The sequence below is a fragment of the Patiria miniata genome, unplaced genomic scaffold (assembly GCF_015706575.1).
Source record: "Patiria miniata isolate m_02_andy unplaced genomic scaffold, ASM1570657v1 HiC_scaffold_7, whole genome shotgun sequence".
Lineage (NCBI taxonomy): Eukaryota > Metazoa > Echinodermata > Asteroidea > Valvatida > Asterinidae > Patiria > Patiria miniata.
In genome coordinates this window covers 18,889,404-19,150,125 of record NW_024037074.1, presented here as the reverse complement: position 1 = coordinate 19,150,125, position 260,722 = coordinate 18,889,404, and the positions used below count along the sequence as shown (strand labels likewise).

General features: G+C 40.5%; 12 protein-coding genes, 2 non-coding genes and 1 pseudogene across 18 annotated transcripts; 8 read left to right on the top strand and 7 right to left on the bottom strand.

The window, feature by feature from the left end:
- Positions 1-20,061: 20,061 nt before the first annotated feature.
- On the bottom strand, positions 20,062-27,692 carry LOC119746083 (ER membrane protein complex subunit 6-like). 2 transcript variants are annotated; one of them, XM_038222870.1, is made up of 6 exons: positions 27,589-27,692; positions 26,575-26,632; positions 25,528-25,630; positions 23,228-23,320; positions 21,474-21,493; positions 20,062-20,256 (listed from the first exon to the last, which is right to left on the bottom strand). In XM_038222870.1, the coding sequence occupies exons 1-6, from the start codon at positions 27,638-27,640 to the stop codon at positions 20,226-20,228; spliced, it is 357 nt and encodes a 118-aa protein (XP_038078798.1). In that variant the 5' UTR covers positions 27,641-27,692; the 3' UTR covers positions 20,062-20,225. The 2 variants fall into 2 exon arrangements, with proteins under 2 accessions (XP_038078798.1, XP_038078799.1); XM_038222871.1 differs by lacking the exon at positions 21,474-21,493.
- Positions 27,693-29,522: 1,830 nt separating this feature from the next.
- On the top strand, positions 29,523-40,885 carry LOC119718921 (annotated as a pseudogene).
- A 3,369-nt stretch (positions 40,886-44,254) lies between these two features.
- LOC119745024 lies at positions 44,255-48,774 on the bottom strand. Its single transcript, XM_038221247.1, has 5 exons — positions 48,423-48,774; positions 47,011-47,398; positions 45,920-46,071; positions 45,144-45,258; positions 44,255-44,291 (listed from the first exon to the last, which is right to left on the bottom strand). Exons 2-5 carry the CDS (start codon positions 47,379-47,381, stop codon positions 44,255-44,257), a joined length of 675 nt encoding a protein of 224 aa, XP_038077175.1. The 5' UTR covers positions 47,382-47,398; positions 48,423-48,774.
- A 5,015-nt stretch (positions 48,775-53,789) lies between these two features.
- Positions 53,790-57,114, bottom strand: LOC119744312. Its single transcript, XM_038220182.1, has 4 exons — positions 56,812-57,114; positions 55,797-55,994; positions 55,192-55,343; positions 53,790-54,564 (listed from the first exon to the last, which is right to left on the bottom strand). Exons 2-4 carry the CDS (start codon positions 55,970-55,972, stop codon positions 54,503-54,505), a joined length of 390 nt encoding a protein of 129 aa, XP_038076110.1. The 5' UTR covers positions 55,973-55,994; positions 56,812-57,114; the 3' UTR covers positions 53,790-54,502.
- Positions 57,115-58,945: 1,831 nt separating this feature from the next.
- Positions 58,946-62,430, bottom strand: LOC119718825. The gene is made up of 4 exons (XM_038188244.1): positions 62,328-62,430; positions 61,646-61,929; positions 60,389-60,540; positions 58,946-59,702 (listed from the first exon to the last, which is right to left on the bottom strand). Exons 1-4 carry the CDS (start codon positions 62,409-62,411, stop codon positions 59,641-59,643), a joined length of 582 nt encoding a protein of 193 aa, XP_038044172.1. The 5' UTR covers positions 62,412-62,430; the 3' UTR covers positions 58,946-59,640.
- A 2,349-nt stretch (positions 62,431-64,779) lies between these two features.
- Positions 64,780-72,869, top strand: LOC119745800 (ribulose-phosphate 3-epimerase-like). Of its 2 annotated transcripts, none has more exons than XM_038222408.1 (8): positions 64,780-64,832; positions 65,713-65,871; positions 67,207-67,283; positions 68,249-68,280; positions 69,184-69,291; positions 70,226-70,360; positions 71,579-71,665; positions 72,576-72,869. In XM_038222408.1, the coding sequence occupies exons 2-8, from the start codon at positions 65,744-65,746 to the stop codon at positions 72,696-72,698; spliced, it is 690 nt and encodes a 229-aa protein (XP_038078336.1). In that variant the 5' UTR covers positions 64,780-64,832; positions 65,713-65,743; the 3' UTR covers positions 72,699-72,869. The 2 variants fall into 2 exon arrangements, with proteins under 2 accessions (XP_038078336.1, XP_038078335.1); XM_038222407.1 differs by lacking the exon at positions 64,780-64,832 and adding an exon at positions 64,863-65,032 and having other exon boundaries at positions 72,576-72,868.
- Positions 72,870-74,263: 1,394 nt separating this feature from the next.
- Positions 74,264-78,223, bottom strand: LOC119745799 (F-box/LRR-repeat protein 2-like). Its single transcript, XM_038222406.1, has 4 exons — positions 77,900-78,223; positions 77,211-77,388; positions 76,066-76,305; positions 74,264-75,683 (listed from the first exon to the last, which is right to left on the bottom strand). Exons 1-4 carry the CDS (start codon positions 78,193-78,195, stop codon positions 75,621-75,623), a joined length of 777 nt encoding a protein of 258 aa, XP_038078334.1. The 5' UTR covers positions 78,196-78,223; the 3' UTR covers positions 74,264-75,620.
- A 3,265-nt stretch (positions 78,224-81,488) lies between these two features.
- Positions 81,489-96,328, top strand: LOC119746147 (heat shock cognate 71 kDa protein-like). The gene is made up of 10 exons (XM_038222953.1): positions 81,489-81,642; positions 84,866-85,075; positions 86,124-86,329; positions 87,226-87,378; positions 89,332-89,609; positions 90,119-90,396; positions 91,100-91,338; positions 92,153-92,315; positions 92,555-92,787; positions 94,087-96,328. Exons 2-10 carry the CDS (start codon positions 84,874-84,876, stop codon positions 94,291-94,293), a joined length of 1,959 nt encoding a protein of 652 aa, XP_038078881.1. The 5' UTR covers positions 81,489-81,642; positions 84,866-84,873; the 3' UTR covers positions 94,294-96,328.
- Positions 96,329-96,832: 504 nt separating this feature from the next.
- LOC119746144 (coiled-coil domain-containing protein 13-like) lies at positions 96,833-167,446 on the top strand. Of its 3 annotated transcripts, none has more exons than XM_038222951.1 (16): positions 96,833-97,029; positions 98,537-98,760; positions 99,802-99,873; positions 100,487-100,592; positions 130,119-130,258; positions 131,994-132,089; positions 133,444-133,566; positions 134,177-134,281; positions 134,768-134,989; positions 136,083-136,259; positions 137,005-137,211; positions 137,821-137,981; positions 139,060-139,164; positions 140,187-140,318; positions 141,869-142,120; positions 166,949-167,446. In XM_038222951.1, exons 1-16 carry the CDS (start codon positions 96,912-96,914, stop codon positions 166,950-166,952), a joined length of 2,244 nt encoding a protein of 747 aa, XP_038078879.1. In that variant the 5' UTR covers positions 96,833-96,911; the 3' UTR covers positions 166,953-167,446. The 3 variants fall into 3 exon arrangements, with proteins under 3 accessions (XP_038078879.1, XP_038078878.1, XP_038078877.1); XM_038222950.1 differs by lacking the exon at positions 166,949-167,446 and adding an exon at positions 145,724-147,486 and having other exon boundaries at positions 137,830-137,981; XM_038222949.1 differs by lacking the exon at positions 166,949-167,446 and adding an exon at positions 145,724-146,347 and having other exon boundaries at positions 96,834-97,029.
- Positions 111,198-111,270, top strand: Trnas-aga. The gene has a single exon. It is a non-coding gene; the product is annotated as a tRNA-Ser (tRNA).
- Trnas-aga lies at positions 124,169-124,239 on the top strand. Its single transcript has one exon. It is a non-coding gene; the product is annotated as a tRNA-Ser (tRNA).
- On the bottom strand, positions 158,065-187,881 carry LOC119746145 (zinc transporter ZIP10-like). The gene is made up of 8 exons (XM_038222952.1): positions 186,462-187,881; positions 168,963-169,224; positions 166,968-167,143; positions 166,593-166,787; positions 166,034-166,250; positions 165,017-165,349; positions 163,359-163,546; positions 158,065-158,238 (listed from the first exon to the last, which is right to left on the bottom strand). The coding sequence occupies exons 1-8, from the start codon at positions 187,062-187,064 to the stop codon at positions 158,089-158,091; spliced, it is 2,124 nt and encodes a 707-aa protein (XP_038078880.1). The 5' UTR covers positions 187,065-187,881; the 3' UTR covers positions 158,065-158,088.
- A 232-nt stretch (positions 187,882-188,113) lies between these two features.
- LOC119746148 (zinc transporter 2-like) lies at positions 188,114-206,396 on the top strand. The gene is made up of 7 exons (XM_038222954.1): positions 188,114-188,879; positions 193,162-193,308; positions 194,394-194,547; positions 198,880-199,270; positions 201,874-201,979; positions 204,096-204,230; positions 205,859-206,396. The coding sequence occupies exons 1-7, from the start codon at positions 188,273-188,275 to the stop codon at positions 206,005-206,007; spliced, it is 1,689 nt and encodes a 562-aa protein (XP_038078882.1). The 5' UTR covers positions 188,114-188,272; the 3' UTR covers positions 206,008-206,396.
- A 6,229-nt stretch (positions 206,397-212,625) lies between these two features.
- LOC119746197 (organic cation transporter protein-like) lies at positions 212,626-233,620 on the top strand. Its single transcript, XM_038223006.1, has 10 exons — positions 212,626-213,367; positions 225,717-225,820; positions 227,040-227,194; positions 227,961-228,129; positions 229,016-229,151; positions 229,944-230,023; positions 230,726-230,934; positions 232,063-232,171; positions 232,317-232,525; positions 233,310-233,620. Exons 1-10 carry the CDS (start codon positions 212,927-212,929, stop codon positions 233,492-233,494), a joined length of 1,797 nt encoding a protein of 598 aa, XP_038078934.1. The 5' UTR covers positions 212,626-212,926; the 3' UTR covers positions 233,495-233,620.
- A 7,608-nt stretch (positions 233,621-241,228) lies between these two features.
- LOC119745836 (AP-4 complex subunit epsilon-1-like) lies at positions 241,229-258,621 on the bottom strand. The gene is made up of 23 exons (XM_038222469.1): positions 258,421-258,621; positions 257,682-257,862; positions 256,581-256,652; positions 256,196-256,319; positions 255,419-255,614; positions 254,629-254,788; positions 253,573-253,739; positions 252,536-252,612; positions 252,239-252,361; positions 251,560-251,669; positions 250,734-250,873; positions 249,836-249,948; positions 248,602-248,705; positions 247,931-248,146; positions 247,107-247,193; positions 246,781-246,895; positions 246,402-246,588; positions 246,058-246,232; positions 245,748-245,891; positions 244,093-245,244; positions 243,555-243,754; positions 242,557-242,711; positions 241,229-241,966 (listed from the first exon to the last, which is right to left on the bottom strand). The coding sequence occupies exons 2-23, from the start codon at positions 257,814-257,816 to the stop codon at positions 241,800-241,802; spliced, it is 4,119 nt and encodes a 1,372-aa protein (XP_038078397.1). The 5' UTR covers positions 257,817-257,862; positions 258,421-258,621; the 3' UTR covers positions 241,229-241,799.
- Positions 258,622-260,722: the final 2,101 nt, after the last annotated feature.

Below are 260,722 nucleotides of genomic sequence, written 5' to 3'. Positions count from 1 at the left end.
TTGAGGTTTTGGGTTCAAAAATGCTATAAAACTAACACAAACAATCATTTTCCTGTAGTCCGGTTCCCTGACTCCATATAAGAAGAAACAGAGCAGTTTACATACATGCACATTGGGGAATTGTAAGGTCAGGGAACCAGTCTAGCTGGCTTGTACCCGTTCATAGGTGTGTAATCGATTGCAAACAAGTGCGATGGTCAATTGGGGCCAGTCTTTGAAAAAAAGCCAGTTTTTTTTCCAATGCTGGTCGGCCGACCAGCGTTGGAAATTGATACAAAAATACCACTTTTCTTGAAAATGACAGTATACCAGGTGCCATGATTTTACAGGATGCTTTACACTGTCATTCACTAACAGTCCAGCAAGGTATTTCAAAATGATTTGGTAGTTTTATTTTTTGATGTTTGCAAATGTTGTATTTTTCCTTTAAGTTGAGGAATGAAAAAATTCAGTAAGTTGAATATACATGTAGGGTTCTTTGTTAAAGGGCCTGTGCAACGTAATTTTTTTAAATGCAATCCTTGAAAATGCACATTTGTGTCCCGGTTAAAGGGAATATACATCATTTGCATTTGCTGTAATTTTCAGAAATGGATGGAATTGGGGGGTTGGAAATATATAGCAAATATAGTTACACTGACTTTTTTGAGGTTTTGGGTTCAAAAATGCTATAAAACTAACACAAACAATCATTTTCCTGTAGTCCGGTTCCCTGACTCCATATAAGAAGAAACAGAGCAGTTTACATACATGCACATTGGGGAATTGTAAGGTCAGGGAACCAGTCTAGCTGGCTTGTACCCGTTCATAGGTGTGTAATCGATTGCAAACAAGTGCGATGGTCAATTGGGGCCAGTCTTTGAAAAAAAGCCGTTTTTTTTTCCAACGCTGGTCGGCCGACCAGCGTTGGAAATTGATACAAAAATACCACTTTTCTTGAAAATGACAGTATACCAGGTGCCATGATTTTACAGGATGCTTTACACTGTCATTCACTAACAGTCCAGCAAGGTATTTCAAAATGATTTGGTAGTTTTATTTTTTGATGTTTGCAAATGTTGTATTTTCCCTTTAACCTTATTTTCAATTTTCGTTTTGCCAGTTTCAAGGGTATTTTGTGCCTTATTGGCTTTTATGCTAATACAAATTTCCATATTCATGATGAAAATGTGATGTCATTTCAGGCAGAAACTTCACTGTTTACAGCTAGTTAAGCACCCAAAAGTTGCCAGAATTTTGGATATTTTGCTGTTGTAAATTTTCTTTTCTCTGGTGATTTGTTGTTGTTTCAGTAATAATGACAGTCAGCCAATGAGCAGACTTTTCTCATAAATGTTTTCAATGAGCAAATCTTTGGGTTCACAATTTGAACAGAAAACCCCTCCACTGAACAGTGTCCTCCTGAAATGACATCACAGCAACAGCGCCCTAGTTGTCCAAAAAAGCATGGACCAGGTTAAATGTTTAAAGAAGTGCTTTTTTCAATAAAATGAACCAAAATAGTTCTCATACATTTAAGAAGAGTAGAAACTTGCAAAAATATGTGTTCCTCAAAAAAAATTCATTTCATGGAACATTTTAGAAATGTATTTTGTAATTTTACACCAGTTTCTAACTGGCTGTCATGTTGATGTCTAAAACTCAGTAAAAAAAGAAATATAATTAATGATATATAAAAAGATTGTAAGTAATCGGTATCAGAAACAAAACATCCCGTCACCATGATGGAACCTGGATGATCTTCAAAGAATAGAAGTACATTCCAGAAATATTACTCTTAAAATTACCGTATTATAGTCCATCATTTGCAGCCATCCGAAAAGTAACTGGCGTAATTATTGTTGAAAAAGATACTTGGTTGAAAGATAGTAAGGGGACTAAACTCCCTGTGAAATTTTTCTTTCTGGCAAGCTGTCATTTTGAAGAAATCAACGAAAGAAGGCCTTTCCAACGGTGCGTCTTAAGACGCACCGTAGGAAAATTTAAATTAGTAGTTCGTTTTGTTATTCCGCAAAGCACGCACAAGCATTGGCACGATGCACGCGCGCGAGCGGTTGCTATAATTTGTCGGATTAGTGCGCGACATCGCGTATAGCTGCAAACAGCTCAGTGAGAACGTGTCTCGGACGTTGAATTCAGGCCCAATTCAAAACATGATTCAGCGACTTTTGATTTGAAATTGAGATCCTAGAATGCTGTTTTTCTCGGAATATACAGCTGAAGCTGAGCTGAAACTTCATCAGGTCAGTTGTTCAGTATCCTTCATTAGATTTTGAACACTTTTGTTGCTTCAAACGAACAAAATGCACAAATTACAAATGATGGACTATATCTTTAACTAGGAGCACCCAGAGTCTTCCAAGCTAGTTACAAGCACTTCCTTGCTAGTGCTACATGTATTCCCTTATCAAAAATAATTCTTTGATGAATCACACTACATGCACCGTATTGCTCCAAGATAATATTTCTCCATCCCAAGGAAAGAATGTTGGCAGTGTTCCCAGGGGAAGAATAAGGGCCAAGCCCACTTGAAACCACAGCCCATTAGTCCAAGGCCGGCCCTCCAAGCATCCCAACTGATAACCTCTTCCTCTAGCTCTCTACCATCTCTGAACTTCCGGCTCATATTTTTTCCCACCAATAAAAAAAAATGTTTATTGCACCTGCAGGGCTTTTGATCCTCCCTGCCTGGTTTTTCTTCTTCCCACTCCATGTTTTGTTTTTGTTGTCTTTCTTTTTTGAGTATTAACATGGCTCTGGGTGTTAATTTGTTAGCACATTCTGAAGGATGCTTAGCGCCACAAGATTAGAGTTAATTGGGTGTGAATTCGCGGGAAGTAGTAGGCATTTGTTGTTGCTGCTAAGCTTAATCCATTTTCCTGTCAAACAAAGCGTCACTGGAAGCTGGAAGTGAGTTCTTGCATGTCTCATGTATATTCATAAACAACACCAAAGTACAGGATGCTTTTCTTGACAACTTCAAAGGGGTATCTGTGAACATGATAATGTTGTATGTACTTGTGTATATCATGAAAAGCAGTTTTCTCACAAAACTTTATGGGAGTCAGGCTCCTTCTACCGTACTATTAAGACAAAGGCACTGAATATTGTGCATCATAGACTCTTTACATTAGCCCCATAAATGTGGCCAATTTACTGGACTACCTCCGTAAATAAAGGCCACACTTCCACCATGTACAAAAACATGTAGAACTTTGATTTTCACATTTAGGCTTAGTTTGTACATGTAGTTTATTTTTGCTTTAGAAGCATACTCGCCCTCATTATAGGCTAATCAGAAAGTGCTGCCTTTTTCAGATGTCTAATTCTCGTGAAATTTCATGTTGAAATTTTGATACGCAAACATGTGCAAACGAATCTGGAAATTTCACGAAAAATAGACATCTGAAAAAGGCAGCACTTTCTGATCAGCCTATAAAGAGGGTGAGTATGCTTTTAACGCAAAAATAAACTACAAACTAAGCCTAAATGTGAAAATCAAAATTTGACAAAGTTCGACATGTTTTTGTACATGGTGGAAGTGTGGCCTTTATTTACGGAGGTACCGGTAGTCCAGTAAATTGGCCACATTTATGGGGCTACCGGTGCCTTTACATGTACACGTGTATGTAGATCAGAAGAAGGCAGTGAAGCCTTTTCAAAAGCTGTGTAGGTTATAATGTTATGTACAAGTATGCTGCATTGCATCCTGGAATAGTTCGTAGTACAGATGGGGATTTTGCTTGGCGAATATTGTTTATAATGCAGTGCAATATGTACTTTCACTGCACATTTCCAGTTTGGTGCCTTGGTGTCTCTCTGTTTAATGCATCTTTCATCTTATGTTGGGTAACTGGTTCTATCCACCCACACCTGCCCGTATGCCCCGCCTATGGTGTCACTATCAACATGGGGCTGTAAACCAACTTGCACTGTAAAGTCTTGTAATATGTTTTTTCTACAATTTTGTGGTGGAACTGGAAAAGAGCACCAAGAGCACCTCTTTATTACAGGAAGACTATATCCAATTATTAGCCTGATCGATGGCCCAACAACATCACAGCATTGTACCCACATTCAATTTGGGCACACTTGTTGCTGCCACTCATAATCAGACATGTAATGATATCCGACATTCCGACACTGGAGGGGGTCCAAATTTACAACCAGCAGGCCATGGCAAATACACCACAAATTGCATTTACAGGCCTGCACACCCCCACTGGAATATTAAGGGGGCTGTGACACATCAACTGGTGAACATTTCCGTCCACTTTTGGGAGTTCAACCCTAACCTCTGTGATTGTGAATCCATTGTGAATTCAATAAGATCCAACAGCGAAAACTTTCTGTTGGAACTGTAGACAATTGCAAATACAGCGTGTGTCAATCAAAACGTAGCAGTCAATCCATGACTATTAAAAATGCTAGCACTCTCGTTTTGCAAAACTTATCTATTGAGTCTTAAGGTTAAATACTCTACATAAATGGTCTTTATCTCATCTCATTTGGACACCCCAGTCCAGAGATACAGCTAATTAAATGAAAGGACTTGAATTCCAAGTTGGGCCGCTTGTCAGATTATCTGGTATCTAATGAAAGGCGTTCACATACCAAGAAGGTGTGTGGATGCCTTTCGTTAAATACTAGATAATCTGAAAAGTGGCCCTAACAGATTTTGACTGTCTACACAACAAGCTTTTCCAAAACTTTTAAACAAAAATTCCAAATCACACAGAACAAAAATCGTGTCAAGGGTAAAGAAACACTCTATCATCTCATGGTAATTTTTCACCAAAAACAAAACAATTTAGTTTCCTCAGAAAACAATGTTGTTTGACTGCTACATTTGTTTTGAGACACGCTGTATGAACAACAGATCCTTTCTCTTGTTTACCTGTTTGGGTCCTGTTACGTTGTAGATTCAGCAGGTTTCATTCATCAAAAGCTGTTGAAAATAAGAAGAAAAGGCTAAGAATTAACTTAAAATGTACCGGTATTCTTCTTTTAACCTTTTTGCGCCGTGATTATTTCAATTTTCACAAAAGGCAAAATTTCCAGCCAACTTCTATACATGAACGCCACAAATACTGATTCGCAAGAGTAACTTCAAAAGTATTTGTACGAGAATTCTTGCCGAAACCTCATATGTTTCAATACTCTGGGGTGTGCACTGGAGCGTAACAGGCCATGCACAACGGCCAATTCAAGATCAACACACGGTCCGCCTCCACAGACTTCACCGACTTTGTGTGTGTGTGCCCAAATGGCACGAGGGATTAGCGTGTTTAGACGTCACCCGGAGGCGAGTCGAGGCAATCTTGACGTCTTAACCCGTCAGCCGTGCCCGTGTATAAAAACACCCAGTGCATGTTATCAAGTCCTCCGACGCAAACTGGTTAAAAAACTTTTGTTGTTTAAATTTTCTCAAAGATAATCTACATGTGTAATTGAATTCAAGTTAAGACAAAATATTCAAGTGACATTTATCCACAGAGATTCCACCAGCAGTAGCTGAAAATCTATGAATCGGAAAGGTCATCATACATTGTAAACAGCAGAAACTGTGTTCACATTTGGGTAATAAATTAAACCAATAATGCTTAATACTAGACATTCAGGGTGGGGGAAGTTCAAAGGGTGGCTTTAGACAAAGTTAAGGTCGGGGAAAACTTTTCTGAAAGATTGGGCAAGTTAAAATGATTAATGTATTACGAGCAATTTTAATTTCAGTTTTCTGGGGTTGTTGCGCCGCTTTAGTGCAGCATGAGGAGAATTCTACATTTTTGAACTCAGTATCATCATTTTTTTTTTTACTCCACGATTACACTGCTTGCAGTCTCCTTCCAAACAAGTATGCCCCTTTAAAATCCCCCTGCGCTCCAGTAACGAGATCCTTAAGCCCATTACACGGGAACCCTAACCCAGCACAACAGGTAATGGTGTACTGGCCCCAGTGGTGACCAACAGCCCCCCTAGCAGAACCTATCCCACCAGAGGAAAATCTAATAAACAGTCTGCTCTGCATGAGTAACCCACAAGAAAGAAATATCGCTTCACAGGCCGGCCCTTTGTTTCCAAGCCGCGCTGCCTCTCCGTGCTTTGATCTAAGGAGGAAGAATGTTTTCAAGTCTCTGTGGTTTTTTTGACTCTCTGAGAAAAACAAGAAAACTACATGCAATGCTTGTACAATACCGTCAACATTTGTTTCCAGCTAAATTAAGTTAACTAGAAACGAATTATTTGGATGCTCTTGCAAATTGTGGTTGTTTTCCCCCAAAATGTAACTTTTATTGGGCAAAAGTTTGACAATTGACAGACTCAGACTATGTGTACATTGTATTACGTCCTGCCAACACTAGTTTCTCATTATTTTTAAATTCAGTAATGTATGACATGAAGAGGAAGCCTGTTGTGTTTACTACAATGGGCACAAAACCGGCCACTTGGACCAACTTTTGATAACTGGGATTTTGGGCTCCTTGGAAAGCTTTCCACTTACGTATATAGGGAATTGGCTAGAATCTGACAGAACTTTTACATTGTAGGTATTTTCGGTCCCCAATTTTCATTAATTTTCCACATGTCTAAAACCATGTTTAGACCATGTTTAGACCAACAGAATGAATGGTACTGCCCCCTGCAACCTCCACGGTAAATATCCAGACTGCTGATGTGAGTGGGGGACTTCTAATAAGCTTACCAAGAAAAGAAGGGCAGAAAAAAAACCTGATGATGGACCAAAACAATACCGCAATGCTCTGGGGAGGAGTGCCAGGAGCCTGATACAAAAAACCTGGCCCGCTGGGCAATTTGGGGATCTTGGAAGAAGGCGCGCGCACTTGGCAGAATAGATGAGATTTCCAAGGTACATGTAAACATGTACACACATAACAATAGGGACTATTAGAAATGGTACACGTGTATGGGAAACGTATATGGCTGGGAAAAAGTTGCTTGTTAAATCACCATTTTGAGTAGTTATTTCCCCAAACCCACATCTTAATATTTTGATGTGAAATGCACATTGCCCATAGTGTGCCAGATGAAATAACCATGCATTCCAAATGGTGATCTAACATTAACAAGCAACTTTTCCAAGCCGATTAGTATCCCCCTTACAGGGTTACCATTTCTAATGGTCCTTATAAACAAGATGATGGTGATGACAGAAAAGAGATGATTGTACATACAGTATGTACATCATTCTCCTAATTTTTTTCATTTCTTAAATGTACAAGCATGTGCTCCCAAATTACTTTGTGCATGAAGCAAATGGGCCTTTATGCACACACAAAAATGAGACAATTTAAATGTCTACTCTACAGAACTTCAGAAGGAAGAAACCTTATAATTCCACCATAACTCTAGTGTGTTCTTCCAGTTTGGGTCTAATACCTTCTAAAGATCCAATTTAGCAAGGGTCTAAAGAAAGACAACCAATTCAGGGCTCCCTACTTCATGTAATCAAGAGGAACTTCCCAACTGCTAACAGTTACTTGAGCAAACAAGGCATGGGCACTTGCTGTGGTAAACTCCATTGAGACCGGATTACAGGTTGGAGAGGGGATTTGCATATTACAGGATCCTTAATCTGGATCAGCAGATAGCCCATCCACAAGCTTAGGAAGGTGTAAAGGGATTTAAGCTACCAGTTATCATCTATGATTCTATGGCTGAAGTACTGTACTGGTACATGGCCATACATTTTGGTACCGGTACTTTGTACACAGTTACTATAGCGAATTGTCACAATGGTACCACTTCTTACTCTTACCGGTAGGAAGCAGGAAAAGTAAGTTTGAAGTGAATTCCTTTACCTGTTTGGTATCCCTGAGGAATTCCTTTAGAAATTTATGTGAAGTGAATGTGTACAGAATGCACTTGTATGTATCACTGGATGGATGTAACATGTAACTAACAAAGTTCAATGGTTAACTGTGGCCGAAGGTACATGTGAATACGTGCACATTGTATATGTCACACCCCAATGAAGTGACTGGAAAGTTTAGCTATTATTTGGGAAAGATTATAGGCATCTTTCTTTTGATTTAATACACAAACGGTCACCACAATAGACTTTTTTCACGAGTCGGCCAGATTCAATTGAAAGCAAGGTAAACTCTTCATTTTTGGAACTTGCGGGTACACTGAAACTGCAATGACTATTTCACTACAAATTCGTACTCAGTCTGCTCCGAATTAAAAATGTGTGATTAAAGTTACCCTAATGTTTTAAGCCACATTTAAAAAATAAATTGAAAGCGGGGCTTGGAACGCACTCCAATCATAAACTAGTCTGGCGCCATCCCATTCAACACTTTTCAATTTACACAATGCATTCAGGGAACACAATCTAAAATGGCTACCTTGTGAACAAGGTCTACAGACAACATTGACATGAACCTAGAGAAAATGTGTATGGCCCCTTTCACACTAGAGCCTCTCAACCCGGGTTGAACTCAACCCTGGGCGAACCCAGTGTCGCCCCGGGTTGAGTTTTTGATTTTTCAACCCCGCGTTCAACCCCGCATCGTTTCACACTTGTTTCATGCAAATCAAGCTTATCATGCTCAGTTACTACTGTTTTGAACCCTGGCGAGAATTTCAACCCGGGTTGAAAATCTCAACCCTGGTCTGGAGCAGGGTTGAGATTTTCAACCCTGGGTGAAATCAATCTTTGGGTTGACGCAGGGTTGAAATTCTTCAAGTGTGAAACGATGCATGTTTTCAACCCTGCGTCAACCCCAAGATTTGTCTAGTGTGAAAAGGGCTTATGCAGAGCAAGCGCAAGCTGCAAGGTTCATCATCACTCAGTCACAGATTAAAGTTGGTTACTGCCCTGTGAGTAGTGAGTAACATGCCCAACCCAATGGGATTGTTATTTATCCACCCAGGCGTCCCCTGCCTCCTATTCAGCCAAGAGAATACCCGCGGTGTGCTGCCCGGGTGTCTTCCAGTCCTTTCCCTGCTCCCATGCTGGTTTCTAGATGGCCCCGTTCCATCAATGACTCGTTTCTTACTCATTTGTGTCATTCAAACTGCAGATCACCAACCTCTCAGCATAAAAACCAGCCCCTAAAAATCCCCTTCACGATTCACCTGATAAAAACCACAATCTTGAAGTTCACTTGTAAGGATCTGTTTTTTTACCAACAGGGTCTGAGCTAGCTGCCGCAGGTTTTCCCAGCTGAAATTGTTATAACCAGTTTTCATAACTTAAAGGGAAAATACAACATTTGCAAACATCAAAAAATAAAACTACCAAATCATTTTGAAATACCTTGCTGGACTGTTAGTGAATGACAGTGTAAAGCATCCTGTAAAATCATGGCACCTGGTATACTGTCATTTCAAAAAAAGTGGTATTTTTGTATCAATTTCCAACGCTGATCGGCCGATCAGCGTTGGAAATAACTGGCTTTTTTCCAAATACTGGCCCCAGTTGACCATCACACTTGTTTGCAATTGATTACACACCTATGAACGGGTACAAGCCAGCTAGACTGGTTCCCTGACCTTACAACTCCCCAATGTATGTAAACTGCTCTGTTTCTTCTTAAATGGAGTCAAGGAACCAGACTACAGGAAAATGATTGTTTTTCTTGGTTTTTATAGCATTTTCGAACCCAAAACCTCAAAAAAGTCAGTGTAACTATATTTGCTATATATTTCCAACCCCCCAATTCCATCCATTTCTGAAAATTACAGCAAAAGCAAATGATGTATATTCCCTTTAAAGTGTAGGCATGTCTGAATCTAACTTTGACGTATTCATTTCAAACAATGAGTTGTATATAAATGAGCTGTATAAATTTGCTCAACAACAATTACCAACAAAATTCTCTGCTAATTTTTTACTTTTCAAATAAATTATCTCAGCATTATTTTCTCTAATTCGGCAACTGTACAACATTTGATTGAAGCAGAGCTTTTATGCCCAGAGGGGGAATCATCAAGGTCAAAGTTCAAAAGTCAAAGTTCAAAAGTTATCCAATCCTCCAGACTCCTTGGTCCAACATATGGAAGTCCCTAGTACTGGTACCTGTATCGGCATTGGGTCACAATGTCAAACAAATACAAGCCTGACAATTAACCTGATTCATTCCATACCACACAAATCAATCATAACTGTGCTGTAATGATATACTTCTTGTAGCCAAGGACAGTTGATATTATTATTAAGTAAAGGGTTGGGCCACAGCACAGGCTAATAATGGTGACACGCCATGACAGAATTAAAATGGACTAAAAGCCTGAAGTACATGAATATTATGGTTACAGTGTCACATGAAAATCGGACTCGTATGAAAATCGGACTCTTTTTCCCTTTTATTGGTTAAACCCTCTCACGTGACCGGTCCCTCTCCTAATTATTTATGCATGAGCATGCGCAATACCACCAAAGAGTCCGTATTTCATAAAACCTAAATTCATGCTACACCAGCTTCGTCACCATTGAGCACAAATGGCAAAAACAAAGGTAGTCCAAGACATAAACTAACAAATTACACTGCCTGAGTTTCCCCGAAGTTACTCTTGAAAACTCACTTACACTCAACTCAGGCTTCATGAAAGTGAATGAGTAATGAGTAAGACTCGGTCATATATTAGTTGGTTCAATGTCTCAATTGAATCAAACCAACGTATTATGTCGTCGGACGTCCACATTTTTTGAGCATATCCATGAGCTCATCTTGGGAGACTGGAAAGTGGAATCAAATCAGGAAACTCTTAATTTATCGTACGCTCTCCAATACATTCTTTCTTTAAACAAAAATGTGAAATTGCAATCCAACCTAAAATGTATACAGCATTTCTGCTCATACATGTATGTATCCATGTTCAAGATCCAGTGCACTATTCAATTCAAATATTGTTCACACTTTTCTAACCAAACCATACGGTAGTTGCTATCGAAAGTAGTGAATTGTGAAGTTGTGCAAACTATGTATCCATGTTCAAGATCCAGTGCACTATTCAATTCAAATATTGTTCACACTTTTCTAACCAAACCATACGGTAGTTGCTATCGAAAGTAGTGAATTGTGAAGTTGTGCAAACTAAAAAAAAAAAAAAAAAAAATGGAAAATTCACTTACCTTCAACAATTAGGTTTTATGACAGGACAATTTCAATGAAACAGCATGGCCAACTGTTCATGAATCGACTAGGAGTGCTAAAATGTGTTTTTTCTCCAAAGCCTGAAATGGTTAATTTTTTTGTGGCCGACTCAAATCACATTGTATGGAAATCTTCAAACAGTCCTGTTTACAGCACTGGACAACACCTATTTACTACAAGGTATTCCTTCCGCAGACAACACTTTCTCAGTTACATGTAAAGGGTACATCAAAAACCCACAAAGAATAAGAAAAGAAGATGAGTTCCAAAAAGGGACCGTAGAATACGGTGGGGAGATAAGGTGAACCAAAAGGGGGGCTTAATTCGACTACAATGGTACCAAAAGCTGGCCACAATTCAAAGCTCTGGAGGGATTTGCATCTTGTTTGTGTCGACGCCTCCGTGAAAAGGGGTAAGCAGGGGGAGGAATGAATAGAAAGAGGAGCACAACAGAGCCAGGGTGAGATTTGGCAAATGGGGGACTATTTGCTCGCTGATGCATGACAGCCCAAGGGGGTGAAAGAGTAACTGTGAAAAAGAGATAATGAGGTGGTCCGTGCTCCAACCAAGGAAAGGGGAAAAAACGGCCGACCAACGGAATTCAACTCATGCCTAATATGCCCCCAAGCTCCTCGATAGATCTCAGTACCAGTCTGAATGGTAGAGGCATGCATTTTTTCGCTCCTAGTCACTCAACAAGACAGCGACGTTGTGTTTGCTCACCAGAGCGCTTTCAGTACGGTGGCGGTATTCTCTAATGGGACTGCTAGGGGTAGGCATCGTGGAATGCCGAAATGTGGCCAATATGATGGGAATAAAAACAAACAGGAGTGGGGTAAAACAGGAAACATTGCCGGTTCAATATTTGCGTGTGTGTGTGTGTGTTGATGTGCAGAAGTGTCTCATAAATTACCACCGCTTCAAGATATCGACTCAATGAAAATTATTCTGTCATGAGCAATGAATCTATTTAAATTAAATTTAGTAGTGATACTAAACTGATACTAGTCTCATTTGATAAACTAAGTTCTGTAAAGTAATAAAATAATTATAAGTTTTATCAATGTTTTGAAAAGAACAAAATAGCCAGGGTGCTGTGTTCATTTATCACAAAGTAGTTGCACAAATCTCATTCCAATCGCAGTTATCTTATAAGAGCTTTAAAGGGAAAATACAACATTTGCAAACATCGAAAAATAAAACTACCAAGTTGTTACGAAATACATGTACCTTACTAGGATGTTGGTAAATGACATGCTTAAGCATCCTGTAAAATTATGGCACCTGGTGTGATTCTGTGAAGCCATTTTCAAGAAAATGGTACATTTGTCTACATTTCCAACGCTGGTCGGCTGACCACCGTTGGAAAAACTTAATAATTTTTCAATTACTGCACCTAATTTACCATTTTTTTTAAGTCTAAATTTTGTATTGCTAGCTATTGGTTCCATGCTCATGAACGGGTGCAGGCCAGCTAGACTGAATCCCTTACCTTACAATGTTCTGGTACCCGGTATGTTTGATCCATTTCATCTTTAGTGGAGTCAGGGAACCAGACTACTTGAACATTTTGGTTTTTCTCGGTTTTTCAGCATTTCCGAACACAAAACTTCAGACATGTCCATGCAACAATAATTTGATCTATTATACTAACCCCTCAAATAGTTCATTTCTGAAAATTAAAGCAAAAGCCAATGATGTACATTCCCTTTAAGAGCTTTAACAAGATGTTAAACCCTGGATGTGATCTGCAAATACTTTTTTCATAAAGATGATAATTTACAATTGTACCAGTCAACATTTATAAGCTCCTTGCATAGTTGGATATCCACCAAGGCTGCCCTCTGCTTCCCAGAGAAAGAAATCTGACCTTGTTTTTACGATGTTTTAACGATGTTATCATGATCACCATGATGCCTTTCACCTGCTTGTATTTAACAAGGCAAGAGACATATAATAACTGTTACAACCAAACCCCTCCCCCCCAAAAAAAATAAATAAATAAATAAAAAATAAACACAGTCCAAAAGTTTACTTATAGAAAAGACTGTGGTCATTGACATCTTTTTGGTTGCAGAATTCCTGAAAAATCCCATTCTTTCCAACACCAGCAGGCCAGAGAAAATTACAATGTACAACGGTGCATGTTGCATTTGATGCAAACTAAAGTCTTTTGTTGCAAGTTTACCCAGATTTATCATTTACTTTAAAATTCAATAAGCTCCTTTTTTTTAAAATTGCAAAATGCTCAAATTGACCAACAGTTAGTTTGTTTATCAATTTTAATACAAACAATCAATGTTGTGACTTTTCGTTCATGGTTGTCTTTTTTATAGTATACAAAAATGTACTATGACAGGCACAACTCTCACAACACCAATAACTGCAAACTATGCAGTCAAACCGCAGAGTATGCAGTAAATGAATTGATACTGATATAAAAAGTTCACAATCTAATCGTGTAGGAAGATATAAATATAACAAAAGTTTGTCATGTGACCTTTGACTTGATACAAAAAGTAGGTTGCACCACAAGAGGCATATATTCTTTTCTTCACCTGAAAATGACAGATAGGCCTATAAAAGAAAGCACTTTTTTTCTGTGTTTTTCTTGATTAAATTCTTTTGGGTTTTTTTCTCTTTCTCTACAGGATGACATTGAACCACAAGAATTCCATGATTTCTAAACTGAAGAAATAACAGTGGAATCAGATCGTCAAATGGCATTCTTGAACTTGGAACATTGCCACTGAATCAAAATGTGCCTGCCCAGACTCTAGGGCCCCAGTGAATATTTTTACAGCCCTAAAAATAATCCGGGAGAGGCAAAATGGAGCCAAAAATACAAGGCCCAGGAGACCCTCATCCAACCCCACATTTCCCCCCAGCAAAAGTCAGGGGAAAATCTGCCGGCCTTGATCCTAGCACCCCAGGCAGATAGGCTCCATCTGTAATGTCTCATTATGGCATGGCTTTTAAAGGGCCAATGTCTGGCACCCAAGTACTGGTGCCAAACATTGAAGACCTTTTGGTACCTGAATGTTTTCTCATAGAGCTACAAACCGTTGCTCTATGGTTTCTGAAGCAAGAAATTTAACAAATTGGACACCATGTTATATTAAGTAACATTTCACGCTCAACAGCTTGAATCAAGTCCTAGATTTTTTATACCAATACCATCTTAACATGTATTAGCACCCATAGACTGTACCACATTGTGAAACATTGTGCTCAAAAGTCAAAACTAAAAAAAGGCTCGACTAGATCTGTATTCTGAAAAGTTGAATGGTAGAACTGAGCAAGCTTGAATGCAAGGTGAAAAATTTGTTTTGTTAATGCAAAGAATTTCCAAGTTCTCAATATGTTAAGCATTTGGCATTTTGGCTGCCAAAAAAACCCAATGATTTAAGAAAAAAACGATGCTGATGGCAGATATTTCCAGAAGACAGAATACAACATGGCACTGTCTAGCTGAATGCAATGGCAGCTTCAGACTGGCAATGACCTTTTCAAAAAGTGACATCATCATGACATCATCCGTTAACAGCTGCACCACTGCGCAATAAGCTTCATCATTCACAACACCAACAAGGCAATACAATATTCACTGACTAAAAACAAAAGCCTTTAAAGTCTTGGCAGACTTACGTACATTGTAAAGCAAAGAAAAATAGTCATCACATGGTCGGGTCAAATTTTTTCCCTGCAGAGCAGGCCAGGCCCGGGGCTCATGAGTGGATTATATATCTGCTGGTCTGTAGTAAACATGAAAGCAGGCCAAAGGGGAATTATATACCCAGAAGTCCTGGCTACAAACCTGAGACAGTGTAAGCTCAGTGAAAGTGTCAACAGAAATGGGCCATTCACCTGCTGTATAAATATTTTGGTTACTTTACAGAGCGGCGTGTTTGTAGCTTCCCTGTCTGGGTTTATTTAAAACAAGCAAGACAAAAGCTGAAGTACCCAACTTCCTTTTTATAAAATGCCACCCTCCCCTCCCCCCCAAAAAATAACACATTTCAAATTTCCAATTTACTTGTAAAGGCATGTGTTAAATCATTATTGTGATTCTAAATAATTCTACTATGTAAGTGGGTGGTTCAATAAACTATTTCAGTTGTTATAATCTGTATTTTGTGAACCATGCCAAGCAGCTCAAGGTCATTGCCAAACATTCTGATCTTATCACACTGAAGGCATGACCAAAGTGCATGTGTTGGAGAGCTATTTTCTGGATTGAAAATTTGAAAGAAAAATTTAACTTGTGTCAATGATGCATTTCTGAGGGAAAGATATTCCATTTGATAACTTTCTTGGAGAGGACTTCTTGTTTTATCAGAAATCTTGGCCTCCTTTTTATCTCCCTAGCAGAGACTTTAGCAGGATTTTCTACCAAGTAGTACCAAGTACATTTACCAATCAGTTGTAATGTCCCACTCAATTCATAACCAACACCTGTAAAATAACATGGCATGCTCTCTCTGGTGACCCCATGCTAAGAGAAAGCTGAAAATACCAGTCCATGCTAATTTCTGCAAAGCCCCACTGATGGAGCAGGAGGATTTATTCCCTACTCAGCGCCAGGCCCATTGTGGGTAGGCCTTGGGGTCAAACCCCTACAGGATGACCTTGCGCATGGGGTCGGCCCACAACACCACTCTGCAGTCTGCACAAGTGTAGTTTACACATTTTGGGGGAAATTGGGATTTTATGCATTGCAGTCGACACCTAGCTAGAACAAAGTGTGAGTGGACAGTGGTGTTGGGAACAGTTTGTTTTCTTCTGCCCAAAGGTGTCCCAATGAGCATGTAATTGAAGCGCCTCCTGTCATGCCTGTTGTGATACCTTTGAGACAGTGTCAGGGCGGAAAATTGTTGTCAACTAAAAACTCACCATACAATTTACAAATACAGAGAAAAACCGTGCGTGTTTATAATTATATACAAAAAAAAATTAATGCAAAATCGAACTGACAGGCAGTTACTTTTACCTACATTATTGAAACTAGTTATAAAGCAAGGTTTCCAGTTATAAATTCACTGAGTTCCAGATAACTGAAATTTTGGGGTTCGTTTAAATCCCACTTTCCATGCTTTCTGGGCATGCCGTTTGCATATAGCCATTACGAATTGTTATTCCATTTCTTGACAACCATAAGTACACAGAAAACAACGCTCATTCCACCACCAATAGAAATAAACAACAATTTTCGGTATGTTGCAGCTGTGGTTGCCGGCGGTGTTTAATACCAAACATGCCAAAGGTGACTTTGTTACATGTTTGTTTGCAATCATTGGACAAATCGACAAAAAAATAACCCAACATTCAACAAAGTGTGCTCCACGTTCATGACATTCTTTCTATTACGTACATCATTTATCTCGTGTATTTGTTCTAGAAGTACTATTTCTTACACTACGAAGAAACATGAGGGTTTTTTTTGCATGTCGTGTTCCCATAAAACTCCACATGTACACGCCGCCTGTGAGTTGAGCGCGCAAAGGAGCAAACTTCACGGAGACCACGCTTCAGATAACGGCGTGGTAAATCCCCCTCGACGTAACAAACCCGGGAAGGTCTTCTTAAGTTTTCCTTCTCCGTGTACGTCATGTCTACCAGCTAAACTGAGAAAATGCACCTCAAGAAAACAAAAACGCTTACCATCTATTCAGTACTGCATTGTTAGAACAGTTGATGGACGGTAAAGTGTAAAATTCGGATGTTATTTCAGCAACTTAGTTCTCCCATTCCACCGTCTTACTCCATGTATATATGCCTACACAAATTACATGCATAGCGCACTGACATTCTATGGCACGCAGGTCGTACGCATCGTGCACACACTACTTGCACACCACATTCCTGTACTCTAGTTTATCTCTCTACCGGTATCAAATGTCGCGCTGCTGAAACCCCACGATTGAGATATCGACTCGTCTAAAGAAACTTTTATAAACCCATGTTTTTCAGACAGCAGCATTTTCCTACCTTCTTGTATATTATAACAATGCAAGGGAACATATTTTGCGTCAATTTTGGCGACAATGTCAAAATTAGAGAAGGGTTGTGCTAAAATCGGAAGATACCATTATTAATTTTAGGGGGTTTTGGTAGTACCATTGCCGCCGGCAGGCTTAATGAAGTCCGCCTGGCCCTCGTCGAGTGAGACGGGTCTAAATTTGACCTCGGTGTAATGACAGATTGGAAAGACAAAAGACTTGCAGTTCTTGCGAACCCAAGCGATAAATCCAAAAATCTCGCCACGCCATTATCTCAGCTTTCGGTTTTGACATTGTTTGGTCGTAGTGGAATTTTTCCAAATAATAATTTCGAAACTCTTCTGAAACTAGGCCCCTTTGCTACTTCTCCAAAGGGGCGTTAAAAAAATTATGCCCAGCACGTGGCCCAATTTATTAACGTCAGACAAAAAACAATTCACTTTAAATTTAACTTCAGTCCTTCAAAAGTGCTTGTTACTCTTGGACTACTCAAACAATTGAAACATTTGGTACCTATCATTTTTGTACCTATTTTGCTTGATAATAGTTTTTCATCTTCCTTTTTCCCTCGAAATTCACAGAAGTAAAACAATAATCTCCATCTCATGTTCACAAGTACTTGTTACTTCTTCCTTACATTTCATTTCCTTGCTGAACTTATCTAATCAATATTTTAAGAATTTGAAGCATCAAGAATTTTTATTTCTAGTATTTTAAATGTAGAGTATATCATTTGTCATTTTGGAAATGCCCTTTCATTGTTTTCTTCAAAATGACAGCATGCCAGTAAGAATAATTTCACAGGGAGTTTACTGCCATTACTATCTCAAAACCACTTATGCTTTTCAACAATAATTGTATCAGTTACTTTTTGGATAGCTGCAAATGATATACTCTTCTTTTAAGAACAAACACAAACATACCACACAAATAACACAAGTAATCATTTTGGAAATTGCACTTTCCTTTTTTTTTTAATATTGTCAATAATAACATACAAATTACATGGTGAGTTGGACAAAAAAACAGTACTTTCTAGACTTTTTCCACTGGTTGCAAATCGAAACCAAAATTCTGTCTCAATTTCCCCCACTTTGCTGCTTAGGCAAAAAAAAAGTCTCCGGTTTCTGGTACGCGCGCGCGTCGCCGTAGCCATGCGCGTCGGCAAAATGAAAAAGGTTTTTTTTCAATGAAAGATGATGTCTCAAAACCTCCAAACTCACTGGTTTGACTGGAATCCTGCTGCTGCACAATTTTAACGTGTTTTTAGATTGGGTTATGGTCGAGAATAAGCTTTATGTGGCCTCTCTGGACTCCCATATATTTGCACTACGTTTAGTCGGGCACCATTTGCAGTCATCAGCCGACATTTGAAGCCAAAAAATCAGATAAAAAAAAAAAAGCCACGTCGCCGCACCACTTTTTGGGTAAGCTCCATACCAGAAACCGGAGACTTTTTGGGAGGGGGGGCCTTATTTCTAGTTAAAGCCACTTGAAATCATAAGAAAAGCACACTAAAACAACCTCATGCTAAAATTTACCTTTATAAAATGAAAATTGAACATATATTGTGCTTAATAATACCATGAAGGGAAAGAGTGGTGCAATCTGATGCCACTTTTTTTTCATCATATACACGTCTCAATAAAATCAGTCATCACAAAAAAATTGGAAACGACATGAATCTGGGACTGAGAAACATTTCCAATTTTGTTAGAAAATACCTCCAAAATGCATGCAACTCTCCATAGACTTTGTACACAACCAATGAGAGGGGCGTCTGGATACTACATTCTTTCCCCATAAAGAATAGATTTCAGCAAAAATTTAAGCTTCTAATTTCTGAAATAAAAACAAGCCATCCATGTGTTTCCCACCTTATTCAGAGTGATGTCAAGAAAATATTTCCTTAGCACACGTGACAAATACTCGTCTGAATTGTCACTGAAGTGATATACAGTATACCACATGTTTCTTTCTAAATTGGCTAGGACAGGGCAATAGAGCCTTGCTTTAATTCAACAGGCAGAAGTTTACTTTGAATTTGATTTCATCTGAAAACATTGGTTTTGGGCAAGTATTAGGGCTATTAAGGCCCAAGGCCTCCCCAAACCTCTGCAAGCGTCCTGCTTTGTCGACACCTGCATTTTCCTAGCCAATTACTTGTTCTCCGTGCATGATCAAAATATGAGACTGGATCACACTGGATTAGTTTTCAGAAACGTCTGTTTTTTAATCATTGACTCGTTTTGAATTATACATTCTCAGCTCTTCAATTTTTGATATATCTCAATTCAACATGCTAATAAATACAGGAATTACAACAGAATAAATGTGTGCTTGGCCGATTTTAAACAATTTGTTTAAAACCGGTTTTAAACATACATGTACTTGTTTAATACTGGCCAAGCACACATTTATTCCCATTCATAAATACCTTATGGTCAAAAACTCAAAACAAGTCACAAATTATAAATTTCCAGCAATTTTGTTTTACATTTTTACAAATTTGAAACACACCTCTAGCTATGTTTATGGTATGTGCCTCGCGAAAGTAACAAACATTTCCTTATATGGAGATTGGTGCGCGCTGTGGATGTGTGGATTTAGAACAATGTGTAGTGTAGTGTGGATTTAGAACAATGGAATATTGACTCATTGGTAGTATTGCGCATGCCTAAGTGAAGATTGTGAACGCTCAACCAATAAAAGGGCAAAAGGGATCAGATTTTATAGAAGTCCAAAATTTCACGTGACACCAGGAAAGTGTTTAAGTGTTTTATCAACCGTTTAAAACCACCCACGTGACGGGCTCTTGACCAATAGGAATGGGTGAACTGTCTCAGATATTTATGAATATTGGTTAAAATGTTGCCAGTTCCTGGTGTAACTTTCATTGTGCACGATTTGCTACAAGAACCAGCAACTCGAACACCTCCGATGAATTCAGAGTCAGACTCAGTTGGTTGGGACGAGTCACAAAGTATATTCTTGCACAGGAATACAACCACTGAATAATCTCTCTGAATGCAGGAACGCATCGGACATTTTGCGCTGTGATTTTCAGTGAAGTATGCTTTCAAATTGTCTCATCTTGCCATCATCAGTAAACATGCACCATCCCGTACAGAAATCTGCAAAGAAACTACCAGTTATGGAAATAACGATCATAAAATGAAACTTGATGTAAAAACACCTGAAAAGAGGGGTAAGGGTAGTTGTATAAAAAAAAATCATGCTTTTACTAAAAAAAACACCCAGAACTAGTCAAGCCTGGTTAAGTTGGTTCCACAAGTGCACACATTTCTGTTCAATTGATTCAGAAGGTCTAAATAGTTGGTAGCATAGACCTTTATCATGCTGCCACCATTTCAGTCATGTTCCCTGTATCCAACAACAGTACTGAATGATAATGGTTTTTGTGCAAAAAGGAACCAGACTATTTTTCCTTCCAGGATCGCTTTGGTTATGTTGATTTGAATGGGGAAAAAAATCAAGACGGCCGCAACATGATAATGGTCTATTTTACAAACTATTTAGCCCTTCTGAACCCTTCTGAGGTGGTGATGTGATGGAACTGAAAAATTCACTTTCGCCATTCGGACGGAGACCTGACTTATTGCATGCATCATGAAAGTACATGAGGCAATTGGCACCAGACTAACGCATGTGTTGTGTAGCTACTACATGTACATCACATACATGAATAGGCAAGCCTCGTAAAACTGGTACCAGACCAGTGCAATTTTACTTGTCACCAGCAACAGTCAGTCAGTGACAGACTTAAGCAAGTCTAATAGAAATAATACACAAGTGACTGTCAATGCGCGATTCAGGTACAAAAAGGACTAAAGACGGGCCCCTCTCGGAGTCAGGTTGGCGTGGCGGTTCTTTCCTCGCCTCCGCCACTGTGGCCCGGGTTCGATTCCTGCCCTGGCCACATAGGATTGGGTTTTCAGTCCCTACCCGATTCCGTGGGATCTCTCCAGAATATTCTTCTGGGGTTTTCCTCCCACCTCTAAAACTGTAATTTCTTCTCATTGTCTTCTCTCTACAGGTTTCTTCAGGTTTGCGAGCAACAGTGCCTAGGACGCTTTTGAGGAATCCTTGGTTTCATTACCAGAAATAATGAATATTAATAAATAAAAACCAAATCTAAGTTTTCATCATTGGATCCAAAAAAAAAAAAAATGATGAGAACCACTCACATTACTCACCGACAGAGATTTGCCAAATATATTTCGTTCCAAACGTTTTTGATTAAAAACCATGAGATTATTTTTTTCTAACTTGTTCAATCCAGTATCTCTTGCTTTCTCCAACAGTTGGGGGAAAAATATCAAAAGGATACGTCCAAAATAGCACATATGTCTGAAAAGGAAAAGTTAAGGAAAGTAAGAAGTTCACACCTTATACAACCGTAAACTCACAGACCTTTTTGCTAGAACCCATCCTCAATCCTCCAAAATCCTTCACTTATGTTCAACTGAAGGATACCCACTGCCTCAATCCTTCAAAACCCTCCAACAGCCCTGCCGCTCAAAATGCATTCAGCCTCAATCCTCCAAAATCCCCCTCTTCTTCAAACACCATTCAGCCTCAATCCTCCAAAATCAACCCATACGGAATGTCCATGTGCCCTCAATCCTCCACAATCTTCCAAAATTGTATGCTGCATTCAGCCTCAATCATTCAAAATCCTCCAAAATCGCCCGGAGGACTTTGGAGGATTGAGGAAGGTTAGTATTAACAAACTACAAAGTTGACATATTACACAAAAGGACAGGGGATACATGCCCGTACCTCTCCCCCCAAAACTCAAACAAATTTACAAGGGCGTCGTCTGTAATGTTTGCAAGTCATGTTTCCAGGATGAAAAGCCGCGTCTATGGGATCACGATACTCTTGCCTATTCCAAACTAAACTGCTTTGAAATAAAAGGCATAAATGGGATCATTTGCATTTATTCCAACAGTAACCTACCAAATTATTATCAAAAAGCTTGCTTTGATTAAAGAACGTACTGGTACTAAACACCCCGTGAAATTATTCTGTCTGCCTTGCAATAATTTAGAAAAAAAAACAAGGAATGCTGGTGATTTCCGATTATCAGTCAAAACGGGCTGATCGTTGGAAATAAAAAGTTCCATGCTCGAAACTGTGTTTCTTGATCAGAAAGGTTCGGGCAAAATTTTTCACCGTTTTCTCAGCGAGTGTAATATCCACTGAACTGAAACGTGAACAGGTTAGATTTTGAACACTCCTTTGGAAATTTGAGTGATGTTATTATTGGAGACAGACACAACGCATGAAAAGCAAACGATCCTATATGCCTATAAACTATTCAAAAAGTGGGCTTGCTCTTTCACGATCCACATGATTATCTAAATTGAATGCATATTAGGAAGATAACTTCACTGAATGAATAAATGAATGCCCTACCAGAAACAAAAACCCTTAAATTATAAATATTAATACAATTGTGCTGCTTGATTAAAGATATAGTCCATCATTTGTAATTTGTGCATTTTGTTCGTTTGGAGCAACAAAAGTGTTCAAAATCTAATGAAGGATACTGAACAACTAACCTGATGAAGTTTCAGCTCAGCTTCAGCTGTATATTCCGAGAAAAACAGCATTCTAGGATCTCAATTTGAAATCAAAAGTTGCTGAATCATATTTTGAATTGTTTTGAATTGCAGCTATACGCAATGTCGCGCACTGATCCGACGCATTATAGCAACCGCGCGCGCCTGTGCGTCGTGCCAATGCTTGCGCGCGCTGCGCTGAATAACAAAATGAACTACTAATTTAAATTTTCCTACGGTGTGTCTTAAACCGTTGGAAAGGCCTTCTTTCGTTGATTACTTCAAAATGATAGCTTGCCAGAAAGAATAATTTCACAGGGAGTTTAGTCCACTTACTATCTTTCAACCAAGTATGTTTTTCAACAATAATACGCCAGTTACTTTTTTCGGATGGCTGCAAATGATGGACTGTAGCTTTAAGTTTTACAGGTTGGTGTCTAGAGCTGACAGGAAGCATCAGTCACATTATAGTTGTAATGAATAATGTTGGACTATTGCATATTATTAAGAAGGATACAAATAGTCCACCGAACAGCCCACTGGTGACTAGGGGTTGTCTGTGCCTGAAGAATTCTTGCCAGTTACGTCCTGCCTTCACGCAAAGCATCAACTAAAGAACAAGAGGACACCGTTAAATGAACAAAAGTAAGTACACAGCATCTAAGCACCGTCGACATCAGAATTTTCATTCATAAATACCTAATACAGTTTACCCATTCCTATTGGTCGAGAGCCTGTCACGTGGCCTGTCTTAAAGAGGTTGTGGAATGCTCGAAGACATTTCCGTCATTTTTTGGGTATATGTAGCCTAAGGTGTGATGAAATAAAAACGACTATTGTTTCTGTCATGAAATGAGTACAAAGGTTACTTTTGAGAGCTATTTTTCAGGTCCTGTTTCGACCCGAACGTGCAATTTGTGTAAACGTCGTCGTTGCGAAACACAGTAAATCGTGACGTAATAAACAGGACTCGTTTATGCTACTCTGCATCAGGAGTCCTGTTTATCGTGACGTAATAAACAGGACTCGTTTATGCTACTCTGCATCAGGAGTCCTGTTTATTACGTCACGATTTACTGTGTTTTGTTTGCTGCCCGCAACGACGACTTTTACACAAATTGCACGTTCGGGTCGAAACAGGCATGACAGGATTTGAAAAACAGCTCTCAAAAGTACCTTTTGTACTCATTTTATGACAGAAACAATAGTCGTTTTTATTTCATCACATCTTAGGCTACATATACCCGAAAAATGACGAAAATGTCTTCGAGCATTCCACAACCTCTTTAAACGGATGATAAAGACATGGCTGGCTGGTCTTAAACACTTTTCCAGTGTCACAAGAAATTTGGACTCCCATGAAATCCTGTGCCTTTTAACGTTTCATTGGTTGAACGTTCACATTCCTCACGTAGGCATGCGCAATACTACCAGTGAATCAGGTTTTCATAGTCCGAGATTCAGACTACACCAGCCCAGCTGCGTTTCGCACAACATCGTGCAGTACGCGCAAGCCAATCTCCTTGTAAGATACGGAGGTGTATAGGGACATTCCATATTATAGTCAAAGGGATGTGTCATAAAACATGAAGTAAAAAATGTTGAACAAAAATGGTTGGCAACGTCTAGTTTTTGACTTGTTTTTAGTTTTGGACCAAAAAGATTTATTTTTGTTGATCGAAAAGGTATTTATGAATGGGAATAAATATGTGCTTGGTCAGTATTAAACACTCTGCTTAACCCATAAAAATGACACTTTGATTTAAAAAAAAAAATAATTAAAAAAAAAAGTAATCAGAAGCCCCAATTGTCATGGCTTTCCATGGCTTTCTTTCCAAGCGACGCCGCTTGGCATTTCGTGACGACTATTTACTGTACGCTGACTAAATACATAAAACAGTCACCGAGTTGTGCTATAAATACACCTACGACGTGTCGCACTTACGACGTGTTTTGTGAAATGGATCACAGGACGCGTCGCAGCTGCGACGCGTTGTAGGGATACGATGCGTCGCAGCGCTGCGATGCATCGTAAGTTACGATGAGTTTCGTGAAATCGGGTGCTGGTCACCTAAGGAAGCAATTATTATGGAATCATGGTGTGTTGATGAAAAGTCAGCTTACGAACAACAAAAACCATCAAATAAGTAGTGCTGTGCAATTTTTTCCCCCAAATTTAGTAATTGATTATTCTAACTCAGTAAAGCAAAAAAGTAAAGTCTGTCATGAGCCAATGTGGCCCATCAGGCAGGTGTTTATCTCCGGCTTCAGTAGCATGAAAGGACTGAAACGACTAGTGGGAATAATTAGAACGAGAATGGGCCTGTACAGAGAAGCTGCAAAGGCACTGCCACATTACATTAGCCCTAACCGCCCTGAATCCTTCAAAATCCTCTTTGCCAAAGTGGAGGAATTTGGAGGATTGAGGTTACATGGCAAAAGTGCGTTACTGATTTTGTAGGATGCACTTTGTCAAGGTCTTGGGCCGGACCTAGTGTTGTTTTTGCTCAGCCATTCATAAATATAGGCCTGGATTATGCTTGAAATCCTCCGTAGTACTCCAGGATGTCACTGGCCAAGCCAAAACATATTGACAGTCACTGCCGCAGGATTTTGCAGGATTCAGGCAGTGGTCAACCCTTAATGGAGGAATTTGCAGGAATGAAGCTATATGCTATTTTCCAGGAGGCCAATTGGAGGATTTTGCAGGATTGAGGCTACATCCTAGCAAAAAAGGCCTAGGGAGTTAGGGTTAAAATGGCAAACTATCTGTGCCATTCAGAGAAAATACTTTGTGTTCAGCGCTCCACAACTTACAGAGAAGACAAACGAGACAATGAAGTAGAAGATGAAACCCTCCAAGCCTGTCAATCCCAGAATCCCTGCCGATGAGCCCGAGATGGCCGATACAAAGGTCCGACTGCAAACCCCCAAAAAGAGGGAAAATATAGAAGGAAGACTTTAGAGGCAATGACACAACAAAAGCATTACAATCAAGAGCAAATTATATAATTTGTTACCCTACAGCACAAGGCCAGTCGGCAGTCACATGATTGTATGTTGAGACACATCCTATAAGGCCAAAAAAAATAATAGTTCTGCTTCCGTTTACATGGCATTCTAAAATAGGGTAGGCACTAGGTAGGTAGGGAATTTTTTTTGGGGGGGGGGGCCAATTTTTTTTGTGTACAATTATATGGAGGCGTCTGCGTGTAGTCAAGGGTAAAACTTAGAAATTGATGGTTCTGGGTGTTGTTTTTCTCATTTTGCATATTAAAAAAATAGGGTAGGGGCTGTCATAATAGGGTAGGTAGGGAAACCGGAAGCAGAACTATTATTTTTGGGGGCCTAATGCACTGTCAGCAGAGTAGCCTGCGCTTTCCCTGTTGGCACAGAATCCTTAGTTGCCGGATGTACGCATACACAAATAAAAACAAAAATTAAACTGAATAATGACATGAGAAGTAGAGCATTTTTCCCCAAATTCCAATTTGGTGAATCACATCAAATATTGTGCTTATCGAGGACATGTGTCATTCGTGTATAAACAATACGTTCTAATATTTTAGAGAATGTTGGCCTGTAATTTTTAACAAGTAGTGAATCACCATTGTTATAAATAGGAATGACCCTGGCAATTTCAATGGTGTTTACTACAGATCCAGTAGAGATTGAGAGGTTCATAATAAAAGTTAGAGGTTTGGAAATCGCCAAGGTCAATTCTTTAATAATATTGCTACCAATTAATATGATCGTGACCAGCACTTTTCTTATTAGGAAAGTTAATAACTTTATTTTGAATTTCATGTTCATTTTGAATTTCATGTTCGGAAACCGGATCAAAATAGCTAGTGTTACACTTACCAGTAGGACAAAATGGACATGTTGGTGCGAATTGCAAGTTCATTGTAGACGATGGGCTCTGTAAGAAACATGGAAAGCAATATTAAATACTTCAACCCTGACGTACCTGAATCCATCAAAATCCACACCCCTGTTTTGGAGGATTTCGGCAGATTCAGGATACCTCCATCTTGAAAACGTTGGGGGATTTTCATGGATTCAGGACAGAAAGCCTAGCGGTACTGCAAGATTTTCATGGATTCAGGATACCTCCATATTTAGCAGTTGGGGGACTTTGATGGATTTAGGATCTCAACAGATTAAATCCTTGGCTATATATGTTTGGTGTGTACGAGGTATATACGTACTACACTGGTGGATTCTGATGGACTCATTGGTGGATTCTGATGGACTCAGGACACCAACATTTTTTGTATGACAAAATTGGTGGATTTTGGCGGATTTGGGCGGATTCAGGATACTGTTTTATAAAAGTGCTCAAGGGGATGGGTTAATGATGATGAGTCCACACTTTTTTTCCCCAAGACTTCAACCCCACATCTTTTCTGCGTGTGTGTTTGTTTGTGTGATTCAAGTGGATATTTTTACAGAAGCTATAATGTGTTTTTCAATGGCTTCAGTTACAGAATTTCAACGTAACATTGCGAATCTATATAAAAAAAACTGAGGTTTTAAATTCCTTCCGAGGTTGAAACGCCTCAGTAGGAATGCACAAACATTGGTGGTAATTTAATACGTTTAACAATGTATGCCTACTCATTATACGCTACAAAGAGGGCGCTGTACAATCTAGCTGGTTAAACATCGTTTACTAAACTTTAGTGAAAGAAAGCCGGCCAAATCTAGCCGGCAAAATAGACCCGGCTTTCATATTTTATTTATTTTCAGACTGCATAAATCTTTCATCATAGAAACATTACACGTTGGGCCAATACTAGTCTTCATCTAACTAATCCAATAAATATTCTCAAATTTAGTGTTGGGCCTGAACATGAGCGCAATATTTCACTTTACCGTTCGGAACTTGCAAATCCGTCCGTGCGTGTAGTCCTCTGCTCGTCGCCATTTTGATCTCAATTGCAATACCTGTATAGAGGGCGCCAGCACTCAAGCGCGATGGTTCCACCCATAGGCCATTCACACCAAGTGCTCATAGGGAAACAATGCAATATCGTAAGCCTTGTGTGACGCTCAGGAGCAAGGTGGCATTATGGTTTTTTTTCTCCCTGGAAATTAGAGATTGCGATCCCTTGAATATGTTTCTTTTCAATTTTAATAGTGGTAACTGGGTCATTTTTTTTTTATATCCCCCTCCCCCAAAACCACCCCTAAAACGATTGTTAATCCCTGGGCCCAAGTCTATAAATGTAAGCCCCCGCCTCTATGCGAAATAGACCCACAAGTCCGTCTTTTTTCGAATAAAATCGCCCAAATTTGAATACTTGATTGACATAAATATGTCTACAATCCATCCCAGTTATAGGCCACAAGGACCTCTTATTCAAAATTAGCTGTGGGGTCACAAAATATTAATCAGTGAGCTCCCGCGCACTAATTTGGTGGCGTGCACCCGGGCCCGATGCATTTTTGTTGTTTCCTTTTCTATCTATTTTGGTTCACGGTATGGTCTACCGACTGACGGTCGGTTGGTTGGTCGGACGGTCCTCATTCGGTGGTCCGACAAAATGGCTACCCGCATCAACTTAATTTTAAGATTGCTAACTGAGCATCCCCACTCCCTCCATTGATTCGTGAAGCATTTATTAAAGCCCGAGTCCATCATTTACAGCTATCCAAAAAAGTAACTGGCGTAATTATTGTTGAAAAACATACTGGTTGAAAGATAGTAAGGGGACTAAACTCCCTGTGAAATTATCCTTTCTGGCAAGCTCTCATTCTGAAGAAGTCAACGAAAGAAGGCATTTCCAACTGTGCTTCTTAAGAAGCACCGTAGGAAAATTTAAATTAGTAGTTCGTTTTGTTATTCGGGGCAGCGCGCACAAGTTGGAACGACGCACAGGCGCGCGCGGTTGCTATCATTTGTCGGATCATATCAGTGCGCAACATCGCGTAAAGCTGTAAATTCAAAACAATTCGAAATCATGATGTAGCAACTTTTGATTTGAAATTGAGATCCTAGAATGCTGTTTTTCTCGGAATATAAAGCTGAAGCTGAGTTAAAACTTTATCAAGTAAGTTGTTCTGTATCCTTCATTAGATTGTGAACACTTTTGTTGCTTCAAATGAACAAAATGCACTAATTACAAATGACTATACATTCTGTTTTGTTACTGTTTAAAATGAGCGGAAGATAACACGCCGAACTGTGCACTGAACACAATGAACATTCAAGAATCATTTCCCAAGAGACCTCCAGATGTTTCGCACGTATCATCCTAAACAGTTTGAAACAACTAATTGAAAATAAATTGATAACTTTTACTCATACAAATTTGTTGGTATCAGTCAGTTGAACTGAAGAGAAAGATTATCCCTTCATCAATACATGACGCAACTGCATTCAACAAAGTCATGGGTGTTGGGGGAAACGAAAAGAAAGAAACAAACATCAACTGCTCACAATCATGAAAGGCTAACTGAATAGGCAGAACGTATCACAAGCATAAGCGATGAAAAACTACCAGATAACATAGAAGCCAGTTCTGCTTCCTTCATACCTTTGGAGAAAAAAAATCCTTTACTGCCTCACCTTTGCAAGTGTATTTGTCACTAAAGATCACCGGCAGAATATCCTTTCAAATAGTAGGGAAGAAGGGAACAAAACAATTCTGAGATAATCGAATCTGAATGTGCAGACGGAAGCTGAAGCAAATCTGCCACTGATGAAAAGAGCAACGCCAGATGTTGCGCATCCTTTATCTTACGGATGATTTTGCTATCAAACACTGACTTTGTATGAATTTTTGTTTTTGGTCGTCAGCCGACAAAAGGCCAACCTTTCACGTTTGGGAGCTAAAGGGACAGGAATCCAATATAAGGCGGTGGAGTTTCCTCGATAGAGTCGCAGACGGACCTGTAGGCCTCACAGAAGCACGCAGTTCTCAAGCCCTGTTTCACTGGTGACAATTTCTTCAAGCATGATCATGGCGCGTCTTTCTCTACTGACTGTTTTACTGCTCGCGGTGTACCGTTGCACGGCTAGTGAGTATTTTATTATACGATATGAAGTATTTCGCAATATCCCACTTTGTATACCCCTCCCCCCAACAAAACCCACTGAATACGATAATTTTATATCCTTCCTTTATTATAAAGTCGACTCTCATTACTACGAGCTTGGCTAGGACGAGATACCGGTTAAAACGATCATTTCTCGCCAGTCCCGACCTATTATGTGCACCGTTCCTATGAGGAAAAATGCTTTATACGAGCTTTGATAAAATGAGAATTCGGTTAAGACGAACAGTTTTTTTTAGCATTTTGAGAAACAACTTGTCAATCAGTGGCCCCATTCGATTTGTTTACCGTATCTTTTTAAGGGTCGCTACATACCTGTTATGTCCTGCAGACGTTTCTTGCTTGATTAATTTTTTTTTTTACAAGAATCCGCATAAATAGGGAATGCATGCTGACTTAAAATGTATTTTAAAATACACCCATCACCAAAGTCTTTTCTTCGCAGCCTTTATTTTGTGTTGATCGATACAAGTATCTTAGAGATCCAATGTTTCTGTTCTTTGTGGAAAGGCTTATTGTAACACAACACTGATGTATAATTTGTTCACGGGGTACCACACCAAAAACTCACGGGTTATTACAAAGTTGTAAAGATATTGATTTCAATAAGTTGCCCAAATGTGTCACTCCTGAAGCAAACGATAAAGCAGTACACTCATTTATCCACTCTAAAAGAGTTTTATTTAGAACAAAATCTTACACGGTTTTGTTTTTTAGGTTGCGACAGTGGATGGGTGACGTCCGGCGACTACTGCTACAAGCACTTCACATCCCGTAAGACGTGGGATGCCGCCCAAGCATCGTGCGAGACCAACGGGGGATCTGTGGTCAGCATTGCCAGCAAGGAAGAACAACTGTTCCTGACACGTTCGTATAATTTACTATAGGTTTTTCGGGCTATTTTAAAGCATTTTTCCTTCGAATTCACAGATTCTTATATTCAAATTCGTCCAGCAACATCGATCACTTCCAATGTTTAATTTCGTCTTTTGTCAGACAATTTCAAATTCAGTCCAAACAAATCCAAACAATGAGCACGCGTTTTCGACCCGGAGTATTCGATTTCGTCTCGCCTACACCGAATTGTGTTATTCAGAAATCAAATTCGTCTAATGTAACACAATTTCAATATAAGTTTGTTCAATATCGTCATGAGTTTATAGCGATATATTCAAAGGCATATAGGCCTCTAATAAGAATAAGTCTTAGCATTTTTGCTGTCCTTATTTTTTCATAAATGTGTCATTGATTCTATTTTCTTAAAATAATTATGTTGGACTCAATATTTTTAGGCATACTACACGGGTTTTATGGGTATCGATTCGTGGCTTTTGACATTTCCTTGTTTTCATTGTAAGGCCTTTTCTTTTCTTTCGTTTATTTTAAATAAAGTTGAATTGTTGATCTGAGTAAACTTTACTCTTCTGGTTACTCTTCTTTGAGTTCAGTAATCTGCTTTTGTCCGAAAAAAATCATGCGAACAAAATGCTAAATTGTACTTGGGGACATAAGGAAAATGCTTTAGACTAATTTACTTTATACAAGTTTTAAATTAATTGATAAAAGACGAATTTGATCTCTGAACGCTGCCATTCCGCAACATCTTTGGACGAATTTGATCTGTAATGACTAATATTTCGACCCGGTGACTAAAGAGGGTGACCAAACTTTGAAATTGAATGGTAAATGACCAAATTGGTTTTGATAAAAGCGTGTGAATTTTTCTCCCACGAAATTGAATGTTAGAGATGGTGAGTCTACAATATTACGAGAAAACGAAGACTGAATGCTCCGCCTCTATCATGGATAGAGTCCAGCCCAACACAAATCCTCTAGTCCCTTGCAATTCATCTCACAATTAGTTTCTTAAATGAGTTTCAATTGACAAAGGCATTCCTTTGTTATTCTTCATCAACTGTTACTTGTGACTGGACTTGTGATGGACTGGACTACATCCAATGTAGAAGGACAAAAACTCCACAAGGTTGTATTTTCTGCAACTTTAATTTGAACTCACGACGAGATTCGTTAACTATTTCGATCCTTTGGTATTTTGGCAGAGAACTTCGGCAATCGGAAATTCTGGATCGGGTACGTTCTGGATCCGTTCCAGGGCCATTTCAGGTGGAGCGATTTCTCCGAAGTAAGTAGATACGTGTTGTTTTTTATTTGTGGAATCTTGGCTTTCGATTTTATGTAACTGGTTTATTATTATTTTTTTTATTTATATGAATTCATGTTGTGTAGTAAAGCACGCGAAGAAATTTTGATTGAAATTTTATTGAACACGATCGTTTCTTGTTGGTCACTTTTATGATCGGTAGAGAAGCTTCGAGAGTTGGCATTCGGGTGAACCCAACAATTTGGATGACGAGACATGCGCAGTCACTGGTGGGAACAAGTACAAAGAAACCTGGAACAACGTGGAATGCGACGAGGATTTCTACTACGTTTGTAAAAAACCGGCTCTTGAAGGTATGTTTTGGGGTGATGTGTAGTCTTGGGTCCAGACGTTGTTGTATATTGGATACGCGATCATCCATCGATAGAGAGAGGGAGGGGGTGTTAAAACGAATCGCTATCACAACACGTCTTGGGAATCTTGTAGCGGTAGTTTCATGCGCGCGCACCCATATTTTGCCTAATGTTGCAGCGCGCATTCATTCTCCCCCAACCAAACTGCGAAATATCAACCAGTAAATGCTACCAGACTTTTGTGCAACTTCGCAGCAGCTTTTTGCCCAAGTAGTACGCGTTCGACCGAAAATTGGACCGTAGGCTATTCACCCGGAGTAGCGTAGCGCATGCGCACTATATAGTTTTCCCCATTTTCAGGGTGAGTTTCAGTTTACCTGTGATGTGATGAGTTGATGTGCAGTGTCTTTTCGTATGTGATAGCGGTACGGTTCGTTTTGATAACGCCACTCGGCGTTTACCCAAGACTGTGCCTAAGTAGTGGATAATGCAAAGAAAAGGCATGGAGCTCGGTGCACAACCACCCTTGAGAGTAGTATGATATCGAGCTTCAGTGTTGATGAAGCTCTTGAAAGATTGTGGGTTGTAGGACTCAATTCAATTCTCACTTCAAGTAGACATTTATTTCCATACTTTCAAATCGTGATAATGACAAACGTATTAATATGGTGGGAAGCACGGATGATGGATGATGAGTGGGCAACAGTGGACACCTTTTTTAAAACCTAGTTTCACAAAACGGATACCTTCCAGACTCTTGGTGGCAGCAAACATGCCCCTGCACCATCACCACGCGTCCTTGACGTAATTTAACCTACGCGCGCAAGGTTAGATTTCCCGAACTGCACCAGCGGATTAATATGGTCGCAACTCTCAAAGAGAAGTTTCGCACTAGACTGAACATTTCAATCAACATTTTGAGGGCCTTTCTCCCCATGGTCATAATTGTCACCGTCAAGCCAATCACATAGTGTTGTCAGCCAGTAATAATGTCATTAATTTTGTACTATCTCTGCAGCAACCGACTATCCGGAGTTCTGGAGGAAACAGGCTTACGAAACCCTGCACAAGGCTTTGGACGACGCCAAACTGAACGAGAACATCGCCGACAATGTGATCATGTTTTTGGGCGATGGCATGAGCATTCCCACCGTGGTCGCTACGCGCATCATGAAGGGACAGAACGCAGGCAATCTAGGCGAGGAGACGGTGCTGACGTATGAGGCCTTCCCGCACATTGGACTTTCCAAGGTTGGTCTCTTTTTTTTTGGTATGAGAAACAAGTAGCCTTAGACAAGTGGCGATTGTCATAATGGGGCGGGAGGGGGGGGACCAAGAAAGTCCAAAAAGCGGACGAGTTTTACGCTCATCCTATATCCAAGTTTTGAATTTATGTAAAATGAGTCTTGCAAGAACAATATCTTAACATTGTGAAGATTTAAGTAACTTTGCACCCCCCCCCAAAAAAAATCTAGATGCACTTGAAAAAAATTAAGTCCAGTCTCAAGTCTTTTGAAACGCAAGGACAATGCTGAGACTAAGACAAGTTCTCTAACTTAAAGCAGGACTGTTCTTATCAGAACTAAAACTACTTAGCGAAAGTTGATAATAAGCAGGACACACCAAGCTTTCGTCGTTCCCGAAGTAATTCAGTTTTAGAGGCATGGGATGAAGAAATTCCGACCCCATTTGGTTAGACATAGAAATGTCATATTTTTTCCTCCACGGCAGACTTACAACACCGACTTCCAAGTGCCAGACTCTGCCGGTACCGCCACGGCGTACCTGACGGGCGTCAAGACCAAGAAGGGGTGATAGGACTGGACGCACGGGCTTTGCCTAAAGACTGTGACAGCGCCCAGGGAAGAGAGGTGTCCTCCATCCTCAAAGTCGCAAAAGAAGCGGGTAAATGATTTTCGAAGTATTTTTTTTTGTTCTCTCGAAAGTTTGATATATATTGTACCACCTACTGAAAGTACGGACCAGAAGATTTATCGTTAAAAAAGTCGTGTTGCGTTGAAAAAGTTCGAAAAGACATTATTCTTGATTGGTTGGATTGATTGACTACATTTCTTTACCCAGGCTTTGCCCAAAACAGTTTAAATCTGGTTTTCATTGGGGCCCTGTATACATTACAAATTTACAAATACATCACATTACATAACAAATACAACACAGTGTAATAAAATAAAAGCATATGGGATTGCTGCATGACTGTAAAGCATTTTGTACAACTGCATTAATTTTGTATTACAAAGAAACATATACATTTCTCGAGCAAGTTTCGTTTTAAGAAATAGTTAAATTTTTACTCTTTTGGAATCTCAATGCAACTCCACAGAGGGGTCACCATTACTGTTCGAGAGTGAGATTATGTATTTCTTGTCCACACCAAATTCTTATCTATACACTGTTCACACAAACTAATACCACCAATACCAATGCACGTCGCTGCTACCGCTATTGGCTTGTATAATAAAAGACTGGCGAAGTTTGATTTGGACAGAATTTAACGGGCGTATCTCCTTCGCGCAGGCATGGCGGTTGGTTTTGTGACGACTACCCGTATAACTCACGCTTCGCCATCGGGCCTGTACGCTCACGTGCCCTACCGTCATTGGGAACACGAAACAGACGGGACTCAGTGCGACGACATCGCCAAACAATTCGTTCGAAGTGAGGTGGACATCGATGTAAGTCAAGCATTCAGTACCCCTTGTAACACGAAGACTTTAACTTACATTTCATCCTCCGGAAACTATCCCAGCCAAAGACTTACTGCATTTTAATAGACGGCTTTAGTATTTTGTGGTTTTAATTAGGAACGATGTATTCGTACAAAACTGAATTGGGAAGAGATTGAAAGACTGTGACATTTGCAATATAGTCTGGTTGACACTGACAGTCTGGTCACGGTCTTACTCTCAGCCGTGGTCCAACGGCTGCAGTGTCCGATGCAGGTGTGATTCTACTTGGGTCAGAGCACCGGGGAATACGGTGTTTGTGGTCTTGGGCAAGACACTTTACTGTAGTCGCCTCCTAGGAGTATAATAGGTATCGTTGGGGGTCGAGACTAGATTTCGCTGATATCGAGCACTGAAAAAGGGTCTCATTGCCTGATGAACAGGGGTCAGTGAAGCGATTTGAGACTTTGTAATAAAGAACCAAGTCAACTTTGTAAACCCCAAGGTGGTGTTTGGAGGTGGTTGGCAAGAGTTCCGTCCCACGTCTTACAGTGATGGCAGCAACGCTGGTGCACGTGAGGATTCGCTGGATTTGATCAAAGAGTGGCAGGAGAGATACAACACCAAAGGCGCCGCTAAGTACATCACCAAACTGGATGAACTCAACAACCTTGACGTGGCCGGAACGGACTACGTTCTTGGTAACTATAGCTTGGATGAAATTTAGGGAGGGCACCAAATGGTTTGCATAAATTTGGCTATTAAAATACAAGGAAAAGTTTACCTCAACCAAATAGCGCCCCCTGTTGTGTCCATCCAATATATAATGTCCAATGGGAAGTTGGGAACTTAACAATTAACTCATTGTATTCTGGCTATATAACATTTGTATAGGGGTTTCCCGCTATGATTGATGTACTATTACAGTACTATGTAGCTAATTTTACTAGGAATGAGTCCTCAGGCCAGCGTTTATTCAGCTATCTGTTAAGCAATGATCACGTTTGCCTAGCAAATATACTAAAAGCCACAATTTGTTGAGAGAGAGTCTCAGTTTTAAGTTTTATAATTCACGATGCACGTGTCACTGAGCAAGATACTTTACCTTAACTACTTTTGCTCCACTCCATTACGGTTGATTACTGATCAGAATATGTGCGATCTACAACATGCTCTACGAGAAGAGGCTTTGGTCCGCAGTAATATCGATCACGTTTGTAAACAAATATATGACAAGTTTTGTTTTCATTAATTTCAGGATTGTTTAACCCGGACCACATCGATTACGAAGCGGAGAGCGTGGCCGGCCAGCCAACCCTTTCAGAGATGACAGAGATGGCCATTCGCATGCTGTCCAAGAACGGCAGGAGGTATTTCCTCTTTGTCGAAGGTATGTCCGTCTGTACCGCCCTCTTGTGACGAGACCACTCTGCTTAAAATTGCTCGGGTCCCCAAGGCCCAGTATTTCCTTGTGGAAATTGTAGATCGTTTTGTACTTTACAAGTCATCGTCCTGAGTAGCACTGTAGGATGGGGACTAAGCAAAAACACAATTCCCACAATGGCAATTCCATTCTCAAAGCAGGCCCCAATGGTTAACCATTAATCTCATCGGATTTACTTAACTTAGGGAAAATGAAAGAACATCGGCTGTTTTCAACCAGTCTCTACAGTACACACGCGACCAACAGGAGTTTCAAAGTTTGGATGCCAATTTCTTATGGAGGAGTGTAGTGTACGCATAGGCCTCCGTAAAGCTTTGAATCCGTGCCCAGTGTACATAGAGCAGTTGCACAGAACGCCCTCACAGGGGACAATGCAAGAACACGGAAGTGTGTTTTTCTTGGGTGTGTATCACCTGCCCTCAGCGACGGCGCTATATGCAAAAGGTCTGTTGTGCATTGCTATGATATACGTATACAATTTACATTGTTTTTTTTCTTCTGACGGTAGGGGGTAGAATCGACCACGCCCACCACATCAACATCGCCAACCTTGCCTTGACCGAATCCCTGGCCTTGGAGAGGGCAGTGGAGATGTCCATGCAACAGACTAAAGGCACCAATACTCTGACCATCGTCACGTCTGACCACAGCCACACCATGACCATCGCAGGTTACCCGGTCAGAGGCCACCCGATCCTAGGTATGAGATCCACTGATCTCCATGTAAAAAAAAATAAATAAATGGATAGCCTGCTGGCCATTCTGAGCTGTACAAACAAATGAAGCTACGCACTGGTTCTCGATCCCTCCATTCGAATACGAGGAGGGAACCAGTCTCAATCACTCCTATTGTTCAAGATAATTCAAATGGAGTCGTCATAAGATATAAGAAGTTTTTTTTTTACAAACAGAAATGTTCACATTAAATATAGTTTGTTTCGATTTTAATATTTATGAAAACAAAAAGTAACAATTTCCTGAGTAACAAGTGTACATGTCAATTAAACAAGTTTTTTTTTTTTTTACAAATCTTTTGTTTTTGGAGTGTTACGTGGCGACTTCACCTTTAACAACAAATTATATCCAGACTTTTTAGTCGAGATCAGTGGTATGACATCGATATTCTAAACTACGCCCTCAGCGGCAAAAGCAAACACCTTCTACTGGTGCAGGATACTCGTACTCAGGCGCGTGTTCATCACGAGAACTCGGCGCAATATGAAATAGTGCGCGTCATCGCGCATGTACGAAAGCCCATTAGCGCCACTGCAAGTATATATGTTACAGATTGTGTAATTCGTTATTACGGATTATTAATTCGTTATTACGGATTACTAATTCGTAATAACGGATTATTTAATTCGTTATTACGGATTATTAATTCGTTATTACGGATTATTAATTCGTTATTACGGATTATTAATTCGTTATAACGGATTATTAATTCGTTATTACGGATTATTTAATTCGTTATTACGGATTACTAATTCGTTATAACGGATTATTTAATTCGTTATTACGGATTATTAATTCGTTATTACGGATTATTAATTCGTTATTACGGATTATTAATTCGTTATTACGGATTATTAATTCGTTATTACGGATTATTAATTCGTTATTACGGATTATTTAATTCGTTATTACGGATTATTTAATTCGTTATTACGGATTATTAATTCGTTATTACGAATTAGGTCTGATGTTCTCACACGTGGAGAGCACGTGACCAGGGGCCTGTGTATATAGGGCCGCTAGGCGGCGCTATCTTTGCATACAACGTTTGCACTCCTGTGCCATACTTGCCGAGTATGACTCAGAAAGTATGAGTAATTCGTAATAACGAATTAATAATCCGTAATAACGAATTAAATAATCCGTAATAACGAATTAGTAATCCGTTATACCGAATTAGTAATCCGTAATAACGAATTAAATAATCCGTAATAACGAATTAGTAATCCGTAATAACGAATTAATAATCCGTAATAACGAATTAGTAATCCGTAATAACGAATTAATAATCCGTAATAACGAATTAAATAATCCGTTATAACGAATTAGTAATCCGTAATAACGAATTAATAATCCGTAATAACGAATTAAATAATCCGTTATAACGAATTAGTAATCCGTCATAACGAATTAAATAATCCGTAATAACGAATTAATAATCCGTAATAACGAATTAATAATCCGTAATAACGAATTAAATAATCCGCAACATATATACTTGCAGTGGCGCTAATGGGCTTTCGTACGCATGCAATATGCCATAACGATAATTAAAGTGATTGGGTTATTTTTTATTTACTGTCAGAGGTATTCCTTCTTTTTCAAATTAGGCCGTTGAAAAAAGGAAGCCAAACTTAAAAAAAAAAAAGTGAAAGAAATGGAGTTTGTTGGGCCCCGAAATTATCTTGACAGATTGGCAGTTATCAATTTTGAACATCAATTTTTACCACCAATATTCTTATTGACATTGACACGGTGAAGAGCGAATCAGTTCGTATAAAGTTGTCGTGACCACTATACTTTGTGTGACCAGGTCTATTACATTTTATTTTCAGGTGTCAACAATCACCTGCCCGGTCTGATCTTCGATGATGGCGTGCCGTTCACCACCCTCAACTATGCCGTTGGACCAGGGGCTTTCGCTTTTCAGAAATCGTTGGCAGACAACAAGGCACGTAGCGATCCGAGCAAGGAAGATACAAGTAAGTTGCCATGTCAAGTGGGACTGAAAACAGTGATGTGGGAGGGGGAGGGGCCACGCCAAAACTGCCTGTAACCCATGTCCCTCCCCCTAATTCCAGCCCAACCAATTTAGAATTTGGAGAGAAGATGAAACGCACCTACTGAGCCCCCCCCCCCCCGCAGAAAAGGAGACACGTTGACCCTTAGTTAGGCCTACTGCAAACTATCCGTTTATAACTTAGAATGGATGTAGATTTGACCTATAAAAGGGCAACAGCCTTGCTGAGTCTCAGATTTCACTTGTTGTGGAACTTCTTGGAAATACTAAACAAGGAAACAATTTATGCTTAGCACAATTAATTACTTGATAAAAAAAATAGCTTACTTCTTACGCTTAACATTTTTTTTTGGCTTAGAGAGAGAGAAAAGGTTACTAGTTAAAATGTCGTGCATGCCCGGTATTGCATGTGGTTAGTTCTCAGCGCTTAAATGTGTACGAGGCCCTAAGTTCTGCCTGGCCCAGCAGCCTCAATGAATTGGACCCCGACATATCCGCATTTAGAGCTTGCCGAATCAGAAGACTCAATTTTCTCTGGTGATATATGTTTGTTTCCCCTCCATTTCAGAGGCTACCAAGTACATGCAGAACGCTCTGATAGCGGCTGTTCCTGCCGCCCACGCCGGGGACGATGTGGCCATCTTTGCCCACGGGCCGATGTCCCATCTCTTCCACTCCGTCCACGAGCAGAACTACATCATGCACGTCATGCAGTACGCCGCCTGCATCGGAGACTTCGCGCCCAAATGCCACTGAGATGCCGGGATCCCTGCCGTCCTGCAACAACCCTCTCTTGAGCCCTAAACGATTAATCGATCCAATTTACGATAATTATTTTACACAAAATACGGTCAGTACATTGCATAATGTCACTTTAATCTGCGTGCAGAAACAGAAGTTCTCCATTTGACAAAAATTAAACTTTGGACAACCAAGTCTACTATAGTAAGGTGGTTGAACTTGTTGTTGTGGAAACTCGACTCTTCCATTTTGAAGTCATTTTCTTCCGTCGAGACACAGACGCATTCATCTAGCAATACACGAGGAGAATGGCCGATTCCTCGGTGGCAGTTCACGCAAAAATAGTCCTCCAAGAATACTGCCGAAATTGGTCAGTAGGTGTGAATTTTTTTTTTTTTTTTTTACATATTCAGTCATTCACCGTCAGCGTTCGAGCTATTGAAGAATGACCTCCCTTTAGAAATTGGTATTACGAACTTTCTATTTCGATTCTCATTTCTGACATTGTTTACGCGAAAGAGAAGGGTTGATGCAACGGAGAGCTTGATTGGCTGCTCATTGCTCATGCGCACTTGCGCAATATTCCGTAGATCTAGCCAATAACAAAAGAGCAATCGTTTATTAATCTGAATTGGTGATTTATTTTGATGAAATTTAATACGCATGTAATTTTGATAATGATTATTAAGAAAATCGTTTATTTTTACGTGCAATACAATGTCTTGACTCAACATGCTTTCTCAAAATCGGTACAAGTTTTCTTGACGATTTTTTTCTTGCTTTCAGCAAAACAAATAAAAAACATCCACCTTACCCGAAAGATAATGGTTCTATAACTATGATCATGACATGTTATATCGACTGCATGTTACAGTTTGGTGTGTGGGTAGTAATGCATGAAAATCATGGAATATCCGAAGGCTCTTTGTGTCAATATATATATCTGTGGAAAATCAGAAGAAAGTAAAGGAGATGAACGAAAAATAAAGAAAGTATTTTATGAAAACCGCAACCGATTATTGTTTCACCCACTGGTGTTTATTTAAAATGGCCCTGTCGTCTTTGTCACGAAAAGAGAGAAACCACGAGGTGTGACTTCAGAACAGCATGTGTGCTTGTTGTTCAGCAGCATTTCATTAGTAAGTTTTTGGGAGTGTTTGTTTGTTGGGTTGTTTTGGTTTGTTATTTGGGGGGTTTGTTGGGGTGTTGGGGTGTTTGTTTGTTTGTTTGTTTTTCTGGTTTTTTTTTAATTTGTTTTCTTTGTTTATTTTCTCTTCATTTATATATTTTTATTTGCATTGTATTCTATTTATTTTCTGTGTAGACATTTCGAGCATGGGTAGGCAGGCCTTAGGGTTACAGTGTTTAAGTACACTTTTGTTTACCCTGGCCGGTTTGAAATGTTATATTGTTCTTGTTTTCCGTCCCTCTATCTCCTCTCCCCTGTCAAACTGTCCACCCTCCCTTCCCTCCCTCCCCCTCCAACCCATTCCTACTTGCATCAGTCTTTAGTCTCGTCTGGTCTTACTTTTCAATTTCTATTTTTTGTTTACTTTCTGATTTATATTTGCTTTGTCATTGTACTTGTGTTCATTTGTTGGCCGAATAAATAATAATAATAATAATAATTCACGATACAACAAGGACAGACTGGAGTCAAGACTAAATTGGGCATGTTAATCCAACCCGGATGCAGCTTTTTTTTTTCCCTGCCGGATATCCATGAGGGGTTTTCCCTAAAAAGTATGACGACCCTGACCTCCAGGTGCGTAGGGAAAGTGGGTCACAAACCACGTGACATCCCTGAACTTTTCAAGAGCGTTGGACTATGCGAATCATTAGGGCCCATGCAATGTACTTTTCAAATGCAATCCTTGAAAATGCACTTTAGTTTGTGCCCAACTTTACCTTATCTTCAAGGGTATTTTGATACCCTTTTTCAATTTTTAGCTAATGCAATTTTCCACACCCGTAAGCAAAAATGTGATGCCCTTTAAGACACAAACCTCAAGCACCATATCTTCGTAAACTTTCTTTGGTGATTTTGTGTTGTGTCACTACATACATGGCATTAATAACCCAACGAGCAAACGTTTCTCACTAATGTTATTATTTTTTTTTCAATGAGAAAATGTTGGGATCACGATTTGAACAGAAAACACGTTAAATTGAACACTGTCTTCCTGAAATGACATCATAGCAACAGCGCTCTCGGTTGCCCGAAAAAGCATGGAACATTCTGAACCTTTAAAAGAAGTGCACTTTTTAATAAAATGAACCAAAACGGAATGTCAAATATATGTTAAAAGGAGTAGAAAGTTGCACAAAATGTGTTCCTCAGAAATGTCATCTCCTGAACCCTTTTTGGCTGCCTCGGTGAATTTCTTGGCTGTTGTCGTCCGGAACACAATTAATGCGCCAATGTTTAAAGGGAATATACATCATTTGCTTTTGCTGTAATTTTCAGAAATAGGTGGAATTGGGGGGTTGGAAATATATAGCAAATATAGTTACACTTACTTTTTTGAGGTTTTGGGTTCGAAAATGCTATAAAAACCAAGAAAAACAATCATTTTCCTGTAGTCTGGTTCCCTGACTCCATATAAGAAGAAACAAAGCAGTTTACATACATTGGGGAATTATAAGGTCAGGGAACCAGTCTAGCTGGCTTGTACCCGCTCATAGGTGTGTAATCGATTGCAAACAAGTGCGATGGTCAATTGGGGCCAGTATTTGAAAAAAAGCCAGTTTTTCCAACGCTGATCGGCCGACCAGCGTTGGAAATTGATACAAAAATACTACTTTTCTTGAAAATGGCAGTATACCAGGTGCCATGATTTTACAGGATGCTTTACACTGTCATTCACTAACAGTCCGGCAAGGTATTTCAAAATGATTTGGTAGTTTTATTTTTTTATGTTTGCAAATGTTGTATTTTCCCTTTAACCCTAAAAGGGCCGGGGCGGAATCCGCCCCCCCCCCATCAACTTTTTCCGCGATAGCCTTAAAAAAAAACCCGAGCTGTTATGACTTTTTAGCCTCGAGCCTTGCGCATCTTTTGATACCAAAAACATAAAAATCGGACCACGGGTTGCCGCGTAGCAAAAAAATTTCCGGCGCTAGCTGAATTTTTCCATATACGTCGTGTACACAGAGCAGAATTACCATTCGTACATACGAATAATTAACTAGCCATAATTCCAAAACCCTTTGACCTATAGTCATGAAATTTCTTGGGTATGTTTATGATGAGTCGTTCTATGCATGTACCGAGTTTCAAATTTTTTCGTCACTCGATGGCCGAGATCTTAGGGGGGGGGGCGGAATCCGAGAGATGGTCAAAATAGCCCGGCCTGATAATAGGGTTAAGCGGTTGAAGTCGCTAGCCATAGACTGCCGGCCATAACAAATCACTTCGCAAACGACATCGCTCAAAATTACTTGCGCAAGAGTCCTCTTAACCTAGGAGGGCGCTATTAATGGGCCGTATGCACGAGTTGACCATTTTTGTCAAGTTCCCTGAATATATTTCATAAATTGTTAACTGTTGAATGGGATGGCGCCAGACTATTTATGCAGCCTTATTTTATTGTCATTTTTTTTATAATCTGGCTTGAAACATTAGGGAATGTGTAATTACAAAGTTTTAATTATTCATTGAAGCAGACTTGATTTAATTAGTAATTTACTTGCTTTCCTTTCTCTTCGCAAGTTCCCAAAATCAAGATTTTACCTTACTTTCAATTCAATATGGCCGACTCGTGCAATAAGGCCCACTGGTTTAAAATACTAAACTTCCACGTTATAGCAAGCAAACGAAACAGTTCACACACCAGAACCAGGCCTATAATGTAAATTTTCCTGCCACCTTGAAATCATGTTTGTGCGCTCAAGAGAACTTGAGAGTAACGCGCTCAGCACAACCGTATACCAACTTTAGTACACACAAACATAACGAACAAGCTGGACCCCATTTGTCTCTCTCATTCTCTGAAAAAGTTATGTTATACAAAAAGCCATGACCCACGTGACCCGGCCTCTTGATCTTCCGGCCAAGCCAGAGCGTGTCTGTTGTTTCATTGATCGGCGTTGTTCGTGTCTGTCTGTGTCGCTTGTGTGTCATCATCAGCCAAATATATTTCCAGTCCCCCAACCCTAACAAATATGTGAATAATGTCGGCTTTAAGTTATTGCAAAAATGTTAAAAGCATTCAAATGCAGTCAATGGACTAAAGAACCCCTCCATAAACCCAATAGAGATCAGTGCATAAACCAATATGAACCAACCAGCAAACGAAACAGTCAACTTTTACCAACAAACAAACGAAGCAAACAAACCAAATGACACAACCAGAACACAGCTTTATGGGATTTTAGCAAACTTTATTGAGCTTTAACTTGAAATGCGTACTTAAACTGCCTAAAGGATCCAATGACATTCAAAATACACAAGATTTAATACCGCACTGGCTTATGTTTTTTTTTGCCACAGTGTACGTCCCATTAAAGACGCAAGGAAAGCCTGGACCTTATTTCATCGACTTCTAAACTTGCACACATAATTATTAATCGCCTGTAAAACAAAACAAGTAGCGTGGCGGAGAAATTTTGCTTACGGTAAAGCCTCCATGCAGCTACCATTAGTAGGGCCCAGGGGAATCAGCATTTATGGGAGGGGCTCAAGAGCGCACCTAGACCAAATTCTAGGGGAGGGGGCTGGCCAGCTGGCCGCTGCAAATTCGACCAGTCGGGGGGGGGGGAGGCTGGTTGGACCTTAGTTTACGCTAGGGGTGTTCTCCTTTTTGGTATCTCTTTTTAATCACATTTCACAAAATGAATGAGTAGCATTGATGTAAGACTAGTCGTCTAAAGTCCTCTTCTTCGGGGGGGGGGGGAACTGGGTGCCCCCGACTAAGCCCTTTGTTATTAATTTATGTGTCAAACCTGCTTAATGCATCAAATATTAAAATGATTGAAACATTTTCACAGCTATTCCTGCAATAAAAAATTGACCTAATTTAAAACAGGTTCAAGCCTTTTTTCCCTTCCAAAAACACACCAAAAAAACCCAGAGAGGAGCTTTTCTTCAGGCAGAAAATAGAAAAATAAAAGGAGATATGATTATTGTCGTAGTGCTCAAGATAAATTCTGTGTACCCCCGGGGGGGGGGGGGCTGGAACATTTCATGGGGGGGGGGGGCGTCATGTAGATCAATGATAATTTTTTTAGAAACTCAAAATCTCAGTGGGGGGGGGGGGGGCGACTGGGTGGCGACAAGGTTTCATGGGGGGGCTGTCGTCCCCTCATGCCCCCCGTGGCTACGTCACTGTTTCTGGTGTAAACGCGGTTGACTGTCTGAAACTCAGCCCAAGAAACCTCTTCGTTCTCTGAACAAATTAAAAGGGACAAAAATGCGAAAGAAAAATCAAACATAATAGCCTAATTAATCTGCCTTTATATGAAGAAGACCCATACGACATTACTTTGAAAATAAAAATAGTTGAACCCCTCCAGACGTATACTTTTGATGTCACGTGACGGGATACTAGATACGAAAGGAGTGATTTGATTGGCTCCTGAATGTTGTGCGGCATGCATAATGCATGACCGATGCGATAACCATGAATGTACGGTGTATATACCCTCATTTCGGCAGTGCAATGCAGGAAAGTAATTTGCATAAAGTTCAATACATCAACAAGTTCCTCATCAGAGGCGGGTCTATTTTCAGAACCCCCCCCCCCAAAAAAATAAAGATTATGTAAATATTTTGCAGCCTGATTTTTCATGTTTACTTCTGGAAAGAGATTTATAAAGTTTATTCCATAAAAACGCAAAGACGTTAAAACCTATTTTGAATCGAGCCCAGTGGAATTTATAATTTTGAAATTTAAGCTGGTTTCCAGACTGTCAAATTGTATAGCAAGCAACTTTGCGAAACATTATAGGTGCAGATTACCAGGCAATCGTCTTAAAAGACTGGGACTTTAAGATGCATACATATTGTTTACTGGTTTTCCCAACGAAAATCATTAACAAAAATCTTACCATCAGTATCCACGCTCTCCAAGAACGAAGCGAAGTTGACCACGCCCCCCTTGTGGGCGTGCCACTCCTCGACAGACAGGGAGCCGTTACCATCGATATCCAGCAGGGAGAAAGCGCCCGCTTTCGTCGGCTGACTCACAGACCTCTTGAATATTGGTATCAGAAAAAATAACAACGGAGTTTATTAATTTAGTAGGCCCCTGAAGTTTACTTTTCGTTTTATAATGCAGAGGACAAAGATGGTTTGTTTACTTGTTGTTTAATATACCTAGATTTTTTTCTGTTGACAAGAAAAAACCTGGTTAAATTTATTTTTGTTTACCAAGTGAACTCTTGTTCAATCCTGCTATTAAAAATAAACATTTTTTTCAGAAGAAATATAGGCGAAATCTTCAAGGAAACTAGATACTTTGAAGCCAGTGTAAACCATGTGTGACAGTTTGATCACAAAACACGACTTCGTCTTATTCTTAAGATGAATTAGCGTTGGGGTAAAGTAAATCAATATTAGGTTTTGCCCTTCACCGACGTTAACCCAATATTGATTTGCATCATCCCGACGCAAAATTCAAATTGAATAGTTTAATTGCGGTACCCGCTGGTACATGTACATCCGATTCGAACCAGCCAACCGATCTCGCAAGCTCGGTGGTCGAGTGGTAAGATGTCTGCACTAAAAAGCAGGAGGTTGGGGGTTCGAGTCCCACCCGAGTGATTTTGTTTCAAACTTTCACTCTGGACGGGTAACACACTGAGTATACGGTGTTTATACGTCGGTGAAGAGCAAAGCCTATGATATAAACGATTTCGTCTTCACAGATTCTTGATTGCTTCTAAAATGACAGCAAACCGCTCGGAATATAGTCATGGGGTATTTATATATACGATGCAAATTAAGCTATGTCCCTTGACCCTTGCAGAAACTTGAGAATGTTCCTGTTCCTGAAGGCACTCAATCTTTCTCTCCATAGGAAAATGAGAATGAAGAAACATTTGAGTAATAATTTAGGGAGCTATTTTCTTGACAATCAGCGTGAACAACTAAAACATAACAAACAAATGAAGCATTTGTTTTAAAAGTTGGTTCTTACTCGAATCTGACCGCCACGCCAACCTCCTTCTTGCCGAAGTTAAATTTCGGCTGGACGTAAACGCCGGGAGCAACCTGGGCGCCATCTTTGAATACGCCTACTACAGGGATGTCACCAATAAACTCCTCTATTGGGTTTGGTCGTGGTTGTGGTACTTGTATTTGTGGTAGTTGTGGTCGTTTTGGTAGTAGTGGTTGCTGCCAGTTTTGCTGCCAATTTGTTTGTGGTTGCTGCCAGTTGAAACCTAGTTGTGGTGGTGGTTGCTGCCAGTTGAAACCTAGTTGTGGTGGTTGTGGCTGCCAGTTGAAGCCTCCTTGTCCCAAGGTGCTTCCCACGCCAACAATCAGAAGAAACAAGGCGAATCTTGCCATTGTGCTTTAATATTAATCTAGAAAAGATACAAGACTGGTTAAAAAAACCCTGAAGTTCAATAATTATTCATAAACATTCTCCCGTTTCATAATGCATAGCTCAAGTAGGATTTACTCCAACAAAATATTTCATAGAGCATTCAACAGAAAACAATTAGGGATCCGAGACAGAAATGCCTGATGAGCAGTTTGCTCATTCGGAAAAATAGAGATTTATATTTTTATATGCTCATGCATAGATAATTAGGAGAGGTACCGGTCACGTGAGAGGGTTTAACCAATAAAAGGGGAAAAAGAGTCCGATTTTCATATGACACCGGCCGTGATCTTTGCCTAGCTAGGATCGGGCCAGAAGAATACAAAACACGTGATTCCAAACATGCATTTACATGGCTACGTCACTATAGATGTGGATATAGCATTTCGCTCAAAACTTTCTGAACTGGAGCGCACCATTTAAAACCACTTTTTAAAACTATATATAAAGGCCTGCAAATGCAAACAAGCAAATTTATTTGTTACAGGATATTCGATTCCTTTAAAATTCGTTCGGAAGAGAAATTTTAAATTTTTGAAAAAGCACGTATAGACCAGCTTTAAGTATTGCGACAATATACTAGTGGTCCCATGTCACATCATGCATGGAGCAATAGCTTATGATGGTCACGTGACTGAGAGTCACTCCCGAGTGCAGATGTACGCCACTGCGTATAAGAGCGAAAACAAAAACCCACATCTCTGCGTTCTAAAACAATGTATATTACCCACTGAGATGAACCCTACTTAAGATTTCGATCCATTTTGTTGCTTTAAACGAAAAATAGAATCGCTGAGGATGATTCGTCAGGTCAAGTTGTTTAGCATTCGCCTAGAAGTGGCCGAAATATTCCCGTAGAAAGTGGGTTTATAATTTGTTGTGGATGGCCATAGAAATGAAAGATAACTCGCTTAACAATCTAACTGGCACATGAGTAAGGACCAATGATGCACCCGGCTCAAGTTAATTTCTATAGGCGAAGATCAAAAAGAGACAATACTCACTGATTTCTTCAAACTGTCCGCTCAAGATGGCTGTGATGATGATCGGTGAGAACTGATGCAAACTAAGGCGAATCAAGATGACCGAAATTGTCAAAACCCAAGACGACCGTGATTTGCAAGACGCACATCCCGATATTTATAGGAAAATAAAGCGGATGCTTCTTTGGAGCGATTTCAAGAAGGTTGGCCGAATGCCACCTGAAATAACAAAGACATCCTCCTCACCTAATGTTCTTCTTAAGTAAATTCATATCCCAAGTTTTTGGCAGAGTTAAATGGCGCGAAAGGGACATCCCCTGGTGAACACTTTCTTGGGCCGAATGACAAAGGGGACTTTTTGAGTTTCTTACCGACCAGTCTTTTGTAGATGCCCGTTCGAGTCGTTCTTCATCCCTCTGAAACTTTTCTCTAAAAGAACATGCTCAATGAGTTTGGAGTTCAGAACATGACCAATGTTCCACCAAGGAGAGACTTGAACGGAGACTAAATTCGTTCATGTTGATCCAACCCGGATGCGATTTATTGTTGATCGGATATCCATGCGGGGTTGCCCAAAAAAAATCCCACGGCGAACACAGTTCCCCCAAAATGTCCCCTGCTCCCATGTATGCAAATAGCAGAAACAGGTCACGTGATCATCGTACACTGTACACGAGGCATCATTCAATGGAGAAACCATTGTGCACGTTATTAATGATTCTTTTCCTAGCAACATATTTTGTGCAACTATGTAATAATATATACTCCTCTTAAGTGTATGAAAACTATTTGACATCCCTTTTTTGGCTCATTTTATTGAAAAGTTTACTTCTTTAAATATTTGAAAGTTCCCAGGCTTTTCCGGACAACTGAGGGCGCTAATGCTGTGATGTCATTTAAGGAAGACAGTATTCAATTTAACGTGTTTCTGTTCAAATCGTGAACCCAACATTTTCTCTTTGAAAAAAATAACATTTGTGAGAAACTTTTGCTCATTGGCTTAATGCCATGTACTGACACAGCACAAAATCACCAAAGAAAAGAAACTTTACGATATGTTGGTGCTGAAAATGCTGTAACATTGAGGTTTGTGTCTGAAAGGAACACATTTTGTGCAATTTTCTTCTCCTTTTAACATGTATTTCACATCCCTTTTTGACTCATTCTATTGAAAAGTGCACTTCCTTAAATATTTGAAATTGTCCAGGCTTTTCCGGACAACTGAGGGCGCTGTTGCTGTGATGTCATTTCAGGAAGACACTGGTCAGTTTACATAGTTTAGGGATTTTCTGTTCAAATTGTGAACCCACAATTTTGCTCATTTGAAAACATTCGTGAGAAAACTTTGCACATTGGCTTTACTGCCATGTACTGACACAACAAATCACCAAAGTAAAGGGAATTCACGACGGCGAAATATCCAACATTTTCTGGCAACTTTTATTACTGAAAAAGTTGCATGCACATTGCAATGAGGTTTCTGCTCATGAATGTTTCAGAGTGCATTGGCCTAAAAACTAAAAAGGCACCAAAATACCTTTGAAAATGCCAAAACGGAATTTGAAAACAAGGTTAGGTGGAACACAAATGAGCATTTTCAAGTACTGCATTAAAAAAAAACCAATACATTGCAATTGCACAGTGACGGATTAAGATGTATCTGAAAAGTAGCTGACACAATGCTTTCGCCATTGAAGGGGGCCATCGTGATAAAATTGATTGCGTGCCCGTATTGGTCGAAGGGGAACAGGGGCGGACCTAGCTTTCAGGAAAGTTTTGTTTTATTATTATTTGAGTGAAGCTAGCCGAAAGCATGCCCTGCTAGGGGCAGTGGCGTAGCCAGGATTTTTTCAGTGGGGGGGGGGGGGGGGGGGGGCGCTGGGGTGCTGGAACATTTCATGGGGGGGGCGTCAATTGCTTCTCAAAATTGGGGGGGGGACATACCTTGATCAGAACTGATGCGAGCGCGAAGCGCGAAGCCCTTACAGCGTGGGGTTCGGGGCCCGCATAAGGGCCTCGAAAAAAAATTGGATTCTAGATGTTCTGTGGTGTGATCTGAAGCAATTTCTTACCACTTTAACCAATAATTATCTTAGCACAAAAGATAATAATTTAAACATAATTTTCGAGGTTTTCTCAGCTAAAGGCATAAGAAATTTTTTTGAACATTGTTTTCGAGGTTGGAGTCATTGAATCAGCTACCAGAATTCTGAGCTATAGGCGTGGGGTTCGGGGCCCCAAAAAGGGCCCCGAAAAATGTTGGATTCTAAATGCTCTAAATTCCTCCATGCTTTAACTAATATTTTCTTAGCAAAAGATAATTATTTGAACATCGTTTTCGAGGTTGGAGTCATTGCATCAGCTATCGGTATTCTGAGCTATAGGCGTGGGGTTCGGGGCCCGCTTAAGGGCCCCGAAAAAAATTGGATTCTCGATGCTCTGTGGTGTGATCTGAGGCAATTTCTTACCACTTTAACCAATAATTATCTTAGCACAAAAGATAATAATTTAAACATAATTTTCGAGGTTTTCTCAGCTAAAGGCATAAGAAATTTTTTGAACATTGTTTTCGAGGTTGGAGTCATTGAATCAGCTACCAGAATTCTGAGCTATAGGCGTGGGGTTCGGGGCCCCAAAAAGGGCCCCGAAAAATGTTGGATTCTAAATGCTCTGTGGTGCTATCTGAGGCAATTTCTGACCACTTTAACCAATATTTTCTAAGCAAAAGATACATTGTAGTACATAATAGGGCCCTGTAAATGAGACACGAGTTCAAAAATCTGGGGGGGGGGGGACCATTTGATATTGTGTCCCCCACCCTTCAAAAAGTGGGGGGGACCAGTCCCCCTGTCCCCCCAGGATTGACGCCCATGGCGTCATGTAGATCAATGATAATTTTTTTAGAAACTCAAAATCTCAGTGGGGGGGGGGGGGGGGGGGGGGGGGGGGGCGACTGGGGGCGACAAGGTTTCATGGGGGGGGGCTGTCGCCCCCACGCCCCCCCGTGGCTACGCCACTGATTTCAAGGAATTTTAATTGGTCTATTATTATTATTTAGCTTATATGAATGTAGGAAAAAGTTTGTGTGTGCGTGGCCGATTCGCGTGATATCGCTGACTGAAACTGTGTGACCCACGGACCACCTGTCTATAATACGTGTTCCGTGGTGTGAGCGAGCAGTGCAGTGGGTGTTAATACGCATTTTAGATTATCATTATGCGCTATGTCACGCCGGTTGTCAGCTTACTGGTCCGCGGTCGCCGGTCGAAGGGTCGTTTCTCAGTGGTCATCATGTGGATCATTCGCGACTATTTAGATTTAGATCAATGATAATTTTGTTAGAAACTCAAAATCTCAGGGGGGGGGGGACTGGGGGGAGCGACAAGGTTTCATGGGGGGAGGTCCCCCCACGCCCCTCCCCCCCCCCCCGGTGGCTACGCCACTGGCTAGGGGGTCCGGTTGCATATCCCTTCCCCCGAAATTTCGAAATCTACGATGCTGTTCTCCTGCATTCTAAGGCAATTTGAGAGTACATTTAAGAACTTTGAGTCAAAGTTTTTCAACCTATAATTTTAATTCAAACATGCCATGTACTCTACACTCTGGCATGGATCTGTCAGCGAGCCTGCTGTCGAGGTTTAGCATTCCATCTAGTATTTTTGACCCAATTTTGCTAGTATCATAACATTAGTCAGCGACTTAACGGGGGGGGGGGGGGGGTGCAACCCCCAACCCCCCTCTGTAATTCGCCACTGAAAAAAAAGGATCGGGGTCACATGAGTAGCGGAAAATTAGGCCAGACGCGAGTCCGAAACGGTTGTTTAGAGCCACGGCTACGTCTAGAGCTGTTGGCGTATGACAAAATTTTTTTTTCTCCGGAGACTTGGCATCGGTAAAATCAAAACTGGGGGTGGGGTGGGGTGGGGGGGGGGGGGGGGGGGGGGGGCTGGTACCAAATTTCAATAGGGGGCGCTGTTCAAATTCGACTATTATTAACACTAGATTACAGAATGGTGTACCGTATTTTGAACAGGCGGACATTATACCAGTATTTTTTTTGGGGGGGGGTGTCACGGGGGGGGGGGAGGGTTCGACTCCTTTTTTAGGAATTTGTATGATTTTTTTTTTTTTTTTTTTACAGAGCTTTTTTTTTTTTTACCCCCCCCCCTCTGGATCCGCGCGTGACAATGCAGAAAGACAATAGAAAATGGGGGGTGCAGCCTCTCCGTCCATTCATATTGTTTGCCCTCACGTTAATCTATTTTTTTTTTAATCTGACGTCACCCCTCCCCTTCACACATGAAATAAGTCCATATTTGGAGCATTTTCTTTCATCAAGTGACTTGGCTGTAATGCATTACTTTCACAACTTACTCTTTTAAAAAGATGACAAGAATCGCCCACCACACATTTCACGAAAATTACATCAGGGGTTAGGCGTTTATATTGCTTTCCCGTGCTCGTTAACTAACTCGAATGTTTTTCTCTTAATGTGCATTGATATTGTTAATTGTATGTTTTATTTATACGCGAACTAAGTTTGACCTATATGTCTTCCAAATTGAGAGCGGAGCGGGGGGGGGGGGGATTGGGGGATGGGGGTGGTGACAACTTTGCCGACAGGCGTCCACCCCGCGCATGAAGGTATACCTAGAATGTTATACTGGCCGCCGCAAAATGGAAGGGGGAGGGGGGGGGGCCGAACACCATTTGACTTATGGGGGCGCTGTTCAAAGCGGACACTCTATAATTTATTTTTGTTCATGAAATTGGTCAAAAGTGGAGAGGGTAGCACATGACTGTGTTATAAGCGTGAGGTGCTCATATTTGTAAACCCCCCCCCCCCCGGCTGGATAAGCCACTGATGTTAGGGAGCAACATCTTATAGCTGTGAAGAGTTTTTTTGAGGGGGGGGGGGGGCTTGTCCCCCGTTCCCCGGGAACACCGCCCATGTATGCAAGTCTTTCAGAGATCGCCCTTACATGGCTAGAGGGTCGGGGGGGGGTCATTTAACCTCAATCGGCATCATAAATAAGGACAATTAGAACCTCAAATATAAAGCGTATATGGTCCCTTTTCTACATAGTTGTTAGAAATGCTACAATCATGGCCTTTTGTTTTACCTATTTCCGTTGTTTGAATGATTGTGTCAGTCAGAATAAAACTAGAAAATGTATTGCTTGTTGGATTTAAGTATTACATGGGCACATGGTTGAATGTCGGCAAGGGGCTCGGATACTCCCCCCCCCCCCCCCCCCCCACACACACACACACTCCTCCACCCAAAAAATCAGGAACACGTAACAACCAACCAACCAACCAATTAACAACAAACAAAAACACAATTAAGCAAACAAAAAAATAACCAGAAAGCAATTTTCTATGTACTTTTGTTACTTTCACTTTTAATTAAGCTTCATCTGGGAAAGCTAATATACTTCAGTTAATGTGTAAAAGTTCAAGAAATTCAAAATAAACACGAAAAACCAATAGCTTATTGCCATTAATTTTTACATTAGATCGACTGATACAAGCACAGATTTGCTTCGAATGGAAAGTTTTGAGCAGGAAAGGTCCGCTTTGGAAATAAAAACTCTTATAAGCGTCATAAATGTAGGCTCAGGACTCCGAAAAGATTTTGAAGTATGGTACTTGGCCTTTAATCATCCAACATTATTCAAAGGTAGCATTTGCATCTGTCGTAATTTTACGAAATCGGCCGATTCACGGGGCACAGGGACCTGTTGTTTAATGTGCTCTGTCCATTAGTGCTAGCAAGACACAAATGTGTTTGTTTTTAGCCGTCAAAGAGCAACTCGCTGAATCTGTCGTGCATAGTACCCGTGCGGGTGCCGGTCGTAGTGTGTAATTTATACATCTTTGCAATACATGCTTTTCTTGAGAATGACAGCATATCCGTTTTCACAGGATGCTTCGCATTGTAACTTGCTCACAGCCAAGTAAACTATTTCATTGTAATTTGACAATTTTTTTTTGAGTTCTGCAAATGTGACCTATGCCTACTACCTTAGTTTAAACTGCATGGACCTATGTTACTAAGACTTAAAGCCATGTCGCCAGCATGATGTTCAAGCTTGATACTAGTTCTTGATGTAGACGCGTTGTACCGTCTGAAATTCAGCCCACGATATCTCCTCGTTTCCTGAAAAGTAACAAAATGAGAAAAACAAAAATAGAAAATTCAAACAAGACCAAAATTGATTTTGAGAAAACCCGTATGTCATTTGCCGTTGGCCGTTGCCATACGGAACAGGAAGCAGTTTACCAGGTACATGTCAAGGCAAAAATAATATAACTTCCTGAAATCCCCAAATTGTATGTTTTGTATTGTTTAATTATCCCATTTCAAAGGTCTGGTTGAAAGGAAACTAGCCTAATGTCCGATTTTACCGCTCCTGAGAACAGTCGCAAAAAAACTGATGTTTTACATCGGAAACTGCGGACATTTTGTGGTATAGGCATGCGTATTTCCAGCCGTGTCCATTCAATGTACGGTACACGTTGTGTGTGTGTGTCACACATATTACACGAAGCCACAATGCACACATTTTGTTCATCGCACGTCCACAAAATAAGCTTCCCAACCACACGGCTAAATAACAACTAAAGTACTCAACAGCTTGGGTTTTTTTAAGAGTCAAAATTTGACCCATGATCGTGTGGACGTTGATATCCTACTTTTAAATGTTCTTAGCATTTCGTTTAAAACGCGTTTGGTAGCCCCATTGGACGTATAATGTCTCTTTAGTTGCCTGACGAGAAAACATACCGTCCGTATCCACGCTGCTCAGGAACGCACTGAAGTTGACCACGCCCCCTTTGTGGGCGTGCCACTCCTCGATAGACAGGGAGCCGTCACCATCAATATCCAACCGGGAGAAAACGCCCTCTTTTGTCGGCTGACTCACAGACCTCTTGAATCTTAGTATTGGAAATAATAAGGAATCTTCAAGGAAACTATGTACTTTTGCTTTCTTGACTCAATAGCTAGATAAGCAATCGAGGAAGGGAACATTTCTCTCCAAACAAGGAAAATGCAGTTTAAAAATGGAGAAAACGTAACAGCCAATATTTTTGAGTAGGCCAATGAGGATGACGTCACTTTGGAGTAGGCTACAAAGAGTCGCAAACCCCAGCTTATTTGCCTACGTTGACACATCGCTACAATGAATTCAAGAATTAAATGTGTGCAATCCTAAATTCTATAGTAAAGAAAGTAAAGTTGTCAAATTGTTATTGTTTGAACCCCCTCCCATGCATGGTCTCGTAACATCGCCCTCTTTTTTAGCCTATTGTTCACAAAACAACGGTGATAACCAGTTGATAAAAAATATACAGCAAAAAGAAGAAAAGAATGAAAAAGTTTGTTCTTACTCGATTCTGACCTCGACGCCAACCGATATAGGGTCGAAATCAAAGGTCGGCCGGATTGAAACGCCGGGGGCAATCTGCCAGCCCGTGGTGATTCCGTCGATTATGTCTTGTAATAATTGACCGTTTGTCGAAGCCACCAAGCCAACAACTAAAAGGAACAAGGCGAATCTTGCCATAGTGCTGTCGAGTTCTTGAGACCTGTAAGCCAATGTTGATATAGAAACATGGAAAAGATACAGCACTATTTGAAAAAAATAGTTGAGGATGCGTTCCTCGCGCTTTTTTCGAGTTTCACCTCCAACGTTGATATTTTTTCCCATTGCTATTTTCATAGCAATATAACAGTTAAACACTTTTGAATTAGAAATCAAACGTAAAAAAAAAAAAATACAGGACGTTTAGTTGATGAATTGTTTTATTTCACAAAATTCAACTTATTGCTGCTAGACAATAATTCGGCTCTCGCAGAGCGGCTTCACTTGTTTGCAAATAAAAGTCCTTTTCAGAGGGTTGTTGATGCCCCCAAATCGGAATAAAGTAGTTTTTTCTATATAACAAAAGATACAAATTCAAAATACGTTTTTTAAGACCACAGAAATGCATCTTTAAGTTCATATTAGTATTCGCTGGGTGCAGAGCTCGCGTTGGGGTTTCTTAAACAAATATCTGTTCATTTGATCACTTTATTTTAACACAGAAACAAAAGAAATCCGCTTGAAGGGCCTTGGTGCTTGTCCACGTGATTTAAAATTGAAAAATAAAAAGAGGACTGCAGTTTTTTGTTATTTTTCAATTTTTTTTTTTAAAGTCTCGTTACCATGTTATCAAAAGTCAGATATGACTACAGCATGTTTCTTTTGACGAAATTAAAAGAGAGCCGCTCACTACTAACTCATGCTATTTGTGTTTCCGTTTCAATCAAATATGGACAGAACAACAAAATACATGTATTAGGGGCTACTGTTGTACTAGGCTGGAGGCTAATTAAGGCATCGATAAGTAAAGACAGACTCACCAATGTCTTGAAAACTGTTGACTGCTCTGGATAACTGTGATGCTGATCAGTCAGATGTAGACTCGGACGAATCAAGATGATTGTGATTCGAACGGAGGCACAAATGGGAATATTTATAGACAAAGTGAGGCGGATGCTTCTTTGGAGTGATTTCAAGATGGTCGACCGATTGCGACCTGAAAAACAGAAACACCAATAAAGGCATCTCCTTAATAGGTCCTGTCTGTTAAGTTAACTCTAGAGACAACTTGGCAGATACATTTGGCAGAGTTTGGGACAGAGTGAAAGGGACATCCCCTGCACAGCACCTATACTCTTTTGTGCCAAATTACAACAGGGGAGTTTTTAGGGTTTTTTACCGACCCGTTTTTGTGTAGATGCTTATTCGAGTCGTTCTCCATGCCTCTGAAACTTCTCACGAAAAAGATTCCCTTAAAACCAGGAGTTTGGACTTACGAACAGCATCCACGATCCACCAAGGAGAGACTGGAAGCGAGACTATATTCGGGCATGTTAATCCAACTCGGATGCAACTCCCCCCCCCCCCCCCCGGATATCCATGAGGGGTTGTCCCTTGAAAAGTACGACGATTCCCCTTCTCTGGCTGCCAGGTGCGTAGGGAAAGTGGATCACATGTCACGTGATATAACTGAACCCCGCTGCTACATGTGTTAAAGGCTCCGTTTGCATATCGTGCCAATCTATAGTTGTATCTATACACTAAAAAACAATTCTTTCGATCTACTCAATAAAATGATGGCAACTCTTTTGCCTCAGTTCGGTTACATCATTTCAAATTGTTCTGATTTCGAGTTTTTGCCACTGTTGCTAAGTATGTTCTAATTAAATCCAATCATTTAGAATCTACTTTATAAATTTGAGGCATGCCACTTGCCTTAATTTTGTAAAGTTATTTCAACTTGTGGTAATTTTAAGTTGGCTTAAATCAGAAATAAGAAGTAATAACAAAAATCTAGAATATGCATGTAATGTGAAACTTGAAATAAGTATCATCTGGCAAGCACTCATTGCATTTTGTCCTGTTTGCAGGGCGGAGGGTACGACGAGCGAATCATTGCGTGCGAAAAGGTTTCTGACTGTGTCAATAAGGGCGCTGTTTTTTATGTTTTTTTTCTCATGCGGAATTTTCGGAGTTTTTACCCCAGATGTTCTCATTCCCAAACAAACTGTGAATCGGGGAACAAAGTTTTTTAGATATGGTGCATAATAATCTACATGTCTGGGAAGTTTTATAAAATTCGGCGGACCAGATCGCCTATCTCGAAAACTAAAGCGTTTTCGGCCTCTCGTACCACGGCCATATTTCTCTCGTCTCTTTGAAGCATGGGCGTAGCGAGGGGGGAGGGGGACACTGGCAAAAACAAAACAAACAAACAAAAAAGGAGAAAAAAAGAAGACGAGGGGCGAATCATGGACGATTTTAACAAAGCGTCGAGTGATGTCTAGCACCCCCTCTCAATTTTCCACTGCTAGCGATATCTCCCTTTGCTGCTGGTGAGCACTTTGCTCCCCCCCCCCCCAAGAAAAAAAACCTTGCGATACCCATGCTCTGAAGTAATCATTAAAAAAAAAAGGCATGACCCACATGATCGCCCGACCCCGGGAGATCATGTGCCTCTCAGTGCATGTGTTTGGTTCATCGCTCGGCGTTGTTCGTGTTTGTGTCGCTTTTGAATGTCTGTAAAGTCAGCCAAGAACTTTTACCCTGTCTCCCCCCCCCCCAAATAATAACTGTTTGTTTTTGCTTGTTGGCTTTAATAATATTACAGAAAGTTAAAAGCATCCAAATGCATGCAGTCAAGGGACGAAAGACACCCCCCCCCAAAAAAAACACCCCAAGCAACCAGTCAACCAACCAACAAACGAATCAAACAAACCAAATGACACGACCAGAACTCAGCTTAATGTACTTGTAGCAAACTTTATTGAGCTTTGACTTGGAATGCGTACTTAACTGCGTAAAGGTTCCATTGAAATTCAAAAAACACAAGATTTAATACCGCACATTGCTTATTTTGCCACAGTGGACGTTCCATTAAAGACCCACAAAAAGCCTGGGCCTTATTTTCAGATCATCAACTTGCACACAGGAAAGTTATGCTTATAGAGACGCTTGAGTGTGGCAAACCCACCGGTTCTATTCAATTGTTTACGTCATGTGGAAGCTAATGTGCGCATGTTCAAAATGATGCAAACAATATTATTGGCAGCGAGAGTCTCCTAAATCTCCCATTAGTGGTGCCCCGGTGGCATCAGCATTTATGGGAGGGGCCCAAGGGCGGATCGAGAGAGAAAGTAGGGGGGGGGGCTGGACCTTATTTGACGCTAGAGGCGTTCTTTTCCCTTGTCGTACGTCTTTAAATCACATTTCACATCCACATAGGGAAATGGAATGACTATATCATTGATATAAAACTATAGTCGTCTAAACTCCTCTTCTTGGGGGAGAGGGTGGTATAGGGGAAGAGGGGGGGGGGGGGGACACAGGGTCCCGGCTATCCCTGTGGCTACGAAGTCCCGTGTAAAGCCTGCTTAACACACCATAAATGCTTGAAACACTTTTCCAGCTATCCTGCTGTAATAATTGGACCTAGGTCAAGGAACAGGTTCTTAATAAAGCCTTTTTTCAACCCAAAACAGAGGAACTTTACTTCAAGCGGAAAGAGAAAAATATAAAGAGATACGATTATTGTCGTAGTTTTCAATATAAATTGTCTAATTCTGTGTACAGAGTTAAGTTCGAGCTGTAATTATGTAAGTTAAAGCCATATCGTCGTCACAAGACTTCAACTTGGGTGCTTGGGTACATTAGTTCTTGGTGTAGACGCGGTTAACTGTCTGAAACTCGGCCCAAGAAATCTCCTCATTTCCTGAAAAAAAGCAACAAAGTGTGAAAAACAAAAACACAAAATGTCAAAGAAGGACCGTAATTGACCTTAAGATAACCCGTATTTCATTGGCCGTTACCATATTAATCTAATCGCTTTTGGGAAGTAGGCATTATCCTTACAAATAACGACAAAACATTTTAAGTGTCGATAAGACACCATTTAAAACAGAAATCAAGTTCTGTTGCATACACCGAAGACGCTAGTTTGACGTTTTTGTCTATCTCTGGCCAGACAGCGATCGTGATTGGCTGCTGATCACCTTGCGGCATGCATAATTCATGACTTTGCCGATAGGAGGTTCTTCCCCATCAGTCTATATACGTTCCAGACGTGCCCCCCCCCCCCCGGAAGAAAAGAGCAATAATTTGAAAACAGTACAGCGCTTCAAAGCATCTGATCTGAAACAGGCGAATTTTTGCTGCCACCCATTTAGGAACAATTTACAGGTTATTTTCTTCGCAAAGTGTGAAGATAACAAAGCCCGTTTTCACATAAGCTTAGTGGGTTTACGTGCAATGCAACACTAGTTCATGACGAGCAAACTTATATGGAACGGGAAGGCAGTTATCAGGTAGGTTTACATTCAAGGCAAAAAATAATCAGCTTCAACATGAAAAGGGTGCTAGCTTAATGGCCTATTGACGAGAATCACATTTTGATCTCACCGTCCGTATCCACGCTCTTCAGAAATGCAGTGAAGTTGACCACGCCCCCTTCGTGGGCGTGCCACTCCTCGACAGACAGGGCGCCGTTACCATCGATATCGAGCAGGGAGAAAGCGCCCTCTTTTGTCGGCTGACTCACAGACCTCTTGAATCTTGGTATTGAAAATAAAGACAACAGAGTTAATTACGTAGGCCAATGAAGCACACGTATCAAGGATAAAGATGGTTTGTTTGTTTGTTTGTTCGTTGGGAATGTTTTATCTACCTTTTTTATTCACTATAATGACCTGCTAAGCTTATACAAGTGTGTGTTTTTTTCAGCCTCACCCGCTAGTCAATATTTTTAGTAAATCTTGAAGAACTTAGACACTTTTGCTTCCTTAACTGAAAACCTGGATAAACAACTAAGGAATCTATAACCTTTCTCTCCCAACCAGGAAAATACAGTTTTAAAAGGAGGACATGTAACAGGCCTGACATCTTCTCCTTTTTAAACTGTTTTTGTTTTACTGATTGAGGACGACTTAGAGCGGGTCCGGTAGACTACAAAACGTCACAATTCCAAGCTTATTGGCGTACGTTTCACATCGCTACAGAATTTTAGATTGAAGACAAAAGTTGATGAATTCTTTTAATTGATAAAAGTGATTATTTTGTTTTACTGTTTGTACCCCTAAGCTCGTCCCCAGGGAACGTTATATTCAACCTCGTTTCCAATAACAACCCCAGGGTGGGAATTTGTCTTCCTGAATTCTGATTTGATACAGCAATAACAAGTACATAATGGATTTATGTCGTGCACTTGGTGTATGTATTTCCAACGGGTATTACGTATTTCACATTTCCTCCCTTTTCCATGTTGCTAATATTTATCTGTAATGTGATACTCCATATTGGCTGATTAAGATTGTAACATTTTAACATTGAAAAAATATATAGGGTGTTCGCAACTAACGCCGCGACGAATTGATTCTGTTTTTACTCCAGACACCGCATACAAAAACAAGCACTGATTTTAGAGCACAATTTTAAGCACCAGACTATTTCTTAATTTGCATACACATATCATTGCAAGATTTTTGAACATGCACATGATCCAATACCAGGGTGAGAAGGCAGGTAGTGGCGGGAGCGTACTGCTCGACACCATGGGAACGAGGTTGTTTGCACCTCTAAATGGTAACATAATCATGACCTCATGCGCACAAAAGCTGGCCTTTGGTTACGACAAAAGAAGATTAAACAGTTCGCTCTTACTCGATTCTGACCTCGATGCCAACCGATACAGAGCCGGGGTCAAAGGTCGGCCGGACTGTAACGCCGGGGGAAATCTCCCAGCCCCTGTTAACTGTGTCGATTACGTCTTGGATGGGATTGGCTTGTTGGGTGCCGCCCCCTTGTTGGTCTTGTTGGGTGCCTCCCCCTTGTTGGTCTTGTTGGGTGCCGCCCCATTGACCGTCTGCCGAAGCTACCAGTCCAGCAATCAGAAGGGACAGGACGAATCTTGCCATGGTGCTGTCGAGGTATTGCGACCTGTAAGCCTAAAAAATGTTGATTTGGAAAAGATTACAGTATTATTTGTATAAAAAAAAAGTTCATAAAGTATTCCCTGAGTTCTCTGTTCATTTTATCACTTTACGTTAATACAAAAACAAGAAAAAAACAGCAGAAAGCGCCAATTAAAAATTAAAAAGAAATATTTTCTTTTTGCTGTTTCATTTTTTAAAAATTATCTCGTTTAAATTTTATCAAAAGTCAGATTCAAATACAGCATGGTGTTTTCTTCTTTTCAAATTTGTCGAAATAAAAAGAGAAGTCTCTCACATTATGCTCTGCTGTTTGTGTTTCCGTTTCAACGTTAATACGGAGAAAAGATGGTGCTACTATTGTACCAAGCTGGAGACAGAATTAAGGCATCGATAAATAAAGACAGACTCACCAATGTCTTGAAATTTACTGTCTGCTCTAGATGATTGCGATGATGGTCAGTCGAATCAAGATGACCGTGATTTGCTTGACGCATTTATATGAAACTAAGGCGGATGTTTGGGTTTTTTGTGTGATTTAATGAAGGTCGACAGATTGCGACCTAAAAATAACGAATACATCCTTCCTATCTTTAGTTCTGTCTTTAAAGTTTCACCAGGAAGGGAATCTTGGGACAATACCGTTTCGGATGCCTGGCAGATCGAGATAGAGCAAAAGGGACATTGCACAATTATACATCGAGTTTTTTTTCTTCATTTTTTCACCTGCCAGGTTTTTGTGGATGTTTATTCGAGTCGTTCTCCACATATCCCTCTGAAACTTTTGACGACGAGTTTGTGAACTTTGGAGCAGTATCAACGATCCACCAAGGAGAGACTGGAACAAGGGCGGATCCAGAACACAATTTGAGGGGGGGGGGGGCTAAAAAACGTAAGTCCCCTCAAGAGTGGGTCCAAAATATAACGGCGTGCGCTTGGGGTTTCGGGGCCCGCTCAAGGGCCCCGATTTTTTTGGGGGGGAGGGGATTCTAGATGCTAGTCAGTTGTGCGATCTGAGGCAATTTCTGACCGTAACTACCATTTTTTTGGAGAAAAAGATGGCCGTGTGCGCAGTCCCTGCTTTTATTGGGACGTCACTTAAAAAAAACCCCAAAACATTGGGTTCGGGGGGGGGGGGCGTTGGCCTCCCCCTTGATCCGCCCTTGGGGGTGCGCTGAACTTATTCAAGCGAGAATTTCTACGCCAGCTGATTAGCATAAAAAGTGCCCCCACAATTTCTTTTAAAAACGGAGACCGTTTGGCTTTAAAAACGGTGGAATTGTTTAAATATACCCAAGGATCAACTCCCTGGTTTTGGGGCTTCCATCTGAGGGCAGGCTTGATAAAATCACGGATGAAAAATGGGTCCTATTTGCCTGTGAAAGCGGAAGGATGCCACTTGTAAAATGGATACATGCAGGCTCGGGAACTATCACTTTTCGGGAGGTGATTTTATTTGGGTGTGAATATTTAAAAATGTAATTGGCTAATTTACCTAAAATTGAAAAGAAATGAAAAGATGAAAGACAAGACAATAATTTAATTTTTGTTTCAGAAACCCCAGTGATGTTGGCTTGCATGTTACTTGGCCCTGAACTTTGTTGATTTTACACTGTTTTCAATGGGGCTTGAATTAGTACAGTGGACCCTTGGACTCGAATTGAGACTGTATTCAGTCTTGTGTAATGCAACCCGGATATCCAGTAGGGGCTGCCCCTGGAAAACCCGTACGATAAACATGGTTCCTGTTGATGACCTTCCAAGGTCCCAGGTACGCAGTGAAAGTGGATCACAGGTCACGTGATGTGACTACCCAGCAGGTGCGTCTCAACTTATGTGTGTGGGTTTCACAGATGTACGTTGCAAACAAAACTGGATATCTCATATTAGCCATGCGAGCGCGAAGCGCGAACGCGGCCCATACGGCGTGGGCATGGGTGTCACCGGGATTGTTTTCCAGCCTGAGGGAGCACACCCCCCCCCCCCCAACAATCCTTGTACTTTCGCGAGTATATTCTCAATTTATCATTTTTTTTCGAGGGTGGGCTTGGGATATTTCCCCCCCCACCCCCATTGATACCCCTGCAGATGCCCATTTTGTTAAATGTGTATTAAACTAATAGCAGATATGACTTCACTTCGGTTCCCCCCCCCCCTCGCGACGCCCATTATGAGCGTGTGGTTTGAGTTCGGGGACCCCGCTTAAGAGCCCCGAAAATTATTTGATTCTAGATGCTCTGTGGTGCGATCTGAGGCAATTTCTGACCACTTTAACCAAATTTTGTTTTTGAGCAAAAGATCATATAGGCTTACATCATTTTCAAGTTTGGAGTAATTAAATCAGCTATTCTGAGCTGTAGAATCAAATGTAGCTGTAGGCTACAATTTTTATTGGGGGCGAAAAAAAAGGCGCGGGGGGGGGGGGGGAGAACAAACGATATGATAAAAAGTCAGGTGGACATGTCCCCCCCCACCGGCCCCTGGCAGTTCCCCAAGGGCGGATCCAGGGGGGGGGGGAGGGCCAAAGGGGGCCATGCCCCCCCCCAAAAAAAAAAAAAAAAACGAGACCAATTTTTTAAATTTTTTATGTGACATCGCAATAAAGGCAGGCAATGAGTACACCACCATCTTTTTCTCAAAAAAACATTGGTTAAAGTGGTCAGAAATTGCCTCAGATCGTACCACAGAGCATCTAGAATCCTAACATTTTCGGGGCCCTTAAGCGGGCCCCGAACCACACGCCGTAATTTTTTTGACCCCCTTTTTTTAGGGGTCCAAATTTTTTTTTTTGGCCCCCCAGTTCCCCATCGATTGACGCCCAAGCCAGTGGTATATTATTGGCCGCGCGCGCTTCGCGGGTACGCCTTTACTAACATCAATCTATTGTTACCAACAGAGGGCGCCCTATTTACTTCCTGGTATGATTTTTTGCAGACTATTTTGACTAATTTGAGACAAAAGAGGAATGAAACTTGAAACTGACAGTGTGAAACTGTCATTTAATCGTGCTATAAATAAAGAAAAATATAGACCTCACACTTTCATGACTTTGTACTTAAAATTCCGAGGTCCTCTTCTTCTTGATGTGAAAACTTTTTGCGAAGAATTTGTCTTGATCGTGAGTAATGCTAGCTATGTTAACTCAAGCTTGAGAAAGTAACTTGGACCTAGTCCGAGTAACTTGGACCCAACTTATCGCCTTTTTTAACATTTGGACATGGTCTGGCGATAGTAGTAGGGTCCAGGCTAATCCATATAGGCCTATGTCGAGCAACACAATTTTATCCTTGACCCAAAACCCAACATTGCCCAACAAAAACATCAGATTTCACCCTCAAATTGGCCTACAAATTACTAGATGCGCCACGTTATGGCATTGTGTTGAGCATGAAGAACCTTCAAAGTTATGGGTATCGACCTAACTTGACATTAAAGTTTTTTTTTTTCAGACAGATTTAAAATAGTAAAAATTTTGTGCATGACCAAAATGCCCACTTGAACCGAGCAAATGTATGGAAAAATAGGAGTGCAGGTCTGCTGTACTCAATTTAAGACCCATACTCGACGTATTATTTACCCTAGCCCGACTGCGTCTGGCCGTACAGTACTATCGCAAGCTCTGCGTACTACAGAGCTTGCAATAGTACTGTACGGCCAGACGCAGTCGGGCTAAATTTAACCCAACCAAAGGTACAGTTTGCTTTCTTTTTGTTTTAAATATAATCTTATACTTTATTGTGGAAGGTTTCATCTTTTTTTATTCAAATGTCGGCCTAATTTGTTTCTTCTCATTGACAGAATTGAAAACAAAGTTGGACAAGCAGACAAGATGCCCGTTCATTACGAGTGCAAGATTGGCCCCTCCATCTTGAACTCTGACCTAGCCTCGTTGGCTGACGAGTGTCAACGTGTGCTGGACAGTGGGGCAGATTACTTACACTTAGATGTCATGGATGGGTGAGTGGTATTTGGACAGGGTAGCCAGTCTAGCTTAAATGGATTCTGTGCAGGATCCATAGAGGGCGCTTGGTGGCGTACTCTTAGTCTGGTTCCCTGTCCCCATTGTCAATTGGACTTCAAATATGGGGACAGGTAGCTAGTAGTGAACCTGACTACCTCAGGAGGCATTCTTCCTGATGTATGCAAATTATATGCATGACGTGTATATAGGTCTGAATCCCGCCTCGTGAATTCAAAATCACAACGGTAATGGTTGCGCGCAACCAGCCTATGGCAATGGGCTGCGCCACAAATGCGCGAGGTGATGAGCTTCGATTTTTGCTGAATTCAAAAGTGTCTGTGGCAAATATCAATAAAGAGAGGGAAATTACTGTTCAGCATTTAAAACCTAGATGCAGTTGAAATACTTGAAAGTTGCCTTCATGGAGACAGTGATGATTTTGCGTATTTTATGTGATAAGACAAGAGTGAGTTTTTGTATAATCGTGTGTTCAATAACCGTCCATGCACAAAGCTATTAAGCAGTGATTCAATAAATAAACAATTATAATGCGCCTGCGTAGAGGTGATCCAATCAATGGCTCTAAATGAGAGCTAGCTACCAGTCCCCGTATTGTTTTTTTTTTTGGGGGGGGGGGCGGAAAACAGTCTTTGCTCGAATCCACAAAGGAAAGTTTAATTTGAGAGATTGTGTCGGCCTTAAACCGAGGGTTATGTACACATTGTGAATACAGATCATTCTTAAATATATTTCAACCGATTCTCGAATCTGGCTTGATGTCATTTTGACTTTGTGTGTGCATGCATATTGAAGTTCTTCTGGTTGTTACGGCGTGCCGTTGTTTTTCACTCAACAAAACTATTGTATTTGTCACATCTTGATACTCTGCAGAAATTGCAGTTTTATTGTGATATTTGTCATTTTTCTTCTAAATTTGCTTCGTATGGAAAGTCACGTGACACGTGAAGTATGAACCAACTTTTACGGAGCCTCTATTTCCCTTCATTGTTTGCATCATGTGAACATTTGACATCAATAAAAGAAAAAAAATGAAGAGTAAACTTGTCCACAGAATTTAGATAATCACATAGAAAACCATCACGAGCTGAGAGTATTTTTAAAATTGGATCACTTTGAAAAAATGATATCATTTCTAAAGTTTCCATGTAACAGTAGCAAATCACTTAGACAGAAAGTTTACTCGGACAGAAAAGTTATTTAATTTTTAGGGTTTGCACTTCACTAAGTTCCACACTTCTAGATCCACACCACACCTGACAATAAAAAATAGGCAGTCACCATTTTCAATTTTCCAATTCTTTTTTTGACAGGAATTTTGTGCCTAATATCACATTTGGTCACCCCATGGTGCAGTGTCTCAGACAGAAAGTCAAGACAGCTTTCTTTGGTAGGTTGGCTTGGAAACAAGAAAAGTCATGCCTTAAAAAATCAACTTTTGAAAGTTTCAAACTCGTATAAGATGTTTTCAAAGATACAATGGGATGTATTTACACATTTCATATGGATTTTGTATCTATTGTTGATGTCTCCTAACATGGCGCGGTCCCTAATGTGACACACTTTATAATTTTTTGCTTCTAGTGCTTTGCTGCATCAAAACTTTCCCTGAAATTTCACTGGTAAATTTCACCAAGCTCTAAACATTCCTGTTTATAAATCTTGAGTTTAGGCCTACCCATTACACAATTTATTTTGCCGTGATTTTCCAATTTTATTTCGAACTACACAGTGAACCCTTTAAAAATGCATCCAAAAAATATCTTAACAATCACTTCCTCACAAACTTCTAGTTGGGTATGTGAGTAGAAATAATAATTGTTTATCAGAATTTTTAAACTCTAAGGAAATTCTCAAATCTTAGCTTGGGATTTTCCAAGATTTGTTCATGTGCACCATGTTACGGAACACTTGGCTCATTTTGTTCCAAATGCCACCGGTTTTGAATTTCGGACTAAATTTTATGACACTGAAATTGATCACAAAGTTTCAACAGCAAGCATTATTATTGTATTTAAGTATTTAACGGAATGAATTTAAAGTTTGTCAACAAATAAGTTTGGCAACACTGCGTGAGGAAAGTCCAGGGAAACATTGAAGTGCACCATGATCGGGGAATACCACTATAATATATTAGTGTTTTGAATAAGACATAACACAAAAAGGGTAACAATCTCTGATCCGAGTAAAAAAAGCATTCAGTATGCTTTGCGATAAAAAAATGAACTTAACCGAACCAAATATGTTTCCCATTGTTGCTAATTTTTTTTTTAATCAAAACTGATGTGCCGTTAATTTACAATTGGTCTTAAAATATTAAGTCAAAAATTGTCACATGATTTATTTACTTTACAGACATGCACATGATGGTTGCAGGTCCAGAAAAGGTAATGATGGCAGAAAGTATGAGCAACTTCTTTTTCTAATTTTTTTTTTCTAATTAAAAGAAATCATTTAAAAAGAACATTTAAAAAGAGACATTTAAAAGAAATCATTTTGTCATTTTATTGCTATACAAAAGTTCAGGTTAAAATCTGTAAATTATACGGTATACTCTGGAGTAACATTTGTTGGGTTTATTTTTGGAAAATGAGTAATGAAGCATGCTCCTTTAGAAGTCCGAGTCAGTCGATGTTAAAGATGCATTCCCCTTGCTATTTTTGAGTTTTATCCCGAAAAAAGAATTCCTTTTCTAAGTTGCTATTATTCTAACAGTACAAAAGTTATTCACTTTTGAATGAGACATTGACCAAAAAAGCCGGCCCATGTTAAGTTATTGAACTATTACTAAACAATTTCAAATTATTAGCTGCCAGACATGAACCCTAACTCCCTAGCATAATTTACTAGAAACCATACCCATCCAGGCAAATTCCAACACCGACATGGGAAATCGTTCACTGTTGGACTTAGTTTCTGGAGGTATGCCAAGCCCAGTGTAAAAGACCATCAGTTTAGGGGTACTGTACCCATTCTAACAGATTTCAACAACACCTGCTGTTGGACTTTGATGGGTTGAATTCGGTTAGGGTTAATGCTGTTCTTGCGGGATTGGCTGGTTCCCGCCCCACAACCAATATTGATAATGTACATATATGGACCAGGAGCCAGTCTGCTTGCAAAGTGGATCTGTTTGTGCCCAAAACAACAACAAAAAATTCAAAGGGTTGCAGAAGTCAAAAAAAGAAAGAGTTTGTTTTGGTTGGAATAAAATATACAAGTTAGATATTTATGAATAGAAACGCAACTCTACCAGTTAATTCCCAAGATGCCTCGTTTATTCTTACCAGTGGATTCAACCAATGGCAGACGCCGGAGCCAACCAATACACATTCCACATCGAGGCAACGGATCGACCCAAAGACATCATAAGACTCATCAAGGAAGCCGGAATGAAGGTCTGTTCTGAGGCCCTCCCCCCCCCCCCCCCCCCCCGTTTTCCGCCTTTCTAGTCTCCTCCCCCTCCTCCTGTAGGCTATCCATTTGCAGTGCATTGCTTGATTCCCTACACTGCTAAACATGATTTTCTTGCATTTCTTAATATGCGAAAATATTTCTTGTTTCAAGAAATATTTTCAACAAGAAAATGTTTCTTGATATTAGATTTTTTTCTAGTTTTAAGAATACCATTTTTAGCAGTATACATAAAGTAACAAATAGAAAATCACGAGGAACATGAGCCTTAGAGTGAAAAAAGAAAGTTGACTTGTTGGGACTTGAACCCACAACCTCTGTACTATTGTTCAGATGCTTGACCAACTGAGCTACAAACGTATCTAGCCCCTAGGTTAGGATAGTCGGCCCTATGTGCACGCCCATCATTTTTTTTCTGATTTGTTAAGTATACAGGATTATAAATTTACATTTATAGTTTCTGTTACATTATAGCCCAACTCCTCTCGTTAAGGCCAAAAAAAACAACAAGTCGGTCTCTGGTCAGCGCGCGCATTGATTTTAATCATGCGCATCAATCTTTTTTTTTCAAAAATGTTCCGCGGTAGCTCCAACAGCGCCCTCTATTGCCGCACCTCCTCAAATTTTTTTTAACCAAAGAGCACCAAGGAATGGGAAATTGCACCAAGGCAAATGATCGAGAGCACCAAGGCAAATTATGGAGGACACCAATGTACATGAGGACACCAAAAAAGCAAAATAGTACCACACCTTGTCTGTACAATCCAAGCTTGAAGAAGGAAAAAAAAAAAAAACGCATCCCCGCGTCAATTCCGGAACTTTGGTCTGACCAGAGACCGTATATTTTTTTTTTTTTGGCCTAAAAAAAAGATTTTGGGACTTTTTTTCAAGTCTTACCATTTTTTCTCTTTGCATCAGGCGGGGATAGGCATCAAGCCAGGTACTCCAGTTGATGTTGTTTTCCCGTACGTGGAGGATGCCGACATGATTCTGGTCATGACAGTCGAGCCGGGATTCGGGGGACAAAAATTCATGGAAGACATGATGGCCAAGGTAAGAGAAAATTCCAAAGGGCATTCCAAAGGTATAGGGAGTTTCTAGTGATGTACTATACATGTTTCCTTGTAATAGTTGTACAATATTTATAATCGTTGCTTTACAATCATGCAGTAATGCCATATGCTTTTATTTTATTTCATTGTGCTGTATTGTATTTGTAATGTATTGTATGTGTACATATGTGTAGTCATTTGTAGTGTATGTAGGGCCCCCAATGGAAACCAGTTTTAAACTGTTTGGGCATACCCTGGGTAAAGAAATGTAATAAATAAATGTGCACGAGAGATGTTTCATTCCATGAACACATCAAGCCGTAGACTTCCCAGAGAGCCGAGATAGTCTTCAGAATGACCACTATCACCAACACCCCACTATTTTGTGGACGTGTACTCTATGAGCTGTGTGCGCCATCAAGAGGGGGCGCTTTTTGACCAGCACCTGTGGTGGGGACACACCGGCTGCGCATACTTGTGCGTGTTCTACATAACCCCCAAGGACCGACACACCAAGGAAGAACAACAGATCCTTTCAGTCCTCGGGCGTTGTGTCTTTTGTTGGAAACAGTCCTCTGTAGTAGGCTTTGTGTACTTAGTCTACGGGAGAGTGTTATATTACAGGGACAAAGGGAAACACAAAGCATTGTCCTCTGGAGTATAGTAAAACAAGAGTGTATTTTCGCGAGAGTATAGGGCGAAGTACGCAAGACTTATTTTATTCTGAATGTACACAAAGCCATAGAGTATTCGCGTGAGTGTCGGGTGTCGTCGGCAATATGTTTGAATGCAGCCTCGACTCCATGGGCTGCGTGCGCGTTCCTTCACTAACCCCTTGCCGTGAGGACTACGGAAACGACGCTGACCGGCTATTCAGAGTGTAACACGCGTGTATTTGGAAGAATGCATGCCCTGTATGGGCTCACGCGTTATCTCTGTTGCGTCACGTCACTGTACAATTGTTTTTTTTCCCCCAAAAAACATGTGTGTTGTGTTGTACAGGGATAACAGATGTAACAGATGTAAGATAGCGCTAGGCATGATGGGAAAAAAATGGCGCAGTAAGATAGTATCCATGGAAACGAGGCTGGTTTGAATGTCACTCCAGCCAGTCTCCCCCAACTCTCCCTTCCATGCAGTTGAGGGGGTACTTGCCCACGAGAGCGGTTACATGTAAATCCGTATAATTTTGAATAAATATTATCCATTTTTATTTTAGGTGGAGCAGCTAAGAGCAAAGTACCAGTCACTGGACATAGAGGTGGATGGTGGGGTGGGACCGGCCAATATTGACATGGTTGCTAAGGTCAGTCAACTGAATCCATCTTGAAACGAGTCAAATCTGAGCTGAAATGTATATTTTATAAAATTGTGCATATGACACTGCTATTTGGATCAACAGTCTGCCGAATGCGTATATGCGTATTATCATTTTAGGAAGACTCCTATATGTTTCGTACACAACCCAATCCACTGTTCAGGAAACAAATAGTGTATTAGTTGAAGCAGTCAAGCCGACGAAGCAACAAGATCCATCAAATCCAGTCTTAAAAAATTGAGTCCGTATTTCACAGAGTCTTAAAGATATGGTCCATCATTTGTAATTTGTGCATTTTGTTCATTTGAAGCAACAAAAGTTCCCAAAATCTAAAGAAGGGTACTGGACAACTAACCTGATGAAGTTTCAGCTCAGCTTCAGCTGTATATTCTGAGAAAAACAGCATTCTAGGATCTCAATTTCAAATCAAAACTTGCTGAATCATGTTTTGAATTGGGCCTGAATTCAGCGTCCGAGATGCGTTCTCACTGAGCCGGTTGCAGCTATGCGATGTCGCGCACCGATCCGACGAATTATAGCAACTGCGCGTGCGTCGTGCCAATGCTTGTGCGTGCTTTGCCGAATAACAAAACGAACTACTAATTTACATTTCCTACGGTGCGTCTTAAGAAGCACCGTTGGAAAGGCCTTCTTTCGTTGATTACTTCAAAATGACAGCTTGCCAGAAAGAATAATTTCACAGGGAGTTTAGTCCCCTTTCTATCTTTCGACCAAGTATGTTTTTCAACAATAATTACGCCAGTTACTTTTTAGATAGCTGCAAATGATGGACTATAGCTTTAGATTTTACACCGCACTGGCTACATTATTAGGGGAACTAACTCCAGTTGGACCAAGACCTAATTATGCAGGGAATTGGTCTGATTTTTCCCAACAGGCTGGGGCCAACATGATCGTATCGGGTAGCGCCATCATGAAGAGTGACAACCAACGGCAGGTCATTAACACCCTACGCGGCTCTGTCAACGATTATATCCAGACAGCTAATCTCAATAGATAGTGCTTTGTTGCGTGTCCTTTTTGTACTACTCCCTAACTCACTAAATGACTCACTGCCGCTCGTGAGCCAGGCAGCGCTTATCATGTTTAGACCAACCAGGGCATGTTATCAATATGGGCTATTCTCAGTTCAGTGCTGTGGTCCAGTGTTTACTGTTTTTGACTCATGTGCCGTGGTATATGGGTTCAAATCCCAATGGGGAACATGGTGCTTGTGCTCTTCAGCAAGGCACTTTACCATTATTGCTTCGTCCTTTAGATGGGACATAAAGCTGTAGGTCCCGTGTGTAACAGTTATCGCTAAAGAAAAGGGGTTTGCCCCGGTGTTTCAAGTTGTCTACTGACATTCGTTCAAATCACGGCAAGTCGGCCATGTTTATGTCGACCGTAAGATTTAGAAATGGACTCTCCGTGGCAAACTCTTGGTGGTGCACTGTATTGGGAATTGCCTGTATTCTATCACAAAGGTCCCCCTTCAATGGCGAAAGCATTGTGCTAGCTATTGATCAGATAGTCCATCACGGGGCAGTTGGTTTGTACAATAGCGTGCATGCTGTGGTCGTTACCTGAAGCCATTGCCTGAAGCGTATCATACGCAATGCAAGCCAATTGTGCATAGTAGGATTTATACATTTATGAAGGGCTTAGAATCGACACTATATAATTGTTTGATATTGAGATCAAATAAAAGATGGACGAATACCTTTCGACTCTTTTGTTGCTTTATTTAGTAATTTGGTTTATTGAAAAATACAATCAGTATATACACAACATAAAAAACATTATGGGTTAGGCGTGTAATGCCTAAGTACCTAAAGAGTTCCTGCACCTTTTAGGACAATAAAATTGCATGATTTTTCCACAACCAAATAATGAAAAACCATGACCTAGTTCATCAAAATGCATCTGTGAAACAAACAAAAACAACACAACAAAGCAAGATTGTCTTTCGAATTCAAAATGCTTGTACCCGCGAAATTGTGTCTGTTATAAAAATCAGATTTTCGATAAAATTATGCAAACATACAAACTTTAAAATTTTAAAGAAATTTTGTCCGCGAAAAAATTCCATAAAAAACTTTAGTGGCACAGGCAACAACTCGACTCGCATATGACCGGAGCCAGGAATCGAACCCGGGCCACAGTGGCGAGAGGCGAGTGCTTTACGCACTGCGTTCCTCGGATGGTGAGGGAGGAGATCGTAGCATGTTGGAAATACTGACACTTTGAAATTTTGGTACGGTGGGTCCCTCGGTCCCATTTTGTTGGAGATCTCGGGGAGGTGACACACCCTTTATGGTCATGTTCGGCGCCTCCAAGCTCCTGCCCCTGCTCGTCTTGCCCTTGATGCTGCTGTCCAGTCCCACCTTGTCCAGTCCATCACAGGGCAGTTGGTCTGTAGAATAGCATGCATGCTGCGGTTGTTACCTGAAGCCGTTGCCTGAAGCGTATCATACGCAATGCAAGCCAATTGTGCATAGTAGGATTTGTACATTTATTACTGGTTTAGAATCGTCTCTATATAATTGTTTGATATTGAGATCAAATAAAAGATGGACGAATACCTTTCGACTCTTTTGTTGCTTTATTTAGTAATTTGGTTTATTGAAAAATACAATCAGTATATACACAACATAAAAAACATTATGGGTTAGGCGTGTAATGCCTAAGTACCTAAAGAGTTCCTGCACCTTTTAGGACAATAAAATTGCATGATTTTTCCACAACCAATAATGAAAATCCATGACCTAGTTTATCAAAATGCAGATCAAAACTGTAAACAAAGCAAGATTGTCTTTCGAAATCAAAATGCTTGTACCCACGAAATTGTGTCCATTATAAAAATGAGATTTTCGATAAAAATTATGCAAACATACAAACTTTAAAATTTTAAAGAAATTTTGTCCTTGAAAATTTCCATAAAAAACTTTCGTGGCACAGGGAACAACTCAACTCACATATGACCCGAGCCGGGAATCGAACCCGGGCCACAGTGGTGAGAGGTGAGAGCTTTACGCACTGCGCCACCCATGCCACCCTGCTAGTGCTGCATTCCTTGGATGGTGAGGGAGGAGATCGTAGGATGTTGGAAATAATGACACTTTAAAGTTTTGGTACGGTGGGTCCCTCGGTCCCATTTTGTTGGAGATCTCAGGGAGTTGACACCCTTTTTGGTCATGTTCGGCGCCTCCAAGCTCCTGCCCCTGCTCGTCCTGCCCTTGATGCTGCCGTCCAGTTCCACCTTGGGCAACGTCCTGCCACCTGGACGAGGCCTCGTGGTCGTCCCGGCTTACCTGGCTTAAGCAGGTTGCGGATGCTGTGCAGCTGTCACCAACCGAGTGTTGGTCTCTTGCCCTTAACCGAGGAGGTTGGAGGTCACTACGACCTGATGATGGTCAAGTGCAGCAGCAGTAGTAGTTGTAGGGAGCGCTTGCAGCTGAAACCAACCGCAGTGCAGCAGAAGCGGGCCATGCGGAAGGCTAGAGCGTCAGCCCCAACCAACACACCACCAGCCCACACGTGTCCCACGTGTGGGAGGACTTTCCGGGCCCGGATTGGCCTCGTTAGCCACCTCCGAACCCACCGTTTTCTTCCCTAGACCACGAAGCCATGGTCATCTACGAATACGTAGGACGAACAGCACCCTTGCACTAGAGCTCCAGTTAGTGGTGTTGCAGCGCATTTACTGTTCATCACAGAGGACGGCATACATCAATGCTCACAATTGCAGGTAGACACTCAACTTCCACCCAGTTAGTCACGTGCGGAAACTGTTCCCACTAAACTTTGGCAGAGAGTGGCAGAGCAGTCCAGCATACTCCAGAGATGTTCGAGCTTGGTATCCATCCTGCTAGCCGGGCTACATTGGTACCACAGCAAGCTCTGCTAAATCTGAGATCACAAGGGACAGTTCTTGTGATGATCAGAACATGTTGTTGACAGCTACTCCGGCCTGCATGAGCTTAAATATAGTGGGCTGCGTGACCTTTGGATGGAAAAAAAAGAACGAAAAAAAAGTGCATCAGACTAAAGAACGCTTCGTGCAGAATCTACAGAGGGTGCTTATGGGACCCACGTAAAGACACGGCACTATAACTTTACTTTGACAATGTAAATGTGAATTGGGCAACCAAACTTTAAAACCTATATTCATCAAAACCTAAGACAGTCGAGAGCCTGTCACGTGGCAGGTTTTAAACGGTTGATAAAGACATGGCTGGCTGGTCTTAAAACACTTTTCCAGTGTCACATGAAATTTGGACTCCTATGAAATCCGGTGCCTGACTGACAAGGTAGAAACCAAATCTTCAACTTTTCTATTAGCAGAAAAAAAACACACATTTGTCTATATTTCACTGATCTCTAACCTTGTAACAGTTTTTGACTCGCAGTTCAGTCAAAGCGAGTTTTCCTTGCTTATCCAAAAAGGCCTGTAGCCCCAAGTTGCTGACCACGTAGCAGTAACTGACATCAAGATTCTGTAGAAGGTGGCACTTGAAGGCTAGCTGGCTGACACCAAAGTCTGTCACGCCGTAGACGCTACTGACATGTAGCTCCTTGAGGTTCTTGGCATGGTCTGCCAGGCCGCAAAGAGCTTCATCTGTTATCTGAGACGAGGACAATTAGAAGTAAGATAAAAAAACACTCAATCCATGATATCTGAGCTGAATACTTTTCAAGAATGTGCAATTTTAAGATGACTTCAACTTTAATACTTGACCTGAGTGACTCGGGGACTTGACCCGAGTTAATTGAGACTTGACCAGAGTGTCTTGAGACTTGGCCAGAGTGACTTGAGACTTGACCAGAGCAACTTGAGACTTGACCCGAGCGACTTGAGACTTGACCAGCGCTACTGGAGACTTGACCAGAGCGACTTGAGGCTTGACCAGAATTATCGAGACTTGACCAGAGTGACTTGAGACTTGTCGAGAGTGTCTTAAGGCTTGACCAGAGTATCTTGAAAGTTGACCAGAGTGACTTGAGACTTGACCAGATTGCCTTAAAATTTGACGGTGACTTGAGACTTGACCAGAGTGACTTAAGCTTGACCAGAGTGTCTTGAGACTTGACCACAGTATCTTGAGACTTGACCAGAGTATCTTGAAAGTTGACCAGACTGACTCGAGACTGGACCAGATTGCCTTCAAATTTGACGGTGACTTGAGACTTGACCAGAGTGACTTGAGATTTGACCAGAGTGTCTTAAAAGTTGACCAGAATGACTTGAGACTTGACCAGAGTGACTTGAGACTTGACCAGAGTGACATGAGACTTGACCAGAGTGACATGAGACTTGACCAGAGTGACTTGAGACTTGACCAGAGTGATTTTGAGACTTGACCAGAGTGACTTGAGACTTGACCAGAGTGACATGAGACTTGACCAGAGTGACTTGAGACTTGACCAGAGTGTCGTGAGACTTGACCAGAGTGTCTTGAGACTCGACTTTAATGATTCGAGAATTCTGTGAGACTCGAGTACAATTGAGAAAAAAATCACACAAACTAACCCCGTAGCAGCTACTAAGATCCAACTCCTCCAGCTCAGGACATTTCTCTGCCAGTGATATGACGCCAGCATCTGTAAGGTTTCCGCATTTGCAGGCGGCAAAGACCCTCAGCTTGTGACAGACACTGGCAACGGTAAGAACTGCTGCATCACGCACTGCTCTCCAACAGCCATCTAACCTACAAATATATATACATTTTTTTTGAATTCAGCTCTTATGATGGACAAAGACAAGTAGTGCTCCTTAGGTAGTCCTCAAACCTTCTCAAATCCTATAGGGACTCCAAGTATAAATACCTCCCTCTTTAACGGTGAGCTGAAAAACCCTGTTTACTTATAAATGAAATCGGCCACTGGCCTTTCATGACTGCATCTTGTCACTCTCCTTGCATGCTTAACTTGCCCGCAATCATGTTCTTTCGCATATGTGTTCACAATAATAATAAATATAAAGAAATAATAAAGAAAATTTAAACCGCTGATATGAAATGGCCAAGATGTTAGTGCGAGTAGGTGCGCTGGTCTAATTATTGTGCCGTTAGAGGGCACACCATGCACGATCCACTATCTATCACTAGCATCTTGGGCCAAGATTAGAGCAACTACTGCAAAGTGCCTTGCTCAAGAACACAAAGCCACCATGATGTCCAGCCAGATAACACCCAATCACCTCGCTATACTTGTAATCACCTCAGTTCCCTGACATTGGCCGCGTGTTTGACGATGCCTAACAGAAGGTCCTCGGTCACCATGCAATCCCAGGGGGTCAGGTCGATGACCTTTAACCTCTTGATGTAGGTCGTCACCAGGTGGCGCCATGTCTTGCAGACCAGCTTGCAAGAGTTCACCTCCCGGATGGACAGCAGTGGCAGAACATGGTACAAGAAGATCTCATCCGGAAGTTGCGCAGAGTTCATGCGGTTTTCAGTTGCCATGGTTACTGTGCTTGACGCAGGAAGTTCTTGTTGCAACTGTTCGGACTGCATCACATGGAACGGAATGCATGCGCGACAATGCATGTGCGACGGGGCACTGTCTGGAGTGGCGCAGGCGCGGAGTCTGGGAGTCGCAGAGTCTAGTCGCGTAGACGCGGGGCTTTGGATACCCTTTGGAGTGGCGGAGGCGCGGAGTCGTGGAGTCGCAGAGTCGCGGAGACGCGGGGCACTGGAGTGGCGGAGGCGCGGAGTCGCAGAGACGCGCACCGATAGAGGGCGCAATTGCGCACCGATAGAGGGCGCAATTCTCGGAGATATCGACTGAGCTGCGGCTCCACGACTCCACGATCGATTTTCGGAGGTAGGTCGACTGCGGCTCCACGCCTCCACGCAGCCGTACGGAGGCGTGGATGTAGAGTAAAGTGGCCCTGCATTCTATAGTTGTACCGAATTGAGATACGCAAACGTGTGCAAACGAACCTGGAAATTACACAAAATATAGAAGTCTGAAAAAGGAACAATATCGCGGAAGTGGCGTTAGGTATTGTTACAATGTTAGGTTGCAACATTTTTTTCCGTCCAGTAAGTTGGCCACATTATGATTTATCATGTTTAAACAGTTTATGGGGCTACTGCAGATGGTGAGGTGCAACAGTTTACCTCTTTCGCCATATTTTCCTCTGAGACGGGTGATGAGATGAACCAAGATCAACACTGTAGAAATAATCCTACAAACCAGCGACACTGAGATGGAGAGATGTAAAGTGTACCCTCATGGGGTGGGCTGTTGCTACCGAGCGGTCCTACTAAAGCGCGTCAACAAGCGTCAACAAGCGTCAACAAGTTTTAGTAGTCGTTAAGTGCGCGTCAACAAATTTTGTATAGGCTTTTGAACAATAAAAACAGCTTTATATGGTAGAAAAAGCAATAATGAATATCTTCTGCATATCAATTAAAGTTAAAATTATTTTAAAACTTGGTTTTTTGAACGCGAAATGTACGACGAATTTGTCGATAAAAGTAGGCCGCCATCTTGTTTATGTGTAGCTAGCCGTACTACGCATGCGTGAAGTGTAAAGAGCCATACTACGCATGCGCGAAGTCTACAGCGCCATCCAAACAAGATGGCGGCCTACTTTTATCGACAAATTCGTCATACATTTCGCGTTCAAAAAACCAAGTTTTAAAATAATTTTAACTTTAATTGATATGCAGAAGATGTTCATTATTGCTTTTCTACCATATAAAGCTGTTTTTATTGTTCAAAAGCCTATAAAAAATTTGTTGACGCGCACTTAAAGACTACTAAAACTTGTTGACGCTTGTTGACGCTTGTTGACGCGCTTTAGTAGGACCCCTACCGAGAGATGTACAATAGTGTGGTTCACATGTGACTCGTCGTGTTTACGTTTTCTATACATACCGCCCTCTAGTTTATAGGCAAAATGAAAACATGTTCATTCTCCACGCAAGAGGGCCTGCGTTTAAAACTAGATGGGGGCCTGTCTGGGGGAGGGGCATGGTTGTTGGGTGGGCCAACAAATTGCCATTTATCACATCCCCACCCCTCCATCACCCATATTCCCGAAAAAATCATAAGTTTGTGAACAACCGTACTACAGAACTTGTGTCCGAAACCCTATTCATATCTACAAAAATCCCAACACATTTGTTTGGAAAATCTACTAATTCACCATTGCTAATATTCACGAACATTCTAACGCAAAAACGTGACGTGAACAAAAACCGGCACCGGCGTAAGTCATTGCAAATTTTTATTTTTGGTACTCGAGTCTTATTACATAGCCTTCCTCGAGTCGAGTCGAGTCACCAAAATTGTGACTCCAGTCGGACTCGAGTCGAGTCATCGACTCGAGTCATAACTCTGCCGAAATGTTTCTGAAGTGACTTTTCACGACTGCGTGTATAATACACACGAAGTCATGCAAAGTCTCTCAAGTTCAGAAACATTTCTGTCGGACTACACACATGGACTCGGGTTGAGCTTTATTTTGGATAGGCCTACACAGCTGAAAGTAGATTTTAGCTACACAAACCGTTATCTTTGTCTTTTTCCCAGAGGCGTAAATCCTGGGGAATGGGGGAATAGTCGTGTTCCCTAACGTGGCGCACTTCGACGCTTACCCGACTTTCCTCGTGTAGTGTTGCCAAACCTCTTTGTTGACAAACCTCAAATTCATGCAATGAAATACTAGTACTTTTACCTTATCAATGCTTGCTATTTTACCTCTGTGAACAATTTCAGTTTCATAAAATTTAATCCGAAATTTAAAAACGGTGGTGTCCGGAAATTGGGCACAAATTGGCGGAGTGTTCCCTAACGTGGCGCACTTGGATAAATCTTGGAAAATTCCAAATTAACACTTACGAATTCCTGTAAACTTGATAAATTCTGATAAATAATTAATATCTTAACTTACATACCCAGCCAAATGTTTGTCAGAAAATTATTTTCTTATTTTTCAGGGCATTTTCAAAGGGTTCACTTTGCACTTGAAAATATAATCGGAAAATCACGCCAAAATAGCTTTTCCTTCTAACTTTGTTACGGGTAAATAAACTCGCGATTTATGAACAGGACCGTTTAGAACTTGATGAAATTTCACTTTCTGTGAAATTTCAGTTTAAAATTTTGCTCTAGGTAGGCGCTACCGGCGAAAAATCCAAGTGCGCCACGTTAGGGGCCGCGCCACGTTAGGGTACATCAACAAATATCCCCACCCTTTTCGACCGGGGGTAGGGGCTATGGATAATTTGTTCGTGGTGAGAAAAAAAACCCGGAGTCTATATAGTAAAGGGAAAAAAACTATAAAAGCTTTAAAAGCGCCGTTTTTTATGCAAGGTTAAGGGGCGTAATTGAACATAAGATGTACATGTACATCTGTATCATGAATAGCACCCCGTATGTGGTGTCCAGCAAGGCACTCCCCCCCCCCCCCCCCAGCTTTTCGCATTTCCACGGCTGGGCAATTTTTGGATTCTAGTCTATCCCTCCAGTCCCCGGCAAAGCTTTACGCCACTGCTTTTTAAGTCTGCTTTTTTCCTCTACATTTTCTGCTTTTTCTTAGCAGTGACTCTATATAGTTGGCGACGAGTTTCCTTTTTTTCTTAGTAAACTTTTTTTCTCCAGGCAGGCCGGACGTGCTACGTGAGCAATATATGCCGCGCTTTTCAAACTTTTCACGTTTGCACACAACCATTGGATAAAACTTATCATGTGACGAGTGCTTCTAGAAAATTCGTACAGTCGCGACCTCAGGGAAGCTATATTCATTACGTGTGGTTTGACATCGACTGTTGTGATTTTAAGGGCTCGAGGTTGAAGTATGTCGTAATGTAGTAGGGTTTTCCTCGAGTGAGAAATCTCGATCTCACGTGCTCAGCGCATGACGTGAAAAACGTGCGACCGGTCAGACATCACTTCGAATTTCGATCCTTCCACAGTGTCATTTTCTCTTTAAAAGGTTCTATTGAAAGGTATGTTTTAAAAATCCAATTTGAAAGAGAAGCTTATGTTGTTACTTAAATCTTAGTTTCGTACTATTGCCGTAATAAAACGTGAAATTGAGTGGAAACATTAATAATGACATTGTCATTGAGTCTTGTGCAACCCGGCTGTCCGGAAAATGGGGCCAGAAAATGGGCTTTCAAAATTCATGGCTTTGTAAATTCGCAGTGGCTATTGTTACGGCAGCTTTAACGCATTTCCCATTTTCTATCGTTATGGTAGACTGCAACTTTCATAAAAACATGGGAAACATGAGAAGAAGATATAGAATTAGAAGGAAAAAAGTGAATTTGAACGTTATGAAATTCGGACTGTATTTCCCTTTTAATTAAAAAAATCCTCCAAAGCCTCAGGTTAAAAAAGGAAAAAAATTCGAGTGCAAAACTGAGATGCGAACCCGCAACATCGCGGTGTAAAATCCTACCCTCTAATCGACTGAGCTGTCAGTGTCACACTCATGGGCGTCGCGAGGGGGGGGGGGGGGGGGGGGCAAGGGGGGGCACTTGCCCCCCCCTGGAAAAGCAAAAAAAAAAGGCAGTGTATATTTTGCCGGAGACGGCAAACCTTTAGTAAATGTTAGTTTGCCGGATATGCCCTGAACATGCGCAGTTACTGTTTTTTTGTACTTAAACATTTTCCGGTGACAAGTTTTAGTCTGGCTCCATTCCAAAATTATCGTTGTTACTTCGTATTCACAAGATGGGATTCAGACCATTTTATAATTTCGGACTTTATTTCCCTTTTAAAAAAAATCCTCCAGAGCCACAAATCTGAAAAAGAAAATGTAATGCTCTGCAAAAAATGTTTGAGACATGTTAAAATAATAAAAGAAGAATATTCTTATTTATTTGGGGATGAAAAAAAAAAAATTAAAAATGTGGTGCGGTCGGAATCGAACGCGAGTCATCCCGCTTACCAGAGCCTTTGCTTAACCACTACACCAAACATGCTACACAACTTTTGGTGGGAATTTAATACATCTTATAATTCAGCCCTATTTTAAAGAGTACAGCGCCCTCTGTTGATATGGATTGCCGCCGGCAAACCTTTAGTAATCGTTAGTTTGCCGTCATTACCTCCGGCAAAATATCCACAATCAAAAAAAAAAAAAAGAAGAAGAAAAAATAGAAAAAAAGAAAAGAAAAGAAAAAGAGGCGCGAAGACAAAGTGGTGTAGATTTAATGAGTGGGGGGGGGGGCAAAATGTCCCTGCCCCCCCCCCTCTAAAACTGATAAATCGAGAATGTGTTGAGAAATACAAGCATTTTTTGGCAAAAAAAATTTTTGCCCCCCTCTAGAAAAAATCCTGGCGACGCCCATGGTCACACTGCTCGCTAAAAGTGGGGAAACAAATAATTATATACCTGCGTGCGTATCAAAAAGGATCGTAGAGGGCGCTTAACAACGGCTGCTGTAACGATAGCCACTTCGTTGTAAATTGTAACTTTATTTCGCTTGGTTGAAAAAGTCTTTTTTTTCAGTTTTTTTTTTCAGTTCAGTTCATTTATAATTATATGCACTAAAATTAATTTTTGTAGGCCTAGGCTAGGGCTAGGTATGCCAAACACAATTTTAATATTGAAGTGAACTAGTAAACCTAAATACCATTCAGCTTCCGAAGGATTGCCCAAAAGAAACGTTGTTTCTGTCTAGGGGTTCTCCAAACTGAATGGCATACGTGAAAACAACAAGCAATAAATATAAAAAGAAGTTTTAACTATACAAAATAAAAAGTTAAATAAAGTAAGTCAAGAACAAAGTTGGTAAATTATATAATTATTAGACAAACAAATCAAAAGCAAAAAAAAAAAAAAAAAAAAAAAAAATCAATTACATTTGTACTAGGTAAATTAAATGAATAAACAAATTAATATATACATTGTACTTCAACTACTACCACTACTACATGTACTACTACTACTACTTCTATTAATAGATAAATAAATAATTAGACAAGTTGGTAAGTTAGCCTAATTAATTAATAAATTAAATAAATGAGTAAATATTGCATTTTTAATTCTTTAAATAAATAGTTACTAATAAATAAACAAAAATTACAGTTTTACAATAAAAAAAAAAAAGATTCATAAAAAAAAATTTTTTTTTAATTATATGAAGGGGTTGAAGAAGGTTAGATAAATAAGTTCAATAAAGTGTACAGTGTAAAGCAAAGCTTGTGATTACTAATTGTATTAATGAAATTTGAATACTGTAACAAAATCGCTGAAATCAAATCAATATACATCACCAAGCTTTAAAGGGAGAGATAAAAAAAAAAAACATCGAACAACCCATCAATAAATATGTACATAAATAAATAAATACATTAAAAAAAAAAATAAAAAAAAAAATGAGTGCATATTTATTATTCTTTTGTTATCGACAGAAAAAAGATTATTTTAATTATTTATTTGACGGATGTTGATCGATGTTTGACCGATTATTTGTACACAGTAACAATAGGAAGCCAAGATGGCGGCACCCATTTGACATCGCTAGGCTAGGGCCTACTCAGTTTATTGAAAATATGTCACAAGTGAAGTGTAGGCCTAGCACTGTTTTGGTTTGTCTTCTTTAATCTGTCATATACCTTGGGAAGATGATCAAGTTTTTGTTGATTATAACTTTGTCAAATTTCCCAACGTCTTAAATTTTATAGTTTTTAATTGGTTTATTTTTTATGTACAGACGTTTTTTAAAACGATCAACCAAGCATTTGCATATCCTGTGTACATATCCTGGTGTGAGTGTTGGATTAAAAAATTATGTCATCATTAGAATTAATATTCATGTTAATACTCTGACCGTATGCGCTATGGGTGCGTTTACTGCAGTGATCGGCGAAACCCAGACTTGGGCAAGTCTATGTGGGTGCGGCGATCTAGCTCACTGAAGCTGAGGGCCACCGAATTTATAAATACGGTAACAGAACTTAAAATTGGACGATTGAGGGCGTTATTATATAGTTCTGGCAGATTCCTAATTTCGTTGCAACATACAAACCCTATGAGACTGGTCTGAAAATTTCTAAGTGTTTTCTCAGTAAATACTTCCATATTTTGCCTGCTAAATTGACTTTTTAGGACATCACTTTCTGATGGCTGATAGGTCACTGAAGGGAAAAATTAGTGATGGCCAGATCTGGGAATCTTTCCGAATTAGGTCTATCATTTGCATTTTTTTTTTCTTTCAGAAATCATCATGTCTGCTCCAGCCGTTGGTATTGATCTCGGCACCACCTACTCCTGTGTGGGCGTTTTCCAGCATGGCAAAGTGGAGATCATCGCCAACGATCAAGGCAACCGAACCACGCCCAGCTATGTAGCCTTCACCGACACTGAACGCCTCATCGGAGATGCCGCCAAAAACCAGGTGGCCATGAACCCCAGCAACACAGTCTTTGGTAAGGGCTACACAACCCTTAAAAGGAAAACAAAAGAACAGTGAGTTTGAAAAGCACAGTCGTACAAAGAGGGAATACAGATGATATACCATAGGGTCATTCCGATTTCGAAGCAAAATTTGAATATGATTGGCCTATATTAGAAACACCCAGAACTGAAAATTGTGTAGTTTGGCCTGGTTAATTTTTGAGATACGGGTCATCGGGGGATATGGACATCCGCTGAGGGACACGTATGTACAGGTCGAGGTGCACTTGCTGTACATGTACAAGAACGTGTGTAAATATATGCAAATTTTTATTTTTTTTCCTGGACATGCTATCTTTAAAGAATCATAACTTGAAAACTTTAAGAGTGCCCATCACAAATATTTTAAGATTGTTGCTAACTTCATAAACGAACATCTGAAAAAAAATTACGAAATTTGAAGCATATTTATTTTTGTAATTCAAGGTCAAAGGTCTTTTTTTTTTTTTTTTTATAAAGTAGAGGTCATTCAAAGAGCTTTAATATGATGTACAACTTGGCTTTGTGCAATGGTTTTGGAGACCTATACAAGTATTTAAAATTCGGAGGTCATGCTAATTAGTCAAAAGTTCGTTAACCTGTGTCTCAAAACTAATGAGCCAAACTACAAACAATTTCAGTTCTGGGGGTTTCTCATATAGGCCAATCATCGCACCAAATATCGTTTTAATCTGTGAGGGTTGGGTCCAAAATCGTGTTGAATTGACACGGAATGACCCCATATAGCCTGTTTCTCAAGCCCTTAAATCATCTGCAAATACATGAATTTCTTACGTCCGCAAAAAAAGGGATAGAATCAACTGAGTGTATCTTTAAAATATGGGTGCAGCTTGAGTAGAAAAGCATTTAGCAAAGGAAGCATTCAGCATAAGATTCCGACAAAAATCTGTTAACACATACCCTTTTGAATTGCAAGACCATTTTCCTCCATTCTTTGAGGAAAATGGATTACGTGTGACAGTCTTGCCTCCTAGAACTGCTCCTTGAGCCTCCTTTTTTCCCTCTCTCTCTCTCTGACAGATGCCAAACGTCTGATCGGTCGCAAGTTTAATGAACCATCGGTGCAGGCGGACATGAACCACTGGTCCTTTACTGTCATCAACGACGGTAGCAAACCCAAGATTCAGGTGGAGTTCAAGGGGGAGACCAAGAACTTTTACGCTGAGGAGATCAGCTCCATGGTGTTGATCAAGATGAAGCAGACTGCAGAGGCTTTTCTGGGAAAGGTCAGTGCATTTGTTTTCTCTTTCGTGGACCGGAAAGGCCTGCCTATGGTCGTTGAAGCGACTGAGCCACCGACTGACTGACTGGTTGAGATAAAGAATATCTTAAATTGAGGTTCAGCTTGAAGTACTAGAAATAAACCAAGCCCTGCCGGATGTAATTCTTTAGTGTTTAAAGGGAATATACATCATTTGCTTTTGCTGTAATTTTCAGAAATGGATGGAATTGGGGGGGGGGGGGGTGGAAATATATAGCAAATATAGTTACACTGACTGTTTTGAGGTTTTGGGTTCGAAAATGCTATAAAAAACCAAGAAAAACAATCATTTTCCTGTAGTCTGGTTCCCTGACTCCATATAAGAAGAAACAGCAGTTTACATACATTGGGGAATTGTAAGGTCAGGGAACCAGTCTAGCTGGCTTGTACCCGTTCATAGGTGTGTAATCGATTGCAAACAAGTGCGATGGTCAATTGGGGCCAGTGTTTGAAAAAAAAGCCAGTTTTTTTCAACGCTGGTCGGCCGACCAGCGTTGGAAATTGATACAAAAATACCACTTTTCTTGAAAATGACAGTATACCAGGTGCCATGATTTTACAGGATGCTTTACACTGTCATTCACTAACAGTCCAGCAAGGTATTTCAAAATGATTTGGTAGTTTTATTTTTTGATGTTTGCAAATGTTGTATTTTCCCTTTAAGGTTGGAAAAAGGATAGTTAAATGTTTGAGGAGTTTAGAGGCTTGAGGATGGTTCCTAACAAAAAAGGGCCTGGGACTTAGGGTTAATTATGAGGATTCTTTATGTGAACAATTGTTTTGAAGATCAAGTCCTTAGATAACGGCGATAAACTGCATAACATACTTGTGGATTTTTCATCTTTTTGTTGTACCTGACAGACTGTCACGAACGCCGTAATCACTGTACCAGCCTACTTCAATGACTCCCAGCGCCAAGCCACCAAAGACGCTGGCGCCATCTCGGGACTCAACGTCCTGCGTATCATCAACGAGCCCACGGCAGCTGCCATTGCTTACGGTCTGGATAAGAAGGTGAGGGCTCTGACACCGTGTGCACGCACACTCTTGTTTTACTTTACTCCCGAGGACAATGCTTTGTGTTTCCCTTTGTCCCTGTAATATAGCACTCTCCCGTAGACTAAGCTCACAAATTTACTACAGAGGACTGTTTCCAACAAAAGACACACTCTTGTTTTACTTTACTCTCGAGGACAATGCTTTGTGTTTCCCTTTGTCCCTGCAATATAACACTCTCCCGTAGACTAAGCACACAAACTTACTACAGAGGACTGTTTCCAACAAAAGACCCAACGCCCGAGGACTGAAAGGATCTGTTCTCCCTTTGTGTGTTGGTCCTCGGGGGGTCATGTGGAACACGTACATACTGGTTCGCGCCAATATCGCACAAAGTACGCGTGACTAATTTTTATTTTGAATGTGCACAAAGCCCAGCATCTTCGCGTGAGCGTCAGGCGGCGTCAGCAACGCGTTCGAATGCCTCTCCTAGTGGTCTACTCCAACTCTCCCTTTCTTACCGTTGAGTGGGTACCCAAAGCATTTAATAGCTTTTAATGCAATGGTTGAATCAAGGTTGGAATGAGGAATCTTTTCCCTCTGGAGTCTGTGCAGGGACAGTATATGTGATGCGATCAAGCTATATGAGTTGTTTGTCGACCTTGGTCAAAAATTTTTTTATGACAGATTTGAAAAGAGCACAATCTCAGCATTACTGATGTGAAAACCGCATGCTGATACCATCTTTAGTTAAAATATTATGGAAGTCGGAACACTAAGAGATGTGATGAAGTGATGTGATGAAGTGGCCCTATTTTGGCCTGTATCTCCAAATAAAAATTCCCGACAAACGACTCATTTAGCTTGATCGCATCACATGTGGTGCTTTATAACAAGAGTCCAGAGATTCTTAGGGGGAGACACGTGTGCATGCACTAGTTTGCCTGCGCATGGCTGGGGCAAAGTACTTAACGATAATTCATGGCACATGCTGAAAATTGGCCAAGAATGTCAGTAGAGTCGTCTTGGTCAAAATCAATGTGCCAACATCAACGGAATAGCCTTAGTGTCTTCCATTCCAAACCGCCATTGGATGACTGGTCTGGTTCAGGCAAGGGCGAATATTTTGTGGAGAGTAAACTGATGTGACGTGGTATGTCAAAACCAGGCACACTTTGGCAGAACTACGAATGGAGAAACAGCTGTCAAATGATATGGGGGTGACCTTCAGCAATTTTGAGGTTGTTCTTTTGCAAACCAATAATAGGCCAGTTTCTTTGCTTCTGTATGCCTGTACTTACCAGAGCTACTTGTGGGGTACTCATAAAAAGGGACATTTAGGGAACAATGCTACCCCACTACTCACCCTTAGTAAAACGGTACCCCAGAAGTGAAATTCTAAAGAAAAGGGATAAAAGGACAACAATGCAAAAGTACCCTAGAACTCCCATCTGCTGGGATGACCGTTACTAAGGTAATACTGTTTTATAATGACACCTTTTCTGAATAACTTATTTTCACCAAACTCGAAATTTAGGCCTTGTTCTCATTTTGGACATTTCAGACAGTCTGATTTCAAAATTTAATAACTTCGCTTTGGAATTTCCAATTTCAAAACACAAAGCAGCGTTTGAAAGATCAAGGTCTATATGTTACTAGTATTGCAATAACTCCAAATTGACTTCCTGCCCAAATGTGCCTGGTGTTGACATTCCACGTCACACTGGTTACACCTCTATGTTCCGACACCCCTATGTTCCGACTGCACATATTCCTATTCCTAACCCTAACCCTAACCCTAACCCTAACCGGGAGTAACACAATCTAGGTTGTCGGAACATAGGGGTGTCGGAACATAGAGCAGTCACCGTCACACTTGTCGACTGGTCTTGTGACGGACACAGCTGCAACATTTCTGTACACTCCACGATGTGTGTGTCACTCAGCCAAAGTTTTTTTTTGGATGGATAGGTCGGCAAAGAGCGGACTGTCCTGATCTTCGATCTGGGCGGCGGCACCTTCGACGTGTCTGTCCTGGTCATCGAGGACGGCATCTTTGAGGTCAAGTCAACCAACGGAGACACCCACTTGGGCGGGGAGGACTTTGACAACAATCTGGTCAGCCACTTTGTGGAGGAGTTCAAGCGTAAGCACAAGAAGAACCTGACCAGCAGCAAACGGGCCCTGAGGCGACTGCGGACAGCCTGCGAACGGGCCAAGAGAACCCTGTCATCCAGCACACAGGCCAAGTAATGCATAAAACAGTCACATTTCTATTCAAAACAAAAACAAGAGAAATCAAATGAACCGAAAAGAGATTACAATGCAGTCCTTCTGATTTGAGGCGTGCGATCACACCCCCACACCTTCGCACACCTAAAAGCTTCCCGAGAAGTGTGAATAATTGCACGCCTGAATTTCCCTGGACCACAGATCACACACCTAGAAAACCACACACCTAGAAAAAACACACACCTAGAAAAATCCAGGTGTGCCTTTTTCCACACGCCTGTGATTTTCAAAACAGAAGGACTGCAATGATTTTTCAAATATTATGGCATGTTTGAAGAAGATAAAGATGAAGAAGATAAAGATGAAGAAGATAAAGATGAAGAAGATAACGATGAAGAAGATAAAGAGCACAAAAGCTTCCTAAAGGCAGAAGATCCCTGCTTGAGGAGTTGCAGCCACCACCTTATTTGTCCATGGCAAAGAATAACCTTACCATCCTTCCCCGCCCCTCCCTCTCTCTCCAAAGTGTTGAGATTGACTCGCTCTTCGAGGGCGTCGACTTCTACACCTCCATCAGCCGGGCCCGCTTTGACGAGCTGAACGGCCACCTGTTCCGAGGAACCCTGGGCCCCGTCTCCAAGGCCCTCGCCGATGCCTCCAAGGAGAAGAAAGACATTGACGAGGTGGTGCTGGTCGGCGGCTCCACCCGTATTCCCAAGATCCAGAAGCTGTTGCAGGATTACTTTGACGGCAAGGAGCTGAACAAGAGCATCAACCCTGACGAGGCCGTAGCATACGGAGCAGGTGAGATTGAAGTTTGAGGATACGGTGAATTTGTTTGATGGTATATTTTAACAGGGAATGTTTGCTGAATTACTTTTGGACACCATCAGGTGTAACGCATTTCTACAATGCACGCATTGCATTGATCGTATGAGTTTGCCTCCACAGTACCTTATAGGACACTGCAGGAACCATCAAAATAGTTTTCAATTGCAGACACATTCCACATTCACAACCTAACCCTCCGAGACCCTTCAACATTCACTAGAAACTTTTGCAGGATTTCGCAGGGTTGAGGCAGGAGAGCTTGGTTATTGTACTATACATGGCTTTGAACATGCCATTGATTTTTAGCACAGTGGATGGTTTGGAGGTTCGAGAAGGGTTCCTAACGAGAATGTGTAGGGAGTGTAGGTTATTGAAGCAACCTTTTCCATTGGTTACGTGTCCGACTCGTGTGCAATCAACATGGTTCTTGTGTTCTTGGGCAAGACACTATACTACAATTGCTTCTCTCTACCCAGGAGTATAATTGGGTTCCTGTGAGGGTAGAGACCAGATTGCGCTGATCTCGAGCTGCTGCAGAAAACTGGTCTTATCATGGCCTAATTTACAGGGATAAAGCGGTTTTGAGACACTGAAATGTTCTGGGGCATGTGGGAGAGTATTTTTTTGTACTTTTTAACAGCTGAGGGGTAATCGTACCAATCGGTTTCCTTCGCAGCTGTGCAGGCTGCCATCTTGTCCGGCGACAAATCCGAGGAGGTGCAGGACCTGCTTCTGCTGGACGTGGCTCCACTCTCCCTGGGTATCGAGACAGCCGGCGGGGTCATGACAGCCCTGATCAAGAGGAACACCACCATCCCGACAAAGAATGAAGAGACCTTCACAACGTACGCCGACAACCAGCCAGGCGTGCTCATCCAGGTGTTCGAAGGTGAACGTGCCATGACCGGTTCAAATGTAAGTAACTTTTTTCTAAGATTGTACATTTGGCCAGATTTGCGTCTTCTTTCAGTTTGGTTAAATACCCCAGGTTTTCTCACCGCCAACCCTCCTATTTTTGATCATTCACACACAGCCAAAAAATTTCTCCCACTACCCTTGCCGTGCATTTGTATACAGACTAGTCAAACAAAAACAGTCAGATCACAAACATGTAAAAACTGTGACTAGTCAAATTCCATCAACAGACAAAAAAGGTAAATGGTAGGTATAGCTGGCATGACAATCACCTCAAAAGCATGACTATATCAAATTAACAAAAATTACTAACTGTTGGAAACAGTCACCTGATTGATTTTGACTGCTGTGATGGCGTGGCTGAATTTCTCAGTCAGAGAGGGAGGGAAACGGATTACAGAAGCTATGTTCTCCCTCCACGGCCAGCGAGTTGTGTAAATTGCAACAATGAGGGGAAAAAAGTATGGACATTGCAATGACATTTCCCTTTTTAATTTGAACAAACATAAAAATGTGCTAACCAGTGACTTTAACTAGCTAGTGCACCAAAAGGAGTACATTGTCACAAACACTTGTCAGCTTTGTTGGATATTAAGCAACTGTCTAAGAAACAAACATCTGCACGCTGTAAAATTTAAGTTGTATGGTTTGAAGAAGTATTTTGCCGGGATGTTTTGAGTGGATAATTGGTGTTGGAGCCATTGCTCATTTCGTTATGGAAGTTTTCTTGAAACCAGAAGCATTCCGGGCTATTCCATAATGTTTCTCCCATTTTGATTGTGTTGCTCTCCGTTCCAATCTCTTCCTTGTGCAGAATCTTCTCGGCAAGTTTGAGCTGTCTGGCATCCCACCTGCCCCCCGAGGTGTCCCGCAAATTAACGTGACCTTTGACATTGACGCCAACGGCATCTTGAATGTGTCCGCCGTCGACAAAAGCACGGGGAAGTCCAACAAAATCACCATCACAAATGATAAAGGTAAGGTACCCTAATCCGTATAACTTCATCGCGATTTTTCAAGTTAGCCGAGAAAACTCTGCATTGAGTGCATTGGAAGATGTATACCCAATCGGCCAAAACTCTCAACTTGGTAACATCATACACGGAGGGTGCTCATTTACTTATTTCTCAAAGCATGTGGCTACGATAAAGTCCACGCAGTAAACGGTAGAGATCGAAAGCATCATTAGAAGAACATTCTTCCCATTGCAACTCAGGTCGGTTGTCCAAGGAAGAGATCGAGAGAATGGTGGCCGAGGCCGAGAGGTACAAGGCCGAAGACGACGCCCAACGCGACCGCATCACCGCCAAGAACGGCCTGGAAGGCTACGCCTACAACATGAAGTCCACCGTGGAAGACGAGAAGTTAAAGGACAAGATTAGCCCCGAAGACAAACAGACCATCCTGGATAAGTGCAAGGAGGTTCTGGACTGGCTGGACAGCAACCAGGTAGGCTGGGGTGATTCTGGAGAAAAAAAACCCACAAAAAAAACAAAAAACAAACAAGGCAAATGTAGTGAAGCTGTTAAACCCAGAATGGCTTTTCACTGGAAATCTTGTCATGAGTGCGGTCTACGTTATAGCTTGGATTTAGCCCATTCAGTGTCATTACCGGGGAATCCTTTATGATAGTATACAAATATTGAGTGGCTCGGAGTGAAATTGGAAGGAATATTATCGTTTGGTGTCATTTGATATATTTGAACTTTTATTTCACTACAAAATGGATGCGAAATGTATTTCTCTCTTCTGAACCACCCCTTCGCGAAAATGTTTGAACCGAACTCTGTAGCGCTGGCTCTTTGGAACAATACGCGCTACGCACAACGCTGAACCAGCATGCATTTGCGCACAAATACCGCGTCATGGAACAAGCATCGATCCTAACTGTTCCTTAGTATTACCTATTCCACATGGGCGAGTGGGACTTTTTGAGCCCCGGCGTGAATGGGAGTAATAACGAATGTCACGTGATGTGAGTTCCACCAATCAAATTACAAGGATCTGTATGTCTGTTTTATAGCACCGCCTGGCTCAATTCACCCCTCCACAACAAGTCAGTCAGTCGATCAGTTAGCGAATCAGTCAGGCAGTGAGATAGTACAAATAGGCCTCTGGAATCAGCAGAAAGGTCTTAATTAAAAGGATCTTGATGAGCAAGCAATTATTAGTCAGTTATTTGATTACCCGATAGTTGTGTTTCGTTGTTCGGTAATAATTTTTTCACTTCACTTTTATCGAAAAACTGAATTTTCCCATATTTGTCGTGTACATAGAGCAGAAATACCATACGTACATATGAATACTTCATTAGCCATAATTCCAAAATCGTTTGACCTATAGTCATGAAATTTCTTGGGTATGTTCATGATGAGTTGCTCTATGCATGTACCGAGTTTCAAAATTTTTCGTCGCTCGATGGCGGAGATCTGGGGGGGGGGGCAAATCCCCCCCCCCCCCCCCCCAGGCTAAGAGATGGTAAAAATAACCCGGCCCTTTTAGGGTTAAACCAAACCAAAAGGCCGGAAAAAAAACCCCCACAAAAAGTCATGTGTGAAACGTACACCTGCCCAAGGAATTTGGATGAACCAAAAGATCGATAAAGAAAATGCTTAATTGATTGAGAAAAGTAATATAAACATATGGGCCTTGATTGTCGTGAGAGGATCTGTTATGATGTCAGCAGATTGCTTCCACAAGATGAACGATACTTGGTCAAATCCGTTTTCTGTACATTTTTGTTAACAGACGGCAGAGAAGGACGAATTTGAGGATCGTCAGAAGGAACTGGAGGGAGTCTGCAACCCCATCGTCACCAAGCTGTACCAAGCTGCAGGGGGTGCCCCAGGGGGTATGCCCGGGGGTATGCCAGGGGGTATGCCGGGGGGTATGCCTGGGGGTGGATCCGATGGTGGTGCCAGCAGCGGTGGACCGACCATCGAAGAGGTGGACTAAAATTTTACCTAAAAGTTTACGTGGCATCCCAAAAATCAACCATTGGAGACTCAACTCAACAAGTGCATTTTGAGAAATAAAAAGTGTGACGAAAATAGTTTCACCGATTTAGAATCTGACGTGATAGGTCGCCTGAATGAAACCTTTAGTATTGTCTTGCCCTCTGCATAAATATATTACAGAGATTTCTTCTTTAGTTTAGGCTTATCCTTTCTTTGTGACTGAATACTGCCGAGGTGCTAAGAAGAAAACACGAAGAAAAAAAATGAAATTGCCAAAATCCATTATATTAAAGCCTCATAAGGGTTTGGATTATATGCAAAATGTGTTATTTTACATGAATTAGGCGATCTTTTGCGGCTTATTTTCTTTGCCTTGGGTTATTGAAAGGACCATCCAGTCTTAAACGGATAAGATGTCACAACCAGCATATTATTTAGAAAGAGTTTGGTTGTTTTGAAGTCTGCTTATAGAATGTTCGAACGTATATATCGCAAACTATCTGAATGTTACCAAAAGACTATAATAAATATGATTTCATAGTGATGAACGATGGGGTTTAACCCTTTAGTCAGTGTAGTGCCCGAAACCGCCCTGCCTGTTACTCACTGTACCGCCCAAAACCGTCGGAGGACTCTAATGATCTTATCGATTCTTCAGTGAGTAAACGCAGTGCAGGACATGTACTAATGGTTAATTGAGCTATCTAGTAGCCAGTGTTTTGGCATTTACAGATTGGAGAACATTTAAATTTTGTGAAAATTCTGATGGATTAGGCTGATCTCAAACCCCCAAAACAACTCTTAACTGTATGGCGGGTCTAATAACTTGCTTCAGCCGAGAAAACGGATACAAATTCAGCTATTTTTTTAACCTTGTACTTCAAGAAGATGTGTATAAATTACCTGTAATTGTTTTTTCTTGCTTTATTATTTGAGTCAGTTCAGAATGACTAAAACTCACTGAAATTTGTTTACATACAATTACAGTCGAGTCTCGTTAATACAAACTCGTTCGGACCTAGCCAAATTGTTTGTTATATCAGAATTTTGTATTAAGAGGAACATCAGTCCCATGCATTGTGCACATAAATGCACAGTCGGGACCAAGGGTTTATGTTTGTTATAACCAGAATTTGTATTAACAGAGTTTGTACTAACGAGAGTCGGCTGTACATGTATAATTATAAATAATACATATTAAATTTATATGATTCATTAGCCCCACATAGTATGGAGTGATAGATTTAATTGTTATCACTAAAACAATTATAACAAAGTGTTCACATGGAGCTAAAAATCAGTTTTGATGTTTTTGGATGGGTACAATATTAAAAAAAAACCCACAATTGTGCACACTGTTCTGTTTCTTATCGAGGGTAAATGATTTCATTTGATATTGCGTGTGTAAAAAACTAAACTTTGAAATGATTTTGCTGAGAAAATTATTTGCCGAGATTTCTCCGCCTTCAGTTGAGCAGGACAACTTGCTTTTCTCTGCTATTTTGTCCTGTTCATGTAAGCAAGAGAGATGTTTACATGCATGAAACACAAGATTGTGATTGGAAGTTTGGGGGTTTTTTTTAAACCTTTTTCCAAGCAAATGTATAACATTGGATGTAGATCTTATTGTTGACTTTAATGCAAGTAATTTGCTGCTGTTAATTATTTTGGTTATACATGTACTTGTAGTACTTAGCGATATTTGCTTGTAAGCCTATGTTTACCAGTGATTCCGAAGCTTACATAATTGAGACATTTTAACAACTGAGATGGAATCCATGTAATTGACATTTTAGGGGGAAGCTGATTTGTCAAGAGTGCAATTTTGAGACTTTTACTACATTATCCATGACAAAATTTCGAAACTAAAACAAGAAAATTGTGAAGTGTTTTTGTTTTTGAATTAATCTGATTGAGTTGCACATGCGATTGAGTTGTACATTTGAAGGATTAAAGCTTTATTTCAGGAAGCAGAATTCTGATATTTCCTTTGAGATCTAATAAATTGATTGAAATTATTGTTACTTTTCTAATTCTGTGGCAATTCCCCCGTTCTCCACTTTATTGTTAATTTTTTTTGCTAAATTAGACCATAGAGCAAGGAACTGATTATATGATTAGACCATAGAGCTACATGTATGTAATTTAATATAGCTCTATGGATTAGACAGACAATAGTACTTTTGCTTCTGTCATTGGTGTGAAATAAATAAAGTTACAGAAATACTTTTACAAAAACGGTTTTTGAGTGTCAAAACTTCAAACACAGAAAGGGACAAAAATGTAATTGAGTGAGGAAAATAATGTCTCTCTAGTCGATCGAGCTGCCACAGTAGCCTACCACTAATAGATCGTGGTATGAACTAGGGACCGCAAGGTCTCTGGTTCAAAATTCGCCTGTGCCCAGTTTTTAACGACTATTTTTATTCTCCAAGTTTGTTGTTGGGATAATTTTTACTTGACGGAAAACAAAACTCCGAGAACTTAAATGTCTTCCACATTTCATGTCAATACTGTAGTATGCGTCATGTATGCGTCATGTATGCGAAGTTATTTTATGTGTGCTGCAGAAGAAAAACTTGAGGTTCGAAGTTGCTGCGGCGCCCTCTATAGTTCATGATAGGTAATATAATTAGTCGGGTTACCCAGCTGCAATATATATCATGGTTAATCGGGTATGTTTCGTCTGGGTACACGCACCATAACGGAATCGGTCAGTTTTCCCGTTGCGAAGGTAATTACCGTGTCAACGACTGTCTAAATCATAAATGTTTTAGGTAATATTTATAATTCGGCGACTTTGCGGTATTTCTTGTAGCGTAGGCTACGGTTTTGATGGAAATTCGCTATTCTGATACTGATAGTAATTCTCCAAATAAAAGGGAAAAGAATGCATTGTATTCGTAACGTCGTTACTCGAACTCGTTAGTAAATCCAGCACGCACGGCAGCAGTTGATCGCAACTTCAGTTGAATTTCCCTTCAGTTCAGCGGTTGTGTGTCGGTAAGCTGTGTGTCATACTCATACTCATAGCATTAGCAAGCATGGAGAGTTCTTGGTTCTTGGTTGGTTCTTCTCCTAAATACTCCACGTGGGAGTTTATACAGGAGACCAGAAACACCGGGGCAAACCCATTCTCTTAGCGATAAGTGTTTACTGGGTTCTTTTACGTGCATTTTGTGGTAATTCTAGAATAATCATGATAATAGAAGGCAGAAGGCTGCTCGTCATACGCGTCAGCCTTAACTAAGTTCTATTTTGTTATAGGCCTAGGCCTACATGTATGTAGCAATACTCAATAGAATCAGCATGATGATTTTTCGGGGGTCAGTTCGCAATGGCTTTTGGAAATGCACTTTGATAGACGAAATTCCTTTGTCTGTAATTCCAATTTCTGAACACAAATCCATCCAAAAGTTGCTATGATTGATCCATAACTCTGAAATATTTCAGAGCGATTGACATTTGGATCATGGGACAATTTTTTTGGTGGAAAATCGGAGTAATTGCAGAATACCCCGCCACTCGGAAATACACCCCTAAAATCTCTGGCTAGCGGTTGGAATCACTGGAAAAGAAACAACTCAAGTCCATTGCCAGCTACGGGGATACTGAGTGGGGGTCCCCTTGAGAATGAAGCAACACAAAAGAAATTGGGGTTGCTGAAAATATTCTAAGTCCAAATTCTAAGGTAGTACTGACAAGGTTTGCTGAGGGCAATCAACTGTGACTCCGTAGCCGGCTACGAGGTGCAGATAGATCGAGTGGCGGGGTATTCTGCAATTGTGCCGGAAAATCTGAGTTTTTACTCACCAGCCTCGCGTTGTCGATCTGACGAATACAGCGGTCATGTTCATGTGTGTTTACGATCTTTGCGTGACCTCAGCAGGTCAACTCTACATTCGGCTTGACCATTTTGGATGGAGGGGGGATTGCATGCTTGGCATCGCGCAACACTACATGTACGTCATTTCGGCGCCCTGAATACGCTGTGCTGTATCGTTACAAGTTGTCGATTTTGGTGGAGCGTTTTAAAATTTGACAAAAAAGGGATGACAAGATCTGTCAGTAAACAGTCCACCAAGACTGACAACATGTAAAGTTTCCACCTCAGTTGGATTAAGGTTCTTGTAATGATGATCGTTGCTATTCCAATATCTGTTCTGAGAAATTGTCTGGATCTATGGCGAGTCGAGTGCATTTTCAAAGCGTTTTCTAACAAAATCGGAAATGTTTCTCAGTTCCAGATTCCAGGATGGAGACTGCGGATGAAACGTTGCGGCAGCAGTTCCAGGCGCTGCAGGAGCAACAGCAGCGGAAACTGACGAGACGGAAACAGAAACAGGAGGAGAAGAACAAGAAGGAAGCGGCCACCAAGGAGCAAGAGGGGAAGGGCGGGGCCAAGAAGAAGAAAGAGGGGGAGGAGTTGGGCGGCCTTGGGTTGAACGATGACCTAGATCTGAAGGTCAGTGAATTATCTACTTTCTTACAGTGCTGGTCCGATCATGAGTATTTTAGAACCTCGGGTAATTTCTGACCATGTTATTGTGCTAGATTTCTATTTTGGACAGGCGCTTCTTTGGAGGATGGTCATAGACATTTGAACGATCACATTTTTGCTTGAAGAAGGAATCCCGCATGTGTTTTTATTAACCCCTTGGCTTTTAAACTAGAAAGGGGATATTGCGACAGCGTATTCCTTCTGTGCGTGTATACATGGCTTTACGATAGAGGACAGACACACAAAGGGAGAACAAAAGAGCAATTTAGTCCTCGAGTGTTGGGTCCTGTTTTGAAAATGGTCCTCAGTCATACAGTTATGTGCTTAGTCTATGGGAGAGTGACAAAGGGAAACACAAAGCATTGTCCTCGGGCGTATAGAAATTCACAACTGTGTGTATGTGTGTTCCATTTTGGTTAGGTTAACTGTTTTAGTGCTGTCACATGAAAAGTCAGACTTCAATCTCGACCAAACTTGGTGACAATTATCTTTGGGTAGGGGACCCCAGACGACCTGTGACATGTCAGGTCAAAGGCCATCTAGGGGTCAAATGAGGTCATTGTCGATTCCGGATAGGTAAACAATGAAGTGCTGTCACATGAGAAATGAGACTTCAGTATCAACCAAGCTTGGTGACAATCATCTACGGGTAGGGGGACCCCAGATGACCTGTGACATGTCAGGTCAAAGGTCATCTAGGGGTCCAATTAGCCATGCCAGGGGGATAAGCAAGTTTTAGTTGCTGTATTTTTATATATTTTAAAAACACTCTCAATAAACGGTTTGATAAATCACTTTAGAATAGAGCTTACAATGATGACAAATTGAAATTGGAGCAAAAGCTACACTTTATCTTACAGAGCCTATTTTAAAAGCTGTGGCTGAGGCACTTGTTGCTCATTGTTGTACAAATACAAAATTGTATTTCAGGCAGGTGGTTTTTTTATCACAAAAATAATTATGTTTATTCACCGTTCGTTGATGGACGCATTTTGTTTATTCCAGTTGAGTGAACCGGTCTCCAATGATACAGCGTACAATGAGGAGTTGAACCAACGTCTCAATGAACAAATCAGGGTAAGAATAATTGGATTTTTTTTAAAATCTGTATCAATACCGCACAAAACATGGTAAAGGTTGCCAGATGTGGGACACTGCATTCCAAAACTTGATTTACAAGCACAGAATGCAATAGCTTGAGCGAATCCACAAATAAGATTTGTTGTTTCTTATAAGTTTAATTCCTGTTTTCCATCAAAAATGAACTCAGAAAATTTTTTGGGTCAGTTTTCAATGAAATTGGAAATTTGTTTTTATAACTAGCCAACAAAACACTCTGATATCTTTATTAACAACCCTGGTTTATATAGGCAAACAATGCGATTTAAAATCCACTTGTTTTTTTTTAAAAGGGCCTTGAAAAGGACTTTGTTGAATATTTTTAACTGAGGTTTTATCGCTGGTGATGTTTGAACACAACTGTGAAAACGTTTTGGAAAATGGGTCAGGCTGCCATTTTGGAAAAAAAACATGGGCCTCCTTCTTTTTTTGGCAAAAAGGCAGGATGCTAAACATTGGCCTGAATCAAATAATTGAATAATTGTTGCTGGCCTCGGAGGGAGGGAGGTGCTATCAATAATATCTGGTGGTTAAGAAAACCAAGTTTTCACCTCTTTACTGTTCCATTCAGGAGCTGAAGGATGAGACGGGGAGGTTGTACAAACTGCTGAGTGAGAGAGACTACGAGATACGCAAACTCAAGAAGCAACGAGAGGAAGATCGGCTTGCACTGGGTGGTAAGTACGCTACACAAACAAAAACTGGGGACTTTGCTTCCAGAATTTTACTTTAAAAATCCCTAACCATGGATTGTGCTTCATTTGTAACAATAAATCAAGCCATTCGCTCTGAAATACTGCGTTGAAGTAGAGGGGCTTGTATATATAGAGTTCCGATTGTGTGACGAAAAATTTACCATGTGACCATTCGGTATCCCCGTATCCCCAAAGGAAAAAATAGTCTGGTCCCTTTTTGTACAAAAAACCCCCAAACGTTTTCATTCAGTACTGTTATTGGATACAAGGAACGTGACTGAAATGGTGGCAGCATCATGATAAAGGTCTATTGTCTAGTTAAAGTTGAACTGAGCAATTGACCGGGTTTGAACCTGCAACTTCCAGATTGCCGTTTCGGTGCTCAACCAACCGAGCTTTTCAGCTCTGTGTTGGCGGTTCCCCATTTAGCCAGTGTCTTTGTTCAAGGGATGCTTGTATTAATTGCGGTTCAACAAAGGTATTGTGTTTCGCTTGTGACTGTAAACATACTAATGAAATGCATTCTAGTCTCTACGTGTTATCAAATTAAAAAATAATGACAACAAAAATTGGCAAAGAAAACCGCCAGCGGGTGGCTGCTGTCTTGCTAGTGCGTCAACCTGTTGCCATGCCAACATCCCAGCTTTGTTATTATTTCTATGATGAATTGAATTGGGACTGTGGGACTGTGGAAAGAGGAAATTTTTTTTTTTTAATTTTTTTTTGTTGGTCTGAACTGTTTCTGAGATGTAGACACACAAGCCAGTTTTACTGCAAATTGACCTGAAACCTCGCGTCAATTAAGAATATCAAACTCGGTAAAAATTTCCAAGGTGTTTTAATTTATACCAGACTGCTAATAATACACATCTACGAATTCAGTATGATGCATGCGTTTGAGCACTTATCAAGGCAAGGAGTATGACAAGCACTGGATTAGAAGTGCTTTGGAGTATATATATGACATTTAAAAAAAAGAAATTTGTCCCCTCTATGCTGCAAATAGCAACTTACAAAGAAACACTTACATAGTGTATATCATTTACTCTATAATATAATTAGGAACAGAACGTGTACAGAATACGTATGCTGCTCGGAAAGAGTCCCCTATTCAATCACCATTTTACGTGATAATTTTACCAGACAGGTCTACATTGATACATTTCAATACTTTGATGTGAGTTGTGTACACTGCTGATGGTGTTAATACTCGGTTAATACTCAGCGCTAACATGAAAGCGAATTTGTCATGTCAGGGCAGGTTTTCACGCTGCAAATTCACAGCAGTTGTATATTTTCAAAGTGTGACAAATTTCGCAGCGAATGCTTTGTGACTTCAAATGTGCACTGCTTTTGTGTGAAGTATGAACCGGCCTTGAAACTACCATGATTCAGTGTGTGTTTTTTAGTCACATGTGTGAAGTTGATGTCAGACACATAACGCCTGCAAAGTTATGGAACGTCTGTTACAACAAAAACACGATGTTTCCATAACATCAAAGTAGATTTTTTTTTAGATATCATCGGTGTTTTTAAAGATACAAGCTCTATCTACCACAATGTAGTTACTACATGAAATTCTTGCAAGACACTTCACAGACCTGTTCGTACTGCAAGTACATGTATAAACGTGTCAGAATGCTTACCATCCGTAAAAGTCGTTTACAGTGCTAACACTGTATTTTAATTTGTTGTTTCAAATCTTGTCCGTACACTGCTCAGAACATTTTTCTTGCTTATAAGAAAATAAAGCTCTCAAAGTAATGTCTGTTGCAATAGAATTACATACAGAGTACTGTTACCCTACTTCATCACAATACTTTTATACAGTACAAAAACCTGGCAATCTGGCCTTTACCTACATGTACATGCACTTGGCTACCAAAATTCATGATTCTTACTACCGGTACTTTTTTTATGCTTCATACATGAAAAAAAAAAAATTCTTTTAAAACTGTCTATTAATAATAGTACAGAAGTAAAAAAACCGATGAGATTTAGATTTAATTTTTTTTATTTTCACACCAATCGTGGCCCTGAGGCCAAATAGAAAGTGTGGTACATGCAATAAAAGAATAAACAATTAACATTGTAGTAAATAATAATAGGAATATATGAAATAAAACAGTGGATACTAAAAAAATTAAGACAAAAACGATAAGAAGTATAAACGCCTCCCTATATTCACAAACACTGAAGAAGAAGAAATAGTTATGGATTGTGAATTATTTAAAGTGTCTATAAAAAAAGGGGACTTGGCTTTCTTATCATCTCATCAATTGATGTTTCTGCACTGATTTGCTGGTGGGTTTCTCTCTTTCTCTCTAAATCTGAACATTTTTGTGAAATGCCCATTTTGTTTTTGCAGTGTTTTGCAAAGCAACATTTCATATTTTCTTTGTTGATGGCTTTCAAAAACCAGTTTCACCGTCTGCCTTTCCAACAAACCAGAGAGTAGTCTTTTCATGAGTTTTTAAAGAAGTTGTTCCTTGTTTGTTCTGTGTACATTTGAGCATCACTGTCTGCCTTTGCGACAAATGAGCTTTTTGGCAACCTCTCTGAAAGTTTTGTTTCGCCAGCAATAGATGACTGTGTTGAGCCAGGAATTGCAGTTGCTAACACTTTCAACGAAAATGAAAATATACGGATTTGCGTTTGCCAATAGTGCTAAGTTGGCTAACCACGTAATACAGACAGTGCTTGTGATAATCAGAAATGTTTTGAGAGACTTGACATTTGAGCGATGCAGCTGAACCTGTGCATCTTCAGCATTGATCTCAGCTGCTGCTATACGCCGTGCCTGATGCCTGGCAATCAAAACCAATTTTCCATAAAGGAAAAAAACTAGCAAAATAAGTGAAATTACCACAAAACAAAAGATGGTTTTAAACATTGAGTTTAAAACATTCAGCAGTTCCACATCCTTCACTAAAGTTATGCAAAGAAATGGAACAAAACAAAGTACAGTTGCACATGTCAAGACAATATAAGCTCGTCTTTTGGTGACTAGAGTTTGCAGTTTGAAAGGTTGTGATACTGCTATGTAGCGGACCATGGTAATCATTGTTAAAATGCACAACCCCAGCAGCTGACAAAATCCAGCTAAGTGAAAAAATTCCTCTGTACAAATTTGCAGTATGATCAGACCTAGCGAATTGAGTATGCCAAAGAAGCCCACTCCAACGTCGGTGATCGTTAGGGCTACCACCAGCAGCTTAGTGACGTCATGCATGTCATGAATGCGATGTAACACCAACAGAGAAAACAAGTTGCAGATTAAGGAAAATACACTGATTACACAAAGAATAGAGGCGTATATTAAAGAACTCCTGGAGTCCAACTGTACATTCAGCAAGTGGAAACAATTGTCTTCATCCACATCGCTTGTGTGTGTAGAATTTCCATACAGTTCTGACACGTTTGCCATTTCAACAGTCCGTGATATTCTGTGTAGAGGTAGAATTGAGCTTGCCGGGCACTTGACCAATCTTTTTAGAGACAGACAGTTGTTGGTTCCAGCATAGAGCTCTATGGTTCCAGATACCGGTAAATGTTGAAAAAAATAAAGAAGATTTTGCTCCTCGGAAAGGTAGTGTAAATAAATAGTTATTTTCTTTTGTAAATATCAAAATCTGTTTCTGAAGATTTCCTTTTTTTTTTATCAGGGACGTGTCCTAGAAACATAAATACTTTGTTAGTTGAGCCCAGCTTATGACACAGTAGAAGAGCTAAGAGTTCAGTGTAGACTTTTGAAGTCTTACATGTGTGTCATTGAAATCCACCTAGCCCTGACTCAGTTTGTTCACATTGCACCGGTAAGTCGTGGGTTCAAGACCCACCAGGGCAACCTCGTGAGGTTCTTCACTCAAAATCCCGGCCAGTGGCACACTATGGAGGAATTTAGGAAGGTTATGGTGGATCACCAGTTCTAACACTTGACCACCAATTGTTCCTGCATTCACTCGTTGATACCGATATGTAGTTTTTCAATTTTGATTTCAAATGCGACAGAGTTATGGTGCCTCTATCAATTTCATCTGATGATTTCACGCCAGATACGTCAAGACTTCCAACTTGTCATCCAATAAAGTGTCACTCCATGTGAATTTTATCAGATCATCAAGTGGTTTCCAGAGCTGTGCTGCTAGAATTGCTCTTCCAGTGTCTCACCCAAGCGGGTATTTGACACCAACTGCAGATGCACACTGAGACCTGATAACCGTGTACAGTCTCCATGATCATAACAAGAAGACTGCATCATCAAATACAGTTTGGCGTGATTAGAGGAACGAGCTCATTGTTGACACGCAGTCAGAGCATTAACAAGGAGCATGCACACACTGCCAATCAATCTCAATAAAATCATGTTTTGATTCAGTTTTTAGGCAATAATCTTGTCAGTCAGAGCTGTTTACAAAGTTTTCTAAGATGTGAACGCTCATTCATTTGATGCTGTAGTTTTTTAAATTCCTGTTGAAAGATGCAGTGTTGGTGTATACTGCAGGTATAAACCAACGTGTACACCGGTATAAAGTTGTACTGCATCTATCAATTTCATCTGATGATTTCACGCCAGATACGTCCAAGACTTCCAACTTGACATCTAATAAAGTGTCAGTTCATGTGAATTGTACCAGATCATCAAGTGGTTTCCAGAGCTGTGCTGCTAGAATTGCTCCTCCAGTGTCTCACCCAAGCGGGTATTTTTCACCAACTGCAGATACACACTGAGGCTTCACAACCGCGTTCAGTTACACTTGCCACTGTGCCAGAACCAAGAAAACTGATCATCATCTGCGTCATTTTGTGATGGGACTGGGAGGAAAGAGCTCATTGTTGGCACGCAATCTGCTCCTTAATGAACAACATGCACACACACTGCATCATCATTAATCTTGTCAGTCAGAGCATCATCTAAATCACAAATTAATGAGAGATCCTAGTAGCCTTTGCGGGGAAATCACTGCCTTGACTTTGACAACTTGATTAACGGATGAACGCACTCATCCACACACCGCCATTATTCACCTTTTGGCATGATTTCCATAGTAACAGGTGAACTAAACACCGATCACAGAAAAGCTGCTTTGTAGTAAAGCATGATGAATTTCAAGTGATGATTTTGAAAATAGCCTCAAACTTTTGGAACTGTGTGCTGCCCTTCACTTTGCTTAAAATCAACAGTGACTTTCCATTAGCTTGCTCTTTAATTGGATAATGGATGACCAGGAACTATCGGCCTTAGGTAAGAGTGTTTGTGCCTCTAATTACTTTCCTCGATTAACAGTGAGTTTGTGAGCGACAGTTGATTTATTACAATGAGAATTACATGTATTAGTTTGCATCTCCCCGCCCTTTTTTGGTTTTTTTGGAGAGATAAGAGTTAAAGGTAGTGTCCATCATTTGTAATTGGTGCATCATGTTCGTTTAAAGCAACAAAAGTGCTCAAATTCCAAAGAAGGGTGCTGAACAACTAACCTGATGAAGTTTCAGCTCGGTGAATGCTGTCATATTTTGAAGAAGCAATGTTCTAGGATCTCGATTTCAAATCAAAAGTTGCTGAGTCATATTTTGAATTAGGCCTGACTTCAGCATATGAGACACCTTTTATCTCACTGAGCTGATTGCAGCTACGCGATATCGTGCACTGAACCGGCAACTTTTAGGAACCGTGTGTGTGTCGTGTTAAGCGTTACGCTCTCTTCGCCGAATAAAAAAAGACGAACCACCAACGGAAAGCTCCCACGATATCTGTCTTTAGACACATCGTTGGAAAGGCCTTCTTTCGTTGATTCCTTCAAATTGACAGCTTGCCAGAAAGAATAATTTCACAGGGAGTTTTCCCATTGCTATCTTTAAACCAAATATGCTTTTGAACTCGGGGAGTCAGGTTGGCGTAGTGGTACTTTCCTCGCCTTCCACAGCTGTGACCCGGATTTGAACCTGCCTGGGCCAGTTTTGTGGATTTGGTTTTCAGTCCCTGCCTAATACCATGGGTTTTTCCTTCTGGGGTTTCCTCCCACATCTAAAACTTTAATTTCTTCACATTGTCTTCTTTTTACTGGGACCCATGGGAGATCAGTGGATTCCAATGGGCTACTCAATTAAAGTAATAAATAAATAAATAAATAAAACGTCAGTTACTTTTTTGGTAACAGCAAATAATGGACTGAACCTTTAAACCATTAAATAGCTTGGATAGATTGTGGACAGATTGATCTGCAATAGGACCACTGTAATCAAGTATTAATGCAGGATTCTGATTCATGCATTCTATAAGGTTGCCACTTTAGTCTCACAGAAACTCCAAATAGTATGATAATTTGAAACCTGAAATAACCGTCTCTTAACCATGTACATGTCCTAGATAAACAACCAGGTACTGCATACAAAAAAGTAGTTCTTAGCTTTAGGTTTCAAAGAAGTTAATCCATATATTTTTTTTTTGTATGTTGAGCATCACTGTCTGCCTTTGCGACAAATGAGCTTTTTGGCAACCTCTCTGAAAGTTTTGTTTCGCCAGCAATAGATGACTGTGTTGAGCCAGGAATTGCTGTAGCAAAGACTTTGAATCAAAATGAAAATACAGGGATTTACGTTTCCCAGTAGTGCCAAGTTTGGTGACCACGTGACACAGACAGTGCATGTGATGATCAGAAATGTTTTGAGAGATTTGACATTTGAGCGATGCAGCTGAACCTGTGCATCTTCAGCACTGATCTCAGCTGCTGCTATACGCCGTGCCTGATGCCTGGCAATCAAAAGCAATTTTCCATACAGGAGAAAAACTAGCAAAAGAAGCAATATTACCACAAAACTAAAGATGGCCGAGTTAACAACATCCAGCAGTTTCACAAATTCAGCCATTATTGCGAAAAGGAGGCAAACAAGACAGAGTACAGTCGAACATGTCAAGGCAGTATAAGCTCGTCTTTTGGTGACTAGAGTTTCCAGTTTGAGAGGTTGTGATACTGCAATGTAGCGGACCACAGTAATCGTTGCCAGAATGCAAAATCCCAGCAGCTGGAAAAATCCAGTTAAGTATAGAAGTTCCTTAACATAAATGTGCAGCATGATCAGACTTAAGGCATCAAACTGTATATTTAATATGTAGAAATAGTCTTCATCTGTGTTATTTATATGTTTGGAATGTCCACAAATTCCCGATACGTTTTCCATTTTAAGAGGCTGTTATGTTACGTGAGGAGGTAGAATTGAGCTTGCTAGGCGAACAGACGCTTCTTGGTTCAAGATACTCACTAAACGTTTAAAATAACGCACATTGTGTTCCTCTGAAAGCAGTAGAAGATCTAGATGTAAGTGTTCAATGTAGACTTGTTAACACTTGCACATGTGTCATTAAATTCCATCATCAAGTCCTGACACAGTTGTAAGTGTTCACAGTGCACCAGTAAGCAGGGAGTTGTGGGTTCAAGTCCCACCAGGGCAATCTCGTCAGGTTTTTACTCAACATCTCAGCAAAAAAACTTCATAGCAAAAATGCGGTGTTAGGGTGGATCCCCTATTCCAATATGTGAATGCTAACTCACTCAATGATGTAGTTTCTCTTGAACGATGCAATGTATGTGTACATATACCGGTACTGCAGGTACCGGTATCAAGGTATCAACACACGTGTACTCGTCTGTATACAATCTTGAGTTGTACTGCATCTGTCAATTTTATCCGATGATTTCACGCCAGATACACCCCAGACTTCCAACTTGTCATCCAATAAAGTGTCAATCCATTTGAACTGTACCAGATCATCAAGTAGTTTCCAGAGCTGTGCTGTATGCTCTTCCAGTGTCTCACCCAAGTGGGTGTTTCACACACTGAGACCTGATGACTACAGCACAGTCACGGTACACTCGTCACTGTGCCGTAGTCAAGAAAACTGCATCATCCAATGCATCTTGGCGTGATTAGAGGAACAAGGTCATCATTGGCACACAATCTGCTTCTTAATGAGCAACATGCACGTACCGCTTTATCATTAAATTAATCCTCGCAGCCTTCGCCAGGGAATCACTGCTTCGACTTTGATTACTTGATCGATTGATAAATGCACTCACCTACATGTACCGGTGTAGCATGAATTTACGTTTCTATGAAATTCGGACTCATTGGTTATACCGCGCATGCGTAAGTATGGTAATTAGGAAAGTGACCGGTCACGTGAGAGGGATTATTACCAATAATAGGGAAAAGGGGTCCGATTTTCATGGGAGTCGGATTTTCATGTGACACCGGCACACACTAACACTAAAAGGCCATTAAAGGGAAGATACAACATTTGCAAACACCAAAGAACGGAATGATCAAATTATCACGTAATACCTTGCTGAATTGTTAGGGAATGACAGTCTAAAGCATCCTTTAAAACCGTGGCTCCTGGTGTGCTGTCATTTTCAAGAAAAAACTGTATTTTCCAACGCTGGTCGGCCGACCAGAGTTGGAGAAAACTGGCTTTTTTCAAAAACTGTTCCTACTTTTTCATATTTAGTTATTCTGACTTTTCTTTGCAATTGCTTACACACTTGTGAAGGGGTTCAAGCTTGCTAGACTTATTCTCTGACCTTACAATTCCACAAAGTGTATTAATTGCTCCGTTTCATCTTAAGTGGGGTCAGGGAACCAGACTACGAGAATATGATAAGTTTTCTTGGCTTTTCCAGCATCTACAAGCCCAAAACGTGAATTAAGACAGTTTAACAATATTTTCTATAACATACTAATCCTCCAAATCCATTTATTTCTGAGAATTGCAGCAAAAGCAAATGTTGTACATTCCCTTTAACCCTATTTGCGTTTGAGCAACTAGTGAACAAAAATCGACAGAACAGTTGGTTTTTTTTGTAACGCATTGAAGAGTGATGGCTTGAACAGTACATGTTCTACTGAAATTTCTGTACTTCTTTGTAACACTTTTACTTTGTTTCAAATCAACAGCAGCTTTCCATTAAATGCTCTTAAAACACTGGAAACAATGATAATTACGCCTCTAGTTATTGTCTGTGAAGATGTTCTCATTACTATTGGTGGACACAATTTTTCATGTAGTTTTTGAGTGATAGTTGTTAGATACAATGACACCTACTCAAGGCATGCTACTTCGTATATTTAATCCTTTCAGGTAATTCTACTTCTGTCTTACACGCAGTAATTCAAAATTGTATTAATTGCCAAAAAATCAAAAATGTTCACATTTATTTGAGAAGATGACCAATTAGCCCATTATTCGTAAACTTTTACCTACATGTATATTTTTTTTTAAGGAGCCGTTTCATAAAAAATATGGACAAATTTATCTTCAATTGGTCCAATGTATCAAGTGTTAAAGGGCGGGATTCTGACGCACATCTTTACCAGAATCTTCCTACAATAAAGTCATCATTTTGTAAACATTGCTGATAATTTATCTTGATAATATTCTAGGAAAGAATGCACAATGCCCAAAAATGGCCTCCCTCGGCTTGCCGATGTGCAGCGTAGTGCAGCGCTGGTGGAAAACATGCATAACAATAGGCCTCACGGCTGAACGCACTTGATAACAAAGCTGGTAGGATAGTACCTTTGATAGTTTAGATTATTAAATGGCTCATATTCATTACTTAGGCCCTGTGGTCCAATTAAATTTTATCAGTACACTGTGACGCACGTACACCAGGGGATTTGTACAATGTACGCGCAGTGGCCGCGCTTCGCAGCAGTGCAGTCAGCTGGTAAGATGGCGTCGTTCGGTCACCCCCAACTGTACTCTCTTTGCCGGTGAGGGGGTACTTGTGAACGGAGCGGATAGTCCCTTCACTTTGTTTTACATCAATGACTTTCCATTAAATGCTCTTTAATTGGATAATGGGTCGCCAGAAACTGATAATTAGTTAGTTACACCTCTGGTAATTTTCCGTGAATTTATTTACATGCAGTAGGCCAATTGTGGATAATCCTGTCGGCAACCTATCCAGGATATTTAATGAGATTGACTCCGTAGAGAAAATAGAAGTAAAACATTGTGATTAATAATGTCTTGTATTTAAACTTTGACAAATACAATGTATTTACACCTTCACTTTGTGATTCCATGGTAGGCATTACATAAAGTTGTCACTTTAGTCTCACAGAAACTCCAAATCATTTTGAAACCTAAAATGACTGAATCTAAATCATGTACTCAAATCCTATCCCTCATCTTCTCTTAGAAACTTGACTGGTTGCCCGGATACCGGGTAAATAACTGTTTACTTCAAACTGAAAACAACAAAGTAGTCCAATATTAGGTTTTGCCCTCCACCGACGTATAAACAATGTATACTCAGAGTTTTACATCCAGAGTGAAAGTTGGAAAAAAATCACTCGGCTGGGCTAGCACCCACGACCTCCTGCTTTCTAGTGCAGACGCTTTACCATTTTTTTTCCAACTTTCACTCGGGAGGTAAAGTACTGAGTGTACAGTGCTTATACAGTGTATGTCGGTGAAGGGCAAAACCTAACATTGATTTACATCACCCCGACGCAAAAATTCCATCTTATGAATAGTTTAATGGGGCACCAGCTGCTATGAACATAGAGGCAACCGATCCCGTAAGCTTGGTGGTCGAGTGGTAAAACGTCTGCTCTAGAAAGCAGAAGGGCGTGGGTTCGAGTCCCACCCGAGTGATTTTTTCCAGCTTTCACTCGGAAGGTATAACGGTGTTTAAATGTCGGTGGAGGGTAAAACCAAATATTGATTTACATCACCCCAACGCAAAAACAATTCCATCTTATGCATTACAAAGTAGTCCTTGGCCCTGGGTTTTCAAAGAAGTTGTGTCATGTTTAATTTATGTATTTTGAGCATCACTGTCTGCCTTTCCGACAAATCAGGTTTTTGGCAACCTCTCTGAAAGTTTTGTTTCGCCAGCAATAGATGACTGTGTTGAGCCAGGAATTGCTGTAATGCAGACTTGCAGTGAAAATCACTATAAAGGGATGTACTTCTCCCGGTCGCATGAGCGTGGGTAGCCAAGTGACACAGACAGTGCCTGTGATGATCAGAAATGTTTTGAGAGATTTGACATTTGAGCGATGCAGCTGAATCTGTGCATCGTCAGCATTGATCTCAGCTGCTGCTATACGCCGTGCCTGATGCCTGGCAATCAAAAGCAATTTCACATACAGAACAATAACAGACAACAGAATTAACATTATCAGATACAAATCAAATGCTATTACAACAATTGCAATTGTAATAAAATTCTGAGCTAAGAATCTGGAAGTAAGTTCAACAATACTGACTACAGTTGCACATGTCAAGGCAATATAAGCTCGTCTTTTGGTGACTAGAGTTTCCAGTTTGAGAGGTTGTGATACTGCAATGTAGCGGACCACAGTAATCATTGCCAGAATGCACAACCCCAGCAGCTGAAAAGATACAACTACGTCACGTATTAAGTCTCTGGCTGGAAAAATAAAAGGCATCACGAGACTTATATTATAGAGAAGACCAAAGAAGCCCACTCCAACATCGGTAATCGTTAGGGCTACCACCAGCAGCTTAGTGACGTCATGCATGTCATGTATGCGGTGGAACACCAACAAAGAAAACAAGTTGCAGATGAGGCAAAATGTACTGATTACACAAAGAACACAGACATATATAATACTACTCATTGCATCAACCTGCAAGATGTGGCAGCAAGCATCGTCTTCTTCAACATCGCTTGTAGAATTTCCATACAGTCCTGACTCGTTTTCCATTTTAAGAGGCTGTGATATTCTGTGTGGCGGTGGAATTGGGCTTGCGGAGCACTTGACCAATCTTAGGAAAGAAAGCTCTTGGTCCCAGATAAATGTAAGAACAAATGTAGAATTTTTAAATTCTTGCACATGTGTCATTGAATTCCATCATGTCCTGACACAGTTGTAAGTGTTCACAGTGCACCAGTAAGCAGGGAGTCCTGGGATCAAGTCTCACCAGAGCAACCTTGTGAAAATTTTACTCAAACTCGCAGACAGGGGCAGACCGTGAAGGATCTTAGGAAGGTTCCTAGCAAAAATATGGGGTTAGCGTGGATCACCAGTTCTGACACTTGACCACTAAATTGAATCTGCATTCACTCAATGGCATGTATTGTTTCTCAATTCTGGTCGAACTTGTGCGATATTGGTGTATGCATCAACACGTACCGGTATATAATCAAGAGTTGCATTGATCAACTTCATCCGATGATTTCACTCCAGATTTACCCAAGTTTTTTTTAACTTTCCATCCAATAAAGTGTCAGTCCATGTGAACGATACCAGATCATCAAGTAGTTTCCAGAGCTGAAATTGCAGGCTTTGGTTGGATCACCTTTTCTAATACTTGAATGTTCATTTACTTGATGATGTACATGTAGTTTCTCAATTCCTGGTGAACGATGCAATATTGGTGTATACTGCAGACAGTATCAACACACGTGTACACATCAGGCTACAATCAATGGTCGTACTGCATCTATCAATTTTATCCGATGGTTTTTTGGTACAAGTCTTCTCTGTGCCGTACCAAGAAAACTGCATCATGCGTCGTCGCGTAATCAGAGGAATGAGCTCACCGTTCACATGTTGTTAGCTTTTTTACGAACAGCTAACTCATTCCATCTCAAGGGAAAAATATTCAGAAAAAAAACCCTTTTCAGTCAGTGCTATCCTCCTTATTGACACTGCTGCGTCTTCAGATTTATTAATGTTTTGACTAATAACCTTGTGAATAGAAACCATTTGCAACTCTGTGCTGCCCATCAATTTGCTTCAAATGAACAGTGACTTGTCATTGCTTGCCTATGGGCCCTGAACACATCAATGCTCTGGTTTAAATTAAGGCATCCCTTGTTTATTCTTTGCTTCTCATTTCAACCATATTTTGGGCTCCTGACTCGGGGAAAACAAATTTTATTACAGCTAAAAATGTTTGGAGCCCCACTAATAAAGAAAAAAAATAACGAAAAAATAGAAATTGACATATCACATTGAGGCAATCAGGCTCTGTGTTATTTGAAAAGCCATGGAAAATTATATTGGATTTTACTGGAAGCACAGTGTAGAAACCAGTAGAATGCCAGATGATGTGAGGATGTTACCTTTCGTCACATCAGGGGTTTATAATTTACCTTTATTCTGCTATTTCATGGCTGCCAGTAAACTGTATGTCCCAAAAAGTGTCCATCTGGCTTCTTTTAAAATGACTACAAAACCACGTAGTCAAAGTTTAAAAATGCTTGCTCAATCAAAATATTTCAAAATTGACTTCATACTTCATGGTTTTGTAGTAATTTTTAAAATAGTCAGACAGACACTTTTTTGTAATTTTGTTCAATGATGTCAACTCGTGATAATCTCATTGCAGTATGCAAAACAAGAGACGCACTTGGCATAATTTAATTGAGCCATCCGGGTGCAACTGTATTTTTTTGTTCCTTCAGATTTCCGACCTACATGTATCCTACTTTAGAGGCAACAAAATATAAAAACCATAGAAATAAAAAGGGATGTCCTTATATAGTTAACAGCAACTGGACTGGATCGTTCCATGTGATGTGCATACGAAGTGTGGAAACACAGTAAGCGTCTTAACAAGCAGCATGCACATATCTCAATTCTATGTTTTTGTTTATTAAGTTTTTAGACAATAATCCTGTCAGTCGAATCTGTTTACAAAGTTTTCGTAACAGAAATTTTGGCTGCATCAGCTCACAAATGAGGAACCCTCGCCGCCTTCGTGGGGAAATCACTACTTTGACTTTGATAATAAGCAGCATGCATGCATTGCCGGGGTCTGCTCATAAGGCTTATTTTAACAGTATAAGAGAAGACATTGCGAAGAAATTACTTTTTTAGACGTGGGAGGAAAAACACCAGAAGAATATTCTGAGGAAAACCCAGAATCAGGTAGGGACCTAAAACCCAATCCACATATGGTGAGGGCAGGAATCGAACCCAGGTCATAGCAGTGGAAGGCAGGGAAAGTACCGCTACAGCAACCCGACTCCTTCAATTTTTGTGTACCGTTATCTTTGTCACTTCCTCAGAATTACTAACATGTAGCATATGTGGGGGAAAATATGCAATGCAATAGGTCTATTCCAGATAATCCTGTCACCAACCTATCCAGGATATTTAATGAGCTGGACTCCTTAGAGAAAAGAGAAGTTAAACATTGTGATTAATTTCTTGACTGTATTTAAACTTTGACAAATATTTACACCTTCACTTTGTGATTCCATGGTAGGCATTACATAAAGTTGTCACTTTAGTCTCACAGAAACTCCAAATCATGTGACATTTTGGAACCTAAAATGACTGAGTCTAAATCATGTATTCAAATCCTATCCCTCATCTTCTCTTAGAAACTTGACTGGTTGCCCACATACCGGGTGAATAACTATTTACTGCAAACTGCAAACAACAAAGTAGTCCAATATTAGGTTTTGCCCTCCACCGACGTATAAACACTGTATACTCAGCGTGTTACCTCCTGAGTGAAAGTTGGAAAAAATCACTCAGGTGGGACTAGCACCCACGACCCCCTGCTTTCTAGTGCAGACCCCTTACCACTTTTTTTCCAACTTTCACTCGGGAGGTAAAACACTGAGTATACAGTGCTTACATGTCGATGAAGGGCAAAACTTAATATTGATTTACATCACCCAACGCAAAAATTTCATCTGACATGTATGATGAATAGTGTAATGCGGTACCCGCTGCTATGTACATAGAGCCAACCGATCCTGTAAGCTTGGTGGTCGAGTGGTAAGATGTCTGCACTAGAAAGCAGAAGGTTGTGGGTTCGAGTCCCACCCGAGTGATTTTTTTCCAGCTTTCACTCGGAAGGTAAACGGTGTTTATACGTTAGTGGAGAGCCCAACACCATCACCCATCACCCCAACGCAAAAAAAAATTCCATCTTATGCAAAGTAGTCCTTGGCCCTGGGTTTTCAAAGAAGTTGTTTCATGTTAAATTTATGTATTTGGAGCATCACTGTCTGCCTTTCCGACAAATCAGCTTTTTGGCAACCTCTCTGAAAGTTTTGTTTCGCCAGCAATAGATGACTGTGTTGAGCCAGGAATTGCTGTAGCGCAGACTTTCAATGAAAATCACTATAAAGGGGTGTACTTCTCCCCATCGCATGAGTGTGGGTAGCCAAGTGACACAGACAGTGCCTGTGATGATCAGAAATGTTTTGAGAGATTTGACATTTGAGCGATGCAGCTGAACCTGTGCATCTTCAGCACTGATCTCAGCTGCCGCTATACGCCGTGCCTGATGCCTGGCAATCAAAAGCAATTTCACATACAGAACAATTACAGTTAAAAGAGTTGATACTATAAGAAAATACATAAGTGCTGTTTCAATAATCGCCAGCTGTTCAAAATGCTGAGCTAAGAGTCTGCAAGTGAGTACAACAAGACAGAATAAAGTTGCACATGTCAAGGCAATATAAGCTCATCTTTTGGTGACTAGAGTTTCCAGCTTGAGAGGTTGTGATACTGCAATGTAGCGGACCACGGTAATCATTGCCAGAATGCACAACCCCAGCATTTGAAAAATTGTCACTATAACGTCAAGCGTCGCCAGCGTGAGGGTTGCTGAGAGAAGCCCAAAGAAGCCCACTCCAACATCGGTAATCGGTAGGGCTACCACCAGCAGCTTAGTGACGTCATGCATGTCATGTATGCGATGTAACACCAGCAGAGAAAACAAGTTGCAGATGAGGCAAAACAAGCAGATTGGACTTAGTAACCACACGTTAAGAATAAAACTTGAATCGTCCAAGCAGCATTCCTGGTTTTCGTCAGTAATGTTGGTTTTGGAGAGAAGAGCAGAGACCTCGTAATTGTCTATGTTTGCCATTTTTTGCTCAACTGCAATATTTGTTAGTTTTGTTTCATAAACAGAGGCAGTTCCGAGAGCAATCGTTCAACAATCCTTTTGATGAATAATACTTATTTGTTGTATCAGTGTCTCAAATGCAAACATCAATGCCTTCTGTAGGTAGTGGAATCTCTGGAACATCATTCAGTCTCATGTTACTTGAGAGATGATGTTTAAGTTTGCATCTTTGCAGTCCTTGGTCTTGTGACTGGTGTGTCTTTGTTCATTTGTCTACCGCCATGATCGCTATCCTGTTGAAAGAAAGGTGTGCAAACCTGTTTGGTAATTCCTCATCTCTGATGAAATGTTAGAAGCAGAGCACAAGACTGAAGAAGCAACATACTCAAACGTGAAATATACGTACCTATGTTTAAGGTCTACGCAGTTTGCTTGGGTGAATGGCTGCTGTCAGATTCAACCAATGACAAATAATTTGTCTTCAGCAAAGAGTCGTGAAATTGTGGTGCAACCGCCAAAAACACAATCTGATCCGTGTCCTGTGATGTTTGAAATTTGGCTGAAAGCAACAGGTGCAAATGACTTCTGAAGAAGAAAATGTCCATCGTCTGATGATAATTCCTTTGCGCTCTCTTTTGTGTGTGTTCATGTAGGATCTTCGTAAGTTCATAGATCCATTTCACATGTACACTGGTCTGCTAGGGAAAAAACCCAGCTGCCCTTTAAGACTGTCTCCAAGAAGTGCCTTGCTGGCGAAGCACAGAGAAGTTGGCCGTAAAGCCTGCAGGAACAGTGTATTAATAAAATATGAGGCGGTTTTCAACCTGCGTAGATGAAACAACTTCATTGCTGGCTGTACGTTACAGAGGCTAAGTTGCCAAGGCGAAGTTGCCCAGTAGATTTTTCCTTTTTGTCAGCGTTTGCAATATCCGCCCAGTATCGGCATTTAAATAGACGCGGTCAGCTGTTAACAATCGGCAACTGACTCCAACCCAATTGAAAACAAACAGTTCTCATTAAAGTATCGCAGGCGCTGCCTGCCTCTATATTGATATAATTTCAAATACAATGGTTGTATTCTTTTTGTGTACTTGACCGCACAGGAATTGCATTTGTAATAAACTAGCCTGGCACACAAGAGATCAGTTCACTTATGTGCTTTATTTTCTTTTTTTCCTAATTTTTTTGACTTTTGTATTCACGAAATGTTGAAGAGTATTTGACATGTAAGTGGCGGTTAACCACTGTTGGTGTCATTAAATAAAAACCTCATGTCCCACATCACAGCAGTCAAATTTTCTATTACATGTACCTGTAGATAGCACACAAGTACGTAAGTCAAACAGAGCAATATTGATAACTGACTATACATCTATATACAAGAAATGAATTAAATCACTGTAGTATATCCTGAAAGTACATGTATGGCGTAATATAGCCGTAACAATTGCCTATTTACAGAGTAATTTAACACTACCGGTACTTCAATACATACTCTTATACCAGTGGCGCACCCAGGATTTGGCTTGGGTGGGGGGGGGGTTCACAATTTTTTTTTTCAAATTTTTTTCAAAAATCTTGCCCTTAATTTTTGGCCACAGAATTTTTTTTTTTCTACTCGAAAATAGGCCACAAGCTCAAGCGCCCGAGGGCCCCCCCCCTTGGGTGCGCCACTGTCTTGTAATCTCAAAATAATTGAGATTAAACCTGTTACTACTATCTTGAACCTATCTGGCCTTTACCAACGTTTACAGTTGCATCTACCAGAAATCATGGCATTTATAACCTTTTTATGCTTGATACAGTTTTAATAAAAAAATCATATTCCTTTAAAACTGTGTCTTGACAAATACAGATGTTAAAAAAACCCAGTCTCATCAATAAGCCAGTTCGAATATTGCAACTGCACATCAAGATTTGCCGATTTTCTTTCGGGATGACGATCATCGTATGCATGCAAAAGCATAGCGGGGTACCAGCAAAATTGAAGAGATCACCGTGCTCTGAAGTATAATATTTTGCAAAACACCTTTTGGACAGCGCAGTGTTTCTAGGTGTCTTGTGTGTCAAAACGTTTTGTGCGAACGTAAGTTTCATCTCTTTTTCGATTGCACGAGAAATTGCACAGAATGCAGATTTGGTTACTACGTCCACCATAGTCTTGTGTGCATTTGTCTGCCGCGGTTATCCCGAAAAAGAATCTTCGAATCTTGCTGTGCACCGAATTGGGAATACCAAATGGACTTATTGATGTTTCAGCAAGTGCTAATTCGGTGTTGAGTTTCTCTCTTCATGTTCATTTGTATACTACCAAAATTCATGACTAATTACTTTTTATTTTTGATACATGTACAGTAAAAAAATTTATATCTCTTTATAACTGGGGAGGTGAAAAAAAAACCCAGTCTCATCAATTGATGTTTCTGCACTGATTTGCTGGTGGATTTCTCTCTTTCTCTCTAAATTTGAAATGAGTGAACATTTTTGTGAAATGCCCATTTTGTTTTTGTAGTGTTTTGCAACGTAATTTTTCATATTGTCCTCGTTGGTTGCTTTCAAGTTTTTAGGCAATTAATCTTGTCTGTCGCATCTGTTTACAAAGTTTTCTAATAGGTGAACGCTCATTCATTTGATGTTGTAGTTTCTTAATTCCTGTTAAACTATGCAGTGTTGGTGTACACTGCATGTATAACACACGTGCACACCGGTATAAAGTTGTACTGCATCTATCAATTTCATTCGATGATTTCACTCCAGATGCATCCAAGATTTCCAACTTGGCATCCAATAAATTGTCAATCCATTTGAATTGTACCAGATCAACAAGTGGTTTCCAGAGCTGTGCTGCTACAATTGATCTTACTGTGTCTCCCCCAAGTGGGTATTTTTAACCAAATAAACACACTGAGACCTGATAACCGTGTACAGTCTCTATGATCATAGCAAGAAGACTGCATCATCAAATGCAGTTTGGCGTGATTAGAAGAACCAGCTCATTGTTGACATGCGTGCAGTCAGTGCTTAATAACCAGCATGCACATTGCCAATCAATCTCAGTAAAATCATGTTTTGATTAAGTTTTTAGGCAATAATCTTGTCAGTCAGAGGTGTTTACAAAGTTTTCCTCATGGAAATTACATCAGCTATATATCACAGATTAATGCGAGATCCCCGCCGCCTTTTTTTATGGAAATTAGGCCTACTGCTTTGACTTTGATTTCTAAATTAACGAGGGAACACACCCACACTCGCCTCGTGTGTATGTTGAGCATCACTGTCTGCCTTACCGACAAATCAGCTTTTTGGCAACCTCTCTGAAAGTTTTGTTTCGCCAGCAATAGATGACTGTGTTGAGCCAGGAATTGCTGTAGCGCAGACTTTCAATTAAAATAAATATAAAGGGATGCACATTTCCCAATATTATGAATGTGGGTAGCCATGTGACACAGACAGTGCATGTGATGATCAGAAACGTTTTGAGAGATTTGACATTTGAGCGATGCAGCTGAACCTGTGCATCTTCAGCATTGATCTCAGCTGCTGCTATACGCCGTGCCTGATGCCTGGCAATCAAAAGCAATTTGACATACAGAACAATTACAATTAAAAGAGTTGACATTATCAGATACAAATCAAATGCTGCTACAACAATTGTCAACTGTTCAAAATGCTGAGCTAAGATTCTGCAGGTAAGTGCAACAATACTGAGTGCAGTTGCACATGTCAAGGCAATATAAGCTCGTCTTTTGGTGACTAGAGTTTCCAATTTGAGAGGTTGTGATATTGCAATGTAGCGGACCACAGTAATCATTGCCAGAATGCACAACCCCAGCAGCTGAAAAAATCCAACTACATGTATTAAGTATGTGGCTAGAAAATAAAAGGCATCATGAGACTAATAGAGAGAAGACCAAAGAAGCCCACTCCAACATCGGTAATCGTTAGGGCTACCACCAGCAGCTTAGTGACGTCATGCATGTCATGTATGCGGTGGAACACCAACAAAGAAAACAAGTTGCAGATGAGGCAAAATGTACTGATTACACAAAGAACACAGACGTATATAATAATACTCCTGGCGTCAAACTGCAAGATGTGGCAACAAGTATCGTCTTTGTCAACATCGCTTGTAGAATTTCCATACAGTCCTGACCCGTTTTCCATTTTAAGAGGCTGTGATATTCTGTCTGGTGGTAGAATTGGGCTTGCTGGGCAATTGACCAGCCTTAGGAAAGAAGGCTCTTGGTCCCAGATAAATGTAAGAACAAAGTGTAGAATTTTTTAAATTCTTGCACATGTGTCATTGAATTCCATCAAATCCTGACACAGTTGTAAGTGTTCACAGTGCACCAGTAAGCAGGGAGTCCTGGGTTCAAGTCTCACCAGAGCAACCTTGTGAAAATTTTACTCAAAACTCACAGACAGTGGCAGACCGTGAAGGAACTTAAGAAGGTTCCTAGCAAAAATGCCGGGTTAGTGTGGATCACCAGTTCTGACACTTGACTACTAAATTGAATCTGCATTCACTCAATGGCACGTATAGTTTCTCAATTCTGGTCCAACTTGTGTGATATTGGTGTATGCATCAACACGCACCGGTATATAATCAAGAGTTACGGTGCATTGATGAACTTTATCCGACGATTTCACTCCAGATTCACCAAAGGTTTCCACATTGCCATCCAATAAAGTGTCAGTCCATGTGAATTATACCAGATCATCACTTAGTTTCCAGAGCTATGCTGCTAGATGTTACTCAATTTCCCTGGTTTTCCTAGCAAAAAAGTTCATAGCAAAAATGCATGGTTTGGGTGGATCACCTTTTCTGATACTTGAATGTTCATTTACTTGATGCTGTACCGGTAGTTTCTCAATTCCTGGTGAACGATGCAATATTGGTGTGTACTGCAGGTATCGACACACGTGTACACATTGGCATACAATCAAGGGTTGTACTGCATCTATCAATTTTATCCGATGTTTTTTGGTTACAAGTCTTCTCTGTGCCGTACCAAGAAAACTGCATCATGCGTCGTCGCGTAACCAGAGGAATGAGCTCACTGTTCACATGTTGTTAGCTTTTTTACGAACAGCTAACTCATTCCATCTAAAGGGAAAAATATTCAGAAAAAAAGTCTTTTCAGTCAGTGCTATGCTCCTTATTGACACTGCTGCATCTTCAGATATATTAATGTTTTGACTAATAACCTTGTGAATAGAAAGCATTTGCAACTCTGTGCTGCCCATCAATTTGCTTCAAATGAACAGTGTCTTGTCATTGCTTGCCTTTGGGCCTTGAACACATCAATGCTCTGGTTTAAATTAAGGCATCCCTTGTTTATTCTTTGCTTCTCATTTCGACCATATTTTGGGCTCCTGACTCGGGGAAAACAAAGTTTATTACAGCTGAAAATGTCTGGAACCCCACTAATAAAGAAAAAAAGTTATGGAAAAAAAATTGACATCACATTCAGGCAATCAGGCTCTGTGTTATTTGAAAAGCTATGGAAAATTACATATTTGATTTTACTTGGAGCACGGCGTATAGAAACCAGTAGAATGCCAGAATTACCTTTCGTCACATCAGGGGTTTATAATTTACCTTTAACCCTAACCCACCTCACTCCTCCAAAATCCTCCTGGCGGTTTTGGAGGATTCTAGAGGATTGAGGATGAATGGTGATTGAATCAAATGAGGATTCTGGAGGATTGAGGATGAATGATGATTGAAGCACATGAGGATTTTGGAGGATTGAGGATGAATAGTGATTTGAAGCACAAGAGGATTTTGGAGGATTGAGGATGAATGCATTTTGAGGCAGGACTGTCTGAGGATTTTGAAGGATTTGGCGTTGGTTATCCTTCATTTAAACACGAGTGCAAAGTTTTGGGATGAGGAGGATTTTGGAGGATTGAGGATGAATGCATTTTGAGGCAGGACTGTCTGACAATTTTGAAAAATTTAGGCGGAGTTGCAAAATTTTGGAGGATTTTGGAGGATTGAGGATGGTTGTAAGCAACAAGGGCCTAGGGGGTTAGGGTTAATCTGCTATGTCATGGCTGCCAGTAAACTGTATGTCCCAAAAAGTGTCCATATGGCTTCTTTTAAAATTGCTACAAAACCATGTAGTTAATTTTGAAACTGTAAGACTGTGCAGATATTCCTTATCCTTGGCCTAAACCCCGATGAGTGTTTTTTTTAATCTCCCTTACTCCTCACTGCACAATGGTCAGTTGATTACAGCAACATTTTGGGGTGCTGAAACGAAGTTCCATCATCAATTTCAGTGCTGTGTTATGTCACAAATCCTATATGTTGTGAAAAAAAGAAAGCTGATGTGGTTTGGGATTTTAATCATTTAAGCATCATTACATTGTAAGCATCAAACGTAAAAGACCATAAAGATTTGAAAAAGACAGAAAATTCAGGGTGTTTTGGGGGGAGGTATAGCATTGAATACCTGCAACAGTAACTTCAGTAAATTCTTTATAGCCCCTTCACTTCGTTTTACATCAATGACTTTCCATTGAATGCTCTTTAAAGATGTAGTCCATCATTTGCAATGTGTGCATTTTGTTCGTTTGAAGCAACAAAAGTGCTCAAAATCTAATGAAGGATACTGAACAACTAACGTGATGGAGTTTCAGCTCAGCTTCAGCTGAATATTCGGAGAAAAACAGCATTCTAGGATCTCAATTTCAAGACAAAAGTTGCTTAATTATGTTTTGAATTGTTTTGAATCGCAGCTTTACGTGATGTCGCGCACTGATCCGACGAATTATAGCAATTTATATTTTCCTAAGGTGTTTCTTAAGATGCACTGATGGAAATGCCTTCTTTCGTCGATTTCTTCAAAATGAGAGCTTGCCAGAAAGATAGATTTCATAGGGAGTTTAGTCCCCTTATCTTTCAACTAGTATGTTTTTCAACAATATTTGCACCAGTCACTTTTTTGGATAGCTGCAAATGATGGACTCCGGCTTTAATTGGATAATGGGTCACCAGAAACTGATCATTACACCTCTGGTAATTTTCCGTAAATTTGTGTACATGCAGTAGGCTTTTTGTGGATAATCCTGTCGGCAACCTATCCAGGATATTTAATGAGATTGACTCCGTAGAGAAAATAGAAGTAAAACATTGTGATTAATGATGTCTTGTATTTAAACTTTGACAACTATTTACACCTTCACTTTGTGATTCCATGGTAGGCATTACATAAAGTTGTCACTTTAGTCTCACAGAAACTCCAAATCATGTGACATTTTGAAACCTACAATGACTGAATCTAAATCATGAAAATCCTATCCCTCAACTTCTCCTAGAAACTTGACTGGTTGCCCGGATACCGGGTAAATAACTGTTTACTGCAAACAACAAAGTAGTCCAATATTAGGTTTTGCCCTCCACCGACGTATAAACACTGTATACTCAGAGTTTTACCTCCAGAGTGAAAGTCGGAAAAAATCACTCGGCTGGGCTAGCACCCACAACCTCCTGATTTCTAGTGCAGATACCTTACCACTTTTTTTTCCAACTTTTGATCGGGAGGTTAAACACTGAGTATACTGTGCTTATATGTCGGTGAAGGGCAAAACCTAACATTGATTTACATCACCCCGACGGAAAAATTTCATCTTACATGTATGAATAGTTTAATGCGGTACCCGCTGCTATGAACATAGAGGCAACCGATCCCGTAAGCTTGGTGGTTGAGTGGTAAGATGTCTGCACTAGAAATCAGAAGTTCGTGGGTTCGAGTCCCACCCAGAAGAATTTTCAAAGCAATTTTTCATATTTTTCTTCTACTTGGCTTTCAAAAACCAGTATCACCGTCTGCCTTTCCCGACAAACAAGAAAGTAGTCCTCTGCTTGGGTTTCCAAAGAATTTGTTCAGCATCACTGTCTGCCTTTCCGACAAATGAGCTTTTTGGCAACCTCTCTGAAAGTTTTGTTTCGCCAGCAATAGATGACTGTGTTGAGCCAGGAATTGCTGTAACGCAGACTTTCAATAAAAATTGATATAAAGGGATGCACTTCTCCCCGTCGCATGAGCGTGGGTAGCCAAGTGGCACAGACAGTGCCTGTGATGATCAGAAATGTTTTGAGAGATTTGACATTTGAGCGATGCAGCTGAACCTGTGCATCTTCAGCATTGATCTCAGCTGCTGCAATACGCCGTGCCTGATGCCTGGCAATCAAAAGCAATTTTACATACAGAACAGTAACAGACAACAGAATTAATATTATCATATACAAATCAAATGCTAATAGAACAATTGCAATTGTCAACTGATTAAAATGCTGAGCTAAGAGTTTGCAAGCGATTTCAACAATACTGAGTACAGTTGTACATGTCAAGGCAATATAAGCTCGTCTTTTGGTGACTAGAGTTTCCAGTTTGAGAGGTTGTGATACTGCAATGTAGCGGACCACGGTAATCATTGCCAGAATGCACCACCCCAGCAGCTGAAAAAATAAAACTCCATCTGTTAAGTATGTGGCTAGAAAAATAGAAGGCATCATGAGACTTATATTAGAGAGAAGACCAAAGAAGCCCACTCCAACATCGGTAATCGTTAGGGCTACCACCAGCAGCTTAGTGACGTCATGCATGTCATGTATGCGGTGGAACACCAACAAAGAAAACAAGTTGAAGATGAGGCAAAATGTACTGATCACACAAAGAACACAGACGTATATTATACAACTCCTGGTATCGAACTGCGAGATGTGGAAACAAGTATCATCTTCATCAATATCGCTTGTAGAATTTCCATCCAGTCCTGACACGTTTTCCATTTTAAAAGGCTGAGATATTCTGTGTTGAGGTAGAACTGGGCTTGCCGGGCACTTGACCAAACTAAGGAAAGAAAGCTCTTGGTCCCAGATAAATGTAAGAACAAAGTGTAGAATTTGTTTCAAATTCTTGCACATGTGTCATTGAATTCCATCAAATCCTGACACAGTTTTAAGTGGTCACAGTTCACCAGTAAGAAGGTGGTCATGGGTTCAAGTCCCAACAGAGCAATCTTGGAATTGTTTTACTGAATCTTCTGGACAGTGGCGGACTTTGGAGGAACTTGGGAAGGTTCCTAGCAAAATAGCCGGGTTATGTTGGATCATCAGTTCTATAACACTTGACTGCTAATTGTTCCTGCATTCAGTTGATACATAGTTCCTCGATTCTGGTTGAACTGGTGAAATATTGGTGTATACTGCAGATATTTCAAGCTCGTACCGGTGTTATTTACATATGCTATGTATTGATAATCAAGAGTTACATGAATCGTGCATCTGTCAATTTCAGCTGATGAATTTCACTCCAGGTGCATCCCAGACTTCCAACCTGCCATCCAATAAAGTGTTAATCCATGTGAATTTTACCAGATCATCAAGTGGTTTCCAGAGCTGTGCTGTTAGAATTGCTCTTCCAGTGTCTCACCCAAGTGGGTATTTGACACCAAGTACAGATGCACACTGAGACCTGATAACCGTGTACAGTCTCTGTGATCATGACAAGAAGACTGCATCATCAAATGCAGTTTGGCGTGATTGGAGGAACGAGCTCTCTGTTGACACGCAGTCAGAGCATTAACAAGGAGCATGCACACACTGCCAGTCAATCTCAAATACATCATGTTTCGATTAAATGTACACTGATCTGTGTCAAAACCTCAGCCGCCCTTGAATACTCCCTCCAAAGTGTGACACAACGTCAAAGCGAAGCGAAATTTGACTTACAGCGTATAGGTACATTGATATGATAGCTTTTGATGCTGTTTCCAACTTGCGCTGATGAAGTGACTGCCTAACAGTGAGTGTGATTGCTTTGAATGCTGTCGGTAGTTGCGCGACAAGTTTGGCTGTAAATTTTCCTTTGCCAAATGCTCACAGTGGTACCAATATCCGCCCAGTATCGGCACTTAAGTGGATGCGGTCGGCAGTTGGCAAATGGTAACTCGCTCAAACAAGCCAGGTGAAAATAAATAATCTTTTATTAAAGTAGCAGTGACGGTGCGTGCCACTATGTTAATTGATACATTTTCAAATACAATGCTTTCTTTATTAAAAGCAGTGTGTATTCGTCCGTATGGGAATGGTGATTCATTGTGATTCAGACGCGATTCATTGCACTCGTCTCCGCGCTGTAACAAGAACACTGCATCCGAGGAAATTCATTGTTGACACGCAGTTGGCTTCTTAATGAGCAGCTCACTCGTTCCATCTCAAGGTAATAAGTTTCAGACAACAACGTTTTCAGTCAGCACTATGTTCCTTATTGACAGTTTGACATTTACTGCGTCGTCAGTTTTATTAATGTCTTGAACAGCAACCTTGGACAGAAACCATTTACAACTCTGTGCCGCCCGTCAATTAATCTATGTAATAGACCCTGGCTCTGGTGAAGCCGACCATTGTCTGTTATATGAAACAGATTCGGCAATTAAATATGCAACTAGACTGCGTAATGGCCGTGAGAAACTGACCAATCAGCAGGCGCCTTCTCTATGCGCGTAATGCATAAACATCACGCCCACGATGAGTAGCATTTTTGTACAGGTTGTATTACAAAAACGAGGCATCAAAATTGACAAATCACAATCTTAGTCCTGATTTGGGAATGAAATGACTTCACGCATGCTTAGATATAATTATACAGACTACCAATCAATTTGCTTCAAATGAACAGTGATGTGTCATTGCTTGACTATTTCTCACCAGCAACCTTGGGCCTCGTACAGTGAATTGCGCTTGTTCAAATAATCATAATTCAGCAATAGCTGGTATGTAATCAAACCTATCATTTGGCATGAGTGGCTAGTGCGTAAAGCGCTTGGACCATATGTGATTAGAGTTGTTCATTGATTCTCTCCTGTGCCACAAGGGTTTTTCTCTGGGCTGTTCCTCCCTCCACAAAAGTCAACACTTTCGATCTCTGGCTGTGCTCCGTGGTCAGAGATGGGTCGTATGGCGGCTGCCTAAGGTTCCTTTACATTCCTTTGGATTGGCCATGTTTGCCGCGTCCTTCGCAATTCAGCTTCTCATCTGCGAGTAAGGATGATTAGCCCCCAAATTGTAATTACATGTGTATTTGTATATTACGCAGGATTCAGCCACACTGAAGCCAGGCATGATTCAGCACCGCAATCTGGCCTGAAATTCGGTGGACGGGTACCCAATGCACATGTTTGTTTTTTTCCACTTGGGCGGAAAGAAGTGTATGTGCAGTGTTTATACATAAATATGCACGTGTTCATTCCTTCAAGCAACATGCTTTACCGTACTACTCTTAACTTCCCTGCTGTAGTTCTCCTTAGTCTAGCATCTGGAAAGTTGCAGGTTTTCATGGTCCCCCCACTTTTTTTTACTGATAACTCCATGTTAAGGCGTCGATAAATACCCTCATCAATATATGACAGTAACAGGCTTGTCACAGTCGTATTTGGGTTCCTCAGAGTTGATTCAGTATATGGTGACCATCACTGTCTGCCTTTCCGACAAATGAGCTTCAAAGCGGCCTTCCTGAAAGCTTCGTTCCTCCAGGAGTAGATGACTGTGTTGAGCCAGGAATTGCTGTAACGCAGACTCTCAAATGCGATGTAGACATATACATTGTTAGAATCTTCAGTCTGACTCAACAGGGTAACCGAGGGCAGCCAAGTGACACAGACAGTGCCTGTGATCAACAGAAACGTTTTGAGAGATTTGACATTTGAGCGATGCAGCTGAACCTGTGCATCTTCAGCATTGATCTCAGCTGCCGCTATACGCCGTGCCTGATGCCTGGCAATCAAAAGCAATTTCACGTACAGGACAATAACACTCACCAAAAAGAAAGCTATGAAAATAATGTAATAACTCTTGAGTAATTGGGTAAGGGATGGGATCTCCATGTAATCGTCGCACATTTCGCAAGTGTAAAGAACAAGGCAGAGTAAAGTTGCGAATGCCATGCCAATATAAGCTCGTCTTTTGGTTACTAGAGTTGGCAGTTGTAGAGGTTTGGAGACCGCAACGTACTGGACCAAGGTTATCATTGCCAGAATGCACAACCCCAGTAGCTGAAAAAATGCAGCCACGTTGCTTAGGCCAGCTTTACTGACATCGTGAATGAGAATCGCAGTAAGAAGACCGAAGAAGCCCACTCCAACATCGGTGATCGTTAGGGCTACCACCAGCAGCTTAGTGACGTCATGCATGTCATGTATGCGGTGCAACACCAGAAGAGAAAACAAGTTCAATATGAGGCAAGCAATTGAGATGAAGCCCACCACACAAGCATGCACTGTGTTATGTGTGGTTTTGTCGATGGTCTCGTATCCAGAGTCTGTAGATGCAAGAAAATCGTACTGCTCTGTTACATTTTCCATTTTGTGACGATTTTTATCTCCTCAGAAATGGTTGCGGTGATCAACCAAAGCAACCATAAAACTATTGGGGTCGACAATCTCCAAAGTCAAGAGTAGTCAATGGTACTTGTATTATCTTTGAGTAGATGACTAAAGTGACCATGCTTGATGTTTACCGTACACACGTATGATGAATTCAAGAAAGGCAGCAGAGTCGCACAACAGTCCATCTGAAATTGATTGCCAGATCCTTCACAAAAATTATTCTGCCGCAGTTCTCCCCCGAAGTCTTTGAAGCTGAACTTGGACCATCTCCAAAAAGCTCACTGCATCAGTTTGTTTTCTCTGAGGATATTGAACTGCTACATTTATGGCATCAATGTTGCAGCTTCGGAGCCGCACCTTTTATCATGATCACTTGAACCTTCATGTGTGTGTAGCAAGCCGGATGAGCACTCGCCAGGCGGAATCGCTTTCACTAAGGACCGGTTTGCAAGATGCTCTAGTGATCGACGAGCCAGTTTTGGCTGCGTCAAACACAGTTTTTTTCCTCTGCCAGTTAATTAAAGAATGAGAAAGATGGACTGTAGTCTGTATGACTTTGCTTCGTTTCGGCGAACGTGATGTATTGCTATCATAGTGTGTTGACTCACTAGACCCATTAGTCATTCTTTATTGCTTTTACTAGATAATTGTAGGCACAAAATGAAGTTGCTTTGCACTTCGCTAGGAATGATACTTGTATGCTAATAGAAGTAGCATAAGTAAACGTTCTTGGCGGATATAATCATTTGTTCCAATAAAATTTAATTTTGAGGACCTGAAACTTTCATAAATGTTAATATTTTAGAATTTTTTTTCAAATTGTCTGGGATTGATGTTACAAAAAGCAATACATTTTGAAAGAGTTAGACTGTTTTGGGGGAAAGTGACCCCCCATGGATTAAAAACATTGGTCCTTTCTCCATATACATGCAGTAAGCAGGCTTGCAATTTCCTTGAAATCGCTGATAAAAACCTTATTTTATAAGTAATAATAAAGTTCCAAAAAGCAAAAATATTTAAAATGTAGAAAGCCTCATGGCTATGTGCATTTTCAAAAAGCTTTTCATTTGATGAGCTTTCTGTTTAAAACGCTCTTATCTGGCAAAAATGCATTCTGATGGAGTTCTAATTTTATTGCATCGGTCCTTTAGGTGCAATTAAACTATTATGAAGGGCAAAACCTAATTTGATGCAATTAAACTATTATAAAGAATTCTTCATCTTGAATATTTTTCCTGTTTGTGATTTTTTTTAAGGTGGAGGTGTTGCCAGTGACTCTGCGGCAACAAAGATAGTGGAACTGTCCAAGAAGAATCGCGAACTGACGGCGGAGCTCGAGAGCGATAGGACGAAAGTCAAACAGCTCATGCGTAAAGTCAGAGACACAGAAAAAGAGGTAACAAAAATAACCAACAACTCGGGCTGGCAATATTTAACAATTGTTGACTGCTGTGATGTGGGATATGACGTTTTTCACACCCGAGGGGCGCATAGCACCCAAGGCAAACTGTTAAATCGTGCCAATGACTCAAAAAAGATAAACGGTTGTAACTTACTGTGTGAGAAATAAATTAAATCACTGGGATGTAGTCTTTGATAACTGAAGGTTTTGATGTCCTGCCGGACATGAGACCGAGTGTTTGACGTTGCAGTTCGCATTACGTGAAGCTATCGCGCTGTGAGGTTCCACATGCGCGCGCAATGAGTTCAGTGCGATATCACCATGGGCGTCGCCAGGATTTTTTCTAGAGGGGGCAAAAACAATTTTGGCCAAAAAATGCTTGTATTTCTCAACACATTCTTGATTTATCAGTTTTAGAGGGGGGCAGGGACATTTCCCCTCCCCCCCAACTCATTAAATTTACACCACTTTGTCTTCGCGCCTCTTTTTCTTTCTTTCTTTTTTCTTTTTTTTTCTTCCTTTTTTTTTTTTTGGTGGCTTTTCCAGGGGGGGGGGGGGCAAGTGCCCCCCCTTGCCCCCCCCCCCCCTCGCGACGCCCATGGATATCACCCTCAGTGTGTGACATGCATTTTTATTGTCCAGAAACGTGGCCGTCCTAGACCAATGAAATTACGGTATCCATCAGACGATAAAACAGATCAGTTTGTATATATCGATGGGTTAGGATATATAATGAATGACTGAATCACTTTACCACGGCATGATATTTAGATTGTAAACACTCCATCGTTACCCTGGTTATTGGACTAATGAAGCAGGCAGGGCATTATACAATGATTGATTAAAAAATGTTTCAAGATTTTGCAAATGGGCATCTTGTAGTTCATATCGGAGCACCGTTAAATCAGTGCTTATCTATAGTTTGTGAGAGGAAAAAAAAAGAGTTTGCTCAGGTGGGACTTGAACCATGGACCTCCTGTTTACTACTGCAGATGTTCTTACCATTTCAAATCTTATACAGCAGTGGGTACCGCAGTCAAAGTCTTTTTGACGGAATTTTAGGATTGGAAAGCCCAATATGAAACAATGGTAATAGGCGACTCCAGTGTTATGTAATGTCACTGACAGAGGTTTTAAGAGCTCAGTAAATAAACCTTACACATTCATCCAGGCGCGATATTTTGGGGGGCTAGCACGGTAGATCCATAATTTTTTCGGGGAGGCGTGCTGAAATGTTGACCGGTTATTTTTCCCAGACACTTAGGCCTCCGAAAATCAATAGGGGGGGGGGGGGGGGGGGGGGGGGGCATGCCATATTTTCAATGGGGAGCGCCAATAAAATCCTAAAATCATTCACACTATATTAACTAATGCACCCATGTCACGGCTATTTATTCTTTGGGGGAGACCGTTTGCATGTTCATCTCAATCCTTCTTTTTGCTAATGCAATTTTTTTTTTTACAGAATTTATTTTGGGGGGGCTAGACAAAAATTTGGGGGGGCTACAGCCCCCCTAGCCCCCCCGTAGAACCGCGCCTGCATTCATCATCTAGTAATATTCAAGGAGATTAGTTTTGGAGCATTTCCCTGAATTATTAATTAGATATCAAGGTTAATTGACTCTGTCACGAATATTACACTTCCTGTCACAATGCTTGAATTGCCCTGTTAGAGTTTGAATCAGTTGAATGATGTTGTGTGTCTGGACGTTGATTTCCCATAATGTAGTTGGCAGCGGCTTTACAGCAGTCACAGAATGGGGAGAGCCGAGGAAAGAGCAGCCACCAGAGATCTGCCCTCACCAAGGAACAGTCCCAGGACCAGGTAGAGTATTCACAGAGATCTATACGAAAGGCGTGTAGTAACATTTGAAATTACCCGGACCATTGAATTTGTGGTCTGCAGGTAATTCTGCAGGTTGTGGGTTCGAGTCCAGCCTGGGGTTATGGTGCGTGTGCCCTTGGGCAAGGCACTTTGTCACTCATTGCTTCTCCCCGCCCAGGAGCTAATGGGTACCTGTGAGGGCAGAGATGGTTATTGCGATTGATTTTAGCTGCTTTGCACAGAAATGGCAGCATCAAGCTGTATACTCCCCAGGGAGCTGAGATTGTCTTTGGAATGTTTTCATGGGCTCAATGAGCAGGGTAATAAAACGATATAGCAACTTGAGCACCAATAATGGTGGATACGTGCACTTTATAAATGCACATTATTATAAATACACATTGTTACCGATTTAATGAGAAAATCCTTGCTCAAAGTGAAGATAGGATTAGTACCAAATACCCTGTGAAATTATTCCGCCTGAAAATGGTATTAATTGGAAGAAAACAATCATTGAAGGTGGTTTAAGAAAGTGTGCCTGCAGACACAGGTTTTTGTTTTACATGTACGTGCGTTAGCAATAGAATTTAGTTTCGAGATCCCAAAAGCTGTGCATACCGGTACTTTTAGTCTGCTTTCTCAAAATGTATAATATCTACTGAGCTGAAACTTCAACAAGTTGGTTATGATTCACCTTGCTTAAGATTAAGAGCAATATTGTCACTTCAAACCAAAAAAATCCCCCAAAAAGCACAAAAAAGCAAATGATCCTTTATACCTTTAATGACTACAAACTACTTATTCTATGCATAAAATAGTTTGTAAAATTTGCAGAGCAGTGATTTCTGCCAAGCAGACGAACAAAGTAAGGCCATTTTTATCCAGGAGGTTTTGCAGAAAAATAGTAATAGGTCATCAGCCTGGGGGTTTGGCCGGTATCAAATGAGGGGAATAATGCTTATAAATTGGGAATTTTGGCAAGGTATGCACCCCTGTAGTTGGAAAATATGTGATAGCATTGCAGCGGTGACAGCTTTTTGGGTGCTATCACTTTTTTGAGAAAATGGCGGCCAAAACATGCTTGTTACCATATATAATTATTCCGGTAAGACCATGGCCCTTTTTGTTCTTTTGATACCAGTGGCCCAATTTTTGGACGGAAGCTGATCGCTTATAATTTCCTGAAGAAAATAATGCAACAAGGGTGGATATAATACTCAGTCAATATTTGATTGGATTTTGCAATCTTGTTTCGTGTTTGACAGATTTTTTTCATGCCGGATAACAAATCTCATAAATACATTTTTTCCATCATCAATTATTACCGCAAGTGAAAATCATGTGTTTCACACAGGCAGAGGCAATGGCGGCCGAGGTGAAGACCCTGCAGGACTCGCTAGCCAAGAGCCAAGCCAAGCAGACGGACTTTCGCAATCAGGTCAACATTCTCAAACAGGAACTCAAAGTGGCCCACAAGGTTCGGCAGATAGTACTGCTTTCCTCAGTTATCAGGAAAAGCATAGAAATGTTTAAATGTTTAAAGAGTGCCCGTTTTAATTAAATTAACCTAAAAGGGATGTCAGATAGTTTTTCATACGTTTAAGAGGAGTCGAAAGTTGTACCAAACGTGTTCCTAAGAAAATTTCACATAGACCCTTTAACTGTTTTGTTTTGTCGAAAGTCTTTAATCACTCACATTGGACTTGACATGATTTAAGGTCTCAACCGTGACACTTGTCAAAGGCTTTGTAAGGGATGCGTAATGGGCATCGAGGGCGTGAAGGAGTGTTTCTTGAGATTTGATGGGGTCTTTAAAGGGGTGTGCACATAGGTGTTGTCCAAATATGTCCACTCATTGAGTAAACCTCAAAAGGAAACTTTTCAAGATTTTCAAGGAACAATTCAAGATTGATCAATGCAAGTTTGAACATGCCAAATGGTTGCAAGCTCAAGTCTTGCTTTTCTGTGTGTTGAATTTGCAGGTTGAAATCCTGTACAGTCAATTTCTTTGTTTAAACTTTCAAGTCCAGTTCAAACTTTCACGTTGGACAGGATCGTCATTGTGAGTTTTTCCTTGCCTGACACAGGTTCTTGTAAGCGAGCTGGGAGACAACGTCAACATTCAGAGCATTAAGAACGACAGCAGCAGCTGGAGGGGCCGCGCCCAGCAAATACTACTGCTGCAAAACAAGGCAAGTTTACCATGCAGTGTTGCGGTCGAGTCCATCACAAGTCCATCACAAATCCATCACAAGTCCTCCAGTTTCAATTACAACAAAGGCATTTCTTTGTTATTGTTCACCCCCTGTTTCTTGTGACTGGACTTGTGAAAGGACTTTTGATTAACCAATGAAGGACTTGTGATGTTCTTGTGGTATCAAATCACTAAGGGACGTGTGTGAATTGTTTTTGTTTCAAATGCTGAAAGAACGCACACCTTTTTTGTGATCCGTGGACAGAACTTTAAAACGGTGGTTGCGTTTAAAATTCTGTAATTTGAAAAGTACATGAGTGCTTTGAATGATTCTTGTACTAAACGAAAGCTTATGAATTGGGCTTTAATATCCTAGATTTAGAAAGTGCTACATGCAGAACTTCACTGAAACAACAGTCCTGACATTTGGGTTTCGCTTTTTTTTTTATACTCACCCTGTATTTGTTACTGTCATTATGAGCAGGTTTCTGAGCTGAATCGGCAGTTGGATCAGTTCAAGAGTCGTCCGGGCACTCAAATGAGCCTAGAGGAACAGTTCATGACCATGGACGTCTCAGACGATCGTTCCTCCCTGACGTCTGCCCTCCCGAGGAGCTCCAAAGGAGGGGGAGGCGGGGGGACGATGGACGAACGGCAGAAGCTGCGTCTCCGGCAGCAGGAGAAGGGGAGAAGAGAAGAACAGGAGGTTAGGCCAAAAAAAAAAATAAGTCGGTCTCTGGTCAGCGCGCGCGTCGATTTTAATCATGCGCGTCAATCTTTTTTTTTTCCAAAATGTTCCGCGGTAGCTCCAACAGCGCCCTCTATTGCCGCACCTCCTCAATTTTTTTTTACCAAAGAGCACCAAGGAATGGGAAATTGCACCAAGGCAAATGATCGAGAGCACAAAGGCAAATTATGGAGGACACCAATGTTCGTGAGGACACCAAAAAAGCAAAATAGTACCCCACCTTGTCTGTACAATCCAAGCTTGAAGAAAACAAAAAAAAAGGCCAAAAAAAAAAAAAAGCCGCGTCCCCGCGTCAATTCTGGAACTTTGGTCTGACCAGAGACCGAAATTTTTTTTGGCCTTATATTTAAATTTTTGACACAGATTTTTAGAGTCTTGGCGATGTAAATTTTTAATATCTGGTTTTCCCCTTCCTGTACAGAACTTCATAAGCATTGGATAATCATGCAGTGCTATGCAAGAACTTGTGAGTACAAAATTCACAAGCTTGCTTGGGTGCGACATGAACCCACGACCTGCTGTTTAAAAATTGCCAGCACCTTAGCCCCTCGACCACCAAGCTTGATGGGGGGCATGCTGACCACATGAATCTGATACTGTAATCGGTTATTTTTAATGAACCTGTTAAGGCCTTGATTTTATATGCCATCTAAGCCTGGTAAGCTCAGTGCTGGTTAAACCAGGGTCATGCCCATACACAATTTATGGCAGTAAAACTGGGATGCTAGCACTTTGTAGAGTGAGAGTCAGCATTTTAAACCTTCCTGCATTCTCATCTTACAAACACTAAATTTCAATGTTATTGTCGCTCTTAGTTTAGAAAAAAGGCTATTATATTTAGCAAAGACCAATTTCAAGGTACCACTCCATGATTCAATCCTTTTTTAGCACATTTATGGAAAACAGCTTGTCTGTGTAATGTGCACACCATGAAAATATCAGGACTGCTGGTTATTAGCAGACAGCCGTATTACTCTCTTCTGCATGTTTGAATGTGGCAATCTCACTTCATTTAAAAATGTTCACCATTATCTCTCCTGTCTCTGTTCAGAAAGCCGTTTTAGAACTCAAGGCACTGGAGGAAGACCACGGCAAGCTGAAGGAGAAGTTTGAGGCGTCCAAGGCACGCAACAAGGTCCTGGCTAACGAAGTCAAGTCAGTCAAGCAGCAGCTCAACACGCTGCTAGACAAAGGAAAACACGACAATGAACTGATTGAAGCCCTGCTGGTTAGTATTGAAATTCGGCTCTCGGATGAAGGACATTTTGGTGATTTGTGATCTGAAAATGGACAAAAGACATTGAATTATTAAAGGCTTAATGCCATAACATGTGTTCATTATACATGTTTTCTTGGCATTCAGCTGAAGTCCTGTATCAGCTATTGTAGCAAGTGATTGGGAAGTTAAGTTTTTTTTAAAGTGATTGCATGTTAGTTTAGCAACCAATTTTTTAGCTTTACAGCAACTTAACTCAGCTCTTTTTGCAAATGATTTCAAGTAAGTAGTATGAAAACAGATTTCAACTGTGTTGGAAAGTTCTGTTTCCTTTATCATCATTTAGATAATTTCGAAAGCAGAAAATCCCCATGGCACCCAATTTTCCAAAATTTTAATTTTGTTATGACCTTTTTCAGAAGATAGGGACTCTGTCTAATAACTTTAATAAAAATTTGATAAAGTTCAAGTGAAAGTTGACTAGTTTTTTGGAGTGCCTTTGTCAAAGCTCATTTGAATAGCTTGTGAGTTGAATTTGGACTCGAGGACTTGTGATGGACTTGCAGAGATTTTGCGATGGACTTGACTACAGCCGTGGTTACAACTATCCTCAGCCAAGTCGTTTGGTCAAGACCCCTTTAAAATGTCAGATCTTTATCTCTGGTTGGGGACTTTCTGTTCAGAGACGAAGCAGCATCAATAAAGCTTATTTACAGTTTTGGATTTATTCTTTTGATTTTCTCTTTTGTGCCACCAGAGCCAGCAGAGCCAACTGCAGAAGCACCTGGAGCAGAGCAGCAAGCAGCATCAGGAAGCTCAGAAGATGAAGGCCCAGGCCAGCCAAGAGATGCAGCTGAGGAGCCAGCAAGACGCTAACACGGTGGAGCAATTACGACTCATCCTTAAGGAGAAGGAAGCCAAGGTTCGACAGCTGGAGGAGACAGTTCAGGAAATGAGCACATTGGTAAGAGTTTTAAAGAAACATTTTCTGTATTTCTTTTCCCCACATGTTTCATTGTACCCCTTCCACTTTCCACTTTTCATTTTAAACTTTCCACTTTTTGATGTTCAACATTCCACTGTACAATTTCCTTCTTCCGCTTTCCACTTCTAACTTTGCATTTTCTGTTTTCCTTTTTCACTTTCCACTTTTCACTTTCAACTTTGCACTTTCTACTTTCTATTTTTTCACGTTCTACTTTCCCTTTTCCACATCCCGTTTTCCACCTTCTACTTTCAATTTTCAACATTCCACTTCCACATTCTACTTTCAATTTTCCACATTCCACTTTCCACGTTAGACTTTCCGTTTTCCACATTCCACTTTCTACTTTCCATTATCCACATTCCACTTTCAACTTCCCTCTTCCCATTTTCTTTGTTCCCTTTTCCACTTTTCACTTTTCATGTGATTTTTATAAATGGATTTTTAAAATACATTTTTTCTATGCTGATTAAACAATTATTACAAATCATTTTTTTCCCTTCTGGACATCAAATGACAATAATTCTCTAAGTTTGCTTTTGTCTGCTTTTCAATATGTATATTTCTTGAACTGTTTTTTTTTATCAGCATGAACAGCAGCAGCAGAGGATCCAGCTGAACGGTTACACAGACACACCCCCTGACAGACCCCAGAGCAGACCCCTGACCGTCATATCAGTGGACAGACCAGCCACGTCGGACAGGCACAGCGGCTTGTCGTTTGGTTCCCCAGCTCCTCCTCAATCAAGGTAACCATGAACAGATCAGGCGCACCATCTATCATCTGTCATTGCATATGGGCAATTCCACGGTTACTCACGTTACATTTTTGATGTACTTTTGAGTTTCCTTGGGCTTTAATTACCTTACTGAAACTTACCTAACTTACCTTACATAACTGTTATCCCCATGGTAGATAGAGTAGACCTAGACCTACCTAAGCACCAAAGATGACATCCAGAAAAATGTGTTATGTATGATAAACAAGACGCACAAAATCGGTTACTCACGTTACGAAAATGTAACGTGAGTAACCGTGGAATTGCCCATATAACAGTGGCTCCCATAGGAAAGCGCTCGTGTAAACAAACCGTGACGCCATGATGATTCAGGTCTATTTTAGGATAACAGTACTGTCATTTCACTTTGCGTGTGCTCCGTGCTATCAGACTACAATTCTGGCAAATTTCTGTCATTGTAGTTGGTGAATGCAGCAAACAGAGGTCGTTGACATTTGTGCCAATTTTCATGGATATACGTACCACAGAATTTCGCACATTTGATCACCAGTCAGCACTTAAAGCGCTACTCAGAAAAGATGGGGTAACAAGCCAAAAATCTTTGCTAACCCACTCAAAATGCCAAGGCTTAGCACAAAATTGTCTGCGATATTCAGCAAAGATGTTTCTCATGTGGTAAGCAGAGCCTTGAAATTGGACAAGACCAATGCCAAGACAAAAGCAACACGTCAAAAAGAACAAAGGCTGGCTCGGCACAAGCCTGAATTGTGATGTCGCGGCAAGTTTTTGCACTGCAAGTTTGCAAACGTTTAACACATTACAACTCTGGTGAATTTTGCAGGGAATGCTTTATGACATCAAATCCGGTTCGCGTTCACTTCCGCTAGAGGTATGAACTGGCCAACTAGATTTTGTTTTGGTTAGTTTCCCCCAAACTTTTTGAGGCCGCTCTTTATCTTTTACTCAATTTTCTTGGCTCGACCCCCTCCCGAATCAAACAAATTAAACGTTCCACCAGTTGGCATCCGTAGCAATCTTTTCTTACCATCTCTGTTTAACGTTGTCCCTTATTTTGTGTGTTTCATAGGCAAGGCACAAGACCGCCATCAGGCAGTAGAAGTGCCTCTAAACTGAGTAATGGAGATGGGTCAGGGAGGGTGTCATCCAGGGGTGTGCGGCCATCCAGCACAGGGTGAGTCTGTCCAGGGTGAATGTCCTGTCTAGAACACGGCAGTGTTATAGACCTTTATCATGCTGCCACCATTTCAGTCGTGATTCCTGTATCCAATAACAGTACTGAATGATAATGTTTCTTGTGCAAAAAGGAACCAGACTATTTTTTCCTTCCAGCCTTGCTTCGGGTACGTTGATTTAAATGCGAAAAAATCATGATGGCCTCAACAAGATACTGGTCTATTAGAGTGTACTTCAAAATGTTTCTTGAGGGAGTGTGAAAATGTTGACGACTTAGTTTTTCCCAAGATCCATGCTCTGAACTATGGACTTCTCCGTCAACTTTGTGAAATTGTATGCTTCGTTGGTCTTGACCGCAAACATGTATCTGATTCTGGACCATTTTTGCACTTTGGTTACACTGAAATTACGTCATTGTTCCGACCAAAGTTGAACCGAGACTTGCGATTGGTTCACTGACGTTTCAAGATGGCTGAAGGGTAAACAAGTTTCAGCAGATGACATCACTTTGTTACCACAAAAAGAGTTTAAACAGTGGGTTTGTAAAGTCGGTTGGGTAAGGTTGATACATAACAATTATTACTCTGCCTAGGGAAAAATACTTTAAAAGTAAGTGCCCAACGTTTGCTTGTAAATCGTATAAAATTGAGCAAAACATTCGCCTTCCCATGGTGGTCATGACGTCACGAACAATTTTTTAGTCAGCAGGCACTGGAAACATGTTTCAAGTCATTGCTGTGATGTCAGAAACATGTTCCAGGTCAAGGGTCACCAAAACGCAGCCCTGGTGTGCTCTCGTATGGCGCGAAGTGCGCACGTCACTTATTTTATTCTGAATGTGCACATTAGCACTCAACAACGAGTTTATATGTGATCCTTCCAAACGTATTTATGCTTGTGTTTGTGCATGTAATCAATAAGGGACAGGTGAGTGACTGCAGTAATATATATATTTTCTTTTTCAAAATTCTGACTTTTCCACTTCCCCGTTTGTTCTTGCCCTCTCCCGTCCACCCCCAGGAGCATGACCTCAGCTTCAGGGGAAGGGTCAGAGGAATGGAGGAGGCAGCTACAGCAATACAAATCACTGTGTCAGGTGGCCGAAGTGGAGAGAGATAAACTCATGGAGCTGGTGCAGATACTGCAGAACAGGTCAGCGTTTGACTCATGTCAAGACCTGACTACATTCAATGTATTACAGTATCTAATATTTGATAGGTTAAATTCTCTGCCTCTGAGTGTCTCTTCCTCGACGTCTGATTGGCCAAGCTTAAGCCAACCGCACACCTTTCTGATTTTACCGGTTCACCGGATCACCGGTATGGTTTTTATTCACAATTGCGGAGACCGCAACGTAAAACAGCACACACGCCTGATTCTGTTCTATAATCGTTCATGTGGTGATCTGTCACATGATGACCAGTCACGTAATGACAAAATGACAGCCGTCAATTTTGAATCATGTTACTTCCTTTGTGAATCTGATTGGTTAACATAAACATTGCGATCAGCGAAATCCGGACGTGAAAAAAACATGCTTGATTTCATCTGGTTGCCCAGTGTATGGTCAGATCGGTCCGATTTTATAGCGCACACCTCTCCGAATCTGGCCTAATGATCCGGTGAAACGGTAAAATCGGAAGGTTTGCGGCGAGCTTTACTTTTAGATGAGCCCAGATGGGCAAAGGTGTGTACAAAAAAATATCTAAATCAAGTTGACCCACATAAGAGTTTTTGGAATTAAGGCAAGGACTTTCGTTCAGACACTAGGTGGTCTCTGACCTCCATAAAGAAATGTTTGATTTTGTAATATATGAGTCAATTCCAATGAGAACCAATTAACTCTTTCAGTGCCCGTGACATTTCAAAAGTTTAACCCTAAAGTGCCCAACTTTGAGTGTTTTTTTTAATTGTTCAAAATTCTGTAAAAAAAAAAAAGGAAATAAGCTTTACTCACTAAATTTGTTGTTGTTGCTCTCTGGTATATCCTTGATACATTGGAAAGTCAATAGTAGTCACGTATATAGTGATACACCGTGAAACACTATCCTGCACTCAGGGGAATTCCGCACTTTTTGCAGAAAATGGGCTATCAGTGCTGCGCACTCTCGCAAGAACACGAATGAAACAAATAAATACAGGTCGTACCTGAATGAAAATGATATTATTAGAAAGAGCGAGAGCGCCCCCTTGTGATAACATGCTTACTCTACCTTGTACATGTACGAGGTTTGGCGATATTAAGTACGAACATTACCTCGTACATGTACGAGATTGGCAATTTCAAACTAACAAATATACCTCGTACATGTACGACTTTGGCACTGAAAGAGTTAAAAAAAAAAAAAAAAGTTGGAAACACTATTTATTTGTAATAGATTTCAGCAAGTTTTTTGTATCCCTAGCAACTTTTGAGCCTTGATATGTGTATTTTGTACCGCTCTAAAACAGAAATGTAGGAACTTGAGTTATTATGATGTTTTGTTTGACTCGCCCACTTTCATGAAGCAAATGGCTAATTTTTGACACTTATTTCATTTGTTTGGACACTTTGCACTGAAGAATCTACACACACACACAAATTTGTTTTTCAGACAGACTGATTGCAGCATGGAATCTGTTCTTTGAAAAAAAAATTCACCCCCCCCCCCCCCCCCGCCATACCATCCTATACATGAAGCCATTCTGTCATTTGAACACAGGGCCGATGACGCTAACATCAAGACCACGGAGGCCCAGGCCAGCTTACAGGAGCTCAAGCAGCGCAACGTGTGGCTGGAGAAACAACTAGGCAAGGTCAAAGTGGAGAGTGGCAGCAACAGCGGCAAAGGGACCAAGAAGTCGTCAGCGTCTGCGACAAAGGCAGCGAGTTCAGGGAGTTACATCACCGATGGCGATCTGGTGAAGGGGGAGTTGGCCCTTAGTCAGCAGACACTGGACGAGCTACAAACGAGGTACTCTAAGACTTTTATAAACTGAGTAATTTGATCATTCTTTGGGCATTTCATAGTGTTGGTCCTACATTCTGGACAATTCAACGGTATGTGGGGTGCTGTGGTCCAATGGTTACGGTGTTCGACTCGTGTGCCGTGGTACATGGGTTCGAATCCTGACGGGGAACATGGTGCTTGTGCTCTTAAGCAAGGCACTTTACCATTATTGCTTTTAATTCTGATAAAGCGTATCAGTTTAATTGCTACGGTGATTTAAAAAAGAAATTATTCAACCAACTTTTCTGTAGGAGAAAATTGGCTCAATATGCCTTGGGGTGGGACGAACTCAGACAAATCGATTATTTTTTTGTACCCATAAATTCATTTTTTTTTCAGTAGCAGGCAGCCGCCAAGCTTCAAAATACCTACATGTTTCATTTGTGGCATTTGGACAATTTTGTAATTTTGGCTTTTGGGGTTTTATAATTCTGTGGAATTGCTCCTTCTTTGAAAGGCCAGTGGCAATTGGCCTTTAAGCTTGTATTTTTTGTCCATAACATGCAGAAAACTCTTGAGTGCTATCAAAAGTTTTCCTTTTTTGAACGAATGTTTTGGCCTTGTAAAGTTGTGCTTTGAACAAAGGCAACGTTTCTCTCTAAATGTACAAATTGTGAAAAGCAGGATACATAAAAAGCTGCTGCAAATTTCTTACAAACTGGACTGACCTGTTAACACAGATTGTGTATACATAGAGGGCCTGACGTTTTCATCCAGAATCTTTCCCAAAAACAGAAAGATTTGAGAAACTTGTACACTTTGTGTAAACAAGTTGAAGTTTGATATTGGTGCTGTTAGCTGAAATGTAACGTGTCTGGTTTCTGCCATGGATGATTCCAGAATGCGATTGGTTCGAACAACAAGCCAATAGGAAGACACATACTAGTGTCAGTGACGGTAAACATCTACCATTAACTGTGATTGGTCAACTCAAGCTGCCAGTCGGGTAACATGCGGGAATGGCCCCTCCCTGCTTGTCAATCAAACAGTTGGCATTGACCAATGAGATTGTGAGTTTTGGTCAGGTGATTACAGTAGCTCGAACAAACGCGGTCACACGCTATGGAGAAACTTACAGAAACCAAAGGTGGGCGGGGCCTATTGCTTGAGGCAGGAATGGTCCATTGTGTGCCATGGGACAAAGCCACGCTGCATTTTGCTTCAATTGCTTGGTTGTATTCATTCTGTAGCTCGAACAAACTCGGTCACACGCTATGGAGGCACTTACAGAAACCAAAGGTGGGCGGGGCCTATTGCTCGAGGCGGGAATGGTCCATTGTGTGCCATGGGACAAAGCCATTCATTCTGGGGTACGTGCAGCACTGCACGTACTTCAGAGAACATGGCAGTGATCGTTCATTTCGTGAAAAAAAAAAAATAGAACCTCAGTCATTTGGGTCATTTGATAAACTGATCATTTATTTGTAAACAGAGAAAGTACAGCAACGGACATGTTTTGTGTTGGTTTTTTTTGTCCAGACTGAAGAGATTCATACGAAAACTTATTAGAATTCTTTAAATAGAAAATTGTTCAGGATGTTGTTATTGTAGACCATTGTGTTTCCACTTGGATGTATTTTGCAATATCCAGAAAGACTGTCACATAAATATTTGTTTAAGGCGTCAAAATATTGAGGACAAAAGATGTTCAAGCACTGAAATATTTGGCAATCATGTTTCTTTTCAAAACACATGTGTGTGTATTTAATAAATTCCCTGTATTTCTGGGAAAGGTCCCTTCCTGTTGACATACTGTGGAAAAAAAAACAAGTTGTTTAAGGGCATGGTACTTACGGTGTGTGAAAAGCTCAGCATTACGTGAAACTCCCATTTGCCAAAACCCCTGAACTGTACCTACCGATTTCACTGTGACTCTTATCAGCTGTTATCAGCAAAGTAATTATAAGATAAACACTTACCCTGGCACCCACTTCCCCAGGGCCAGTGACCACAAGCTGTGGTAATTGCCCTATCAATTACGGCATGCACATCTGGTAGCGGGGACTACTTGCAGTGTGTGTGCCTTGAAGAGCATGGCTGAAGTCGGACTGTTTCTTATTTGATATCTCGAGATATATTTGATCGATTTTTATGATTCAAAGTTGCTCACATAATAACTTTTGACACTTTTCCAAATACTTTACATTATAAACAAGAACCTAGTAGACTTTGGTAGATATTTTTTGTCAGTAAGCTCACAGGCAGAGGCACCATACACCACCTGTTCACGGCTCGTTAACTCTTGATCAGATAAGAGAGATCGCGTTGAAAGCTGCTTAATCTGAAATCGGTAGGTACGACCCGAGTTTTTATGACAAACTCGGGTCTAGCCAAATGGGAGATTTACGTAATGGTACTTTCGTTGTTTATGTTTCACACCTTTTTTGCGGAGGATTCTTATAAAATCTAAACAAAACTTATTGTTAGTGATTACTCAGAATCAAGATTGCTTTAGTCTGTTTATCTGGTGGATTCTGGCAAAATAATTTTTTTTATCTAGACTAAGTTTATCCCCCTATTAGAAAAACACCTGTTCACGCTAGTCTCTTATCTTATGCCTGCCTGGTCGTAATTCCTAAACAATGAAAACAAGAAATAGTGTGTGATGACTGAATTGGCTGGCTTGGTTGGGTTGCTCAGCTGAAAAACACATTTTGGTTATCTGTGATTATATGGATGAAGAAATTATATAACATACACGCAGTTACACAAATTAGCACAAAAATTCTCATCTTTTCTATTTTGTCACTGAATACAGCAAACAGACTATATGAAGTAATACCCCCTCCCAACCGCCACCCCCCCCCCCCAAAAAAAAAGGGTGGTGATGGGGGCAATCTTTCCTTTCCTCTGTGGCGTAGGTTCTTAGACATTTAGACATTATTCATCTATCTGTAAAAAGCAAAGTTTGAACAAGCTAATGAAGTTTTTGAAGGAGTATAATTGTTGAAATAATAGGAGATTTTTTTTCCAAATGTTTACCTCTTAAACTCGGGAGAGATTTTATAAATATTGTCCATATCTTGGCATTGCTCACATTTAAAAACATTTGTACTCTTCTCGGAAATACAGGGCGAGTAAAAAAAGACACACAAATGTCGGGACCGTAGTTTTAGTGAAGTTCTGCATGTAGCACTTTCAAAATCTAGGACATGAAAGCCCAATTGATAAGCTTTCTTTTAGTACAAGAATCATTCACATCACTTGTGTAATTTTGAAGTTACAGCATTTTAAACACAACCACCATTTTAAAGTTCTGTCCTTGGATAGCAAAAAAGGTAAGTGTTCTTTCAGCAAAACGAAAACACATCACATAGGAATGTGTGTGAGATGTTTTCGTGTTGCTGAAAGAACACCTTATTAATTAACCCTTCCAGACCCTTCAAAAATCTTCTAGGCAGTCCTAAAGAACTTTGTAAAATTGATAGGTAGCCACGCCACGGTTGCTTTACAGTGTCCATGGTGCTGGATGTCCCTCGGAAGTTCAGTTGAAAAAAAGAAAGTGCTTTGGCTACTTCCGCAGTGGAGAACAAACTGTCAACTTTTCTTCATGATTTTTTTGAACAGGTTAGCCATCAAGATTGATGAAAACGATGCCTTGAAGTCGGCTGTCAAAAGCACCCTAAAGGTAAAAGAAGAAGACCTGAAGCTGTATCACGATATGATGAGACAAACCAAGGAGGTTTTCCTGCAGGGACTGCGGCAGTTTAGACAGAACGGAGGGAACAATAGCTAGGAGGACTGGAACTAGGAGCTTAGCAGGAGAGTCATGGAGGGGTAGCTTGACATGATGCGACAAATCATGGAGCTTTTCCTGCAGGGACTGCGGCAGTTTAGACAGAACGGAGGGAACAACAGCTAGGAGGACTGGAACTAGGAGCTGAGCAGGAGGGTCATGGAGGGGTAGCTTGACATGATGCGACAAAGCAAGGAGATTTCCTTCCAGGAACTGCGGCAGTTTAGACTGAACAGAGGGAACAACAGCTACGAAGTGTGGATCTATAGGAGCGTAGCAGAGTGGTCTTGGATGGGTAGCTTGACATGATGCGAACAAACCAAGGAGATTTCCAGCAGGGAATGCAGCAGTTCAAGCAAAACAGAGCCAGGATGACAATATTATGAACTCTGAACTCTTGGAATACCAAATCGATTTAGAGAAAAATAAAGCCAACTTTATAATGTCCAAAACCATCTCCAGCAGGTGTCAGTGTGAGTCGATATATTAGGCGCGGGCGGGATTACGTCAGCCGGTGAAAATATCTATTCATTTGCACACCAGTTTTCATCGGTTGCTATGTCACACCAATCAGTACTCCAGACCCATTGAGTTGCAAGAAAATGGGTCAGGGAGCTAGATAAGCCAATACATTCATTCCTGAATGTCCACGCCCACATACATATGTGATGCGATCAAGCTAAATGAGTCGTTTGTCGACCCCGGTCAAAGTTTGGTTTATTACAGAGTTGAAAAGAGCACAATCTCAGCATTACTGCTGTGAAAACCGCATGCTGATACCATCTTTAGTTTAAAAATTATGGAAGTCGGAACACCAAGAAATGTGATGAAGTGACGTGATGAAGTGGCCCTATTTTGGCCTGTATCTCCAAATGAAAATTCCTGACAAACGACTCGTGTAGCTTGATTGCATCACATATGCTCACTGTGTGAAAAGATTTAAGGGTTGTAGATAGAGGAAGATCTTGAATCTGTAGAATGACAAAAATACAAACCAAAGACATTTCTCCCCCCCCCCTTTTTTTTTTTTTTTTAAACTTTTTATGGTAATAGCGTCAGTTTTTGTGATTTGTGTACTACAGTGACTAGGCATAGCCATAGACGACCATACTCGGATCAGACACACGCCTCAGAAATCGTCTGGTGTGCGACTTGAATCTAGAACCTCCTGATCAGACAGTCCACCAAATACGGTGCCTCATCAAACGTGGGGCACTCAGAAGCTATTAGACAGCAAAAAATGTCACAATACTAGCAACATTAACAAGGCTGCTAACCCCATAAACAGCCACTGGGAGTCACTCAGAGAAAATGAGACACTTTTTATTAGATATAAAAAAAATAACATTATTTACACTTGCATGAAAGAAATAGTAAAGACTGATAAAGCCAATTGGGGCCATTCCCTATCAGCAAACATCAGGAATGTTGATTCTTACTGCACTTTCCTTTGTCTTTGCACTTTTCAGTAATTCAACATCTAATGGGGGTTCTGATTGTTTTTGGTCAGTTGTTTGGAGACAGTTGTGTCTGGCTTGAGGAAAATAGGCCACGGTGTCAAAAAAGTGAAGGCCTACTTAAGGCCCCCCCCCCCCCCCAAAAAAAGTTGGTCTCTGGTCAGACCGAAGTTCCGGAATTGATGCGCCGACGCGTTTTTTTTCTTTCTTTTTTGTGGCTTTTTTTTTTTCAAGCTTGTATTATACAGACAAGGTGGGTACTATTTTGCTTTTTTGGGTCCTCATTGTACATTGGTGTCCTCCATAATTTGCCTTGGTGCCCTTTATCATTTGCCTTGGTGCAATTTCCCCATTCCTTGGTGCTCCTTGGTACAAACATTTGAGGAGGCGCGGCAATAGAGGGCGCTGTTGTAGCTTCCGTGTTAATTTGAAAAAGAAGGTTGACGCACATGATTAAAATCGACGCACTCGCTGACCAGAGACCGAGTATTTTTTTTTTTGGCCTAACGACAGTTCCCTTTTTTTTAATTACAGTGTTTTAACCTTGATGCAGTCCATGCACAGGGTTGGGATGGGGTTGAGGGACAATTGTGATTTTTTGTTTTGTAGTGAGTCAGGTATACCATATATTGTCAAACAATCTAACTTTGCAGTCTGAGAGTACTGTGGCCCATTGACACACAAAAATGCCAGAAGAATGCAATATTCAGAAGGACTTGGTTACCTTCTGTAAAAGAACTATGCAAGACTGCTCTATATATATTTTCACAGTCACTGGACTTTTTCTCCACTCGTAGACTCAAGTCATATTTTTTGGTCGGGTCCAACTTCAAGTCAACTGTCCATCCACATGTAGTGTGTATGGCCAGATCAAATTTGACTCCTTTGCTTAATCTGTAGAGTTCAGGTAACCTTTCCACTCTAGTCATTTTTTTTTGGGGGGGGGGGGGGAGGGAAAAAAGAACTGAATTGATTCAGAGTGCCATTTGTTGCCGTGCCACTCATGCAAAAAAAAAAACACCCTTTTGCCACACTGTTATGACAAGCGTGTTAAATCCACCAGTCTTTCTTCCCAGTGAAATGCAGTACATGTACTTCTGTTGTCAATTTGGAAACCCCCTTCTTTGTTGGTTGACATGATGTATTACCCTTCCGGAGGCGCCACACTGTTTATGCCGTGTTTTTTTCTGTAGTGAGATCCCATTATATTCCAGATATTATTTCCAATTGGTTCGTTGGAACTTCAATTTCAGATCAGGTTATTTGCTAGTTGGCCTTTCCCGAAGCTCGTACAAAGAAGTGGGATTAAGTCGAACTGATGTACGAGCCTTGATCCCAAATACAAACAAACAAAACACAAAAGTCAGGAGTAATTCTAGTTTTCACAAGCGTTTCGATGCCGAAATCATTTGCAGGTGGTTCGTTGGAACTTCAATCTGCAGTTATTTGCTAGTTGGCCTTTCCTGAGAAGCTCTTACAAAGAAGTGGGATTAAGTTGTACCGGATGTACAAGCCTTAATACCAAATACAAACAAACAAAACACAAAACTCAGAAGTAATTTTATTTTCCAAAAACTGTTGTAAAGGCGAATTTGGCTTTCAGTGGAGAAAAGAGAATCTATTTTGGGCTTGACTGGTTATTGGAAAGGGGAATAAAGTGTTGTAGTCGAGACTTTTTCTGAGACCGGACACAAGTGCTTAATATAATGGAATGTCAGATTTGAGTCAAGTCTAAAGTAAATGAGGAAATACTCTCAGTGCATTGACTTTAAATGTACTCAACAGTTGGATTGTTTGAATGTTACCGTTGTATTGAAAATAAGCATTTTATGGGAAAATTTATCTTGAAAAGGTATTGGACAGATCTTGATTCTCAATAAAAGCAAACCTGATCTTGAAAGTTGATCTTTAAAAGTATACATCATATTTTTTTCATCAAAAAATAATGACACTGTTTTGCATAGTTGTTTGCATTATTTTGTCTCCGTAAATTTGAGTAAATGGAATAAGCCAAATGGTACCTCAAGTGAGATTTGTTAAGTATGACGAGGTGCCATGTTTTGCATGGAGAATCTTCAAGAAGGTAATTGTAGACATTGTCACCAATCCATCGACATTCCTCTGGCTTTAGACTTTGTTAAAAGTTCTGTCATATTACAGGTCAGAGTACTGTAAAGAGAACTTTTTCTCTTTTACTTCCCCCCCCCCAATTTTACTTTTACAATAAGATACAGAAGATTTGGTGACTGTGCTGCAATAACGGCCTCGAGTTAGGACATTTTGGAGTTAATACCACAATTCGATGAAGTTGTGGAAAGCATTTTTTCCAAAAAAAAGTTTTGATGAAAATGGAAAATATTATTGCATCTCCAGACATTGTGAATATTCAATATATGACGAGAAATACAACACGGTATTGTTCTGATTAACAAAATCCTTATTTTCTAACAAGATTTTCTTGTTTTGGTGATGATTTATAAAACATGGCTTAAAGAAGGCTATTTTGTTTTCATTTACATCTGTAAGGCGGAGTCTTTAATCACAAAAATATCAACCCCTGAACCAGTTCATTAATTAATTTATTGTTCTTGTGTTAATCAATAAAATATCTATGTACTTTTTTCTAGAAATATTTTCTGGAATTTTTTTCCGTCCATATCTTGTAACCAGAAGCAATGTGTTTTTGCTTATTTTTTTTTGTACAGTTAGCACATATTTAAGATTTAAATGTAAATTGTATGTCTTATAAGGAACAGCGTCCTGCCACCCAGATTCATTTTGTAAAGTTTTTCCTTTTAAAAAATATTCTTGTTTATATGGTGTACATAAGTCTCTTAATTGTCAAAAATTATTTTACATATGACTTGGAATAACATCCGTCCGTTAACCGATAAAATAAATCTTATAAATTGTTGCATTGTGCTCTGAAGGGAAAATATATACATGTATAAAATTATTCAATTATTGAAATTAGTGTGCCTAACAACTTCCACCTTACATTGTAACATTAATCTGTTGAATAATGTGTATGATTTTTTTTGTGAAACCTCTGCAAAGTTGGTATATGCAGAATAATTAAAAGGTTAGTGCCTACATTGAATAAAATTGTTACAAGTTGACTAATCACATTTAGTGTTTGGATGTTTGTGAGTTGTCTATACCATTTGTAGAGCTGAGCTAGTCATTTTAACTTGGGTATTTTTACAAATACAACATGGTCGCGAAAGGATAGCGAAATTTCTCATGTTGGAAACCCTTCCGATTCTAAATGGAAGGAATTAGTGCAAAATCAGCTGAGACATTTACTCTCCTCAAAAGTTTAATAAAAATTTGATCAGTTCCAACCTTCGCAAAAAGCTTATTATCTGGACATCCGGTCTATTGAACTATGCAAATTTAAATTAACAAGCTAAGGCCAAAAAAAAAAGTTTCCGTTTTCTGGTATGGAGCTTGCCAAAAAAAATGTGGTGCGGCGACGCGGCTTTTTTTTTTTTTTACCTGATTTTTTTGCTTCAAATGTCGGGCTGATGACTGCAAATGGTGCCCGACTAAACTTAGTGCAAATATATGGGAGTCCAGAGAGGCCACATAAAGCTTATTCTCGACCATAACCCAATCTAAAAACACGTTAAAATTGTGCAGCAGCAGGATTCCAGTCAAACCAATGAGTTTGGCGGTTTTGAGACATCATCTTTCATTGAAAAAAAACCTTTTTCATTTTGCCGACGCGCATGGCTACGGCGACGCGCGCGCATACCAGAAACCGGAGACTTTTTTTTTTTGGCCTAATAATTGTTTTTATGCATTTGCTGGTATCGTCTGTAATTGTTTGTATGTCCGACCTTCATCTTCAATATTTTTAAACATCTGTGGATTCAGACTGAATTATTACCGTTGCATATGGTGCGTATTTGAAAGTGAAACTTGAAAGGCTTAATTGTGAGTAAAAGTTATGGAAATTCATGAAAATCATATAGTATGGATACATTTTGGGGGATGTGTTAGCCCTAATTAAAGGGAATATAAAACATTTGCTTTTGCTGTGATTTTCAGAAAAGGGTGGATTTGGGGGTTATTATTTCATAGCAATTATTGTCACACTGACTTGTTTGAAGTTTTGTGTTCGTAGAGGCTGGAAAAACCAAGAAAAGCAGTCATGTGATTGTAGTCTGGATCCCTGACCTCACTTAAGATGAAACGAAGCAATGTAATTTGAGGTCAGGGAACCAGTATAGCTGGCTTGTACCCATTCATTGGTGTGTAATCGATTGCAAACAAAATGCAGACTAACCAAATACAGTCGCTAAATTGGGGACAGTGTTTGGAAAAAAGCCTCTTTTTTTTTCAACGCTGGTCAGCCGACCAGCGTTGGAAATTGATACAAAAATACCACTTCTCTTGACAATGTCAGCACACCAGGTGCCATGATTTTACAGGATACTTTAGACTGTCATTCACTAACAGTCCAGTAAGGTATTTCATTTATTTCATGGTTTTGTTTTTTGATGTTTGCAAATGTTGTATATTCCCTTTAATTCCTATTGCTTTGGGGAGGGGGAGGGGTTGTACTTTTTATAAACATTTAAAGAATTATTTCCAAAACGCGACATATGCCATTTTATTTCCCTTTTAGAATCCTGCTCTCTCCTGGCTGCCCAAAAGCAATTTCGACAGCTGTTATATTAAGAATACAATAAAGCAACAACAACAAAAAACCCCAAAAACCGAAGCTGTTAGGCCTATATAACTAAACTATGCACAATTTTCACCTTTTTTCAATGTCACATTTTGGAAGTACTTTTCATTTAGACAGAAATCTCCTATCGATCAACACAATTCTACAAACTTGGCAAAAAAAAATCCGGAGATTATCTTCTATAACAACACAATATACCACTTCAGTGTTGAATTTAATGCTTATTATTATCCACAACTCCTAGTCAACAACTCTGACCTTAACTGTGACTTTTACGCGTTGTCACGTCGCCATTACTGATTTATTTCTTTGTGTACCCAATGAGTGATAAGAATCGCGTCACAAAGTCAATGAAAAATCTACCAGTACATATTGGGTTTTTTCAATGACTGACAGTCAAATAATAAGACCCTAGTTTGGTTTTCAAATTATACAAAGGGTCCAGTTGACTTTTGAAAGCATATTTTTTTTCCCGACTTGAATTTTTCAGAGGTGAGTGAATTCAATACATGGAGAAAAGACTGCACTACAGCAAATTTAGTCATTTTTTTCATAGAAAAATGAGACTATAGAAACACCCCGTTCTCACAGCAATGTTTGTAATACAAACAAACTCTTAACAAAATCTCAGTTGGCACAGTAGGCAAGTGACGTCATGTTTTTCCAAGCCATCTGGTCTTTTATTGTCTGAATATTTTCTCATTTTGAAACAATGAAGAATCCAGGCTATGAAATACCATACACAGAACTCACATACATGTATATCCATCCATATTAATGCTGTTTTTAATTTAATAACCCACCTGTCATGAATACTGGTACTTTGTGTTACCGCTTGAAAAAGAAAATACCGTGTGTTGATAATCTTTTCCAGTGAGCTATAACTTGAATTGTTGATAATCCCATCAGCGTACATGTTATGATAAATTTATGATAATTTGTTTTTGCATTCACTAGAAAAAAAACCTGTACCTTCTTGCAAATTTTCATCATCAAGGGAAATTAGCTTGAGTAACTCCAGCTACAATGCTCATCAGGAATTCTAAATGTCGAATTCCTGATGAGCATTGGAGCTGGAGTTGCACAAGCTTAAGGGAAATTACATTTGGCAAACATTGGCAGTGAGATTGTAACTCTACAAGGTGAACCTTCTTACACACGACAGAAAGATATTAATTTATCTGTGATTATTTATCTGTTATTATTTATTTATCTGTTATTATTTATTTATTGTATTAAGATAAACAGTTCTTCAGAAACAAAAGATGGCATTGAAATTCAAAGTTAGAAGAATACAGATTTTTTTTTTAAAATTTTTACTCAAACAAATCTTAGTTCCTTTCCACTTCTGGCAATTATACCAAAACACTTTTAGAATTAACAAAAATACAAGAAAATAAACGCTGAGAAAAGTCAGTTCATCTTTCACACAGATTCATACATTTCAAGGCTTTTCCCAAGCCAATTCAAATTTGTGTTTTTCCCCTTAAAAAAAAAAATTTAAGTTCAGCTATTTTCTCTCAAGGGGATTTCCCCCGAGTTAAATTATGATCCTCTCCAACAAAGCTTTTTCTTGGCACAAGACACTTTCCCGAAGTTTATCGCTACTAAATTTTGAAATGTAATGCTAGATTGGGGCAGTGCCATGAACTAAAAACGTGCTGTGCACATTGTGTTTAATGTGCTTGTTTTGCAACGACCATAACTCAGTGGCACATATTTTTCGGAGAAAAAATGTTGCAACCTGACGTCACTTCCGCGATTGTGCACAAAGTCTATGGAGAGTCTATGGAGAGTCAAGAACAGTATTGCCTTACAAAATTGGAAAAGTTTCTTAGTCCCAGATTCATGTCTTATCATTTTTGCAATGAATGACCTTCATTGAGATGATATATATGAAGAAAAAGTGGCGTCAGGTTGCAACATTTTCCCCCATATTTCCAGTGAGGGTACTTAACCACCCCCACCTCAAGAAGATGTTGACCTTTTTATAAACAGAAAAATGTAAAGAAAGTACTGTTATTATTGGCCAAACAGATGTTATATCTTACATAAATACACTGGTGTTATTTAACTTTATGTGTTCCATCACGAACTCGTGACGTATGGACTTGTTAAGTATACCTACATGTACATTAAAAAAAATATGGCATGTGACACTTGACGATGATTTTTGGCAAAAATACCGCAACTTTTAAGGCACTTTAAATGAGTTGTTCGAAAGGAAAACAACTAACCCACAAAGTGATAGCTCGGCAGTGTTAATTGGGGTCTTAAGTATTCATGTACTTTTAGCAAATTGGAAACACAATCAGGAAAAGTTATGGTTCAGGTTTCAGTCCCAGTTATTTGTTTGTTAAGGCTCTGAGAAAAAAACCCAACCTTTCATTTTTCTGTGTGGATTTTTCCAAGATACTTCATGAAATTCAAACTTTCATGGAGCCAGTTAGCAAGGTCCCAAAAAATAACAGTAATCATACCACATTCAACAATTGTATGTAATATCTTAATCAGGTTTTTCAAATAGTGACAAGATTGATTCAAAATAAGTATCTACGCCGTGCAATTCAAGAATTCATGTGCATACGAGGAACGATAACATAACTAATACAAGTAAAACTTGAGCAAAAATTAAAAACAGGAATATATGAAAACATTGTAAGGAAAATAACCCAATGCCAGACATTAAATAAAAATGGACAAAAGCTTTAAAATGTAAAAGGAAACTGCAGGAAATCCTTTCAAAACAAGGGGATAAAAATGCGACTTTATCGCAACGAACGTTGTGACCTTGAATCATCATGGGTGCTTCGTACTTCATATCTGAATCCATTGTTGTCAAGTCCATCCTAAGTCCTCACTTTTACATGAATTGTAACAAAGCCAAACTTATTGTTCACTCCCCCCCCCCCCCACCCTCACCCCCTTTAGTTGCACTGAACTCGTGGTAGCCTCGACAACAACATTTCAAAAGTGTCAGCATGGCTCATGGCAGTGATATTTCATTACCATTCAAAAACCAAAAAGGATAAAATGTTTCCATGGCAACACAGAATATCCCTTGTGTTATCAAATAGGCTTACTAGTACAACTTGGTATTCGGTACACTATATATGTACAATTGGCACAGGTTTGGCCTTGAGCCAGGGTGCCAGTGGGCGATTTTCATTGTGCACTGAATGTGACACAGACTTGGTTATCTGCCCACATCAAATGCAGGCAATTATTATCCTAACGTGAACAGTGCTATATACAACCCCCTCCTCCCCCCCCCCCCCCCACAAAAAAAGAAGAATACTTTAAAACTCTTTACAAGTAACGACATAAGCCTGTTGAAGATAATGACAACAGTTTCCGTGAAAATTGTACCCAAACAGTGCCACTATACTGTACATGTATTACTGATGAATCTATACAAAGGTAAAATAATCCTCCACCAACACAGTCCGGAACTGTTAATACTTTTGTACCTTGAAGGAATCTTGATTCCCCCCCCCGTTTCATTTTCTGAGCAATTTACATTTGTAATTAAACCTGAGTAGAGTATTTTCCAAACATGAAACTACTTTTAATTATTCATCCGCTTAGAAGCTTTGAAATAATGAATGGTTGTCACAGCAGTCCTTCCACCACAAGTAAAATAAATCTCAAATGCTTATGCATATTTAAAGAAAAGGTATACATGTATGTAGTGAAATTTTTTTAGAGACACCCAGCAGGATTTTAGATTGTGTTAATAAATCAATATTCTTATATTCCAGTATCTGTCGCACCATCAAAATTTATTTTATATTTACACCCCTACATCACTTAACCTTCATCTTTTCTCCATATCCATATCACGCAAAACATTGGCATCATTTAACACCGTATTAGCACTATAAAATACACAGTGTCTTAGTTCGAGATTGTCAAAAAAAAATTGTGACCCAGTAAAATACAATATTGCATAAAAATAATTGTAAAGAACCTCACAGACTCACAAAAGAGATTTGTTACATGGTGCAACCGTAACTCTTTAACTTACTGCAGTCATCACCATGCAAACCTTCAAATCTTAATTGTAAAGAGTTAATGGTACTAAAAATATGCAAATTTCAGTGATTAATACAGGTTTGAGATTTGTTAGCACTTTTCCTAACTCTTCCTAAAGCTCAGAATTTCAAATTTTAAGTCTCAATTTTTCTTCCCAATTACCCTGTTTGTAAGTAGATCAGTTTTCAATGTACAGTGCATTTCTATTACTATTATGTACAAGTTTGAATATACATGTATTTGTTTATAATTTTTTTTAACACTATGCTTGGTTTATCGATGGGCTGTTATCATCTAAAGTTGGCATTATCTCGAGAAAGTGGCCGGGTAGATACAAATAAAAGGGTACTACAGTTCTGGCTAGGACCTACCAGCACAGCTTGCCTGTTGACACGTTTATTGTAAAGGTTAGACCATAAATTATTGGGGGACAAACTCATTCAGATATTATTATTTTTTTAATATCTGTTGTTGACCTTTTCAAAAAAAATTCAATTAATATGTGGAAGATGTTCAATTTTGTAGCAGACGTTTTTAGACTTGGTTGGATTTCTTTCACTCACCTCAGAAAATTACATATTTCATTGCTGATTTTTTTTTTTTAATAATCGGACGTCCTCCAAATTTTTGGAGGGATAGTGAATCCCAAACCACCAGAGTGGCCTCATTTTGTGGAAGAACCCATGCACTTAAATGCTGTAGGTACTTCAGTGTCCGAATGTATCAATGAATTTCAAATAAGAGGGCCTCTCTCTTTCGAGTGCTCTCTTTACGGAAGGAATCAAACAAGTAAAGGTCCCCAACGTCATAGCATCAAGAGCCTAATTTGAAATTCCTCTTTAGGAGCAACATGCTCTAAGGTCCTTTATGGGTTACCATGACGATACATCTGAGTAGCACACTTTATGCAGAACCATTCAAGAAAAAGGGAACAAATCACCAGCGGACTTTAATAAACATAATACCTTAAATAGAACAAATATACAATCTGCACCTCCAGAAATTCACCAGGCGTTACTGTAATACTAAAATATGTGATCCGAAAATACTGGGCAAAAATATGTGGCTTACATGGGCGTCGCCAGGATTTTTTCTAGAGGGGGGCAAAAATTTTTTTGCCAAAATATGCTTGTATTTCTCAACACATTCTCGATTTATCAGTTTTAGAGGGGGGCAGGGACATTTTGGCCCCCCCCCCAACTCATTAAATTTACACCACTTTGTCTTCGCGCCTCTTTTTTTTTTTTTTTTTTTTTTTCTTCTTCCTTTTTTTTTTTTTTTTTTGCTTTTCCAGGGGGGGGGGGGCAAGTGCCCCCCTTGCCCCCCCCTCGCGACGCCCATGGTGGCTTACATAACGGTGTTGACGTCAAGTCCATCACAACTCCACACAAGTCTCTGACAAGTCCATCAAAAGTCATTCTTTTTTCTTATTAAGTCACAAGTTATTCAAATGGACTGTAACGAAGGCATTCCTTTATCAATTATCAGGGTGGTTACAAAAACAAAAGAAATGGCAAGACCAATTTTTGAATGAAATTTTGCCTGTAGCGCTTTCAAAATCTAGGATATGAAAGCCCAATCAGCGAGCTTTCTTTTAGTACACGAATCATTCAAATCACTCATGTACTTTTTAAGTTATGGAATTTTGAACACAAACAACATTTTAAAGTGCTGTCCACGGATCACAAACAAGGTGAGTGTTCTTTCAGCAAAATGAAAACAATTAATATCCCTATGAGAATTGTTTTTGTTTCGATGAAAGAACACCTACTTTATTTGTGAAACATGGACAGAACTTTAAAACGGTGGCTGTGTTTAAAATGTTGGTAACTTGAAATGTACATGAGTGATTTGAATGATTCTTGTACTAAAAGAAAGCTTGATGACTGTGACTAGCCTTCTGTATTGACTTGTGATTTACTCGTTATCGGACTTCTGATGGACGAGATTACAAGACTGCTTACATCATAGCACACAGCGAGCATCTTTTTCGTTTTTCTTCTGGTTTTTATCCGTCGAGTTGCTCCCTTAGCCAGTCCTCTTGCAAGCCGATGAGGAGCATAATGCCCACACCCAGGACGGTTCCCATGGCCTGAAGGCCCAAGAGCTGGACTTTCTTGCCCGGGTTGCCATTCAGCGTCTCAATCAATTCTGGAAACTATACGAGACAGACAAGAGCAGGAAAACAATGACTCTCTGGATTGACATTCAAATAAATGTAAGCTTGACTAGAGAAAGAGCCTTTCCTTCAAGGGAATAAACAACACTTGCAAACATCGAAAAACAAAACTACCAAATTATCACGAAATACCTTACTGTACTGTTAGTGAATGACAGTCTGAAGCATCCTGTAAAATCATGGCACCTTGAGTGCTGCATGTCATTTTTTTTTTAAAAGTGGTATCTTTGTATCAATTTCCCACGCTGGTTGGCCGACCAGTGTTGGAAAAAAACCTGTTTTTTTTCTTCAAATACTGCTCCAAATTTGTCAAATTTAGTTAGTCTGTATTTTGTTTGCAATCAGTTTCACACCTATGAACGGGTACAAGCCAGCTAGACAGATTCCCTGTCCTTACAATTCCTCAACGTCTGTAAAGTGCTCCGTTTAATGTTCAGTGGAGTCAGGGAGCCAGATTACAAGAACATGATTGTTTTACTTGGTTTTGCGAGCATCTACGAACCGGAAACTTCAAACAAGTCAATGTGACAATACTTTCTATAAAAATAATACTAACCCCCAAATTCAGCATTCCTGGAAATAACAGCAAAAGGAAATGCTGTATATTCCCTTTATTTGCTCTTAAAAAAATTACCCGTAGATTTCTCGGATGCTTATATTTTACCTCCTTTCAAATTCATTTTCCCGAATTGGAAGAAAGGACCTCTTTTATCCATGGTCCAAAAGGGGGATACATGGCAAAAAGTTGTGTATTATGTCACATTCCAATGCTTATAAAAGCCTTAGTTATATTGAATTCTCCTCCATAATCAAATTTGTTAAGGATTAAAAAGTTGCACACGTCCAAACCGAAACTGAAAGCATTGGAAGTAAGCATTGTACTTTTGTTTGCTGTTATTGACTTTTCAGTTTAAGGTTGAGTCCTTTTACACGTGAACATAATGATACAACAGTTGTTCTTTGTGAAGCACACACTGCCCTTCACCAACGTATTTTATAATGTGTATCGGTATTGTCCTCAAAACCAGCCAGCCAAACCAGGCAAGCTCGGTGGCCGAGTGGTAAGGCGTCGGGCACTTGAATTGCTCACCTGAAGTGTGATTTTAGGTTGCATACCTATGTTCCCTGAAATCCTTACCCTAACCCTAACCCTATATAACCCTAACCCTATATAACCCTAATCCTAAGGATTTCGGGGAACATCGGTATTGAGGAACATAGGTATTGGGTAGACTCCTTTGTTTTAAATGTTGGTATCACGATAAAAAAAAATCAGACAGACACTTCAAGTGCATTGAAGTGTCCGGCAGTCTCCTGATGACAAACAGAGCACACTGTTCGAAACGTCGAGTTTACACAACTGGTTCTTCTCAGAACTGCACAACTCAAAATGAGATATTATTCACACACCATGTGAAAAACATCTCTTTTTGAGTTGTGCTGTTCTGAGAAGAACCAACTCGACGTTTCAAACAATGTTCTGTTCGTCATCACCGCAAACCTTCCATTTTTTTCATAGAAATCATATAGCATGAATAAAAAAGAATTCTTAATGTGACAAAAACGACCAAAGTAAACAGAATAAGGCATGGTATCGTATATTCTAGAAATCATAAATGCATCATAAAAGTTCTCCCAACTTTTTTTTTTTTTTTTGCACAAGCGTACAGGTTTTGCACATTGCTCGCAATCCAGTATCTAATCCTATAGTCATAAAAAGGTCAAGAGAATTGTTTTTGTTTGAAAAGCTTGTACTTTGGTTGGAACACAATAAAACAAGTTACTTTGAAAATGGTTCACAATTAGTCTGTATGATGAGATAATGTGGGTACAAGGGGTATTTAATAAATACTCGATAACAGATAAGGACAAAGCTTCTTTGCACACGATTCAACAACAGTTTCCTGTTCCGGGTGATATACAACCACTTCTCTGGTTTACGAAGAAGTTATGAAGAGAAAATTAGCTGATCTGAAGAAAACTTGAATACTGTTAATAATTTCCGAAGCAAGGTTGCTTCTTGGATTTCTCATTTTTCCTAATAAGTCGAGTTTCCGCAGGTCACCTAGGTTCAAATCCCGCCAAGGCTGACATTTTTTTGTTTCCTTTTTGAAATATATGTACTAGATTCAACCGGAATATTCAGATTTGTTTCCCCCAAAACTCTTAAAAGAAACTTTCCATAAATCTAGAATGGGCATGATATATGACCCTCAGGAAAAAAAAACCCAAGGGAAACGTGTGCTGAAGACCAGTGTAATGTCTACAGAGATGCCACTTTTTCTGTTTTAACTGGAATTCCTATTTTTAAATCTCACAAAATTCTGGTTTTTCCGGCCGTCAAAAAAAAAAAACTGGAAAAAGAGAAGCAGGACTGTGGAAATGCGTTGATTTTTACCTCGTTGGTGCTCTCGAGTTAACATGTTGCAAGGATTGCGCACACGCGACACAACATTGTTCGTTGAAGTAGTCTTAAAAACAAGTCTTTGTTGTTGCTGAGCCTGCATGCGATACAGGCGGCCAATGTACTAGCACGCAGTATACGTGCTGCACTGCGTGCGGGCGTGTTGTGTGCTAAACATATAGGTGCGCAATCAATTGCGAAGAAAATGCGGACTAACGAAATATAATAAATTGGGAGCAGTATATGGAAAAAAGGTTTTTTCCAATGCTGGTCAGCCAACCAGCGTTGGAAATTAATACAAAAAATACCACTTCTCTTGAAAATGTCAGCACACCAGGTGCCATGATTGTACAGGATGCTTTCGACTGTCATTCACTAACAGTCCAGTAAGGTATTTCGTGATAATTTGGTAGTTTTGTTTTCTGATGTTTTCAAATGTTGTATATTCCCTATAAGCATAAATGGTACTGAAGGTTTTTAAAAATGCTTAAAAAATGTTCCTTTGGCCTTCAGGCAATGGTGTTATAAAAAAAATGCTGGGTACCAACCATGTTTTTGTCGCGTGCATCATGTTACTGGGCACATTTAATGTTGGTATGGGCTTCAGCCGAATACTAATTTGCCTACTTAGCCTGTTAATGTGACTCAATTTTTACTGCACTATTGTAACCCAAGAGGCAGTGATATACGAAGCAGAAATGAACACATTATTACAATAATACAGTGAAAATTGGGTCACTTTAACGGCTAATTAGGCACTAATTAGTGTTCGGCTGAAGCCCATACCAAAATTAATTGTGCCCAGTATCTTGTATATTATGAAATGCAATTGTAATTTTTTGACTACATGTGCGGTACACTTTGTTTCAAATGATGCATTTACTTTCAAACATCTGTAAAAGCTTTGAAAAATAACACAGAATGTAACGATTCACATTATGCAGCTAATTAATTTCACAGACTTTTTGATACCAGTCCTATCTTCACTCTGAGCAAGGATTTTCTCATTGAATTGGTAAACAGGTACTGTTCCTACAAAGGATCTAAGAAAAACCAAGAAAAACAATCATGCTCTTGTAGTCGGGCTCTCTGGCCCTTCTTAAGATGAAATGGAGCAATTTATAGACGTCCAGGAATTGTAAGGTCAGGGAATCAGTCTAGCAGGCTTGTACCCGTATATAGGTGCACAATCAATTGCAAAGAAAATGCGGACTAACTAAATATGATAAATTGGGAGCAGTATATGAAAAAAAAAAGAGTTTTTTTCCAACGCTGGTCAGCCGACCAGCGTTGGACATTGATACAAAAAATACCACTTCTCTTGAAAACGTCAGCACACCAGGTGCCACGATTGTACAGGATGCTTTCGACCGTCATTCACTAACAGTCCAGTAAGGTATTTCGTGATAATTTGGTAGTTTTGTTTTCTGATGTTTTCAAATGTTGTATATTCCCTTTAAGCATAAATGGTACTAAACGTTTATTAAAATGCTTAAAAAAGGTTCCTTTGGCCTTCAGGCGTTAATCTGCGTTAATCCAAACAAATGCACAATTTCACAGAAACGTGACATCATTTTTAGTGGTTATTCATAGCCTTAATTGCACTCAGTCTGCCCAGTAACTTACTGCACTCTACTAGTTTTGCAAACAGCACCTAAGTGGTCTTATCAGTCAAACAAGTTGCCAGATAAAAGTTTACACCTAATGACACTCCTGCACAATCAAACATCATTAACACGCCAGTTCAAACAGAGGAATACAAACAAACACCTTCAAATGGCCCTTATAAACTTCCACCAGAAGCTTATAGACCAGTAAAGGCCCCAATTAAGTTGGCTATGCCGACCAATTTGCTAATTTTATGATGTCAAGTTCTGGCCCTGGCACTTCAGTGTTTGTAGCCGTGAAGGGTTCCAGTTCTCAACCGGTTTTTGAAATTGTAGATATATTTTTATATATATAAAAATTCTGAGATATTTGGGATGAAATAGATCCCCAAATTGGATCTATTTCACAATGAATTGTGGGGCATTTTTTAAAAAAACGGCGATGGGCTTCTGGACTACTTTTAGAGGTTGATTTCTTGATTTTCATAATACATGTATGTCTGGGTCTGCTGTGCGCTTCATGAAATATCATGCTATAGACCCATATAGACGTATGGGTCTATTGTGTACTTAGTGCAATACCTTATTCCTGATGGCTGTGCCATTTTAAAGGTCAATTTTATCAATTAATCTAACTTAACTTAATTCAAGTGTGTGCAATTTTTGTTATTATGTTTTGTTTTTTTGGCTGGGCCATTACTTTTGCCTATTTTTTCTTTTTCATATTTGGACTATATTGTTGTGTGTTTTTTGTAATGTTTTTATATTGCAACATTCTTGCAATTTGGCTTGAGGGCCACGAGTTGAGTGAAAATAAACCAATATATATAGAGGTGATCATCTTAAAGGGTGAATCAAGCTTTGGTTTGATGCACGTCTTGAACACTTTGGAGAGTTGTTCTTTTCCTGAATTTTTTTTTTTTTTTTTTTTTTTTTTTTTTTTGAATTTTTTTTTTTTTTGATATTTTTTTTTTTGATTTTTTTTTTTTGATTTTTTTTTTTGATTTTTTTTTTTGATTGAAGACATTATAATTGGTGGCTATTTATTAACTGGTCTACACCCAGAGCTTCCCATAAGCCCCACTTACCAGATCAACCAGGGCGATGTAGACGAACATTCCCCCGGCCAGGGCAAATATCCACATGCTGACGGCCTCCACGTTTCCCGCGGCGATGCCGATGGCCAGACCCATGTAGGCTAGAACGGACGAAATGGCCTGGACACACAGCGCTTGCTTGATGGACATTCCGCCCTTCAGCATCACCGCAAAATCACCTAGGAATAACAATAAGGGGCAACATATCAACAGTTTGTGCAAATTTACAGAGGACAAAGCATAATCCCAATGTGTTGTGTAGTTACAGCCTACAGATTAGTCATTCCAATCCCCAAAAAGCTTTTGTTTTGTTTGTTTGTGAATTTTGGTCTGCATACGCAGTATGGGGTCGACCACCTGGATATAATTGACTTTGTTTTTGTTTTTTTGAATAAGGGAATAAATGTGTGCTCTGGAGGTTTTTATCACTCTGTTTAAGACCACTTAGAGTCTGGGTGCTGATAATTACCCGAGCCAGAGGTGATGGTAATTATCAGCACCCAGACTCTAAGTGGTCTTAAACAGAGTGATAAATACCGACGGAGCACATATTAATCCCATTCATAAATACCTTTTCGGTAAGAAAAAATCATATAATTCGTTCGAAACATCCCGATTTTGTTCAACAAATTCACTTTATGCTTTTTGAAACATCCCTCTTGCAAAATAATGGAGTGTTCAGCTGGCGAGTAAGATGTAAACAACCCTTTTATGGAGATTGACGCGCGCGTATCATGTTCTGCGCGGTGTCGCGCAGAACGCACCTGGCACGTTGCGTTTTGAATTTAGAACTATAAAATTCTGACTCCCTGGTAGTGTTGCGCATGCCTACGTGAGGATTGTGAACGTTCAACCAATGAAACGATGAGGCACTGGATTTTTAGGAGTCCACATTTTATTGTGACACTGGAAAAGTGTTTAAGACCAGCTAGCCATGTCTTTATCATCCATTTAAGACCTGCCACGTGACGGGCTCTCGACCAATAGGAATAGCTAAACTGTCTGAGGTATTTATGAATAACTTGTTTAATACAATTTTTACCTAAATAAAGAAGTGGTTTTTAGTGGGGCAGATAGTGGATGTATTTGGGGGAATTGTACCTTTGACAATACAAGCATTGTATTTGGCACAGAGTATGTCTTAAGAAGGAAATTTGGCTATAGGGCAGTCACAGATTTGTCCTTTGCAAACAATAACTTAAAATAAGGTAGATTAACAAACAAATTTCAAAATTTCCAAAATGGCTGCCATTGCTTGATATTCTACCTATAGTTTATCAAAGGACAAATCTGCGATGGCCCTATGGCCAAATATCTTTCTTAAGACATAGTCTGACTGTGTGCCAAATGCCATGCTTGTATCATCAAAGGCACAATCCCATCACCTATCTGCCGTACTATTCAATCTGCAAATAAAAGTGAGCATAGTAAAGTTTCAACTGTTTTTAGTTAAAACTTTTTGTCCTTCAAATAACATTTTTCCAAAAAAAAGATCGAAAAAATATTTTTCTCGAAGTATGGTTATAACAAGTAAAAACATATTATTCCTAGAATTCCTGAAGCTGAACTTAAAAAAAAGAAAACAAATAACCCCAAAACTCACAAAAAAAATCTATTAATCACAATTATTTTCTAATTCCTTTCCATACCTAACTCGTGTGGGATCTCATGACACATGACGGCAATGGACGTGCTCAGTCCCCCCGCAACGCTGTCCGCAAATGCAGCCCCGACGATCAGCCCGTCGCAGAAGTTATGCAGTCCGTCCCCCATGACAATGATCCAAGCCAGCGTGGCGATGCTGTTGTCCCCCGGGGCCGGGGGGTCGTGACTGTGGCCGTGGTGATGGCTGGGGCCCATCTCTGGGTCATCGTCATGGCAATCGTGATGGTGGTGGTGATGATGGTGGTGTGAAGTTGAGGCTGGGTCGACGCGGCCGTTCTGCAATTCAAAGTCTTCAAGAAGGAGCATGCTGTTTCTTACTGTTCAAAAAAGACGGGACAGAAAAGAAAAACTGTAGTCAAGTCTGTTGCAAGTCAATCAATAGTCAAATCAAAAGTCAAATCACAAGTAAAGTCACGGATACGAGGGGATGAATCTAATAATGACAAATGAATGCTTTCATCGCAGTTTTTCACTCAAATACTGGATTATTTGTAAATGACTTGTGATAAACTTGTAAGGTTTTGTGAGGACTCCGACCTTACGTCTACAACCCTGACAAAGTGCTGTAGGAAGTGAATACAATGTCAGCTTTGTAAAATCATATCTTGATTCACAAACCTGACAAACTACTCGTACTTAAGCTTGTTTCTCTCCAACAAATTTATCTATTTTTTTTTAATACTTGCATTAATAAAGTACTACCATGAGCATGACTATATCTCAAGCCTGCCTTCTATAGATTTTTTTCTGTAAAAACTTCTTGAAATCTGTCCATTTTTCTCAATAGTTTCCGACTGAAAAACAAACATTGGCAAGGTATAACAAAAAAATCTTCAATATTTAGACCCTTTATCAGCTTTCCATTAAATTTTGTAAAGAATTTCCTGAAATTTGTCCATTTTTGTTTGCAACTTTTTCAAACTGAAAATCACTGGCAATGTATAAACCCATCTGCAGCCTGCTTCCAAAAAAATTTCTGAAAAATCTGTAAAAGTTCTTACTGATTTCTCTGTTGGATCCCACGGCGGAGGTACTGGCCGGCGAGCAGTGGTGGCAGAGTTTCTCTCCGATGGCTTCGCTGCCGTTAATCTTCTTGTACTCCCCTTGCAGCGCCTCCTCCTGTTGTTGGTCGTCGCTGCCGTCCTCTCGCTGGCTGCTGTGCAAGGGTCGCTGGCTGCTGCTCTTCTTGTCGGCACGCTGTCTGGTCTTCCTCCTCGCCTGTTGGAATGTCAGGACCACGAGGTTACAGTATAAGGACACTAGATATGGCTTTCAACAAGGATTCAGTATGGCTTTGAAGGTGGCTTTCAGACACACAAATTAAACTGAGCGCAGTTTCCACACAGTGCATTACTTTAAAAATTATAAGGCACAATGGTGGCTGATGACAGAAATAGCAGAGAATCAAGCAGTGTATCAAATGACATTTGAGCTCTTATCTGATTTTTGCACAGCATACCTTCTTTTTTGTGCCTTGATGAAATTAAACTGACCACGGGACCATTAAAAAACAGTAGAACAAAGCTGATTGGGAGCCGAACTGGAACTTGTTGGTCCTACCTTTCGGTCTTTCCGTGCCTGCTGGCAGGACGCCATGAGTTGCTCAATGATGAAGAACATGAAGATGCCGAGCAGCACGAAGAAGCCCTTCCAGACTGCATTCCTGGCATGCTGCTTCTCTGCCTCCAAGGCCTCGTGGGCGTGGCCGTCTTCCTCCTGGGTCTTGGTGTCGTCGTGAACATGGATGCCCAGGGACTGCATCATCAATGCAAACAAGGGTGTAAATAAATTTGTTTTTGTGACTGGACACTGGAATAACGCTGGACACATACTAAAACTTTCTAGATGTGAGATGGAATTTGCGTCAGAGAGATGTAAACTTTGTACTGTTTTTTTTTTTTTGAAAAAAATTCCAGTTAATGAAAAATGACTCACGTGTGGGATGAGATGCATCATGGCATCGCCGGCCAGCGTGCCCACTGCCATGGCAACCAAGACAGACAGGAGACGGTGGTAGACGTGGGGATAATGCTGCATGCAAGGCACAACCAGGATGCAGGTGATGGAGGCCAAGCTGATGAGGGTTACTGCTGCAATGCCGTAGCCCCAGACTGGAAAATTACAAGGTTGGGGAAGGAAATAGTTTTTAATACAATGGGTAAAATGGGTGTGGTCAATGGGTGTGGTCAATGGATTGATCTGCTATGTCGTAGCCCCAGATTGGAAACTTACAAGGTTGGGAAAGGAAATAGTTTTTAATACAATGGGTAAAATGGTTGTGGTCAATGGGTGTGGTCAATGGATTGATCTGCTATGCCGTAGCCGCAGATTGGAAACTTACAAGGTTGGAGAAGGAAATAGTCTTCGTAATACAATGAGTAAAATGGGCGTGGTCAATGGGTGTGGCCAATGGATTGATCTGCTATGCCGTAGTCAAATACTTTAATATTAACAAGGTTGGGGAACGAAGTAGTGTTTAATAAAATGGGTAAAATGGGTGTGGTCAATGGGTGTGGTCAATGGATTGATCTGCTATGCCGTAGCCGCAGATTGGAAACTTACAAGGTTGGAGAAGGAAATAGTCTTCGTAATACAATGAGTAAAATGGGCGTGGTCAATGGGTGTGGCCAATGGATTGATCTGCTATGCCGTAGTCAAATACTTTAATATTAACAAGGTTGGGGAACGAAGTAGTGTTTAATAAAATGGGTAAAATGGGTGTGGTCAATGGGTGTGGTCAATGGATTGATCTGCTATGCCGTAGCCGCAGATTGGAAACTTACAAGGTTGGAGAAGGAAATAGTCTTCGTAATACAATGAGTAAAATGGGCGTGGTCAATGGGTGTGGCCAATGGATTGATCTGCTATGCCGTAGTCAAATACTTTAATATTAACAAGGTTGGGGAACGAAGTAGTGTTTAATAAAATGGGTAAAATGGGTGTGGCCAATGGGTGTGGTAAATTGATTGATCTGCTGTACCATTGGCCCATAATGAAATATTTATGAGGTTGGTACAAAATAGTATTTAATGAAATGGGTGTGGTCAATGGGTGTGGTCAATGGACTGATCTCCTATACTGAAGCCCCATACTGGAATGGGGGGGGGGGGGTGTAGACGTTAATAAAATGGGCATCCTGGGTGTGGTTGATAGATTGATCTGCTATGCTGTAGCCCCATATTGGAACATCACAAGGGGTGAGGGAGGAAAATAGCCATTCAAAAAACTGGAATCATTGGGTGTGGTCAATGGACTGATGAGCATTACTGAAGCTATTCCCTGTCCTCACACATAAAAAAAACCACAAGGGTTGGAAGAGAAAAGAAGTCAAATGTGGGTGTGGTCAATGGACTGATGAGATTTCCAGCTTCTGTGCTGTTGCCCGACACTAGTCATGGGGAGGATATCATATTAAATGGACTTCAATTATCGGTCAAACCAATTTAACAAAAAGTTACAAGAATCATGAGAACATGGGAGGGGATCGGAAGTTATAACTTTAAAAACAAAAAACTTAAAGGGCATGTTCACTATATGCAACCCGGTGAGTGGTAACTATTATTCACGTGAGGATCATTGCAGGAAGAACAATGAAGAAGACCTCATCAATAAAGAAAACATGGTTCCTCAGAAGAAGAAAAAAAAGTTAAACGTGCACCTGCCGGTAAAAACAGTTCGTAGTTAAATGTAGTCAAATTGCCACTGGTGATCGGATGCAAATATTTCTGTGAGTTCCCCCAACCATTGATTGTTAACATCCATTCCCCAAACAACCAACTATAAGACTTAGTGGACAACACAAAGTTGGTATGTGCATTCTTACTGAATCAGTAAAACTCTCCCCCGCATTTTTTTTTCGAAAATAAACCCTTCGAGGGCGAGATGTGAACTGGAACCGATCTTAAAACACGCCAAGTATAAGGAACTCACCGTGTCCAGAGTGGTGGCCTGCACCGCTCCCCGTCGCGTTCAGATCGTGATGCCCGTGCGTCGTCGTGTCTTCGTGGTCCTCGTGGTCATCGTGACTATCGTGATGATGCTCCTCACGACCGCTCACGTCAAACTGCATGCACACGTGGCTGTCCAACTGCTGCAGCAGCACCGGGCAAATCTGGAGGAACTGGACCTTCGTCAGGCCGGACGCGGAGGACGGTATATCGAAGATGTCCAGGAGAGCGTCCGGGGTAAGGCACTGAAACCGAGAGAGGTTTGTGAAAACAAAGTCCCATCATTATTCTGTTTTAACCAAAGTGTTACTGTTAGCACACTTGTTGACTTGATTAAAAACAATTGTCGTGGTGCTACTTACAGAAACTTCCCCTACCCCCTCCCCTTTTGACCCACCGGAAAAGGCCCTTTCCTCTCTACGTAAAAATGACACCGGCGATAACCGGGCGCGGTTCTAGAGCCAATATTTTTCGGGGGGGGGGGGGGGGGGTAGCAAGATGGATCCAAAATTGTTTTCAGGGAGGCGTGCTGAAATGTAGACCGATTATTTTCTCCGGACACTTAGGCCTCTGAAAATCAATAGGCGGGGGTGGGGTGGGGGTGGGTGGGGGGCTCGTACCATATTTTCAATAGAAAGCGCTGATAAAATCCTACAATCAGGCACACTATATTAACTATATAGGTGTACAAATGCACCCTTCTCATTTAGGGGGAGACCGTTTCCATGTACGTCAAATTCTTACATTTTGCTGGTGCATTTTTTTTAATGGATTTTTAGTAGATAATGCCCTCTCATAATAAAGTTCTCAAAATATTATTTATGACGTCGATACTAATGGCATTATTTATAGGAACCATACCCATTCTGGCAAATTCCAACACCCGCATGGGAAGTTGTACACACACACTGTTGGATTTAGTTTCTGGAGGTATGCCAAACCCAGTGTAAATGACCATCAGTTTAGGGGTACGTACTGTACCTATTCCAACAGATTTAAACAAAACCTGCTGTTGTGCTTTGATGGATTGAGTTCAGTTAGGGCTCAACATGTGCTCAACCTACTCTCGGGTTTGACGCCCCTAAAGGAGGCTGCCCCGGACTGATCTAGGTCCGCCGGTGTTTACGCTGTTAAAAAAATTATAAAGACGTCGACATTTTAAGTTTGCCAAACAAAACAGGCCCCCGGTTTATAAAGTTGGTTAGTATAAACGTGATTGATTGGTAGTTTAAAAAAAAGACTCCAGCGTTTTCTAAATCGTGAGAAATAAAATTGTTTTGAAACCCTGTCCAGAGCGTCTGGAAAATTTATTTGCTTTTCGCCCAAATAACTTCAAACTTGGGTTATATACGACTTTGGAAGTGATCCCATTTATTTCGGTAGGGTGACTATTCTTTAACACCAAAAGCAGTCCCCCTGACAACTAAATCCCATGTGGAATTTCACGACCAAAATTCAAAGGGAAAAAATATCAATGCCGGAAGTAACATCAAGTCCCTTGAAACATTAACATCGTTTTGAAACCGAAAACCTGTTGTATTAAAAGGTTAGTCATGGAGGATGTGTTCGTATTCCTCCATGGTTGTGATAAACGCCCTGTACCAACAGAATCACGTATCTAGCAGGTTTACCACCAAAATGTTTCTGACGGCGAAATCTCGAAAAAATGACTTCACACAACTTTAAAATTATGTTGACAATATCGTCTCCGTGGAGCATTCCCCTGAGAAGTTAAAAGTCACTCGGATCACTGCGGGCAATCCTGCAACTTCAGTCTCCTGCAACTTGCAAGTTCAGTATCGATATCACGCGATGAACAAGGGTTATTGAGTTCGACACTGCAAGTTGCAATTCCCATGCTCTTCAAAAAGTTATTATTTTTTTTACCCCCTGACGAATTTTCAAGTTGTATGATTTGTGTATAAACGAAAAAAAAAGCTTTGTTCCGACTTTGGGAGTACGAGAGCCCTATTAGGAAATTTTCAAATTCTTGCATCCAAGTCACCATCTGGTTCACCATGAAGTTGTCGAATACTTTTGTGAAGGCTACTTTTTTTGCATCTCGGTGAAGTTATTGACCGTAATAATACGCATACGTGGAACATATTGCACGTGTCAATTGTAACCTGCACCCTGGGGGACCCTGGACTAGCGGCGACTTTCCCACTACATACAATTGCAGGATCTGATCCACCAGTTGGGGGATCTGATCCTGTTCAACTTGGCAAAAGGTGGATCAGATCTGGCCCAATTTGGCAAAAGGTGGATCAGATCCGGCCCAATTTGGCAAAAGGTGGATCAGATCCGGCCCAATTTGGCAAAAGGTGGATCAGATCCAGCCCAATTTGGCAAAAGGTGGATCAGATCCGGCAATTGGCGAATCAAGTGGGAACGGGGTCCTAGCCGGGGACTTCCATTTTGAAATTTGAAAACCCCTTGGTAGTCCCTGGTAAGTTTTTAGTCAAGTCCCACGGGGCGGAGACATTTTCTTGAAACCCATGGGTAAGTCCCCGCCCCCGACCGCTGGGCATAAGTCCAGGCCCTAGTAGTATGCCGGGCCTAATGTGGAAGTCCCTGCATATGGCCCGGCAAAAGATGCCTGGCATCATAATGCCCTAAACTAAGGCCACTCAGTCATACCTTAGCAAATTCATGATTTTCTGATTTCTCAATCCCCACGCATTCCGATGCATGTCGTACATAGTGATTTCCCGAAGGTAAGTCCCCGGGTAACTGCCTGGAAGTCCCGGTATAATAAGCCCCGGCCGGTGGGGCATCTGCTTTTGGAAACCCCCCGGGTATCGCCCCGGGTCATGGCACACTCCATCATATGGGATATCGATCACGCGCGTGGTCCCACATGGAGTGTGCTATGACTTTGAACGTACGGTACGTATGGTATGAAACGCTTGTATCGTTGGTACCCACGATATTTTCACCATGTTTTCACACATGAGTGGGAGCAGCGAACTAGCAGACGATCAGCTGTTTCGAGCATGTGAATTGTCATGATTGTTGTGTTCACTGCAGTTTGTTTTCGTGATTTTTACATCAAAATCCAAAGAATCCAAGACAGAGGTATAACAAAACAATTACTTTTGACTGCCGAGGTGTGGGATATGACGCTTTGAACACCCGAGGGACGCAAAGCACCGTTCGCCTCGGGTGCCATGCGCCCCTTGGGTGTTCAAAACGTCATATCCCACATCACAGCAGTCAACAATTGCTTATTATACATGGTTGAAGAAATAATGCCGCGGAATTTAAAAGAAATTTTTTTATCAATCTTCCAGCAATAATACCCCCGATTTCATGGCGCCGTCTAAACAAACTTCTTAGTTTATTGAATACCAAACATTACTGGGCACAATGGTATCATATACGGCTAATGTAGCCTGCGGGCCATTGATGTTTACACGTAACTATACACGGTTGCTTTACATTCATTTCAGTAAAGCCCATTTTTTATTGTTCCGTTATTGGCATAGCCTAAATACAAAATCATGGTGTTTACACGTGGGCTTATAACGATAGCGGACTTTAACCTCGAGGTAACAACGGTTTTGATACATTATCTGCGCTATAAAATGTGTTCCAGTAAATCCAGTTCCAATGCCTCGGAGACACCTCCATGAAGACACCATGGAGGTAGAATCTAATTCTACTTCCATGGGGACACTAACGTTACTTCAGCGACGTCTCAGGTGGCCGAGTGGTCGAGTGGTATGACGTCTGCACTAGAAAGCAGAGGTCATGGGTTCGAGCCCCAGCCGAGTGATTTTTTTGATGTGATGTTGGTTTACAATAATCAATTGGCTAAAGATGTTGAACAAAGTGCTGTTTTTGACCATCGTATACCAGCAACAAGGCTGGCCTGGATCAATGTACGATTCAAGTTCGTCGGTTCAAGATTAATTCTTGTTTTCGAAAATAAAGTGTTCGTGAGGCCTCAATCCGCCTCGCGGTTTTCATTTATCGGATCGTATTTATTTACTTACTTTCTGGGGATATGAAATTCATACCACTGCAACCACTCATGATTCAGCTGGCTCTTTTACCAAGTTGAAACCGATTATTGACGGGTCCGGCCACCTTTCACGCTGACTGACGACAATAGTTTGGGCGGTGCTGACAAATTAGTCCCGCCGGGCCATATAGCGCCACAGTTGGTACCAACGCCGTGACCGTCCCGTCCACTTCACGGTCAACCGATCCGGTCTGAGTGGGTGGTTGATCGACATTATTGGACCTCGATGAGAGATCGCAGGTGAACCTCACCCGTCAATCACGGTCGTTCGAATTTTAACAAAATATTGACAGTGGGCATTTTGGAAAATTCTGCGAAAGTGCACGGGATGAATATACACGGGATATCAAGATATTATCCTCTGGCAAAACAAACACTGGGTGGACATCCCACAAGGATAAGATACCGATTTTGTAAACTACCGTGTCGACAGCTGCAGCGCACCATACCACGCTGGTGTTATCAAAACAGTAATCGCTGTGGACTTCACACGGAATGACGCCCTTACAGACAAGCCGACCTGTGGGGTGTGCGATTGGCCCTACAGGTCCAAGATTCCTTTTCCCCAATCCCCCTTCGAAAGAGGAACGCTGGACGTCCCGTGCTAATGGCAGGAGGTTCGGGCATCTTTTGACATCGCACATCCGAGTCCACGGGATCTAATCAGGTTACGGGAACCCATTACCAGATTGAAAACGCCATAAAATTGGTTATCCAAACAAACACAGGCGGTTATTTTTTTGCGTATGATATGACGGCTATGTTAATGGTTGTTTTATTACGAGGGCGGGTGTAAATGCCAAGTGACAGGCTTAATAGACTCCCTGCTGGTGAAAGCTGTAGGCTGGTGCGAACCTTTACAAGTTTCCCAAACCCACATAGGATTAGGTTTGCGTTGAACCGACTGTTCAAGCAAATTGGAGTTTAGAGCGCCCATACAGACACGTTCGGTCAACACACAATCCAATACAAGGGTACATAACAGCCAGTATCTTGTTTCTTGCGTGCAAAGGGTCAAAAAAAGAACGAATTTGTCAGCTGATGGGAACCTTTCGAAATAATCCGCAATAATTTGCATTCCCCCATAGCATTGCACTGAATACAATGTATGTCATGTCTTAGTTCCTTAATGTAACAAAGTTTCAACAGATAGTTTGCTATGATACTTTAAAATCGGTAAAGCCAAGTAAAAAAAAATCTTTAGCGTCTTGCCTTTTTGAAAAAAAAGGAAGGAGGCGGCCTTTTTTCCCTCCAGAGTGACCGCCCGACCGGGCTTTTTTTCAAGATGGCCGCCAGCTTTGGCCATCAGTTGGCTCAGGAAATGACATACCAGCTTTATAATGGGCTAGATGCAACAGACAAAGAGGCCAAAATGATGTCACTGTTTAAAATTTATCGTGTTTTCGGTTTGAAAAAAGGGAGGAGGCCTCCAAAAAGGAAGCGGGCGAGGACGCTAAACATGTTTTTTTTAATTTGGCCTAAAGGGTTGCATTCCTGACTTCTGTTTCACTCGTGATATCTCATTTAATTTTACTGAGTTTAGATTTTGCGCTCAGCTGTCAGAGGGTATTTCACGTTGGTATACGGCAAATTAGACCTACCTGCTGACTGTATGCATGCAGTGAAAACAAACCTTGTTTAGTTTCTCAATCAGCAGACAAATACCATTCCCTAGCTTTTGTATTCTGCCTTTTCGTGGGTATCTGTGTTCAGAACCACCAAAACGACCCGTTTAATTAGAGCGTAGATTCCTAGCCAACATGCATGCGCTCTGCTTACACAAACAAAATCGCACAAAATATGAATCGCAGACGATATCGATACAATGGCCGACAACGTCAACGATAATATTTGGTATTTTTGTATAGCTTCGAAAATGTTGACAATAATAAAATTTAAAAGGCAATTAGATAGACCTCTGGAAATCTAATAATAATAATATTCTCAGCCAATTGGTAATGATGACGTAAAAGAGACCACGACTTTGTATAGCGCTCTATTATTTACCATCAATGCGAGAGCTCTTCGCTTTAAGGCAGTTCTTTCTATCTACAAACTGTGAAGAAACGGGTTATTCCACGTAAGAGAAGTTGAAGATCCAGGATCTGATCCATGATTACACCAAACATTATTGTCACACCACTTTCACTTGATGCGTATAACACCTTTTATGAGTGAGTTTTCAGACCGCTTTGGTGGATAGAAAGGGTGAAAAATGATGATCTGATGATTTACATTTTGCTTTGGAACGTCATTGCGTCTTCAGTTGTCGGATCAGATTGCAGTGTTTGATGATTGCACCACATCGAGACTTTCGAAAGAGCCCTTTCATGAGCAACATTTGGTCGCGTTTGATGGCGGCCGTTCCCCAATGCAAGTAATATTTGCGAGTGTTTATACGAATGCGAACTGTGACGGGGAACATGTGGGAGCACTGTGTTTGTGTTATTGGGCAAGACACTTTACCACAATTGCCTCTACACATACCTCTCTCGGCTGGCGTATCGGAAGAATTGGTTGATTTAGCAACAAGTGTCACATTTATAATCAATCTTCGGTGTGGCATCTGTGATTTACTCATAGAGAAGTAAACGGGCACACACTCACACAGAATGGAAAACGTATCAGACCAGTATGCGTTGTCAACTTCTTCTAACGTTCCTTACTGTGAATATAACTTTGACATTCCAAGTTGTATTCTTTACGTGTGTGTACTAAGTCCAATCTGCTTGTTTTGCCTCATCTGCAACTTGTTTTCTCTGCTGGTGTTACATCGCATTCATGACATGCATGACGTCACTAAGCTGCTGGTGGTAGCCCTAGCGATTACCGATGTTGGAGTGGGCTTCTTTGGGCTTCTCTCTACAAGTATCAAGCTGCACATTTATATACTCACCCTACATGCTTTAGTTGAATTTTCTCAAGTGCTGGGAATATGCATTCTGGCAATGATTACTGTGGTCCGCTACATTGCAGTATCACAACCTCTCAAACTGCAAACTGTAGTCACCAAAAGACGAGCTTACATTGCCTTGACATGTGCAACTTTACTCTGTCTTATTGCACTCACTTGCAGAATGGTAGCAGCGGATGTCAAACAGCTGGTTGTTTTCACAGCAGCTCTCATTTATGTTTTGGTAATCTCACTTCTTTTGAGTGTTCTTGTTCTGTATGGAAAATTGCTTTTAATTGCCAGGCATCAGGCACGGCGTATAGCAGCAGCTGAGATCAGTGCTGAAGATGCACAGGTTCAGCTGCATCGCTCAAATGTCAAATCTCTCAAAACATTTCTGATCATCACAGGTACTGTCTGTGTCGCTTGGCTGCCCTCACTCATACCACTGAGCGACCCTAATGTGGGTGTCGTTATTTTGGTTAGCAGCCTGCGCTTCAGCAATTCCTGGCTCAACACAGTCATCTATTCCTGGAGAAATGAAACTTTTAAGGAGGTCGCCAAAAAGCTAATTTGCCGGAGAGGCAGATAGAAACAGATACCGTGGTTCATGCCTAAACAAGCTCAAAATGATCTCGAAAGCTACGGGCCAACAAATTCGTGTTCATGCACAAGTGACGTGATTGTGGCGTGTAACTTCTGGAAGGAGTAGTGTTTTGAGTACAAAAATCAGGTGTTTAACCCTAATGACCCCACGATGACCTTTGACGTTCAGTGGAGACCCATTAAAGTGACACAAGGGAGGGCCAGAACCTAAGGGACGAGTTGATATATGCCCTTCGCCAGGCCTGAGGGATGAGGTGATTATAGCCATGCAAGGCTGTCATTGAACGTTTGTTACTAACTAACGAAGAGACACGACGATTTGTTGAAAATGGCACACCGACATCATCTGATCGCAACTGACACAATATAGATAGAGTATAACGTCATCCAAATTGTTTCATTGGCATTAATCGTTCCTAACTCTATAATAAGGCTTTCAATAGTTTAGTAAGGCACTCCAATGGTGGTTAATGGGTGTAGCAGCGTCCCGGGTCAATCATTTCATTTTTACTCCAACTATTTTTTTTTACTGACCCTCAAGATTAATTGCAGCATTGGTAGAACCTACAGCAATCCAGCTGCTAACCTTTGCGTTAATGCCTACTATGGGATTGAAAATAAATTTATATAGCTCAACAGTCGGTCGAATGGGACTCATGCCCCGAATACTGATTTTGGGATTGTGTCATGACTCAGCAACTTCAGAGCGGAAAACAAGATCAACATATTGTGTATCCCCGAATTGTACAGCATCCATAGAGCTAACGTTGTTTAACACCCATCTTAAGATTTTGAGCACTTCTGTTGTTTCAAACTTGCACCAACGACAAAATGGTCTATACCTTTAATTTCTCAAATATCTGACAACCAAATGCGCCTTTTGTCAGAGGCGTAGAAACAGATTGGTTAACATAACCAATCATTGGTTGAAACTTGGTTGGACACATATTAACCAATTGTTGGTTATTTCAACCAATCATTGGTTATGTTAATCAATGTTGTGTTTACACCCCATATGTACCCCTACAGACGTTGGACCCTATGTAGGGGTACATGGGGTGTATACATTTTTCAAGGGGGAACTAACGGTAAACGAAATGGATCGTTTCAACAGCAGTATAAACTTTAAGTACATGTATATAATTCAAGATTTCAAAAGGGGGCACCAAGGGGTCACAGACATGCCACCCCGGTCCCGTAGTTACGCCCCTGCATTTTGTCCGTCATTTTATGTGCCTTTGTGCCTATCGTTTATCAAAACATCGACACATGTTTAATAAGAACCTCAATATTATTAACATGCAGTCGGGCGTGCTCTGCTTTCAAATTTAGGCACCATCGTATACGTGAAATAAAGGCGGACAACATTTGTCCAAAAAAAGAAAGAAATTATAGCACACTTAAAAGAATTGATGTAGCTCAAAACCTTGTTATAAACGAGTGACTTCATCCTTTGACAACCAATGTTTGCTCTGCTGAGTGTATTGGTAACATGAAATTATAGCACACTTAAAAGAATTGATGTAGCTCAAAACCTTGTTAACGGGTGACTTCATCCTTTGACAACCAATGTCTGCTCTGCCGAGTGTATTGGTAACATGAAATGCACACGGGCGAACGTCGCCTCTGTCCTCAGTCAACTGCAGGACTTCCGAAAGAGATCGTCTAATCGGAGAAAGACCCACACGGGCAAGGTGTAGGCCACTGAAAATGCAAAATGAAGCTCTTGATTGAGATGAGTGTGAATGATATACTGGATTCCCAAACTCAGTTACCATTTTGACAAATGGAAAACGTATCGGATCAATACAAGTTTTCCGCACTTCTCTCTAATTCTAACATTTTATACGACGAGGGTTTCAGATGCACTGGTACCTTCAAAACTGATTCAAGCTGCGTTCTTTACGTGTGTGTAATAAGTCCAATCTGCTTGTTTTGCCTCATCTGCAACTTGTTTTCTCTGCTGGTGTTACATCGCATACATGACATGCATGACGTCACTAAGCTGCTGGTGGTAGCCCTAACGATTACCGATGTTGGAGTGGGCTTCTTTGGGCTTCTCTCTACAAGCATCGTGCTGCGCATTTATATACTGATCTTAGATGTTTTGGTTGAACTTTTTTCAAGTGCTGGGATTATGCATTCTGGCAATAATTACTGTGGTCCGCTACATTGCAGTGTCACAACCTCTCAAACTGCAAACTCTAGTCACCAAAAGACGAGCTTATATCGCTTTGATATGTGCACTGTTACTCTGTTTCGTTACACTCCTTTGCAGAATGTTAGCAAAGGATGTGGTAGTGCTTGACTTCTTCGGCAATGTCCTGGTTTTTTTTCTTGCAGTATCACTTCTTTTGATAGTAACTGTTCTGTATGTAAAATTGCTTTTGATTGCCAGGCATCAGGCACGGCGTATAGCAGCAGCTGAGATCGATGCTGAAGATGCACAGGTTCAGCTGCATCGATCAAATGTCAAATCTCTCAAAACATTCCTGATCATCACATGCACTGTCTGTGTCACTTGGCTACCCTCACTCGTACTACGTGTATTGGGAGATGTAAATTATTTTATCTGCACTTTCACTGAAAGTCTGCACTACAGCAATTCCTGGCTCAACACACTTATCTATTCCTGGAGAAACGAAACTTTCAGAAAGACCGCTATGACGCTCATTCGTCGGAAAAACAGACAGCGAGAATAAAGTTCAAAACTCACCACAACCCAATGATAAGATCCAGCAACAACGGCCATGCCATTTAGATCATGCATAACATTGTAAAAGACATTTTCAATTCTCCATTGCTTCTCCTTGTAATATACTGGGATGGTATTGAACATACTAACGTAAGCATAAGAGCAAATCATCTGCCTGATCTGCACGTCACTTGTTGAATATCGTTACTGGAGCACAAAACGAGAAGCAAAGGTGTACCGTAATACAAATGGTTAACGGTTCATTCGTTTCTGGAGTTTCAAAGAGTTTACGTGCCATAATACATTTTATCCAGGGAAAGTGATAACTTAAAAGGCATTGGAGCATGAGTTGTTTTTAAGTTTTGTTATTTTATCAACATAAAAAATATATTTTCTTTTACCTGTACCACAAAAGACCCATTATTTCGGTGGTGATTCTCTCTTCGTTTTTTAGAACACGTTAACAAGGAATTGTGACTGCGAGGTATCTAAATAAAATTATTATAAGGGACGCTCATATATATATGACTGAGTAGTCACATCGGAGAGATTTGGTGGATAATCGTCTCCTAAATTTGGTGAACATACGATTTAAACAAATTGGAGGATTAGGGAAGTACACCCGACCGTGGTTTGGGTGTATTGGCCTTGCTTCTTGAGTGCGAGGCTAGCTTAATTACAACTTGCGATTTCCATGCAGTCCAATGCACGTTGCTTTCACACTCACAAAACATCGTACCTGAAAATATATCAATAAGTGGCAGGCACTTATGATACTTTAATAGAAACCCATTTATTTTCACATGGCTTGTTGGAGTGAGTTACCATTTGCTAACAGTTGACTGCGTCCACTTCGATGCCGATACTGGGCAGATATTGCGCTGATGCCAAGGAGCATTTACCTCGCAACTTTCACGCTAGAAACCTGCATGCGGTCACACTGACTGTTAAAGCAGATATTCTATACGCAAGTTGGAAACAGCATCAAATTAATGTTATTATCTCACACTGTTTCTATAGGCCATAAGTCCAACTTCTCTTTGCTTCGCCGGTGTGGCACCGTTTGGAAGAAGTCTTAGATGTCAGGCGAATTTTCCCCCACATCATTTTGTGTGACATACGTAGATATACAAAATGATCTACGAAAGTGTCGAAGAGAGAGCGCTATGGAATTATAATCTGACGAGTGACGTTTTCTTCATCAGACGTCATTTAGACCTGTTGCTTTCATACGCATTTCAAACATTACAGGACACGAATCAAATTGTGTTCTTGGTGGCTGCACCACGATTTTAAGACTCTTCACTAAAGAGAAATCATGTATCGGTCGTTGAGTCTCACGGTGGCGGTTCCCCGAAACAAATTGCTGAAGAACTGACACAAGGTGCACTGTGCTATAGAGGCGTACACTTGGAATATTTCATCAGACCTGACTGGTTTGTACACCTCCCTCTACAACCGGATACAGCCTATATGGTGGTTGACCAAGAAATGTTCTAAATGGCTAAAGGATTGGCCATTTATTTTGTGAGTAAGAGGAAAACCTTAACACCATTTCTTGATTAAAATGAAACTGAATGATGTTCAACAGTTGACTACGGAGGACATTGACGATCGGCATAAAATAAACTGATATAAATTCAGGTTGCATAAGTATATAAGAACTTTAAAAGTTGATTCAGCAACTAGGTACATGTAATGTTCTCCTACTTGGGTCTGTGATATTAAACAAATTTGAGCCCATTTCTAAAAATGGAAAACGTAACAGACCACTATCAGTTCTCTTCTGTTTTCTCCAATTCTAACATTGCTTACGAGGAGCAGGAGTGCAGACCAAGCTGGAACACCTCGAGTTGCATTCTCTATGGATGTGTTCTGTGCGTTATATCCATTTTTTGCATCATCTGCAACTCGTTTTCTCTGCTGGTGTTACATCGCATACATGACATGCATGACGTCACTAAGCTGCTGGTGGTAACCCTAGCAATTACTGATATGGTAGTGGGTGTCTTTGGCCTCATCAATTCCACTACACGTCTCACGTCGCATGTTGATATACATTATTTGGACTATATGGTTGGATGTGTACAAGTGATAGGCTTGTGTGTTCTGGCAATTATTACAGTGGTCCGCTACGTTGCGGTTTCGCAACCTCTAAAGTTTGAAACTCTAGTCACCAAAAGACGAGCTTGTATTGCCCTGGTATGCGCAACTCTATTCTGCCTTGCCTTATTCGTTTGGGGTATTTCAGTACGTAATGTTGGAAGGCTACAGGTTTTTTACTTGGCATACAGTTACTCTGTGCTAATATTACTTCTTATGTTTGTAATTATCGTGTATGTGAAATTGGTTTTGATTGCCAGGCATCAGGCACGGCGTATAGCGGCAGCTGAGATCAATGCTGAAGATGCACAGGTTCAGCTGCATCGCTCAAATGTCCAATCTCTCAAAACATTTATGATTGTCACAAGCACTGTCTGTGTCACGTGGCTACCCACGCTCATGCTATTGGCTGATGTGGGTCCCTATGTCGTCGTTATGGTTGAAGGTCTCCGTTACAGCAATTCCTGGCTCAACACAGTCATCTATTGCTGGAGAAATGAAACTTTCAGAGAGGTCGCTAAAAAGATCATTTGTCGGACAAGCAGACAGTGAAACCGAAGTCCAAAAGTCGTCAACATGATCCGAATGGCACATGTCTATGGACACGACCTGGAAGACAATTGTTCCTCTTAACTTCAACCACAGCGTTAATTCATTAACCTTGCCAGCTGCTTTTTACAGCAGGTACAATGTTGTTCCTCTGCAAGTCAGAGATGAGGACGGGGGACCGAAAGCTGCAATGATGGATATCATGAAATCTGCGTACATAGCTCACAGAGTACCGCAGATCAAGTATACATGTAATTATGTATAATAGTTCGTGCCAAAAAAAATGGGGCGATGCCTTTCATACCCTTAGTATAGTAACAGAAAAAGAACAACTTGTTGCATAACCCGTACTTCTTGCCAACGTGAAAATTTGGTCCAATAAGTATCGCGAGAATATGAGAACGTGGACTTTTGAACGCAAATGTAATTATTTAGTATGCAATCATCGTCACGACTGGTTTCATTTGTAAGTTTGTTCAAAGGAAGAATGTGTGGAAACGTTTTAGGGTTTACCTTTAATTAAGGTACACCCTTTTGATGCTTTTCTACTCATATTTTTTAAGTGATGATAAAAAAAACCCTGATTCACAACTGTAGGTTTATGCGATAATACTGTTGGAGGTCGAATATTTTCTCCTATCCCTGACCCCTTGGTACTTGTGAAAAATCCTTTGATAAAAATTGAAGAATTCAGGATTCGCATCCGCTATATGGGGACCCATCCGGCCATTCTCAAAAACAGCTGGGGAGCAGGGGAAGTAACCTTTTGGAACTCTGCAATTCTTGGAGGTATTGAAGCAAAAACAGAGCAAAACAGACCTGACATATCAACAAAACCTCCCTAAGAAATATGTCGGTCATTTTTTTTCTCTTCAAGCAACTGCTTCAATTTCCACAATAGCAGATTGCCCCAAAACACCTTTGCAGTTTTCCTACACTAAATCTGTCAAAATTTGCACGATTTAAATATATAGCAAACAACTGGGAATTCAAACACTTTTTCTTCAACTGGCATTGTACGTCACTTGCTCCAATTGTTTGAATCATAATAAAGTCGTTTTGGAGTGATTAACTCGTTGTGCGCGTGTTATCGAAAATGCGGATTTGCGGGGCAGCATGTTATGGAAAAGTCCTTGAGCAGAATTTTATAGGAGATAATATTTTTGAACAAAAAAGTGAAATTGTCAATCGTCAAAATCATTATTTGCCAATATTCGCCGGTGCACTTTTTTATGCTCACACATGAAAGTCGTAGGTAATATTGCAATGCCAAGGGAAAATACCCGTTGTAATCGCAACATTTAACTAAAATCTATATGGCGTCATTCCTTGTTTCGACACGAGTTATCGTGCTGATATGGTGATTTTGTACTTTCGAAGCCGTATCATCCATATTTATTGAGACAATATCAAGATGAAAGTAAAATGTCACAAAATGTCGTAAAAAGTATTTATATTAGTTAAAAATGGTGTACATGTATAAATTTAAATATTTGCATACTTTTATCATACTATAAATTCTTTAGGTTGCAAAAATGTCGTTAAAAGTATTCATATTAGTTAAAAATGGTGTACATGATGTCTTTAAATATTTGCATACTTTTATCATATAAAACGGTTTTAGGTTGCATTTTAAATTCTCCAAATTAAACAAACTGTGTCTCGTCATAAGCCAGTTAGTTGTGTAGCAAGATGTCAACTATGTACAATCCTATGGTATTGGTAAAATTTGTGGCATCATCTTGTGTGATGTGAACCTCTTCAATTTCTATTTCTCGTGTTCAATTTTATTTTGATTGAATACAACATGTACACGTTTAAAGTAGACTTTTGATTCAAAAATACAATTTAGAATTAATGTACAATCAGAATTATAGCAACCCCGAGTGACTATAGTTTGGTGTCAATTATGGGGAAAAAATACACTGCAAAAACTACAGTGTTAAATTTACACCATTGGTATCTATATAGGACCATCTGGTGTTAAATTTTACTGGTGTTGTCCTATATAGATACCGAAAGGGGTTAAATTAACACTACAGTTTTTGCAGTGTAGCTATTGTATTTGTAATCAGTATCACTCTTTGTTTTACAGAGATATTGTGATGGTGATGTAACACTGTATTTTCGTGGTCACATACTTCACCATGGCAATATACGAGAATAGTTCCATGCCACATGCACATATAGGTAAAGTGATGTATGTTGATTGTATCTTAGCGTCGAGGTATATTCAAGTTAATTCTTGTAGAAACGGTTCTGTCTGTGTTTTAAATTTTCCTATTGACACAAACTGTCTCTGGTCATAAGCCATGCAGTTGGCTTATTGTGCGCAGTATATAAAATTATACCACTATCGGCTACATCGTATAGAATCTTATATGTTTGTAAAATTTGTTGCACTTCTTTGATGGTAAATTGGCAATGTCTTAGTCTTTGTCTCGTATTCGATTTTATTCTGCACCTGTATGCTTAGAATTTTAAGCTCATGTAGTAAAATCTGCGTGTGAACTTGTTATTCAGCTTAAACATGTAATCACAATCTCATTTAATTCAGTAAAAACAATCTGAAAGTAATTTTGTAACTTGAAAACTTAGTCATTAGAATTGTTCGTTGATTAGGCTAATGTAATCACAAATTCAATTTCGATGTCTTCAAATGACCTTGATAAAAAAAAGACTGAAACTGTAGCCTGATTTTGTACATAGGGCGATTTTTATATTTGGACTGCAAGTAAAGAATTAAGATTAGTTTCAAACGTGACCGTAAAACGTGGGCGGGACAGCGCTGCATGCACGTGAAAAAAATTAATAGGAGCCCGAAATGGTAGAATCAAAGGTCACAAAAGTTATGTAACAATGTAGGTAACAGAGAATGGTCATTATGTTTGAAACAAATTCACAACTACGCAACAAGCTTGCTCGTACCTGTTTGGATCGAAATTGGAATGGAAAAAGGGAACATAATGTTTTTTTCTAAGCTATTGCGCACCTATTGGCCAGTCATCCGATACAGAAGGAAAATTCTGTATATTCCTATATTTCTATATCATATGATTCCTCCTCCTGATTTTTTTAAATATAATAATGAAAGAACTATTAACGACCAAAATTATTAAATATTTAGTTGAATTTATTCTGCCTTGCTTGTCTGAACGCGACTTTTTTTCTTTTCTCCAAAGTATGCTTAGGCGGCGTTCGAATTACTAATCGCTACGGCTTGCAAAGTATATTGTTACGACTGCCGAGCCATTCCCATTAGCGCTGTACTTCAGCCAGCCGTGTCCGGACGCAGCCTAAAGCATAGCCTTGGTCAATGCTCTCGTCGTTATTCGTCCCGTACGCGGTCAATCGTCGGCATATATCCTCACGCGCTATGCACATGCATGTAAAAATACAAAGCGCGAACAGCGAACTCACGCGGCCACTATTTTTATGCAAATCAGTTGGAGACGATCTCGAGCCTTGGTTGCATTAGTGCCGTGTGTAGAGACACACAATGTGTACGTGTATGGATTATGTACGGTGCCACGTTTCACTATGCAAGTTTCCACGCAACGATCGACCAATAAGAAAACGACATTTAAGGTCAGCTAAGGCTATTAACATAATGAGCACCACCCCCAAAACCTCACATGGACGATTGAACCAAGGCTCGAGATCGTCTCCAACTGATTTGCATAAAAATAGTGGCCACGTGAGGTCGCTGTTCGCGCTGTATTTTTACATGCATGTGCATAGCGCGTGAGGATATATGCCGACGATTGACCGCGTATGGGACGAATAACGACGAGAGCATTGACCAAGGCTACCTAAAGCATGCCATTTCTCCAGTGGTATCGCCTCTACTAGTACATGAGGAAATTGATCACTAAAGCTGCCAGTAAAGTTATCGAAGAGTGATAACGGTAAAGACAGTCAGAGCATACAGACTGTAACATCGAGTTTATACCTCCGGTTCTTTCTTTCAGAACCATTCTCTTGAATAGTGAGAAATTATTCCCACATGTTTCCGCAAACCTCAAGACCTTTCGCTCTTAAGTAATTTCACCAGGCAAAGCCTCAAATCTTACTTTAAGTTATCGGTATCGGTGTAAAAGAGCTTATTTTTTTTATGTAATTTATGAGAAAGCTCTGTTGACCAAACTTGAAGCTATTTACACGGATAATGCTCATGCTTTGAGTCCAAATGTTATTTTAGCAGGTCCGGGATGATTGTCCCTACTTTGAAGAAAACTAACCGCCGTATGTTTTCTACCCAGTGCAATTCAACTTTTTAACAAACAGTTTGTAACAAATGTAAGATAATTCTTAAGGTCGTTGCTGACCAAGGAAGATGTGTACAGTGCACCAGTCTTTTTGCTGTCATTTTAAAGTTTCTTATCCTTTTTTTTTTTTTTTTTTTGCTGTCATATTTTGTATTATATGATGTAAAGTTTATTTTTCAAGATAGTGTTAATTTAAGGGTTTTCATCGCTGTACATGCTGATTGCAGGTTTTTACTATTTTATTGTATTGCTTTTACACCAGGAAAAGAACTTCAGGTCTGTTTTATATAACATGTACATGACTAATAAAATATGAATCTGAATGTGAATCTGCAGCCTACCTGCGCAAGGTGATTGTGTTCCAGTTCCTCTTCGTCGGCAGTGTGTTGGGTAGGGTTCAGATCATCATCTTGATGTACATCATCCAATGCCTGGGTTACTGCAGCCTCTCTGTCCTCTGAATGCTGTTGGTCCTCAAAAGAAAAAGGTTCAACAGAGGACGACTCGGCCCCATGATCGTGTGTTCCTGCTTCTTGTTCATCTTGGGATGACCCGTGATGTTCAACATGACTGTGTTGGTGGGTGGATGCATTATCGACCTGCCCCGGTACCGCCCCACCGAGTTCCCGGTGGTCGTGCCACGCATCACCGCCTCTGGCTCCCAGCCCGATGCTGCCCATGAGCGCCGACAATCCCTCGAAGCTCAGCCTGCCTTCGCCGTCGGTGCTGTTCGCGTTGCCGTACTTATCGAAGAGCTGGTGGAGAAACTCTCCTTGCTCCTGGTGGGGATCCAATAGTAGGCTACCGAGCGGCGAAAGCTTGTCCGCGCGATCATCTTGCGCCTTGGCGGGTTGGGGACTATCTGCCTCCGCCGAAGAATGGGTGATATGAAGGCTAAGCGCCAATGTCAATAACACTGTTGAGCTGATGGATCCTCGTTTCATTTTCCGGCCGACACAGTGTTTTGCAACTCTCGAGTTTATTTTCCGTTTCAACTAGGCCACGACTAAAGTACGAGACAACTAACAATATGCTAGGGCCTTAACTCGTTTCTTGTCCCATTTCATAGTAATTCGCGAAAGAAGCACCTCATCTCAAAGTCCAAAATTGAGTCACAAAAACAAGTTGAATTTCAAAGTCGGCCCACTAGCGAGGAGAACCAGTTGACAAGTCGTAAGTAAGCCTAAGCTTTATTGTTCTTTTGAGACCAAGGGTGTTTGACGAGCCAAGTGTTAGCTTTTTGACAATATGCCCCGCTCTAAGCTTCTTATAAAGGCCCGCCAGCACGGAGCAGTCACTCTTTTTACAACACGGAGCCCTGCACAACCTGCAGCAGCTAGACTTGCCAATCCACATCGTGTTCCCGGTGTGCCGGTGTTAACATACGGAAACAAAGGCGAGTCGTCATAGTCCAACACCCTTTCCGATGATGTCTTCTTCCTAGGAATTTCCCGGGCAACCCATCTCTAATCGCGCACACCACGTGCAGCTGGTTGCACCAACCATCAAGTTCCTCCAAACTTTCCGATTTGCATGAGTCGTCGATCTAGTTGTTTTCGCACGGTTCCAAAATTTAGCGATGTGCCGTGCGCAAGATCTCTCTCCAAAATGGCGTGCCGTGTGGAAAAATGTCATGCCGCGTGTAATACGCATGCGCTCTGCACGAACGGTGACGCTCTTGATCTTTGACCCCACATAATTTATCGCCGTATGCTAGTCTTTACGCCAGTCGTGTCACATCTACGAAGTAGAATATTTAACCAAAATGTGATCAAAGAAAACAAAGATTTGCAAAATATGTTTTGCGCTCCGAGTATTATTAACTTCCATATTTTCATAAAGCTATAAGTGTATCTATTTTGCATTTTCTTTAACAAATAACTCCAAAGTAATGTCTGGTGTGGAGACATCATTTTTACTGCAGTCTGAGATGCAGATTGTTTTGTGACCCCGGAACTGTGTACAAAGTACGTACAAACATATGCTAGCTACATGTACATGTAGATAACTATTGAGTGTATTGTAACAGCATGGAGGAAGGATTAGTGGTAACAGTAACACACTGAATGTGTGGCATGTTAACGTGTGAAAACAAAAGTAAATATTTGTTTTGAGCACTCGGGGCCTGCCGCCTGTTAGTTTCTCTTGTGTCATGATCATGGACAAAAGCCCAGATCAGAAGTTAAGGTTTGCACACCGCACTAATCATGCTAATAAAAGTACTAAAGATGGGGGAGATAACACGGCGGTGGTAAATGGCTGGGCGCGGGCCAAATCCACGGAACGGTGTCAACCACCAGAATTTGGCCACTTAGACTTAATATCATGCAATCATTCGTGTTCAGCTGCTGCGACAGAAGGTACAGCCATGAAGAAAATCCGGGGAAATCAAAACAAAAAGAGTGACCACCGTGATTACGGGAGCCAGCAGCAGCCACCGGCCTCGCCGATTGTCACGACCGGGCTCGCCACGGGTCGTGTCCCCGGTGACTTTGATGCCTACCCGTACCTTCCCTCCTCCACTGATGTACCCACCAATGTGCCGGCCTACTACAGCCAGGATTCTCCGATGCTCAACAACACCACCGATCATGAAGATGAGCCGTTGTTGGACTTGGCTAGTTCCGGAACCGACGTCGACCACTGCCATGCTGCGTCGTCTGGTAGTGGGCCAGACAACACCTCCAACCGAAGAGCGCAGAAACAGTTGATGTTCGCAACAGTCGTCTGTTTTTTGTTTATGGTTGGGGAACTTGTAGGTATGCTTAATAGTCCGAGTAACTTGGACCCAACTTATCGCCTTTTTTAACATTTGGACATGGTCTGGCGGCTATCGCCAGACCATGTCCAAATGTTAAAAAAGGCGATAAGTTGGGTCCAAGTTACTTGGACTAGTATGCTTAATAATGAGTATTCTCCTTTATACACATCATTATTATTAGCAGAACATTAGTAAATATCCTAAGCAAACATCACATGGCTAGAGTATAGTGGTGTTCCCTAACGTGGCACAGTTGACAAATGCTTGAACAAATCTCAGAAAATCCCACATTAACATTAAGAATTTCTGTAAAGTTGATAAATTCTGATAAATCATTATTATCTCCACTCACATTATGCAACAGCAAGTTTGTTTGCACTTCTAAAAACAATCGGAAAAATCATGCTAAAATAGAATTTCTCTGGAACTTTGTAGCGGGCACGTAAACTCAAGATTTATGAACGGGAATGTTTAGAGATCATGGAGATTGATGAAATTTCGCTTTCTGTGAAATTTGAGGTGACAATTTTGCTTTAACAAGGCACGAGAGACAAACAATCAAAGTGCGCCACATTGGGGGCCGCGCCACTTTAGGGTACAACGACAGTAGACAGAAGCAATGTACCTTGTACAGCACTTCTATCCAATGAGCTGTTTTTGCTCAGGAAATGTTTTTTTCATCAGAAGCCATACTCATTTGTTTCATCTTACAGTGTTGACAATTTTGTCAGTCACATTTTTTGAATGATTCATACACGACAGAAGTCCTGGAGACATTTCTTGAATACCACAATTAATATTGTCATTCCATACACCATTTACATGCTTTATTTGATTTCAAATGTTGTACTTCATAATGCACAAGGTTTCACCAATTTAAAATTGTTTTACACATATGGTAATTAGGCAGAATTAGGGCGATCGTGTAGTGTAGGGCCCGGTTCCTATAAGGGAACAAAATCCACTTTAAAATTATTGGACCTACCAAACTAGTTGGCGACATTCTTAATAAAGAGGTATGTCATAGATAGAGGGCAGGGTTTTGATTTTTTGAGGGAAATTTGGGGGTAAAATGACGATGACAGCGCGACGACAACACGCGACCCGAAAATAAAGATCGCGATCACTGCGCGGTGTACCGTGAGCGCGCACGGCGCGCTGAATCGCAAGGCACAAACCGCGCAGCTGCATATTCAGCCACGTATTCATAAAGTACAGAGGCCAATAAACATATATTTAATGCAGATTTTAGCAAAGGGTGTACCTAAAATGAAGGACACCAGAATTATGTTTGACGGTCAGTTATTGAGGACTAGCGGTTGCCAATGAATTATTTTGGTTTCAGATCTAAGACAGCTGATACTTGTCCTGAGAAAATTCATATTAAAAATAGCACTTTGCAGTTGTGCATGTACAACATTAAACCCAACTTTGCGACAAATTGTACCAAACAGTATAGGAGAAGCAGTCAAATTGCCGATGTGGTGGCCTGCCTACACTCTATTTTGGTTTCAGCAGCATGAGATGGATCAGTCACTAACCAATCACAATACAAAATGGTCTTTCACTGAAAAATTCACACATTTTTGATATTTAATTCAGATTTTAGAAAAAAATGTACTGAAAATGCAACACGTCAGAATTACGTTTGATGGTTTGTTTATTATTGAGGACTAGAGGTTGCTTATAAATTATTTTGGTTTCAGATCTAGGACAGCTATGAATTACATGTACATGATACTCGTCCTGAGAAAATTCCTACTAAACATAGCATTTTGCGGTTGTTCAACATTAAACTTAACTTTGCGACAAAGTGTACCGAACAGTATAGGAGAAGCAGTCAAATTGCCGGTGACATCTTAAAGAGTGGTGGCCCGCCTACACTCTGTTTTGGTTTCAGAGGTATGAGGATGATCTTCAACCAAATATTTGAATAGGATTTTGTCGGTTGGTATATTTGGGGGAACCAAAAAAATATGCACGTACTCACATGACTGTGATGGTACTTTACCGTACATTTCGGCACTTTATTGTCAGGTGCAACTTTTTTGTCATTGGTAACTTCTTTGTCGACGGCAGTTATTTTTCCCATCCTTTTAACGGCCCTTGACAGTTAAAAAATACTGCAAAACGCTCCAGTGGCCCATATCAATCGCCGCATTTTAATTTTTACTTGCCAGCTTCTGCGCACAGCTTTTGACTGGCGCGGCACGTAGTTACAGGAGGCATTTTCGAATATCCCAATATACGGTCAAACACAGTTTCAAGTAATCGAATACTAAATTATTCGAATATCAACAGCCCGATAGCTGTGTGGATAAATTCCCCATCCTCAGCACTTCACTGTTGACAATATCAGTGTTACCTTGTCCACCTCGGTGAACATCGATTATTCTTAAAGTTCTCCACATCAGGAACTCACACTGGACAACTTCTTGCTATACTCTGGAGCTAATCTATTTATTGCTACATTCTCATATTCTGGAGCTATACAAAATGTTGTGCACTCTCTGGTGCCTCAATCAAGATTTCAATTTCCTTCCTTACTTTTTATATGTCCCTAAACCATTGTTAGATATCAGCCCCACCCTCGGTGGAGGTGTGACCACAACTTCTCCTTGAATAAGTTTTCCAACTCTTCTTGAGGGTAAAACCACATCCTTAACTTGGATATTTATTGACCACAACATAATGTCCTCTACCACCCACCTTATTCTTCCTAGAATCCCAACACTGGCCAAAGTGGCCTTGCTATGGCTTATCAACCTATCTCAGGTTAATATGTACTTACATCACAATCAGTATTACATCAGCAGTTCCTCATTTATATGCAATCAACTGGTTACATAATATCAGTTTATCTTTGCCTTCAGTTATGTACTTAATGTACTGCCACATACTTTGTTCTTTTCCCACGATATATGTGTGTGTGTGTGTGTTGGGTGTACAGGCATTACATTCACTGTGTGGACTTCCGAACAAAAGATGTCCACATAAACCAGGTAGAGGAGACACTGTGCGGACTTGGGCAAGTCCACACAGTGTTTCCCCATTTCTGGAAAACAGGTTTAGAGGCATTTTTGGGTTAGGTTTATCCGTAGCAGAATGAAGAGAAACACTAAAGGGAATCATAGAAAAAAAATTGGGTTGAAAGAGTTTTCACAGTTTGAGAAAAATAAGTTTTTTCACTGGTTTTTCTTAACTACACGAAAGCAATGGAAAGTCCACACTTGGTATGTAACATAAACTTGTGTGTGTGTGTGTAAGAATAATGTGCAGAATTAATCTTGCTCATCTAAATTGCCCGATTCAAATGTCATTGACTGCTTTAACATTGGTAAGGGTTAAACCTTTCCTGGTGTATAATTTCATCAAATGTCAAACACATTCAAAACTGTAATCAATTTTCCTGACATTTTGAAATTTGGCGCAGTATTGTTTAACTGTGAAGGAAGGACTTTAACCTACTAAAAGGATAAAAACAATGAACCCCTGTCAACAATAAAAAGTTACCGCCGACCAAAAAAGTGGCACCTGACAATAAAACGTTGCAAGTTTATGATAAGGATAAGGATAATATATTTATTGGCAACCGTTAGGTTGGATTACATAATACACAAATTTTACATAAATTTATAACAGCTTAAAATACACATTAAAGAGATTAACAGATGCCAAATTCCACGAACAATGATCCCAAGCTAAAACATAAGAAAATAAGCAGATCAAAAAAAAGGAGATTGCGTTAAAAAACTACCGGTTATTTTCAGGATATAAAAATTCATTTCAAAATTAAGTGCAATTATCTTAAAACTCATTTAATGAAGCTACTGATAAAAAGCTACTGATTAATAAGGTACAATGGGATATGAGAATTTTCAGGCCTATCTGTGCGGGTTCTGATTACGTATACACATATTTTACATATAATTATAACGGCTTAAAATACACACACAAAAATTACCAGATACAAAATACCACAACAATAAAGTAAACGTTACAGTCTATGTGCATTGTTTTTGTTTTCAAAAAATCTAGTTTAAAATAAAAAAAATAAAAATTAAAGGCTAGGAAAAAACATTTAACAAAAAATTTAAAAAACTGATTTAAATTAAAAAAATCTAGTTCAGATAAAAACATTGATTTTATTTACAAATAAATCTAAATTTAAGTAATATTTTTTTTAATGAAAAAACATTCAACGTTTGATAGTGGTATAAATAAGTAAAACGTTTAATAAAACCTTCTTTATCATTAGGAATATTTGTTTCTACCTCCAGGGGGTTGGATCTCAGGGAGTTTGGCCATCATGACAGACGCGGCTCATCTGCTTAGTGACTTCACCAGCTTCCTGATCAGCTTATTTGCTCTGTGGATAGCACGGCGGCCTCCTACGGCCAAAATGTCTTTCGGTTACTTCAGGGCTGGTAAGTAACAGAGTATGGTTTCTATGCACGAAGAGTAGATGGCGGTTCGTGACAACTTTCAAGAACCCCCATGGCATGGGTCTATGCGTACTGGTTCGTGTGTGTATGGTGCGGAGTACACACGATTCTGAAACTGCACGAGCTAGAAGCATCTTCACGTGAGTGCCAGGGTTCGTCAGCAATGTGGCCCCCGGACATCCTTGTTAGTTGGTCCCTGTGGTCCCTGGTCCCTGCTGCCACTGGTCCCCGGTGTCTTTGATCCCTGGTATTCCACGTACATGTATGTTCCAATCCCATTGCCCGTGTGGACATTTAGATTCATGTGGGGGGGGGGAGTTGCATCTAATGAGGGCACATGGCAACGTGAAAATTGTGACATAAACAATGACACTTCATTGATACCCTCCATAAATCTGCCAAATTTTAACCCGATAAACTTTAATAAGCGATGTCTAAACATCCTCTCTACACTTGAGCAAGATTTTTCAAAACATTAATAGCTTCTGAAAGTCATGAGATTCCCAAGAAAACCTTACTTTTTGTTGATATTAATTTATAAAACGGTATACCGATTGTAATTATTAACATTTACTACTGATTTGCAATGCGCTAAAAAAATGCAAGGAAAATTGAAATTTTCAGAAGAATTTCGAAATATCAACAGTGAAAACTGGCAGAGCAAGAGTTCATTGTGACCTGGGGTGAATATGAATTATTCATAAGAAGCTCAACAGTAGAACCATTAGGATGGATGAAGGTCAAAGTTTCGTGCGTGTCATAAACAAGATCACGATTATGTAAATAAGCACTTTTTCACACATGCCCAAAACTAAATGTCCCTTGGGAACATACATGATTCTTGGTCATCCTTTGACCTTGGTCCACTGATGTCTTAGTTGCCTGGTCCACTGGTTTCCCCAGGCCCCCTGCTGTCACTGGTCCTCTGCTTTCCCCTTTTCCTATGACGCCAAATAGATCCTTGTGGGATTCTGAGCAGGGTAGCCCACAGAAAATCAGGATGCTGTGGCTAGTATCTCTAATATATAGTGTAATAAATAATGTGTTATTTTATTGTCGTTTCTCAGAGATCCTTGGTGCGGTGGTCAGCGTACTTATGATATGGGTCGCTACCGGTATCCTGGTCTACCTTGCTGTTCAACGCGTTATCACGCAGAAGTTTGACATCGACGGTACGGTTATGCTCATCACTGCCGGCTGCGGACTTGGCATAAATATTCTGTACGTACATGTAATTCTTAATGATTTACATTAATCATGTGGTAGCCATAATGCATCTGCATGGACAGTGTGGGCACCTCCTGTCATTTACACAGTCCACAAAACATCGCTTAAAATTTGGGTTGTTTCGGCGAGAAACAACCCATCTTGGCAAAAGAAGGTTTTCTGTTTTGTCTTTTGTTTTTTGTTTTTGGATTTTTTTTTTGCCTCTGTAATCCATTAGCTAATTTGGGCGTGGACCATCTGTTGATTCATGCCATAACTTACACCTGCGCACTAGTAACAATAACGCGTGAACGCCTCTTGTCAAATGCTGGTCAAAACGTCATCACAAAACGACTTAATCCTGACTACGATTGCGGACTGTTGGTAACCAGCCATAGAACCTTGCCAGCACTTTCTGAAAAACGAAATTCCCTCAATTAATTCCCCTGATATTTCCAAGAGAAATTTTCAAAATTTATGAGAGAAATATTTTCACCTCAACGAGGCTGCTGGGAAGTTGGAAGGTCATGATGTAGCACAGCCAGTTTTTATAGTCTGGAGAGGTGTGTAATATTCACACTGCATAAACACTAAAAAAGCCACCATAGCCAGTCAGTCAATGGATGCGACTTGGACGTATGGCACAACTCACAAGATATGCCAAACTGGCGAAAACCTTTCCCTTCTGGGTCACACTTTTCCCAGATTTTGTTCGCATTTTTCCCAAATCTCCTGACTTTTCCCTGACTGAAAATATGGAAACTCAAATTCAAGGTTTTCCCTGAATTTAAAAGTGGCTGGGAACCCTGATTTACTTTTTTTAAGTTCTGGCATTTACGGCATGTATCCTTCATTCAAAATAGTTTTGAAATGACTCCATCGCTGCTGTTAATCAAGCAGAAAAGGTGTATGCGTGTTTGGGTACTTACATCGTGATACCGGGATAACAATAAGAACAAGGCAGTAGCCCGCAAGGCAGTCGTTAGAAATTTCAGTGCCCACATATGAAAAGCTGTGGAGATTGCGATTTCGACAAAGGAGAACAATATTGAGGAAGTAAAGGTGGACAATAGCGGTACCATGTAACTACCGACGTGAAGCGGGTCGGGTTAAGCGTCATTCAGTTTATTGAAGCTGGTTTTAAGTTGCTTTTCTTTGGCTCAATGCTCAAACAGAGTTGAAAAGGGACTCTTTTCTGTTTTGTTATGAAGCCCTTAGAATATTACATGCACTTCCTGTTTCGATTGCCGTACAAAGCATGTTGCTACCAGATGTGGAAACTTTATCTAAGAATTGTCCACTCTCAAAGAGAAACCCTTCCGGAAAGATGCGAAAAAGCAAATGTATCTTCTTTTTATATGACGCCACCAAACTGTACATACTATTATCTCTACACATATTCAATAGCCAGATTATGGATGCTTGATATTTGCACTGCCTGTTACCTTTTGTTAATTCTTGAGGGGGGAAAATAAGATAACAGGGGGGGGGGGGGGAGGAATGATATAACAGGGGGGGGGGAGGAATGAGATAACAGGGGGGGGGGGGAATGAGATAACAGGTCACGAGCACCCCACTAAAATAATTATCTTCTACAAGTTGGACTTTGCCCTCGTATATGTAAGGTGTGCTTCATAGATTTTTATCACAGTTTCAATACTGTACAAATATTACTACCAGTGTAGTTTCTTCTTGACTTTAGCATTCAGGTAGAATTAGAAAATAAATGGCATATGTACAGTACTCATGTCTTCATGGCAAGTACCATTTGGTAGTGGTGTTCTTAAGCCCTTAAGCACGGGTTATAATTGGGACATTCCTCCACACATAGAGCAAGTGGCCCGCATGACTGCACAGCCTTTGTGTGGTAGCGGGACTGCACAAAAGCAGCAGCTGTGGAACTACCCACTAGCCTTGTGCCGCAGCATACCACAGCTGGCAACTGCATTCCAATGAGGATTAGCAGTGGAAATATATAGAGTATTAGTACTTTTGGTTATGAAATACAAATTTTGTTGCCAATGCATTGCAGAGTCTAATTCTATCCCCCAAAATAAGAAAACCATGCAAAAAAATCGCAGAAAAAATCCCCCCTCAGCCAAAGCTTGATTGGCTTCTGATCTGTTTAGCATTTAAAGCTATTTGAAATCCTTTTTCTACAGAACATTAATCTTGGGAAGTCAAATATCTAACATACTATGAATGAGTGCATGAGCGGTTGATTTTTTTTTCAATGTGTGTTATAATTAGATCCATGAGCAAAAAAAGAGGAAATTTTACATGATACCAAACTAAACATTCGTGAAACAATCATTAGTGTTTGTGTCTCTAAGCTGAGCCTTTCATCTGTTTAATCCGCTCCGTTCACAGGTACCCCCTCACCGGCAAAGAAAGTACAGTTTGGGGTGACCGAACAACGCCTGACTGCAGTATTTTGCTGCGAAGCGTGGCCACTGCGTGTACATAGTACAAATCCCCTGGTGTACGTGCGTCACACACAAGGAACGGTGCGCGCGCGTCAACCAGCGAAATGTATGTGTCCGCCCATGGGACGTTGTTGCTAGGTAAAAAAGGCGCCCTCTCTTGTTGGCGCATGGAGCCCATACTCAATAGTTATGAGAACCTTGTCTGCCATTTTAGCTTATTGGTGTAACAGGTTGGATTTCCCATTTGATATGGTTTCATTCGGTGCATTAAAACTCCTGTGCTCAGTGACAAGCTGTAGAGTGTTACCCTACATGTCAAAAACTAGCAGGGACAGATTTTACGGTAGCGGGACGGCAAAAGGAGGCCGGCTCTCTATTTAAAGAGGACGACTGTATTTATAAAATGACACTAATAACAATGCTCTATACACAAGTTTTCTTCTGTGGGACTTGAACAGGGAAGACCACCACAAATTTGGGGCATATATTCTCTCTATTTTGTAGGGAGCATGGCTCCGGCCATGCTCCAAATTTATATCATTTTGGAAGGTTAGTATTATAGATTCGTCCCTGTGAGTACTTTAGTGTATAATGTGATCTTTTTGTGAGAATATCATTTTGAGGCCGGATGATTCACGTCTGTAATTTGTAACATATGTAGCCAGCCGTGTGTTGACATTAGACCTTTATCGTTCTATTTTATTGTGCCTTACATTTATCATGGATTATTGCGTTGTGTAAAGAATATTATCATCTTGACTCTTGTGTAGAAATAATGTAAATACAAGTTCGGTAAGCTCATCTCATTGTCGTCGTCATGACATAGGTTCATAGTGTTACTGGCATATATTTTTAGTGGAACACTCGTCCTCTTTAAATAGAGGGCCGGCCTCCTTTTGCCGTCCCGCTACATTACTAAATCGGCAAACTGCCCTCATTGGTACAATTGACCATTTTGAAATGGCTGCTACACAAGCTTTACCTGTATAATTAGTGGTACACTATCTGCCAAACCACTTCAATAGGCTCTGACAGTTGTACAGTTGAATCCATGGGGATTTGTGGCAGTTGGAGAGCAGCCTGTACACAAACTGTCAAGAGCGGTGAGGGTTAGAGATTTTGACAGACTGTTAAGAGGTGTCATGGAGACAAAAAAAGTGTGGGCATTGTGCTTGAAAGCAGAAGTTTACAAAAGTCTAACCTAATGATAAATATGAAAAAAGTAAGACTGCTGCAAACTGCTGACTGACTGGATGGACCTGAAATATATAAATCTAAAAATTAATGTGGCCTGACGTTGCGAACTTAGCAAGTTCTTCTTCAGAGGCTAAAATAGAAATTTCTGTTTTAGCCTCTGAAGAAGAACTTGCTAAGTTCGCAACGTCAGGCCACATTAATCTAATGATAAATAAACACAAAATGCCCACAATCCAGTTTGACTGGGATATGTCCAATGATCACATCATTTTTTAATTGATTATTATTTACCCTAACGTACCTGAATCCATCAAAATCCACACCCCTGTTTCGGGGGATTTCGGCGGATTCAGGATACCTCCGCATTGAAAAAGTTGGGGGATTTTGATGGATTCAGGACATGAAGCCTAGGGATACTGCAGGATTTTGATGGATTCAGGATACCTCCATGTTGAGCAGTTGGGGGACTTTTGGTGGATTCAGGATCTCAACAGATTTACTCCCAGCTAACTGGTGGATTCTGATGAACTCACTGGCCACCAAGTTTTTCTCGCATGGCAAAATTGATGGATTTTGGCGGATTCAGGATACTTTCTAGTAAATATACCCAAGGGGTTAGGGTTAACAGATGAAATACACCTCAGTATTGAGAGATGAGTCATTTGGTGTTTTAGCTGCTGAAGGTTCATTATTACCATAACTGATGGGTTTTTTTTACTCACAGACTAGCAGTAGTACTCCACTTCTCAGGCCACACCCACAGCCACGGTGGCCTGGGCCATGGCCACAGTCACGGTGGTGGCCATGACCATGAAGACGATGACGATGACAGTCATGGCCACGGTCACAGTCACAACTCCGACAGGCCAGAGGACAAGGAAGAAGGCCGTCCGCACAGCATCCAAGCAGACTCCATTAATTATGAAGAGTCCGAGCCGTTGCTGGCCGCGGAAGCCAACGGCACCCTGCCGCAGGTCCGAGCCGTGAAGCGCAAGCATCACAAGCACAAGAAGTCGCAAGGGAACATGAACGTGAGGGCAGCCTTCATCCACATCCTTGGGGACCTCATCCAGAGCGTAGGAGTTTGCATCGCTGCCGTAATCATTATAGTCAAGGTGAGGCTTGTTGCTATGGCAATAGTGCTGTAGTCAGGTCCATCACAAGTCCGATCACAAGTCCATTCACTGGGCCCAAATTTGCACAAATTTGCTTAGCAAAAAGCTTTTTACCAGCCAAATCTCCATGTGATTTTCTTGCTAAGCAAACAACAGCTGAATACTAATCATGAGCAATATACATCACAAGGAGTTTGGGCTGGTAACCTGCTTTTATAAGCCAGACTTTTTTTGTGCTAAGCAAATTTTTGTGCTTAGCAGCGCCGTGAAATTGGCCACAAGTCACAAGTCTGGTCGCAAGTAACGGGAATGTCAAGAACAAAGGAATGTCTTTTCACAAGTCATTTGAATACCTTGTGACTTGTCTTAGGATAGGATGACCTGTGATGGACTTGTAATGGACTTAGCTACACCACTGCTTGGAAGCATTTCATGAATCATTTGTAATGATAACAGGAAAATAATAAAGGAATGTTTCCACATGGACTAAGTGGGCATACTATTGTCAATACTTGGTGCATGGTTGGTTCTTCTCCTAAATACTGCACAGTGGATTTTTAACAGGAGGCCAGGAACACCGGGGCAAACTCCTTCTCTTAGCGATAAGTGTCCCTGGGTTTTTGAGGAATAATTAATTAGCCATAATTCCCAAACCCTTTGACCTATAGTCATGAAATTTCTTGGGTATGTTTATGATGAGTTGCTCTATGCATGTACGGAGTTTCAAAATTTTCCGTCACTCGATGGCCGAGATCTTAGGGGGGAGGGGGCGGAATCCGCCCCCACCGGCTGAGAGATTGTCAAAATAACCCGGCTCTTTTAGGGTTAAGTTAACTCGTCTAGAGACAACTTGGCAGATACCTTTGGCAGAGTTTGGGACAGAGTGAAAGGGACATCCCCAGCACAGTACCTACGTACTCTCTTGAGCCAAATTACAAAAGGGGAGTTTTGAGGTTTTTACCGACCCGTTTTTGTGTAGATGCTTATTCAAGTCGTTCTCCATGCCTCTGAAACTCACGAAAAAAAACCCTTTAAACCAGGAGTTTGGACTTTAGAACAGCATCCACGATCCACCAAGGAGAGACTGGAAGCGAGAATAAAATCAGGCATGTTAATCCAACTCAGACACAACTCCCCCCCCCCCCCCCCCCCCCCCCCCCCCCCCCCCCCCCCCCCCCCCCCCCCCCCGGATATCCATGAGGGGTTGTCCCTTGAAAAGTACGACGATTCCCCTTCTCTGGCTGCCAGGTGCATAGGGAAAGTTTCGCTCGTACCCTCTGTTTGGATAGATTTGGCGTGACCTGTGTCCTGCATGTCATCGCGGCCACGAAAAAAACCCTTAAAACCAGGAGTTTGTGCCACCAAGGAGAGACTGAAGCGAGACTAAATTCGGGCATGTTAATCCAACTCGGATGCAATCCAACTCGGATGCAACTCCCCCCGGATATCCATGAGGGGTTGTCCCTTGAAAAATACGACGATTCCCCTTTCCTGGCTACCTACCAGGTGCGGAGGGAAAGTGGATCACAAGTCACGTGATATAACTGAACCCTGCTGCAGTGAGTGTTAAGGGCTCCGTTTGCATTGGGCGTGCCACTCTTATATTAGTTGTTGTATATACCCTCAAAAACCAATTCTTTCGATCGACTCAATAAAATGATGTCAACTCTTTTGCCTCGATTCGGTTAATACATCATTTCAAATTGTTCTGATTTCAAGTTTTTGCCACTGTTTTTAACTATGTACTAATTAAATCCAATCATTTAGAATGTACTTAATACATTTTGAGGCAAAGCCCACTTGCCTTAATTTTGTAAAGTTTTTTCAACGGCTTCACGTCCCATCCAAAGGACGAAGCAATAATAGTCAAGTGCCTTGCTTAAGGGCACAAGTGTCCAGACCTGGGCTCGAACCCACATTCTGCTGCCTCTGAAACACCAGAGCATGAGTCAACGATGACCAAAAGAACAAAAAAAGAAAAGATTGACAGATATTTGAAAAGCAGTTACCACCGTGCGCTTGGCGCCCATGTGAAGACAGAATAGAATCAGATGAATATTGATACATTAGTTTTTATTTACGTACAAATATAAGTTGTGTGTTCTCCACGCCAAACGTGCATGAACCCGTGTGCACCAGTGTCAAAAGCATTTGAGCTCTCGCGAGCATGCATGCCCACGGTGATCAAGGGAAACATGGGCCAAGTTCGGGCAAGGACCATTAGTCGACTAGTGGTTGATTTGTGACGTACCTTACGCCTGCGCACTGATAGCAACGTGCGAACGTCTCTAGTCAAACGCTGGTCAAAATGTCGTCGCAAAACTTTTGGATCCTGGCTCTCTGCTAGCGTTATGAATGCGCGCAGCTATTGGTTACCAGCGAAGCAACCAACCCCAGTAGGCTGGTTCCAAATAGTCGACTAGCGTAGTCAACCACCGTCGACTAGACAGAGTTCGGGCAAACGTTAGTTAACCATTGGTCAACTATAGTCCTTGCGCGAACCTGGCCCAAGCTGCACACGACCCCTTCAAGTGTGCTCTCTGCCGTAAATTTACTGACAAACTTTTTGAGAATTAATTTCTCTTTGTTTCTTTCTCCTTTAGCCAACTTGGAAGATTGCGGACCCTATCTGCACTTTTGTCTTCTCAATTCTGGTTTTGATAACCACCATCTTGATTCTGCGGGACGCAATCCAGGTTCTAATGGAAGGTATACCTGCGATATCTTTCTTGTGTGTACTTGAACATGGTTCCTTATGGGGTAGAAAACACAATAGAGCAATAGACCCCGCAAGGAAGTCTATAGAAATCTAGCTGCCCCGTAACGGAAATGCTATGGAGTTTTATAACATGTCACCCACAGATTCTGTGTCTTGATTGGCCGAGAGCGAGTCACATGGTACTTTCAGTGCACGACCAAAAGTACTATAACCGTAGCAACCAAAGTACTATACCATTAGCAACCAAAGTACCAAACCATAGCGCAGTATTTGTGTGTAATGCATGCTGGTGTGCGTGCTGAGCATTGTGCGTAGCGCGTATTGTTCCCAAGAGAGCGCGCCACAGAGTTGGGTTCAAACATTTTGTGAAGGGGTGGTTTGGAATAGAGACATACATTTCCCACCAATTTTGTATTGAAATTGAATTTTATTTTAACCGTGTTCAGATTGAAATAATTTAAAATATTAAAACCAAGCAGAATCTGTGGGTGAAGTGTTATAAAACAAATATTGAATGCTTCATCTCGTGGTAAAGTAAAACTAGCCTCCTTTGATGATCCACGGAGCATTCTACTTTCCCTCGGCTTCGCCTCGTGAAAAATAGAATGTCCATGGATCACCTCGGGAGGCTAGTTTTACTACACCACTCGAAGCATTCAATATTTGTATACTAGATTTCAGAAGGAACAAAGGAGAACAAAATCAGGGAAACACAGGTCTTTCCCACAAGTATATGTATGTAAGCAGGGTTCGACTTTAGCGGTAGCCCGCTAGCCAAATGCTAGTCAAAACAGCGGCGGGCTAGTCAAACTATTCCTTGAGTAGCCCGGCTGGTGAGTCAAAAATTTATTGAGCTACGGCAAAGATGAAAGGGCAGGAAGAAATAAATCATTAACTTCAGAGAGCAAACCTAAATCCATTTGTGTTAGATTTTATCAACGGTTTCGGTTATAAATGATTAGATCGGTTTCTTAAAAACACCGACAAGATTGCCTCAGGATACATGTTTTAGATGTATGCACATTGTTGTTTGTGAGACACTCTGTAAAAGAAAAACATGCGGGCTAGTGAAAATGCTGGTGAAAAAAAAAGTTAAGGTCGAAACCTGATGTAAGGCCGTGTGTGTATGGCCGTGAGTGTTTATGATGTAAATCGAGGACACACACATGTGAAGCACCATCAAGTAATCGAGGACAGGAGTCAAATTGAGGACGACCTCGATTAGAAAACGTGCAGAAAACCAATGGGAGCTGTTGCAGAAAAGTAGAAACAGAAGGTCGATGAAGAAGCACAATAGAGAATCCTCGATTCACACCATAAACAAACCTGTCCAGCCCGTGCGTGTGTGTCAGAAGACGGAAATTGTCAAAGAAATAGTTTAATTAACTTTTCAGAATGTAAAATTTTTAACAAAAGCAAAAAAAATCTTTAAACGATTAACAACCAAGGTGCATTTACAAAATGTTGGGCATTATACAACCCCAAGAGTGGTATAACTTTTTTGGCTAAATTTCAAAAAGCAGCGAAAGCATTAGGTACTGAGTAAGGCCAAAAAAAAAAAAGTCTCCGGTTTCTGGTATGCGCGCATCGCCGCAGCCATGCCCGTCGGCAAAATGAAAAAAGTTTTTCTTTCCAATGAAAGATGATGTCTCAAAACCGCCAAACTCAATGGTTTGACTGGAATCCTGCTGTTGCACAATTTTAACCTGTTCAAATTGGGGTTACGATCGAGAATAAGCTTTATGTGGCCTCTCTGGACTCCCATATATTTGCACTAAGTTTAGTCGGGCACCATTTGCAGTCATCAGCCGACATTTGAAGAGAAAAAATGGTTAAAAAAATAATAAGAGCCGCGTCACCGCACCACTTTTTGGGCAAGCTCCATACCAGAAACCGGAGACTTTTTTTTGGCCTAAAGTGTGAATGGATCACTCAAATATGACAGTTCAATCCTTTGTTTCCATAGTAACAGGTGTACGCAGGCATATTGACCTCCAGTTTAATTTCTCGTTCCCATGGTTGCACTTGCAGGAGTACCCAGACATATTTGCAGAAGTACCCAGACATATTAACCTCCAGTTTTATTCTTGGTTTCCATGGGAACAGGCGTACCCAGGCATATCAACCTGAAAGACCTACACATGGACCTCAAAAGTTTACCTCATGTCAAAATGGCACACGGCCTCCACGTCTGGTCCCTGACTACCACCCAAGCTGCGATGGCTGTACATCTATGCATTGGTGAGTCCATTCATTGAATTTGAAAAAGACCAGGGTACCAGGCCCAAAGTTATAAATTGATGTAACCTCCATTGCCTTATACTTTAAGCTACAGTCCATCATTTGCGCATCGCGTCTAAAGACGCATCGTTGGAAATTTCCGTTAGCAGTAGTGTTTTTTATTCGGCGAAGGGCGCGCAAGCATTGACACGACGACGCACACGCGCGCACGGTTGCTATAATTCGTCGGATCAGTGCGCGACATCGCGTAGCTGCAATCGGCTCAGTGTCTCGAACGCTGAATTTGACCCAATTCAGAACATGATTCAGCAACTTTTGATTTGAAATCGAGCTCCAAGAATGTTGCTTTTCTCGAAATATACAGCTGAAGCTGAGCTGAAACTTCATCAGGTTAGTTGTTCAGCACCCTTTAGATTTTGAACACTTTTGTTGCTTCAAATGAACAAAATGCACAAATTACAAATGGCGGACTGTACCTTTAAAGTTGTGTGCCCCGGGCTCGTCAACAAATTCATAATATTTTTTCTCTCGATAAATTTTGAACTTATATGTTTATTCCAACAAAAAAGAAAACCATCCTTTTTAACTTTTTGGGGCATCCGCAACCCTTGGAAACAAACAGATCCGTATTGGAGTAGACTGGCTCCCGGTCCGTACATTATTGATACTGATTGTGGGGCGGGAACCAGCCAATCCAGAGAGAATGGAATTATTTTCTGGCCGCCAATAATTGGAAATGTGTAAAGTAATGATTCAATAACTAAACACGGGCCAATTTTTTTCGGTCATTCAAAGTTAATATTTGTTTATTGCTAACAAAAAAACAACTTCGAAAAGGAATCCTAGTTTGGGAAGATGAAACTCGAAAATAGCTCAGGAAATGCAACTTTAACACACAGTTGGGCGAACCATCAAAAACTTAGAAAACACATTCACTAAGACCAGTTTGTACCCATTGTGGAGTCTGTAGATAAGAAAACTGTAACTTAGGATATCCCAGGTAGCATTTCAACTCTGAAGAATCTTGCTATGTACTTGTGTGTCTTATTAAAAAAGTAACAAAACAAAACAAAAAAAGACACTTTTGGGAGACCTACAGTTTAAGTTAGTAGGTAGAATACTCTCAACACCTACTCAGGTTAATATGTTGTATGTGGGCAATTCCACGGTTACTCACGTTACATTTTTGATGTACTTTTGAGTTTCCTTGGGCTGTAATTACCTTACTGAAAAGGTTTAATAACTGTTATCCCCATGGTAGATAGAGTAGACCTAGACCTACCTAAGCACCAAAGATGACATCCAGAAAAATGTGTTATGAATGATAAACAAGACGCACAAAATCGGTTACATTTTCGTAACGTGAGTAATCAATTTTGTGCGTCTTGTTTATCATACATAAAAACACATTTTTTGGATGTCATCTGTGGTGCTTAGGTAGGTCTAGGTCTACTCTATCTACCATGGGGATAACAGTTATTAAACCTTTTCAGTAAGATAATTACAGCCCAAGGAAACTCAAAAGTACATCAAAAATGTAACGTGAGTAACCGTGGAATTGCCCATGTACATGACTGCATCTAACATGTTGCTTAATCTGATACCTTTGTGGTGTGCTTGACCGGCAGATCCCGGGGAAGATTCTGAGATGATTCTCCAGGAAGCCTCCCAGCTCGTCCGCACCAAGTACAACATAACCTTCTCCACCATCCAAGTCGAGCACTTCAAGCCCGAGGTGATGATGTACTGCGGACGATGCCAGGAACCCAAGCATTAACCCGAAGGTGCTGTTAAAACAATTGTCTGCCGCAGTGTTCACAGAGCTGTGGATGTGCTGCATAGATTACTGCGGCCAATTTCATGGCGTTGCTAAGCACAAAAAATGTGTGCTTAGCAAAAAAAAAAGCGGTTACCAGTTAAAATGTTATGCAAAGTATATTGCATATGACTGGTTCCATGCTGATATCTGCTTAGCACATTCGCCTCGTGAATTTGTTAAGCAATATTTTCAGCTTATGGCTCTGCATACCATTAGCCAAAATCTCCGCTTACTGTAGCAGACAATTCTGTGCTTACGGTAAGCGTATTTCCTGGGTAAGCAAGGAATTTTTGCTTTTGCATGCGTACATCCTGTAACTAAGGATTCTGTGCTTGCAGGGTTAGGCCCCCCCCAAAAAAAATATTTTGTCTCTGGTCAGACCAAAGTTCCAGAATTGACGCGGCCACGCGGCTTTTTTTTTTTTTTCTTCAAGCTTGCATTGTACAGACAAGGTAGGTACTATTTTGCTGTTTTGGTGTCCTCATGTACATTGGTGACCTCCATAATTTGCCTTGGTGCTTTCGATCATTTGCCTTGGTGCAATTTCCCATTTCTTGGTGCTCTTTGGTAAAAAAAATTGAGGAGGTGCGGAAATAGAGGGCGCTGTTGGAGCTACCGTGGAACATTTTTGAAAAAAAAAAGATCGACGCACATGATTTAAATCGACGTGCGCGCTGACCAGAGACTGACTTGTTTTTTTTTTGGCCTTCGCGCAGATTTTTTTTTTTTTTTCAGCTAGCGCTGTTAGCACAGAATGGTGATTGGGTAAGCATGGAATTTTGTGGTTAGCAGCGCCATAAAATTGAGCCTGATCTATGCACTGACAGGGCAGATGTGCGTCATTGCTCAAAGCATCCATTTTGTGTCCAACCCTTTGGAATGGCAATGTTGCAATTCTTCCAGCTCTGTACCGAACTTTGTGCTGCACTCTTGAAATTCATTTCACGTTTAAAAATTTTGCTAAAAAACAGTAAGCCAGCCAAATTTGCTAGATATGATTTAAACAATTTTTTGTTTTAATAAAATGAAACTCAGAGTTAATAAGTATATAAAAAAAGGATATATTATAATTAAAGCTCTTAAAATGAAGTATGAAGTTTTGATTTAATACTGAATGTCAAATGTCCGATGAGATTCCTTTTTTGATCAAAGTGCAATTTTGTCTTCCCTAAAAGATATGTGGAATTATTCTTTCCATTTTGATGCACAGTACCGTTCACTTTAAGTCAGTTATTAGATGACCAAGTTTGTAGTCTGTTTTAAGGAAGTTGTTCAGACAAAAAGTTATAGAACAAATTGCTACGCACATGTTTACATTCACATTTATATTAGCTTCGTTTTGTGTCCTTTTCCTTGCTGTTTCAACCATTTACTTTCTGGTACTTTCTCATTGAAACAAATTATCTTCAGTTCTTTCCTTCTTCGTTTTGTTCCATTTTCTATATTTCCTTTTCCACTCTTTTTTCTCATGGTGTTTTTGAAGGGGGAGGGGGGGTGCTTAAGCCTTCAGCTTGGGTGACACCTGATCAAAATTGAATAGATTTGATTCTAATCATAGAATAAGAGTCACGACGCAACGTTTTTTTATAGGAATCAACAGCCATGTCTGTTCCTGCTAAGGAACAGACTTCATTTCGTGTTGTTAAATCACCTCTAAAATGGCCTGTCATTTACTTGTCCAGTACACTTTTTCTTTTAGGTTTTTGCGAAGTAAATTGGGATCATTGACGGAATTCAAATCGGTTGCAAAAATATTGGAGTTGCTCAAGACTTTAAAGCCCGACGTTTTTGCACACAAACGTTCTGGTGATTCTGGTGATTTAAACAGATTCTGGTGATTCAAATTAAATTAAAACTGATATTTTAACAAACTTACTATACATGTATATTATATTAATGGCATGCATACAGATCATACAGATGCAAAATGAAAATATATGATTTAAAAAGCAGAATAGTATTTTGTTGTAATCCTCGCACATTGCATTCAGCCAAGTATTGAAGCTACGTAACACAACATCTGACCAAGTATTTAACATTTTCATCGGGTTATTTCATTTTGGATGACCTTTTTTTTTCAGAAAACTTTGTGTAATTCAGAGAAGTTTGAAGCTGCTCAGGCCTTGTTGTTGTGGAAAAAAAAATCCATGTTTTTTTTTTAATTATCTATTTTTTCAAGTAACCGATGGATTGTTAATATTGATGACATAGCTGCACATTTTACCTGTGTATAATTAGTTTGGTTACAAGGAAGTTTGGTTTAAAAAAAGAAGAAAGAACGGAGCAACTTTATCTGATATATTTAAACGGACTTGAATATTAATCAACTTTTTTTCAAAGCCAAAGTTACAACATGGTGTCCTGCTGTATTGTATTATAAATTTGAAAAAGAGAAGTCTTGTATATAATGGACAGTAGAAATATAGTCAAACAATTGACTGAGGCATTGTCAGTGGTGTATCCAGCATTTACGGAAAGGGGGGGGGGGGGCACCGAAAATGGAGGTAAAGCCCGAACATACAAGCGGGGCATACATTTTCTCATGTGGGTGAGAATATCTGTCTTTGAAGTGATTAAGTAACCAGTTGACAGCAGAAGAAACAGACAAGACGTACCTCATCAAAAAAATAGGGGGGGGGGGTGCCACTGGCTGCGCCCCCCCCCCCTTCTCTGAATCCCCTACTTATTGTGGTTGTAAAATTAATCTAACTGGACTGACATTCAAGATTCAATTTTGATCCCAAAAGGCCAGTATTTCTTCCTTCCTTACCATCTTTAAATTTAGCCTTGTACCAATAAGAACAGGAAAAATAAATAATTTCTTTCTTTTTGGGGGGAGGGGGGGTTGTCAACTCAAGCCAAACTAATATATAGATACTTCCTGTCTATATGCTTCACCCTCCCCCATTCTGTGCACAAATATTGTATTGCTGGCTGGAGCTCATCAAATATAGCAAATCTCCACTAATGTTAAAGAGCGCCCTCTTGTGTCCATCAGATCAGGATTTTTTTCTCTCGTACGATTAGAGTACATGTATCTATCCGAAAATTATTTGAAACCAACTCTTAATAGGTTTTCGTAGTTAAAGTTTATAAACTATTTAAGTGTAGTCAACATATAATTACTGATATCTTTTGTCAATTTCACTTAATTCACAACTCGTCAATTACAAATATTTAAATTTAATTATTTATAAGTGGATGTCTTGTATATTTTTGATTAGTCCTAAACTGTGATTTATTTGTTAAGCATTCAGCAATAACCAGACCTATGCAGGATCCTGAATATTTTTTTTTTATATAAGCAGCTGTACAAAATTTCGTAATCGTGGTAGTAGTCGCAGCTTTGTATCATCAACCTTGACCCATATTGGGACCAACAATCCCAGCCAGAATGGTTTGGACACGTCCACACAAGCATACCCTTGGCCCCAATACAGTCCCCCGCTCCCCTGAGTCAAAGGTGTCATCTCGTACTTGAGCACAGACCCACCATGAGAGACAACATTGGCCGGGGGCCGGGGTGGGGGCCGAGCGAGCTTTGGCCGGGATTGTAGGTACATGTACATTTTGTTTTGCTTTTACTGTATTTCAACAATGATTATTCAGTGACAGAAATTATTCAGTGAGTTTGACTGGCTGTGAGCATGCATTAAGGTTTATTTGAGGTTTATTTGAATTTACAGTTGCTGGCCTTCAAACTGTTGGTGACGTTGGTCAGTGTGATTCATTCCAGCACTCGTTTGTTTCATTATTTTGTGGTGCGCGACCTTTTAAATATAAAGCCGTCTTTCTTGATATTGAAATTATGATTTGCGGGATCCGAATGCTAATTATACAAGTCTGTCCAATAAGGTAATGTTTATTTAAGGAAAAAGAACTCGTAATGTGGATCAATTATTTTTATATCTTGTAAATTCTGTAACCATTATTAATTTGAGGATATTTTATAAAAACGAAATTATATCCAAAGAACCTGAATAAAAACTCAAATTGATTCAGTGATACTTAGTTGTGATTGTTTTTTTTTTTTTAGTTGTTTGTTTTTGTGTAAAGATGCAAACCCCCTTTTCTTCAAAACGTGGATTTTTTTTTCAGTTTGTACTATTTGTTTTAACGAACAAAAATACTTCTCTAAAAAAGAGGGCTTTCATTTTGTGCCGCCCCTCGAGAGCCTAATTATTGTGAGGCAGCCAATTCCAATTTTGAAAAAAAACCGCATTTTTTTCTATGATTCCCTTTAATTTTTCTCTTCATTTTGCCACAAATAAACCTAACCCCTAAAATGCCTCTAAACCTGTTTTTACCTCTAAACCTGTCCACACAACGTCGCTGGTAGTCCGGCGAAACCCGGAATATTGGACGCAATTATATTCAAAATACAGTCCTTGGAAAGTGCCCACGGTAAAATCGTTTTTCTTTCAACGTAGCTTTCGTTGTCTCATTCAAAAGTGATTTTTTTTTTATATTGCAGTTAATTCATTTTTTGTTTGGCGAAACTCGAAAACAGCACAGGGAATAATACATCATTAACTTTTAGCGCGTGATATAATTGGGTTCAAATTCATACAAATTTTGAAATCTATGATGCTAATTCTCCTGATTCTAAGGCAATTTGAAAATAAATTGAGGAGCTTTAGAATTCCATTGATTATTTTGGCCCCATTTATAACATTAATCTGGGGGGGGGGTGCCATCCCCAAGCCCCGCCCATAGATCAGACGCTATCCTCGTTCCACAAAAATATTGCTAGATTCTCACAAAGTGAAGATTCTCTTTTTAAATTCTTGGACTCGTCGGAATCGAGTGATTGCAAAACATTCAGCAATACTATCAGCTTCGGTCCAAAAAGTTGGGCCACCGGTATCAAAATGATCGAAAAGTGCAATGTTCATAGCGATTTTGGCAAGGTATACACATCTAGAATTGGAAAATGGGTGATAGATTTGTAATGTAAGCGGTGGCAGTCTTTTGGGTGTTATCACTTTTAATTTTTTTTTCTCAAAATGGCCGCCAATATGCTTGAACCGGATTAATGTGGTAACAAGCATGTTTTGGCTGCCACTTTTTTGTGATAGCATCCAAAAACTGCCACCGCTGCAATGCTATCGAGTAGTTTCTAACCACAGGGGTGCATACCGTGCCAAAATCCCCTCATTTAAAACAGCAAGTATTACCAAAGTGAATCAATTGATACCGACCAGACCATCTGGCTGCATGGCCTACCGATCTCTTTTAGGTAGTCTGTTTCCAGCGAAACCCGGACTATTGGACGCAATTATGTTCAAAATAGAAGTCCTTGTTGGTAAGTGCCCACGGTAAAATCGTTTTTCTTTACAGTTTTCTCATGAAAAACGTGAGCACCCAATTCGCATCGGTCAATTTGTTACCTTTGACTAGAAGGCTTTTTGTAAGACGGAGAAATCAATGACTTGATTAAAAAAAACACCTTTATTGAAATACCCACAACATCCCACCCACGCCCTGTTTACCCCATTGAGGCGCTGACATTGACATTTTGCAAGCATTGATCGCCATTGTTTCTCCCGTCCTCCGTTGGATACTTATACCCAGGATACTTAATTAAAGAGAATTTGCCACCATTTCGAATTGATTTTGTTAGTTCAATGATATTTTAATATGTCTCATCGTCCCTCGTTCCCTGAATAGAGGGCGGGCTTCAAATATTGCCACGGGAAGTTTGAATTAACCACTTGCCAAAGATTGCATGTAGACTCGAATCAAGTCTGGTTTTTTTATGACCAGGGGCGTGAATCCTAAGGTTGGGACGGTATAGCCATCCACATTCACACGTACAGCAGTTTTATTTTTCATTCATTAAAACAAAAAGAAATACAAACGTGAAACGTGAGCAATCCAGTACTCATGTAGCAATCCAGTACTCATGTGGGCAAAAATTCATGAAAATGGCACTTGTCCCCCTCCGTTTCTGGAAACGACGTTGAATACGTCTGTGAGTTGCCATCTACGAAATAGCGGGACCAGACTTGAAGGGAGACTATAGTGACCCTAAACATAAGCGCAAGCTCGGCCGGTCCAGGTTGACCGTTTTAGCCGAATTTCGGCTAAACTTGACAGAATTTTTTTTGAAAAAAAAAAACGAGTTTGACAGAAAATTTAGCAGAATGAATTTTTAGCAGATTTCTAGCAGAATTCTGTAAAATTGGTGATTTGACAGAAAACTAGGGCAGATTTGAAAATATAGCTGATTTAGTTTGAAAAAGCTTCAAGTTGAGGTTCCCTGACGTGTATTAGTACACAGTAAAGTACTTTAGACAGTGTTCAAAACCATTGCAAGCCAGGCTAGACACATGCAAATTAAAAAAAAATAAGTAATAATAATTCAATTTTTTTAAAGAAAATTTTATGATTTTTGTTTTGTTTAAGGACATTTTATAACATCTGCACGTGAGTATAGGTGTTTATAATGTATTTCGTGTAGTAATACATGTAGGTGATTTAGCAGATTTTTGTTAAATCTGACAGATTTTTTTGAAGCGCATCTAGCCGAATCTTGCCATTACCTTACGGTCACCCTGGGCCGGTCATGCAGTGATGTGCTAGTGAGTGAAAGTGCTTCGCCTCGCTCATGCATCGCGTCTCTCTATGGCATGCAATCGATGGCATAGAAAACGTGTTGCACAATAAATATTGCATGCAGTGGTGTATTTCAATTCATGTACATGTACATGTACTGTGTACATTGCAATATTGTATACTGCCGTCACTCACAATATAGCACGCAAGCGAAGCAGGCCAGGATGTGTGTGTGAATATAGGCGGTAGGTCTTCCGGTTTGCCTTTCTAAATTAGATCGTCACTTTGACTAAGATTAAACGAGGCCTGGGTATACAAGATGCATTTTGACGAAATATTGGAGCACGTCGGCACGTTTGGTCGCTACCAGAAGCTGACCTTCTTGATCGTGTGTTTGATGGCCGTGCCGATGAGCTACCACCAACTCGCCCAGGTCTTTCTGGCACCGGATACCGATCACTGGTGCGCTGTGCCCGAACTCCTAGAGCCTAACTGCAGCGCTTTGGCCGGTGCCGGTCCGCCGGACTCGACGGCCTACTCCCGGTGCATGGAGGCCCGCAAGAACATATCCATACCGAGGAAAAAGGGAAAGTTCTTGCAGTGCTACCGGTATGTCTTAGATGCCAATGATGACGTGTCGGGTGCAGCGGGTGATGGGTACATCAATGAGACGATCAAGACGAGCTCGAATAAGACTATGAAATGCGACGCAGGCTGGGAATACGATCGCTCCCAGTATCATACGACCGTCGTCCAAGACGTAGGTAGAATTAATATTCACTGATCAGGGGACCTAATAATGATCTCATTATTTATTCCATGTTGCATTTTCTAGCGTCAGAGAGCATGTGTCACCTCCCAATAAAATAGAATTGATAATGTTCTTTTTTTTTCACGACTCCTTTGATGGATTTGGGCACTCGGACCGTGCGTCTGCGTTGCCACGCTGCTGTCGGTGTTAATGATGCCCCCATCCCATGGGCGTCGCGGGGGGGGGGGGGGGGGGGGGGGGGGGCAAGGGGGCCCCCAGAAAAGCCCCCCCCCCCCCCCCCAAAAAAAAGGCGCGAAGTCATAGTGGTGTAAATTTAATGGGGTGGGGGGGGGCAAAACCCCCCTCTAAAACTGATAAATCGAGAATGTTGAGAAATACAGGCATTTTTTGGCAAAAATATGTTTTGCCCCCCTCTAGAAAAAATCCTGGCGACGCCCATGCCCCTTTTCCCGTAAAAACATCCAAAGCTAACACCTCAGTCCGTAAAACCATAGGATGTGCATATTTGGAAATTATTCTCTTGTTATTATTCTTCTTCTAACTATTCATGGTTTGTTTAAATTCAGCTTGTTTGCCAAAGGCAAAATTGCAGTGAATTCACAATGAGTGATAAAAGTTAACGATAAAAAGTTAAGCTTCATTAAAAAAACATTACAATAGATTAAACGTGGACAGAATCATTGCACAATTTCAAAAAATTACACACGTACACAAGAATTAAAAGGGTTGTCAAAGACAAAACATGCAATGATTAAAAAAAGAAATGGGGATACACAAAAAAACACAAGACAAATCTTATTGCACAAAATTACAGAGGTGAAGTATCGAATTGTTACAGACAGTTTTTCTTCAGTAGTTGAACCATGAATAGAATTGCACTGTTAGAAATACACTCAAAAACATATCCGGTACTTAAAATGTTGCCAAAGACGAAACATCTTGTAGTCATCTTGTGATCTTGATCTTAGCAACGCTGATTCGGTTATGCTTGTGTAGTTGTTCAAAGATGTAGTCCATCATTTGTAAATTCTGCATTTTGTTCGTTTGAAGCAACAAGTGTTCAAAATCTAATGAAGGATACTAAACAACTAACCTGATGAACTTTCAGCTCAGCTTCAGCTGTATATTCCGAGAAAAACAGCATTCTAGGATCTCAATTTTAAATCAAAAGTTGCTGAATCATATTGAATTGTTTTGAATTGCAGCTATACGCGATGTCGCGCACTGATCCGACGAATTATAGCAACCGCGCCCCCCTGTGCGTCGTGCCAATGCTTGCGCGCGCTGCGCCGAATAACAAAACGAACTACTAATTTAAATTTTCCTACGGTGCGTCTTAAGATGCACCGTTGGAAAGGCCTTCTTTCGTTGATTACTTTAAAATGACAGCTTGCCAGAAAGAATAATTTCACAGGGAGTTTAGTCCCCTTACTATCTTTCAACCAAGTATGTTTTTCAACAATAATACGTCAGTTACTTTTTCCGATGGCTGCAAATGATGGACTATAGCTTTAAAGAAATCTAAAAGAAACTAAACATTTGTATTCTCAAGGCCAACAGGTAGAATGGTGCAGAAAGTGAGCATTTCCAAAGTTTGGTTGATTTTCCAAATTTTGTAAGACGTCATGCAGTCCCGACGTTTCCGCGCAGTTTATAGTGTATTAAAAAAAAGTTGAGAAGTCATGCTGAAGGATCGACTGTGCACTTTTTGGACACAGTTCATCCGTGAACGATGTGGCGACGAACACCTGAGGCTGACACAGGGACAGCCCGAATATTTTCTCTGGCTTGTATATTGTGTGAACAAAAATACCAATTCAATTCAAAACACTGTGTATGGGTGAAGCATTAGGTTTATCATAATACCGTTTGGTATTCGAGGGCTTTTGTCTGAGTATGGGACACTTTGCCAAGTCACTTTTGCGTGAGAAATGCAAACAGTGGGGGGGGGGGGGAGTGTCCAACACCGACTCACTTGTTACCGTCACAACCGCACATAGTTGCACCGGCTCCACACCCCACAGAGAAATTGGCTAAACCTTGAACAGTTTAAGAGTACGGATTTCAGTGGGATGCAGTTGAGGCAGGAATTTGCGTTTTGGTACCCATGATTGTGTAGCCCATACCTCTGACAAGACATAGTATTAAACACGATGATATTTTTTATGAGTTATGAACCGAAAGTTCACACTGTAATGGTTATGGCAGTGGATTTACCCAAATTGGGGCATGGCAAGCATGAACATGTACAAATAAGGGACAAAAAAGCAAATTACCACAATATGAAAAGTTATGGTAACTTCAAAGTAGCTTCTGACAATATTGTGACGCCGCTGCTTGCTCACAATAATGTAAAAACGAATCAGGCTAAAACCCACAACACACCAGAAACATAATAGAAATTGCAATACAAAGTCTGAAAATAACAGTCAATGGACACAAAGATACATTTTAGGGATTTCAAGGCCCTTTGCGTAGTGTCTTTTTCAAATTTGGGGATAACCTCCAGGGGGGCTGGGCCACTGGGCATTGAGAAAAAAATACTAGGCCTTCTACGTTTGTACTGACTTATTATAAAAGCAAAACCTCAGTAATCCATTTAGAGCACTGACAATGCTTCTTTCGTGCTCACTGTGCGGCAGCTTTAAAGTGTGCTCCATTGTAGCCTCCTTGGGCTAAAATAGATTTTAAAAGGCGCCCAGGCGAATCCAATTTGGGGAGGTGGTTTGGGTGGCCACCCCCCCCCCCCGCGCACACACCCAGACCGTCACAGACTTTAATCTAAGCAGTGGCTCTTGGGCCGCCAAAAAAAACCGAAAATTTTGCCGAAAAACACAGCAAATACCTGCTAAACCCTCTCTTGGCTGTTAACCACCCCCACTTCATCCAAACCTGGATCTGCCCCCGAGTATGTTATGCGTTGACTGTGACGCCTCATCATGCACCCCCCCCCCTCTCCCACTTGAAATATCCTGGATTTCAATAACCCAACAAAACTTCATTGTGAAATCCTGTGTATGCCACTGAGTGGCACTTGCCTTTGTTAAGCGGGAAGTATTCCTATGTAGGCCTACCCGGTTGCTATCCGTTCAATCCTATTGCGAGATACAAGCCTTCTATACAGCGGCATATGGAAGCATGGAGCTTTACAAGTACACAGGAAAGGTAGCCCGAGTATCATCCGTTGTCCAACCGTGGAGATCATGACCATGGACTAGTGTTCCTTCCTCCATGGTCAAACGGAGCCCTCATGGTCAAACGGAGCCCTCTGTGTCGTTGCTGCACAAGGGACTATTACATAGACGTAGGATTTAAGATAGGGGACATTTCCCAAAACTGTGTTGTTTTAAGTTAAACTCAGTTCGCTTAGTTCGTATAATTATTTTGTTTGTCTGCAATTCTGTCGGTTCACATTGAATCAATTCTCCCCTCCATATGGCCAAACGAACAAGAGATTTGGAGTCGCACACCAGATGTTTATTTCAATTGTCGTGCATGATTTTTTAGTCATATGTATTCTGAAAAGGCTTATAATATACACTGCAAAAAAAAAATGATCGGATTTAGCCCAACAGTTTACCCAACGTTGGTACAATAGTCAACATCCACTTCGTTCGAGCGAAAAATGCCTAACGGCCGTTGGGCAAACACGTTTACCTAAAAACTGGGTAAAATTACAGACGGAACAGTTGGGTACTTTTAATCATCCGTTAGTTGGGTAAATGTAAAAAAACAACCAATTGTTCGTAAGCCATTAACCGGAAAATTGTCAATATTTTTTGACAAGTTGTTGGCTAGTATTTTCTATATTGTATAGGTTTGTTAGATTTTACGGCCATTTTGTTTGCCAATGGTTGGTGTTTGCGGAATGCTTGAATAAGGGATACCTTTAAAACGAGGCTTTTTTTGATATTTTAGTACAAACATCATCATCAAACAGCAAACTTTTAAACACTTTTGAAATCGCAACTTTAGAACATCTTCACCTAAATCGCCCGTGCAAAATGTGTGATGAAAATGGCGGACGAGACATTTAATGGGCCGAATTCATAAAAACTAGTAATTGCTAATAAGCAGAGGCACCGAGCAAAAGCAAAAGTTCATCAAGCAGAAGCCGAAGCAAAAGCAATTGCTTAAAAACGTATAAATAACCATTTGCTTTGACTAGTTGCTTTTTCTCAAGCTAGCCCAGCAATTGCTTGTAGGTTCTATAAAGCGCTATTCACGTGCGATGAGGCATGCGTAAATGTGAAGTTGTTTTTTTTAGAAGCAGATTGGCTTTACCCACACAATTTCCAAAATGGCTGCATGATCAAACTGTTGTCAAATATGATCAACAAGTGAGTGCAGTTTTGGTCAAAATCATCCAAAGATGAGAGGTCAAGCTACCATGTGGGGATCTTGTAACACTACAAGCAATTGCCTAATAACACAAGCAAAAGGTTGTTGTTATGTATACGTTTTTAGGCAATTGCTAATTCAGGTGGCATTTGCTTGCAAGAAACAAGCTTTTGCTTTTGCTTAAAACTAGAAACTTTTGCTTGCTAGCAACTGCTTATTTTTATGTATGAAGATGTAAGCAAAAGCCTAGAATAAGCAATTGCTAGTTTTTATGAATTCGGCCCAATCTATTGTGTGGAACGGTCGCCATTGCAGACAACTCCGCGTGACGTCACACTTCTCGAAAAGAGTATAATATCCACTGAGCTGAAACTTCAACAGGTTAGGTTTTGGACATTCTTGGATGGGTTTTGAGTGGCGTTATTATTGGAAGCGAACGCAGAGGAGAGCAAATGATCGTAATATTATATATATACCTTTAATCTTATCAGTATTCAAGTATTATATTGTTGCTGTCGTGAGGGGCGGCCAAGTCCAAATAAAATTCACTCTTCAATAATACCGAACAATTCCTTGGTTCGTTGTTGAAGGCCTCATATTAGTTCTCAGTATAGCTGTGTGTTGACTTCTTTACCTCAGGTCTGCCACTATTGTGTTGTTTTTTTTTTAAAGAAGATTGTTTGATATCAAATTAGGCCTATATGCATGTATACACTAAGCTATAAACATGGACGAAACCCTCTTTATAGGCCTACAGAAAGTTTTAAACCAGTTAGTGTCGCAATGGTTGCGATGGCGCACCAAACGTGACCAAAACAAACTCATACTCAAACCCAGAGGAAGTGCAATATACAGACTGTTCAACGGTTGCTATGATACAAGTGAGTGGCCATCTTGAAAAGTCCGTCAGTTCTGTTTACCCATGCATGTCTGCCAGACTGCCAGTGCCAGCATTAGTTGCCTGCCTGCGTATGTATCAAAGTACATACGAAATGTTTTCCATACTAATGCTAATATTGAATATGAATAGAGTAAAGTCGGGGGTCAGACCCCCTTCTGGGCATGCTTTTCAATGCTTTTCGTTTGTAAATATCCACCCCATGTATGGACAGCCATTGTGTCCATGGTTTCTGCATATGCAATCCCGTCGTTGGGTTAATTGTATTCATAAATATGGAAACAAAAGTGCTAGCCTTCAAAAGAATATACATGTATATTCATAGGTGTTAAAGGATCATGTTACAGTTTTGTATTCTCTGTTCTCAATAACGAGATTATCTAAACGTACAAATGAAGTATCTATTCACAAAAGCTCCACTTGGCTCCATGGGTCTCTATGCTTGAATAAAGCCATATGTTCGTTTTATGCTTAAATATTGCGCAAATATTAGCTGTCGGTATTCAGGTTTCCAGTCAAACGTTTGATTCATTTTCCACTTGTTAACAATAGGTTTAAAACACATGCATTTTCGATTTTCGAGTTGGGGTAATCTTGAAACTTAGTAGGGTTATTGATCCCCAAATAATTGCCAAACACGACAAATGTCTGCAAAAATACGTATAATTTAATTGAATTATACATTTAAAAAGAGAGATAAAAAGAGAGATTATTCACATAGTGTTACCGCAACCCTTCCGTTTATCGCATTATAATTAAATTATATGATGTTGCATTCATATGTGAATAAATTTAGTTTTGCTAGGAACATAGAAACAAAATAGTTTTCTGGTGAACTCAAAACATATCACTGGGAGAACAACTGTGAATTTTTCATGCGAATACAATTATGGGTCAGTTGTTATGTATTCAAGGTTGTGTAAGATCTGTTTTATGATAAAATAAAGACGTCTAGACTTCTAGCGGTTGCGGCATTGGTCGCACACGTATCCTTTTTTCTAAGTAAAAAGGGTATATTTTTTTAACAAGAAAGGTCCAACAAAAGTATTACAAAAAGACCCACCCCTCACTCTTTTCTAAATCCACACACAAATTTCTGATCAGTGAGTAGACCCGTTCTTCCATCTATTGAAGTCCCAGCCAGGAATTCATGAGTGATGGGGACGTGAGGCAATCGATGATGGGCGTGGGTGTGCGATCGACCGTCGGCTTGGGATATCTTTCGCTCGTACCCCTGCCCTGAAAAACAGGACGCTGGGAAGGGCTGATGAATTTACGCTCTGATTGGATAGATTTTGCGTGACCTGTGACCTGCAAGTCATCACGGCCACGACTCTGCATGGTTTTAAACGGCCGTTAAGACTGAGTCATCACTCTTTTATTCCCAATCATAAATGTGGTTGTTTTTTTTCGTTGAAAAGCGTAATAATGTAGGAAAATCTGTAACACTTATCTGTTTTGTAAATTTTTAATTCCCGTCACTTGCTCAGGCTCCATTTCAAATTCACGAAGGATCAAATTGCTATTCTATATGCGACGCTCAAACTTTGTCCTTCACAAGATTCTGTGAAGCTCATCAGCCCTGCCCAGCGCCCTGTTTGCAGGGGGCGGGGGTTACGAGCGAAGGGATATCTTGGCAGACAGCAGGTCGAGAGAGAGGCCTTCATCCCATCGTCTGTTTCAGTGATGACTCGGTACCTCGGTTTCATGCTTGAAATGGGAAAATCACCGATACCATCTTGGTCCAATATCAAAGACTTGCACGGAACTTTGTAAGCACAGACACATACTGTCTTAGCAAAAACAGGTAACCTACTGTAATAATACCATGATCCAGTGGTTACGGTGTTTGACTCATATACGATGGTGCGTGTGTTCCAACCCTGACTGGAACATGGTGCAATGTGTCTTTGGGCAAGATTTACTACCTGTGAGGGTAGAGGCCGAATGTGCGCTGATATCGGCTGCGCGCCGTGGTCTCTTGGCCTGCACGGGGAAAATTCTATAGCGCTTCGTGATTGTTGATACAATGGAAATACAAGGGTTGGCGTTATCTCGCCAGTCTTAAAGAAACTTAAGAACTATCGTCCCGTGTCCAACCTTCGTTACCTGGCCAAGATTCTTGAAAAGGCTGGTAGACAACATCAGCCTCCATCACCGTTCCGTCCCCCTACAGTCTGCCCACAAAGCAATACAATACAAAATTTTATTTCATCACAATTAAAAGACTTTAAAAGTGAAATTCTTCTTCCCAATGTGGACATAAAAACAATATACATATATTTAGACACGAAAAAAATTACAAAAGTCGAAAACTTCAGTTTATGAAAAAATGATAAGTATAAACCCACCAGCAAAAATCCCTACTTTGAAAAAAGAGAAGCTTGAAAACAAAAACCTTATTGCTATAAAAAAGTATTCAAATTCTGCATGCTGACATGCTAGGTTATTTATTGAAAAAGGTCTAATCTGAATTGTAAAAACATTGCCAATAGACAGTATTTATCTGATAAAATTAGAATTATAGAGATGAATGGCACTAGGTTAAAAAGAGAATCTCAACGGTTTGTGTGTGTGAGGGGGGGGGGGGGGAGCACTCGTAATCTTCCTGATGGGAGTATGTGTATAGCTGAATGCAAAGGATGAGTTGGGTCCCGAGTTATAATCTGCAGTTTCGTGAGATAGCACTTCTCTCCGTACACTTCGGAATCATTATACTGAACTCAATCAACCGTAACAAAGCTGTATTCTTATAGTTCTGTTATATTAATCATCTGCACAAGACACACTTGACCACGGCACCATGATGCGTTGATTTCAACATAAGTTTGGAGTGTCTGGAACGACCCTCAAATCAGTGCCGCACTAGGATTTGGCTGGGGGGGGGGGGCTCACAATTTTATTTTTTCCAAATTTAAAAAAAAAAAAATTGGGAATTTTTTTTGGCCGCAGAAAAAAATTGGTTTTATTCTTTTTTGTTGGGGGGGGGGGGGGGGGACTATTCTGACGTTGGTGGCGCCACTTACACCTTGATAACCAAGACTCGAAAGAGTCTTCGTTTGGCAAGTTTCCAACATGGCGATCCCGTGAAAGTATTTTATAACGTCCCTCACCCTAACATCAACCTTAACCCTAACCCGAAGGATTTTGGGAACATATAGATGTTGGGGAACATAGGTATTGCAATTGGGGAACATCGGTAGACCCCGGTGTCAATGTAGGAATCAAACTCTTATCTCGAATAAAAAATTGTAGCCTACAAAAGTGATTCCATTGCTCAGAATACATGTAGCTGATTCAATTACTCCAAACTCGAAACTTTAAAAGATGATCTTCTGCTCAAATTGGTTTAAGTGGTCAGAAATTGCCTCAGATCACACCACAGAAATTGCTTTTCTATAACTGCATGTCTCCCCAACTATATCCCCCATTTACATTTAACTCCCCACATTTTCATCCCCAACACTACGCCCTACCCGATCTATGATCGGGTAAATCAGCTTGTGAATAATGTAGGAATCCGAAAGTACTAGAAAGTTATCAGGACACAATGCACTCTCGGAGGTTATCACTAAGTGCGTAATTCCCAAGTTGAAGCGCATGTGGAGGGCCAAATTTGGCCCCTGGAACTCATTCTTCCCCTTTCAACTTATTTCGGCGATCACGTCTAGTGTCAATGGGTTTCACGTCTGGCTCAGTATTATATTGATTTTTTCCAGACAAATTCCCCCTTAGGTAAAGTATTCCAAATCTGCGCAACGACCTATGGCTTCCAATGACTCCGTTAAATTAAATTAATTGCAATAACTGGGATTGCCAAATCTGGTTAGGGCTGTAGGGTTGGGAAACATAGGCATTATGGGAACATAGATATTGGGGAACATACCGTTAGGTATGCACCCGTTGACACCAATGACCTCGGTCTAACCTGAGCATTATCAACTAGTGCACGCGAGTGTACATAATGATATCCTAGGTTATGGAAGTTGTTGTTTTCCTGTCGTTAATATAATATGTTCATGGTCGTGGCGACACAATGATACCCGCTGCTTCTGCCCACTGTGATTTCAAGGTTTGACATTGGGGCATGAACTTTATGTCTACACGCCACCTGTTTAAAATCTGCACACGCAACCAAAACATTCAACATGACGCGACTATATCCTGGCCTAACCAACTGCATTTCATCTTTGCGCTTGCTACCTTGTACTCGCAACTATCTATGGAGACCCACATGATCCATAATTATTCCCTGTGGTTCCAGTTTATTTTGTCCTCGTCGTCGTCTTCTTATTTTATTTAAGGGGTGGGGGTGCAGGGCTGCTGTAACTTTCTAACAAACTTCATAAGAAACTTCTCATTCCAGGGAATACACTGCATTTTCTTGGGATTTCATTTCATTAATGTAGGTACTCTTCCAGCACCACTTTCATACAAAACTTTCAATTTGACTGTCGGGATATAATAATCTACCAGTTTCTTTTATAGTTTCTTATTTCGTGTCACTTTCACTTGCATTTTGTATGGGGGTTATTGCGACGCTTTGCGACATCACAAAATGGCACATCTAAAGCCGATCACAGCTCAACCGTGCCTTCCCAATAAAGTAGTTGAATAAAAAAAACCTTTGCAAGTAAGCCTACTTGAACATGACAATATATAGTTGGTTTTTTTTGGCAGCTTTCATTTGGCAATTTGTCACACGGTGCAGCACACGTATTGCCTATTCTACTACTCACTTGACATTGTGTTTGACCTATCCCTTTTTGTGTGGGCAAAGTACCTGGGCATTATGTGCGAGGAGGGCAGCATGTCAGTGAACCTGTAACGATGGTATCCCGTTTCAAATGGCTGTATAGAATGGTGTGGGGGGTGTTATGCCGTCGTTAAAGTTAATAAAGGAAATGTAAAAAAAAATCTCCCGGAGAGGAATAATATTGATTTCATTCCCAGATTATTCATGTAGCTTTGTACATGTGTCGACAACATGTGGTGGAGCTATCGTGTGGCCAGGTTGCCAATCATGCAATTATAATGATTGCAAAGGACGCGCATATACGTTTCCAAACATTGCATCTATGAAGTGCAATGTGACATTGTTCGAAGGGTGATGCACACATGACTTATAGTCAGGTGGCATATGGTCGGAATCGTGACCGACTGGTCCAAAGCACCAAACTTGGCAGATAGATTCTTATAACCCTGGAGAAGATATTTAGAAGGGTGACACCTGAAATTCTTTTGGGAAGGGTGCCTAATTTGCATAAATCGTTAATCCCTGCCGTGTAATATATTTATTCCCATATTTGGGTATATTTTTATTTTTTTATTTTTTTGAAAAGTGTATTTTGGTGATTCTACTTGCATATTCTTACTTCAATAACATTTTATAAAACATATAAGTGACTGAATAATTAGGAGGACATAGTAAAGAACCACAATTGCTACTATTTTACCCTAAAGTTACGCGCATTTACCTTTTCCTCAGATATCATCAACTAGTCTCGCCAAACGTGGGTATTGATGAGCTTCAAATTAACAAAGTTACTTACTGGCATAGTTACCCTAACAAAAATAAGTGGGAAATCAAGTGAAAATTGATAACATCTTGATGCTTAGCCCAAAAGACCAAAAAAGGGGAGAAAATGTGGTGTCCGTAAATTGGGCTAGGACGGGAAGGGTAACGTGGGAACTTAAACAAGTTCAACAAAGTCCCCCTAAATAAGAGATTATTGTTGTTTACAATAATTTTGTCTACGCCAAAACCTTTTCTCAACAATAATTAGGGAATTTCCTTGAACTTGTTCCAGTGTTCCATGTTAGGCAACCATTCACCTACTTGTTAGCCTAGTTTATGGACACCTCGTTTTCCCCAGTTTTTGTTTTCTGTGCTTAATATCACAATGTTATCATAGTTCACATGATTTTGCATAAGGTTTTAATAGGGTAGCTGTACCAGTAAGCTACTTGGTGAATTTGAAGTTCATCAATGCTAATGTTTGGCAAGACTAATTGATGATATCTGGAGACAAGGTAAATGCACGCAATTTTAGGTCACAATAGTAGCCATTTTGGATCGTTACTATGTCCTCATAATTATTCAGTCACTTATATGCTTTGGAAAATGTTATTTAAGTAAAGATATGTAACTAGAATCCCCAAAATACACTTTCAAAAAAATAAAAAAATGGAAATATACCCAAATATGGGAATAAATATATTACACGTCAGGGATTAACGATTTATGCAAATTAGGCACCCTTCCCAAAAGAATTTCAGGTGTCACCCCTTCTAAATATCTTCTCTAGGTCTATAAGAATATATCTGCCAAGTTTGGTGCTTTGGACCAGTCGGTCACGATCTTGACGAAAATTAGATCTAAGCCACCTGACTATTAGAAGGATGGCTATTTAGGAGGGGCGTGTCCCCCCTCCCCGCTCGGGGTCTCCCTCTTTTCACTGTGTGAACCATGCCATGGTTCACGCCCGGCGCGTGAGATTATTATAAAAAAAATAATAGCTTTGTATTGTTTGATATTGAAACAAGTCAAACAATTATTAAATTATTAACTGAGTGTCCGCGCCAGAAAATAAGTGCCTCTCCTTGTGCGAATTGAACCCTTGATGCCTCTGTCCAAAACAGCCTGTGTGCAATAATACAGGGTGAGTCACACACAAAAAACCGAAACCTAAATGTCGAGACCGTTATTTTTGTGAAGTTCTGCCACTTTCAAAATGTCTGATATAAAAGCCCAATTCATAAGCTTTCTTTTAGAGCAAGAATCATTCAAATCACTCATGTTATTTTGAGGTTTCGGAATTTAAACACAAATTTGAAAAGTACGTAGGTGATTTGAATAATTCTTGTACTAAAAGAAAGCTTATGAATTGGGCTTTCATATCCTGGATTTTGAAAGTGCTACATGCAGAACTTCACTAAAACAATCGTCCCGACATTTGGGTTTCTTTTTTTTCCTTTTTTTCTTTTTTAACTTACCCTGTACATTAACAGAAATAACCTCAAAAGGCCTACTTTTCTTGTGCCTTTGTGAATTTCTCAACTTAAAGTTTACCTTGGTTGTGATTTTTTTCTAAACAGTTTAACCTAGTGTGTGAAAAGAAAGATGTACCTGAGGTTGCGCAGTCAGTCTTCTTTGCAGGCGTCCTAGTCAGCTCTGTTATTACTGGTCTGCTGGCTGATTGGTAAGTTTAGTATTAAACTATATAGAAACATCACGCGATATTCTAGTCACTTGTTCTGGGAAAGGTGAACTCGAAAAAGTGTATCGCCGAGGTCAATACATGAAGATGTTATAGTCTTGCCTCAAGACGCCATTGTTGTTAAGAATGTGGGTTATACGTGCAAGTTGTTTTTTTTTGGTTCTTTTCTGCCAGTTGGCAGTATGTTGCGGGTTCAAGTCCTACTAGATTACGCTCGTGTGCTATGTTCTCACACTTAATTAGCTCTTACGAAATTATAAGGTCGGCAAAGGACAAGGTGAAATATTAACATTACATCCCTCCCAGGCAAATTTCCATTCAAATGTCACAGTACTTTCAGTCGTTCGATTTCAAAGAACCTACGACGAGTTCACATGTGGGTTATAGTAGTTCATACACCCGATGGGGTCCGGTTACAACACAAGATGTTCCGTGCTTACTGGAAGGACTGACAGGATTTTCAGGGGGCGGAGTTGACCCTGCCTGCCAAAACTTCGAATTGTAAGTTCTTGTCTAGATGGGTGTGCGGAATCGGATACATGCACTTTGTTACAAGTTCAACAGCAGCAAAAGATGGTTTTCTTTTCTACAAATAAACCACACAGGGAAACCTGTCTATGGGCTCGTTGTATTACAATATTATGGTCGAAACAAGAAATTGACTTTAGCTGGATTGAAACCTGCGACCTTCGGAGAACCGTATTGGCGCTCAACCAACTGAACTTCCCAGCTCGGTGTTGGCGGCCACGCACAATTTGTAATATCTTTGCTCACGTGGGCGCAGAGTCAGCTCAGAAACCTTCAGTATCATATGCTCGAAGGTCGAAGGTTCGATTCCCACCAGTCGATTTCTTTGTTTCACCTTATATTGATTTCTTTTAAATTTTCTTCAAGAATTGCTGAATATTTTACATTGTTTCTGTGTCTCGAAGTGCAGTTCATCTTCATTGTTGCGATCGTGGTTTTTTGTTTATAATCAGTCAACCTTGGTTCGAACCCACTCTAATTAACACCTGTTGATGAACTAAATAGCGATTTCTCTTTTCTTCAAAGGATTGGCCAGAATATAAAATTGTCTTTTTCTATGCCTGAATGTGCAACTCATCTTTAGCTTAGCGATCGTGTTTACAAATATCAGTGGTAGGTTCGAGTCCCGTTCTGATTTGCTTTCATTGGAACATATCTTTCTCTTTTCTTTAAGGATCGGTCGTAAGACAACGCTGTTTATATGCCTCGGAGTGCAGTTCATCTTCAGTCTAGCGATCGTGTTTTCACCCAGCGTCACGGCATTCGTCGCGTTGAGGTTCTGTCTCGCCATGGCCAACATGGGAGTCTTCATCATGGCGTTTGTTATCGGTGGGTTTTTTTTATTAAGGAAACTATGTCCAGTTTCCCGCTTACAAGCCCCACCCACAAAAAAATGTTTTCGGGCGATATTTCGTTATATTGTTTTTAGAAGGCAAAGGTTACCAATATAAGTGTAAAATGTCCAATTCTACCAAACATTTGCCGAAAATTCAAAAATATATCTCGATTTTCTTTAAAGATTAGTACACACATTTCCCAAAATTTTAACAAATTTCATTTTTTTAACAGAATGAAACGAAAGTCTACTTTTTTGTTTTAAAAATGTTGGGATACGAAATGAATGTCACAAACCGTTTTCAGCCCTCACCCTTAGTTTTCATCAATTCTGTACATATCCACAATTTTCCAAAAAAAAAGGATGTCCTCGAAAATGAATGTTCTTACATTTTTAGCCCCTGCCCTCAGTTTTAAATCGATCCTAAATCGTAGAACGGAATTGTTAATACAAACAAAACAAGCAATTTATTAGGACAACAACCTACACAACTCGCGTATAGACGGTTTACTTTCTTTAAGTAATAATCTTCTCAATGATCTTAACGGCAATGGCCACAAAGTGCCAAAGAAGTGTATTTTTGCTGACTTTCGTTTTTCCCTTCCAAAATGTTCATTAATTAATAAGTTTTGACATGCACCATCTTGTGGTATTATCACATGGTACTTGAAAATGTTTCACAGTCTTTTGGCAGTAGCATCTTTGAATGTTTGCAAACGGTGTCCATTAACTTTAATGCGCCTATACCGTTTTGTTCAGGTACCGAGTTTGTAGGTCCCGGGTGGCGCACCTTCATAGGCGTAGTAGTCGAGTGCTTCTTCGCCTTGGGCTACATGTCCCTTGCCGTGGTCGCCTACTTCGTCCGTGATTGGAGGATTCTACAGCTGGTTGGATCCGTGCCAATCATACTCTTCTTTCTCCTTATACGGTAAGGCGAATCGATTAACAGTGTTCAAAGTTGGGAAGGGGTTCGGATGATGCTATGAACTTAAATGAGGTTACAGCAAACGAAAATGCGACACGGGTGGAATTAGGAAATATACAGTCGACATGGGTAAAACCTTGAGTAGACAACTATAGATCCTGGGAACGAAGTTGTGAAACTTGCACTCATCCGGGTATTGTAATTTGTGAAATTTGCACTCATCCGGGTATAGTAATTTGATTTTTTGATTTATTTCATAAAAATATTTATGAGTACTTTAATTGCGAGTCTTTTTTCGAGGCATTCAGCGTATCTACCTGAATGCCATTTTTATATCCCTGGCTTTCAAGCCAGACAGGGGGATATTGCGATCGCGTATTCCTTCTGCGTGTGTATGTCTGTCCGTGTGGGTGTTCCAGTTTGCTGTAAGTTCAGTCATCAATCTCAACCAAACAGTGAAAGGTGGTCTGTGGAGAGAAGGCCGACGTCAAAACAATCCTTTCCAATGTGGATATTTATGAGTTCTCTGGAGAGCTCAGTTCAGTATTACTAATGACTCTAACATGTGGGCCTTTCCAAACGGTTACAAAAGTGTGACATGGGATGGGAAATGAAGCAGGATAATAATATCAATTGTTTGTCCTATTTTCCACTCGAACATTCCCACCCCATTGTTGAGGATTGTGCTTTTAAAGACTTTCCAAGCAAATTTGACAGATTGTCCTTACTAACATGCCAGAGGGATCGCGTAGTTTTTTGGCGTAATGACTTTAGCGGTTATACCGAGTTCAACAAATCATGTTGACTCCTCAAACGTAAAAGGCCAACTACGTGCTCACTGAGTGAAATTCACGCACCTTCCGTCTTTTCTTGTGCGCACGCGGGACAGGGTGGTGCCCGAGTCGGCCCGGTGGCTGATCACCCAAGGCAAGCTGAAGGAAGCCGAGGCCATTATCAGGAAGATAGCCAAAGTCAACAAAGCCAAGCTACCGGACCAGCTCTTCAACGTCAATGATCACATACAGGTGTGGTTTAATGGACAGGGGTTTAATTCAAAACGAGCTTTGGCCATAATATGGTAAGAGCTCAGCAATCCAGTAAAACGACGCCAATAAGTCCCCTTGTTTGCATCATATTGATTCTGTGCAAGTTAACAAGATGCGGGCTAGTCAATGGTTGAAGTTTTAAAGGGCCATGTAATGTATTTTTTTAATGCAATCTTTGTAAATACACCTGTGTCCAATTTGACGTTCTTTTTTTCAATTTTCATTTTGCCATTTTTAAGGCATTTTGGTGCCTTTTTGGTTGTTATGCTAATGCAAATTTGCATAATTTATGAGTAAAAGTGTGATGTCATTTCAGGCAGAAATGTTACAGCTATTTCTGAACAAACAATTGCCAGACTTTTTGGATATTTTGCTGTCAAAAAGGGATGTCAGTTCTTTCATACATAAAAGAGGAGTTGAAAGTTTTACAAAATATGTTCCAAAGTAAAAGTCATGTCATGGACCTTTCAAAGAAAGGGAGGCAACTTAAATGTTCTATCAATATTTCATTCCATTAGGAGGCCATAACAGGCCAGAGAAGATTGGATGGGGTGACATGCATTTTTTATTGATCTCCTGTAATTCTAAACTGTACCTAACATTGGTCGTCAGAGGAATTCCTCTGTGGTCGTTCCAATCAGTAGTTTTGTTTCAATTCCTCATTTCGGTATTCTCATGATAAATGACCGGTATTAGACTACTTGATCAGTTGTAATTTTTTGTCGGTTTTCATACTAAAACAGGAACATTTTTGTCGGTTTTACAAAACAGGAACAAGGCAGGACGTCCTTTATCGATCTCTTCCGGATGCCGAACCTGCGAAAGAGAACGTTCAATATCATGTTTAACTGGTGAGTTCCAGCGACGGGAAATAAGGCACGAAAAGGCGTATCATTGTGGTTATTTTCTTGCAGAACTTGCACCGTTTAATGGGCATCCAAATTATAGTTGTATTAAAATCCGTCTCAGGTCATTTAATTCACAGGCCAAATCACAAGTCCATCTTTAGCCATATCGAAAGTAAAGCCACAATGACAAACAATGCCCTTTGAACATTTTCATGTTAATGGATCATCACTTAACCTGCAATGGAACGACTTGCGATGGGCCTTATTCACAAGTCGGCCATATTGAATTTAACGTGAGGTAAAATCTTCATTTTGCGAAGAGAAATGAAAGCAGTGACACAAATATATAACATACCAGTCTGCTCTAATGAATAATTTTAAATTTTGTGATTAAACATACCCTAATGTTTTAAGCCACAAAAAAATGAAAGTGGGGCTAGAATGTATAAATAGTCTGGCACCATCCCATTCAGCTGTTCACAATTATACATTCAGGGAGCCTGACCAAACGGTGAATAAGGTCCATTGAACTTGCGATTGGATTGGGATGAAAGCGAGGACTTTAATAATCAACTCTGTTTCAGACATGTATTGTTTCAGACAAGCTTCGGCTTATTGCCTGACTCTCCATTCTGTTACGCTAAGGTCTGTTATGTTTACTTATAACTTGTACGGGCATAAACTTGAAACTTGGTATGTGCCTAGGTTCGTGAACGCTGCGGTGTACTACGGCCTGTCTCTCAGCACCTCTAGCTTGGGATCCAATGACTACCTGGCCTTCTTCATCGGCGGGTTTGTGGAGATTCCAGCCTGCTTATCCATCCTTCCCTTCATCGATAGGTACGGCCGGAGGATTCTGCTCTGCCTATACCTGCTGGTCGGCGGATTCGCTTGCCTCGGTACCATCTTCTTCGGTACGAACAAAATCTGCTTGGATTTGAACTGTTTGTTTTGAAAATATTATAGATGTCATAAATCTACTGTCAACTGATCAAAACTTAAACAATCAATAAACTAGTCAAGCTAGTTCAATCAAGTTCGTCAATTGGGTTGATATTTGCGATTGGCCATTATGAAAAGTTGATATAGGCAAACGGACATAAGCTCAAATACGCGGGGCGCTGCATACACACACTACAGAACACACGTTACACAATAGGCACGCGCATTTATATACAATGTATACGCGCGCGCGCGCGTTAGGGTGGCTAACTGGGGGCTAACCATGGGCTAACTAATCAAAACACTGACGGGCTATATTTTTTCAAGCCAAAATGGTCGTCGGAATTTGTTGTCCAATTAGCATGTTTCTTATATCAGCATTTAGAGAATTTTATCAACTTTATGAATGTCGTCCCCCCAAGGTTGTTGAACTTTTCGTTTTGACGCTGTGGTAAAAAACACCTGGACATGCGTGCTAGAAAACTAGTTTACGCTTCGTGATGTGCACTATTGAATAGGAGCACAAAGCGTGGATGTGTTTTTTTCAAACTAAAATGGTCGTTATGTGCCGAGCACTGTCATTGACAAATTTCATCCCTATAGAAAGCTGAAGATGTCTTCTTTCATGTTCTGATCACCCCAGATTTGTACGTCGCCCAGTTTTAAAGATATGCCTGTTTTGGTGTCTCAACAACGCACGCGCACACATACTGAGCGTGCACACGCAGTGTTGCGATGAGCAAATGTCCAAAACTTTTCATTATGCGTAACTACGTAAAGATTATCGTCCATCAGTGCATTAATCTGACAATTATCAAATAAATTATCAAAGATAACCAAATAAACAAGTCAATCAGTCGTCCACTAGAGTTTATCGACTGTCTGCTGTTCTGAACCATAATTGTCTATCAAATACGTAAAGATTATCGATCATTTAAGAATTAGTTCTGGGTAAATTTACGATTAGGCATCCGGATAACCAAATTATTTCATTATCCATTGAATTAATAATTGTAGCTTTAAATGAAAAGGAAATTAAGTCGATTAAGATTTTGATTGAATATTTGTCCAATATTGTCTAACTCTTCTTTCCTACATAGCACCGGGGGCGGGACGAACGGTCGTAGCGATGATAGGAAAGTTTGGTATCTCGGGTTCATTCTGTCTGATCTACATTTACTCTGCAGAGATGTTTCCAACACCTGTCAGGTACCAAATCAATTTTGACAAGTCTTTTGACAATATACCTCTGATATATCACCTCAATGGGTTGACACCTCAAGACGTTAACAATGCACTAATAAAACAGACACAAAGTTAAGCCCACTGACTTTTTAAAAAACTCTCTGTCTAGGAGTATCGGCATGGGCTTATCCTCCATGAGTGCCCGTCTGGGCAGTATCCTGGCCCCTCCCTTGTTAGTGCTCCGTGGGGTCTGGGAGCCGTTCCCGCTCGTTGTCTTCGGGCTTCTCGCCATCACGGCGGGCCTCACCACCCTCCTGTTACCCGAGACGCTGGGCTTGAACATGCCGGAGACGATCAAGGAAGGAGAGGAGATAGGAGGTACGTGAATGACTTGAATAGTGGTTAGCCCCATAAATGTGGCGAATTTAATGGACTACCTCCGTAAATAAAGGCCACACTGGAACATGAACCCGAAAAGGTAGAACTTTGTCACGTTTTTATTTTCACATTTAGACTTTTCTTGTATTTTATTTACGTTTTAGAAGCACACTCGCTCTCTTTAAAGCGATAGAAAAGTAGTCCCCCTTTTTCCAGACGCATATTTCATGTAATTTCCAGGTTCGCTTGCACACATTAGCGTATCTTAATTCCAACACGAAATTACACGAAAAAATGGACGTCTGAAAAAAGGGGGCACTACTTTTTTTATTGCTTTAAAGAGGGTGAGTGTGCTTCTAAAGTGTAAATAAACTACAAACAAAGTCTAAATATGAAAATAAAAACTTGACAGCACAGTTCTACATTTCCAGGTACATGTTCCAAGTGTGGCCTTCGTTTTCGGAGGTTGTCCAGTAAATTGACCACATTTATGGGGCTAAATGGTGGTGTGCTTTTTTCAATTCTGGTTTCCAGACCAAAAGATTCTGACTATTCTAATGAAGCTCGAATAAACAATTTTATAATGTACATACAGGTATATTTTAAAAGTAGATATAGTCTAAGATAACTTAAATGTTAAGTTAAACGCAAAACAACTCGAATGTACATAATACTGTGCCACTTCTAAAATTACATTCAGTAAATTGAAATTGAGTTTAAATTCAAAGAATCTGAAAAATCTGAATGATCATTTACATCCGCGTATCTGTATATCTGGTTCCAGTTGGTGTTCCGTTCAGGCTGCCACACTGGCGGGGCTGGAACCACCGAGTAGAGCGGGCACCAACGGGCCAGCCGTACCAAGAGGTACAGGTCGATACCAACGATAATAAGGCAGATGCTGAGGAATGGGGCGGGGCCAACGAGGGAGGACCGGAGGAGGTGCAACTGACGGAGAACGCATGTTGAGCATCATTTCAAAACTTAGTGTTTGAAAGAATAAAGCAGGGTTTGGATCGAGTCAATTACAAGTCGACACAAGTCAATTACAAGTCAATCACAAGTCAATTACAGGTCAATCACAAGTCAACCATAAGTCAATCACAAGTCAATCACAAGTCAATCACAAGTCAATCACAAGTCGATCACAAGTCGATCACAAGTCGATCACAAGTCAATCACAAGTCAATCACAAGTCAATCACAAGCCAATCACAAGTCAATCACAAGTCAATCACAAGTCAATCACAAGTCAATCACAAGTCAATCACAAGTCACCCAGTCATCAGTCAGATGACCCGCTATTCCGATAAATTGTGATAAGGATAATCATTTTTAATTCATCCTAGTACCTGTGCCTTGAATCCTTACTGGTGATTGACTCGTGGTTGATGGTTTAATTACAACTCTGAAGGACAGATGAAATGTATGACAAAATCATAAAAAAGATGTAAGAATATCTTATTTGTAAAAAGGTGACGTTTTGCTCAGTTTTATTTGAAATTGGTTGTAAGATCGGAGAGGTTTTTTTATGTATACGTTATTCATCTGTTCAGGGGTAAAAAAGAGAGGTTGAAGTGAAGAATTCAATCTTAAACTTTGTCCAGTCTGAAATGCTGTCTTTGTAATATCGTTGGTCAGGAATTACATTGGAGTTTGTATGTCACGCAAGCTCTTATAAAACTGAGCCCGAAAATCGTATTATCTCCTTAAACTGGACCGCCTATCGGTCCGGAAACTTTCCAGAGATCCGCCACGAGAATGTCATGCGAGAATGTCGTGCGGGAATGTCGTGCCAGAATGTCATGCGACAATGTCATGCGCGAATGTCACGCGAGAGTGTCACGCGAGAGTGTCATGCCAGAACGTCATGCGAGAATGTCATGCGAGAATGTCGTGCGAGAATGTCGTGCGAGAGAATGTCGTGCGAGAATGTCGTGCGAGAATGTCACGCGAGAACGTCATGCCAGAACGTCATGCGGGAATGTCATGGGAGAATGACCTGCGAGAATGTCATGCGGGAATGTCATGCGAGAATGTCATGCGACTATGTCGTGCGAAAGCTGGTGAGAATTAAAAGACAATCTGCCCCAAGGTCGATGTAAAACTATCTACGAATGAAGACTGAGAGATTAGCAGCAGAAAACAAACTGAATCTAGCCAGATTAGCATACTTTCCCCTCTCATCTTAATTCACACTGAGAGGAACAATACGAGATTCATGTCACTGAATAAGCAGGGAACACATTTTGTTGTGACGAATTTACTTTGCAAATTCACAGATAAGAGCATAGGGCATCGTCTTAATCTGGCTCAACTCAGTAGAAATATTTACGGAATGTAAGTATTCATAATTATGCACGAGTGAAATAGATTTATATCTTCTATGCAGCTTAAAATGTTAGCAAAAGTGTTTACATGTATATACACCAATTCTATTATTTTCGATTTTTAGTAGTAATATTAGTAGTAGGCCTACATATTTTCAATTTTTAGTAGTAGTCATATTTTAAAAAAGATTTCGACTAGTAGTATGGAGTACTAAGTTGTAGTAGTAAAAAGATTGCCTAGTGCGTGGATATGCTGGTACCTGTGTATTTTGTACATGTTCTGAATAATAATTATGTTTATCAGTTGCTCACTTCAGTATGAAGTCAAATGCCTTGTGACAAAAATTAGAAATTTACAGGGTTTAGAGGAATATCTTAACGTTATTTGCAACTTGTAATATGCCAAGTTGACATTTTGTAGAATAGTCCATGTATTTTAATTATTTTTTGTCATCGGCTTCTGTTGCGAAAGACTACCTGAGAAAAAAACGCGTTTATATTTTTTCCTCGATATTTTTAAACGTTTTACACACGCGACCCCGTGTGTCTTTACCTTTTTTATATGTAAAAACAAAAGTAGAGAAAAGGATACATGCATTCCTCAAATATATCGTTGCTTTTTTTAATTACCAGCAGTCGATATAAGGTAAACAGGGTAATGTTGCTGCTGGAGATATAAAATACAATACATAAATGTTATAAGAATATGGTGGAGTATGTGGCGAACAGTCAGTGCGAATGTTTTCAGTGGTGAAATGTTGTACACTGTACTGCCAACATTAATGAGAGGCTGCTATGTTGTAATTAAGCGGTGTCAAATAATAAGCTTCAACCCGTGAACCATTTTGTTTAAAGATACATGAGAACATCTGCTTTTTGTTCACTTGTTTTTGGTTTGTAGCAACGAAATTAATCAAGTGTATATTCAATTAACTTGTTGAAGTTTGAGCTCATTGGATACTACACATTTTGCGAAACAGAGAAGTTTATGTAGGCCTATCTCCAATCTCTGGGGTCACGTAACTGGATTCCGTTGCTAATGCACGTAAAAAAATGCTAGTGGTTTTTAAAACCACCATCAATGATTGTTTTCTTCCAAAATAATGATACCATTTCAGGCGGAATAATGTCACAGGGTATTCGGTACCAGTCCTATCTTCGCTTTGAGCAAGGATTTTCTCGTTAAGTCGGTAGGTACATTTTGGGTAATATTGCAAATAATATAGGTCCCGTGTGTTGTGTGATGCACGTTAAAGAACCCAGTACTTATCGCCAAGAGAAGGGGTTTGCCCCGGTGTTTCTAGCAGTGGCTGCAGTATGCGCCGCAGCACCTTGTAAACCATTAGGCCTATAAGGTGCTATAATGGATCTCATAATTCTCAAAAACTTTATTTACCTTTCTTCAATAAGAGACATAATTTCTAACGCCTTGAGTACGGTACCTAATTGTTGGTAGATACGTGCGCCATATAAGACTCTGGTATTAAATGTTTAAGTGCCTTTAAAGGATGTATATTTAAATAGTGGGTTACCCCAAAATATAACCTTTTCAGTGCAGACTTTCTCGATTTAGAAAAAAAAACTATGAAATGATGCGTTTGTATTTTGTTGCTGCTGTAATTACCAGTATTCGTACGTGTACGTGCCTTTTTTATGTATCTAAAGATAGAAAATATCACGCTAGATTTTTTATTCTATTTTAATGAGTGTTTATAGTTTTGTCATTTATTCGGTCTGTATTTTTTTTATTCCTCGGATAATTGTTGTTACGGTGATAGACATATTTTTTTCTTGGGGAAGGGTGGGGGATTTCTGCAATTTTGGGAAAAGGAAAGGTTGTTTTATCTTGGTGAAAAAAAATAAGAAATTTCTGTCCAAAATGGTACAACTGTGCTGAACAAAATGAACCACGCGGTATATATATATACCAGCGGTGTCTTATTGGATCACATTATCATATTTGCATAGCAATAGAGGCTTAAAGATGCACCTTACAAAGACATGTGCCTTATTACAGAGCATTTCGGAGTCCTTTTGAAGTAATATTCCTTAAGATTTACAATTGTTTTATCAGCCTGCTGCACTCAATTATATCTTGATAAGAATCTAACAGAAAAAATAACGTTGTTTCGAAAATATACCCAAAATGGTTAAAGATTACCTCATAGAATTAGTTATCGTGTATTTTTGATGAAATAGTTTGATTAAGATACATTTTTAAATTGCTCAAATGGTCTGAACGCAACGGTCCTGCGTCATGTTTAAGCTATGTGCGCATGTTCAAAATGGCGCAAACAAATGACCGTTTTCACTCGTACCCCCCGCCCTGCAAACAGGACGCTGGGATACTCTGATGAATTCACGCTCTGATTAGTTGGATTTTGCGTGACCTGTGACCTGCGCGTCATCAAGGTCATGACTCTGCAAGGTTTGAAACGGCCGTTAAGACTGATTCATTACTCTTTGATTCCAGTTTAGAGATGTTTTATTTTTGTTGAAAAGCGTAATCATGTAGGAAATTCTGTAAAACGTATCTGTGTTGTAAATTTACAATTCCCGTCACTTGCTCAGGCTCCGTTTCGAATCACGAACGGTCGGATTGCATTATGCGATGCCCAAAATTTTGTCCACATGGTCCGCAATGAAACAGAAATCACATCCGGTATGGAATGCGCGCATTTCTATGGGAAATTTTCGGATAGCTTTTGCGCACATTGTCTAACTGCGCCTCTTGAACAGCTGCAGCCAGATGCTCTATACCTAGGTCATATGCCAATTCCTTCACAAGATTCTGTGAAGCTCATCAGAGTATCCCAGCGCCCTGTTTGCAGGGCAGGGGGTACGAGCAGGGCGGGGGGTACGAGCACAATGACAGTTGTGTTTGCTGCCACCAAGCGTCTCAAAAGTTATTATGGCGCTTTACGGGTCTTGGTCGAAAGCGAGGCTGCAGGGGCAGGTTCGGTCACTCGGGCGGTCGGGCTAGTTCTTTACGTACTAGCACAGCGACGAAGCGGAGTAAAAGACAGTGCTGCCTCGATTCTATTCCTACCTCCATGCGTATACTATTCATATGGCGATGAGGGGCAGGGAGCTGAATGAATAAATCGAAATAAAAGCTTGTAATCAGCCAACATATCATTGTGTTTTCAGTCCCTTTCTGACTCCGTGGGTTTCCCCTAAAAATATATATCTGGAAAAAACACTGAGGCCGCTTGTTGCTACTCGGCAAGAAATCGACTAAGGACCAACTGAGCCCAATCGGGTCTAGCTTTCTTTCAGCTTAAGTACGTTTGACAGATTTGATGCATTGCGGCCTTGAAAAATGATTAGCAACCAATGGCCCGACCTAAAAATCGGATTTCTTTAACCCCTTTCTCAGCTTGAAGCCATTAGATAATGGATGCTGTTGGTACAAACTTGAACTGTTTAGGACCGTGCTACACTACACCAGTTAGCATCTGGGAGCGAAGCAATCATGGTAGAGCGTAGAAAAAAGTAGAAAAACATCCCCAGTAGAATAACATCCAAGTAGCGCCAAAAAAAAAAAAAAAGCGGGGGCGAAATTTTTTCCGCCCAAACGACATCCGTTCCCCATCTTCTGATTGGTCCATTACATGCATATCTAATGCCTTGTTCTCCATGCCTTGTTCTCCACAACACAAACCCAAGATAGGCTTTACGTCTTGTGAGAAATGTTCCTTCCTCACATTAGTTATTTAAAAGGTAAAATGAAAACAAGTGAAAAACGCTCACGGGTATTCGAACCCGCATCACCTGATTAGAAGTCAGGATTACTTCCAACCAGTCCACGAATGATTTAAACACCTTTATTCCTTCTTATATAAATTATTCACTAAAGCCCTAGACATCATGCATGATGAATATGCATAACGCTCGGAGAAAGGCGGGGTCGTGTCTCACGCACGCGCACGTGCTCCAGGGAGTCAGCGAGTCGAGTGTGTGTATGTGTAACCAGGCCGGCGGCAAAATTAAGAGCTCCCCCGGGCCGAGGCCGCTCCTAAGACCTGGCAAGCCAACAACGCCGGGCCGAGCGCACGGGGGGTTTGGAGGGCGAGTTTGCTAAAGAAGGCAAGTGCTTTTACTTCAGTTTGTGTACTTATTAACATTTGTGGAAATGGATAGAGAGCTTGCACGGGCGCCCTCACTGTAGAAAGGTCCGTGTGCACATGCATACGAAGAGACACAGTACGTCTTCCAAAAAGTGTCCGTCTCTAAATATTTTTGGAAATAACCACGAAGTAAATTTTGAAAATGTTTAATTGTGTAGATACTCCAAGCAATATGCTGGGCCTCAACCCATACGAGTTTTATTTCATTCCCCTCACGCCTTACTGCACAATGGTCAATGGAACACAACAGCACTTTTGGACACTGACCAAGTTCCTTGTCTAAATCAATTTCTGTGCTTTCCTATGTAAGCTGTGTACAATTGAATTAAGCCTTCATGTTGTGAAAAGGGGCTGCGGTTGGGATTGGAATTACTTGCCTGGCTTTCAGTCCTTATTTGCCCCTTATGATGAGCATTAAACTGAGGTCTTGCCATGATAACTGGTTGCCAGGCAAATGATTCCAATCCCCAACTGCAACCCTTTATCACATCATGAAGGATATTACACAGCTCACTTAGCAAAGCACTGAAATTGATTAACCCTAACCACCCCAACTCCATCAAAATCCATCACCCCCATTCGGTGGATTTTGGGGGAAATGGTCCAAAGGCCTGGCGTGACTAAATATTGATGGAGTATGATGGACTTGGGCATAATGGCCTGAAGCAGTGCTAGTTGTATCCGATTGATTTTGCCTAGCTTTCTGTACTGCTGTTGTGATAAAAGTCATGTGTAGCAAGTCCATGAATGTCAACCAGTGCAATTGATGGATGTTGATGGACTTGGTCCAGTTCCTAGTAAAATACACTAGGGAGTTAGGGTTAAGGCAAGTAGGTCACAGTTGACCATTGTGCAGCGAGTCGTGAGGGAAAATTAAATTACATGATGCCAAGGATTAGGAGTACCAGCCCAATCAAACATTTTCAAAATTTACTTCGTGGTTTTGTTATTTAAAAGATATTTATACGGACCCTTTTTGGGGGACATACTGTAGAGTCACTGAATTTAAATAGCAAACCTCTGCGCAAACAAGGCTTTGTGTAAGCTCTCTATGTATCTGCAAAATATTTATTTTATGGTTGAATGTTTGTAATACTGAAGAGTAACATTCAACCAAATGCAAACAGATGAGATACACTGTGCTAGATATAACTTCCATGACAAACTATCTGAACAATAACTAGCATTACGCCATTGACAGGGCCTCCTGGGAACTGATAGCATACCTGGGGGAGGGGGGGGGGGTCTATAGTGGAAATATATTGACCCAATCATATTTTGCGTCCACACCAATGGCGAAGCAACGTTTTATTATATTACTATTAGCAACTTTATTGAAATGCATTGATTTGAAACTTTAATCATAAAGGAAATCATCAAAGAAATAAACCAAAAACAGCCAGATTGTGGTTTGATAATGATCAATCCTGATTTTAATCTCTAGTTTTTTTCAGTGGTTGATTGATGCAACACATAGTACACGTAAATACACAGCACATGACACAACTGACTTGATATAAGCAACATTTTGAATGGCACTACATGTCTATGTCGGTAAGGGCCTCAATGTTATTTTAAAAGCCGTGAAATGGGAATTGTCTAAGCGCAAGCAGCAGATGTTCTAGATTAAGCGACTTTTATAAAGTACACATGGTATTAATAACAATAAAGTTTACAGTATCATTTTATGATGAAACTTTTCTTTTCTGGGAGGCTTTAAGACAGCACTGAATATATGGTGCTGTTCCCTCATCCCCTAGTGTAACACTGATTTGGCAGTGTTGTAGTACTCTTACTCGATACTCGTACTCGAGTACTACTCGAGTACATTTTAGAGACCTTGTCCTCGTACTCGTACTCGTACGTCAAAGAACTCATACTCGAAATGTCGAAATTGCACTCGATCACCAAAATACTCGTAATCAAATAGCAGTACTCAAAACAAAAATTGCATAGCTTGACTTACTACGGCCTTATTTTATCGATACTTTCAGTTTGAAATGGTTGATTGGCTTGCGGAGAAATCAAAGTTTCCTGATTTTCCTCTGTGCACGTCCGGACAAACACATTTAATAGCTAGCCATGAGTGGGTCTGTATATCAGTCTGACTGGACCTGGGCCAATTACGCACAATGAACCATTTGCCGTATGGCCGTATTCGGAAATAGAAGTACTCGTACTTGTACTCGTACTCGGAATACAAGTACTCGCACTCATACTCGTACTCGGAAGTACAAGTACTCGTACCCGGAGACCTGTGCTTGTACTCGGCAGTACTCGGTACTCGGGAAAAAAGTACTCGACTACAACACTGATAATTATTTGGCAAGACTGTTTTTCGTTTTAACCCATTAATCCTAGTTTGGGGAGTGGGGCCTAGTGGTTAGCATTTGTGACTCGTGGTCAGAGGGTCAGGGGTTTGAATCCAGCTGCTGGTCATATGTCGTGTCCTTGGACTTGGCAAGTCACTTCACCTCAACTTGCCTCTCTCCACCCAGGAGTACAAATGGGTACCAGTATTAGCTGGGGAGTAACCTGCGATGGACTGGCATCCCATCCAGGGGAAACAGACATATTGTCAGTGGTTTCGTGCCAAGGAAACCGGAGATAAATGCCGGCCTGATGGGTCATATTGGCTTATGACAGAACTTCAGAGCCGGTACGACTTAAAACCGCCCAGCCTATTACTCCCCTGTTACCCCCGAACTACCAGTGTACTCAATGGTTTCATGTATTCTCCTGTGAATAAATACAATGTAGTACAATGTAGTAAAGGTGCTAATGGGTTAATGAGTTCTTCCTGCAAGACAACTCGTCATAGTTTCTTCACGGCATCTTCCCTGCACTGTTTGGAGATGGACTCCGACAGAAGACTGCTAGAGGAACGGACCCAGACCTCCAGTGACTTGCTAGTTGGCAGCTTGGCATGCAGGAGACAAATAGTGCCACCAAGGAGTGTGCCGCAGGCAATACCCTCATTACCTGGAAAGATTGGAGTTAAAAAACACCAGTTCAGCCAAACAGGAATAGAATTGAATTCAATGCGTTTGTTGATCCTGACCATACAAGACACCTTCAATGTTTGCAGGTTTCTGAAAGGTGGAACCTAGTCTGAGGAACAGACATTCACGACGTGGGCAGAGCCACGGTTGAACGATTGATATATCATAGCATGTAAATTTTATGCTACCCGTTCACCAGCCATTCGGAGTGGTTTTTAGAAACTGTGACTTCATTTTGATCTGAAATGTGGACTCAGCTGTTGATTGGTCAATTTGGATGTCCTGTTTTTGTAATACAACAACGGGTTAAAGAAGACCCGATAGAAGGCGTCTGCTGAATGGTCAGAATCTCGAGGTCAAGACGCAGTCTGGTTGTATAATTAACCGCCGAATCTGCTCGCATATCATGGACCCTTAGATATTCCATAGATTAGGCTTTACTCGGAACTTGAAGGCCATTAAATGTTTCAGTACAAACAATGAACAAAAACTGTGCAAAGCAACCAAGACAGAAATACAGTGAAAAGAAAGCTAATAATTTAAAACAATGGATAAAAAAAAATATCTCACCGATTATTTCAACAAGATGGAGGTTCAGCTCCTGGGTCAGTAGGGTCATGACCTTTGACATGGAGACAGTTGCAGCCACTTCGACGGTGAATTTACAGTCGCGTGTTTGCCTCGGCCACTGCTCCCCGAATTCGGCTGTTTGCAATTTCAGAGGTCTAAATGCAATTATTGAGAGAGAAATCAAGGCAATTTTGAACTTTTGAAATTTTGCAAGAGAAAGAAAATGAGTTGTAAGGATACAGATCTAACAGAAATGTTCATGGGGAATAGAGTTATTACTGAATGTGAACACAAAACTCTTTCTACAAAAATGAGCTCAAACTTTGCACAACTATTGTGCATGGAGCGTCTTTTCTTGCATACCAAATTCGGAGAGAAAAAAAAATCTTACACTGCATAACCAAGCTCTTTTTGGGTTAAACCCAAGACAATACAAACTTAACATCAGTTTACACCAACAGTTTACCTTAACAAATCACTGACCAGGACTGGTGAACTATTAACCCTAACTCCCTAGGCCTCTTTGCTAGGATGTAGCCTCAATCCTGCAAAATCCTCCGATTGGCCTCTTGGAAAAATAGCATATAGCCTTAATCCTGCAAATTCCTCCGTTATTTCTTGAATATGGTCCATGGAGGGGTGACCACTGCCTGAATCCTGCAAAATCCTCCGGCTATGACTGTCAATAGGCTGAGGCAGAGGCAGTGACATCCTGGAGCAGTACGGACTAAATTTATGCACGACTGAGCATAAACAACACAAGGTCCGGCCCAAGACCTTGACACAGTGCGTACTCCGAAATCAGCAACGCACTTTTGCCATGTAACCTCAATCCTGCAAATTCCTCCAATTTGCAAAAAGGATTTTGGAGGATTCAGGGCGGTTAGGGTTAAAGAATAGTCTACAGTGTATCTTACTGTTTTTTGTTTGTTTTTGTACACCCCCCCCCCCCAGCTCATGCTTTTACTATTTCTATCAATTGTCCACTTTTAGTTTACCTTAACAAATCGCTGACCAGGATGGGTGAACTAAAGAACATTCTACGGTGTGTTTTAGTGTGGTCTTTGTAGGCTACCTCCCCACCCAGGCTCATGCTGGGGGCTGGGGAGACACAGCCCAGCTCTGCCGTCAGGATTGTGGTTGCGGTCGGGTCTAGGTCGTCTGCTGATAGAGGCGAGAGATTTGGGTTGTCTTGTACCTGAATTAAAATGAGGACACAGAGGACAATCTTAATTTGTGTCTCATGGAGCTCTACCACTTTTTCAGCCAACAAAACCTTACAGGGAAAATATTACAAACAACATTTATTAGCTAGATGATTTGCTTTATAAGGAGAGTGAACATTGAGTTATCTGGTTTGTCGTAGTGAACACAAGATACCGCAATAAACATGGACAGACTGCATTGTATTCAATAACAATGAAGTTTCGTTTTTGGATACGTGGTTACACATATTTTATTGACATGTTATGCAAGAGATACACTATTGATGCATAAAACAATAAATCAAAGACAGCTTTTTCTTTACCTACTTACTTTCAAATTTAAGGTAACATCCAATTTAATTTTTAACTGGGTGATGGAGTCTTTTGGGCTGATGTTTGAGACATTGAAGACAAGTCCCAACGCATCGGGCTTCCAGACTTTGTAAAGCGTGACAACGAGCAGAGTGTCACTACAAAGTTCAATTCTTTCTCGGCCTCTTGGAAAGTTCTGCCAGTCCGTTGGCAGTGGGTTTTGTAAGAGTTCCGGCGGACTTTGAAGGGACATGTCCTCGGGATTGGAGTCCAGAATTGAAACCTCTTTGGTGGGTTGGGCAAGAGATGACAGCGTAGTTGTGGGATGGTTTTGAGAAATGGATGTCCTAGTTTCCAAGAGGTTGAGGTCTGAATTTCCGACTGATAAACTGGACTCATCCCTGGATGGAGAGTCAGCTGAGTTTGTGTTACACTTGACCTCAGAGTAGTCGGGGAGATTTTTGTCGGCATGGACTTGGATCTCTACAAGGTGGTTTGTTTTCTCTTCTTTGGGTTCATGAGCCGTACTATAAACTGTGTCCGGAAGTCCGCAAGGGTCAGTTGCATGAGGACATCCATGATCAACCAACCCCTCATCTTGCAACAAATCGGAATTGGTCTGTCCCACTTCTGTCCGTAAACTTGAGTATTCTTTGCTCAGATCCATTCCTTTAAACTCTTCATACATGCTGGGCTGTTGTTCATGAGTCCTATCTGCAGCTTTGTTCAGAGGTCCACTTAGATGTGTCTCTACATTTGCAGCTGCTGAGAGTTGGTCTTCTTTCGTCTTAAGTGGTGCTTCTTCTAGGAGTTGCTCACTTGGATTTGACGAACTTTGATTTAGGGCGGGTTGCCTGTCATGCTTTGCATTTTTATTGTGCACTGTCTTTTCTTCAGTCAATCCCAGAAGACCATCAAAATTACTATCACCTACTTCATGGCGCTTCTCTGTCCTGTCGGGATTCTCTTCCCGATACCGAGTTTCAGAGGGTTCAATCGGAAGAGGGTCTCTGTCGGAAGACGGAATGTCGAGGTCAGACAACAGGAGCAAGTCTGTTGAACTTGACGATGCCTTTGTGTCCTGGTGGCCTTCGTTGGTAGGCGGCATTTCCGGTGATTTGCGAGATCTTTCTGCTGTGGGCGCTGGCTGGGGCTTTCTGTCAATAGGTTTCTAGAATTGACAGAAAAGTTGATATCATGATTCAAATTCGTGTTGGTTTTAGCTGAAAAATATTTGACATAATGGCATTAAAAGGTGTATATAATTAAGTTACCTACCCAACAAACACAAAATCATTTGAATTCACTCTAAGTTATAGTTGAACAGCAAGTCAAAGGCACCAAGGTAACAGGGACAGGAAAAATGTCACAATTTGGACCCTAAATTTACAGAATGACCCAGATGCCTATGAAAACAATACAAATTCCAATTTGGGTTTCATGTTGGGCATGGTTCCAAATTGGGCACTCACAGCAGTGAAACTTGCATTAAGAATAAGCAACAATTTCCAATGTTAAGCCGTATCCGTATCACGTGGCTACGGCCGGGAATAACACGCGCACCTATGGAAGCCACAGGCTAGCGGCTGCAGCCACTTCCCAAAGACTCGTGTGTTATTTGCGGCCGTCGCCAAGTGATTCAGACCCCGCCTTAGAAGTGTTCTGTCCTCAGACCTTGCTGCTGGTGGTCATAGACTTGTGCAGTCCTCCAAACAATGCCTGGGCTAGCTCCTTCTTCCGACTGTCCTCCTCAGATGGGTCGTCTACGGAGGGGGGATGGGAGCTTGTGGTCCTCCCTAAGGCCGTGGCTGTGCTCAACTGAAGAGAAAATTTTGAAAAGTTGATGAAAAGCTGATCAGTGATGAAACTTGAACCTTATAACTGCATTAAAACTGGAGAGAAACACAAGTCGATTGCAAAGTAGGATTGTCATTCATGCTGTTCCCTAACAAATTCCTCGACAAGAGAAGGAACAATCACATACCTGTACACTTGGCTGTACGACTCTAGCGGGACTGCTCGGTGTAGCAGACGGAGTCACAGGAACTTGACTGTCACTGGTTTTAGGCCGAGTGTGGGATCTTGTAGTTGGTGTCGCCTTGGCATAACCCTGACTGCCCCAGACTCTCTTGACACCATCCAGTTTCAAACCTGTTGAACTACACGTAAAATAATCAGGTGGCAAATATGCATCCAGTAAAGCAGACCTGCAGAGGGTATTGCTTTAACTGAACTAGCCAGCTGACCCCGGCAAAATTTATATCTCCTCGGCACAAACTTCCAACCCCTCCCCCCCCCCCCTTAAAAAATGGGATAAGTTGACTTTACCTCTCTGCCATCTGTGGTTCAGCACTGTTTCCCGATGCTCCAGAGCTCATTGAGGGTTCTGGAGAGACGGATTTTGTTTCCATCCTTCCTTCAGGTGTAGAGATGGAGGTGGTGGTGCCACTCACGACCGAAGGGGATGGGCTTTGGTAGGGCACAAAGTTGAGCCCTGAGAACATAGGTTTCATCTCTGTGGAGAAGACGGGGGAAAAGTTACTTAAGATGAGCTGATATTTTTGGTATCTAAAGATGCGCAAGGCTCGAAGCTAAAAAGTCATTACAGCTCGGGTCGAGGGGATTCTGCCCCTCCCCCCGGCCCTTTTAGGGTTAATAAGCAGCTTGGTGAATGAACTGGAACCTTGTTGCCTAAAAGTCACTGTACCTGGGGATGCCTGTTGCCTCTCTGCCTGCCGCTGCTGCCTGGGTTTATAGGGGGCCGCACCCTGGGCTAGAGCTTCAGACACATACTCATCAAGGAAGGATAAAGTCCAGTCAAACTAAAAGAGGGAAAAGGAACAATTCCAGGAATGAATATTGTCTTGAATTTCCTGTATTGAAAAAAATCATCATGCTGTGAATAGGGAATAGACAGGAAGTTTTTTTGGAGGAGAAAATTCAACCTTTTTAAATTATTGAAGCAGGAAATATCCAGTTATGCAAATAGTTCAAGATTAAGGGGGGGGGGGGGGGAGCACAAGCTGCTCTTACCTGCAATTCCTTGGCAGAGTCTGGTCTGGGGTAAACTTCTTTCATCAAATCCATATCATTGCACAATTCTTGTAACTCGCACGCTCTCTGCAAAATCCAACAACTTTGAAATAAACAAGATGATGGAAATATTTAAGTACGCCATTGTTCAGCTGGCACAAAATGAGGTGACCATTAATGGCAACAACATTTCATCCAGCATAAAAAAGCTTCTTTAAAAATGTTAAGTTTTTGTCCAAGATAAATGCCTGAAAAAGGGTAGACTGAAAATCAATTTGGGACGCCAAACTTTGGAATTTTGAACTTTACCTCAATGACAACCTATTTAAAAGCTATATAGAATCTGTTTCTGCCATGAACTACCCAATGTGTGAACTCGTTTTAGAGTCAAGACGCCTTTTGTCAAATCAGCTTGGATTGGATCCTTAACATTTCTCTACCCTTGCTCTTGAACATATTCAATTTTTTTCTTCAAATTGTATGTTTTATAAACGGAAAAACCTTCTTGTTTCCATTTTGGATTTGTCCAACCCTCTGAAGATACGCTTACGTTTTGGGTTGCTTCTGTGCCCACAAACGCACAAAAGATGTGTACCAGAATAATTGTAGGGTCACAAATTTGTCTCGAAATTTGTACAGTAAATACTCCATAACTTAACGTATGCGGATTTCTTTGGTCTCATTTAAAAGTAAATAACTAAGTAACTTATGTTTTCCTAAAAATAGCAATTTTTCAAGAATTTTGATTCCGCAGTCAAGTGGAGACAGAAGTCAGATTCAAGGTTAATTATATTCAGTTGCTATACAAAGTTACAGATTGCTACCTGTCTGAGTTCCGTCGATGATCCTCTCTGGCCCACCTCAATCGCCCTGGCGACGTCTTCGCTGATGGTCGCGCAGCTAGCAACGGCTTTGGTCAGAGCGGCCATGGGCCATATCTTCATGTCGTCATCTCGTCGCTGCTCCAGCTGGGAGCAGAGAATGCCGATGGTCTCTGTAGCCGGTGGCGCGGAGGGAAGGTGGGCAAACTCCCCAAGAACCTGAGAAGATCCAACACAGAGTTCCATAATATTCAAACATTTTAAACATAGAAGACATTGCCACCTTACCCTGATTAAAAAAACAATTATCGATTGGAACATGTTTATCTTGGATCTAGCTGGTAACAGAAGCATTTCTTCCTGCACTGTACGGTTTTATTTATTCAAAGTTACAATGGGTTATTAAAAAGTTATGATGTGTTATAACATCATCTAACTCCACGTACAGTTCATACCAAATCTCATGGGCAACGGACATTTCATTATGCAGCACCAGAAGCTTGGAATAAATTACCTCACCAAATAAAGCTCAGCCTATCCTTGGAAACTTTCAAATCACACCTTAAGACACACTCGTTTAATGCTTTCAGAAGCGAATAGAGACCTTTTTTGTGTATTTTGCACTAAATAAGAATAGTTTATTATTATTAATATTACTATTAAAGGTTTCTTACCCAACAGCTTATCTGCCAAAGATCATTGGATATGTTCGTCTGATTGAGAAGGGGACGGTAGAGTTGTAGTGCATGTTGTCCTATATCACCACCATTGCTAATATCTACACACACACATGAATACAAAAAGCTGGTAGTAAGATTCGCTTGTCCCAACTGCCTTATGGAAGGCCATTGTGATCTCTTTCATAAAATGTTGTAAAGGAAATGCAGGCGCAGCATAGCATTGTGGGTAGGTCATCGCAATAATCATTGCACATAATCGGTGTGCACAGGTCATTAGCTATACAGGGTGTGTGACTCGTCTTAACAGATTGAGCATAAAGTTGGAAACTGCCATTCTGCAGTAAAGTGGGGCAAAGCAAAAGTTTGAAGGGTGGTCGATTTTTTGTTTTCAGGTGAATCTCAATCTGCAAGTCCTGTTCCACCTTTCCCCATCTTTGTTTGTTCTCTCAAACATCTCTAAAACCTATTTTTATCCTGTTTTATTAGTTGACCGTTCATTAACTTTAATACAAGAGGGATTTTTAAATGCCATTTTCTCAAAAAGTGAACATTGAACCCCCACATGTTTGATACCATTAGAAAGCTCTTATAATGCAGAATCCAGAAATACAATTATCTCAATTCTTAAACAGTCCAACTTTATGCTCATTACATGTATGTATACGACTGGTCGAATGTATCATACAATGTAGTGCATATCACACCTATCTGATACACCGTGCCCTCTGGAGACATGCACACAATAGAGAACGAAAGATTGTATACGTCTCCACAGGGCAATTTCAATAGATGAATACGTCTCCACAAGGTTTTCACGAAACAGATATTTGGATTTTACTCAAAAACTAGGAATTTCCAAGGTATGTCGATCCGTCGCAAATGGTAGAATTTTAGAAAAGGGATATTAAGTCCGACTTTCAGCCGAGGAAATTAATTCTGGTTAAAATAAGAGCATTTTGAAACACCACTTTCAAACTCGAAAACTTTAGTACACAAGAACAAAGAAATGTCTCCACAAGGATACAAATTTCAGTATTGCAGAGTATACAGTGTTTATGAAATACGCATGTGAAGGACAAAACCCAATATTGAATGCATGCAAACAGTCGACAAATGTGAACCAACCGTATTTATTTTGCACAAGGGCATGGTAATTTGTACCTTTTGGGGTCATGTGTGACTGAAGTTGGAATTTATTGTCGGAATAATGATGACTTCATTTACCTACCTTTCTTTAGTACCGTAATGACATGATTAGCAAGATTTTCAGGTACTAGATCTCCACCTATCAGCAGGACTTGAGTTATAGTGTCTAGATACCACTGGATTGATGGCTGGTATGTGGACAGAGAGTTAAAGGAATTACCGAGTGTGTCTATAAAGTTACTTAGTTGATAATGAAGATAATGAACTGTCTAGAATATACTTCTTATATATTTTGTTTAAAATATTCAAGAAGGCTGTACGAAACATGATATCCATACAACCATTATCACATTATTCTCGTCATATGCAAATGCATAGAAACCATTTCCAATTCTTTACAGGGTGAGTAAAAAAAAACCGGAACCCAAACCCCAAAACTATATTTCTATTTAAGAAAATATGTAGCACCAAAAATAATAATGACTGGAAAGCCAATTTCATAAGCCACTTTTAGATGAAAAGATTACTGAAATTGGTCAATCCGTTCAAAGAGTATCACCATTTAAACACAATGACCCTAAAACCTCTCTCGTCCAAAAAATGTGATTCCAACAATCGTCGTCACAATTGTCTTCAAACATCACCAGCGATGAATTCTTAGTTTTAAACGTTAACAATATGCAACAAAGTCCTTTTGAAGGCCCGTCTTTTAAAAAAATATGATTTTATAAATCATATTGTTTGCCTAACCAGGGTTGTTAATCAAAATACTGTGAGTTGGTGACAGTTGTTGAAACAAGTATTCCGTATCATTTTCTTTGTTGTTCCAAACAGTCTAAACACACAATATATTGCATTTTTTTTTGGACGAGACAGGTTTTAGGGTCATTGCGTTTAAATGATGATATTCTTTGACTGACTGACTTGTGATATACGTGTATATCCACTACAACACTGTCATTTGGTGTATGTAAGGATATTGGTCAGCGAGTTGCACGATCTTGGACAGCAGGTCCCGTCTGATGAATTTGTCCCTGGTACTTTGCAGGAACGTCAGGAGCCGATCAGTGATCACCTCCACGTTGACACTGGTCGTCATGCGGTACAGGAGATCCAAAGTCTGTATGAAGGAGTAAAAACAGTAGTGGGTGATGCTAACAAAAAGTTTTCTAATCATAGGGTTTGCGACGTTAGGGAGGGGGGGGGGTCTCATTAGGAGATGCTGCCCACTGTAGAAAATGTACATATGTGCACATTCACATTTTTTAACCCTTCTTCCTTTTTGTAATGTACTGTTTTAAATGGTTCTAAACTGATTCATGCTTTAACGTAATGTATATAGGATCACTTGCCTCTTGTGCATTTTATTCCGTTGAAGCACAACAAAGTTGCTCAAAATCTTAAGGGTGCATAACAACTAACTTGAAGTTTCAGGCAGTGGATACTATACATTGTGAGAAAAACTCAGAAACACAATGTTTGGGGTCTCATAACCAGATTCCATTGCTGACGCAAGTAAAAAAAAAACTGTGCCTGCAGGCACACTTTTTTAAAACCACCTTCAAATATCGTTTTCTTCTGAATGATAGCCTTTCAGGCGGAATAACTTCACAGGGTACTTGGTACAAATCCTGTCCTCACTTTGAGTAAGTACCTTGGGTACTTTGCCGGGTAACTGTAAACGTTCCTACGTGCCTTTAATGCAGAAATTTGCCAAGCAATACTTTCTGCTTGGAAGCCCCATGGAATGTGCACGTTGTTAAAATACCAAACTGGTTTATTCATTCCAAGGTTTCCAAATCTGACCTTTAATTTGATGGTGTCATCGGCATCGTCCAGGCAGTCAATGACGGTCAGCTGGTGCTCCTCCGCACAGCTTGGGAACACTTTCAGTATTGCACTTAAAGCACAAATCCCTGCCACCAAAAAAAACCCCCAGAATAATTTGCTAATTTCTAATATGGTAAAGATAGGAGTTTGATTTGGAGATATGAACCCCAGACCAATGAACGGCAATGCCAGTGTTCTACCTATCAAGCTTTTCAAATTTCCGAATGGCTACAAATTAATAAAGACAATCTCATGAACTGCTTCATAAACTGTTCATTTATATCTTCAAACATATGATCAAAAATATTTGCAATCTGTTTATGCTGGATTTCCTTTTTATATATGGTTGTTGCTATGCACGCATTCTGACAGCATCTCTTCTAGGAATAACACTATTTGACGATAGAAGCAGGAGATACCAGTTTCAAACAGTAAACATTGGGTCTAGCTCTATTTATTCCCAGTTCATGCGTCCAAGACTGAGTTTTACAAGTCAAGTGTGGTGACTCATGTTTTGAATCCGAGTGCATGTCAAGTCCCGAGTCTATGTGAGTCAAGAGATGTACGTGACTCAGTTCAAACTCAAGTCGGAGTCCGAGTCATGAGTGTGATGAGTCATGAGTGTCTGCTATAAATCAATGTCAATGATCCTCACCCATGTATTTCAGGTTATAGTTCAAGGATTTCAGGAATTTGCTGATGCATGTAGCGGCCTTGATCAGTAGTTGTTCCTGTGGATAGATGCTGGCGACGGTGATCAGGCACTCATACTGCACAGCTGACAAAAAAAATAACATCCAACGATTCACAGTTTAGTTAAGGTACAATGTGAGGGGCAAATTCTAGTTAAACTCAGTCAGAAAATGAAAATTGACATAACTTGCACAAGATTATGTCAAGATTATGACAGCCATTTTGTAAAATAAATGTCACGTCGTCTATTCAGACTCACCGAAGGCAATATTGTGGCTCAGTGCCGAGGTCTGCTGAATCACATCATCCAGGAGATCATACATTAAACTGCTGTAGCTGTGAAAGAAAAGAAACCATACATACTGGAATTTGTATCCTTGTGGAGACATTCCTTTGTTCTCGTGTACTAAAGTTTTTAAGTTTGAAATTGTAGTTTAAAAATGCTCTTATTTTAACCTGAATTAATTTCCTTGGCTGAAATTTGGAATTAATATCCCTTTTCTAAAACTCTTCCATTTGCGACAGATCAACATACCTTGGAAATTCCTAGTTTGTGAGTAAAATCCATATATCTATTTCGTGAAAACCTTGTGGAGACGTATTCATCTATAGAAATTGCCCTGTGGAGACGTATACAATTTTTTGTTCTGTATTGTACACACGTCTCCAGAGGGTACGGTGTATCAGATCAAAAGCTTGTATACAGACACTGGATAATGTATTTCTTTTACTTTGTTCTGTGAGTAAGCTGTTGACAGAAGTGGCATTGTTATATCATGTGCTTGGAAAGTGTAATTTCACTGGTCTGGGATGGCCACGCATCTGGACAATAAAAATGCACGTCACACACTGAGGATGATATCGCACTGCGTTCATTGCGCGCATTGCGTACACGTGTTGAACCTACTGGCGCGATAGCTTTGCGCAATGAGAACTGTAACGTCAAACGCTCAGCTCAAGACATCAAAACCTTCAGTTATCAAAGGTTACATCGCAGTGACTTAATTTATTTCTCACACAAAAAGTTACGAACAGTTATCTTTTTGAGTTATTGGCACGATATAACAAAACAATTGTTGACTGCTGTGATGTGGGATATGCCGTTTTTGACCCCCTTGGGGCGCATAGCACCCTCAGCTTCACCTCGGGTGCTATGCGCCAAAAAACGTCATATCCCACATCACAGCAGTCAACAATTATTAAACATCACCTGGACTGAACAGTATGTTTTCATAAATGTTCTGGAGAAACTGGGAACCAAAAAATGAAGAAACTTCATTTTTTTCTCAAGCTTACTGTTCGTCTCCTTCACCCAGTCTCGCCAGCATCCGGAGTAGTCGGATCTGCATCCAAGGAGCCGAGATACCGTGGTACTCAAAATCGGACGACAACTTGTGTTCCGCGACCTGCCTCAGGACAGCCACTAGAGGGCGCACTAGCTGTTTGTTTGCGGCAGGGTTCTCCTAAATAGGCCAATCAAATTCATATATCAAGAAAGAAATTCTTTCAAAAAAATTTAGCACGGTAACCACCCCACCCTAACCCTGACCTCTTAAACGACAGAAACAAATCCATTTTATTTACAGAGGTTTCCTTAAATTAACCCTAACTCCCTAGGCCTTTTTGCTAGGATGTAGCCTCAATCCTGCAAAAACCTCCAATTGGCCTCATGGAAAAATAGCATTATAGCCTCAATCCTGCAAATTCCTCCATTATTTCTTGAATATGGTCCGTGGAGGGGTGACCACTGCCTGAATCCTGCAAAATCCTGCAGCAGTGACTGTCAACAGGTTGAGACTTGGCCAGTGACATCCTGGAGCAGTACGGAGGATTTCAAGCATAATCAAGGCCTATATTTATGCATGGCTGAGCCAAAACAACACAAGGTCTGGCCCAAGACCTTGACAAAGTGCATCTTACGAAATCAGTAATGCACTTTTGCCATGTAACCTCAATCCTCCAAATTCCTCCACTTTGGCAAAGAGGGTTTTGAAGGATTTCAGGGCGGATTTCAGGTCCCCCCCCCCTTAAAAAAAAAATGAAAAGTGAAAATGTCATTGAATAAAAAAACAAGAAAATTCACAACCAATTTAAGCACTGTGACCTAAAACATCTTCTAAAAAAAACTTTGTTTCGCTCCTTTCTTTCATCAATTATTGCCCGGAATTCCTAAACCTACCCATTCAAAGTAGTCAGTCGACTTGTCTCATATTTCAGAGTCCTTGGGGACTCAGGAAAGGACTCAAAACACAAAACAAAACTCTGGATCAAACTACAATCCACTCCATATCATCAACCTGTCCATACACATTTCAGATCACACAGTTCGTTAGGATGGTGGCAAGTCCTCACCTTGATCAAGTCGCTGTGGATATGCAGAGCCGCGTTAGTCACGGCGGAATCCCGGTCGCACAGCGCCTGCTTGAAGAGTGCGTCTGGATTCTGCAGCATGTGAGGGGCTTTGGTGTACAAGGCGCGCAGCGCTAGGACGGCTTTCTTCCTGACCAGGGCCCTGTTGGTAGAAGAAACAACAGCCAGAATGAGGAGTGCATTCTGTTCTCATAAACCATGCAAACATTGCTCTAAATGATATGTTTTATCAGACTTAAAATCCATTTTATGACTATAACTACAGTTATTATGCACACTGTTGAATTGTCCAAAATGTACGTCTGACACAGTGGTAAAGTAAAGTCTGTCACGAGCCAATGTGGCTCATCAGGCCGGCGTTTATCTCCGGTTTCAGTAGCATGAAACGACTGAGAATATTTCTACTCCCCCTGGATGGGCTGCTAGTCCATCGCAGGTTACTCCCCAGCTAATACCGGTACCCATTTATACTCCTGGGTGGAGAGGGGCAAGTGGGGGTGAAGTGGCTTGCCCAAGGACACAATATATGACCAGCAGCTGGATTCGAACCCCTGACCCTCTGATCATGAGTCACGAACCCTAACCACTAGGCCACACACTCCCTGAATTGTCCAAAATGTACGTCTGACACAGTGCAATGACCCCAAAGTGGAATTAGGTAACTTTTATGAGTATGTCTTCTTCTTTTTTGAATTCTTTATACAGCCCCAAAACCTGTACTGCTTCCAAGAGACCCAGTTGAATTGTAACCTATATTGCGGCAAGTGCTCACTTTGGATGCTTGAGTTTCTCTTCAACCAACGGGAGGACAGCTGGGACCATCTCTGAGCCAATCAGCTTGCAGACGGCGGTCAACGCCATGCAGTTGTGCAGCATGTTGGTGCTGCTGAGGTCTCGCTGTAGGGTGTTGACGAGCAGTAGGATCAACTCGTGGTTCTCGTGCAGGAACAAGCCGATGGCCAGATAACCTAGCATGGGATCCATAACACAGCCTTAGTTACTTTTAGGACCCCTTCACCTAATTAGCTGGGAAGGCTAGATTTAATTTTTATTTCTGATTCATGGCTCTGAAGGATTTTTTTAAAAGGGAAGTAAAGTTCGAGAGCAATTGGGTTGACAAGCGATGCATGTAGAGTGGTTGACTTGGGAAAAAAATAACAATGGCGAAAAAATAGAGGGGTCCTAAAAGTAACTAATGCCCATAACACAAACATTCTTAATAGTTGTGGCCACTCTGGAAAATTTGAGTACATGTAACAGAAGCCTGCTGCAGTGGTATCTGATCTCGCTGAATCCAACAAAACCAACAACATTATTATGCATGTGAATCCTGAATCCAACGGACGCCAGTAGCAGAGAGTGCAGCTTTCTGAATGGAGCAAACACTGACAGTATCTGAAGCTCACAGAATTTGCCCACAAATCCGTCAACTGGAGCAAAATGGCTTGCCCAACCAAAGAAGATCCAACAGAAATATTGACTGCTGGTGGATATTGATTGATTCTGTCAGATTCTGTTGGCACGCCTAAATAATATAACAACTCCTTACCCACTCTCTTTGTTGCAAGCGATCCCTGCTGAGCAAGCTTGATTGCACTGATGTAACTGAAGCCCGCGGTGTAGCCCAGTAACTCACAATACATGATCCGGACCAGGTATTCCTTGATTTTAGCCTTTAACAAGAGAACACAAATATTTGCCAAACTTCACAAATAAACTGATACTAGGCATAACCAAAACAGCTTTAAAAAAACCCAGACATCTGTACCATGGAATAATGTCCAAGTCATCCAAATCCATGAATTAATTCTGTAAAAGCTTCAAATCGTTTCATCTATCCCCACGTAAAGTCTTAGAAGAGGTCAACCTTCCTGAATCCTGCATAATCCTTCAAATTCTCCTGGTGGATTTTGATGGATCGGGATGCGGCTTACCACTGTCGTATCAGGCTGTTGCAGCTTCAACTTGAGAAGTTCCAGCTCCTTCTGAATTGCCTTCTCTTCTTCCTAAATAGAATTTAAGACAAGAGCATTAAACAACCTCAATATCGTCGATGTGGCCGGCAGCCATAGGCGCCTTTACGTGCCAGCGGCCCGACCACGTTGTAGCCGCGTCCTTCGCATTTCAGCATACCAGCTGCGAGTAAGGATGATTAGCCTCCCAAATTATTATTATTATTATTATCATCATTAATAATAATATTAATAATTTGGGAGGCAAATCATCCTTACTCACAGCTGAGAAGCTAAATTGCGAAGGCCCCAGCTACAACGTGGTCGAGCCGAGGGCATGTAAAGGCGCCGTTGGCAGCCGCCATACGACCAATGCCTGACCACGGAGCACAGCCAGAGATCGAAAGTGTATGATTTTTGCGGAGGGAGGAAAACCGGAGAACCCAGAGAAAAAACTCTACTCACACATGGTCCGAGCAGGGAATCGAACCCGGGCCACTGTGGTGAGAAGCGAGCGCTTTACGAACAAGCCATCCATGCCACCAGTATAGGCCCTATTCACTGAGGAACATACTAAAGGAGAACAATCACTCAGTTGTCCAAATGCAAGGGCATGATGCTGAAAGCAGCAGTTGAGAACAGTAGTATTTTGTTAAATGTGGTAAAATGCTGCTAACCACACTGTACGCTGCACTAAAGTTCTACAATTGATACAGAGATATGAAGCCGACACGATGGAACCCAAGACATTTAAAAAGCAAAACATTTCATGCACACTCAGATCAACCACTAGATATTATTTTCTGTTGGATATCACTGTTTTCTTGTTTGAAATTTTTTTTTCTTTTCGAAAACTAAATTCAGGGATATAAAAAGGCGAGTGAAGTTGGTGTGATTTCGTTTTGCACACTGATTGTCTAATTCGGTTTCAGAGTGACACCAATTACTAGAACGATGTCCTATGAGTGATATCTATTTTAGATCAGTGAGAATGGATGGACAGTGCCAAGGGTAATAACTTTAATTTCAAAAAGACAAAAGGACATAAAGTTTGTTTTGTCTTAAATTTTGTCAAACACTCACCGTTTTTGAGCGGGCCTTTCTGATGCTCCGTATCAAGTTATGGAAGCCCGGCGAGACGTCCATGTTCCTGGAGCCCAGGCTGTTCATGATGAACCCGGACACGGAGGAGAATGTCTTCTCCATGACCTCAGACATCCTCTGCCGTGCGGACGGAACCCAAAGATGCGATTCACCAGAACATCTAGACGTGACAAAACACTTCAGTGAGAACTGAGATACACATTTTTGTAATTATACAAATTACAAAGGTTGATTTTGTCTGATTTAAAATCCAGGGAGGTGGGAAACAATTATTGAAACAATTATTTGAAAGAATTATGTACCGGCATCGAACAGGCAAACAAAACGTTTACGGCAATGGGTTACGTTACTTGTTAGGCCTAGCCCCACTAGTGTGGCCGTCGGTATGCTGCGCTGATCGCAGCATACCGACGGCCACACTAGTGGGGCTACGTTAGGCCTAGCTTCATGAGCTAGAAGGAGATGTAGAAGTTAATGCTAGCATTAATCATAATGTGATAACAATCATATTCTAGTGATAATTTTTAAAAAAAACCCATATGTTAGCAAAATACTGACTGGCTTAAAACAAAGAACAAGGAATTCTTCACGAAAATGGTGCAACAGCAAAAGATAATAATGCAAGCTTGCATTCCTCCCCTCCTCTCCACTCCAGCGAGCTGTCAAACAGATTCGAATACCATCAACTCACTGTAGAAAAAAAGAGCCTATATTTTACCGTTTTGCACTGGTGGTTGATGAGTCTGTGAGCTGTTCGTGTCACGACTGTGTTACATTACAATACACAACTAAGTTGTAGCACCCACTTTTTAGTACACAGCAGACAGTCGTCGTTTAATAGCGCCACCACGAGGCGAAGATTCTCACGTGTTTATGAGATCGGTTTAATCGGATCGCCCACTGCCGCCTGCCTGCGCCTGTGTGACACTGACAGTTCGTCTGCGGAACTCCCGGGTTTATGGTGAGCTTACCTTTATTTTTTAATAAAAACATTTTAAATTGTAATTTATATTCGAAAGAATGTTGTATCCAGACGCCACTTCTGTGGTTGTGTACAAAGTCAATGGAGAGTTAAGTGCCTTTTCAAAGTATTTTCTCACTCCCAAAATTCATGTCTTTTTTTATTTCAACATTTTTTGCAATGACTGACCTTCAATTTTTTTTTCATTGAGATATTATTTATAAGCCAGTATGATGAAAAAAGTGGCGTCAGGATGCAACATTCTTTCCATTTGATCGATAGTATGGAAAATAAAATGTAGAAATTCTAGCACGTAGGATTTGTAGCACATCTGTCATGTCTATGTCACGTGTTTACATCATACAGGGCCAATTGATACTGGAATACCTCCGTAAATCAAGTTTTAAACTTTATTTACGGAGGCCACACCGCGAAATCTACCGGCGGCGTTCACATTCCGACTTTGCATGTTGTACTTTATTTACACTTAAGAAGCACACTCGCCTTGTAGCAATAAAGAAGTGTCCCCTTTCGCAGACGTCTACTTTTCGTGTAATTTCCAGGCTCGTTTTCACACGTTTGAGTATCTATAAATTAAATTCCAACATCGAAAAGATCACGCACAATGCATGTATGCTGGATACACACAATGCATGCTGGATCACGTTGAATTATATGTGATTTGAAATAAATTATATGGCATGCAGTGGCTATTGTACGAAAGCCCGTTTTACCTCTTTCTTTTTCACGGCTTCTCTTTCACAGTGGTGCGTTTCTCTTTCATGATATATGTAGATTGCCTCTACTTCTGGAATAAAAGGCACCTTTCTGTTAATTAAGGTGCCTTCTAAATCTAGAAGTAGATAGCCTCTCTCTCAGAACGTTTGTCTCTGTCTTATTATTTATTAATTATCATTTCTGGTAATGAAACCAAGGATTCCTCAAAAGCGTCCTAGGTACTGTAGCTCGCAAGCCTGAAGAAACCTGTGGAGAGAAGACAATGAGAATAAGTTACAGTTTTAGAGGTGGGAGGAAAAGCCCAGAACAATATTCTTGGGAAAACCCACAGAATCAGGCAGGGACTGAAAACCCAATCTACATATTGGCCCAGGCGGGATTCGAACCCGGGTCACAGCAGTGGAAGGCGAGGAAAGTACCGCTACGCCAACCTCCTCGGGGCAAATCAATTCGGAAAAAATGTTGCAACCTGACACCACTTCAAAGGTTGTGTACAAATCTATGGAGAGTCAAGAATTTTCTATGGAGAGTCAAGTATTTCTCAACAAAATTGGAAATGTTTCTCAGTCCCAAATTCATGTCTTATCATCATTTTTGCAATGACTGACCTTCATTGAGATAATATATGAAGAAAAAGTGACGTCAGGTTGCAACATTTTTTCGGTTATTTTCACAGAAAATTTAGGTCATTCTTATAAGTGTCTACTTTGGGCCTTTTGAAAATTTTGAAAATCGGTTTTCAAATATTGAATTTCTTTCATGGGATGTGATCAGTACCGGTATGTTGTGCGGCAACGATAGCCATTACGAAGTTATATTTAGATTTCTGTCGATCATGGCAGCATTGTGGCGTGCTGGGCTAGTGCATTGGTCACAATACTGCAGGTGCCAGGTTGGGGGTTCGAGTCCCTGAAATTGTGCATTTTTTTGGATTCGAACCATGTACCATCGGCACATAAAACGCACAGAGCTCCAATCGTAGTATTGAGCAACAAATCACTTAAAATCGCTGTATAGGAATTTAAAACCTAAAAGCAGCTATAGATAGCCATTGAAAAACACACTATGACTTCCGTAAAAATTGCCACTGCAAAGACTTGACGCATGCATGCCCTTTCAAGCTAAACACCGTAAATCACAAAAAACACATTTATTTTGTTTCTTGCAAGGAATATTGACGGAAAAATGTAACATCCTAATGCCACTTTTTTTCATCATATTCAATTTTGAAGAAAAAAAACACCATGAATCTGGGACTGAGAAACATTTCCAATTTTGTTAGAAAATTCTTTAAAATCACAAAAAACACATTTTTTTTTGT

What these genes read in the sequence shown, in the direction of transcription:
- LOC119745800 (XM_038222408.1), top strand. Translation starts at nt 65,744, where the DNA reads ATGCCCGTTCATTACGAGTGCAAGATTGGCCCCTCCATCTTGAACTCT. An exon ending in CACTTAGATGTCATGGATGG is followed by an intron (nt 65,872 to 67,206) that starts GTGAGTGGTATT and finishes TTTTTTTGACAG; the next exon opens with GAATTTTGTGCCTAATATCA. An exon ending in TCAAGGAAGCCGGAATGAAG is followed by an intron (nt 69,292 to 70,225) that starts GTCTGTTCTGAG and finishes TCTTTGCATCAG; the next exon opens with GCGGGGATAGGCATCAAGCC.
- LOC119718825 (XM_038188244.1), bottom strand. Translation starts at nt 62,411, where the DNA reads ATGCGTCAAGCAAATCACGGTCATCTTGATTCGACTGACCATCATCGC. An exon ending in CAGTAAATTTCAAGACATTG is followed by an intron (nt 61,930 to 62,327) that starts GTGAGTCTGTCT and finishes AACATTTTTTAG; the next exon opens with GCTTACAGGTCGCAATACCT. An exon ending in GAAGAGCGTGGATACGGACG is followed by an intron (nt 59,703 to 60,388) that starts GTGAGATCAAAA and finishes GCTTTTTTTCAG; the next exon opens with GAAATGAGGAGATTTCTTGG.
- LOC119745799 (XM_038222406.1), bottom strand. Translation starts at nt 78,195, where the DNA reads ATGCAGTCCGAACAGTTGCAACAAGAACTTCCTGCGTCAAGCACAGTA. An exon ending in GCCAATGTCAGGGAACTGAG is followed by an intron (nt 77,389 to 77,899) that starts GTGATTACAAGT and finishes ATATATTTGTAG; the next exon opens with GTTAGATGGCTGTTGGAGAG. An exon ending in GAGTCAAAAACTGTTACAAG is followed by an intron (nt 75,684 to 76,065) that starts GTTAGAGATCAG and finishes TTCCATCCAAAG; the next exon opens with GTCACGCAGCCCACTATATT.
- LOC119746083 (XM_038222870.1), bottom strand. Translation starts at nt 27,640, where the DNA reads ATGGCGACGAGCAGAGGACTACACGCACGGACGGATTTGCAAGTTCCG. An exon ending in ATGTCCATTTTGTCCTACTG is followed by an intron (nt 25,631 to 26,574) that starts GTAAGTGTAACA and finishes GGGGGTTTGCAG; the next exon opens with TCGGACCTTTGTATCGGCCA. An exon ending in GGCTGTTCGGTGGACTATTT is followed by an intron (nt 21,494 to 23,227) that starts GTATCCTTCTTA and finishes TTTCCTTTTCAG; the next exon opens with ACATATGTGCTATTTTGGAC.
- LOC119744312 (XM_038220182.1), bottom strand. Translation starts at nt 55,972, where the DNA reads ATGGCAAGATTCGCCTTGTTCCTTTTAGTTGTTGGCTTGGTGGCTTCG. An exon ending in GGCGTCGAGGTCAGAATCGA is followed by an intron (nt 55,344 to 55,796) that starts GTAAGAACAAAC and finishes TCCAATACTAAG; the next exon opens with ATTCAAGAGGTCTGTGAGTC. An exon ending in GAGCAGCGTGGATACGGACG is followed by an intron (nt 54,565 to 55,191) that starts GTATGTTTTCTC and finishes GTTACTTTTCAG; the next exon opens with GAAACGAGGAGATATCGTGG.
- LOC119746144 (XM_038222949.1), top strand. Translation starts at nt 96,912, where the DNA reads ATGATAGGTAATATAATTAGTCGGGTTACCCAGCTGCAATATATATCA. An exon ending in ACGATGACCTAGATCTGAAG is followed by an intron (nt 98,761 to 99,801) that starts GTCAGTGAATTA and finishes TGTTTATTCCAG; the next exon opens with TTGAGTGAACCGGTCTCCAA. An exon ending in GGAGAAGAGAAGAACAGGAG is followed by an intron (nt 134,990 to 136,082) that starts GTTAGGCCAAAA and finishes GTCTCTGTTCAG; the next exon opens with AAAGCCGTTTTAGAACTCAA.
- LOC119746197 (XM_038223006.1), top strand. Translation starts at nt 212,927, where the DNA reads ATGCATTTTGACGAAATATTGGAGCACGTCGGCACGTTTGGTCGCTAC. An exon ending in CATCATGGCGTTTGTTATCG is followed by an intron (nt 227,195 to 227,960) that starts GTGGGTTTTTTT and finishes CGTTTTGTTCAG; the next exon opens with GTACCGAGTTTGTAGGTCCC. An exon ending in GGAAGGAGAGGAGATAGGAG is followed by an intron (nt 232,526 to 233,309) that starts GTACGTGAATGA and finishes ATCTGGTTCCAG; the next exon opens with TTGGTGTTCCGTTCAGGCTG.
- LOC119746147 (XM_038222953.1), top strand. Translation starts at nt 84,874, where the DNA reads ATGTCTGCTCCAGCCGTTGGTATTGATCTCGGCACCACCTACTCCTGT. An exon ending in TCATCCAGCACACAGGCCAA is followed by an intron (nt 89,610 to 90,118) that starts GTAATGCATAAA and finishes CTCTCTCCAAAG; the next exon opens with TGTTGAGATTGACTCGCTCT. An exon ending in GTGCCATGACCGGTTCAAAT is followed by an intron (nt 91,339 to 92,152) that starts GTAAGTAACTTT and finishes TTCCTTGTGCAG; the next exon opens with AATCTTCTCGGCAAGTTTGA.
- LOC119745024 (XM_038221247.1), bottom strand. Translation starts at nt 47,381, where the DNA reads ATGGCAAGATTCGCCTTGTTTCTTCTGATTGTTGGCGTGGGAAGCACC. An exon ending in GGCGTGGCGGTCAGATTCGA is followed by an intron (nt 46,072 to 47,010) that starts GTAAGAACCAAC and finishes TCTGATACCAAT; the next exon opens with ATTCAAGAGGTCTGTGAGTC. An exon ending in GGAGAGCGTGGATACTGATG is followed by an intron (nt 45,259 to 45,919) that starts GTAAGATTTTTG and finishes TAATTTGTTCAG; the next exon opens with AGAACGAAGAGGTTTCTTGG.
- LOC119746145 (XM_038222952.1), bottom strand. Translation starts at nt 187,064, where the DNA reads ATGAAACGAGGATCCATCAGCTCAACAGTGTTATTGACATTGGCGCTT. An exon ending in AACACAATCACCTTGCGCAG is followed by an intron (nt 169,225 to 186,461) that starts GTAGGCTGCAGA and finishes TCTCGGTTTCAG; the next exon opens with TGCCTTACCCCGGACGCTCT. An exon ending in AGGCCACCACTCTGGACACG is followed by an intron (nt 167,144 to 168,962) that starts GTGAGTTCCTTA and finishes GTAATTTTCCAG; the next exon opens with TCTGGGGCTACGGCATTGCA.
- LOC119745836 (XM_038222469.1), bottom strand. Translation starts at nt 257,816, where the DNA reads ATGTCTGAGGTCATGGAGAAGACATTCTCCTCCGTGTCCGGGTTCATC. An exon ending in GCTTGCAACAAAGAGAGTGG is followed by an intron (nt 255,615 to 256,195) that starts GTAAGGAGTTGT and finishes ATCCCATGCTAG; the next exon opens with GTTATCTGGCCATCGGCTTG. An exon ending in ATGACACCATCAAATTAAAG is followed by an intron (nt 250,874 to 251,559) that starts GTCAGATTTGGA and finishes TCCTTCATACAG; the next exon opens with ACTTTGGATCTCCTGTACCG.
- LOC119746148 (XM_038222954.1), top strand. Translation starts at nt 188,273, where the DNA reads ATGATCATGGACAAAAGCCCAGATCAGAAGTTAAGGTTTGCACACCGC. An exon ending in TTTCGGTTACTTCAGGGCTG is followed by an intron (nt 193,309 to 194,393) that starts GTAAGTAACAGA and finishes GTCGTTTCTCAG; the next exon opens with AGATCCTTGGTGCGGTGGTC. An exon ending in CCGTAATCATTATAGTCAAG is followed by an intron (nt 199,271 to 201,873) that starts GTGAGGCTTGTT and finishes TTTCTCCTTTAG; the next exon opens with CCAACTTGGAAGATTGCGGA.